This window comes from Chiloscyllium punctatum, chromosome 40 (assembly GCF_047496795.1).
Source record: "Chiloscyllium punctatum isolate Juve2018m chromosome 40, sChiPun1.3, whole genome shotgun sequence".
NCBI lineage: Eukaryota > Metazoa > Chordata > Chondrichthyes > Orectolobiformes > Hemiscylliidae > Chiloscyllium > Chiloscyllium punctatum.
Genome location: NC_092778.1, coordinates 61,783,480 through 62,071,837, shown reverse-complemented (window position 1 = coordinate 62,071,837; position 288,358 = coordinate 61,783,480). Strand labels below are relative to the sequence as shown.

At 40.7% G+C, this 288,358-nt stretch overlaps 7 protein-coding genes and 1 long non-coding RNA gene across 10 annotated transcripts in view; 5 read left to right on the top strand and 3 right to left on the bottom strand.

The window, feature by feature from the left end:
• Positions 1 to 13,080, bottom strand: part of cfap70 (cilia and flagella associated protein 70) — an 89,602-nt gene extending 76,522 nt beyond the window's left edge. Inside the window, exons 1-6 of one of the 2 annotated variants that reach the window (XM_072560091.1) lie at positions 12,286 to 13,080; positions 7,434 to 7,547; positions 5,870 to 6,053; positions 3,677 to 3,775; positions 3,504 to 3,586; positions 2,125 to 2,301 (exon numbers count right to left, since the gene is read on the bottom strand). In XM_072560091.1, the coding sequence (XP_072416192.1) occupies positions 2,125 to 2,301; positions 3,504 to 3,586; positions 3,677 to 3,775; positions 5,870 to 6,053; positions 7,434 to 7,511 (621 nt within the window). In that variant the 5' untranslated portion in view covers positions 7,512 to 7,547; positions 12,286 to 13,080. Of the gene's footprint in view, positions 1 to 2,124; positions 2,302 to 3,503; positions 3,587 to 3,676; positions 3,776 to 5,869; positions 6,054 to 7,433; positions 7,548 to 9,728; positions 9,841 to 12,285 lie in introns of those variants that run through there. The other variant, XM_072560090.1, reaches the window with a different exon arrangement.
• A 468-nt stretch (positions 13,081 to 13,548) lies between these two features.
• brd8a (bromodomain containing 8a) lies at positions 13,549 to 109,730 on the top strand. Its single transcript, XM_072560092.1, has 30 exons — positions 13,549 to 13,673; positions 21,599 to 21,695; positions 24,406 to 24,475; positions 25,064 to 25,113; positions 25,216 to 25,338; positions 27,590 to 27,670; positions 27,827 to 27,891; positions 31,330 to 31,463; positions 34,296 to 34,502; positions 34,695 to 34,830; positions 36,868 to 37,044; positions 42,604 to 42,881; positions 43,598 to 43,951; positions 47,726 to 47,918; positions 49,387 to 49,433; positions 52,158 to 52,375; positions 54,851 to 54,943; positions 58,026 to 58,094; positions 60,809 to 60,986; positions 63,006 to 63,110; positions 66,735 to 66,779; positions 81,165 to 81,479; positions 83,492 to 83,588; positions 86,627 to 86,673; positions 86,780 to 86,928; positions 92,433 to 92,522; positions 95,766 to 95,834; positions 98,571 to 98,748; positions 108,054 to 108,133; positions 109,381 to 109,730. Exons 1-29 carry the CDS (start codon positions 13,652 to 13,654, stop codon positions 108,105 to 108,107), a joined length of 3,741 nt encoding a protein of 1,246 aa, XP_072416193.1. The 5' UTR covers positions 13,549 to 13,651; the 3' UTR covers positions 108,108 to 108,133; positions 109,381 to 109,730.
• On the bottom strand, positions 77,442 to 109,473 carry LOC140464688 (uncharacterized). Of its 2 annotated transcripts, none has more exons than XR_011954960.1 (3): positions 109,389 to 109,473; positions 95,751 to 95,861; positions 77,442 to 77,974 (listed from the first exon to the last, which is right to left on the bottom strand). It is a non-coding gene; the product is annotated as an uncharacterized lncRNA (long non-coding RNA). The 2 variants fall into 2 exon arrangements; XR_011954961.1 differs by lacking the exon at positions 77,442 to 77,974 and adding an exon at positions 93,213 to 93,387.
• Positions 109,731 to 113,989: 4,259 nt separating the features above from the next.
• nhp2 (NHP2 ribonucleoprotein homolog (yeast)) lies at positions 113,990 to 126,231 on the top strand. Its single transcript, XM_072560088.1, has 4 exons — positions 113,990 to 114,232; positions 116,058 to 116,127; positions 124,179 to 124,284; positions 124,922 to 126,231. Exons 1-4 carry the CDS (start codon positions 113,995 to 113,997, stop codon positions 125,045 to 125,047), a joined length of 540 nt encoding a protein of 179 aa, XP_072416189.1. The 5' UTR covers positions 113,990 to 113,994; the 3' UTR covers positions 125,048 to 126,231.
• A 6,429-nt stretch (positions 126,232 to 132,660) lies between these two features.
• Positions 132,661 to 173,819, top strand: LOC140464684 (tudor domain-containing protein 5-like). The gene is made up of 18 exons (XM_072560087.1): positions 132,661 to 132,699; positions 135,359 to 135,598; positions 138,418 to 138,813; positions 141,197 to 141,369; positions 143,086 to 143,169; positions 151,109 to 151,165; positions 152,070 to 152,223; positions 153,881 to 154,005; positions 155,450 to 155,652; positions 157,034 to 157,246; positions 157,915 to 157,981; positions 159,546 to 159,746; positions 160,194 to 160,376; positions 163,346 to 163,516; positions 164,690 to 164,846; positions 167,282 to 167,347; positions 169,506 to 169,751; positions 172,465 to 173,819. Exons 2-17 carry the CDS (start codon positions 135,367 to 135,369, stop codon positions 169,730 to 169,732), a joined length of 2,709 nt encoding a protein of 902 aa, XP_072416188.1. The 5' UTR covers positions 132,661 to 132,699; positions 135,359 to 135,366; the 3' UTR covers positions 169,733 to 169,751; positions 172,465 to 173,819.
• Positions 173,820 to 181,493: 7,674 nt separating this feature from the next.
• On the top strand, positions 181,494 to 195,156 carry jpt2 (Jupiter microtubule associated homolog 2). Its single transcript, XM_072560086.1, has 5 exons — positions 181,494 to 181,628; positions 189,641 to 189,783; positions 191,336 to 191,481; positions 192,870 to 192,912; positions 193,058 to 195,156. The coding sequence occupies exons 1-5, from the start codon at positions 181,579 to 181,581 to the stop codon at positions 193,213 to 193,215; spliced, it is 540 nt and encodes a 179-aa protein (XP_072416187.1). The 5' UTR covers positions 181,494 to 181,578; the 3' UTR covers positions 193,216 to 195,156.
• A 1,136-nt stretch (positions 195,157 to 196,292) lies between these two features.
• mfsd1l (major facilitator superfamily domain containing 1-like) lies at positions 196,293 to 235,526 on the bottom strand. The gene is made up of 13 exons (XM_072560085.1): positions 235,476 to 235,526; positions 232,029 to 232,129; positions 227,068 to 227,177; positions 222,495 to 222,550; positions 219,930 to 220,073; positions 216,770 to 216,928; positions 215,045 to 215,160; positions 214,747 to 214,847; positions 212,846 to 212,957; positions 207,991 to 208,128; positions 204,582 to 204,721; positions 201,689 to 201,800; positions 196,293 to 197,224 (listed from the first exon to the last, which is right to left on the bottom strand). Exons 1-13 carry the CDS (start codon positions 235,495 to 235,497, stop codon positions 197,129 to 197,131), a joined length of 1,407 nt encoding a protein of 468 aa, XP_072416186.1. The 5' UTR covers positions 235,498 to 235,526; the 3' UTR covers positions 196,293 to 197,128.
• Positions 235,527 to 256,105: 20,579 nt separating this feature from the next.
• LOC140464681 (small ubiquitin-related modifier 3-like) lies at positions 256,106 to 274,180 on the top strand. Its single transcript, XM_072560084.1, has 4 exons — positions 256,106 to 256,252; positions 264,026 to 264,169; positions 268,590 to 268,661; positions 272,655 to 274,180. Exons 1-4 carry the CDS (start codon positions 256,229 to 256,231, stop codon positions 272,715 to 272,717), a joined length of 303 nt encoding a protein of 100 aa, XP_072416185.1. The 5' UTR covers positions 256,106 to 256,228; the 3' UTR covers positions 272,718 to 274,180.
• The last annotated feature ends 14,178 nt before the right edge of the window (positions 274,181 to 288,358 follow it).

Here is a 288,358-nt window from a genome sequence, read left to right as displayed (position 1 = left end):
GAAAGCACCAAGTGTTCTCAATAAAACACTTAAGTAACATGTGATCCAGCTACTGGGGTAGCCGGTTGCCTGGAAATGACAAAACAGATTTGAATTAGGCCAATCAGTTCAAATTATACCTCAAAAACTACCAAATTCCAATCAAGTTTGAATTGAGTATATTGACAATCTTAAAAGCCAATGACACAATCCGATGCTTTGGGGTATAAGATTGGGGAAAATTGAACAGTTGGGAGGAGAACTGCCACCCGACCAACAGATGTAGACTGTTAGAACACTCTGAGAAGGTGTTTGCATAAAGATAAACCTCAACATTGACCTGGAGAGCCAATCTACCGATGAAGATAAAGAGAAGATTCAACCGTTGGCTGGTTTTAAAATTTGGATTTTTCTGTAAATCTTAATTTAGAATTTGGAATAATCTAGTATTATAGAAGGGAAGGTAAAAGATGGGTTAGAGGGAGGAATTGTAAATAGTTATTTGTTAATCATTCTCTGGGTTGGGATATCTGGTCAGCATGGTCGAGTTGGACCGAAGGGTCTGTTTCCATTCTGTACATCTCTATGACTCTGTTATACTTTAAGAAATAAAGTTGTTAATTTTTCCTTTAATTAGTTCTTAGCCTATCTAATTTTCACAGATTACTGCATGGGATAAATCCTTTCTGTATGGCTGGTTTAAAATTAAGGAGAGTTACCCTGTGTCGTAACACTGTAATAATATCAGGTGGGATCGCAACACTGCTTAAAGTCATGACCTTCTCCAGACTGTTGATCCAACAGAATGATTTATTTCTGTGGGTTTTTATTTTTGTTTTTTTTTTCTAACCAGCACACAACATATTTATGAAATATTCTCTTATTTCTGTGGCTTGAGCCTTCGAAGAGAAGGTATAAGTAGCTTGGTGACCACAAAAATCCTAATTTTTCCTGCAACTGTCTTAGTTTAGTTTCTTTTATAACCCTCCCTTTCATTCTGCTAGTGCCCACAAACACTTCCTAATCATGGGACCGTCTACTTTTATCTATTATCCATTTTATCTAGTTGCTTTAGGCCACTTTTCTCATCTTGAGATCTATCAGGATGACCACCAGAAATCCTCTATATCTTTTCCTCCAGAATGAATCCTCCAAATACGTACCGGATCTCTAGTTATCCAATGTTGTAGCCCCTGCTGTGAAGCTATGGCCTGCTCAGCTTGGACATCTAGCCAGTTTTTATATTTAGTGATTTCTGAGAAGATTTGTAGCTCAGGTTGATGATAAGTATGTAAGTTAGCTTGAGATGTTTCATCACCATACAAGGTAAGATCATCAGCAAGAGTCTCTGGTGAAGCACTGGTGGTATGTCCTGCCTCTCTATTTATAGATCTTGGTTTCTTAAGGTGGGTGTTGTCATTTCCAGTTCTTTTTTTCAAGGGAAGGTAGATAGGGTCTAAATCAACGTGCTTATTGATGGAATTATGGTTAGAATACCATGCCTTTAAGAATTCTCGTGCGTGTCTTTGTTTCGCCTGTCCACGGATGTGTGCGTTGTCCCAGTGTGGTGTCCTTCTTTGTATGTATAGAAACTAATGATAGTGGATCATGTTTTTTGGGAAAGGAGGCTACTGTTGGATTGTCTACATTGCCAATGGATTTAAATGTTCTTGCGAAGGCATCTCTGATGATACTTTTTCAGGGCTTTGAAGTGCCTGTTGGGTTGGCCAAGTCTCTGATGCATATAGGAGCATGAAGATCACTGTTATCCCGTAAAACATAGCCTTAGTCCAAAACTAGGTACCATGAACCTAGTCACAAATAAATCTCTTGATAGTCACAAGTAAATCTCTTAATAAATTCAAAAGAAAGTTCTTTCAAAAAATGGTGAGAATATGTATAACACACAACTACATTGAGTGTTTGAGGTGTGAAGCAATGATGCAATTAAAGGGCAGCTAGCTAAGTACTAGGAAGAAAAATAATAGAAAGATGCACTAATAGAATGGGTGGAGTAAGATGGAAGGAAGTTTATGTGGAAGGTAAACATGACATGAAAGAACTGGGTGTTTCAGTGCTGTTTAGTCAATGTAAGAAAGCCTGATGTGGCTAGTACATTCTAAAGTAATGGGTTCCTTTACTTACTGAAGTAGCTGCTGGCAGATGCAGAGAAACCATATAGTTAAACTGTGGTCCAGTGAGGGCCCAGACATCAGGTACTGAGTAGGCACACTCTGTTGTGATCCTTAGAAGATTTGACTCTTCTAATTGGGCTTCAGAAAGCAATGGTTCTGGGATGGACACCGCAATGTCCAGCTGGGACTGTACATAAAATACAAATCACAGATGATACAAAATTATTCTGCTAATCATCATTGTTTTGGTTTAACATATCTCACCAACTAATATTTAAAAACAGTTTAATGGTTTCTGATAATCTGATTTCCAAGCAAAATGCCAAGTGATTTTATGAACTGCTTATAGGCAGGACAAGTTTTATTCCATTTGTTTCTTCAGTTTCTTGGATCTCCCCTTACCCCATGACTCCACTGCCTATCTTGAACTGAGATGGCAGATAGTCTGTCAACAATGCTTGTTCAATGGCCAATAACACCAGGAGGATAGAATGGTCCCAGATTTCATTTATTTTCTTTCTTCTGGAGAATTACCTCCCACTCTCATATAGGCCTAAACTTCTTTGCCCAGACTAATACAAAGTGTTATACTTCCAAAAGTCAACTGGAGAATTTTCAGGAGCTGATGGCTTAGTGGCATTATCACTAAATTATTCATTCCAAAATCCTGGAAATGCTCTGGCATTCCAGGTTTGAATCCTGCCATAACAGATGATGGGTTCTGAATTCAATAAAAATCTGTAATTACAAATCCAATGTTCACCATAAAACTACTATTGACTATAACAAACAGGTATGGACACATCTGTCCTCATGTGGCCTACATGTGACTTTAGACCCACAGCAATGTGGCTAACTCTTAAATGCCTCTCGGCAGTAAATGTTAGCTTAGCTAGTGATGCCTACATCACATAAATAATCCATAATAAGGATATAGCATATAAGGTCCTGGGGAGTATAGACAAGGTGGATGTGAACAGAACGTGTTCTCTATTGGGACAATCTAAAATTATGGGTCGCCCATTTAAAAAAAGAGCTTAGGGAAATTCTCTTTCTAAAAAGGTTGTAGAAGCAGAGTCTTTGAATAATTTTAAGGTAGAGCTTGAATGGTTTTGTGCATTTGACGTTACAATAAGACCAGCCATGATCTTATTGAATGGCAAAGCAGGCTAAAGAGGCTGGATAGCCTAACCTGATCCTTGTTCATTAAACTGGAGCCAATCTTTACAGAGTCCAAAATAACTTTTCTAATGCTAACTCTGTTTTTCTGTCAACAGATACTGCCAGACATGCTGAGCCTCTCCAGGGATGTTTATTCGTTAAAAATCTAATAGTGGATAGAAATAAGAATAACAAATCATATTAAACTGTGGTCTATGTGCTGATTACCTTTGTTTCCTCGGATGCAGTTTGCTCCGAAACAGTTCCTGCTAAAGGGTGCAGTGTCATGGTCTTTGTGAATGCACATTCTCCTAAGGGTAAGAAAATATTCAACATTAGCTGTGGGTGCCTCATGTAATCAGTTTCACTGAATAAATAAGTGGTATTGCATGAGCACACACCTTGAGCCAGAGGCAACAGGTCCACTGTGGTTTGGCCGAGGATAATTACCTTCTCGTCTTTTTTTTTCTTCTCTTTTGGTAAAACCTCAATTACTGTCACTATAGTTTTATATAAAAAAGAAACATTTAGAAATAAAGTATAAGCAATTATCCAGACATACTTTGACAACAGAACAAAAAAAGATAAACGTTCCCAAATGACAAAGTTAATTTTAATCTCTAGATTAGATTCCCTACAGTGTGGAAACAGGCCCTTCGGCTCAACCAGTTTATACCGACCCTCTGACGAGTAACTCACCCAGACCCATTTCCATCTGACTAATGCAATTAGCACTATGGGTAATTTAGCATGGCCAATTCACCTAACCTGCATATCTTTGGACTGTGGAAGGAAACCGCCCTGAAGAAACCCATGCAGACATGGGGAGAATGTGCAAACTCCACACAGTCAGTCACCCAAGACAGGAATCAAACCTGAGACCCTGGTGCTGTGAGGCAGCAGTGCTAACCACTGAGCCACCATGCCGCCTTAATACCTCGTTCTCGGTTTGGTGTCAATTTTTATCTGCTTATGTTTTGGGAAGCACTTTGGAACAGACACTATATAAATGTACTCTGTTGTTAAATCAATTATAGCAAAATATTTTACTCAGGAGGTAAAATCTTCATCCAGATTTTGCTGTTCCAAAGATATAAAAAGTCAAGTGTTTGCTATCATTATTCTGTTAAATTTACAGCAACTTCTGGCAGCTGTGCACACACAGTTAAACATGGAAATCAAGATGTTGCTACGAGTGATTCTCAGCTTACCATAAGATGCACTGTTAAAATCCTCATAGATGGAAATCAATTACAAATCATTGAATTAACATGAAAATCCAATTTAACCCTGATACTTTCACTATGAGAATCTTTGAAAATGTTAGTGTCAATGCAATGTAACTGGGTTTTTAGCAAAATACAGTCATATCATTGATGGATAACCTATCTGGCCTTAGAAAACCTGTTTAGAATTTTTAAAATGGAAATTTTAAATAATAATAGAAAGAAATTGTAAATATCAGTTTCTGGTGAGAGTGTCAGAGAAATTTGCCCAATAAGTTAGAGATCACAAAGCACAGTTTGAAGTGAAATTGACAAACAGTTTATTACAAGCGATGCCGCTGGAAGAGAAACTGACTAGGCTGACACAGAACTGACAGCCTGTACAGGTACATCAGAATTTCTCTTCCCAGAGCTGAGGATGAGACCAGTTTTAATAATAATGCTGCACAATAAGGCTAATTAGAAATGGGGAAAATACAATGCATCTGGAAATGGAGTAATCTAATTACAATGATGCCAATTGGAAAATAGTTATCGGATGAATGCCCTGTTCCTTCACACAATGCAACATCCTGACAGTATCAATGGTTCCATTCCTCTTCGCAGGTAGGTGCTAATGTATCCTCTGAAGTGGTGAGTTGCTTCCATTGTCTTGTGCTAGGAGCAATGCTCTTGCTGGTACCTCTCTGTCTGACCTGCTCTTTGTGTGGCTTTAGTATTGCTGGGTTGAGAAGATGCCCTTGGGGCTTTGGGATATCTGTGGTGCTCTGTATTTGTTAGTGAGCTTGAAATGTATTCCTTTGTCTGCATGTGCTGTCTGGTTTGGCTTGTCAGACTGTTTGGGCATTCTGGGTGTTTTTTGGTACCGTTGGCCAATTTTGCTTTTGTGGACCTATCATGTGTTAGCAGGATGGAAAATCTTTTCCCACAGAGAGAAAGAGAATTAACAATTTAATAACTTTTGATCAGAACAACTGACCAAAATACAATATTGTGGTCATAATCAGGCAAAACTAAAGTCAGGTCTCAATATATGGAGACACTGCACGAATATTCTCTCACTCAGAACTGGATGTTTTTATTTGACCATATCTGCAATAATTAGAAGTCCTGGTTATTGCAGCGACTAAACTTCTGTTATCTAGTTTAACAGTATATTAGTATATTTAATTATTTAATATTCCTGGGTTCAGTTCAATGGTATAATTAACTTTAACAGTCTAGATTTTGCTGATATTATAACATATCCTGCACCTCTGTCCTTAAGAATATCTTAGTTCTAATATGCTTCAGTCTTATTCATCTTCATACCTATCTGTATGTATATGAATGCTTGTAATTCTATGGTTAATTAAAGCAGAAACTTACAAATTACAGGTTTGTGCACCAGGTTGTCTAATCCTTGAATCCCATCAAACGTGCAGTCAAAACTGGTTGTAAAGTTGTACTCTATTTCATTTTCTGTCATCTGCAATTTTCCAGAGTCTCCAAGTTGGAAGTTATTATATTCCGCATGGACATAAGTCACTGGGCTCTCTCCTTTGCTCCCTTTCTGTGAGGCAAATAGAACAGACTAGTCATGATCTTTTTTTTATAAATGAGCTTCTGAAATAAAGAAGACTTGCATTTATACAGTACTTCACATGACGTTATGATCCCAACTAACAATAATGTTAGACAAGTCAGATGACAAAGTGAAACCCATCTTTGCAGTTTTATTACTGAGGTGATTAGTCACTGAACATATTCCCATGAGCTGCCAGTGTCCTTTTAACATAAGAATACAATCACTGGCTTATTAGCTCAGTTGGCCAGATCACTGCTTTGTGATGCAGAATAACAACAACTGCATGGGTTCAGTTTCCACACCTGCTGAGGTTACCATGAAGGTCTTACTTTATTAACCTCACCTGAGGCATGGTGATCCTCAGATTAAATTCATCACGAGTCATCTCTCTCTATCTCCCTCTCTCTCTCTCTAATGAGAAAGTGGCCTTATAATCTGCTGGGACTATGGCGACTTTGCCTTTATTACGCAAAAGAAATACATTTTTAAAAACGTGATACATGTAGCTTGTTATGGATCAGACCAGGCCCCCTCAAAATATTTTAAGAAGGTAACTTAGACCCTAACTTTTTCTTATTTTTAAAGAAAATTATAAAGCATTTGTTACTGATGTGATGCAACTGGTCAAATTACTCGACGTTAAGCAAAACACAATTTATTTAAATATTGTTGTTAAAATATGATAGAAGAGAAAGGAATTTAGAATAACTTAACTCTCTTGGAAAACTTAAGAGAATAATAAGTACAGTAACTATTACTAATTAACTGTTGCAATACAGTAACATCCCATAAACACATCCTTTAGCAAAAAGGACGATTCAAACACACAGTCTCACATGCAGGAGAAAAACAAACAACAGGAAATTCAGAGAGGGTAGCAGCCACGAGACAGTCTCTGAAATTTCCAATTCAAAGAGCTCTGATGTTACAGAAAACAACAAAACCCAGAAATCTGGATCAGCGACAACTGGCCACATCCACTCAGGCTGTTTTAAAAAAACCAATAGCCAGCTAAACTGTTTACTCAATAGGTATTCAATATGCAGTTAGATCCCCTAGCATTATGTATAACCAATGTTATACAAACAGATTATTTGATTATTATCACATTGCTGTTCGTGTGGTATCCTGTGTGCAAATTAGCTGCTGTACTTCCTGCATAACAGCAATGGCAGCACATCATTAGCAGTAATACTCTTTGGAACACCATGTGTCTGTGAGAGGCGCAATATAAATGCAAGGCTTTTCTTTTGAAGAATCAACTCACAAATGCAGTCATCTTTTGTTTAAGTTATGTATGTACTAAATGTAAAAGACCCTTAAAATGTCCCAATTATACAAGCTCTGATGGCTGGAGATACTTACCAAGTTTCTGGCCCTCAGTACTGTGATTTGCACAGGCACTGGACTGCGTTCCTTCAACTCGCCCACAGGATTCTCCATATGTATATCCCGCTTGTGGAACTACGCCAAAGGTATCTTTTATGGTAAAGCATAAAAAGAAAAAGAAATCACTAACAGCAGATACAGAACTCAAATGTACGCACTAATTCACGATGAGTGTGCTTACAACAAGAAGAATGGATATTATTGCAGAATGGGTTAACATGCAGATTTCCAACCTAATTTGCATCCAATCCTAAACAACTCATTAAACCATCATCTCTCTCCAAACCTACATAACCTTGGTTTAGACCGTGTTGTTTCTAATATTCCTTATGCCACCACAGAATTTGGTATTACATTGATTTAAAGAAGCCGTATATGTTACTTCAGTTGTCTGTTTCTGTATATTTTCATTGGATGTGGGAGTTGCTGCAAATTCCTAATTGTTCTTGCACAATGTGTCTTGTCGGGATACTTAAGGATTAGCTACATTGTCCAGAGGCTTACTTAGACTAAGTAAAATGTATTCCGGATTTCCTCCTGAAGGACATTAGAACAAAGACCAAAGAAAATTTACAGCCCAGGAACAGGCTCTTCAGTCCTCCAAGCTTGTGCCAATCCAAATCCACTGTCTAAGCCTATCGCCCAATTCCAAAGGATCTGTATGCCTCTGCTCCTCACCTACTTATGCATCTGTTCAGACACACCTTAAATGAATCTACCATGCCTGCCTCTACTATCTCTGCTGGCAACCCGTTCCCTCTGTGTAAAGTACTTTCCGCGTGTATTCCCCTTAAACTTTTCTCCTCTCATCGTGAACACGTGACCTCTTGTTATTGAATCCCTCACCCTGGGAAAAAAACTTATCTCTATCCACCCTGCCTATACTCTTCATGACTTTGTAGACCTCAATCTCCTTTTTTCTAATGAAAACAATCCTAACCTACTCAACCTCTCTTCATAGCTATCACCTTCCATACTAGGCAACATCCTTGTAAAACTTCTCTGCACCCTCTCCAAATGGACCAAATCCTTTTGGTAATGTGGCGACCAGAACTGTACACAGTATTCTAAATGAAGCCAAACCAAAGTCTTGTACAATTTTAACATGACCTGCCAGCTTATACTCAATACCCCATCCAATGAAGGCAAGTATACCATATGCCTTCTTGACCACTCTATCACCCTGTGCAGCCACCTTCAGGATACAATGGACCTGAACTCTCAGATCTCTCTGTTCATTAACTTTTCTCATGGCTCTTCCATTTACAGTATAGTTCACTTTAGAATTCGACCTTCCAAAATGCATCATTTCACATTTGCCAGATTGAACTCTATCTACCACTTCTCTACCCTACCCTCCAGTATTCTTTGACAGTCCCCTATGCTTTCTGTTAATCCACAAACTTACTGAAGAGACCACCAATGCCCTCTTCTACATCATTTATGTATAATACAAACAAACGTGGCCCCCAGCACTGATCCCTATGGAACACCACTGGTCATCTTTCTCCATTTCGAGAAACTCCCTTCAACTACTACTCTGTCTCCTGTTGCTCTACCAGTTCTTTAGATAGAACACATTAGTCAAACAATTAGATTTTTATGATAATCAGCAATGTTTCCATGGTCACCAGCTTTATATTTCAAGCATTTTTCAAGTAACTGAATTTAAATTCTACCACCTTGATGGGATTTGAAATGAAGTCCCAGTCCCTTACCTGGACCTCTGGATTGCCTAACTGAGTGTTATCCCCATTTTGTCACCACCTCCCCACTTACATCGTTCAATGCGTGATATAAAGGACATTATTTAAAAACTGGGTATTGAGGTACAGTGAAAAAGATCAGTTCCTCAACATTTCGTCTTCAGTGCTGACAGCGAATGGAACAAAGGGTCGGTTTGGGGAGGAGAAGGGAAAAGAGAAGGGTCGGGGAAGGTTAGAGGTATGGATGGGTTGGTGTTTTGATAAAGGATCCCTTTGACTGACCCCCACCCTCCCTCCCTCGGTGTGGCTCCAACTCTGATGCTATCATTCACTCACTCTCTCTCCACCCACACACAGCTCAGGCAATGCTCCCTTTCACTGTCACTCTGTATTTAGGCCCCGTAACGGGGTGCTCACTCTCACCCTTCACCCCCATTCCCATCCTCTACACTTCCCCCGCCCCACAAGTGGCACTCAATCTCTCCAGCTCCTCATCCCCCACGGAGGTACCCCCTCACCCTCCCCCTCCCTTCAGTCTCCCACGGGGGCCTTCCATCCCTCTCACCCTCCAGCGAGAACCAAAGGCTCCGGCTTGGCGTTGGGTTGTTGCCATGGGAACGGACCGGGGCCGACGCTCGAGCCACTCAGCGACAGGGAAGCCGCCCGGGCCAATAGGAAGGAGCAGCGGACCAGACAAATGGGATGGAGGGAAATGGAAGCTGCAGCCAATGAAATAGAGCAACAGCTCGGCAAATGGGGTGGAGAGAAATGGAAGCTGCAGCCAATGGAATGGAGCGACGGGTCAGACCAATGAGATGGAAAGGAATTGAAGCTGCAGCCAATGGAATGGAGCGGTGGGCCAGACCAATGGGATGGAGGAAAATGGAAGCCGCAGACAAGAGAAGGGAGCCTGGCCCGGCCAATGGGATAGAGCGGCAAGTCCGACCAATGAGATGGAGAGAAATGGCAGTCGCAGTCAATGGAATAAAAGAGCGGGCCGGGACGAATATGATAGAGGGAAATTGAAGCCGGAGACAATGGGAGTCGGTTTTAACCAATGGGAAAGAAGAATGAACCCGGGCCAATGGAATTGGAGGGGTAGGTCCGATGGCGCGGCGGGTCCGTCCAATGGGATGAAGGGGAAAATGACAGTCGCAGCCGATGGGAGAAGGGTGAAAGCACGGGTGGAGTGCGCAGTCGCAGGATAGTCGGCTGTGCACGTGAAGATAGATAGGTCGGACAGAATTCAGAGGAAGAAAAGTTTGTAATAAGCAGGTTTATAAGCATTACCGGCTTTTTTCCCTTTAACTGCTCAACTTCCATTCTCTCGCTGAGCTCCGGGAGGAAGAAAAGAGGAGGCTGGTCTTATAGTGAACCAAAGGAGCAAGACAAGGAAGGGTATCCTTGTGAACCTGCCGAGTCTCTCACACTAAGCTTCTGTTTAAGATTTTCAGTATTTGCAGGCCTTTGCTTTTTTTTTGAAAGGGTAGTTATAGTTGATTTAAGAGTGGATTTGAATGGTAGAATAATGAATAGCTGTGCCTGAAAGTAAAATTACATTAAAGATAAACACATGGGAAAAGAACCTAACAACATGGAAGGGGATGTATTAAGAATTGTTACACCTAATGTTGAGTTCAGTAGCATGCTTCATCACACATTTAAGTGTTGTTCCTCAAGTATTTAGAGGTGCCAGTGGTACATGGTGGTCTTAGCCTGGCATACCTCAGCATGGACTCCAGTCTCAAGATGATTCAATAGTGATCTCCCAGCCTCATGAACCTTGAAATGAAGCCCAGTGCGGTCTGGAGGCTAAGTGCCAGCGTGATCTGGTTTGGAAGACCGTTGTTCTGAACTTGTATTTTTGCAATGCTTCTTGTTTCTAAATTTTTCTAAGATCGTGTCACTGAAGAAGCTGTATACAGGCACCTTTGTACCTAAGATGGCACTGTAAGTGGCAACATATAAACTTTTTGCTGTACTTATTTGAGTACGTGACAATAAAGCTTACTGTATTCTATTCTTGTGGTGTTTTGGTAGTATCCCTACCTCTGATCAAGGGGTATTGGTTTGAGTCGCATCTCTGTGTCATAACATCTCTGAATAGGTTCATTTGAAAATGTTTGCACAGACCAACATTGAAACTCTGCAGCAGGGTGATAGAGCTGTCTGTACAGCTGCAAGTGAGGAATTGTAATGGCAGTTAACCAGAAACTTGAGGCCTTGAGCATCCAACTGCATTTGGTTTTCCCAATATAAAGAAAGCTGTATTGTAAGCAGGTTGAAAGAGCACACACAATCTGTCACCTCTGAAAGGAGCGGATATCTTAGACATATGGTGCAAAGGCAGGTTTTGCATTTGCATTGGAAGGGTACAAGGTACCGTGGATAATGAAGGAGTGTCACAGTGGAAATGGTCCCTTCAGAATTTGGAAAAATGGTGTGAGAAACGAAGCTCACTCACTTCAATAATTTCAATCCAGACGATCTGAATCAGTAGTGTCATTTATTTTGCTCTTGCAAGAGGGGTGTGGTGTCCACTAAATTCAACTAGTACACAACTTATGTAATTTGTTTCCCTTCTCTCCTCCCATTTCTCCTCCTCCCACCCCCCCCCCTTTTAAATCTCCCACTTCTCTAAGACCAGCCCCCATTACTCTTGTTTATCTCTTGCCTTATCTGGCCCTGTCTGTGACAAAATGCTTATTTCTGGCCTCACAAGGCCGTTTGACCACCTCCGTCTCTGGTCCATTGTTAGGTATATCCTCCTTCACTACCATCCATTTCCCTTATTTATTATGACCTCATGACTTCTTGATTGTGGTTTGTTCTTATTTTTGCAGAAGAGGGAAATAGATGCTTATAACTACTGTTTGTACAGGCATATCTAGCTTAACCCCCATCCCCTCACAGCACCTTATCTATTTGTCTGTAACATCTACCGTTGTTTGCAGACGTTTCATTCTTGCATGCACATTTTAGCTAATACAAAAACAATTATGTATTTCCTTCACATAGTTTTCACTCTTGTTGACTAGCTCTTGGCTGAAACAATTATACACTGGTGTGAATTCATTTACCTTGCATAAGTAATTATGAATGCAGAAGTAACACTACTTTACCTATATCCCACAATGTAGTGGAAAGGCATGTCAGAAGATGGTCCATTGGCTGTCTAGGGGTGGCATGGTGGCTCGGTCATTAGCACTGCTTCCTTACAGCACTAGGATCCCAGCTTCAATTTTCGCTTCAGGCGACTGTGTGGAGTTTGCACATTCTCTCTGTGTCTGCAATGGGTTTCCTCCCACAATGCAAAGATGTGCAGGTCAGGTGAATTGACCATGTTAAATTGCCCATAGTGTTAGGTGCATAAGTAAGTGGGGAGTGGGCTGCTGCTGTCTGAACTGTTGTGCTCTTCCAGCACCACTAATCCAAAATCTGGTTTCCAGCATCTGCAGTCATTGTTTTTGCCTTGCTAGAGTCTGGGTCTGGGGGTAACTGGTATGGTTGGATTCTGGGTTGGGGTGGAGGTCATTAGTAAAGGTGGAGTCTGGATCAGAAGGGTACTGGTATGGTGGAAGTCTGGGTCTGAGGGAGTTGTGCTGGAATCTAGCTCTGGTGGTGGAGTTGTATTGTTGGGGTCTGGGATTGTGTTGCTGGACTTTGGTTCGGGGAGGGGGGGAGTGGATATGTTGCTGGTGTCTGGGTAGGGTGTTGTGTTGCTGCAGTGAGAGAGGGTCATTGTGTTGGTTGAGTCTGGGTCTGGTGGAGGGGTGTTGTGTTGTTGGGGGTTTGGGTGTAGGAGAGGGGGTTGTGTTGGTGGAAGTCAAGATTAGAGAGATGCTGGAAAAGCACAGCGGGTCAGGCAGCATCCGAGGAGGAGGATTTCCTGATGAAGGGCTTTTGCCCGAGACGTCGATTTTTCTGCTTCTCGGATGCTGCCTCACCCGCTGTGCTTTTCCAGCTCCACTCTAATCTTTGACTCTGATCTCCAGCATCTGCAGGACCCACTTTCGCCTTGTGTTGGTGGAGTCTGGGGGAAGAGGAAGGACATTCCCTGCTTTTTTTGCTCTCCAGGAACAAAAACTGAACTGAGGAAGGCTCACTTGACCCGAAACGTTAACTCTGATTTCCTCTTCACAAATGCTACCAAAACCTGCTGAGCTTTTGCAATGATTCCCGTTTGTGATTCGCAACCTCCGCAGTTCTGTAGGTTTTTATCGATTGTCGCTGTCCCAGAGTCCGGGGCCGTTGCCTGGTGACGGAGCAACCAATAGGTGCGCCGCGCGTGACATCGGCAGCTCTGACCTTTCACCTGTATGGATTTTAATTCAGTAAAGGAGGAGGAAACGTGGCTATCGTCCTGCAATCCGTCATTAACAATAACGTCAATGCTCGGCGATTGAATTTTATAAAATCTGTGGGACGGTGATGGTTTAGTCGCTACGAGAGGACGGGGTTAGAGGTCATAGCGCGGTGGTTGATGGGATGATGGCGGCCGGTACTGGCAGTGAGTAACCTGGAGATCTGGAGGGAATGGCGGAGGCGTGAGACGTGAAAAAGAGGGAATGGTGGGAGAGGGTTGAGTAATGGGGTGGGGAGCCTGAGGGAATAGAGCGGGAAAGGTGGGAAAATAGAGAAATAGTTGGGAATGGGATCAGGGAGAAGAAGGAATAGGGACGGATGTGAGGGTGAGAAACGAATGGGGACAGGAATTGGTACAATGACAGAGAGGTGTGGTTCATTGGGGACATGAGGTGATGGATGAGCAGCTTTAAGTTGAGGAGTAGGGGCATGAAAGAGCTGTTAAGGTGGGCAGTACGGAGCAGTCTCGAATGCCTGGCTTGTACTACCTTCTCCAATATTAAATACAGTCTCCTTAACCGTTCATAATACTAACAAGAAATGCTGAGAATATTTGGTAGATAGATCTGAAACATTAGCTGTTGGTGCACGTCGCAGCATCTGTGCAAAGAGTTTTAGTTTGTTTCTTCACTAAATCCAAGGCAATTAGGATAAGTTAATCATAAAGCTTCTTTTCCTGTTTCATAATACTTAGTGTTGCTCTGTGACTGGAATATACTAAGTCTGGGACTAGCTGTGGTTTTGTTTTGTTGTATCGTCATAGTCTGACCAGACCATTGGGGCTGCTCTCTCATTCAAGAGCAAAGCAACTGGTTGTAGTTTAACCTGAGGGCCACCAGACCTCAGTCAAGGGAAGAAGTTGAGAAGGAGTGTCCCTCATGGTAACCTCAAACCGGTGATAGGAATTGAACCCATGCTGTTGGCATCATATTGCTCTGTAAACCAACAAGGTGAAAGTGAGGATTACAGATGATGGAGATGAGATTCGAGAGTGTGGTGCTGGAAAAGCATACCAGGTCAGGCAGCAGCTGAGGAGCAAGAGAATTGATGTTTCGGGCAAAAGTCCTTCATCAGGAATGGGACTGTAAGCTGAGGGGGTGGAGAGCTAAATGGGAGTGGGTGAGACTGGGGTAAGGTAGCTAAGAGTGCAATAGGTAGATGGAGGTGGGGTTGATGATGATAGGTCAGAGAGGAGTGTGGAATGGATAGGTGGGAAAGAAAATGGACAGGTCATGAGAGTGGTGCTGAGTTGGCAGGTTGGAACTGGGATGGAGGGGAACTGAGGAAACTGGTGAAACCCAAGGAAACCTAAATACATAAATAGAAAGTGGACCATGCCACCAGTACTTCATCTGGAGGCTCACTGATGATGTTACTGAGTATGGTGACGAAATGTCTGAAAATGAACCTTGTACCTCAGCGAGCAAATCTATATCCAGAACCTCAACTTGAGCTACAAATCTCAAAACTCGCTAACACCTATGGGCTCAATACACTAAAACTGGCCCAAAAATGGGAAACCAATGCCATCCCACAGAGCTGCACTAATGCCTAAGGAAATAGGTACTACATAAATATCTTAAATGCAAATCTCCCCTTAGCACCCCACTAGCTAAAAGAAGAGCAGAGCAAAACGGCTGCAGAATGTTTAGGGAAATGATTAATGATACCCACATCAGACTTTGTAAACGTAACTGGGAAATTTTGTGATTAAAAAAACTTTACTCACTAATGAAACAGACCATGAATGGACAGACACCGTACAACAAGCCATAAAGATTAGTCATGTCAACAGAAAATTAAAAAGCTAGACCTGCAAAAACAAACTAGATAAACTTACACAAAATAAAAACACAGACAACACAGAAGCATGGATAAAAAGCTTATCTGACCGACCCTTAACAGACACTGAAAAAGCTGTCTTAGTAAGAGGATTAAATTACAACCAGGATGCGGACAAGAAAGATTTCTTAGCAGCATTAGAAACAACACTGAAAGATAACCAACTCACAGAAGAAACCCACCAAACCATCAGACAGACAGACAAACCAACATTAAGCAGGAAAAAGGAAGGAAACACACTCAATACACAAGAAAGGAAAGTGCTAGAAAGACTGAAAAATAATTCTTATCCTACCTGCAGACAAAGGACACTTGACAGTCGTTTTATATCAGAGACTATATTGAGAAAGTGTTTGCACCACTTGCAGATACCAACACTTACCACCAAGTGGTACCCCACAACTCGAGAACCGAATCACAGCCCTACTCAAAAAACTTCAGAAATCTGGAGAAATAAATAAGACCGACGTCCAAAAAATGAAACCAGCTGGATTCAACACACCACGCTTCTACGTATTACCCAAAATTTACAAACCAGGAGCCCCCTCAGACCCATAGTCTCGCTACTTGGAACACCAACTTACAGATTGACCAAGAAGCTACACCAAAGACTAAAATACTTAGTAGAAGACTCACGCCACTCCATCCACTCCACACAAGAATTCCTGAAGACCATCAAAGACACCAAGATAGAAGAGGATGAAGTAATGGTCTCCTTTGACGTAACAGCCCTGTTCACATCTGTCAGCATCAACCTGGCCAAGGAAATACTGATTACATTATTAGAAGAAACAAAGACACATACACCAAACACCACCAACTTCATCAGCAAGGACAATGTCGTCAAGCTAGTGGACCTATGCCTTACCACCCACTTCACCATAAACAATAAAACCTACAGACAAACCAACAGAACGCCCAAGGGATCTCTGATATCAGGGTTCTTAGTAGAGGCAGTAATGGAGAGACTCCAGCAAACAGCTCTGCCAACCATCCAACCCAAATTTTGGGTCCACTATGTGGATGACATCTTTGTCATCACCAAGTTAAATGAATTAGAGGAAACCTTCAAGACCATCACCCATACTGGCATAAAATTCACTAAAGCAGAGGAAAACAACATTCCAAGATGTCACAGTAGAGCGAACAGCCAATGGGGAGCTTCGAACCAGCGTCTACGGGAAAACAACACATACGGACCAAATGTTGAGCAATCATCCCAACATCCACAAACGAAGCTGCGTTAGAACATTATTTCAATAAGCCGCCACACGCTGCAGCACAGAGGAACTACGAAGAGCAGAGAAAAATCACCTATACAGTGTATTCAAAAAGAATGTGTACCCAATGATCACATTCTGACGATTTCTCAGCAACAAACCTAAACAAGCAGACAAAACAAGTCCAGAAACCCTAGCCACTCTCCTCTACGTCAAAGACATCTCAGAAGTGACTGCGAGAGTACTCCGACCTCTTGGCATCATGGTAGCCCACAAACCCACCAACACACTAAAACAGCAGCTAATGAACTTGAAAGACCCTAACTAGACAACAAGCAAAACTAATGTCATTTACAAAATAATTTACAAAACTAATGTCATTTACAAGAATTGTAACAAACACTACATTGGACAAACAGACAGAACAATAGCCACCAAGATACATGAACATCAACTAGCCACAAAAAGACATGACCCACTCATACTAGTATCCTTGCATATGGATGAGGAAGGTCACCACTTCGACTGGGACAACACATCCATCCTAGGACAAGCCGAACAGAGACACACACAAAAATTCCTAGAAGCATGGCATTCCAACCAGAACTCTTATCAACAAACACATTGACTTGGATGCCATTTACTACCCCCTGAGAAAAAGAACAGGAAATGACATCACCAACTCAGGGAAACCTGAACACGTAAATAGAAAGCGGGCCATGCCACCAGTGCTTCATCTGGATGCTCACTGATGATGTTACCTAGTATGGTGACCAAATGTCTGAAAATGAACCTTCCAGCTCAGGGAGCAAACCTACATCCATAAAACTATTATGCAATCACGCCTGTGTTCGGATTGTGTTGCAGCCCTAAATGTCTGTATTCAATCATTGCAATCATAGTAATTGATCTCAGGCTAGGTTTCCAGTCACGTGCAAATTAAAGCTCCCATGAATTATGGTCAAACATTATTCAGTGTAGAAACAAAGTGAATAAATAACATGCAGAGCATAAATAATAAAAGATGAAAGGGTGACAAATAGAATGAATGGGAATAGAATAATGCGAAATGTGCAAGCCTTTTGATGAGCATACAGCAGGAAATAGATGGAGGGTAGCTGGATAAAAGGATCACTGAATATTCTTGTTTATATCTTGCATTTCTCTTCAAGGGCTGTATTATCACAATAAAGAAGTAGATTGTAGACAAATAGATGAATTAAAAATAAGAGTTGGTGCTTAAAAAGACAGCAGTGTGTGCAGGCTAGAAGAGTTATCTAGTGTGGAAATCCATCCTACTCCATTAAGATAACAGGCCAGTTTCAATCTCTGATAATATTCACTGAAACATGTATATTCTTATAAAACGTCAGATTCATTCTGAATATTGTGTGGACGATCATGTAGTATAAAGACATTGAGGTTAGAGATTTAAGCAAATCATTTTTTGGAGATTCTTGATCTATCTAATTTTAATTACTGTTGAATGTTTACAACCAATTATGGCAGATCAGCGGCAACATTTTTTTGATCGTGCACTCTAGTTATGAAATGGTTTTGCTACTGCTGTATTTATCCTGCTTTGCCATTTCTTTTAATATGTTCTACAAAGGAAATGAGAACAAAGGCAAAACAAGAAGTGGATGTAATTACTGTTGGTAAACAAAGAATATGTTGTAATAACAATAAAATAATGTGCAAACTTTATAAATGGCAATAGAGGGAGATGAATGAAAGAGGAACGCAAAAGGAGAAAGAATTGGAGATTTGAAGATGAACATTGACAATATATTTTTCTGCTTGAGACTGTGAGCAGTATTAAGAAAAATAAATTTACACTCTCTAAAAGTCTAAGCAATATCGCAGTATCAGACGAAAGTAGGTATTGCAGATGATGGAGACAAATCCAGACCAGGTTTTTCCTAGGTTGCTCTGGGAAGCGAGAAAGGAGGTTGCTAAGCCGCTGGCGAAGATCTTTGCTTCCTCACTCTCCACGAGAGTCATACCGGAGGATTGGAGGGAGGCAAATGTTGTTCCTCTTTTCAAGAAGGGGAATAGAGAAATCCTGGCAATTACAGACCTATCTGTGGTCAGCAAGGCTTTGGAAAGAGTTCTGAGGAATATGATTTATGACTATTTGGAAAAGTGATTCAAGGCAGTCAGTATGGCTTTGTGAGGGGCAGGTCGTGCCTCACAAATCTTTTTGAGTTCTTTGAGGAGGTGATGAAACAGGTCGACAAAGGTTAAGCAGTGGATGTGGTGTATGTGGACGTCACCAAGGCATTTGATAAGGTTCCCCATTGTAGGTTCATTCATAAAGTCAGGAGGTATGGGATACAGGGAGATTTGGCTGTCTGGATTCAGAACTGGTTGGCTGACAGAAAGCAGAGAGTGGTTGTAGATGGAAAGTATTCTGCCTGGAGGTCAGTGTTGAGTCCCAGAGGGCTCTGCTCTTGGGCCTCTGACTTGGAAGTGGAGGTTGAGGGGTGGGTTAGTAAATTTGCTGATAACACAAAGGTTGGAGGTGCTGTTGATAATACCACGGGCTATTGCAGACTGCAGTGCGACGTAGAAGGGATGCAGAGATGGACTGAGAAATGGCAGATGGAGCTCAACCTGGATAAATGCGAAATGATGTATTTTAGAAGGTCAAACTTGAATGCTGAATATAGGATTAAAGACAGGATTCTTGACTGTGTGGAGGAACAGAGGGATCTTGGCGTTCAAATGCATAGATCCCTCAAAGTTGCCACCGAAGTGGATTGGGTTGTTCAGAACGCATATGGTGCCTTGTCTTTCATTAACAGGGGGATTGAGTTTAAGAGCTGTGAGGTTTTGCTGCAGCTCTACAAGACCCTGGTAAGACTGCACTTGGGATATTGTGTCCAGTTCTGGTTGCCATATTATAGGAAAGATACAGAGGCTTTGGAGAGGGTGCGAAGAAGGTTTACCAGGATGCTGCCTGGACTGGAGGGCTTGACTAAGCTCGGACTTTTCTCTCTGGAGAGAAGGAGGAAGAGAGGTCACCTGATCAAGGTATACAGGTTAATGAGAGACTTGGATAGAGTCAATAGCCAGAGATTTTTCCCCAGGGCAGGATTGACTGGCACAAGGTGTTTTAGTTTTAAGATATTAGGAGGAAGGTGTAGAGGAGACGTCAGAGGTAGGTTCTTTAAGCAGAGAATCATGAATGCATGGAATGCATTGCCAGTGGTGGAGGTGGAAGCAGAGTCATTAGGGACATTTAAGCGACAGCTGGACATGCAGATGGACAGCAGTGAATTGAGGGGTGCATAGGTTAGATTATTTTGTTTAGATTAGGAATAATCCGCGGCACAACATCATGGGCAGAAGGGCCTGTTCTGAGCTGTATGTTTCTATGTTCTACGAGATCAGAGTCAAGATTAGAGTTGTGCTGGAAAAGCTCAGCAGGTCAGGCAGCATCCAAGGAGCAGGACAATCAATGTTTCAGGCTGGAAGCCTGAGGGGTGGAGAGATAATTGGGAGGGGGGTGGGTCTGGGGAAAAGGTAGCTGAGAGTGCAGTAGGTGGATGGAGGTGGGGGTAAAGCTGATAGCTCCGAGAGGAGGATGGGCTGGATAAGTGGGAAGGAAAATTGACAGGTGGGACAGATCATGAGGACAGTGCTGAGCTGGAAGGTTGGAACTGGGTTAAAGTGGGGGCAGGGGAAATGAGGAAACTGGTGAAGCCCACATTGATGCCATGGGCTTGAAAGGTCCCGAGACGGAAGATGAGGCATTCTTCCTCTAGGCATTGGGTAGAAAAAGAGTGGCGATGGAGGAGGACCAGGACCTGCATGTTCTCAGCAGAGTGTTGGGGGGTGGGGGAGTTGAAATGTTCGGCCATGGGGCGGTGGGTTTGATTGGTGCAGGAGTCCCGTAGATATTCTCAGAAGCACTCTGCGAGTAGGCATCCAGTCTCCCCAATGTAGAGGAGACTGCGACAGGAGCAATGGATACAGTAAATGATGTGTGGAAATGCAGATGAAGCTTTGATGGATGTGAAAGGCTTCTTTGAGGCCTTGGACGGCGGTGAGGGGGGAGGTGTGGGTGCAGGTTTTGCAGGGGAGTATGGGCTGTTAGGGGGCATGGACCTGACCAAGTAGTCGCTGAGGCAATAGTCTTTACGAGAAGCAGATAGGGATATGGAGGGAGATATATCTCTGGTGGTGGGGTCCGTTTGTAGGCGGTGGAAATTCCAGAAGATGATGTGACGTATACGGAAATTGGTGGGGTGGAAGGTGAGAACCAGGGGTGTTCTTTCCTTGCTGTGGTTGGAGGGGTGGGGTTCAAGGGCGGAGGTGCAGGTGCAGTTGTAGTGAGCAATTATTTGTTAGCTCTGCAGCTATTCTTCATTTGTAAATATAAATTTGGTGTTGATTACTTTTTTCCTTGGGTTACCTGTTATGTTTCTTTTGAAAGCCTGATGAAGAATTAACTGAAAATGATTGCACTCCCAATGTTTTTCACTCACCCAGCACCATAGAATGATTACCCACAAAAAGGGCAGTTTCATCAGTTAAACGCTCGCTCTTTGCAAGAGCAACTTCCCTTATCCCGTTCCCTAATCTTTCTCCGATAGCTCTGATGTGAATAGTTCATCTGATAACATTTCCATGTACTTTGAGAAAGACTTGTGATTATGCATTGTGTGATTGTAATTCAAAATGTTCAATGGGAAATGAAGCGCTCTTGAAATGCAGTCACTTGTTGCGTTGTACAGAGCAAACGCTAACAGCAATACGACAATTACGTAGCTTGTATTGTGGCCATATTCTGCACTCATTGGGACTTCTGTTTCATTACTGAGTTAGTTTGCATTTGCAAGTGAACTGCTTTATTTAAACCTAACTATTCAAATCATCATGCAAATTATTAGAATAATTGTGATTCTATAATGTAATTAGCAATTTTTACGATTTGGAAAACATTGATTTTCTTTACCTCTCCTGACAGTCAATAACTTTGGGCTGTCTTCCTCTCTCCAAGAGCACAAATTGCTGAGTACTGGCCCGACTGAACCATGGTCAATCCGCGAGAAGCTATGTTTAGCGTCTTCAGTGATGCGGAGTGGAGACCAAAACTGGTAGGTGCAAATATTAAAAACAGCCAGAAACAGTTGATAATGGTGTCGGTTTTGCTTAACTGCTTCACATCACAAACTGATGGAAAGCCTAACCTAAAAATGACATAAGATTTTGTCTTGAAGATTTGTTAAGGGATTTAGAAGAAAGTTAAACATTAAATATTGCAGTCAGAGCTAAGATGTATTGAGTTTTTAAACTTGGTATTTGCTATATAATAATCAATGAGTTATTGATTGCAATCAGTTACTGATTGACAATTTTGCATTTATATGATGTAATATTATATCATTTTAATTGAATGGGTGCTTTATTTATACTCTGAGATTATCTTCTAGAGGAGCAGTAAACATGTTGAAAAGGAAATTAAGTCCAGAAAGCTTGGTTAAATTGGCAAAAGGCACAAGAAGTTTTAAGGACTATTATAGTCACTCCTTCATTACCTTTTCTTTTGTATTATAAAGTTAAAAAATTATGCTGACATTTTTTTCTAATGTTTGTTAGAAACAGACAAAATATTTGGAGACAAAATGCCAATTGGAAAGGGGGTGATACGCTAATGAATAGGCTTGAAAAATCAGAGAATGTACCTAACTACCATTTTATACTAGTATTGTGTAAAATTATTAATAGATACTTTTAAGCAGACTGCTTAAACGTATCTATTAATAGTGTTCAAAGCTGTTCTTAGTGAACAGCTTTGAAGATGAGGTAGAAAGTTAGTATACACAATATTTCTTGATTACCTCTGTTTGAGTCAGTTCCAGCCAGATTAGATGAAAGGTATCTCTGTCTGCTTATTTTAATGTTCTTAAATAGAATAGGTTTGAGAAGTTTCAGGCCAGCTTGTAATGAGAATGGCCCACTATATTGGTAAATTTCAGGAAACCAAAATAATCTGTTGTGTCATAGTTGAGTATATTATGGTTGAAAGTGTATGTAAAGCAGGCAATTGGAGCATATGAACATATAAAATAGAAGCAGAAGGAAACCATTCAGCCCCTTGAGTCTGCTCCACTTTTCAAGAAGATCATGACTGATCTTTTTGTGTTTTGAATTCCGTATTTCCAGATCTTGCACATTTCAATCAAATAAACACTCATTCCTAAATTCCAGTGGCCTATCCGATCTGTCATCACAAGACCACCCATTCCTTCAAGGTATCAATCTAATACGCCTCCTTCGAACTGCCCCCAATTCATTTACATCCTTCCTTAAACAAGGAATACTGAATGCAGTATTTGGGATGTGGTTTCACAAATGCCCAGTAGAACTTTTATGTTTAGTTCCCCTCACCAGAAAGGACAGTATCCCGTTCACCTTCTTGATTGTATTGCACTGGCATCGTAATGTTTTGTGACATGTGCACCAGAATACCAGCATCCCTCTGTCACTCAGAATTCTGCAGTGGTTCTTTATATCTGCTTTTTTTACTTTTCTTGACAAAGTGAACAGCTTTACATTTTCCCACATTATACTCCATCTGTCAGAATTTTTGCCCACTCATTTAACCTGACCAAATCTGTCTGCAACTTCCTTCTCAAGTTTTATGGATGCTGAACGATGCCATCAGTCCATTATACCTGCACCACCTCTTCAAATGAGCATTACCTACTGCCAATTTCCTGCTTTATCACCATAACCTTGCATGTTATGTTTATCTGAATAATAATCTAAAATAATATTGAATCTTCCAGGTAGTGCATTTCATGTCCTATTTGCTGTATGAAATTTATTTTTCTCACATCATATTTGCTTCTTTTGTAGATCAGTTTAAGTCTGTGCCCGCTGGTTCTTGATCCTTGTACAAACAGAAACCGTTTCTCCCGAACTACCCTTTCCAACCACTTGTATCTTTGAAAAGCTGTATCAGATCACCTCTTGGCTTTTTTTCCAATGGAAACAGTCCCAGGTTTTTCAGTCTATCATCACAACTGATCTTTCTCAACCCTGAAACCATTCTTAGAAATTGCTTCTGCATTCTATCCATTCCATTTAAGACTTTCGTCTAGTGTGGTGTCTGGAACTATACACAATATGTCCTTGTGCCACCTTCACAACATACTTTCCTGCCTATAAAGTAAAACAAAGAACCAAGAATGCTCGAATTCTGAAACAAAAATAGAAAGCACTGGAGAAACTCAGCAAATCTGGCAGCATCTGTAGAAAGAAAGCAGAGTTAACGTTGCACATCTACTGACCCCTTCTCAGAACTGGATCCGAAATGTTAACTCTGCTTTCTCTCCACAAATGCTGCCAAACTGGCTTCCTTTCCTGTCTAACTTTATTTTGTCTGCGAATTTAGCTATCGTACCTTTGCTCCATTTAGCTAAGTCATTGAAGTAAATTATAAAAAGTTAAAGGCCCAGCACTGACTCCTCCATTTGTCGCATTCTGCCACTTAGACCAAGACCCATTTATGCAGACTCTGTTTTCTGCCAGGTAACCAATCTTTTATCCATGCTAATTCTTTCAGCCCCTGCATGAGACACTTTTATATCTCACAAATGCCACAATAACAACAAAGCAATGCTACATTTTTTGGAATCTATTCAAAAACTGATTGGATCTTGAACACTTCTACCTGGAGCATCAAAAATTTTTTTAAAATTGCGTGACTTAATTTCAAATGCTGACAGATCTGTGTTTTTTATAGCATGCTGCAGATTATTAATGAGGCCCCAACAATTACTTGTCTGTCAACCCTTGCAGGGTATCGGTTAGCAGAGCAATCAAACCCTTTGCAGAACCTGGACGTGCACCAGATTGGTTTTCACAAAAGGTAAGTGCTCAGTTTCTGCAGCTTAATAAAAAAAGAAATCTGTCAAAAATTTCAATATTTGGCAATGTCTATGTACTGTAGTTTCTTCTCTTGTGTACCTCCATGTTGTAACTGAATTCAATGTCGATTGGCTAATTCTTTGTCAAGTTTGTATTACCATTTCCTGACTGACATTTTAAAATCCAATTTGCCAAATATGACAAATCACTTCTTAAAGTTATAAAATCAAGTAATTTTAACTCTTCCAAGCCCTGTCTGCCCTTCCTACCACACCCCACAACGTCTCAGGCTGAAATAGATCACCACCTTCGAGAGAACAGTGAGGGATGGGCAATAAATATTGGCTGCATCAGTGATACCCACATCACATGGACAAATGAAAGAAATGGCTTTGAAATTAGAATCGTCTTTGGTACTATTTGCTGTCAGCTTTCCCATTCATCTCTAGCATCACCCATCCCTACTTCTTTCCCATCTGCCACTGAGACACTCATCTACTGCTATAATTGATGTACGACATCTAGATTTCATTGTGTACATTTCTGTTTATCACATAAACTTTTGCTTGCTTATATTCTTTTCATATAGCATTGTGCATCCCAATATTCAGAGCTGTTGGAGACAACAGAGACTCCCAAGTAAGTGTTAAATCCAAATCTGTCTGTATTTCATTAAACAAAATCTGATCATTTTAAATATGATGATTCTTTATAATAATGACCCCACCAATCCCTTTCCAGACGGAAGCGTGGTGAGAAAGGAGAAGTTGTGGAAACTGTGGAGGACGTAATTGTTCGTAAGCTCACAGCCGAGCGAATTGATGAGTTGAAGAAACTTATTAAGGAGACTCAGGAGAAATACAGGTTAGGACTGTACAAATTTTATTTATTATTAGTAATGTGAACAGTTACTATAAAAAAAGCTGGGGGGGCGGGGTGAAGTTGTTTTGTTTTTGCCATCTTTAATCAAGGGTCCATCTTTAATCTAATAGGACTGCAGATGCTGGGAATCAGAGCTTAAAAATGTGTTGCTGGAAAAGCGCAGCAGGTCAGGCAGCATCAAAGGAGAAGGAGAATCGACGTTTCGGGCATAAGCCCTTCTTCAGGAATCTTAAAATCAGGCATGCCCGAAACGTCGATTCTCCTTCTCCTTTGATGCTGCCTGACCTGCTGCACTTTTCCAGCAACACATTTTTAAGCTCCACCAATCTTATCGACACAAAATATTAATACTTGAAGAAGTCAATTTAGTTACTTTTGTCATTTGTTATTAGATTTTCTTTTGGCAGTGCAGAACAGGGTTCTCTCCAACTTGGGGCACTGGGACTATTTTTCTCTCCTTTGACGATATATTCCTTTCTTTTAATTTAAACAGCACTTTTAATTTTAATTACTTGGTCTTCCTGTCATTTCCCCATGTAAACAACTGCATGTTGCCCCTTGACTCTTACTTAATGTTTTGCTTCATTGTTTCTGAACTATTTCGACCCTCAGTTTAATTTGAGGAATTCCATGGGCTAGGGTCTCATTTTCTATTTTGCATGGACTATTCATTTAAATACATCTAGTCCATGAAATAATTGTTCACTTGAACTAAAGTAACAATCGTAAACACTTGTATTTGAAAGAGGTTTTGCATTTTAAATCTTCAAAAGAGCTGATGCAAAGTATTTCGAAAGCCTTCACGTTTTAGCACATACTGTATACCCCTCTCTTATGCTAGTTTAACCTGTGTAGGTAATTAGCAAATAGTCATGCAGCACAAAAACAGACCCTTCTGTCCAACTCGCCCATGTTGACCAGGTTTCTCAAAAAACGTCCCGTTTGCTTGGGTTTGGCCTGTATCCCTCTAAATCTTTCCTATCCATGTATCTGTCCAAATGTCTTTTGAAATGTTATGATTTGGAGATGCCGGTGTTGGACTGGGGTGTATAAAATTAAAATCACGCAACACCAGGTTATAGATCAACAGGTTTATTTGGAAGCACTGGCTTTCTTGATGTCTTGATGTCACAAGGAATTAAGGGCTACGGGGAGAATGCGGGTAAGTGGAGTTGAAATGCCCATCAGCCATGATTGAATGGCAGAGTGGACTCGATGGGCCGAATGGCCTTACTTCCACTCCTATGTCTTATGTCTTTCAGAGTGCTGCTCCTTCATCAGCTGGTTGTGGAGTATAAGATCATAAGACACAGAAATTCTGTGTCTTATGATCTTACACTCCACAACTACTTGATGAAGGAGCAACGCTGTAAAAGCCAGTGCATTATTTTGGAATATAACCTGGTATTATGTGATTTTTAAAAACTTTTTAAATGTTGTAACTATATATGCATCTACCACTTCCTGTGGTAATTTATTCCATATTTCCACCCTCTGCGTGGAAAAAGTTGCTCTTCAGGTCTCTGTTAAATCTTTCCCCTCTCACCTTAACGATATGCTGCCTACTTTTGAATTTCCCCATCCTTCAGAAAACCTTTTGTTATTCACCTTATCTACGCCCCTTGTGAATTTATGAATCTCTATAAGGCCACCCCTCAACCTCTTACGCTCCTGTGAAAAAAGTCCCAACGTATCCAGTCTTTCCTTATAACTCAAACCCTCTAGTCCCAACAACATCCTGGTCAAATGTTTTCTGAACCTTCTCCAACTTAATAATATCCTTCTTACAGCAGGGCAACCAGAACTGCACCCAGTACTCCAAATGTGGTCTTGTACAGCCTCCACATGCCGTCTCAACTCCTAAACTCAATGATCTGAGCAATGATATCTATCGCTTGGGTATATGTCATTTAAATATTTTAAGATAATAGTTTTATGGTGTCATTGTATATGTTGGACCTTTTGTCCAACACTTAACCTTCGGTCCTGCTTATCCTGAAATAGAATGCCTGTTCATCTTAGCATGGATTGCATTTCACACCTGAAGTGAGTTGTGTCTGCTGAAGTATTTTCTGGTTATTTGAGTTCCTGCAGATGAACATTGCAAACAATGATAAGAGTGGATGACTAATTGCTTTGCAAAGTTATTCTGTGGAAGGATTCAATATGAACCACTAATGAACTTCAAACTTGCAGCAGACTTTTAATTCATATTTAACTTTGGATTCCACAGAAAGGTGAAGAGAGAAGCAGAGCTGATCCAATCTGGTCATGGAGATAGTAAACTTCAGGAAACATGGAGTGATATTGTTGCGTAAGTTTGGAAAAAGAAATGAAATCAGGAACAAGTATTAGCTTTATTATCTATCAGTTAAACCAAAGTCAAGAGTATTTTCTGTTTAAAATCCCCATGTGACGTGGAGTTGATTTATGAAACTGGGGTCTGAGCATTTTGATTTTCTATTTACAGAAGGAAGAAACAGGAAGAAGAGGAGGCTGAGATGAAAAGGCGCGCAACAGAAAGTGCTTTTCAGGGTATGATCCATTTCTAAATGCAAATTTTCAAAATTTATTGCATAATTTACAAATATAACTCAAGTTTCTCCATATGGAAATATTACAAAACTAGTTTTTTCTATATATTTGTCAAATATTTACATTTCCTAGTTTTGACTTTTTCTATCATAAATGCTGATATCTGCATTATAAATAGAAAATATCATTTGTTGCAATTGACTCAGTAGATTCCTAAAATTCTCAAAGATTTTTTTGTCTGTCCTCACTTAGTCATTAACGTTTCTAATGTCTATAACCACCCCCAAACAAAAAAAGCTATATATATTTAGTCACGTGACTGTTTCTTAAATTATCTTTTACTGCCTTCATTATTGTTTTTGCTTCTATCTGGGCACTTGAATAATTATTCAAGATAATCAGGAAGAACCAACATGGTTTCGTCAAAGGGAAATAACGTTTCATGAATTTATTAGAGTACTTTGTCAAATGGCCTTCTCTTATTGCTTTTGCCCAAAACGACGATTTCGAAGCTACTTGGATGCTGCCTGAACTGCTGTGCTCTTCCAGCACCACTAATCCAGAATCTGGTTTCCAGCATCTGCAGTCATTGTTTTTACCTTCTCTTATTCCTTGTTCAAATATGTACTTAGAATACCAAGATGCCACCAGGCTTGCAAGACCCTAGTTATGAAGAGAGATTAGAGAAAATACAGTTCTTCTCACGAGAGTGAAGTTTAAGGGGAGAGTATCATCTAATCTCCAAGGTTTAGTGTACTATTTTGGATGACCTTGTCAGGTAGAACCTAGACCCCAGGACTCTATTTAGGGACGTGAAAAATAAATCATTGTATTATTTAATGAAGAGATGAGAGTCTTTTTGATTTCTTTGTCAACATTCTACAGTAGATGGTTAACTTGCTTCCCTTTCTGTAGTAAATGTGGGAGGATGGAACAAAAGTCGAAAGAGAGACTTTGTCAGAGTAGGTTCTTCACTGCGATGACAGCACATAATGTGCTTATTGAGGGCATAAAAATAGCGCAAAGTTTCATCATACAAATTCTTTTTAACCATGACATCTTGGTTGTAGTACATGCAATGCAATATTTAGTTCATTTGTAGAATTCAATGTGGAGTCATAGGTAGATAGGATAGAGAAGAAGGCATTTGGAATGTTTGTCTTCAGTGATCAATGCATTGAGTACAGGTTGTATTGCGGCTGTACAGGACACTGGTTAGGCCACTTTTGGAATACTGCATTTGATTCTGATCTCCCTGCTATAGGAACAGTGTTGTGAAACTTGAGAGGGTTCAGAAAAGATTTACAAGGCTGTTGCCAGGGTTGGAAGATTTGAAATATAGGGAGAGGTTGAATAGATTGGGGTTATTTTCCCTGGAGCATTGGAGGCTGAGCGGTGATCTTACAGAGGTTTATAAAATCAATAGTGACGTGGGTAGGGTGAATAGACAAGGTCATTTCCCCAGGGTGGGGTAGTCCAAAACTAGAGGGCATAAGCTTAAGTTGAGAGGGGAACAATTTAAAAGGAATCTAAGGGACAATATTTTCACACAGAGGGTGATACGTGTACGGAATAAGCTGCCAGAGCAATTGGTGGAGGCTGGTACAATTACATTTAAAAGGCATCTGGATGAATATATAAGTAGGAAGGTTTCGAGAGATATGGGCAACTGCTGGCAAATGGGACTAGATTAATTTAGGATATCTGGTTGGCATGGATGAATTGGACCAAAGGTTCTGTTTCTATGCTATATAGCTCTAAGACTCTGGCTCATTTAACCTCAAGCCAGACTTTGAGATTCAGAGCAATTGTTAAAAATAATAGACAAGTTGGTTTATTTGGACAAAAGTCTCTTGTAATTGGTGTTACTGAGATTTTTGGTGTATAGTGGTAGTTTTCTTTGACAGCTAAGACAATGGAAGTTTTATTTTGAGACTCATTCCAAGTTCTGATCTGATATGCATTCTACAACTGAGCGTTTATAGGCCATTCAACTCTGCAGGTCACTCCAATATGAATGTAGATTGCAGGATCGATCTTAGGAATAGAATAACCAGCCTTGCACCTTACCAAGGTTTTTGAAAATATTTGCACTGATTCCCAGATTAGAGAGTACAATCAGTGATGAAGGTTCACCCCCTGTATGGTACAATTGTCATCTAATACCTCTGAATTTATAAATGCTTTCAGAGTTTTACTCTGTATCATTGCTTATTTATTTTTGAATTGACATTTCATTGTCATGGAAATGTGATCTTAACTTGCCCTCATTCTGCATATTGGTTTTCATCTCAGACATTGAAATAGATTGTGAAGAGGTGAGGAGGAATAATGTATCTAAATTTGCTGAAGAAATAAAGCCAAATGGGGATGTAAGCTGTGACAAGCTGCAAAGCTATATGAACACTTAAGTGATTGACCAGCAAAGTAGCAAGTGAAGTATAACACGGGCAATTATGAGGTTATTCACTTGGGTAAGAATAGAAAAGCAGAATATTTTTACAGGGCATGAAACTTGTAAATGCTGATGTTCAGAGAAACCTCATTCATAGAAGAAACACAGAAGGTTCACATGCAACTATGGCATGCAAGCAGGAATGCAAATAAAATGTTGATCTTTACTGCAAGTGGACCACAAGAATAAAGCAAACTTTCTTCAGTTGTACAGGATTGGGTGAGACCACAACTGGAACACTGCTGAGTTATCTCCATGTTTAAGGAAAGTTATGTTGCATTGGAGGTAGCCCTTGAATGTTCATTAATTGATCACTGGGTTGTTTTGTAATGAGAGGCTGAAGAAATTGGGTATTTACCAAACTGTGGAGTTTGGAAGAGTGAGGGGTGGTCTCTTTGAATCATAGAAGATTATGAAGGGACTTGACAGGATAGAAACTGAGAGGTTGCTTCTGGTTTTAGAATATGAGACAGAGCACAATCTTGGCATAAAGGGTCAGTCAGTGAGGGTTGAGATGAGAAGAAATATCTACACTCAGGATTGTGAATGTTTGAAATTTTTTTTAAAGTGGGATGGTTATGGATTCTTCACCACTGAATATATTCAAGGCTGAAATAGCCAGATTGCTGGTATCTCCAAGAATCAGGCAATATGGGAGTGGACACGGAAGTCGATTTGAAGCCACGCATCAGCCAGGATCATATTAAATGGAGGAACTGTTTTGTAGGATGTGTGGTTTGTTCCTGCTTCCATATTTATGTTTTTAATGTTACATTCATTTGTCTTTTTCTCACCAATGTAATTAACTTCAAGCTATTGGAGAGCAACTTTGAGTTAATGTGGCTGAGTAGTTGATAGCAACTTGGTTGCTATACTTCTGACTGAGAACGATGTATGGTGTACAAATATGAAGATAACTGCAAAATAGACAAATGATCTAAATTTAATTTTTAAATTATTTAAACATGCTCTGTTCGTTGTAGCCCGCCAAGCAGCAAAAAATGCACCCAAAAGACTGATGAGCCTGCCGATCCGGTCCCCACTGGAATCAAATTCTCCTGGAATAGACTACTCGACTACAGATACACCACAGGCGAGTGAGGAAAGTCACAATAGTGTATGTATGAAACATTCCTTTGTGGTGTTCATTTTGTCCCTTCTGATCCAGCTCAAATCTATTTTGTCCCTTGTGTGATCTTGGTTTGCCTAAGAAGAGACTGTAATAGTCTGAAGAGCTGTATTTAATGCAGATACAACGTGGAATAATCTTCGGAGTTTAGGTGAAAATAACGTGCAGTCATCTATTCTTGGTGCTCGCATTGTGTTTTTCCCTCACTGATTGTATCAAACATCAAACAATGAAGAAAGATTCACAAGCCCTTAAGCAGAATATCTTAATGGTTTTAACCCTTAAACTGCTGATTATCCTGCAAGACTTTCTCATAAATGTCTCACACACATTCCCTGCTCCACTTCCTTATTCACATTCTATAATTGTAAAACAACATATGTGCTGACTCACTGTGAATAATCATGAGGGATCTTGTGATTGAATGGATCAAATGTTTTGTATCAAGATCTCTCATGGCATGACTGTCAGTAACTATAAGGATGCATTAAAGAATGACCAAAGCTGCCTGCTGTCAGCTAACTTTTAACATATTATTAGCATATCTGCAATGGATTTGTTGCATTTGTTTGAAGGTTTTGCTGTTTTATAGCTATCATAATTCCTTTATGTTGATGGACTTATTCAGGGCCACATAAGTAAAATTCTATGTTGAATGATGATCCTGTGAAATTGCTTTGGAAATAAAGTTTCCTCAATCTGTTCATTATATTCTGAAAACTAAATGAGCAACTATTAAACTTTTTAATTTGTGTAAATGTTAATTTATTAAATGTATAACTGTTACTAACAATAACTGCCCCATCAACGCAGTGTCAATCATTTATAAAGCGATGAATGGTGTCATTAACAGTGCTATCAAACTGCTCTTGTTTAGCAATTACCTGCTTTCTCATGCCTAGTTTGACATCTACTAAGGCCACTCAGTTCCTGCCCTCATTCCAGCCTTACTTCATCTCAAAGGATGAGGGTAGCAGATGTATGGAAGCTCTGTCACCTGCAAGTTCACCTCCAAGCCGCTAACCATCCTGACTTGAAACTATATTGCTATTTCTTAAGTGTCGCTAGGTCAAAATCCTGGAACAATCCCTAAAGACATTGTGGGTCTACCTACACTATAGGGACTACAATAATTCAGGAAGGCAGCTCATCAGTACCATCTCAAAGACAGCTAGGGATAGGCAAGAAATGTTAGTTCAGCTAATGATACCCACATTCCATGAATGGATATATTAAAAATATCACTTACGAGAAGATTCAACAAGTGTAAAGTTTAAATTATGGATTCTCTTTTTTGTTCTTTGAATATTTTTGTAACTTTGAATTAACCTTTCTTTCTGCCATTGTGGGATTTCCATTTCTAAGTGTGTGTAGACCCTTGTCTTGACAACTATATGTGTGTCTGCCTTGGCACATTTGGCATATACTATAAGACAAGGGGGTACAAGATGAGTGGAAGTTTACTCCAACCAAGCAATGGGAAGACCAGTTCCATGGGGAAAGTGAGGACTGCAGATGCTGGAGATCAGCGTTGAAGAGTGTGGTGCTGGAAAAGCACAGCCAGTCAGGCAGCATCTGAGGAGCAGGAGCATCGACATTTCGAGCATGAGCTCTTCATCTGAAATATGAGCTCTTCAGCATTCCTGATGAAGTGCTCATGCTCAAAACATCAACTGTCCAAGACCAACTCCATCCCTGTCTTTGGTCACTGTTTAGCCATTCACAATTCTCAAGTTGCATTTAAATTTACAATGAGCCTCTGGTCGAGATGGTGGTGCTGGAAAAGCACAGCAGGTCAGGTAGCATTTGAGGAGCATGAGAATCGAGATTCTGTGCATAAGCCCTTCATCAGGAAGCCTCTGGTCCCAGAATCCACTCAGTCACCAAAATCACTTGTTTTCAGCTCTGTGACCTCTTCTTCTCCTCTCCTGTAGTCATTCATCTGCTGCTGAAACTCTCATTGTTACTTCTAGACTCACATATTATGGTGCTTTTCTGCTTGGCCTCCCATTTTGTAGCTTTTGTGAACTCGAAATCATTAAAACCTCTGTCCATATCATAACATCAACTAATTCCTGTTCTCCTATCTCACTTGTGTTTGTTAATCTATATTGGGTTCTATTTAAAATTCTCAACTTTCTTTCAAATGTTCCCATTGCCTCAGCCCTCCCTGTCACAGGAATTTCCTCCAATCCTACATTCCACTCAGAAAAGATTTTGAGATAGTGGTGTTTCTCTGAATTCTGGCCTCTTGCTTTGATCCAATTTTAATTGCGCCACCATTGGAGCCTGCATAAGCCCTGCCATCATAATTCTTTACATAACCCTCTCTACCAATGTTCCTTGTAATTTGTTTGCACTGTCCAGACCTCTGAGGTCAATGCATGGAAACCCATGCCATTTGATGTGAATGGAATATCCCAGTGGCTGCATAATATTTCCTTAATATTTGCCTTGATTTTTTTATATGGTTCAGTATCAAACATTGTTTATAAGTACTCCTCTGAAGCACCTTTGACTGTTTTACGTTTAAATAAATTTGTTTTATGCTGTCGAACCTGTGGGTCAGACTGTACAATCATAATTCCTGTTCTCCACTCACTCAGATAAGTTTAGAATATGATTTATTTGCATGCAGAGGTTGAAGAGTTGCATTAATAGAATAAGGAAGGTCTAGTTAGTATTTTGATATTCATTAGGATTCTCTTCCTCATACATCCCTCTTTGATTTGCTCATGTATGAAAGTATCTCTTTATCAGGTTTGTGTGCTTGTTGTTTATTTAAAAGGTGAGTTAAGAATGTACTTTTGCCTTGTACAGCTGGTGTCGATGAACATTGGAAGCACATCAACTATTCCAGTGATCTCAGCCCCTGAGACACCCGTCACCTCCACGAATCTTGAAACTCCAGTGCTGGAGGATTCTCCTCAGAAAAAGTTATTGGGACAGAAAGCCACACCTCCACCCTCTCCACTGCTGTCTGAGCTCCTGAAAAAAGGGAGTCTCCTGCCTACAAGTCCTAGGCTTGTAAGTAACCACCATTTTATTTTTAAGAAATCTAAGTGGTCTGTTAAGCAGAATATCACCAAGATTGTGAAGATGATGGGGTACATTGAATAGTAATGGGTTCAAATACGTATACAAGGCATATTGTAAAGATTTGTGGGAGTTGCATTGCTTCAAAGTTAATTGAATTTTTTTCTCCTTTTCCTTTTGTAGGTCAGTGAAGCTGAGCTCCAGGTGAATTCTGGTCATGTTGCTAGTCCGAATGTGCATGTTGAAATGGGAGCAGGTGTATCAACGTTGCATGTTCCTGAGCTACAATCCAATGTACCAGTGTCCCAAGCACCGACAGGTGACAGTTTTACTGTTTTGCATTCCTATTTTAGCGTCATTTATAGCAGAAACATGACACATTGGTTGCATCTCCTTTGTGGCAACATATCTCATCTGATTTTGTTTAAACATTGCACATCTATTTGTTGTTCAGTAGCCTTATGTTTGTAATTGGAAATAATTTAATATTATCTATTGATACATTCAGTGCATGTGGTTTTCGTCAAAGGTGAGATTAAAGTTGATTGACATTGGTAGGTAGACTTTTTATATGTAACTTCATAGTAAAGGTGATTGCTTTCCAATAATACTCACTACTTAGCCTGAAATTAAAATGTACTAACAGAAAAGATTGGAAGTGAGCTGTTTTTAAAGATTGGAGCATTGAATAAAATCTGTTGATCTGAATGTAAGATTTATTTTCACACTCTTTCTATCTATTTGCTTCTTCTCCTCCCATCCAAAACCACATCATTTGTTCTTGATCAATATTATTTCAAATGTCTTTCTGGAATGACCAGCAATTTCTTAACCAAGATTTGTTTTTCACTTTTGGTGTCTTTGTCTTTCTGATACTTACAATTGTGCTCATTTTTCAACTCCATTATGACTTTTAGTTCGCGTGATGTGTTGTGTCATTACATTGATGCAGGATATGATAGCTTCGTGATTTAAGATGAGTTCAAATTCCATCATAGCAAGTTACAAACTTAAATTACTAGATAGAGATTAAATCTATGTGCCAGCACTAGAAATACTCAGCTGTTCTTGAATGCCTTTTGTCAGGGAGATCTGCTTTGTCCAGTCTGACACTTGTACAGGATAGGTCCAAGTTTTGCTACAGCATTAATATATAGACTCAAGTTTAGTTGTTGAGTGTGCTGATCTTACCATTGATATTTCTTTCACGTTGCTGTGAACTTTAGAATATACCACAAGGAACATGACAGCAACTAGAAGTGTTGTGTTCCTTTATTATCAGGGATTTGTCACATTGAAAAACACAGAAGCAAAGTAAAGAGCTAAAAGTGCATACTTGGCAAAGCCTTTCAAATGTTTCTTCCCACAAAGATGGTTCCTCCCACCAGTCAACCCAATGGAATCAGTAGCTTGTCTTACAATGGTCATGAGAACAAAATGACTTTGAGTACCCCTCGAGATCTTGATCTTTTCTGACTTAGATATGTGCTGCCTATCTATTATTGCCACTCAGAATTCCCTGCCTCAATTTCTGGTATTTGAGTGTTGGACATTTTATGTCGTTGGCATGTTCTTGAATGTTATCTGGTTGAAACAGTTCTCTGAGTTAGATTTTCCTTGTTTGGTAAAATTTGCTCTTTGGTCCCAGTTCTCTGTTCACTGTCTTCAGGAAGAATGTTCATGAATATTAGTGGTTGGGCAATGTGCACTCAACTCCCAGGAGTTGATCACAAAACAGTGGGGGAGAGCAGATTGTCAATGTTAGAATTTTCACTTCCTATTCCCCAATCCTAGAATCATTGTAGTTTGCCAGAAAGTAACAAATTAACTTGTTCTGTTATTTATCATAAATAGTACTTTATGATGCATTTCTTCACTTTCATTCTATGTTGTTCCAATCTCTGTTATTTCGTGTGGTTGATGTATGTTTTTCTCTGGTGTGCAATGCCATGGATAAGTGATATTAGTATACAGTCATTGTGAACAGATAAAAATAGATTAGGTCATGCCATTCCATATGGTAATACTGCTGAGAATTTGTCTGTCATTTTGTGTTGTACCAAAAGTAGAAACAATCTGATTTCTTAATTGTTTACAGTAGCACAAGAAGGGGCAGACCCAGTTGCTTTTGTGTATATGGTATTGTTTAGGACAGATCTGGCTGTTATCATTGTTCTGTGTTGTACTTTGTTTTCATTGGAGTCTCTACTACATGCTTCTGTATCAAAAACCTTTAGAAAGTTTGGTTCTCGGGGCTTTCAATGTCATTTAACTAATGAAGAACTTGTGTGTTGAAAATGGTTGCTGTTGCCTGTCTGCATTAGCTTTGTATGTTTCTTTGTGCACTTTGTGTTAGGAGCCCCTACTCTATCCAGGCTTTTGGAGGCCGGCCTCTCGCACTTCACGCCACCTTTCGTTCCTTTCTCTACTATCAGCAGTGAGGCATCACCTCCAGTTAAACCTTTGCAAAATCTAGCTGACCAGGTGTGTTCAGCCGGCACCACAGCAATGACGCAGGAGAGCAGCAGGACAGGTCTGTCACAAGGCAGTCTAACCTAACGCTGCCAGATCTCAGAAAACATGCAGTAACCTAATACCCTATTCCTTTTAAAGATTGTCCCAAACTTCTAGGTTTGGATCTTAAAGAAAAAGAGATGGGCAAACTGTGGGATTTCAAACTAATGTTTGACAAATATAGACAAATATCTTTTGGTTTGTTAGCACCACACGAAACTCTGTTAGAATGAACAACCAGTGACACCATTCATTGTGCTCGGTAATGGATATCTCACAAACATTTAAGGCTGAGTGGAACATTCATTTTGTCCTTGTCTTCTTTTGACTTTTAACCATTATTTTTACCTGTGGTACTTTTTAATGAAAGAGCTTTGGTACCATGTTTATCTAAAGCTTTACATCCTCGTTCTAAATTTAAATATCTGATAAATTTCAAAAAACAAAGTATTTTTGCACAATGAAATTATCCTATTTAGGGCAATAATTTGAGATACATACTATAAATAAGAAGTTGTGTGTTAATGTTTTGCTTTAGGGATTCATTGTGGTTTGATGCAAAATAATGGAACCGTGACTCTTGATTTCCAGGAGAGGTGAATTTGAGTGAGTTATATTGTCAGAAAAAGAAGCCAAACAGAGGCTGTGAATGCTTTCCCAGAAAGAGTGAAGTTGGAGGGACAGTTATTCCTTCCTTATGGTCAATGATTTATTATAGCTAATTACAGAATTTCATTATATGAGGAGAGAAAACTTTATATATAGAATAAAAGATTAAGAAAATGGGATAGGATGTATTGTAGAAAGAAGAAAATTCTCATGATCTGTACTATTGAAGTCTCATTTATGGTAGTTGGGCATATGCAATATACTGTTGAAAGTGAGGAGTGCAGATGCTGGAGATTTGTATACAGTAATACTGAAGCTGTATTATCAAACCAGAATAAAACTACACACATTAACACAGTTATCTATTCCACAAACGTCACATTCTTCAGCACATTGTCAAATGCCGACATCCTAATCATGTTGGCTCAACACCACTTTACTTCAATTTCAAATGCTTTACAGTAAACAAAGCAATACAGCACAAGAATGTAATGGTGCAGGTGGAGTTTATTACACTGTGCAGTATAGAAATTTGACACTTTTAATGAAAATATTAAGATATTGCTCTATAAGAAATGTTCGCCAATGTTGCTGTGGATGTGGTGCTATCCTTTGGACTAAATAACATGTTAAAGAAAATTGTGGAATAAAACATGGATGTATGGCTTCAATTTGCTTGTGGAGCTGGAGAGCAGTCTTGGGTCTAAGATTTTCTTCATGAAACTGGTCATGACTTGATCCATAGTTATTCTCCAAATTGTGATGGATTTTATTTGGTTGATTTCTATAACTTCTGTCATTTTGAGTAGGGGGCATTTGGAGATCTTGAGGCATGCAAAGGATTGTGATTCCCAGTGAATAGTTTCATTAGTTCCTTATGAATTTTCCAATGGACAACCTCCTTTTTGATAATGATAGAAAATTTTAAATTTCTTGAAAATGTAAGTTGTAAGTGGGAGTGCAGTCTTATCGTTAACAAGTTTCAGTTACGTAATATCCATTCATGTTATGAGTCTTTTTATTGGGAGTCTAATAACAGAAATGTATGTTTGTAAGGATTGTTGAAACAGCAGAGAAATCAGTACACTCATATACTTTCTGACGTTGTTATCCAATAATTCATATCATAGACCCTTTGGTCCAACCAGTCCATTGCTGAACATAATCCCAAATGAAACCAGTGCCACCTGCCTACTCCCAGCCCATTTCCTTCCAAACCTTTCCTTCTCATGTATCTATCCAAATGTCTTTTAATCGTTGTAATTGTACTCAGATCCACTACTTCCTCAGGAAGTTCATTCCACACGCTAACCACCCTCTCAGGAAAGAAAATAATTGCCCCTCATGACTTTTAAAATCTCTTTCTTCTCACCTTAAAAATGTGCCCCCGGCCTTGAAATACCCCATCCTAAGAAAAAGACAGCTACCATTAACTATATCTATACTTGTCATTATTTTATAAATTTCTATCAGGTTGCCTCTTCCAGACATTGGGAATTTGAAGGTGTGAGTACAGTTAGAAAGAGCCACAGAAGGGCAAATAGAATTCTCTATTTTAAATGTCGTAGAGTTGAAGAAGGAAAGTAAAGAAATGGATGCTGAATTTATGCAAGACACTAACAAGTTCATAATGAGAATTAGAGCCTTGTTTGTGGATCTGGCGCTTGAAAATTGTCATGAGCCCACATCAGAGATATGGGAGAGGGTGAGGCCTTTGACAAGTGGATTACTGAGATGAGAGCAGCAAGACACCTGTGGTGATTCTGATTGGTGGTAGGGAAGGGATGAGATTTATGTGACAGATAGGGGTTGGTGTAAGGAGAAGGTGTAAGAGATCTCTGAGGGGTAGGTGGTAGAATTTGATTAAGTCACAGAATCTTTAAGAAGTCGTACTTTTTTCCAATGGGTTTTTCAAAACAGTGATCAAGCCTCAAAGGTCAGTTGGGCCTGTCCATTATTAAACAAAAATCTGTGAGGATTTAAAGGTACCATGCAGCCATTAGCAGTTGGTTGGATCTCTATGTCAGTCATTGCTGTCTTAGAGTTCACAACTTCAGAATTTTGGTCAGTAATCCCACTTTGAAGCCTTGGTTTCATTGAATTGGGGTATGAAGACAGCAGATAATTTTACATACCCTCAAACTTGAGATTTTTGAAAAAATAAGTAAAATATACAAAATGCTGTGTGTAGGTACTTATGCAGTTTGTGTCAGCTTTTGCCATTATAACTTTTCATGTTCTCAGTTTTTGAGAGAGTGGGCTGGTGGTAGCCCAATATACCTGTATATCTTAATGGAGTAAAAGTGTATTGCAGTTTTTAAAAACACTAAAGATTTTAAAAATCGATAGCACTAACTTTCATACAGGCAGTTTGGCACATAAAATACTCCCTAGTTGCTGTCTGCTGGTCAGAGTTAAGACCGCAAACAAACTTAAAATAGTTCAAGTATTCTATTATCTAGGGAATCATATTAATTTTTAAAAATTAACATTAGACACAAGATTGAAAAATTGCATACATGCTATTGATGTAGGTCTTTTGAATGGGAAAATTACAAGACAAACCAAATTTTCACAAAATTTGGTAAAAGATGTCTTTTCACCTCACAGAGAGTTGTTAAACTACAAAAGGAATGATCACAAGAACTGAGAGTGTGAATGTATTGTTTAAAAAGAAAATGAATAAGTATTTACAAAGAAAAATGGGTTAGGAGGAAAAGGGAAAGAAATGGAAAATAGAACACACAGCAACCTCGATTGCTCAGCATTCCATTATCAGAATTTTGGATTATCTGGCAAGATTGCAAGGTCCCAATATTTGGCTAAACTGTTATTCAGCATTTGATTAACTGAATGAAACACTCCCCGCCCATGTCCTTCAAATAATCGAGGTTCCTCTGTAATTAGTTTTCATTGAACAGCCTGAGCCAACAACATATAATTATTTGAATGGCTTCATATGTGCTTTATTTTCTGGGAATAAGCACCTGTAGTTTCAATCACTGACTGTCATGGTTGGGGATATTATACTGGAGAGGTTGTGGTGGGGAATATTTCAAAGAATATGCTTCAGGTTGCAGTACTGACAAGGCTGGCTAAGTGATTGTTCACTTTGAAGGTCAGTGTTTTCACTTGACAAATGGAATTCCAATTATACTATTGGTGAAATATTTCCATTGGCAGTGGCTAGATTCAGAGTCATGTGGGTGAAGTGTTTAAAAACAAGCCTCATGCTATTATGTGCATGGTGTGTGACTCAGGAAAACTAAGAAAGAATAGTTATCAGGATAACTCCTGAAGAAAAATACCCATAGCATATTTTTGTAGGAGAGGCTCGATGACAGTCATTCTACTTTTGGTCATCTTACCAGTACACACTCTATAACCACAAGAAAGGGAATCATGTATGAAGGCGTACTGTGTTTTACAAGCCTGCATCAGCACTATTGAGTTTAAGAAGGCTTTAACTTGGATTCATGCACACCAAAATAAATCTGTCAGTAGAGGGACATAAACCGTCCCTGTCAAAATGTTTTAAAAGCAAAAGCTTAAAGACCTTTCATAGCTAAAAGATCTCATTCCTCCAGTTTTCAATTCGATTCTATAAAATGGTGTTTTTAGATGCAGCCCAAGATTCTGCCTTTTACTTGAACATGCTGCAAGTATGATTATCTGGGACTCTGATACTTTGGGAATTTCTTAATTAATCGTTGCTTTTTGGGACAATCTTTAACTACTTTAGAGAGAATGTGGATTCGATGCAAGTTCACCTTCAGCAATTGAATTACTGTTTAAGGTAATTGTTTGCACTTTGATATTTAGTGACTGTGATACTAATTTTAAATAACCTTATAACTGAGACACAGTGATATTAGCATGTTGAAGATTCAACATGCATGCCACGAAGGATAATTTGAACAGTTCTCAGAGCAGTTGTTCCCTCATCCCAGTTGATCTTCATAGAGGATATTGGTTGAACACAAAGCATCTCCCTGAAGGAAATTAGGAAGATTTGGGTGGGAGGACTATCCTGATATGTTGAGGTAACAGTGCCAGAGACTTGTGAGTAGGTCTTCAGAGTGTTTTCCCAACTGGAGAACAATGTGAACTGTGTAGCACATCAAAAAGAATTCAGCAAAATAACTTGGGAGAGAAACGAGCTGCAGTATTTTTTTTAAGGTAATATTGTACTGAATCAAAATAAACCACTGAATGACCCTGACTCTGTTTTTTAGCTTATTTTGGGGGAAACTTGAATTTTAAATGTGCTTTAATTTGTTTCTGATGATAAATTTGTTATGAGGTAAACATTTTTCTTTCTTTAATACCTTCTGAATCTCCTGGGAGGATCTTGGATAAAATTGTATACTTTCCACTTTGCAAGTAAATTGCAAGCCAGTATTGTTCCATACAGAACAGTGGGCCAGTGCAGCTAAGTGGTTTGGCCAGGCAACCAGGGATTCATCTGAATAAATTTCGGGATTTATTAACTCTGAAACAAAGTATTTATTCATTAGGGTAGAAGGAAGAAGTAGGGCATTATATCTCAGGTGTTTGGTGTTGTGCAGGAATTATGGTATTGATGCAAGCCTTTCCCACTTGCATTATATGCAGAACCTTCTTATCAGAGAACATCTTAATTCTTCTCTCCAATTATCTGCCCCAATATTTCTGCCACTTTGAGTATAAGGGAATTATGTATTTGTGGTTTTTGCATTAATTTGTTTATGAGCCCATTCTTGACAACAGCCAGAGTAAACTGGTTTAAGTATCTCAAGAGATTTGTATTTCAAAGTGCCATTGTATTCTGTTAGATGCTTCCAGTAGGATTACTCCATAAAATATTTGAAAAATCTAATTGCATCATTAAACATATCATGACACGTCCTTTGTGCAGGATGTCTGGTTGGATATACAGAAGATGTATTCATTTTTAGAGGATCATTTTTTTGACGTTTTATTTTTGCAGTTGAAGAAACCACCATTTGTGTTCAGGTAGCGAGCTGTGAGGAGCAGCCGTCACTATCAGTATCTGGAGATCTGGCTGGCTTCTCTGTGTTAATTGACTCTGGCGAAAGCAAGTGTCTGCCAGGTGGCAGTTTGCAGATTGCAAGACCAAGAGAGGGCATTGCAGATCAGCATCGATCAAAGCAGCTTGAAGACACCGAAGATACTAGGGTCTCTGATTATACAGATGTACTGAACTTGGGGAATCAGGCAGATATCCTAGCAATCATTGAAGAGAAGGTAAACAATTTTTTCCTTCCAAAACAAGTTTTTTGTTCCCTTCTTTTTGGCTCTTCCTTATTCCATATGCCATTGCTTTTAAATAGGGTTTCCCAAAGTATGAGTCACTGGCTATTATGGAGCTCCAGCTGAGTGCTCACTACTGTGAGGCTCCTTTAAATCCTGGTACCTTTTAATATTAGTCATGGCCCATCTTTGAAGCCTGAGTCCTGTCGTGTAAAACCTTATGAAAAGACAGTGCTGCTTAAAGAGCTGCATTCTAAACAGCAGGTCCCCTAATTCCCCTCACACCGCAGCTCTGGGTACATAGCAATTTTCAAAACTGAAAAATGAGGGCGCAGTGTGGAACAAGTTCTATGAGTTCTATTTTAGAGATTAGGCAGCTGTTCTATTTTGATGCTTTACGTTTGCTGTCTTTGAGCTGACTGCTGCACATCTGTCTGTTATGGAATTGACTCATTGTCCAAGATCAAGAAATCCACATTCTACTGTGGTATGGGGAATTTTTCAAAATCAGAAGTCTGCTGTGGAACAAGTTTCTGCGGGGTGTCAGCTGTCCTGGCTTCCAGCAGTGCATATTTTGTTGCATTAAATAATATATGCTCCTCACCTGAAGACTAAGAATACTGGGGAGAACAATGGAGGGACAGCTGGTGGTAACCTGGGATTTGGAGAATCTGAAACAAAAATCTGATCAGTAATCTATTGCTTTGTAGGTGGAGGAAGCAACAGAACTGATAAATCTTCCCCCTGATGATATTGGAGAGCAGCTAGCTGCCACTGAAGGAAATGCTGTCTCCCTGTTTCGAGCAGAACAGGCAATAAAGGAGGAAGCTGAAGAGGTCCAGCAGCAGACTCATAAATCTGAGCACCGATCCAGTGATGAATCTCAAATGTTGGTTGGTTTGGGAACTGAGGAAAAACTGACTTTCAAAGCAATTAAGCAAGAGTTGCCAGAAAAAGTGAAGGTAGAGCAAGAACAGGAAGAAGAGTCAAATTCAGGTCATGCACAACATATAATGAGTGTTGGAAACACAACAAGTTCCCCAGATGGTGGACTGCATACAGAGGTAAGAAAGTAGAACAGAAATTACAAGAGTTCAAGCATGTAAACAGCATGATTTTCACATTGCGTTAAGTATTGGAGTCACACCCACATATGTTTGCATTTTTTTTAACTATTAAAGGAACTTCAAGGAGGCTGAAACATATTGCCCTGGTTCAGTCCCTTATCTGAAATGCTGTTGATAAAGTCGTGTAGTTTTGAACAACTCCTCAAAATTTATTTAAAATAAAAAACTTGCTTATTTTTTCTTGATGTTGTGGTTCTGTTCGTCGAGCTGGGAATTTGTCTTGCAAACATTTCGTCCCCTGTCTAGGTGATATCCTCAGTGCTTGGGAGCCTCCTGTGAAGCGCTTCTGTGCTGCTTCCTCCGGCATTTATAGTGGCCTGTCTCTGCCGCTTCCGGTTGTCAGTTCGAGCTGTCCGCTGTAGTGACCGGGATATTGGGTCCAGGTTGATGTGTTCGTTGATAGAGTCTGTGGCACTCATCCACAGACTCTATCAACAAACACATCGACCTGGACCCAATATACCGGCCACTACAGCGGACAGCTCGAACTGACAACCGGAAGCGGCAGAGACAGGCCACTATAAATGCCGGAAGAAACAGCACAGAAGCGCTTCACAGGAGGCTCCCAAGCACTGAGGATGTCACCTAGACAGGGGACGAAACGTTTGCAAGACAAATTCCCAGCTCGGCGAACAGAACCACAACAACGAGCACCCGAGCTACAAATCTTCTCCCAAACTTTTTCTTGGTCTTTTTATTCCCTATATCAACATATTAATTTGTGTGGAAGTTGTATTTGTTCTCAGAAATAAGCAATGTTAATTATATATAGCTGAAGGATACTAATAATGGTTAATGGACTTAATGAAATCAGGTATGGTAGAGTCAGGAGGTAAATTTGTAACGTGAACTGTTGTGGTGCAGTGGTAGTGTCTCTGCAGCTGGGAAAGTGCAGGTTTAAGTCCCACCTGGCAGAGAGTGTGTCATAACAAGTTGATTGGTAAAGAAGCCAATGGCATTCTTTCCTCTATTAGCTGAGGCATAAAACACCAGAGCAAAAAGGTTATGCTGAAATTTTAGAAGACACTAGTTAGGCGGCAACTGGAATACAATATGCAGTTATGGGTCACCACCGTTATAGGAAGGACTGCATTCAAGAGAGTATAGAGGAGAATTATCCGGATTCCTCCTGGGTGTAGGATCTGAGATATGGGAATAAAATGGATGAGGGTAATTTTCCTTGGAGTAGCAAAGATTGATAGTGGATCTGATGATAGTGATATATAAGATTATGAGGAGTATGGGTCTGGCGGGTAGGAAGGCATTTTTTCCATTTGTGGGTGAGTCAGTAATAAGGAGCATAGAGTAAAGGTAAGTAGAAGGACAAGAGACAAGTTGAGAATTTTTTTCACTGAGTGGTGTGAGACTGAAACGCTGCCTGAAAGTTTGATCAAGTCAGAATTTCTTAGAACACATAAGTATTTAGATATTCATTTGCATTTGGAGCCAGTTCTAACATTTTTCAATTTTTGAATGAAATCAAATATGTAAAATAATTTGCGTTTTTTTAATATTTTTCATTTGTTACTTGAGCAGTGATGTCTTGCATTCCTTTTAGCCTATATTGCTAACTTTGAGGAGAGGTTTCCAGCCTTGCTTGGAAGTGGGAATATGGGTAAATTACGTTGTTATTATCCAAAATACCAGGAAAAAGTATGATGATACTTCAAAAACTGTACCCTGACTGGGACTATTTTAATTGCAAACCCGTCCTCAGTAAAGATAGTAGGGAGGAAAAATATCACCGCTCCTGTATGAAAAGAAGAGAACGTTATTTTAATATAAAGAATGAGAACAGTTTGTTGCATTTATAAAATTACTAAATGTTGGATGTGTTTCAATATAGATATAAGGGCAATTGGGGGTTTCAGCGCCATTTTTATTTAAGTATCTGAAATCTAGTCTTATTTTTGCTTTGCTTCTGATGTTCTGGGCATACTTAGATATTAAGTAACTTTTAGTGTGTTTCTCATTCTATTACATAATCTTTCACTATTAAGAATTTCTTTTAAGCCTTTTAGAAAGACCATTGATTTTGAGAAAGAGTAAGTATAAGTTCTGTAGCTCAGCTCACCAGGTTGTCGATTTGCTCACTGAGCTGGTGGATCTTAGAAGACTGGAGGTTGGCAAACGTGGTGCTACTGTTTAAGAAGGGCGGTAAAGACAAGCCAGGGAACTATAGACCGGTGAGTCTGACCTCAATAGTAGGCAAGTTGTTGGAGGGAATCCTGAGGGACAGGATGTACATGTATTTAGAAAGGCAAGGACTGATTCGGGATAGTCAACATGGCTTTGTGCGTGGGAAATCATGTCTCACAAACTTAATTGAGTTTTTTGAAGAAGTAACAAAGAAGATTGATGAGGGCAGAGCAGTAAATGTGATCTATATGGACTTCAGTAAGGCGTTCGACAAGGTTCCCCATGGGAGACTGATTAGCAAGGTTAGATCTCATGGAATACAGGGAGAACTAACCATTTGAATACAGAACTGGCTCAAAGGTAGAAGACAGAGGGTGGTGGTGGAGGCCTGTGACCAGTGGAGTGCCACAAGGATCGGCGCTGGGCCCTCTACTTTTTGTCATTTACATAAATGATTTGGATGTGAGCATAAGAGTACAGTTAGTAAGTTTGCAGATTACTCCAAAATTGGAGGTGTAGTGGACAGCGAAGAGGGTTACCTCAGATTACAACAGAATCTGGACTAGATGGGTCAATGGGCTGAGCAGTGGCAGATGGAGTTTAATTCCAATAAATGCGAGGTGCTGCATTTTGGGAAAGCAAATCTTAGCAGGACTTATACACCTTAATGGTAAGGTCCTAGGGAGTGTTGCTGAACAAAGAGACCTTGGAGTGCAGGTTCATAACTCCTTGAAAGTGGAGTCACAGGTAGATAGGATAGTGAAGAAGGCGCTTAATATGCTTTCCTTTATTGGTCAGAGTATTGAGTACAGGAGCCTGGAGGTCATGTTGCGGCCGTACAGGACATTGGTTAGGTCAGTGTTGGCATATTGCGTGCAATTCTGGTCTCCTTCATATCGGAAAGATGTTGTGAAACTTGAAAGGGTTCAGAAAAGATTTCCAAGGATGTTGCCAGGGTTGAAGGATCTGAGCTACAGGGAGAGGCTGAACAGGCTGAGGCTGTTTTCCCTGGAGCGTCGGAGGCTGAGGGGTGCCCTTATAGAGGTTTACAAAATTATGAGGGGCATGGAAAGGATAAATAGACAAAGTCTTTTCCCTGGGATCGGGCAATCCAGAACTAGAGGGCATAGGTTTAGGGTGAGAGGGGAAAAATATAAAAGAGACCTAAGGGGCAACTGTTTCAGGCAGAGGGTGGTACATGTATGGAATGAGCTGCCAGAGGATGTGGTGGAGGCTGGTACAATTGCAACATTTAAGAGGCATTTAGATGGGTATATGAATAGGAAGGATTTGGAGGGATATGGGCCGGGTGCTGACAGGTGGGACTAGATTGGGTTGGGATATCTAGTCGGCATGGACGGGTTGGACCGAAGGGTCTGTTTCTATGCTGTACATCTCTATGACTCTATGACTCTTATGTTTCATCACCATGCTAGGTAACCTCATCAGTGAGCCTCCGATGAAGTGTTGATGTCTTGTCCTGCTTGCTAACTCACTTTTTAGAAATACATACTGTGAAAGAGGTACAGTGCTCTTGTTTTGTCCTATAAGTGTTTGTTCTGTCCTTTTCAGACACTTGGATTGGAGCATTGTTTACCTCGGAGCATCATGCGAAGTAAAAGCACATCTGAGGAGTCGTCACATCCATCGCCCTGGAGCACTGCACGCAGCAAAAGTACTTCAGAGGAAATTGGACAACTTTCTCCTAGGATCACTATTCAGAACAAAAGTGGCTCTGATGATATGGGGCAGTCTGAAATTATAGGTGAGTGGACTGGAAAGGAGATCTATTTGTACTGAAGGTGGCTCGTGAAATATCAATCAACCAGCAATACCTATTTCCCATGAATGAATTAAAAGAAAGTCTTTCATTGAGCCATTTCATTCGTTTCACTGTAGCTTATGCCACTCATTCAGCATTCAATAGAATTGGTTGCCATGGGTTTCTTTCCTCTGTGGAAAGACATCTGGCCTTTTTTTTTGATCATTTATTGCTGACAAGACTATCATTAATTGTCTGTCATTATTACCCTTGAGAAGATTATGGATCATTTCAATTGCCTTTTGATGGTGGTGAAATTAGGGACCAATCTTGTGAATATTTTCAGATGCTAACCAATGTCCTCCATTTCAGTGTCATTGTAATCTTGGCAAACCATCCTCACTTTAGTCAAAGCACTTTTCAAGCAATTTGATAAATCTGCTTTCGTGGATATATTTTCTATTAATTTTAGTTGTTTCTTATGAGAGAATTTTTAAAGAAACATTTTAAAATGAGGTGGGAAAAGAGTAATACCACCAGACATGCATTTTCCTTGTCTCTCATCAACATTCCATAGGGACTATTCCTGAGGGATGTTCTGGTCCTCTTCTCTCTTCTCCCAGCACCTCCCCACACCCCTATGGTACCTTTCCATGGAATTGCAGAATATATTTGCCTATTTACTTCCTCCCTCCTGACTATGCAGGTGAAGCAGTGATTTACCTGCACTTCATTCAATCTAGTCTACTGTATTCACTGCTCACAATGTGGTCTCCTGTATATTGGAGAGATGCAATGCAGATGGGGTGACCACTTTGCTGAACACCACACCTTGTAAAATTGACCCTGAACTTTCAGTTGTCTACCACTTCCACACATTTCTGTCCACAGGCCTGCTACAGTGCTCCAGGAAGCCAATGCAAGGTGGAGGAGTCGAACCTCATTTTCTGCCTATCTGCCTTCAGACCTCAACATCTGAAAACAATTTCAAAACATGAACACTCTCCTCTATGCTTACTGCCATTCCCCACACTCCTAGATTCTGTCTTCTATGCGTTGCTCCTATACAGCCAATCATTTGCACTTCATACTACCACTTTACCTACCACTTTTCTCTTGGCTTATCATAAGCAATCTCTGTCTTATGTTCTCTTGCTCGCTTGCATGCGCTGTCTCCCAGGGCCCCATCTCTATATAATCCCACCAGTGATTCATCAACATAAATAATTCCCAAAGGCTCACTGACCTCAACATTAACTCTGTTTTTCTCTTGTCAGATGCTGCCAGACCTGAGTTTCTCCAGCATTTTATTTTAGGCAGAGTCACACCACTTTGTCTTTTTATTGACCGAGATGGTGATGACTTTTCTCGATGGAATATGCTCAGAAAGTATATTTATGTATGCCATAAATTAATAATAATTTAATAATTGCATTAAAGTTAATACTAGAATTTTTTTTGAAACTTTCAGAATCCACAAAGGAAGAGAGTGGAGTAGTTGTAAAGGGTCAAATCAAGGTATTGTACCTCTGTGCTTGTATCATCCCACTTTGGACATTGAATGAGTAATGAGTTTTTCTATTGTAAGTAAAGCAAGATTTGTACCTTCTGTAATATCGAGTCTAGCTTCATCAAATCATCTTAACAGTATTGTTAAACTTAAGTGCCATTTCCCTTATACTCGAACTCAGCTCTCTTTGATATCCATATGTCATATACCATCCAGTTTCACATATTAACAAATTGTTATTTGTTTATTTTAAAGGCAAGCTTATTACCATCTGAATAATATGAATAGTTAAAGTTGAGAAAGAGACAATAATAATTTAGTATGAATGCCCAATGTTCTGCATTTTAAGAATCCCTGTCTCAGATATAAAAGGAGGTACAATGTGGAGAATTTGTCTTAAATTGAGTGATTATAGTGATGCATCGTCATGAATCATTTTTATTAATCATTTATGAATCAAAAAAAGACACGTAAAAATTTTTTATCTTGTGCTTATGAAAGTAATTCACAAGAAGCACCAAAATAAGGGGTGAAATAGCATTTATTCTGTATGAAAGAGTACAACTTGGTTGGCAAGTGGCCTCCAATTGTCGAGGCAGTTAACACTCAAGTATCATGGCAAAATCTCTACCAGAGTTACACAGCCAATGTTACTGATACAAGATTTTTTTATTCCAAAATTATTTAATTAACTCAATTAAAATTCTTCTTTGATGAGATTTGAAATTGTGTCCCTGGATTAGTAATCTAGGCTTTTGTTACTAATTGTACCTTCCACAAATGCCAGATATCTCAACGTGCTTTCAAGAAAATCCAGCACAACTTAATTTGCATTGCAGTCATTGTTGTAATATAAGAAACGTAGCAGCTAGTTTATGCTTAGGAAATCTCTACAAACAGCAGCGTGATAATCAGCAATACATTTTTAAAAAATCTTTATTTTCTTCTGATCATGAGATAAATATTAGCTTGGAAACCTGGGAGAGCTCTCCTGTTTATTTGCACTGGTGCCATAGGCACTAGTTGAAACTCCAGGCAGCTGGGGCTTTGTATTGATGTTGCTTCTGAAAGCTGATATCTCTGGCTGTGCAGCACGCCTCTAGTGCTGGAGTGTCAACCTTGAGATTTGCACCTGAGCCACGGGCTGGGAGCTGAGCACAGTATCTTGAGCCATGACTGACATTAACATAGTCTTAACATAAAGTGGGGCCCACCACCTCAAGGGGTTTGCAGGCTGAAATTTAGAGGTTCCATAAGCTGACCAATTTACAACAGCTGTGTTCCCACACTGACAGGATTGAGCTCTCAGCCCTCTTTTCTACCTTCTTGGTTTTCAAGCAGAGTTTGAAACAATTTTCAAGCCTCAATTTGGATTCTCTGGGGGAAATATTTTGAAAAATGCTGCTTTATGTATACTGTACCCATAAAGGTGCTGCATTATGGAACAAAACAATTGCGACCTTGCTTTTGAGAATTCTTGATGTTAAATGTATGACCCAAGAAAAGTGAATAGCAGAAATTAATCACTTGCTGCTTCATCAGGTGGTGTGGAATAGTGAGTGTCAGTCAATTGTTTAGCTGTAGTGTATTCCATAGTAACCACTTCAAAGGTAGTATTGTCAGAGACCAAGAAACCAGTTGTTTTGTCCACCGACATACACAGTAACGATCATTCACTGTTTTTCAGTTCCAGTAGACTAGCAGCTTTTAATCTGCCCTGTTATCTGGTCATAGGAAAAATGGTGTTTGGCATTTAGTTGCTACCAAATGCAACTTCACTGACATCAGCGAGATTACCATTGATTTTGTTTTCTTCTTCTCTACCTTCCTGCACTGTCTGTCATATTATCTTGAATATACTCAAAGACGTAGAATCCACAGCATTGTTGAGTAGAGAATTCCAAAGGTTCACAATATCTGGAGTGAAGACATTTCTCCTCCTTTCAATAGATTCCCTAAACATTTTTTGGGGGTGAAAGTCTTCCACTTACATAATTGTTATAACATAAGGGCCTGTTCTGCGCTGTATTGTTCTATGTTCTATATTCTATTATATTAGTGGATAACTAATCCAGAAATCCAGACTAACATTGTGAAGGCATAGTTTCGAATTTCTCCATTATAAAAGAAAATCTGCCATTGTTATCCAATCTAGCTGACATGTGACTCTGGGCTGGGCAATTAGGGATGAACAATAAAATGCTGGTCCAGCCAGCAATGCCCACATCCCATGAATGAATAATAACAAAAGCATCCAATGACAGAATAATGTTATCTGGAAAAGAGCTGATTTTCATTGTAATATTCAGTATATTTCTTCAGAGTCATTAAGTTCAAAGTGTACATTGTAACTCTGAAATTACTGATGGAAACATCAATATTTGAGGACTTAATGTGTTAGAATAGCGTTCTATTTTTGCCAAGCATTTAGCCCATTTAAAACAGATACTTAACTTTTGTATTTAGTAGTATACAGAAGCTTGTCAAACACATGCATTTCATGATCCATTAATATTGGTAACAGTTTCCAGATTTATGTGTACCTTGAAATCAAAGCTGTAAACAAGACTGAACATCTAGAGTTTGGGTTGTCAGGTAGAGACAAGAAAATATATGTCAAAGTTTATGAAGTCAACACATTGTGATAATAGTAATGCATTGTATTAGAAAATAAGAAATTACACTGGCAAATATGTGAATTGCATCATGATGGATGTGTTTGTGGTTTACAGCTGCAAGAGATGCTTGTTCCAAAAGAGGAGGATGGAGCCAGTGAAGCTGCTAGTATGGATGAGGCCAGGGAAGAGGAACCAAATGAGATCTATATGTCAGAAACCGATAATGAGCCACCTGTCAGTGAAAGTGATGATGGCTTCAGTATTCATAATGCACATTTGCAGTCTTCAGTCCTTGCTGATTCAATACCCAGCAGCCCTGCTTCCTCACAATTGTAAGTTTGTAAGCTGTTCCAAACCTTAGTGGAGGGAATCATATGATATTCAACTCACTCAAAGTAGTCATATCAATATATGCTTGGCCTTGGACCAAACAACTTTTGCATCAACCCATCTCACCCTATTTCATCAGTGCACAATTTTAATCAATGCCCAAATATGGCATAAGTTTTATTTGAAGGCAGAAATCACGATCTTCATGTCATATTTAATCCAGAGATGACGTTCTACCTCCAAAATGCAAATGTCTCAAACATTGCCTATTCCTATCTGTAACATGTTCACCGAATCAACACGGACATTTATTATAAACCGACCGACTCCCACAGCTACCTAGACTACACCTCCTCCCACCCTGCCCCCTGTAAAAACACCATCCCATATTCCTAATTCCTTCGTCTCCGCCGCATCTGCTCCCAGGAGGACCAGTTCCAAAACCGTACAACCCAGATGGCCTCCTTCTTCAAGGACCGCAATTTCCCCCCAGACTTGGTCGACGATGCCCTCCACTGCATCTCTTCCACTTCCCGCTCCTCCGCCCTTGAGCCCCACCCCTCCAACCGCCACCAGGACAGAACCCCACTGGTCCACACCTACCACCCCACTAACCTCCATGTACAGCATATCATCCGCCGTCATTTCTGCCACCTCCAAACGGACCCCACCACCAGGGATATATTTCCCTTCCCTCCCCTATCAGCATTCCGAAAAGACCACTCCCTCCGTGACTCCCTCGTCAGGTCCACACCCCCCACCAACCCAACCTCCACTCCCGGCACCTTCCCCTGCAACCGCAAGAAATGCAAAACTTGCGTCCACACCTCCCCCCTTACTTCCCTCCAAGGCCCCAAGGGATACTTCCATACCCGCCACAAATTCACCTGCACCTCCACACACGTCATCTATTGCATCCGCTGCACCCGATGTGGCCTCCTCTATATTGGGGACACAGGTCGCCTACTTGCGGAATGTTTCAGAGAACACCTCTGGGACACCAAACCACCCAACCACCCCGTAGCTCAACACTTCAACTCCCCCTCCCACTCCACCAAGGACATGCAGGTCCTTGGACTCCTCCATCGCCAGACCATAGCAACATGACGGTTGGAGGAAGAGCACCTCATCTTCCCCTAGGAACCCTCCAACCACAAGGGATGAACTCAGATTTCTCCAGTTTCCTAATTTCCCCTCCCCCCAGCTTGTGTCAGTCAAATCTCTTGAACTCAGCACCGCCTTCCTAACCTGCAATCTTCTTCCTGACCTCTCCGCCCCCACCCCACTCTGGCCTATCATCCTCACCTTGACCTCCTTCCACCTATCGCATTTCTAACGCCCCTCCCTACCTTTTATCTTAGCCTGCTGGACACACTTTCCTCATTCCTGAAGAAGGGCTTATGCCCGAAACGTCGATTCTCCTGTTCTTTGGATGCTAGCTGACCTGCTGCGCTTTTCCAGCAACACATTTTCAGCATTGTTCAACATCATCCTAGTTTCAGCACGTCAGCTGCTGAAATCCTCATTCATACATTCACTACCTCTAGACTTGATCATTATACTGGATTCCTAGCTGGTCTCCACATTTTAACCCTTGTAAAAATGAGATTATCCAAAACTCTGCTATCCATATCTTAATCTGCGCCAAAGTCTCTTGGATCTATCACCTTTATTCTCACTGATCTGCATTGACTTCTGCCCATCAACATCTTGATTTTAAAGTTTTCATCTTTGTTTTCAAATCTCTCCAAAATCTTGCTGTAATCTCCTCCAGTTCCACACTCTGCATAACTACATTTCTCTAATTATGGCTTCCATATTAGTTTTACACTCCCAATACTGGTACTGTTTTTTCACTTGCTTAGATCCAAGCTCTAGAAAACCTATCCTTTATGTATCTCTACCTAACCTTCTTCCTTTAACTAACTTCTTAAAACATCCTTCTTTGAATAAGCTTTTGGTTATCTGACCTCCTTTTGTGACTCTGTATCATATTTTGTTTTATAATGCTCCTGTCAAGCACCTGAGGACATAATTGGTTCTACATAAATGTGTAATTGTAAAATACCTGATTATTTTCCGGTTCATTGCCTGGTTTTATAGAAACAGTTACCTTTTATCCACTTCTTGCTAGGATTTTTAAGAACATGATATATTAGAAAAAGTAACTTGCACATGAAGCCTTGTTGGAAAACACATGTTTTGGTCAGAACCAAAGTTACTTGCAATTTAATAACAATATTTTTACATTTATGGTGTTATTTAAAAGAAACCAAATCTTTTTATTTCAGCAACTTCTTGATTGCATTTTAATAACAGGGCTACTTCAGAAAAATAAGAACTGGTTCAGACAAAAGTAAGAGATAAAACTGATTATAGATAATAAAATGTTTCTGTAAAGGTACAGATACATTGTATGATACATTTAATATCTGCAACTTTTTTTAGACTTGGTTTCCCCTTCTTCTTTTCTCTAGTTCCGTTTGTAGTGAAGATCAGGAAGCTATTCAAGCTCAGAAAATCTGGAAAAAAGCTATTATGCTGGTGTGGAGAGCAGCTGCCAATCACAGGTTAGTGCCAATCTTTGTCTTTTTGGAAGAGTGTCATCCAATGTATTTGCCATTTTTCAGTTTGGCCATCTGCTGTTAATTGAGATGCTACTTGAAAACCACCTCAAGGTCATTGTTCGCTTTGTACTCCAATGTTTTCAGCAACTCTACTCAAACACTCTTGCCCATCATCCTCAAAAGATAATTATGGGTTAAACATACAGATACAATCTTGGGTTGCATCTGCTTTGTTAGGTTCAAATTCAGGCTGCATCTTCTCTCTCATTGGCACTTCTTTACAGAAGCACTCAGATAAATAAGTTTTCCTGAATAAATATTTTAACATTTTCACTTTACCTTTTCTTCAATAATCTGCACAACAGCTCTAAGGTTTTGCTGAAAAAATGTTGAACATAGCAAAAATGATATTCCAGAGAAATTGTCCAAATGTAGGATCTCTGTTCTTGCAGCTCCGGGCAAAATATCAAACCTGTATCCAGGTTTTCAAGAAGTGCTATAATTCTGTCATACAGCACAGAAACAGTCCCTTTGGCCCAACCATATTTCCAAATTAAGCTAGTCCTACTTGGCCCATATCCCTCTAAACCTTTCTTGTACATGTACCTATCCAAATGTCTTTTAAATGTTATAACTGAACCTCCATCTACTACTTCCTCTGGCAGTTCATTCCACATAAGAAAACCATTTGTGTGAAAAAGTTGCCCTTCAGGTCCCTTTTAAATCTTTCTCCTCTCACCTTAAAAATATGCCCCCTAGTTTTGAACTTCTTTACCCTAGGGAAAAGGCCTTTCACCTTATCTGTACCCATCAAGATTTTATCAACCTCTAAGGTCACCCTTCAACCTCCTACCCTCCAGAGTAAAAGGTCCCAGCCCATCTGCGTAACTCAAACCCTCCATTCCTGGTAACATCATTGTAAGTCTTTTCTGAACCTTCTCCAATAGCAGGGTGTCCAGAACTCTAAGCAGCACTTCTAAGTGGCCTCACCAACATCCTGTAGAACCTTAACATGATGTCACAGCTGTTATATTCAGTGGTCTGAGCAATGAAGGCAAGCATGCTAACCAGACCTTTCTCCACCCTGTCTATCCCACATGCAAATTTCAAAGGACTATGTATCCGAGACCCTATGTCTTTGTTTAATAACATTACCCTGAGCCTTATCTTGTTTGTTTTACTCAAATGCAATACCTCACATTTGTGCAAATTAAACATTATCTGCCACTCCTCAACCCATTGGCCCAGTTGATCAAGATCCCATTGTAATCTTGCATAACCACCTTCACTGTTGACTATACCACCAATGTTGGTGTCATCCACAAACTTACTAACAATGCCTCCCAAAATTCTCCTCAAATCATCAAATAAAAGGGCTCTTGAAGGTATGAGAAAAAAAGTCAACTTATTTGACTAAATTTAATCATGTGAAATACAGTATTTGTTTAAATCCTTCTTTTGGATGTTTAGAAGAGACAGTGCATTGTGATAATGTTACTAGACTTGTAATTCACAGGCACAGTCCAATGTTCTGGGGCCATGGATTCAAATTTCATTGCAACACTGATAACATTTGAATTCAATAATAGATCTGGGATATAATGCTAACCATGGTAACAGCATGACATCTGTTATCGATAATAAAACCCCACCTGGTTGACTAACATCCTTTAGGGAAAGCAATCTGCCACAGTTACCTGGACCAGCCCTACCTGTGACCCCATGCCTACAACTCTGTGGTTGACTCTGAGCTATTCTCTGAAATGGCCAAAGAAGCCACTCAGTTCAAAGGCAGTTAGGGATGGGGACCAAATATTGACCTGTCAGCAATGTCCAGATCCTATGAAAGAACAAATTTTGAAAATGAGAAATGTCAGTTGCTGAGTGAAATCTGAATGAATATATTATCTTAAAAAGAATTTGTGTATTTTAGTTGATTTTTTTTTAATGTCAGAATAAGGAGCCAGGGTAGGCCATTCGACCCCTTCAACCTGTTTCAGCAGTTGATACAATCATGGCTAATCTAATTGTACCTTTACTATTCTGTCTACCCCTATAACTTTTCACTGTCTTGTCAATCCAAATCTATACAACTGATGCTTAAAAATAATAGATGACCCTGTATACATGGCTGTCGGAGGAAGAGAATTCCATAGAATAATGGCCTTAACAAAAGAACTGTTTGTATTTTTACTCTCCACCAAAAAGAACAAGTTTACGTTTTCCCTCATTATACTTCATCTGTATTTTTGTCCATTCCCCACACCTGTCTGTATTTCCTTCACATGTCCTGCCCTATCTTTGTGTGATCAGAAAATTTAGCAACCGTACAAATTGTTCTTTCATCTAAGTCACTGATATGAATTGTAAATACTTGAGGCAGTGGCACTGTTCCCTGTGGCTCTCCACTCATTACATCTTGCTACCCAAGAATGACTCATTTTATGCTGACTCTTTGTTTCCTGTTTGTTAACCAATCCTCTTTCCATGCAGGTGTGTTGTCCTGTACACCATGAGCTTTTATTTTCCCACAGTAATGTTTGACATAGCATCTTTTGAGAAGCTTTCTTGAAACTAGATGTACAGGATTCCATTTTTCCACATTACTTGTTACTTCCTTACAGAACTCCAAGTTTTTTAAATACTGTTTACCTTTAATAACACAATGAACCTGGTTATTTCTATAAGTCCTTAGCTATTTCCAGCTACATTTTTTGGTTTTTCACTTTCAGTTCCCCATTTCATTTGTTCTAATCAACTATTTTATTTTGAACAGCAAAGTGTCACATTGACAGTGAAAAACTGGAGTTAGGTGTGGTTGATTCATTATGATGTAATTTCCTAAGTGATTTTGTTTAACACCAGTATGGACTGTTGTTTTGCTCTTTATGCATTTCTGGAGGATAGTGCTTTTCTTTACTTGTAATCTAGATTCTTCAGTTATTGTACATTATAATATTGAGCCATTTACTATGATTTTGAGCTCATTGTGCATTTCAAGACATGTAGATGCATGCTGAACATGGAACAATATTCGTGTCTTGCAACATTTTCTGTCTGTTTCTAAAATGTGTTCTCTTTACAGATATGCTAATGTATTCCTTCAGCCAGTGACAGATGATATTGCCCCAGGATATCATAGCATTGTACACAGGTCAGATTCTTAATTGTTTTGAAGAGGATATTTTGCAAACAGAATCTCCTATAAAATGTGTAGAGTTGTTTAGGACACTCTTAAAGTTGTCCGTTTCTGTTTTGAACAATAGTTTTGTTCAGAGTTTATATTAAAGGTGGTAAAGATTTGAATGGGTTGCAAAATGCAAGTTCATCTAGACATTGGAAATAGCAACAGTATGCCACTTTGCCTCTCTACTATTCAAATAATCTTTCACCTCAACACCATTTTCCCACACCATTCCCCATCTCCCTTGGATCTCTTTAACAGTTGGACATCTATCCATCACAGTCTTGAGTAGACTCAATGATTGAGTCTCCACACCTTTCTGGGATAGAGAATTTCAAAGATTTAAACTTAACTTCTCTTGAAAGCCTTAATTTGTGCGTGGAAACACCTGTAATGCAAAAACAGTTGAATTACACTGAGTTATTTGTGGCATGTTTATAGTTGATGGAATAATTCTTTATTGCTGTTGCCCTTTTTTAGGTAATGGTAGTACTGATTTTATTCCTTTTCAAGATGTTTACGCAAAGTCATGTATACTTATACTATTGATTTTGTAAAAGGGATCGTGATGTCAATGTTATCAACTAAAAAGTTAGGTCGTGATGAAAAAAATCCCTAAAATTGATGCCATACTAATGAATTTTATATAAAATTATTTTACTTGTGTAAGCATGTTAACTTTCACTCTGAATTATTTATCAAGGTTCCATAAAGATTAATGGTTTAGTCATAGCTATTAATTTCTTTGCAAAAATGTACACCTGGCCATTTTACCTTCAAGTGCAAAGTAATTGCATGTTACCGAGCCATCAGGAAAATACACATAATATGTACGTATTTACATAAACGCCCTTAGTATTAATAAGATTTTCATTGTAAATGGACCAGTACCCAAGAATGCATAGTTCTAAAATTGTGCATCATATTGGACTACCAGAATGCAGTATTTCTGAGCCATTTGCACAGCCCTTCATTTCTGAGTTTCCAGTTGGAGATTTGTTGCTGCAAAGAAGTGCTGACTGGAAGTTTCGCGTTTGCAGCTGTGAGAACAAGTGAAATACTATGGGATCTTTACAAATTCTATTTTTGGTGCAGAGGTGTGCATGTGTGGCATAGATTAATGTTTCCTTTGCACTCTGAGATGCTTTTTTTCCCTAATCGACGTGTTCAGAGATGTTATTGCACATCTCTGACGCAGGTGGTAGGAACACTATCAGTGTACAAGAATCCTCCTTTACATTCTGAAAACGTATCATGTTAACAACAATTGTTATGGTTGTAATTGAAAACTTACAACACAAGGAACAATAAGTGGAATATAAATAGAATTAGTTTTTGTGTTAGTTTGAGCTCAGGAATTTGGAAATAACTGAACATGGTCACTTAATATTTGGACAAGGACTGCTATTCCATGTGTCTTGTTTTGAGTATATCTCTAGTTGTACGAATTTTTGGTTGAGGAATTTGCTGATGCTGCAGGATTAATATATATCCTTTTGTGTGACACTTGGCCTGTCTGATTGGATGAAGGTTGTCTCTCACTGACCTGTAGGGTCCAATATGAAATTACCCTTTTCTAGCCTCAATCCAATCCCACGTGCAACCCAGTTCAAAGTACAAAACTTCCATAATACAACGTACAATTGGAATAAGTTTTCAGTGCAGTAAAATATCAATACTTTGTGTATTTCCCACATTTTCTTAAGTGGTGTGCTTTTTTTCAAACATTTGCATCCCTTTTACTTTGGTGAGTTTGAAATTTTATTTACACATTGATTTCTGTTTGATTTAAATATTTTCCAATCAACCTGTATCGAGATGTTATTAGACAAGGTGGGACTTGAACAGAGGATGTGTGATGGTTCATCGGTTAGCACTGCTGCCTCAAGTACCCGGGTTTGATCCCAGCCTCAGGTACCTGTCTGTGTGGAGCTTGCATATTCTCCCCGTGTCTGCATGGGTTTCCTCCCACAGTCGAAAGATGTGCAGGTTAGATGGATTAGCCATTCTAAATTGTTCATAGCGTCCAGGGATATGTGGGCAAAATGGATTAGCCATGTTAAAGGCACAGTTACAGTAATAGGGTAAAGGGCTGGGTCTGGGTGGGATGCTTTTTGGAAGATTATTGCAGACTCAATGGGCTTAACGCTTCTTTCTGCACTGTAGTGATTCTATGATGTCAGTGGGTTTGATTCTTAATTCTGTTGAGCTAACAGCTCAGAAAATATCAAAATCCTGTGCACTAAATTGGTTTATTTGCAGTGTTGAAGAGGTTTTTACTACGCAGAGACCACAGGAACCATGTCAAGGAAAGATAAGGGTGATTTTAGCCAGATGCTGTATCATAGCAGATCATAGTGATAAGAATTTGTAGAAAATTCAGAATTATGTATGCACAGTGAGATTTTGTTGCAGTTTTATCACAGTGTAAAGAATGATCATTAGAACATAGAACAATACAGCGCAGAACAGACCCTTCGGCCCTCGATGTTGCACTGACCTGTGAACTATTCTCAGCTCCTCCCCCTACACTATCCCAAAATCATCCATGTGCTTATCTAAGGATTGTTTAAATCTCCATAATGTGGCTGAGGAACATCACCAAGAAATTATTCCTTGGGAAACTGATAATGCTGGAGAAGAAGACTGATTCTACTGATGACTGTTTCATGTTATTTTTTCAGACCGATGGATTTATCTACAATAAAGAAAAATATTGAGACTGGTTTAATCCGCACAACAGCAGAGTTTCAGCGAGACATAATGCTTATGTTCCAGAATGCAGTAATGTATAATAGCTCTGACCATGATGTGTATCACATGGCATTAGAAATGCAAAGAGATGTCTTGGAGCAAATTCAGGTAATCCACGTCTAAGTGGTCATATGTAATTACATTTAAATAGAGACTGAACTAACTCTCACACAATTGTTTTAAAAATCCTTTGTTTCAAATGTGTCAATTGACTAACCTCAATTAGGTCCAAGTGTGAACATTGTCATTCCTAACCTTAACTGTCTCTGATAGTAACTTTGTAATTCATAGTTTTTACAATTGAGGGGCAGCATGCAAGTTCAGTGGTTAGCACTGCTGCCTCACAGCACCAGGGACCCGGGTTCAATTCCAGCCTTGGTGACTGTCTATGTGGAGTTTACACATTCTCACCATGTCTGCATGGTTTTCCTCCCACAGTCCAGGTTAGGTGGATTGGCCATGTTAAATTGACTATAGTGTCCAAAGATGTGTAGGCTAGGTGGATTAGCTGTAGGAAGTGTAGGGTTACAAGGATGGAGTGGGTCTGCTTGGGATGCTCTTTGGAGGGTTGGCCTGCATCCGCAGTGTTGAGATTCTGTGATTTGTGCTCAGTGCGATGAAGTAATGCAATGGCTGCAAAACATATATTTGTTTTTAGTGATGTGATCTGAGCTTATTTAAATGTGGTCTCAATGATATATTGTGGACTCTTCCTACAATCTGCAGGTCAAATGTTTTTGTGATCTAGCTGTGCAAATAGTGATCAACATCTCAGTAATTAGGCAGATGGGACTCATTGGAAATCTGATTAGAAAGTAAAAAATGAATTGTGGATATCATTGTTGGCTGTGTTATCTCAATGCTCATATTCATATGGCTTAAAATTTTTGTGTGTTTGCTCTAAATAAGTTAGAGGCAAAAGTGAGCAAGCATTTTTTGACGCTGGAGTGTCAAAGATGTCTGATAAATAGTTAAGTAAAAATGTGTGTTTGCCATATATGTATCTGTATAATGCAAGTGTATGTAAGATAAATTTGCATGAAAATTAGTGCATGTAGCTAAAATTATATCACCGCATCAGTAATTTCTATTTGACAACACTGATCCATACACCTCTGTTCACTGTTTTATTTCACCACATGTAATGTCAAATATAACTCCCATGTTTCCTTTGAACCCTCCTCTGTTATTTTAATTGACACCCCATCCACCACATAAGCACTAGTCATAGATTGCAAAAGAAACTGTTAAGCCCATCAAGTCTGTGTTGACACTAAAGACTTTCCAGCACTCGGCCCATAGCCTTGAATGTTATGACATTTCAAGTACTCCTCCAAGTACTTTTTAAAGGTTGTGATGTTTCCCATCTCTATTGCACTCCCAGACAATGTATTCTAGGTTTCCCATCACCCTCTGGGTGTAATCAATTTTCCTGTAATCCCCTCTAAACCCTCAGTGTGTACTACCTATGAGGTGCATTGCAGAAATTCACTCAGGCATCTTTGACATCACCTTGCCAACCCAAGATCTCTCCCACTGCGAAGTAGATGCATGAGAACATGGCCACCTGCATCTTGCTCACCAACCCATAAGCCAAGCTGCCTTGGAATTATATTGCAATTCTTCACCATTACTGCGTCACCCTTACTAACTGCATAGTGGATGTCTCTACATAGCATAAACTGCAGCAATTCTAAAATTCATCACCACCACCTTCCTTGCAGTTATGGTTGGGGAATAAATGCTGTTCCAGCCAGCGATACCCAAATCCCACGCACGAATAGATTCCAAATGTTTGCATCCATAAAGTTAGGTTTTAGCCATAATACCTGACTTGATGTCTATATTACTTAGCCAATTTTATAGCCTCTGTGAATTCACAGCTAATCCTCTAATCTGATTATTTCACCAGGCAATTATTCAAATAGAAAATCTTCCTAAATAAGTTCCTAAATAATCCCTGATTGTGATTTAGGTAGCAAGAGTAGGAGAGGCAAGAACTATAAAAATCCCTTGCCTTACTTTAGTGAAGGAAAATTGTTTTAAATTATTTGAATTTGGTTCGATATTGAACCCGTTCTGGTTTAGAATGGTCCCCTAATATGTTTTTTTCTCTACCACTCTTAGCAATTCCTAGCCACACAGTTAATAATGCAAACGTCTGAGTCTGGAATCAGTGCTAAGAGCTTGCGTGGGCGTGACTCAACTCGAAAGCAGGATTCTGCAGAGAAGGTCAGTGTATATCCGCAGCACAAATATCTTATGGAGAGTCAGAACCATGATTGATTAGTTTACTCTTTAACAGAGTACTTATTTAAAAATGGCTATTACATGACAGATATTGCATTTGACCTTTCATTAAGAAATCCTGGACTAAATCAGAAGCTATATATCAACTTGTAAAGATAACATTGGTTTAAAATTAAACTTGATCTTACTTTTTACTTTCCTTTTGTATAGGGAGGAGAAATTGAATATAATTTATTGCTCCAGGATACTTTACAATTATCTGACATTGTTTTGACTTATGGCGTCAGTATTGTGTTTGTCATTTCCTATCAGAAAACAGTTCCTAACATAAGAAGCAATTTGTTAACACATATGTCATTCTGATGTAGCACTGGGAATAAATTTACACAGATTTTTATTGGCTGATTTTAATAGGCAGTTTTCCAGCAACCAGAAGTACAAATTGACCTAATCACTTCAGTTATTTTTAAGAGCCATAATCAAAACAAAAAGCAGTAGTATTTTTGGTGAAAGTTTAATAACATTTAGATGAGTTAAATTATCTGCTTTGTTCAGAGTAGATCTCATAATGATAGTATTACAGACTCCTTTATCTGGTACCCAGACACACTGCAATCGTAAAGGCACCTTCCTATTGCACATGGCAGTTCTCCCACAACAAGAGAGTCTGGGATTTAAAAGAGAAAATCAGAATTGTAACTTCTTGAAAACTTTATCAAGGCGAAGTGACTGATTTATCAGGAGAGTAGGTTTCTTCATTTTGGGAACAGATTGTCTGATCGTGCCTCTCTCCCTGGCCTTTTTTTCAAATGGCTCTAGCCACTCACATTTAAAACACACTTTCATCTTGTGTTACCAACAAATTTTCTCCCACTGTGACTATTTCTCTGCAACCTGTGGATTCATGTTACCGGCATCCCTCACTCACTGAAACTAAAACAAAAATTGAGAAACTCAGCAAGTCTAACAAAAGTGGTGAGGAAATAGAGTTAATATTTTGAGTCCAATGACCCTTCTTCAGAACACTGCACATTCACTGGGGAGATTACTATATTACTGACATTTTCATTTAATATCAAGTTTTGAATGTGACTACATGAGCCTGATGTCAAAAGTACCCCAAACTCTTGTTAATATCGTCCATGCTGTTATTTATATATAACAAAGTACTTGTGACATAATTTTAAAATTACATTTTATGTGCAAGTTGGATATAAAAATTGTTGGCTGGTAATGATGAATTTGTTGTAGGATTCTCCGAATAACAAGAATTGAGACATAATTATAGAGTCAATTATAGAATTGAGCTCACAATTAAGCCTCATTATAGGAAGGATGTGGAAGCTTTAGAGAGGGTGCAGAGGAGATTTTCCAAGATGCTGCCTGAACTGGAGGTCATGTCTTGTGCAGAAAGGTTGAGCGCGCTAGGGCTTTTCTCATTGGAGCAGAGGAGGATGACAGGTGACTTGATTGAAGTGTACAAGATGATGAGAGGCATAGTTAGAGTGGATAGCCAGAGACTATTTCCGAGGGCGCAAATGGCTGTCACAAAAGAGCATAATTTTAAGGTGATTGGAGGAAGCTTTAGGGGAGAAGTCAGAGGTAGGCTCTTTACTCAGAGAGTGGTGGGTGCGTGAAATGAACTGCCAGCAGTGGTGTTAGAGTCAGATACATTAGGAACATTTAAGCGACTTGTGGGTAGGCACGTGGATGATAGTAAAATGTTGGGTATGTAGGTTAGTTTGATCTTAGAGTGGGATAAAAGGTTGGTAAAACTTCAAGGACTGAAGCACCTGTACTGTGCTGAACTGTCCTGTGTTCTAATATGAGAGTTGAAAGGAGAAGGGAACTTAAAGTAATTTTTTGGGCTAATATAAGTTCATCCTTTTTCCTGCCCACCGAGAGAATATGTGTCAAGGCATTAACTTAAACACATTAGAAAGTTCCTAAGTTGTGCCTTTGGTCCAGTTGTTTTCAAGCTATGCCACTAAGATTACATTGGGGTATGACAGTTGGTGAAGTAAGAGTAGGGCTGGAGTGGATGAAGAATGGGCCTTTTTGTGATCACCTGCAGACAATTATGTTGAAAGTAGACTTGTAGATGTGTGATTTAAAATAGTGTCATTTCAGCGATGATGAACCCAATGTTGAAATGCTTACTCTGACTCATTGCCCAGGCTGAGGCAACTCAAGTTTTGTCACCTGGCTGATATGCTGTTTATGTGATGAGATTTAAATTAGGGCATAATCCAATAGTAATATTGAGACAAACTATTTTTAGGGGAGAGTGGTAAGACTTTCTGACAAAAGAAGTCAGAATAATTTAAATGAAAGTATAAACTGGAAAAAAACAGTTGGGTGTTATAAACTAGAAGTAATTAACATAGTTAATTTTTTTTAGATTTTGTAAGGTGTCAGGGGAAGAAATGGTGACAAATATAAAATCTAGTCACCAAAACTGAAAAGATACTGAAAGAAACTAATTTATTTTGGGAGTCCTTTACATTTCCTGTCAACCACCGTTCAATAAATATTTTACACTGCTTCCAATTTAAACTATTACCACAGTAAAGTACAAATAGTGCTTCATCCCTGCTTCAATTCTGAGTGATCTCCTTCAGGATTGATGTTGAGAGTATAGTAAGTTTGCCTCTTGACTTCACATAGTATTTACATTATCACCAGGCGTTCTTCCCAAGCTTGCTGATGAAAATTAATCCCTTCATATGAACTGATTTTGCTGTTGCTTGCTGACTCTTTAGAGAAACATTGTAGTACTTAAAGTGACAGCAAAACAGTTAGCCTTTGGGGGATATCCCTTTAAGGCCACCTTTGGATTCTCAAGTCAGGTTGAAGACAATAACTTGTTCTGGTATTCACAGAATTGACTGTTAGTGAAGTTATGGTAAGTGATAGCATCCATACAAGACATTGCCTACTTTTCTGTGTCATTGTTCAGACAGTTGGAAGTATTGGGTTCTGTCACTGGAGTCACTCTAATGGCCTTGAATATATATAATATTTTCAGCACAATGAAATTCAAGTTTATTTAATCTCTTGGAATGGGTTTTATATATCCTGTCCAAAGTATGACGCATGCTTATATAATACAGCTATTACAATTTTTGTTGTTAAACAGTGCCAGATATCTAACCAGTGAAAGCATAATAGCAGTTACATTTGCTTGTTCTCTTGACTTAGAGGTATAGGTATTCCCGTTACAACTGACCTATCTGTGCACAGTAATTATAAACATATCATGTCAGTAGGTAAATTTCAGAATCCTAGCCCAGGAATAAAATCATAGGTAGAAGTGCTGTTGTAACATTAATTATATTATCAAGCAAATATAATTGCCATTCAGTTACATTTATAGAAGTAGTGGTTTACCTCCCACTTAACAGTTTATAATTGATCCAAGAATCCCTTAAGTTTGTCCTTTAAATATGGACTTTGATTTGTAACCAAGTGGTAAACCACTACTGCAAGTGTACCATTGATTGGAAATCCAGATTGATGTCTTAAGAGAGGAGTACAGTTGGTTTGCTTTTGTTTTTATTTCGGTCGACTCTGATTTGGTGTTTTTCTTTGTTTGTCCTTTAACAGGACAGTGTCCCCATGGGTTCTCCTGCCTTCCTTCTATCTCTCTTTGTAAGTATTTAATGCAGATTGTAAATAATAATTTGCTGTAGGAGATATCCGAGTTTAGAAGTGAATGTTCTGCCTGAATGTGAACCCAGACAATTTCATTCAAACTGTCGTAAATGCTGTGGTTTATAGTTGCTTAAAATCTTTTTTACTTTTTCTGTGAAAGATTGTTTTGAAGCGATTGTCCCAGTTTCAAGAAATATCTGCTGTTTCATTTTTCTTTAAATATCACATTAAAATACATTTTCACTGATCACCTACACAGCTCTTGTGTGAATGTAGTTAGTGCTAGTTTGTAGCTGATTGTGTCAAATGAGCTGATATCAGTTTGGTGCTATTTGGAGAAAAGTCTTTCAGTTTAGATGTGGAATCAAACAACATAATGAGAAACTTCAACCAAAGCAGCCTATACATGTCAAAGAAAATCTAGGGAATAAGGCATTTGTAATACTGTGAGCTCAGATTTTCAAGAAACCAGAGAGATGTAAACCAATGGACGAAAGCTGCTAGATCTTGTGAAGGACAGCTTCAGGTATTTACATGCTCCACTACTAGAATTGTGAGGGATCTAAATGCTCAGCACCCAGCGAATTGGAACATCAGCAAGAAGCCTGTCTTCACTCTGATAGGGCTCTACAACAGGAACAGGTAAGTCATGCTTCATTCACTGTAGGATGCTCGTCAATTTTTTTCTTAGAAGATTTATATTAAATTCTCTTTTTGCTTGAGGGAACTGTCAGGATTTATTGATATTTTTAAAAATTCAAATAGTATTTTAAACCATGTACTGTTGCTTAGTCAGAAAGCCTGACTTGCAATGCATCATCCCCAACAAAACAATTCCTCTTCTTGCCTGTGGTGACTTCTAGGTAAAATGGTACCACCCAAGTAACGTTGTCCTTTGTTGTGCTGTGCTGTGACACCTTCTGTATAATGTTGCAAAATATTTCAGTTCATAATTTTGGAAAACAATCCTTCCAGCACAGGTTTAACTTGCATATTGCACTCTCACATAGAATTCCCTACAGAAAGAAAGGGTGGGAAATGGCTGAAAAGATTCTTGTATTGCAAGGTAGTTATTTCCACAATACCACACTACATGCAGCAGGTTTCTTTCCTCTGTTGCAACTTCTGCAGGTTTTCATTTTCCTATTTAAACAGGATCAACTTCCCCCTCCACCAAGAAATGCTGGTCTGAAATACTACTACTGAAACTGAATTATGCATTGATCAGTGTGTGGGTTAAGGAAAAGAGTTTTCATGAAATAGTAGAGTAGCAACAAAAAATGCTGTTAAAGAGCATTTAAATGCTACCAGGCCACCAGCATTGAAATTATCAAAAATCAGGAGGTACAAACTATTATTTAGTTTCTGGTGACACAGCCAGTTCCTGGCCACAGCTTTATATGATGATCTCCAGTTGTTTTTACTACTTTGTACTGTGTTTATATTGGACTAAATAGCAAGAGGTTTTTATTGCCATGCAAGATACTTTGAACAAATGATATCATTTTATCAAGTGTTTATAAGTATTCTTAAGTAATTTATTTTAGATTCATTGTGAGTACTCTTGTGTTTTCAATATCAGTCAGTTTAGTTAATCATTGTAAATAAATGCTGAACAGTTAAGATTTTCTTTCAAACAAAATTCCTTAAGGCTGCAGTAATCACCATGTCATACATAAGCTTTTCCATCACAGTTTTCAGATACCGACATCATTGCCACTTTCCATTGTCTACTGATTTTAAAAAGCCATATTTTATTTTAAAATATTGATTGTAATAATATAGACAAAATGTGCACGATATAAACTGAAAACTGCACTTCATCGCTTGCGTTCTGATTCCCTGAATCTACTTAGTGTGTGGACTTCAAATGAAACTTGTAACAATGTTTTAACTTCAACCTCCTTAGTGTTCCAATTGGACAATTAAAGAAATGCTTATGGATTTTGTCCTTACGGCTATGCAAGTATGTTCAATCATGATTGACCCAAGAGTTTAAGCATTTCTTCTACTGTATATTCATGTTATATTGAGAAAGTTGAGTCAGCTAAAAGTTTGAAAATTATAACAAGTTAACCATAATAATGTTGATACTATAGTGTGAGAAAATGTGAGTTTTTAGTATAGTTGTGCGTTTTCTTTGTAAATTTAATTTCTGATCTGTTGACAAGAACATTAGAAATAGCAGCAGTAGTAGGTCATATGGTCACTTGAGCCGCCTTTGTCATAGTCATAGAGTCATACAGCACGGAAACAGATCCTTTGGTCTAACTAGTCCACACCGACCATGTTCCAAAACTAAACTATTCCACTTGCCTACATTTGGTCCATGTCCCTCCAAACCTTTCCTTTTAAGTGTACTTATCCAAACCTCTTTTAAATGTTGCAACTGTACCTGCATCCACCATGTCATCTGGCAGTTCATTCCACATGCATGAACCACGCTCTGTGTAAAAAGGTTGTCCCTTGTCCTTTTCAAATCTTTCTCCTCTCACCTTAAAAATATGCCCCTAGTTTCGAACTCCCCACCCTAGAGAAAGGACCCTTGCTATTCACCTTAACTATGCCCTGCATGATTTTATAAATCTCAACAAGAACACCCCTCAATCTCCTATATTCTTGTGAAAAAAATCCCAGCCTATTTAGTTTCATCATTCAGTAAGGATTTATAATTGGCCTTAACTTCCTTTTGTAGCCTTGTTACCCTTAACTCCCCACAATCTACCTATATTGGCCTTGAGTATACTCAAAGACTGGGCCTCCTCAGCTCCCTGGGCAAGAGTATTCCAAAGATTCACAAGATGTAGAAAAGAAATTCCTCCTCATCTTCACCTTAAATGAGCGACCACTTATTCTGAAATTATGCTAATGGTAGTTTCCCTTGATAAGAACATATCTCATTTTTCTAAATAAGTATAGGCCTCACTTGCTCAACCTTTCCTCATAAGGTATAACATCTTGATCCGAGGAATCAACATAGTAAACTTTCTTTGAACTGCCCCCAGTACAAATATTATCTCCTTAAATGAGACTGCAATTTTATACAGTATTCAAGTTGTGAGCTCACTAATCGCATGTTTAGCTGTCACAAGACTTTCCTACTTTATACTGCAGCCCCTTTGTTTTGGAGTCCAATACTTCATTACCGAGCAAGTAAGACAAAGGAGAGCCAGCGGACATGATCTTTTGGATTTTAGGAAGCCTTTGACATGATGCTGCATTAAAGGCTGCTATAAAAGATAAGAGTCCATGTTGTTCAGGGCAAGGTACTGGCATGAATAGATTGGCTGACTGACAGAAGGCAGAAACTTGGGATGAAGGGGTGTGTCTTATTTGGAAGTTGGTGACTTGTGGACTGCAGGGATCCGTATTGGAACCATGACTATTCGCATTATACCTTAATGATCTGAACAAAGGATTTGAGGGCATTGCTGCTACGTTTGCAGATAATAGAAAGGTGGTTGGAGGCTTGTCAATTGAGGAGCAGTCGAGGACTGAGTCTATAATTGATGGAGTTTAGAAGGATGAGCGGGGATCTCATTGAAACTTGCAGAATACTGGAAGGCCTAGATAGAGTGGATATGAAAAAGATGTTTCCACAAGTAGGAGAAACTAGGACCCGAGGACATAACCTCAGTGAAGGGTTGACCCTTTAGAACTGAGATGAGAATTTTTTTCAGCTAGATGGAGGTTTGATTGTACAACTCATTGCCACGGAGGGCTGTGGGGGCCAAGTCGTTGATGTATTTAAGACAGAGTTAGGTACGTTATTGATTGGCAAGGGGATCAAGGGTTATGGGGAGAAGGTAGGAGAGTGGCATTGAGAAACACATCAGCCATGATTAAGTGACAGAGCAGACTTGGTGGGTGGAATGGCTTCAGATTCCTCTTTTGTCTTAGGTTTTATTTGCCTTATAATTACTTGCTGTGCCTATAAGTTAAGTTCTAATATTTCGTGTGCAAGTATACACAAATCCCTCTGTACCAAGGCAATTTGTAGTCACTCTTCATTTAAATAATATATTTTCTATTCTTCCTATCAAAGTTAGTAGCCTTCCATTTTCTGACATTATACTTCCATTTGCCAAATTTTTGCTAACTCACCTAGCCTTTTGCATATCCGTTAGTATTAGCTTCATATCATCAGCAAATTTGGCTATGATATATGCTGTCCCAAATGCTGTAAGTTGTGGCAGCATGAAAATTATCCACTTGTTTCTACTGTCTGTTTTCAGATAGTCTATTAGCTAAATTTATTTCTGCCAATATTTGAACCCCAATGTGACAAACTTTTTTGCAATAACTTTCCAAATGACACCTTGTTGAATGCCTTTCAGAAGTCCAAAGACTCGACATCTTCTGATTTTTAGTTTATCCAACCCACCCTTTACATCATCAAAGAACTCCAATAAGTCCATCAAACACTGTTACCCTTTCATAAAGCCATATTGTTTCTGATTCCTTTATGATTGTGTAAATACCCAGCTATTGCCTGATTTATAATGAAATCCAGAATTTCGTCAATAACAAGTGTTCGGATAACTATCTTACAGTCACTTGCTTTCTGATTCCATCCTTCCTTGAATAGAGACATTTGCAATATTCAAATTCACTGGGGCTTCTCCAGAATCTCAAGAATTTTAGAGCAGTATAGCCAGCACATTCATTAACACTAGAAACACTTTCAAGAGACCCCTCCTTGCCGGGATTAAGGATATAGGCCATTAGATCCAGGGAAGTCATCGACATTTAGTCTCATTATTTTGCTGAGCTCTTTTTCCTCAAGTGAACATTATTTGAATTTCTTCCCTTTCTTTGCTCTTGATATTGTCCGTGTTATTGAGATACTTTACATTGCCTTCATTGGAAGAAGACGCTATAAATACTTCCAAGCCTTTACCGATTCTCATTATTAATTATTTAGTTTCATCCTGTAAAAGACCAACATTTACTTTAGTTGCAAGCTTCCTTTTCTGTGTACTTACAAACGTTTTGCATCTGTTGCTGGTTTATTTCAATTTTTCCCCTTTTTTAAAAAACTTCATTTGGTTTCTCAAAATCCCCGAATCTTCTGGTGTACACTAACCTTTGCAGCAATGAATGACGTTTCTTTCAATTTGATATCATCCTAAATTATTATGGCCAACCACATATAGAGTCTTATTTTTCTTTTTCCATAGAATGTGTCTTTGTTGAGAATGATCAAATATCTCTTTAAATTTGTGCTACTGCTTATCTTTTTCATCTATTTTCCCAATTCATGTTAGCTAATTACAGTAAATCCTCAGTATCCATGGAATCACGAATCGTGAATTCTCCCTATCTGTGCCAAGAACCAAGTAGCAACAAAAATCAAAATCCACAGGCAGAAATCGCATATCCACAATTTTAACTTTTGTTTTGAACAAGCTCTGCACTCTCAAATTTCGTTATTCGTGGGAGTTCTCAAGAGCATCACCTTCGCTGATTAAGAGGAATGACGAGTTACTTATGTCTTCACAACTTTGTACTTAGCTTTATTTAAATTTACAACAATAGAATCAAACCCAAATTTCTAGCCCCCAAACTGAATGTGAAATTTGATCATTAATTTTTCCTTAACTCTGTTTTATTACACATTGCAAAATCTTTTTCAAGTAGTCTGTTCAACATCTCAAGTCGTCTGTTCCCTGATTGGTTCCACAGCATATTAATCTGAATGCAACCATTAACATGTCCTGAAGGCTATGTTTGCCACTTTGTTCAGTCTATATGGAAACTAAATTCACAATAACTACAGGACCTTTCTTACAAGCCTCCATTCTTTCTTGATTTATACTTTACCCTTCAGCATGGCTACTGTTTATGCCCAACAGTAACTTATTTCCCTTGTTAGTTTTATCTCTACTCAAATTGATTCAATATCATGATCTTCAAGTCAAGATCATTTCTCACTTCATTATCAGTTTCATTCTTTAAAATGGGCTACTCAACCTCATTTTCCTTTCTGCTGATTATTTCAAAATCTGTTAGCTCTGAATATTCAATTTCCATTCTTACAATCTCATCTCTATAATGATTATAAAATAAAACCCATTTATTTTAATTTAGATCATCAATTCATCTCTCAATTGAGCACTAGCTGGACCTCCTTAAATCTACATAATCCCTTCTGACCATTCATAGAAGTAAACTAGATAAGTGTAGATGAGAATGCTGCTTAACCCACCTTCATCCTTATATCCAGAATATAACTTTAAACATATGGTTTTGCATTGATACATTGAAAGCTTTCTAGTTATATAAGAAGAGCAGGGGTGTAATTTGCAAAGTTCTGTTTCATATTTTTGATAGACTGTGCAGGTCATTCCCCAGTGCATTGAACCTCCTGTGAATCAGTGGAATGAAAACAAATTAACATTTCATTTTATTTCACTCTTAGAATTTCTTGGTGTATATAAAATTTTGATCATTGTTGTGCTGCCATGTGTCAGGCAACTGGGAAGAAAAAATAGACTAGTTAATAATTTAAAATTCTCTGAATGTTTTAATGAAGTTATTTTGTCTTTTATCTTGATTGAGGTGTTAATACTATCAAACAATGTTTTTCCATCTAATCTAATCGATTGAGAGGATTTGAACCTTTCTGTTCATATTTCACCTTACCTGGTGATTTCTAGAATTGAGTAAAATAAATTAAATAAATACATAAAGGTAGTTTGTAAAATAGCAAATGCTTATTTATGTAAGTAAACTAGTGTTTTTGGGATTACTGTACTTGGGACTGTGGAGAAGTATGGCTCCAGGAATGAGTGAGTCATGCAAATTAATCTTTAAATCGATTTCAATGCTGCCTACCCCAATAAAGACATCTGACTATTCAAAAGGTTTGTTAACATTTGGAAAATTCTTTTTACTAGTTGGTCAAGCAAATAGTATTAGATTCAGGAGCCCTATTTTGTGGTTAAAGTCCAACAATCTTAAAATCCAAGTTTGAGCCATATTGTTATGTGTTGTGTTGTATTTTGTATAAAGGACTGCTTTAAACAGAATGATTTATCATCCTGGATTTTTCTCCAGAAAGCTCCACATTTTCCAAGTGTACTTGTGACACTATTTGAATATATTTCAATCCTATACATTTAACACATATTTAAAACTAATGGCTTATGCCTGTGTACAGAAGAAATATTTCAATTAAGCAAAATAATCACTCACACTGAAGTTATTGCTAATATCTTCCTTTTTTCTAGATTCTAATGGTTACTGATTCAGTGTCAAAATAAAAACTTTGGTTTCCAATTTTTTTTTCTTAAATATTCAGAGCACAACTCCAATGCTTAATTCCTAGCACTAATCCATTTTTATCATTTCGTCTACACAGAAGTTTCAGAGTGGGGTATTTTCCTCTTACCTGGCTGCAGAAGTTAACTACTTTGGAGAGGTTTTTTGTCATCAGCTCATGTCACAATGATGGCTGAAATACATGGAAATCTACGAGTTTTGTCTGTTCTAAATTTATTTTTATTTCACCAATTGCACAATGTTAATTTATACACAAACTTCTACTTAATTCAATAATACATGAAGGTAGTTTTTCAAATATGCTTTGCAAAAACAATTAATGGGATGTATCTTTAAAAGCTGTCCTATGTTGACATTTCTAGTTTCCCCATGTATTTCAGCCATCAACAGTAAGCGCTGTGCAATCAGCTGATGACAAATACTGTTAACGATGTCTACAAAGCAGTTAATTACTGCTACCAGGTAAGTGGAATGCATTCAGTTTGGATTTCTTTGAACTGAAAATGGAACATATTGATGTTAGACATTCGGAATGCTTTGTGTATCAAGGATGTTTCTCACTGTTATTTGATGTTGATTCTTCAACAAGAGTTTCCCAATATTCTTCATGTTTTTATACTGCTTAAGTTATTAGATTTCAGTCTGTTCATCATGATTGTCTGCCTTGTATTAATTCATTTCAACACTGTCTTCATTTCCATTCTTCTTTCCAGAGCTATTACTGTAATACTGTGCATGAATCTTTGTTCTATAAACATATTTTGGCTTTTATTTCCAAATATAGAATACCATATTTTTTGCGTCATCTACTGCAGAATATAACCTGGTGCAAACTATTTGTACCAATTCATTTTTATGACAATTTATTTTACCAACGCATGTGCAGTCTGTCTGACAAAATGTAGTGTTCTGAAATGTCTGAAAACTTCTGCGACTATACATGCTAAACTATTTCCCAATAGGCAGTGAAAAAGAGTAATTGTTCTTTCCATTAGGATGGTGGTACAAGAGGACGTCGCTGTGCTATTGAAGCAGATATGAAAATGAAGAAATGACTGTCTCCTGTAAGACTTGAACATGTGAAATGTTTGGCACTGTGTGTAAAGATCAATGAAGCTGTACTGTCTTCATCAGCATTGATAATTATATTGTACAGCCTTGTTTCTAGTGTACAGCCTTTGTTCTGAGAACAATGTATTAGCTTAATAAAATTATTTTAACAATGTAATGGCTTCAGAGAATTTACATGATACTGAGTTTTGTTTAGTTCCAATTTAAGATAGGGAAATTATTTTAGTATTTACTGGCATTAAGTATGCTAATTTTGATGAACTTAGTAGTTTTGCTTATATAATGTAGAACAAAATCTTTGTGTGTGTAATGCTTAAGCATTTTAAGATTTTTTTTGATTATCCAGACCAGTTTTTCAGTTTTTTTTTGTTGAATTGCCACTACAGTGGTCTTTGGGTAAATACCTCTCTATTTTGTACATTGTACAAACATATGAAACTTTGGACTGATTTGAATGTTCCTCAGCTCTGTCTTCGAGACTTGGGCAATCTTGAGATAAATTGAATAGATAAATAAGCATAGAATAGATGCAACACCTGTTTGACTCAAACAATAGCCTTTTCTCTTCTAAGTTTACCAGTAAAGAGACACTTAAAGAATATTTGATTTTGTTTAGAGGTTTGCCATGAAACGTTTCAAACATTAATTTACATGGACCCTGAGTAGCATTGTGTGTTTTACTCTGAGTAAGCTTTGATCTCTCTTAACTATAAAGAGCCAATTTTCACTGAAAAGCCATGATGCAGAATACTAAATTTCAAATAATATTCACTAAATTGATTATCTTATGTGGATGGTTGGTGTATCAGATTGATGCAGCAATAGCTACAGCTGAAATTGGGATCAAGGGACATTATTGGACTCGAGTTAAGGAAATTTGTGTTCATCCATAGCTGATCTGAAGGTTTTTGCTGTTACCAGATGCCAAAAGTGGGTAAATGTTTAGATCTTCAATATTTGTGGCTCTCCTGTTGGATACATAATCACCAAAAGAAAACTTCCAGTAGAATACCTTACAAAATTTACAAAATACCTTGCAAGAACTGTAACAAACACTACATTGGACAAACAGGCAGAAAACTAGCCACCAGGATTCTTGACCATCAACTAGCCATCAGGATACATGACCATCAACTAGCCACAAAAATACATGACCCACTCTCACTAGTATCCTTACATATGGATGAGGAAGAACACCACTTCAACTGGGACAACATCCTAGGACAAGCCAGAGACACGCACAAGAATTCCCAGAAGCATAGCATTTCAACCGGAACTCTATCACCAAACACATTGACTTGGATCCCATTTACCACCCCTGAGGGGGGGAATCAGGAAATTACATCACCATAGGAAATGATGTCACCACAGGAAATGACATTACTAACCCAAGGAAATCTAAACATATAAATAGAAAGCGAACTATACCACGAGTGCTTCATCTGAAGGCTCACTGAAGATGTTACCTAGTATGGTGATGAAACGTCTGAACATGAGCCTTCCAGCTCAGGGAGCAAACCTACATGCAGAATTTTCCTATATTCCTCCAGCTGCCCTTAAACTTGCATGTTGTTCACTGCAATGTAGCTAGTAATAGATTTCATCTTGTGTTTTGAACAGAGACCATTAGAAGCAAATTCACATAAAAGTAAAGGGGAGAACATTTTGTGAATCCAAACATTTTAGTTCATGTGATTTTCACTATATGAGCGCAGAAATTAGAAATTAAATCCTGCAGTTTTACCTAAAATGCTGTATTATTTATATGACCCTATTTTTAAGTATAGTACAGTAGCTACAATTCGTCATGATGTGACTGTTATCAGATGTGACAACTGTTGATTTAATATATAATACAAATAAAGTATTCTCTGCTGTGTTCTTTTTTCCATTCTGATTTTCACCTGTTGTGTTGCATATTCACACCCTGAGGCTTGACTTTTCTCACATATCCAACTGAAATGTTTTTGCTTAATGAATGTTCGGGCCACCATTACCTCAGCTAGTAACATTCAACTTTGAGTAAGAAGTCTGTCATTTCAAATGTCACTGTATAAACTTCAAAATATGATCCAGGCAGACATTCCAGTGTTGTGCTGAGGAGGATGTCACACTGTTGTAAGTATTGCCAGTTTTCAGATGAGAGGTTAAGCATGCTCCCCAGCTGCTCCTGCAGGTAAGCCTAAAATATCCCAGAGAAATACTTTGAAGAAGAAGAAGTTTACCCATATGTTCTATCCAATATATATATTGACCTACATTTAAAACATGATTTAGTCATTATCACATTGCTGTTAACGGCAACTTGCTTTGTACGAATTGTGTCTTCCACATTTCTTACATTTATAGCATTGACTACATTTCAAATGTGTTTCATTAGTCGTAAAACACTTTGGAACATTCTGAGGTTGTAATCTAAAATGTTCAACTTTACATTGTCCATGATGTGGATGTGCTGGTGTTGGGCTGTGGTGGGCAAGGTCAGAAGTTACACAACAACACGTTTATTTGAAATCAGACGTTCCAGAATGCAGTTTATCAGTGTGATTTAGATGGAATGTTAGACTTTCCATACCAATACAATGCTTATAACATCATTGTGCCATGTGTTAAATGATTGAGTTCAGCAAAAGAAAATCCTTGGATATATATGGGTTTTGATATTAGTGGGAAAGAACTTGAGTAAAGTCACAAAATGTCGGATTATCTGGCGCTCACAGCTTTGGTATTTACGTCACTGAACTTGATGACAAGTCAAGTAGAACCATTGGAAAATCTTAAATTCTTGAACTTCCATCCTTGGAATACTGTTTCACATTGATGCTGTGCCTTCTTGGCTGTTGAAAATAAGTTCATTCTGTGAATGTGATAGCCATTTAACTTTCAAGCAGTTTCTTTTCTAGTGATTTCTTCCATGTTTTGACCATACACCAGAGTAATTCTTCTTGAGCTGCCAGTGAACACACAGGAATCTCTTGTACCCTTGCCTTCCCAAACAATATGGACAGGTCTTCTAAATGGTATTTGCTATTGTAATATTTGGACTGCATTAATCTGCATGACTCCACTGAATCCCCAGGGTTATTGATGCCATGGTTTCTCCTACCATTCCTTGAGTTTACCTTAAAGTACAAAAGGTCACACTAGGTAAAGCTGATTATGACTTCTCTGCTGATGGACATTTAGATCAATTGTCCTTCTGGTTTGAGATCTCCTTTAAGGGGCTGGAGGTTTGGATATTTTGGATCATTTGTTATCTGAATCTGATAGATCTGTTTTGACGAGTATACTATCATTAAATTACTCAGGCTCCAATCAGATGGTTTTATTGCACCAATCCCATGAAGGAATTTTTTGATATTTCATAATCCGTGCAGTACCATTGTTCACATTATAATAACTTTTTCATCTGGCATGTTATAAATAAAGGATTTATCAAATTTAATTTTAAATTCAAGTCAGTGATAAAACAAGATTCCACAAAGATGAGGTAAGTTGTCTCATTTGAGTTCCTGGATGAGAAGGTTAACATTGCAAAACTAAGTTTACAGTAAAACAGAAAGAATGATTTGATACACATATCTTCAGGTATCCCTTGGAGTAGTTAGAAAGTCATTCTCCCCTTTGTTTGAATGAAACTAGATTGTGTTTAACTGACAAGTTCATACTATCTAGATTATAGCAAGGTCATGAGATCATCAAGATGTATGAATCAATTTTTCTAGCAAACAAATGTTGGGGGCAAAGTTAGCCTAATGGCTTTTTAAGTGTATTCATAATCTTATAATGAGAGTATTAGAAAATTTCAAATAATCTTACTGAAATGTTAGTAAATGTTGCATTTGACTTCACTTCTAAATGTTGCATTCGACAACATTTGTAAAGCTGTTAATAGGCTAGCCTCATGTTTATTAAACATTTTCAAGACTTAATAAGATGGGTTATTTGCAAAATTCACTTGAGGCAGAAAACTCCACCTTGTGCATTCAATTTGTTACCTTACTGAGCAAAACACAATGTTATTGATGTTCTTCCTTATCCTTTTAATGTTATCAATTGATTGTCACATCCAATCCAACTGTACACAGATATTCATACCTTTGTGCTTAACTGATGTTGTGCGAGCAAATGCTTTAATTTTTAAGCAATTGTCATGACCTTTCATATTTTAAAATTGGTTTGAATTATGTTAAGTTGCCCTACTCCTCTAGGTAGATGAATAGTCCAGTACAATAATTAAGGACAATGTGAGAGAGCTTTTTGTGAATATGCAGCAATGCATTTTTTAAAATGCTTTATTCCCTTTTAATGGTAGATATTCAACTGTATCTAAAAGTTTTTTTTAAAGAAGAAAAAATGTCACTAGAATTAATGGACTGTATGAAGTAGGTAGTGTCCTTATCACAAATTTTGCTAAATACGCAACATTTTCTTGATAGCCTTCTAAAATATAAACTTTCATCTTGTGTTTCTGGTTAACTATTTGATTGAAATAAAGCGTGCAACATATTACATGGCAGTATTATCAGACTGATCATTTAAAGATACACTGGAAGTTTATTATAATGTGGATTTTTGGGTTCAAAACATGAAACTGCGTGCTTTCGCTGAAGTGTATTAATCAGAAAATACCTATTTTAAATAGCAAGATCAAGATTTAAATGAAGCTTTACCTCTTGTACCATCAGACCTTCACACTATGAACAAATTTGTGGTATATTGACGCACATTATAGCAGACTCCCTGTTGAGTAAAAACATTCTCTCTAAATGGGGACATCGTCCTTTTCATCCCTGGAATCTAAGCACAGGGAAAGTCTGCCAGTTGAGACTATTTTTGACAGTCTTGGCTGTATTCTCAGTGGTGTGTTCCACAGAAATGTTCTGTTTGTACTTTGGCAGCAAATCAGCAAACATTGCGAAGTCTTGGGAGTAGCTAGTGTGGAAAGGTGGTAGAGTATAAGGTATTCAGAGACATTTAGTTGGAAAAGAAGGTGCCTTATTCTGCAGCCATCTCCCATTCCTTGTTTGGGAGATACTAGGTGCACAAATCGGGAACGATCCCATTGCTCATCACACTTCCTGTGGAATATTATTTAAATATGCAAAATGCTGCAATACAGAGGAATCTGGATGTTCTCTTGTATAAATCACAAAAAGTTAGCATGGGGTGCAGCAAGTAACAAAAAAGGCAGGTGGAATTGTTGGACTTTATTGTAAAACAGATGGAACATAAAGTACCTTGCTACCATTGCACAGGATATTGGTGTGACCACAATTAAATAACTGTGTACAATTTTGGTTTCCTTATTCAGGAATGAACTTGCGTTGTAGGTGTTTTCGCTGGGTTGATTGATAAAGGTTTTTCTTAGAGGAAAGATTGAGCAGGTTGGGCCTAAACTCTCAGGAGTTTGGAACAGTATTAAAGACAACCTTACTGATGTGTATTAGATTCTGAGGGTGTTTGATACAGTCAGTACTGAGAGGATGTTTCCCTCATGATGGTATCTAGGACAGGGGGTTGGGGGCAGAAGGATGGCACAGTTTCAGAATCAGCTTTGTCTCATTGAAGAAGCAGATGAGGAATTCCTTTCTTGGCCAGCTGTTAATCATTGGAGTTCGTTGCTCTAGAGAGCAGTGGAAGCTGGGTCAGTGAATGTACCCAAGCTAAGCTATACAAATTGTAGATCCGCAAGGGAAGAATGTGGAGTTCAGGAGGCAATCAGATCAGCCATGATCTACACGAATGGCAGAGTAGAGTTGAAGAGCCAAAAGACCTATTTATTCTATTTCTTATGTTCTTAGTAAGGTGTCTAAATATTCAAAGTAAAGCTGGGCTAAGAAAACCTTACAGATTAAGTTATTCAGTGATCAGAAGGGTCTCTTTGTAACAAATGGCAAATAATGTTGGATTTTCATTTTTTTGTTTACCTGAAGTAAGCTTTAGTAAACATAAAAGTAAAAACAATTATTACTGTGGATTTCAGTCTGTTTTAACTTACTGTATTCAACTTAACTTATTCCATAGGCGGTGGAGGTGGAGGCTGAAATTGGCAGTGATGAGGATCAAGGAAGTGAAATGCACCAAGACAAAATTCAGCATCAGACCCTATACATAGAATCTAAATGCAAGGAAGAATTTGATAGATCACTTGTTGAGGGCAAAAGGAATACTGATGTTGACAGTTCACTGCTGGAAAAAACTGAGGCAAAGAAAATACGTATGGAACAGACAAGTTCAGGACAGGTAGAGACTGAGCGCCCAAAATGTTGTGAACACACAGCACTTTCCATAGAGCAGGTGGAAGAAAGAAAAAAGGATTCAGAACAAAGTTTAACAGAGGTAGGATATCAATATTGAAACAACTTGAAATTTTTGGATTTGCAAGGAAGAAAATCACTTGATCAGTTAGTTTTCTTTATCACTTTGAGCTTATTTGCATCTATGCCTCTTGGGCACCCTGGTGAGCCTATTAGATCGCATGTTCTTACATCGAGTCATAGTCAGAGAATCAAAGTTTGCCTTATAAAGATTAAATGGGGCCTTATCACATAACAGTACTTTCTTTGTGCATTGTTAGGACGGCATCTAGAGTTGTACAGCATGGAGACAGACCCTTTGGTCCAACTTGTTAACACTCATCAGATATCCTAAACTGATCTCATCCCATTTAGCCCATATCCCTCTAAACCCTTCCTATTCATATACTCATCCAGATGTCTTTTAAATGTTGTAACTGTAGCAGCCTCCACTACTTCCTCTGGCAGCTCCTTCCATACATACACCACCCTCTGCGTGAAAAAGTTGCCCCTCACGACCCTTTTAAATTTTTCCCTTCTCACAGACTTGTATCCTCTAGTCGGGACTTCCCTACTCTGGGAAAAAGACCTTGTTTATTCACCCTATCCATGCCACTCACAATTTTATAAACCTCAATAAGGTCACCCCTCAGCCTCTGATTTTCCAGGTGCAGAAAGGCCAAGCCTATTCAACCTTTCATTGCTGAAGCCTTCCAAGCCTGGCAATATACTTGTAAATCTTTTCTGAACCCTTTCAATTTTCACAACATCCTTCCTATAGGAAAGAGACCAGAACTAAACACAGTATTCTAAGACTGGTCTCATCATTGCCCTGTACACCTGCAACATGACCTCCCAACTCCTGTACTCAATGCACTGCCTGATAAAGGCAAGCGTGCCAAATGCAGCCTTCACTACCCTGTCTACTTGTGACTTCACCTTCAAGAAGCTATGCACCTGCACCTCTTGGTCTGTTTCTTCAGCAACACTCCCCAGGACCCTAACGTTAACTGTATAAGTTCTGACCTAGTTTGCCTTACCAAAATGCAACACCTCACATTTATCTCAATTATACTCTACCTGCCACTTGTCAGTCCATTGGCACATCCATCCAAGGTACTCTGAGGTAACCTCCTTCACTATCCACCACACCACTAATTTTGATGTCACCTGCAAGCTTACTAACCATACCTTCTATATTCACTTCCAGCTTGTTTATGTAAATGACTGGAATGCCAGGATTTTGACATAGTAAAGGAATGACAAAATGTTTCCAAATCACAATGGCATTTGGAGGGTAATTTTCAAGTAGTGGTATTCCCATTCATCTGTTGCTCTAGGTGGTAGAAGTCACTGGTTTGAAAGATACTGTCAAGATGATTGGTCTCCAGCAGATGTGTTCATTTTCTTATGCAAGATGTGACTCCCGCATTGACGAGCACTTCCCTTGCCCCCAGACAATTCCCACTGACTCCACTTTTGCCAGCACTCCTTGATACTACACTTGGTCAAATGCTAGCTCCTCTTGGTATTCATCTCTTTTCTCCATGCTTGAACATATCTGATATGATCCAAGGTTGTGTGGTGTATCCAACAGCAGTCCAGCAGAATTTTGACACAACTTGACAAACAAAAAGAAAGTTGATGTAAGCAATGCAAGTCCAGAGCATGATTTCCAGTATTTCAGGCTATTGAAAAACTAAAGAAGTATGGATGCTGGAAATCAGAAACAAAATCAGAAATTCCTTGGAAAAACTCAGCAGGTCTAGCAGCACCTGTGGAGAGAAAGCAGCATTAACACTTTGGGTCAAGTGACCTTTATGCAAAATGGATTCCAGGCCATCTGTTGACTGTGGATCTGTGACTATGCTGAAGGTTCTAATTTTCTCTGGCTGGTCAAAACTAAATTTAAAACATAATTTCGATTTATTAATCATCTCTATGATAATGAAAAATTAGTACTATTTCTGTACTCACGTATGCAATCAAAATCAATTTATTTGCAACAAACAAAATATTGTTGATGCCATGGCTTTTTATTCCTTGTTTCTCTAGTGCTTGGACAGTGGCTGTAGTTATCTTGTCCTTTACACAAGGACTGAGCCACTTCTTGGAGAAACACAGCATGATATTACAGGCAATGAACAATTAGGTAAGTGACTGCTGTAAGATTTGGCCAATACTTTCCTTCGGTTGTGAGGTTACTTTATGCAATATTAATAACACAAAATTTTAGACTAGGCAAAATTAGTCTTTAGCATCATCTTTATCAGTATCTTTTGACCTTTTATACTATTTCCTGTTTTTGGCAGAGGCTGCTCAATTGCAATTTTCCAACAGCTCTCCTACTTCTCCAATTTTGGAATGACAGATGCAACTGAATATACAGTCAAAAAATTAGTCAATACAGTAATCAACCAAGTATCATGATTAATGTTGACAGTTTGAGATGTTCCTTTCCGTAGTCTAGGTTTTTAGCTTTCCAATGCTACAAGCTACCTTTCCCATGATTTGAAGGTGAATATATGCTGTATATATCTGCTGCACTCGATATGAAGTTGTTCTTCAATCCAAATGAAACATCAATGTAATTAGAACTGCAACAACTGGTACACCATTTTTGTTGTTGTTGTAAAACATGACAGCAAATAAAGCCAGTATAAAATTTGCATAGTTTTTGGTTGAGAATAGGATAAAAGGTTTAGAGATACGTGTAAACTAAGGTCATGAAGTACTGTTTGTTTTCTGTGTCATTGACTAGAGATGGTTGTATGGTGGGCTGTCCGTCCAAGTTGAATAATAATGTGGGGATAGACAGGTATTCTTGAAATATCATTCAGTTATTTTGAGGTTTTAAAACCTTATTTTGAGTATGGATGGACAAGAATAAAGCCCACAGGGTTATAAGCTACATAATTTTTGAAAGGAGCACACTTCTGCACGTGGAATGGCAATTGTTCATGGTGTGCTTTCCTGTATTTAACTAAAAAGAGTCAATTTAAAAGAAGTAGTGTGAACCAAGTGATGGTTTCTCAAATTGTTTTTCTTGAAAACCTAGACAGGCTATAAAGGTTGCAAACCAGGTCTGCTCAAAGAATGGATCACAAGTGGAGAGCATGAGCTAAAGCTTTGGAGTTGCAATTTCTGAGGCAGCAATGGCTCCTATGGAGCACCAATTGCGTGCAAACAGTTGCAAGTCCTTTATCAGTCCTCACATTTTTAATAGAGTGTGGCCTCACTCTTAGTTCTGGGGTCACAGCAATTTTCATGCCTCAAAATAGGATCACAGTCAAAGGTGTGGGAAGCACCATTCTGAGTGAAATGTACCTGAGAAATCTCGATCCGTTTTTTTTAATGAATCTGTCTCATATAGCACAAAAGAAAGACCTGAATTTAACATGCAATGTTGCAAGTGTCCCAGTTTATGCAGCAATAAAACATCTGGATAAGGCAAAGAAATATCAGTTGTGGGCATTGCTGACTGGACCAGCAATTATTACCCATAGACGAAAGTGAGTACTGCAGGTGCTGGCGATTAGAGCCAAGAGTGTGGTGCTGGAAAAGCACAGCAGGTCAGGCAGCAACAGGAGAATCGACGTTTCAGCCAAAAGCCCTATTACCCATGCCTAGTGGCCCTTGAGAAAGCAGTCTTCATGAACTGCTGCAGTCTGTGTGCTGCAAGTAGACACACAATGCCAAGTTAGTTCAGTCACAGCACAGTAAATGGCTCTTTATTCTACATTAAAAGTACACAGGTATTCTAACACTACAATGAACACAAAATCTGTCCTCTGCTGTTTTTCTGGTGAATGAAGATTGGGGAATTTTGCAGCAAATATGGGATCCCCAGAGTTAGAAGGACTCCAAGTTACATAAACTTTTACATTCATGTTGTTGCCTGGTTTAAAAACTTCAATTTCTTTCCGTCACATTGCTGACTGAGAATCTCTCCTGCCTATCATTTTTTTTTCTTATTTGTAAGATGTGGTGTTGCTAGTAAGGCTATTGTTTATTGCTCATCCCTAATTGCCCTTAAGGAGAGGGTGAGCTACTTTCTTGAACTGCTGCAGTCCTTGAGGTGCAGGGAGAAACAGTTCTGTTAACCAGTGAGATACAGGATCTTTACCCAGTTACAGTGAAAGAGCAACAAAGTGGTTCACTTAAGATGATGTGCGGCTTAGAGAGGAAAGGGTGGTGTTCCCAAGCATTTGCTACCTTTGGCATTCTAAATGGTAGACATCACTTGTTTAGAAGGTGCACAAAGTAGTTTTGGTGAGTTATTGCATTGCATCTCATAGATGGTACACATTGCCACTGTGCACCAGTGGTGAAGGAAGCGAATGTTGAAGATAATGAATAGGTTGCCAGTCAAGCAAGTGCTTTGTCCTGGATAATTAGATTACTTTACTTACAGTGTGGAAACAGGCCCTTCAGCCCAACAAGTCCACACCGAAGCGCAACCCACCCAGACCCATTCCCCTACATTTCACCCCTTCACCTAACACTACGGGCAATTTAGCATGGCCAATTCACCTAACCTGCACATTTTTGGACTGTGGGAGGAAACCGGAGCACCCGGAGGAAACACGCAGACATGGAAAGAATGTGCAAACTCCACACAGTCAGTCGCCTGAGGCGGGAATTGAACCCGGGTCTCTGGCGCTGAGAGGCAACAGTGCTAACCACTGTGCCGCCCAATATTGAGCTTCTTGAGTGTTATTGAAGCTACACTCATGCGGGCAGGTGGGGAATATTCCATTACACTCCTGACTTGTGCCTTGTTGATAATGGATAGGCTTTGGAGAATCAAGAAGTAAGGTACTTGGTGCAGAATGTTCAGCCTCTGACCTGCTCTTGCAGCTGCAGTATTTATATGGCTAATTCAGTACAGTTATTGGTCAGTGGTAACCCCTAGGATGCTGGCATTTATGACATGTGTTTAAGCCTAAGTATAAAACCATCTGCAGAGGGACTTCATTTTATCCTTTTCCTAGCATATTGATGTTAAACCTATTATTTTCTCCCTAATGTACTCAACATTGACTGATCATTGATTCTGAGCTTAACACACTATTCCATCAGGGGAGCAGTACAATGTTGTGATTTTTAAAAATGTGCTTGGACCAGAATATTTACTGCTTGAGAATGTTGATTAGGTTAGTTAAATTCATTATTATCTTCATATTTCAGATGTGCCTAGAGTAGAACACAACACAATGAGAGAAAGTCTACCTGAGGTATGATTGCAACATAAATTTTAGAATAAAGAACATTGTGAAGTTCATCATAGATACAAAAACTGCTTGAATAATATTTGCTGTGACTTTTTGACTCACGTTTCAGGAGGATACTAGTGAAGAAGAGTTTTGTGATGTCGATCTTTCAGAATTTGGTATAGAGCTGTCTGTCTCTGAGAGTGACGTTAGCTTCAGTTCCCAGCAGTTTTTAATTTTGGATGAGTCAGCAGCTAGCAGTCACACTTCCTCCCAGCTGTAAGTGGCCTAAAATGTAAATGTATGCTACAGTAGACTTTTATGTATATCGTCTTAATCGAGCAATCACTTGGGACATAATGGTAACTTCACTGGACTAGTAATCCAGAATCCTGGCTAATATTGTCTGTTAATTGCCCACTCATTAAGGATGGGCAATAAATGCTGGCCTAACTAGCAATGCCCACACCCCATGGACAAATAAAAATAAATTAAACATGTAACCCAATTCGAAAGCGATTATAACCTTAAATTAATAACTTTAAATGATAATTATTTTATTCTCTGGAGGGATGTGGGAGTCACTTGCTGGGCCAGCATTTGTTGCCCTTGAGAAGGTGGGGCTGAACTGTTGCCTTGAACCACTGCAGTCCATGTTCTGTAGGTAGATCAACAATCCCGTAAGAGAGGGGATTCCAGAATTTTGACCCAACGACAGTGAAGGAAAAATGATACATTTCCAAATCATGATGGCAGGTGACTTGAAGGGGAGCTTGCAGGTGATGCTGTTCCCATATCTCTGCTGCCCTTGTCTTTTAGATGGAAGATGCTGTTTAAGGGTCTTTGGTGAATTTCTGCACTAAAACAAAACTATAATAATCTTCCATGTCTTAAGAACAAGTACAGTTATTAATTTTGTCACCTGTGATTAAGAAGGTTGTATTCAGGTATAAGTTAGATTCTAATTACCCCTCAGTTACATGAATACATGTCACAGTTAATGTGCCGTCATTCTTGCTTTACTTCAGAATATTAAAGAACATGTATTTCAAGTGGTATGTTTCACTAGATACAATAATATTAATATGAGACAGAAACAAAAAAAATCTGTGGATATTGGAAATTTGAAACAAGACAAATTGCTGAGCTCGATGAAGAGTGCACACCTGAAACATCACTTGTCCATTGTCTCCATAAGTTCTGCTTGTCACTTTTGTTTCAATATCAAAAGAATTGTGTACGAACTATTGTGATAAACTTGTGTAATATGCACTTTACATTTAGAGATTTACATTTAAAGATGGAGCAGATAGGTCTTGGTTAGTCCTGTGAAGGTTTCTGTTCTTGCTCATCTGGATGCAAGCACATTCCAGATGGTCATATAATTCTGTAAATTTTGTAGGATGTGTACATCAGTAGTGGAGCTTTTGGCAGACATTAAGCAGAAAGGAATGTAAGAAATAAACAAATTACCAATATAACTTATTTGTAGTGTCCAGTATTTGCAAGTACAGCCATAAAATGAATATAAAGTGGATCATGATCCCAGCTGATGCTAATAGTGGAAAAGGCAGAATTAAACCTGATTTAATAGAACAGATGTTTAATTTTTTTTGAAGTTGATTACCATAGTGGTTTGACACAAACATATTCACATGAGGCTATGGATGTTCTTCTATAATAACGTGAGTTTATTACACTGAATAATAAAGCTATATACACATAGTCAAAATATATTTCTTTACTATCAAAACAAAATTTCAACTTTTTTAATCCAATATTATCCAATACAGAGACTCAATCTTAGGGAAATTTCTCCCCGTTCTCTGCTCCTTAAATCCATACTTAAATGTGAAAATTCATTTTGAGTTCCCAGGTATTCACCTCTCTCAATTCCGATTTTCCAAACTTTTTCAGTTCTAACAATTTGAAAACTTCCATCCAACTCCCTTGGCTTGGAAGCTCCACAAACTGGAAATCACTTCTGTGGAGGTGACTGGTTCCCTTGATTGGAACTCCTTGGAGAAAATATTTTCTAATCTGAGCTGAATGGTGGGCGGCGCGGTGGCACAGTGGTTAGCACTGCTGCCTCACAGCGCCAGAGACCCGGGTTCAATTCCCGCCTCAGGCGACTGACTGTGTGGAGTTTGCACATTCTCCCCGTGTCTGCGTGGGTTTCCTCCGGGTGCTCCGGTTTCCTCCCACAGTCCAAAGATGTGCAGGCCAGGTGAATTGGCCATGCTAAATTGTCCGTAGTGTTAGGTTAGGGGTAGATGTAGGGGTATGGGTGGGTTGCGCTTCGGCGGGTCGGTGTGGACTTGTTGGGCCGAAGGGCCTGTTTCCACACTGTAAGTAATCTAATCTAATCTTAACTTCTTCTATGCTCAGAACTTGAATCTTCTGTTCTGAATTAAAAATGAAAGGAATTGCCTTTATGTGTTTACACTGCCTGTCATAAACTTCACAGTTTAAATCTTTTATCCATTAACACTGTAGGGGTTTTCCCAGGTCGTTGAAGTCACATTTCTTTTTCAAAATGTATTTACAGCATTGTCCAGATTACTTTCTGACCTTTCCTTAAAACAAAAACCTTCACAGGACTAACCAAGACCTGTCTGCTCCATCTTTAAATGTAAATCTCTAAATGTAAAGTGCATATTACACAAGTTTATCACAATAGTTCGTACACAATTCTTTTGATATTGAAACAAAAGTGACAAGCAGAACTTATGGAGACAATGGACAAGTGATGTTTCAGGTGTGCACTCTTCATCGAGCTCAGCAATTTGTCTTGTTTCAAATTTCCAGTATCCACAGATTTTTTTTTGTTTCTGTCTAATATTAATATTATTGTATCTAGTGAAACATACCACTTGAAATACATGTTCTTTAATATTCTGAAGTAAAGCAAGAATGACGGCACATTAACTGTGACATGTATTCATGCCTGTGACTCGCTGTTTTGCTGACTTGATGAATTAGCTAAGATGCTATAAAAAATGCAGAGTGCAGGTCGATGGTTCCCAAAGTAGAGAATCAAATTTCACGGGCAAACTCATTAACAGGCTGTTCTCAAGTACTTCTTAATTCCTGGCTCCGACCTGTTTGCCTCTTATCTGCAGTTTGTGCATACACTGGCAAGATGAATAAAAGTGAAAGGATAGAAATAATTCTGAGTACTGTTTGCTACAAATGTAAGGGACAGTACAAAATTGGTTATACATAGAACATAGAACGTGCAGCACAGAACAGGCCCTTCAGCCCACGATGTTGTGCCGACCACTGATCCTCATGTATGCACCCCCAAATTTCTGGGACCATGTGCATGTCCAGTAGTCTCTTAAATGTCCCCAATGACCTTGCTTCCACAACTGCTGCTGGCAACGCATTCCATGCTCTCTCAACTCTCTGTGTAAAGAACCCACCTCTGACATCCCCTCGATACTTTCCTCCAGCAAGCTTAAAACTATGATCCCTCGTGTTAGCCATTTCTGCCCTGGGAAATAGTCTCTGGCTGTCGACTCTATCTATGCCTCTCATTATCTTGTATACCTCAATTAGGTCCCCTCTCCTCCTCCTTTTCTCCAATGAAAAAAGTCTGAGCTCAGTCAACCTCTCTTCATAAGATAAGCCCTCCAGTCCAGGCAGCATCCTGGTAAACCTCCTCTGAACCCTCTCCAAAGCATCCGCATCTTTCCTATAATAGGGCGACCAGAACTGGATGCAGTATTCCAAGTGCGGTCTAACCAAAGTTTTATAGAGCTGCAACAAGATCTCACGACTCTTAAACTCAATCCCCGTTAATGAAAGCCAAAACACCATATGCTTTCTTAACAACCTGTCTACTTGGGTGGCCATTTTAAGGGATCTATGTACCTGCACACCAAGATCCCTCTGTTCCTCCTCACTGCCAAGAATCCTATCCTTAATCCTGTACTCTGCTTTCAAATTTGACCTTCCAAACTGCATCACCTCACATTTATCCAGGTTGAACTCCATCTGCCACCTCTCAGCCCATCTCTGCATCCTGTCAATGGCCCCTGCAGCCTACAACAGCCCTCTGTACTGTTAACGACACCTCCAACCTTTGTGTCGTCTGCAAACTTGCTGACCCATTCTTCAATTCCCTCATCCAAGTCATTAATAAAAATTACAAACAATAGAGGCCCAAGGACAGAGCCCTGTGGAACACCACTCACCACTGACTTCCAGGCAGAATATTTTCCTTCTACTACCACTCGCTGTCTTCTGTTGGCCATCCAATTCTGTATCCAGACAGCTAAGTTCCCCTGTATCCCATTCCTCCTGACCTTCTGAATGAGCCTACCATGAGGAACCTTATCAAATGTCTTGCTGAAGTCCATATACACCACATCCACAGCTCGACCCTCATCAACTTTTCTAGTCACGTCCTCAAAGAACTCAATAAGGTTTGTGAGGCATGACCTGCCCTTCACAAAGCCGTGTTGACTGCATTTAATCAAGCCATGCTCTTCCAGATGGTCATAAATCCTATCCCTCAGAATCCTTTCTAACACCTTGCAGACGACAGATATGAGGCTGACTGGTCTGTAATTGCTAGAATTTCCCTATTTCCTTTCTTGAAGAGAGGAATTACATTTGCCTCTCTCCGGTCTTCAGGTACGACTCCATTGGAGAGCGAGGATGCAAAGGTCTTCGCAAGTGGCGAAGCAATCGCATTTCTCGTTTCCCAAAGCAGCCGAGGACAAATCTGGTCCGGGCCTGACGACTTGTCATCTTAATGTTTGACAAAATTTTCAGCACATCAGCTTCCTCTATCTCTATCCATTCCAGCATGCACACCTGCTCTTCAAAGGTTTCATTCTCTACAAAGTTTGTTTCTTTCGTAAAGACAGAAGCAAAAAACTCATTTAGGGTTTCTCCTACCTCCTCAGACTCCACACACAAGTTCCCTATGCTATCCCTGATCGGCCCTACTCTTTCTTTGACCATTCTCTTATTCCTCACAGAAGTGTAAAATGCCTTTATGTTCTCCCTAATCCGTTCTGCCAAGCCTTTCTCGTGCCCCCTCCTGGCTCTCCTCAGACCATTTTTGAGCTCCTTCCTCGCCTACCTGTAATCCTCTAGAGCTGAGCTTGACCCTAGCTTCCTCCACTTTATGTAAGCTACCTTCTTCCTTTTGACGAGAAGCTCCACCGCTCTCGTCCTCCAAGGTTCCTTTATCTTACCCCTTCTTGCCTGTCTCAGAGGGACATATTTATTCATCACTCGCAACAACTGTTCCTTAAACAGTCTCCACATATCTATAGTGCCTTTACCATGGAACAATTGTTCCCATACCATGGAACAATTGCTCCCAGTCCATGCTTCCTAACTCATGTCTAATCGCATCATAGTTTCCTTTTCCCCAATTAAATATCCTCCCATTCTGCCTAATCCTCTCCTTCTCCATAGTTATGTAGAATGTGAGGCAGTTGTGGTCAATGATTTTCAAGGTTGCACCTTTCCAGTCTCAGATTGGCTCAGTGATTTAAAAGATAGAGGATTGGAAATAAATCAAATCGAAAATGTACTCCTGAGAGGGAGCACATAGAAGGTGCATGAGGAACTGCACATTACTTTTGTGCATTCGCCAGTCAATTTCCACAGCTTTGCAGTGATACATGGTACATGAAGAATTTAAAGGTGAACGTCTGTTGAAAAAGTTAAGCAACTTAGATAAGACATAATCTCAGGTATTTTAATTCACGTTGTATTGAATGTTCTTTTTAGTATAGTTACCAGTCTAGTCTGTTTATCAGATCCACAAGTACAGACCAGGATCAGATTTCAGCTCAAAGGAATTGGAAAAGGACAGTGCTGCTCATGTGGAAGGAGATAGCCAGCCACAGGTCAGAGAGAAAACAAAACTGAAAAATAAATCCGTATGTTACAATTAATCTCATACGACTGTGATGCTTGGGATGTACATTTTATACATCACCATAATAGCAGACACTGTAGTAAATATCCAGAGCTCATGGCCTGGCTGAATTCCAGCTGATTTTCACTTTGCCAGCATTTGTCAACAGCTGTCCATTTTTCCACTTGCCTTCAGGTGGGTTCCTGTTTTTACTATTCACTTTGTTTTTGCCTGGCATTTCTTTCATTCTGTCTTCCCAGCATTGACGTTTGGAGCCTTGATAAAATCTGAAGCACTGTTTGTCCCCATATGTTGTCACTTACTGTTAACTGACCATATTATTTGAGCTGCTAGCCAGACTTTCTATCCTGCCCATTTGGCTAAGTCATGGGATAAGGCTCAAGCTGCACTGGAAGATCGTGCTGATAAATTAAAGGAATTGCCACACTGAAGGCAATGAATTCAGTTAATTCATATAACAGCAAAGCATTGGATGCTGAAATCTAAAATGATAAGTGTTCTGGAGAAACTCTGGTATGGCAGCATCTGTGGAGTTAGCGTTTTGTGTTCAATATGTCATTGGACATGAATCATTAACACTGTTTTTCTCACCACAGATGCAGCCAGATATGCTGGGTTTCTCCAGCACTTTGTTCTTATTGCAGTGCATTCATTACTAATGTTTCACCAGTTATCATTCTCAGCTCAATTTTGCCAGCTTGGAAAATCACTGTGATGGAGGTGCGTAAGTTGTCTCTGCCCGCTTTGGCAGTTCATCCACTCGCATGCAAAGGTGCACAAGCAAAAGAATCTAAATTGCATTCATTTGTTGAAAATTGGTGGTATGATGAAAGCTGAAAGAGATAAAGTGAAAAACATAAAGTTACAGAATTATGAAGGTGGAATTGTTTGATGCTCATTAGGATTTTAAAAGGAATAGAACAAGCTTTTCAGAGTTTGAAATAATGAGAATGATTCTGTTCGCCGAGCTGGGAATTTGTGTTGCAGACGTTTCGTCCCCTGTCTAGGTGACATCCTCAGTGCTTGGGAGCCTCCTGTGAGGCACTTCTGTGATCTTTCCTCCGGCATTTGTTGTGGTTTGAATCTGCCACTTCCGGTTGTCAGTTCCAGCTGTCCGCTGCAGTGGTCGGTATATTGGGTCCAGGTCGATGTGCTTATTGATTGAATCTGTGGATGAGTGCCATGCCTCTAGGAAGTCCCTGGTTGTCTCTGGCTTGTCCTATAATGGTAGTGTTGTCCCAGTCGAATTCATGTTGCTTGTCATCTGCGTGTGTGGCTACTAAGGATAGCTGGTCGTGTCGTTTCGTGGCTAGTTGGTGTTCATGGATGTGGATCGTTAGCTGTCTTCCTGTTTGTCCTATGTAGTGTAGTCCTATGCATGGCACTCATCCACAGATTCAATTAATAAGCACATCGACCTGGACCCAATATACCGACCACTGCAGCGGACAGCTGGAACTGACAACCGGAAGCAGCAGATTCAAACCACTATAAATGCCGGAGGAAACATCACAGAAGCGCTTCACAGGAGGCTCCCAAGCACTGAGGATGTCACCTAGACAGGGGACGAAATGTCTGCAAAACAAATTCCCAGTTCGGCGAACAGGACCACAACAACGAGCACCCGAGCTACAAATCTTCTCACAAACTTTGAATAATGAGAATGAGTTAGAAAAGATGGTTATGCTCTGACTGTTCACCTTAACATCAGTTATATGGGTCAACAGATGAACTGTAAACTGGCACATTGAAGATGTGAGCAAGAAAAAAGTGTTTACAACCTTTTAAAGATATGAAAGATGTCAGCTCATGGGGTCTGAGGAGAAGAGTGCTGTGGTGGTTTAGCTGCTCAGAGTAGGAGTTTGTAGTTGTTTAGCCATTGAGTTGGAAAAGATGTTCCCTACTCTGTGTCAGGTTAGCAACTTTTCTGTTCACAAGTGGAAATATCAATGAAGGTCTTTTTCAGCAGTGTGGAGATGGCTGACTACTTCACAGACTAGGGGGAAGGATGGTACCTGCGCTGTAAACATTTGTAATGATGATCAGTGATTGTCAGGAATTCCTTGACTATGCTTATCTGAAAATGAGTGCATTATTGGTGTTAAGAATGAGTATTTCAACTCAAAAATCAACATTGCAGCACACAACATTCATGCCAGGGAGGTCACACTAGACTGTTGGTTTGACATTAAAATTATTAGTTGTTGTGCAGAGGAGTTTACTGTTGGTGTAGATCAGTCAAATGTTAGGGGAGCCCCAAACCACTTAATATCAAATTGTGCAGTATTAGAGATGTATATGAGGGAAATCCTATTATAAGAGCATCAAACAAGCAAAACAGGCTATTGTATGGTCATTTCCATAAGGATGTTGGTAGATTTGTTTTATTTTTTATAATTGTGGATCTCATGATAAAGTAAACTTTATGAAGAAAGTAAATATTGCATCTATGTAACAAAGATTGCATTCATTTGTTTGTGAGCAATTGTGTAAAATGACCTGCCCCTTTAAGGTCAAGTTTTATAAATGTTATTAAGATGATGTGCACTGCCCATGTGCACAACTGCAGGAAATCTAAAAAATATCTTATTAAAAATCTGAGATCTTCCAACACCTGTCCACCTTTTTCTCAATTTCCAATATTTCTATTTGTGAAGGGAAACTACTCTCTGTAAATACGTAGTTATACCTTTCTTTCTGTGGAATGTTATGATATCATCACTGACAACTGTATCATTACAGAATGCAAGTTTACATGTACAGCTTCCACTAAGTTACAGATATAGAACCTTATAATGGAAACATAAATAAAAGCAGAATATATGACTTTAAAATGACAACCAAATTACGTCTGGCCTGCCCTCTATTCAAATTTTGAATTTGGAAAATTATCTTTATAGTGAGAGAGAAAGAGAGAGCAAGAGAGTAGAAGATGCAGAGAAAAAGAAACGAGTGAGTAACAGAGAGAAAATCAGAAACTGACACATACTGGAAGGAAAAGAATGAGTAACATTGTACACCCTTTGTATTATCTGTTCTGGGTGTAACAGTCCTAACTTCATAAAGCTATGTATTTTCTGATTTATATGAGCACCCTACATGTAGGATCTTAATCAAACTTTGTTGCTTCTGCATTCTAGATCAAAAGATGTAAAACAGGTATTTTTTGTAGCAATGTGTTCAATGTGCTAATCACCTCTGGTATTTGCAGATTTGCTAGCCTGTTTTTGAACCCAGTAACTGAGGAACGTGTTCCTGGATATCATAGCCGAGTCCATAGGTAAGGAGCGTCAGGAACATAGAGCGTCTGAAACACACATTAAGAAAATTAAAAATATAGAATGGGAAGGCTTGACTTGGTCCAGTAACCAGGTTCATTTGACAGACCCAGTACGATTTCCTAATGGAATCTACATCCATTTATTTCACCACCTCAGGAAAATTTTAACTTCACTTGCTGAGGAAAATCAACCTTTTCTATTTAAATAAAAACTGAGAGAATCGTGAATGCTGTAAATCACAGACAAAAATTTCTGGAAAAGCTCAGGAGGTCTGTCAGCATCTGTGGAGAGAAATGGAGTTAACATTTCAGGTCAAGTGACCCTTCCAGAGTTCTGAGGAAGGGTCACGAACCGAAATGATAACTCTAATTTCTCTGTACAGGTGCTGCCAGACTTCCTGAGCTTTTCCAGCAATTTCTATTTTAGTAGTTCCAGGCTAAGTCAGGCTAGGAATATGGCAAGTAAGAAGCAGGAGTACATTGTGCATCTGTTACACATTAGATTAGATTACTTACAGTGTGGAAACAGGCCCTTTGGCCCAACAAGTCCATACCAACCCACTGAAGCGTAACCTACCCATAACCCTACATTTACCCCTTACCTAACACTATGGGCAATTTAGCATGGCTAATTCACCTAACCTGCACATCTTTGGACTGTGGGAGGAAACCAGAGCACCCGGAGGAAACCCATGCAGACACGGGGAGAACATGCAAACTCCACACAGTCAGTCGCCTGAGGCGGGAATTGAGCCCGGATCTCTGGCGCTGTGAGGCAGCAGTGCTAACCACTGTGCCACCGTGCCGCCCCCGTTACAGCCTGCTCTGGCATTTCATTAGATTGTGGTTAACTACCTCAATGCCATTTTCGTATCCCCATATTGTTGACATTTTTAATATTTATAAACCTATAAATCTTTGTCTTGGACATCCTCAATAACTTTATTTCTACACCCCACTGAGTAGAGAATTCCAGAGGTCCATCACCCTCAGGCAAAATTCCTCCTCATCTCAGTCCAAAACGGCATACCACTTATTCTGAGACTATGTCCCTGATTTTAGACCCTGGTAGGTAGGGAAAACTCCTTCCTGCATAGATCCTGTTGAGCCTACTGGGAACTTTGTGATCTTCAGCGAGATTCCCTTTCATACTTGTTGACTGTAGAGAATACAGGCCGAGTTTGCTCAACGTCTGCTTGTAGAATAATCCTGCTACCCCCAGGAGTCAGGCTGGTGAACTTTAATGATGCTTCCTCTATAGTAAGTGGGGAAGTTGACAAAAATGTACGCACTACCCCAGCTGCAGTCTCACCCAAGCTATACAATTGCAGCAAGATATCTTTGCTCCTGCACACTTACCCTTTGGCAATTAAAGCTAACTTATCATTTCTAATTGTTTGCTGGAGTTGTATGTGAGCTTTGTGACTCATGAGCAAGGACAACCATGCCGCTTTGGACATTCATGGTACCCAATCTCTGTCTCCATTTAATAAATAATTTGCATTTCTATTTCTCCTAGTGTGTACTGGCTAACTACTTGCTTTCCATGAATTATATCTGCAGAGCTCAGCAGCAGTACATAAAATTTATTCTAGATGTTTTTTATTTGCATTTATCAATAACTGTCCAAACAAGATATTCCTAATATTACTGCATCAGCACAGCTATGCATAATCTATTCTTTAATGACCCATATTCCATATCTTTGCAGCTCAGTTAGAAGCACACTTGCCTCTGAAACATAAGGTTGTAGGTTCAATGCGCCCACTAGCACAAAAATCAAAATGGATGCTCTGATGCAGTACAGAGAAAGTGTTGGAGGTGCTGACTTTCACTTACACTATCTTGGGTAAATGTATGAAATCCCATGCACAGTAACAACCATTAGTAAGAGAGACAAGCAAAAGGTAGTTTGACACACATTCTAGAACTGGAGGCCCCTCCCAAATCAGGTAATGTCAGCAGAGCCTTCTTTAACTCATCTAAACACAACAATATTGACTCTCACAGTTTCTTCCTTTGAAGCATAACTTTGAGAATTGAAAAGGGTTTCACAATCTCTGCAAAACAGCACAATAATAATTTAATATTTTCTGGAAACAAATGGTTTTACTTTATGTACACCTTCCACTTAGCAGTGTAAGTATCCCAAAATAAATCCAAGACACACCATTAGCACCACAGAGGAAATCGCGCAGTTGTTCTGGAAAAGATGGTAATTGTTGTGGGGGAACCAAACCAATACTAAAAGTATGGCCAATGCTTCTCTTTGTTTGAGAAGTTCCTTATTGCTTGATGTACTTTTTGTCTTTCTTCTCTCCTCCAGTAATGTAGTGCATGAATTTTAAACTGGCAGATGTCTTGCAGAGCAACTTCAGCATCTCACACATGCAAATTTCACTTCAAGGAACGCTCTTGCTCAGCAGAGGAGCTTCAATTGTACATTTGTAGTAAGGGATATCAATTGAATAAACAAGTGCACAATACATCAAAGAAGTTAACTTAAAATGTTGAACAGTTTCAAAGATGTCATGATGGTTTGTTTGTTCATTTACCTCCTTGTTCGGAGCGATTTCATAAAGCGTTTTCATGTACCAGCACTTAAAAATTAACATCCTGCAGCTTGAGAATAAGAGGGTCTCTGTGCATTGTCAGTAACTGTGCTGTTTAATACATCACCTGTGTTCATGTGTTATCTGCCATGCAGCCACTTATCATTGCATCTGTTTATTACAGACCAATGGATTTGTCCAATATAAAGAGAAACATCAGAAAAGGGCTGATTCGCACAACTGTTGAATTTCAGCGGGATATTATGCTAATGTTCCAGAATGCGGTGATGTACAACAGCTCTGATCATGACGTTTATCATAAAACTGTGGAAATGCAGCGAGATGTCTTGAAACAAATCCAGGTAAATTATGTGGCCCTTCTCCATAAACTTTTCTTTATCAAATTTCACTTACTTTGGAATAAAATTCGGGTACAGCATTTATGTGTAATATGACTAGCCAATTGGAAGAACAAATTTGCCCTTTCGATATTCACACAACGAACAGACTCGCCAGGCATGGTTGACCGATAGTACATTACTATGTTTATTTTGTGAGGTGAAAGATTGGGATTGCCAGTAGCTCATTCTATTTAACACCCTATAGTGGAGTTTTTTTGTATATGTATCATGAGGCATTTTTCTCCCAAGGAGTACTTTCCACTTCGGCTACATGGTATGAGTATGAGACACGTCCAAATTAGATAGTTATCAATACGTTATATACAATACTATTCTCCTTCCCAACAATGTTTGTCTGAATCCCAACCTCAGAATATCCTGTCTGGATCAGTGTAACATTTATCTTTTCCATTCTTGTTTTTATTGTGATCATCAGTTTAAGGCAACAAAGTGATCATGAGATGGGGGAGCAGACTTAGGTCACTCCGCCTCGGTCAGCTCCGCACTCACTTTTCTATTATCTCGAGCTTGTCTGAATGCTCTATAAACCAGGAATGTTGAGCTTTCTAATTTGCCCATCTTTTAGCCAATTCTCAATCATAGTTATAATATCATACGCCTACATGTCTGTTTGTTTCCACAATCCATCTATCTTATTCCTCAGGCTCCTTGTTAAATCCTCGTCTTTCTTATTTAGCCTGTTTCCTCTTCATTCCAGATTCACTCACTTGTGTTTTAACGTCTAATTCCACCTCAGCTTCTCTCCCTCTGAGCTACTTGTCAAGATCCCACTCCTTGTCACTTCAGTTTAAATCTGCCCCCACAGCATTAGCAAACCTCCCTGTGATAATATCCATCCTGTTGTTTAAATATAACCATTCAACTTGTACGTGTCCTGGCTCCTAGTTCCATTATTTCATGAATCTAAAACTCTCTGTCCTGCTCTAGCCTTCTCTTGAAGAACTTGCCACTATAAATCCAGAGATTACTACCTTTTTGAAGTCCTGCTTTTCAATGTTCTACCTAGTTCCCCAAAGTTTGCTGTAGGATCTCATTTCTATTTCTTGTGTCATTGATCCCAACATGGATGACCAGCTCTGCCTGCTCATCCTTCACCCTCTGACTGCCACAGTTGTTCCATGACATCCTTGACCTTGGCCCCTGGAGGTAACATACCATCCAGTGGAGGTCCAAGAATTTGAGATCCATTTGCAGAGATCAATAAAACTTAGCTGACTGGTACAAAAAAAAATCAAAATGCAAGTGGAATTTGCTACCTTTCTATGTAGAACGGAAATTTTGCTACAATTATACACAGACAATATGTGGAGCAATGTGTATATTTTTGGGCAGTGTATCTTAGAAGGGATGTTTGAACTTAAGTGCACTTGGAATCAACAGAATATTTTCCAGGCTTCAAGGGTTAAATTAGAAAAGAGACTTCATAACCGCATCAGAAAGCTCGCTTAGTCAACGATTTTAAATCCGAGATTGATAACTTTTTTAAACAAAAAAAATTAAAGGATATGATGCCAAAACATGTAACTGAACTTGGGTTATAAATCAGTCATGATCTCTCAGAAGAGTAGAATAAGCTAAAGGAGTTGAGTGACTCATTGCTGTTCTTAGGTTTTTACCAGCATAGGGGATTCCAAAACCAGAGGGCATAGGTTTAAGGTGAGAGGTGGAAGATTTAAAAGGGACCTAAGGGGCAACCCTTTCACACAGAGGGTGTTGCATGTGAGAAATGAGCTACCAGAGAAAGTGTAAGAGGCTGATACAATTACAACATTTAAAAGGAATATGGATGGGTATATGAGTAGGAAGGGTTTAGAACATAGAACAGTACAGCACAGTCGATCCTTAATGTTGTGCCGGCCTTTTACCCTATTCTACCTCTGCATCTTGTGAAACAAATCTTTAACTTAAAATTTAAAAGTGTTTTAAGATGCCAAATGCTGGCAAATAGGACTAGATTAATTTAGGATATCTGGTGGCATGGATAGGTTGGACTGAAGGATCTGTTTCGGTGCTGTACAACTCTGACTCAATGTATTATGACTGGATGTCGTGCTGTGATTGTTGTGTTACCCTCAGAATATTAGATGACAGTTGATTAGCTGAGTAAAAACAGTGACTGCAGATGCTGGAAACCAGATTCTGGATTAGTGGTGCTGGAAGAGCACAGCAGTTCAGGCAGCATCCAAGGAGCTTCGAAATCGACGTTTCGGGCAAAAGCTCTTCATCAGGAATAAAGGCAGTGAGCCTGAAGCGTGGAGAGATAAGCTAGAGGAGGGTGGGGGTGGGGAGAAAGTAGCATAGAGTACAATGGTTGAGTGGGGGAGGGGATGAAGGTGATAGGTCAAGGAGGAGAGGGTGGAGTGGATAGGTGGAAAAGAAGATAGGCAGGTAGGACAAGTCATGGGGACAGTTACTGAGCTGGAAGTTTGGAACTAGGGTGAGGTGGGGGAAGGGGAAATGAGGAAACTGTTGAAGTCCACATTGATGCCTTGGGGTTGAAGTGTTCCGAGGCAGAAGATGAGGTGTTCTTCCTCCAGGCGTCTGGTGGTGAGGGAGCGGCGGTGAAGGAGGCCCAGGGGGGACCTACATGTCCTCGGCAGAGTGGGAGGGGGAGTTGAAATGTTGGGCCACGGGGCGGTGTGGTTGATTGGTGCGGGTGTCCCGGAGATGTTCCCTAAAGCGCTCTGCTAGGAGGCGCCCAGTCTCCACAATGTAGAGGAGACTGCATCGGGAGCAACGGATACAATAAATGATATTGGTGGATGTGCAAGTAAAACTTTGATGGATGTAGAAGGCTCCTTTAGGGCCTTGGATAGAGGTGAGGGAGGAAGTGTGGGCGCAGGTTTTACATTTCCTGCAGTGGCAGGGGAAAGTGCCAGGATTGGAGGGTGGGTTGTTTGGGGGCGTGGACCTGACCAGGTAGTCGCGGAGGGAACGGTCTTTGCGGAAGGCGGAAAGGGGTGGGGAGGGAAATATATCCCTGGTAGTGGGGTCTGTTTGGAGGTGGCGGAAATGTCGGCGAATAATTTGGTTTATGCGAAGGTTGGTAGGGTGGAAGGTGAGCACCAGGGGCGTTCTGTCCTTGTTACGGTTGGAGGGGTGGGGTCTGAGGGCGGAGGTGCGGGATGTAGACGAGATGCGTTGGAGGGCATCTTTAACCACGTGGGAAGGGAAATTGCGGTCTCTAAAGAAGGAGGCCATCTGGTGTGTTCTGTGGTGGAACTGGTCCTCCTGGTTGCAGATACGGCGGAGGAATTGGGAATACGGGATGGCATTTTTGCAAGAGGTAGGGTGGGAAGAGGTGTAATCCAGGTAGCTGTGGGAGTCGGTGGGTTTGTAAAATATGTCAGTGTCAAGTCGGTCGTCATTAATGGAGATGGAGAGGTCCAGGAAGGGGAGGGAGGTGTCAGAGATGGTCCAGGTAAATTTAAGGTCAGGGTGGAATGTGTTGGTGAAGTTGATGAATTGCTCAACCTCCTCGCAGGAGCACGAGGTGGCGCCAATGCAGTCATCAATGTAGCGGAGGAAGAGGTGGGGAGTGGTGCCGGTGTAATTACGGAAGATCAACTGCTCTACGTAGCCAACAAAGAGACAGGCATAGCTGGGGCCCATACGTGTGCCCATGGCTACCCCTTTGGTCTGGAGGAAGTGGGAGGATTCAAAGGAGAAATTGTTAAGGGTGAGGACCAGTTCGGCCAAACGAATGAGAGTGTCGGTGGAAGGGTACTGTTGGGGTCGTCTGAGAGAAAAAAACGGAGGGCTTGGAGGCCCTGGTCATGGCGATGGAGGTGTAGAGGGATTGGATATCCATGGTGAAGATGAGGCGTTGGGGGCCAGGGAAACGGAAGTCTTGGAGGAGGTGGAGGGCGTGGGTGGTGTCTCGAACATATGTGGGGAGTTCCTGGACTAGGGGGGATAGGACAGTGTCGAGGTAGGTAGAGATGAGTTCAGTGGGGCAGGAGCATGCCTAGTCCAGGAACTCCCCACATACGTTTGAGACACCACCCACGCCCTCCACCTCCTCCAAGACTTCCGTTTCCCTAGCCCCCAACACCTCATCTTCACCATGGATATCCAATCCCTCTACACCTCCAGGGCCAGGGCCTCCAAGCCCTCCGATTTCCCCTCTCCAGACGTCCCCAACAGTACCCTTCCACCGACACTCTCATTCGTTTGGCCGAACTGGTCCTCACCCTTAATAATTTCTCCTTTGAATCCTCCCACTTCCTCCAGACCAAAGGGGTAGCCATGGGCACATGTATGGGCCCCAGCTATGCCTGTCTCTTTGTTGGCTACGTAGAGCCGTTGATCTTCCGTAATTACACCGGCACCACTCCCCACCTCTTCCTCCGCTACATTGATGACTGCATTGGCGCCACCTCGTGCTCCTGCGAGGAGGTTGAGCAATTCATCAACTTCACCAACACATTCCACCCTGACCTTAAATTTACCTGGACCATCTCTGACACCTCCCTCCCCTTCCTGGACCTCTCCATCTCCAATAATGACGACCGACTTGACACTGACATTTTTTACAAACCCACCGACTCCCACAGCTACCTGGATTACACCTCTTCTCACCCTACCTCTTGCAAAAATGCCATCCCGTACTCCCAATTCCTCCGCCTCCGCCGTATCTGCTCCCAGGAGGACCAGTTCCACCACAGAACACACCAGATGGCCTCCATCTTTAGAGACCGCAATTTCCCTTCCCACGTGGTTAAAGATGCCCTCCAACGCATCTCGTCTACATCCCGCACCTCCGCCCTCAGACCCCACCCCTCCAACCGTAACAAGGATAGAACGCCTCTGGTGCTCACCTTCTACCCTACCAACCTTCGCATAAACCAAATTATCCGCCGACATTTCCGCCACCTCCAAACAGACCCCACTACCAGGGATATATTTCCCTCCCCACCCCTTTCCGCCTTCCGCAAAGACCGTTCCTCCGCGACTACCTGGTCAGGTCCACGCCCCCAAACAACCCATCCTCCAATCCTGGCACTTTCCCCTGCCACCGCAGGAAATGTAAAACCTGTGCCCACACCTCCTCCTTCACCTCTATCCAAGGCCCTAAAGGAGCCTTCCACAACCATTAAAGTTTTACTTGCACATCCACTAATATCATTTATTGTATCCGTTGCTTCCGATGCGGTCTCCTCTACATTGGGGAGACTGGACGCCTCCTAGCAGAGCGCTTTAGGGAACATCTCCGGGACACCCGCACCAATCAACCACACCGCCCCGTGGCCCAACATTTCAACTCCCCCTCCCACTCTGCCGAGGACATGGAGGTCCTGGGCCTCCTTCACCGCCGCTCCCTCACCACCAGACGCCTGGAGGAAGAACGCCTCATCTTCCGCCTCGGAACACTTCAACCCCAGGGCATCAATGTGGACTTCAACAGTTTCCTCATTTCCCCTTCCCCCACCTCACCCTAGTTCTAAACTTCCAGCTCAGTAACTGTCCCCATGACTTGTCCGGACTTGTCCTACCTGCCTATCTCCTTTTCCGCCTATCCACTCCACCCTCTCCTCCCTGACCTATCACCTTCATCCCCTCCCCCACTCACCATTGTACTCTATGCTACTTTCTCCCCACCCCCACCCTCCTCTAGCTTATCTCTCCACGCTTCAGGCTCACTGCCTTTATTCCTGATGAAGGGCTTTTGCCCGAAACGTCGATTTCGAAGCTACTTGGATGCTGCCTGAACTGCTGTGCTCTTCCAGCACCACTAATCCAGAAGTTGATTAGCTGAACTGATACCATTATGTCAAATGTGACTGAAGTATTTAATATTCACCACAAGATGGCACTGATGTAGTGTATTTGCTAAAGGACATCTTGCTCGAAAGGGTCCATTATTCTCACCTCTGGCTGACCTTTACTTGAAACTGCATTTATCTCTGTGTGATTTCACAGGAGTTCAACTCAAATTGTTTCATTCCCTAAAATCCCATTCCGGTGGTTATGAAAAATCTCCAATATTTTTCCTTACTAATGCAGAGTTGGGATATTTGGAATCTTTTATCCTGCTTACTTGTGGAATGTGAAACAATGCAGAAGAAATCTTATATTATTTTGCCTGATCACATTTTTTAAAAATAGGTAATACATTAGATTTTTTTTTAAATACAAGGGAATCGAGTAAGACAAAAAAGTAGAAATAAGTCCCTAACCTGATCAGTCATCATGTTTTTGAATAGCAAAGCAGGCTTGAAGGACTAAATGGCCTACTCTTGTTCCTAAGTCCTATGTCTGATTTTTAAAAATGTTTCCTTGCTTGTTATATATTTTCCTCAAAACATTCTCCCCTTGTCTGTTCCTTGATATTAATAGCTAACTGGTCATAACTAGTTAACTGGGCGGCACGGTGGCACAGTGGTTAGCACTGCTGCCTCACAGCGCCTGAGACCCGGGTTCAATTCCTGCCTCAGGCGACTGACTGTGTGGAGTTTGCACGTTCTCCCCGTGTCTGCGTGGGTTTCCTCCGGGTGCTCCGGTTTCCTCCCACAGTCCAAAGATGTGCAGGCCAGGTGAATTGGCCATGCTAAATTACCCGTAGTGTTAGGTAAGGGGTAAATGTAGATGTAGGGGTATGGGTGGGTTACGCTTCGGCGGGGCGGTGTGGACTTGTTGGGCCGAAGGGCCTGTTTCCACACTGTAAGTAATCTAATCTAATCTAATCTAGTTTTGAAATTTCCCTGATGAACCAATTTATTCTCAATGAACAGAAATCATGACTGTTGCATTTTGGAAATAACTTTCTTTCATAGAATCCCGACAGTGTGGAAACAGGCCACACCAACCCTCCGAACAGTATCCCACCCAGACCCATTCCCCTACCCTATTACTCTACATTTACCACTGACCCCACATTCCTGAACTCTATGGGCCAATATATAGCATGGCCAATTCACCCAATCTGCACATCTTTGGATAGTGGGAGGAAACTGGAGCACCTGGAGGAAACCCACACAGAGACAGGGAGAATGTGGAAACTCCACACAGACAGTCGCCAGAGGCTGGAATCCAACTTGGGTTCCTGGCATTATGAGACAGTGCTAACCACTGAGCCACCATATCACCCTGAATCCATCCTGTTCATACAACAGGTGTGTTTGGGGACAGGCAGCTCAGCTGTCCGAGACAGATCTGTGAGGAAACAGGAATGATTTATCTCAGTCTCTTTCACAGTTGCCTTTACTCTTGGCTAGTTAAAGTTGGAATAGAACAAAGGGACCAAAAAGGAGGGAAGAGAAATTAAATTAATAGAAATATTAAATTAGAAGTTGAGCAAAAAATGAAAATAAAATGAGTACCATGCTCTTAATTCCTTCCTGTTAGTTTTGTGCCTGATTAAAGGAAATGGAATTTAAAAATAGGGAGGTCTCGCCAAACTATACAAGGTACTGGTCATACCACAGCTAGAATGCTGTGAACAATTCTGGTTCCCTTATCTAAGGAAAAACATACTGGACTTGGAAACAGTCCAGAGGAGGTTCTGTTTTATGAGGAGAGGTTGAGTAGAGTCATAGAGATGTACAGCGTAGAAACAGACCCTTCGTTCCAACCCATCCATGCAGACCAGATATCCCAACCCAATCTAGTCCCACCTGCCAGCACCCGGCCCATATCCCTTCAAACCCTTCCTTATTCATATACCCATCCAAATGCCTCTTAAATATTGCAATTGTAACAGCCTCCACCACATCCTCTGGCAGCTCATTCCATACACACACCACTTTCTGCATGAAAACATTGCCCCTTAAGTCTCTTTTATATCTTTCCCCTCTCACCCTAAATCTATGCCCTCTAGTTCTGGACTCCCCCCACACCAGGGAAAAGACTTTGTCTATTTACCCTATCCATGCCCCTCATAATTTTGTAAACCTCTATAAGATCACCCCTCAGCCTCCGACGCTCCAGGGAAAACAGCCCCAGCTTGATATTAGATTTTAGATTAGATTAGATTACTTTACAGTGTGGAAACACGCCTTTCAGCCCAACAAGTCCACACCGACGCGCCGAAGCACAACCCACCCATACCCCTACATTTACCCCTTACCTAACACTATGGACAATTTAGCATGGCCAATTCACCCAACCTGCACATCTTTGGACTGTGGGAGGAAACCGGAGCACCCAGAGGAAACCCACGCAGACACGGGGAGAATGTGCAAACTCCACACAGTCAGTCGCCTGAGGCGGGAATTGAACCCGGGTCTCTGGCGCTGTGAGGCAACAGTGCTAACCACTGTGCCACCGTGTGCCGCTTGTTCAGCCTCTTCCTGTAGCTCAAATCCTTCAACCCTGGCAACATCCTTGTAAATCTTTTCTGAACCCTTCAAGTTTCACAACATCTTTCCAATAGGAAGGAGACCAGAATTGCACGCAATATTCCAACAGTGACCTAACCAATGACCTGTACAGCTGCAACATGACCTCCCAACTCCTGTACTCAATATTCTGACGAATAAAGGAAAGCATACCAAACGCCTTCTTCACTAACCTATCTACCTGCGACTCTACTTTCAAGTAGCAATGAACCTGCACTCCAAGGTCTCTTTGTTCAGCAACATTCCCTAGGACCTTACCATTAAGTGTATAAGTCCTGCTAAGATTTGCTTTCCCAAACTGCAGCACCTCGCATTAACTGAAATAAACTACATTTGCCACTTCTCAGCCCATTGGCCCGTCTGATCAAGATCCTGTTGTAATCTGAGGTAACCTAGGTTGGGCCTGTACTCATTTGAGTTTAAAAGAATTATAGGTAGCCTGATTGAAACATACAAGATTTTCGGGGAATTTGACGGGGTGAATACAAAACAGTTGTTTCCCTTGTGGAAGCGTCTCAGACCAGAGGAGACAATCTCAGAATCAAGGGTTGCCCATTTAAGATGGAGATGAGGAATTTCTTCTCTTAGGTTACTGAATCTATGGAATTCTTTACTGCATAGGGCAACAGAATCTGGGTCATTAAATATATTCAAAGCAGAAATAGATTTTTAACCAATAAGGGAATTGAGGGCTATGGCAAAAAGGGCAAGAAAATTGAGTTAATTACCAGATCAACCATGATCTGTTTAAATGACAGAGCAGACTCAATGAGCTAAATGGCTGACTTCTGCTTCTGTATTTTGTGGTCATATTGAAATGTGCTAAGACACCATCCTGTAAGCATAAAGAGGCTCTCTTGATTTTATTATTATGTGATTGTAAGTCATCACTTTTACCTGTTCTAGGATATTTTAGAAGCAGTTGAGTTGGGTGACTTTAACAAGAGCCTCATTGGGTAAAAACTTGCATCCAACAGGAAAATAAGGTACTGTTTTTTGGCTGCCGTCACATGTAAAACTATTTTCTTTTTGCTGTTAGTTTATTAATTTCTTTAGCTCTTAGAATCTCTGGAGGAATGTGCGCTGATTATTTTAGTAGCAAAACCATTTTTTTGTAGGGAATTGCAAACTAATTTTGTTTGAGGTTTCTAAAAAAAAAGCAAATTCGTAATTTTTTGAAATAAAATTGTGAAATTGAGACGGAACATTAGACTGATTAATGAACCAACTATCTTTATTATTGTCGACAGTGATTGGAGAACTTAAACAATGTATAGGATAGAGTACATTTGTCTTTATGTCATTGGATTAATAATCTTGAGACTTCAATCCCATTTAAAATTTGAATTGAGTTTAATGAAAATGAAGCTGGTGTCATTCAAATGGCCTGACTGTTTCATTATGTCCTTAAGGGGAAGATCTTGTGGCCTGTATGTGACTTCAGTTGGCTAGTAACTATTCCTTGAAATGACCTAGCAAGTCACTCTGACACCAAATTGCTGATAGTGGCTCAAAGAAGTGCCAGATGTAACTAGAAATGGACAGTAAGTACTGGTGAATAATGTCCACATGCTGAGAGTGAATGAATGTTGTTTTTGAGTTAGTAAAACAACTATGCCCTTTATTATGGATACACATATTGATTGTTTGAAACTACTGTAAGGTGCAAACTTAAATTCTACTTTTAAGAAAGGGAATTATTGGTTTCATTGTCAAGCCTACTAATGAATAATTAGGAATGAAATTCAAAACTCCATTGTTTTATCTCCTATGAATAGTGTTATCATCCCAACTGACGGTAGCACAGGAAATTTCTGTTGACAGATTGAAACCTGGCTTTATAGATCATATGTTTATTTTTTGCCATTGGTGGTTAGTCATTGAAACACATTCAGCTGAGATTGCAAATGTTCTTCAAGAACAGACATAAAACAAAATAAATAAAGCACATCTTTAACTCTCACTTTCCGGTTTATTTTTGTTCTGCCGTAAAGATCTTTTTTAAAATCATTCCTTTTTCTAGTCAGCTGATATGAATCTTGAACAATTCTGGTGGCCTAAACTTTCCTCAGTTCTAACAACTTAATTGACATAATTCCCTTGCTAGGCAAAATTACTACTTTCTGAACTGAGCTCCAGTTCTTCTGAACTAAAGCTTTGAATCTTCTGAGCTGAAGCCAAAATTAAATTCTTTGTCTTTAAATAAACTAACGTGACTTATTTTCCTTTACAGTATCTTACCTTTGGAGAAGAGGATGAAAAATGAAAAGTTCTGTCTTTGGTTTCTCAATGCAGCATTAATGCAATGTTTCTAAGTTCAGTTCAGGTTGTAACTGCAATAATATGTTGTATGGGAGAAGGGACCATAATTACTGCGTACAAGTTGCTACAAGTTACAGAGAGTTACAGGCATGCAGACTGCAGTTCACCTCAGGGACACATTCCTCACCACAAGGAGGAAAAGTTGTGCTTTGACATTTTTCAGTAAATGTTATTGTAGTTCAATTTCCTAAAGTTTATTGATTGGCTGCCTCTCAGTTGGGTGTACTTTATAGAGTTTTTCAATAAAATCTAGTAACATAATTGCACTTTGCACAAATGCAAGTTATTTTCTATCTTTTATTGTTTCTTCCTCACTCCCTCCTCATCATCATCTCAAAATAGTTGGTCTGTTCGTGGTTGAAAAAACTTTTCAATATGTTTCCTTGTAGTAAGGGCAATTCTGACCTCATTCTTAAAAAATTAATTCATGGGACATAACAGTTGCTGGTCAGACCAGTATTTATTGCCCAACCCTAATCACGCAGAGGGCAGTTAGAACCAACCAGATTGCTTGGGTCTGCAGTCGTATGTAGGCCAGTTCAGGTAAGGTTGGCAGTTTCTTTCCCTAAGGGGCATGAGTGAACCAGATGGATTTTTCCAACAATAGACAACAATTTCATAGCCATCATTAGACTCTTAATCCCAGATTTCTATTGGATTCAAATTCCATCATGGTGAGGTTTGAATTATAGTCTCCAGGATTACCTGGGTCTCTGGATGAATAAGGTAAAAACAATGACTGCAGATGCTGAAAATCAAATACTGGATTAGTGGTGCTGGAAGAGCACAGCAGTTCAGGCAGCATCCAACGAGCAGCGATTTCGCTGCTCGTTGGATGCTGCCTGAACTGCTGTGCTCTTCCAGCACCACTAATCCAGTCTCTGGATGAATAGTCTAGTGATAATTCACTTGGCTATTGTCTCCTCCAAATTAATGGCAGTGTCAATGGACTAGTGTTATGATACGGAGGTGTTAACCCTCTGTTAATTAACACCCAGAAAAGCTCATCTCACCTTGTAATCTGTTAAAATATGAGTGACTAAGAACTCCCAAGTTCCACTATTTACAGAATCAATTTTTTTTAGCTCTAAAAGGGAACATTAAACAATTATTCACAACTCTAAGCCCTCCCTTTCTCTAAACAGCTTACTATCTGCCTTCAACTCTATAACAACATGCTGATCCAATAAGACACTTATTAAAATTACATCACCTTAATTTCAAAACTTCACAACTGCTGTCATCTTTTGTCTTCCCTCTTCTGGCTGAGGATCTCCCTGGGTCATTGTCTTTCTTTTTACTGTGAGTATGTTTCATATGAAAAGGTATCTTTGATAGAGAGTGTTTCCTAATTTCTTAGAGAGCAAGATGTTAGTTCTCCCTGCGTTTCTGTCTCAATGGCAGTTGCTCTGTCTCCAATTTTCAAAATGCCCACATGTTTATACTCCCAGCATCAGATTGTCTCATTGGTTCAATGTTGGCAAAACAATAAATTCAAATGTTATTGAGTTTTAGTATCCTGGGGCATAATTTTAACTGGTTAAATTTGAATTATTGTCAAAGCTGTAACCAAAACTTGGGTGTCCATTTCACAGCTGAATGTTACATATTTTCAATTTTCCAGTATGCTCTGAGACTGCTGTCTAGTCATATACACAGGTGCTTGTAATCTCTCGGTTCAGAACAGCATTCTCTCTCTCAAAGGTACAGTACACAGCTTCAAATTCATAACATTAGTAATCCAGACACCCAGCCACTGCTCTGGGGATGTGGGTTCAACTTCCAATAAAGCAGTTTGTGAAATTGAAACTCAATTAATAAATGTGAAAAATGAAGCAAATCTCATGGGGACTGGGTCAACTATCATGATTGTTTAAAAATGCATCTTACTCAGTGAAGACCTTCAGGGAAGGAAATCTACCATCCTTACTTTGTGTGGCCTAAATGTGATTACAGGCTCTTAGGTGCCTTCTGAGCAAGCCACTCAGTTCAAGGGCAATTAAGGATGACTATCAAATGTTGCCCTTCTCAGCAACACCCACTTACCATGATTCTTTTTTAAAAGTCAAAGTCTTTCTGATTTAATATTAGAATCCAGCTGTTACATTTTTGTTCATAAGACCTAGGATTCAAAGTAGAATTGGGCCATTTGGAGTACTGAGTCTGCTCTGCAACTCGATCATGGCTGATATGTTTCTCAACTCCATTCTCCTGCCTCCCCCCCATAACGTTTGTCCCCTTACCAATGTATTTTATGTATCTCTATCTTAAACATACTCAAATTACCTGGCCTCCGCAGCCCTCTATGGAAATGATTTCCACAGACTAGCCATCCTCTGGCTGAAGAAATTCTTTCTCGTCTCAGTTCTAAAGGGTCATCCTTCACTGAGACTGTGCCCTCAGGTTCTACTCTCTCCTACTACTTGAAACATCTTCTCCAAGTCCACTCTATCCAGGCCTCTAGTATTCTGTAAGTTTCAATCAGATTTTCCCTCATCTTAAACTCGATTGATTACTGACCTAGAGTCCTCATCCGACAAATCCTTCATCCCCAGCATCATTCACATAAATCTCCTATGGGCCTCTTCCCAAGGTCAGCACATCCTTTATTAGATACGGAGCCCAAAACACTCAGTATTCCAAATGTAGTCTGGCCAGAGCTTATACAATCTCAGCAGTGTATTTCTGCTCTTATATTCTATCCCTTTAGAATCAAATGATAACATTATATTTGCCTTCCTAACGTCCAAGTGAACCTGCATGTTGACTTTAAGAGAATCCTGAACTTGGACTCCCTTTGTGCTTCAGATTTGCAAGCCTTTCCAATTTAGAAAATAGTCTACTCCTTTATTCTTCCTACCAAACTGCATAACCTCACACTTTCTCACATTGTATTTCATCTACTACTTCTTTGTCTATTCTCTAAGCCTGTCCAAGTCTTTGCAGCCTCAACACTACCCGTCCCTCCACCTGTCTTTAAATCATCTGCAAATGTAACAACAATGCCCACTGTTCCTTTCTCCAGATCACGAATAGTTGTGGTCCCAATAATAACCCCTGCTCAACTCCACTTATTACCAGCTGCTCTCATGCAAAAGACCCCATTCTATCCTCATTCCCCATAAAGCTTGTTTCTTTTACTGAATTGTTAAAAAGAGCTACAATAAGCTTGTTAATGAAAATGTTCTCAAAACGTACAGTAAGTGAAACCTGTCATCAATGTGACAGAGTAATATCATAGAGAGACTTCAAATCATAGAGTTATAGAGCTCTATAGCACTGAAAAGGCCCTTTGGCCAATTGAGTCTGTGCTGGTCAGAAACAAGCTAACTATTCTTTTTTCAGCTAACTCCATTTTTCAGCACTTGAACAACAGCATCTTATGCAAAGCCATAAGAATGCAGCCATTCCTGATGAAGGGCTTTTGCCCGAAATGTCAATTTTCCTGCTCCTCGGATGCTGCCTGACCTGCTGTGCTTTTCCAGCACTACTCTAATCTTGACTCATAGCTTCTTATGCTTTGGCCTCGCAAGTGCACATAGAGTACAGCACAGAAACAGACCCTTCAGTCCAACTCATCCATGCCAACCAGATATCCTAAATTAATCTAGTCCCATTTGCCAGCATTTGGCCCCTATCCCTCTAAACCTTTCTTATTCATATACCCTTCCAGATGCCTTTTAAATTCTGTAATTGTACCAGCCTCCACCACTTTTCTCTGGCAGCTCATTCCATACATGCACTACCCCATGTGAAAAAGTTGCCTCATCGGTTACTTTTATATCCTTCCCCTCTCAACTTAAACCTATGCTGTCAAGTTCTGGACACCCCCACCCTGGGGAAAAGACCTTGTCTATTTATCCTATCCATGCCCCTCATGATTTTATAAACCTCTATAAGGTCACCCCCTCAGCCTCCGACGCTCCAGGGAAATCAGCCCCAGCCTGTTCAGCCTCTCTCTGTAGCTCAGATCCTCCAACCCTGGCAACATCCTTGTAAATTTTTTCTGAACCCTTTCAAGTTTCACAACATCTTTCGGATAGGAAGGAGACCAGAATTGCACACACGATTCCAAAAGTGAACATCTAAATACTGCAATATTACGAGATATTACGAGATTCCCTTCTAGGCAGTGAATGATTTTCTTTTCCTCAAATCTCCACCAAACTTCCTGCCCCCTTCATCCCTCCGCCAAAGGGAAACGTTTCCCTGTCTGTCTATGTCCTGAATAATAATATGTCTTAATGACGTCTCCTCTGCCCTAAAGCAATCAACAGAGTTGTATAACTCGGTTATTTCCAGCAATTTCCATCCTGAGGGTGTCAGGTATTGTGTTACCATGGCGACCGTCCCCGGGATGATCGACAAGTCAAAGGAGGGCGGGGAGCGTCTGTGTGACGCCACTTCCTGGATGTGGCCCGCCGTTGCCATTGGCACCCTGGTCTGATGGGGCGGGCTCTCGGCTCGAGTCACCTCCCGGAAGTAGGCTGCCGTTGCCATTGGCTCCCTGGTCTGATGGACAGCAATGGGGGCGGGCTCTCGGCTCGTGTCACTTCCCGGAAGTGGGCTGCCGTTGCCATGCGGTGACGGCGCTGCGGCGGAGAGCATGAAGTCGCCCAAAGTGAAGAAGGATAAGGCCGAGAGGCCCGAGTACGAGGAGACGGAGAAAACCTACGAGGAGCTGGTGGCGAATGTGAACGCCATCGCGCAGCCGCTGGCCTCCAGGAAACTGAGCAAGAAGCTGTACAAATGCGTGAAAAAAGGTAAAGATTCGGCGAGGAAAGCGGGTGGCGATCATCAGGCCCGAACCAAACTCTTCATACCTCTGTCAGCGAAGGGCGGCTGCAGCGCATATGCAGGCAATTCGGCCCATAGTGTCTGTGCTAGCCCTTTGAGTCTGCAAGGCACTGTTCCCCCCCATCCTGACCCTGCACATTCTTCCTTTTCAGATAAATCGAAATTCAGGTGTAATTCGACTGTGAAAGCCTTCACATCTCCAACCCTGCCTTTATCTCTCTGCCTTCCGTCAGACGTCCCCATCTCCCGCTCTGTCTGATATGAATAAATCCACACCTGTCACCAGTCAGCCTTGGAATAACTTAAACTCACCACTTTTAAACAGTGAGAAAGAGCCTCAGAAAATTAATTAAATCTTGTCATTAAAATTTTCCAGTACCAAAACTATGCTGTGTACCCTTTCCAGTGCAATTGCATCCTTCCTGTAATATAACCAGAACTTAAATGTGTTCAGACTAGTGCTATACAATATAAAGGAAAGTCTGGAAATATTAAGCTCAAGCAGTCGATTTAATTTGAAATTTATCATCAGTTCTACATTCTTTAAGAAGACCTACCAAACAAGCTGCATGAAGTAATTACTCAACAGTTAGCTAACAGTTACTCAAGACACCCTACAACTAATGTTTCTGACAGTCAAGTAATCATCTCAGTCTTGCCAGTGTAACGTATAAGGTGGATGTAGACCACTTACTATTACTGGCTGGTGTGTTCAAAACCTGATGATATGATCTCAGGATAAGCAGTAGATCATTTAAGACTAATGTCAGGAGGAATTTCTCTACTGGGAGGTAATGATTGTTTGGAATTGTCTATGCTAGAGGGCTGTGCAAACTCAATCCTTGAGTATGTTCAAGATGAAATCAGTAGATTCTACAGACTAATGACATCAAGGTATATGGACATCATGTGGAAATTTAACATTGAGGTATATGATCAGTGGTTATGCAATTGAATGGTAGACGTGATGTGGAGATGATTGTGTTGGACTGGGGTGGACAAAGTCAGAAGTCACACAACACCAGGTTATAGTCTCAGCAGGTTTATTTGAAATTACAAGCTTTCAGAGCTCTGCTCCTTCATCACCTGAATGGCAGAGTTGACTTGAGAGATTGAATGGCCTACTCCTATGTCTTTACTAGAAGCAGAAAAATGGTAGGTACTGAAAAGAAGTGTTGGAGAAACTGAGCAAGACTGGCAGCATCTGTTGAGAGAGAAACAGGCTGGAGTCCAATCCAACTCTGTCAGAACTGAAGAAGAAAGGTGGAAATGTGGCGGGTTTTGTGCTGTTACAAAAGAAAGGCTTCATCCGGAGGCTCACTGATGTTACCCAGTATGGTGAGGAAACGTCTGAAAACTAACCTTCTAGTTCAGCTAGCAAACCTACATCAAGAACCTCAACCTGATCTACAAATCTTCTCAAAACTCGCTGAATAAAATAATTTATGCCACTTTTGCCTTGTATAATCACCCTGATTTGTTACTTAATGTCTCCTTTCCATCCCAATCTCAGACCGTCTCGTTTTGTTCTTTCCCTGTCTTCAACTTTCCTGGAGGTGCTTGCTGATGCTGCCTGATCTGCTGTGTGTTTTCAGCATCTTCTCTATGTTAATAATCTCTGCAATTTGGTTTTTCATAGTTATTTTTCTGAAGTGGCTTCTGATCTTGTTGAATTAATGGCTTGTATTGGGCAAAGTAAGTGTCAGAAAGAATACGATTGTCACACATTGCTTGGAAACTTGAGAATATTTAATCACATCTCTCTCTATAAATATTCATTTTCATCTGCAGCTGCAAAAGTGAAACAGATTCGTCGAGGCGTGAAAGAAGTTCAGAAATTCATCAACAAGGGGGAGAAAGGGTGAGTATAATGGATCTGTTTTCTGATACAGCACAAAAAGGAATTATTCCTATACATTTTTATTTGTAATTCTTTGAAAGAATTTATTTTATAAAAAAAAATACCATATATCCCAAGTACTCGTGTATATGTTGAATTTTGAAGCTGAAATTAGGGGGTTGACTAATACGAGGTATTGTTTTAAAGGCGATGAAATTCATGCTTGGTATGAGTCAAAAAATGGGCAAACAAGAGCCAGATCTCTATATAAAATAATAAACAACAGAAGGGAAAAAAAGGCCATGATTGAATAGTTATCCACAAAATAACTCTCCATTCTGCCTGCTACAGTAGAATGGTACAGTAGTTCCCCCATACTCGTGAGGGATACGTTCCAAGACCTACTGCGGAAGCCCAAAACCGTAGATAGGTACGAACCCATTTGTTTAAATGGGAGATTTACCTTCCCGGAAGATCCCTGGTTCTGGAACATTCCCTGTAATATGTTCGGGCTGCAGGTAACTGAAACTATGGAAACCATCTGCGGATACAGCGGTCGCCCTGTACTGTCGTACCATTACAGTAATTCTGAAAACCTGGAACAGAGCAAGACAGCTGGCAGACTGGAATACCTGGAGCGGTACAGCCAGCAGACTGGAAAGCCAGAGTGGAGCGCAATGGACAGGCACACTGACTCATAAGTGTTGATCTGTAACTGTGAAGCACTAAGATCTACTTATACATAAGATATATGGAAAATACAAGATTTTTTGACCCAAAATATGGGGTCGACTTGTACACAAGATCAACCTATACTCTAGTGTATATGGTAAATGCATTGCTCTCTACTAACACATTGTTCTGCAAAGTAACAGATGTGGATTTGTGTCATTTTTCATCCACTAGTTCAGTTGCCCACTTGAGATGTTGTCTTTTCAAAATGTATCAAGTGATAATCACCCACATCCCCTAGGAGGAAAATGTAAGGATTCAGTTTGATTCTTGTATATCTAATCAGCTGGCCAGAACTGAGCTGTCAGTTTGGTTGGGTAGCTGCATCGAGCTGTATGAGAGAAACAAAAACTGACAATACTAAGTACTAAAGGCGGTAGTGGCTAGCACTGCTGCCTCACAGCGCCAGGTGCCTGGGTTCAATTCCAGCCTCAACTCACTGTGTGTGTGGATTTGTACAGTCTCCCCGTGTCTGCGTGGGTTTCCTCCAGGTGCTCCAGTTTCATCCCACAGTCCAAAGATGAGCAGGTTAGGTGAATTGGCCATGCTAAATTGTCCACAGTGTTTAGGGATGTGTAGGTTAGGTGCATAATGTAGGGGAATGGTTCTGGGTGGATTGCTCTTTGGAGGTTCAGTATGGTCTTGTTGGGCTGAAGGGCCTGTTTACACACTGTAGGGATTCTATGAAGGGTCACCCAAAACAATAACTAACTTCTCTCTACTAATTCTGCCAGATATGCGGAGAGTGATGTAGGCTTGCTCGCTGAGCATGAACCTTCCCGCTCACATGCTGAGAGTGAGTTTTGAGAAAATTTGTAGCTCAGATTGGGATTCTGGATGTAGGTTTGCTCATTGAGCTGGAAGGTTCGTTTTCAGATGCTTCGTCACCATATTAGGTAACATCTTCAGTGAGCCTCCAGATGAAGCACTAGTGGTATCTCCCATTTTCTATTTATATGCTTGGGTTTCCTTGGATTTGTGATGTCATTTCCTGTTGTTTTTCTCAGGAGGTGGTAAATGGGATCCAAGTCAACATATTTGTTGTTAGAGTTCCAGTTGGAATGTCACAAACATAGAACGTTACAGTGCAGTACAGGCCCTTCAGCCCTCGATGCTGTGCTGACCTGTCATACCAATCTGAAGCCCATCTAACCTATACTATTCCATGTACATCTATATGCTTGTCCAATAACAACTTAAACGTACTTAAAGTTGGCGAATCTACTACCATGACAGGCAAAGCATTCCATACCCTTACTACTCTCTGAGTAAAGAAACTACCTCTGACACCTGTCCTATATCTATCACCCCTCAATTTAACGCTATGCCCCCTCGTGCTCGCCGTCACCATACTTGAAAAAAGGCTCTCCCTGTCTACCCTATCTAACCCTCTGATTATCTTATATGTCTCTATTAAGTCACCTCTCAACCTTCTCTCTAACGAAAACAACCTCAAGTCCCTCATATTTTCCTCGTAAGACCTTCCCTCCATACCAGGCAACATTCTAGTAAATCTCCTCTGCACCCTTTCCAAAGCTTCCACATCCTTCATATAATGCAGTGACCAGAATGTACACAATACTCCACAAGTGTGGCCGTACCAGAGTTTTGTACAGCTGCAGCATAACCTCATGGTTCCGGAACTTGATCCCTCTATTAATAAAAGCTAAAACATTGTATGCCTTCTTAACAACCCTGTCAACCTGGGTAGCAACTTTCAAGAATCTGTGTACATGGACACAGATCTCTCTGCTCATCTACACTACCAAGAATCTTGCCCGTAGCCCAGTACTTTGCTTTCTGGTTACTCCGACCAAAGTGAATTATCTCTCACTTGTCCGCTTTAAACTCCATTTGCCACCTCTCAGTCCAGCTCTGCACCTTATCTATGTCTCTCTGTAACCTACAATATCCTTCGTCACTATCCACAACTCCACCGACCTTAGTGTCGTCTGCAAATTTACTAACCCACCTTTCTATGTCCTCATAGAGGTCGTTTATAAAAATGACGAACAGCAGTGGACCCAACACTGACCCTTGCTGTACACCACTAGTAACTGGACTCCAGGATGAACATTTCCCATCAACCACCACCCGCTGTCTTCTTTCAGCAAGCCAATTACTGATCCAAACTGCTACATCTCCCACAATCCCATTCCTCCGCATTTTGTACAATAGCCTACAATGGGGAACCTTATCGAATGCCTTGCTGAAATCCATATACACCACATCAACCGGTTTACTCTCATCTACCTGTTTGGTCACCTTCTCAAAGAACTCAGTAAGGTTTATGAGGCACGACCTAGCCTTCACAAAACCGTGCTGACTATCCCTAATCAAATTATTATTTTCTAGATGATTATAAATCCTATCTCTTATAACCTTTTCCAACACTTTACCAACAATTAAAGCAAGGCTCACTGGTCTATAATTACCAGGGTTGTCTCTACTCCCCTTCTTGAACAGGAGAACCACATTTGCTATCCTCCAGTCTTCTGGCACTATTCCTGTAGACAATGACGATTTAAAGATCAATGCCAAAGGCTCGGCAATCTCCTCCCTGGCTTCCCAGAGGATCCTAGGATAAATCCCATCCGGCCCATGGGACTTATCTATTTTCACACTCTGCAGGATTTCTAAACCTCTTCCTTGTAAACCTCAATCCCACCTAGTCTAGCAGCCTGTATCTCAGTAATCTCCTCGACAACATTGTCGTTTTCTAGAGTGAATACTGTCGAAAAATATTCATTTAGTGCTTCCCCTATCTCCCCTGACTCCACACACAACTTCCCACTACTATCCTTGATTGGCCCTAATTTAACTCTCATCATTCTTTTATTCCTGACATACCTATGGAAAGCCTTAGGGTTTACCCTGATCCTATCCGCCAACAACTTCTCATGTCTCCTCCTGTCTCTTCTGAGCTCTCTCTTTAGGTCTTTCCTGGGTACCCTGTAACCCTCAAGCGCCCTAACTGAGCCTTCACATCTCATCCTAACATAAGCCGTCTTCCTCTTGACCAGAGATTCCACTTCCTTTGTAAACCACAGCTCCTGCGCTCTACAGCTTCCTCCCTGCCTGACAGGTACATACTTATCTAGGACACTCAGGAACATTTCCTTGAATAAGCTCCATATTTCTAATGTGCCCATCCCCTGCAGTTTCCTTCCCCATCCTATGCTTCCTAAATCTTGCCTAATCGCATCGATTGCCTTTCCCCCAGCTATAACTCTTGCCCAATGGTATACACCTATCCCTTTCTATCACTAAAGTATACATAACAGAATTGTGATCATTTATCACCAAAGTGCCCACCTACTTCCAAGTCTAACACCTGGCCAGGCTCATTACCCAGTACCAAATCTAACTTGGCTTCGCCCCTTGTTGGCCTGTCTACATATTGTGTCAGGAAGCCCTCCTGCACACACTGGACAGAAACTGACCCATCTATAGTACTTGTACTATAGTGTTCCCAGTCAATATTTGGAAAGTTGAAGTCCCCCATGACAACTACTCTCTCTCTCTCTCTCTCTCTCTCTCTCTTCTATCGAGAATCATCTTTGCTATCCTTTCCTCTACATCTCTGGAACTATTTGGAGGCCTACAGAAAACTCCCAACAGGGTGACCTCCTTTCCTGTTTCTAACCTCAGCCCGTACTACTTCAGTTGATGAGTCCCCAAACATCCTTTCTGCAACTGTAATACTGTCCTTGTCCAACAATGCCACACCTCCCCCTCTTTTACTATCTTCTCTGTTCTTAATAAAACATCTAAATCCTGGAACCTGCAACAGCCATTCCTGTCCCTGCTCTATCCATGTCTCCAAAATGGCCACAACATCAAAGTCCTGCTTCTAGGAATTCTTGTGCGTGTCTCTGGGTGGTAGAAAACACTTAGTAGAAGATTCGCACCACTCCATCCACTCCACCCAAGAATTCCTGAAGACTATCAAAGATACCCAGATGGAAGAGGATGAAATAATGGTCTCCTTTGATTTAACAACCCTGTTCACATCCATCAATATCAACCTGGCCAAGGAAACACTGACTACACTATTAGAAGAACCAAAAGACACATCCACTAAACACCACCAACTTCACCAGCAAGGGCAATGTCGTTAAGTTAGTGGACCTATGCCTTTACCATACTATACCACCCACTTCACCTTCAACAACAAAACCTACAGACAAACCAATGGAACACCCATGGGATGTCCAATGTCATGGTCCTTAGCAAAGGCAGTAATGCAGAGACTCTCTCAAATAGCTCCAACCCAAAATTTGGGTCCATTGCATGAATGACACCTTTGTCATCAGTAAACGAAACAAATTAGAGGAAACCTTCAAGACCATCAATGGTACCCTTACTGGCATAAAATTCACTAAAGAGGAGGAAAACAACAACAAACTGCCATTCCTAGATGTCACAGTAGAGCGAACAGCCAATGGGGAACTTCCAACCAGCGTCTACAGGAAAATAACACATACAGACTAAATATTGAACTGCAGAAGCAATCATACCAACATCCACATACAGAGCTGCTTTAGAACATTATTTCAACGAGCCACCACACACTGCAGCACAGAGGAACCATGCAGAGCAGAGGAAAATCACTATACAATGTATTCAAAAAGAACAGGTACCTAATGAATACAGTCTGCCGATTTCTCAGCAACAAACCCAAACAAGCAGACAAAATACGTCCAGAAACCCTAGCCACTCTCCCCTACATCAAAGACATCTTGGAAATGACTGCCAGATGACTCCGACCCCTTGACATCATGGTAGCCCAAAAACCGATCAACACGTTAAAACAGCAGCTAATGAACTTGAAAGATCCTATACAGACAACAAGCAAAACTAATGTCATTTACAAAATACCTTGCAAGAATTGTAACAAAGCCTACATTGGACAAACAGGCAGAAAACTAGCCACCAGGATACATGAACATCAACTAGCCACAAAATGATATGACCCACTCTCACTGGTATCCTTACATAGAGGTGAGGAAGGACACCACTTCGACTGGGACAACACATCCATCCTAGGACAAGCCAAACAGAGATACGCACAAGAATTCCGAGAAGCATGGCGTTCCAACCAGAACTCTAACAACAAACACATTAACTTGGATCCCACTTACCACCTCTTGAGAAAAAGAACAGGAAATGGCATCACCAATCCAAGGAAACCCAAACATATAAATAGAAAACGGGCTACACCACCAGTGATTCATCTGTAAGCTCACTGAAGGTGTTGCCTATTATGGTGACGAAACTTTTGAAAACGAACCTTCCAGCTCAGTGAGCAAACCTACATCCAGACGTGCTGAGATTTTCCAGCAATTTCTTTCAAATTTTCAGCATCTACCATTCTTTCAGGTTGTTTTTAATACTACGTAGTGCTTAGCCCAAACATCAGTATAATGGGAACAAAAGATTCCAATTATGGGGTGATAAAGTTATAATGAGTTGATCTAATTAAGTGAACTGTTCAGCCTGTAAGAGTGATTGTTTTCCTTCCCTGAGGCACAATAGACAGCCAGAAAGGATTTTATAAAATCTCCTTTGTTATACGGTCACGATTGCCAAAACCAACTTGTTTTGTTATCCTCGAGATATATTAATAGACTTAAAGATCCAACGCCTGCTGTAATGAGATTGAATCTCAACCACTGGATTGATAATTCAATGACATCACCACCGTGCCTGACTTCCTGACTGTAATGCTGCAGACTTATCCTCTCGAAATTGCCATGTGTCTAGCCAAGCTGTTCAAAATAGACACATTACAATGCTGGCAAACAGATGGCAGAAAGTTGCTCAGATATGTATGGTACAGGGAAGATTCGACCTAGCCAATTTCTGCCCCATCACCCTAAGGTCAAAAGTGAGGATGGTTGTTGATTATTCATGATGTTCATCACCAATTGCAATTTCTTAGATAATTAAGCAAGACCTACATGTTCACATGCAGCAAGACTTGTACAGCCTTCTAGTTTGGGGTGATAAGGCATGCCCAAATCATACTCTACAAGTGCCAGTGCATCACCATTTTAAACAAGAAATTATCTAACCAGTTCCCTTTGCATACATTGGGATAAATATTTGAGTTTTATATCTTCTCCCAGCACTCAACATTATAAATCCATTCTGATGAACACTCACTGGACTCAAAACATTAACTATGCTTTCTTCTCACAGACACTGCTAAACCTGCTGAGTTTCTCTAGCAGTTTCTGTTTTAGATCTCCAGCATCAACAGTTCTTTTGCTGTAAATATTTTATCCATTAAAAGTACTGGGGTTGTCACAGGTACCTGACTGCAATCAGTTTTCTTGAAACTGATGTATTTAGGTCACTGATCCAAATTGACTGACATTTTTTTTTAAATTAAACTCTCTTACAGACTGAGATTCCAAAACCAAAAACATATGTTGTACATTTTTCATCTCACACGCATGCAAAACCCTGATCATTCTACCCACCTATTTCATTAAATGCTACTTGCTCCCCTTTGGCAGGATTTACAGATCCACTTTTGGACTATTTAGTCACCTCAGGACCTACAACATTGGAATGCAAGATCCTCTTTGATCTCAAGAGATGACCTAGCTAAATATGACCTAGCTAAAGAGCAGCAAATGTATGGGAATGTCTGCAAGTTCCCCTCCATGCCATCCTGACTTAGGTGTATATATTATCCATATTGCTAGGTCATAAACCTGGAACTCCCTTCCAGTCAGCAGTTTGGTTGTATCTCCACCATATGGACAGCTGCAGTTCAGAAAGGCAGCCCCACTGCTGACTTCTCAGTGGTAACTTGGGATGTTCTTCAAATGCAGGCCTTGCTAGTAATGTTAGCATCTCGTGAAAGAACTTTGAAAATCTGTTTTATTTTTGTCGAATGCTTGAACTTATTGTCCTCTTGGGCACACGATTCCTGGTAGTCACAGAGTCAACCTCCCTTTTTCCATATTTGACCTGAATTCTCTTACTACAGCTTTGTGATTGTTATCAATTATTACATCTTTATCATCTTGCTTTGTGCTGTACCTGGATTATCTATGAAATTAGATGTTTTTGCATGAAGAAAATTCCACTTCCATGTGCTCCTTTTAATATGTTTATACTTTAGCTGTCTGTCTATAAATGATATTTATAAAGTAAATGACTCAAAATAAAATGCACTGATAACTTGATGAATTTGTAGTAAGGATGCAGACCTGTTTAATTTAATGAAAAATAAAAGCACTGGAGCAGAAAATAAAAGTAACTTTTGAAGGAGTCTGTGCTCTTTAGTTTGGTACTGTACTAACATACTATCTCTCTGCTTTCAGGATTGTTCTGTTGGCTGGTGATACTCTGCCAATTGATGTGTACAGCCACTTGCCAATCTTGTGTGAAGATAAGAACCTTCCGTATGTTTATATACCATCCAAAATGGTATGCTTTCAATTGGTTTATTTCTAGAATACCATGAAAAGTTCTGAATCTTATTTCAACAGAATATCTACAATAAATTTTCCAGATAACGTTGGCCAAGAGATTTGGGAATCAATTCATGCTGAGACAGATTGGTTGAAACTGATAATGACAAAAGTGTAAACGCGGAAATCCAAATCAATTAAACTACAGAGGAACCTCAATTACCCAAAGGACACGGGTGGGGAGTATTTTGTTCAGTTCATGGAATGCCAGATAACATAGTAAAGCATCGGGGCCGTGCAGTCTTGTTTGCATAATCCGAAATTTGTTTAATTGAATGCCTGATTATTGAGGTTCCTCTGTATTTGGGGTGAACTTTTTTCACATTGAGAAATTACTATGCTATTCGCACCTTCAGTGGGCACTGGAAATACATTGGTTAGACAACGTGTGAGAATTTGCTAATTTGCACATGGAAGAGACATTGAATTGACAAAATATTTTTGGAGATCACATTTTTCTTCAATCTACTGTGTTGCCACATCCTTGAGTGTTCTGATTATCACACTGTTTTGAATGATTTGCAATTACATTTGCACAGATGTGACTGGATTACAAAGAGTGTGAATGGTAATATTTGTTTGTTTTTGTTAAGGATTTGGGAGCTTCTGCAGGATCCAAACGACCAACATGTGTGATATTGATTAAACCTCATGAAGACTATCAGGAGGCATACAGTGAGTGTTTAGACGAGGTGCAGTCACTAAACCTTCCTCTTTGAAGGAACAAACTCATCTCTGCAAGGAACATGTTTTCTCACAACATAGAACACTGAATCAGTGATATCTGATTCACTGCTGCCTGTGCCAGTTGCTGGATGTTGTTTTCAATGTTTAAGATTTTTTATGTTTGAAATATGTACTGATATTAAAGTTTGTCCTGTTGTTAGAATTTTTCTCACTAAAGCCATAAACTTCAGAAGTGAAAGATGCCTCTTATCTTCCTGAGGTTTATTCACTCAGCTTCAGACAACGTTGATGAAACTAAACATTTAGGACTAATCTTTTGAATTGAATGAAAATTGAACTTAGTGAAGATGATGGCATCAACAAGGACTGCAAACCATTTCAATCGTTGGGTCTTAGTGAGTAGTTTCAGTGAGCTGCTAATATTCAACAAGTCTGACATGCAGGTCAGCATTTTTAGGGTGAAGGAAACTGGAGCAACATTCGATGTGCTTCCACTGTCTGGTTTGGAAACCTCTAAGCAATCAGTGGCAGATGGAAGATTCATGTTATTTCTGCTCTGTGCACCTTTTAGTGGAGCTGATTTTCTTTTGCTGTTCTTTAAACTGCCTTTAAGGTGGAATCAGGCAACTCAACAGTTGGTGTCATTGGAGTCCATCAAGTGATTAAGTTGAATGCTGCTGACAAAAAAAATTAAACTTTTTTATCAAGATAAATGCAAGAATGCCAAGTGCTTGTTATTTCCATGGCAATTTGGCGAATCAGAGTCTACTTGCTAACCAATCTCCTGGAGTATAAATTGTTGTGATAATTTGAAATTTGGCATTCTTGTGTTTATTCTGGGGTGTGTAAGAGGAGAAACTTCAGCAATATGCCTGTCCTTTCAGCAATATTAAAGTTGTATAATACTAAGCAACTCTGTTGTTTTGGTGAGGTGACAAACCATTAAGATCATTGATTGCTATAAAACTAGTGCTATTTGGAAAATGTTATAATCTTGTGCATAGAGAAAATCATAAGTATTTCCAATTCATCCATTCCACTTGTCAAGTTATGTAAAATGCATTTGGAAATTTTCCCTTTTACAAGATGCTCGAGTCTGGCTTATTTACCATATCTCTGTAGCATTGTACATTATTAACTTTTGTACAATGTTTGCTAATAAAATGAAATGATCTAACATTTTAAAATACTGTAATTAAATGACTGACTTATTCAATTTTGTGGGCTTATATTTTTGTAGGAAGTAACTTTTATTCAGAATTTTATTTGTTGGGTGTGGAACAGCCATATCACAAAGACTCATGAACCCTTCCTTTTATAAGGACACTGAGACAAAGTTTCATTAGATGGAGAATTTTAGGGTCTTGAAGGGGCAAGAGAGATTGAATCTGAGATGGGGTTTAGGTTGAATGTTATGGGCTGATGTGAATAACTCCAGTTTTTTTGTAATGAGCCTGTATCTACCATGAGAATATGGGAACTTTATTCTATTCAATATATTTGAAATACTGAACCACAGCAAGATATAATTTCCCTGGCCAATGGCAGGGTTACATAGTAAAACATAGCAGCCTTTTAAGCTTTTATAGTTAATGACCTTGCTTGAATTTTTTATGATTTGTGCCTAAGTAGTGACCACCTTAAATCTCTTCATTGTTTTGTAAGGAAATTCTAGCCCAGTGACTCACTTTGGGTTTTGCCAGTCTGTTCTTGATCTCATTAGAGCTTTGGACCAAATTTGGGTAATAGAACTGAGTTTCAGTGATGAGGTGAAAGTGACTACCTTTGCCCTGGTAGCATTGATTTCAATTGGACTTGGCTGAGAGGAACTCCCCATGGGTCATTGTCGTACCTAGAATGGAGGAAAGTGATTTTGGTTATTGATCGATCATCTCGAATTCCTCAAGGTACTGTCCCAGGCCCAGCAATCTTCAGCTACAATTGCTTTTCTTATATCAAACAAATGTAAGTATTTGCATAACGTTCATCATTTATATCCATTCAGATACTGAAGCAATCCCTGTCCATATGCAACAAGACCTGTAAACATCCAGGTTAAGTGACATGTCATATTTCCATAACACAAGTGCCAGATAATGACCATCTTCAACAAGACAGAATCTAATGCTTACCGTTTTTGAATTCCCCACCCCACCCTATAACATCCTTGGAATAGCTGTTGATCAGGTATTTAACTCATGCTATCATGTAAACACTTGAGGTTAGAAGAATTGGCCAAAGGCTAGAATTCCTGCAGTGAGTAACTCACCTCTCATTTCAAATGCCTGTTCATGGGACAGCTACCAGTGTGATTAAATACTCTCCACTTGCCTAGATGGGTGTAGTTCCAACAACTCAATACAATCCAGGACAAAGCCTGCTTGATTGGCACTACCTTCAACAATCACTCCTGACACCACAAATGCAGTGTTAACAGTGTACCACTTACAAGATGCACTGTGGCAACTCACCAAGACTCCTTTGACAACATTTTCCAAAACCTGTAACCCCCCCTCCCACCTTGAAGGATATGGGCAGCAGATGCATGGGAACACTACCACCAGCAAGTTCTGCTCCAAGTCACACACCATCCTGAATTAGTTATATTACTATTTGTTCACTTACTGGTCAAAATTCTGAAAATCACTAATAGCACTGGTAGTGTCTACCTTTTGTGGATTGCAGCTATTCAAGAAAGCAGTTCACCACAATTCTCCAGGGCAATTAGAGAAGCGCAGAAAATAATGGCACAGCTGGTGGTAGCCACATCTCATGAACAATTTTTTTTAAATGCATGAATTTGATCTGAATTGAACTGAACTCCACCTCATTTCTTCAGGGCTATATGTTAGATAACCAGTTTGATAATACAGGCAGAAGCAATGCTGCAAGGAAGTGAGGTAGGATTTGATTTAGAACGAGGCATCTTTGGCTTCAAGGGATAAAATAAGAAGTTGAACACATTTCAAGATCTTCAGTAAGTATGGGAGAAGGAAGGTAAACTGTTGGAGATTCTTCAATAATGACTGACAAAGTCATAGAGTCATAGAGATGTACAGCATGGAAACAGACTCTTCAGTCCAACCTGTCCATGCCAACCAATTATCTCAATCCAATCTAGTCCCACCTGTCAGCACCTGGCCCATATCCCTCCAAACCTTCCTATTCATATACCCATCCAAATGCCTCTTAAATGTTACAATTGTACCAGCCTCCACCACATCCTCTGGCAGCTCATTACATAAACGTAACATTCTCTGTGTGAAAAAGTTTCCCCTCTCACCCTAAACCTATGCCCTCTAGTTCTGGACTCCCCGACCCCAGGGAAAAGACTTTGTCTATTTATCGTATCTATGCCCGTCATAATTTTATAAACCTTTATAAGGTCACCCCTCAGCCTCCGACGCTGCAGGGAAAACAGCCCCAGCCTGTTTAGCCTCTCCCTGTAGCTCAGATCGTCCAACCCTGGCAACATCCTTGTAAATCTTTTCTGAACCCTTTCAAGTTTCACAACATCTTTCCGATAGGGAGGAGACCAGAATTGCACGCAATATTCCAACAGTGGCTGAACCAATATCCTGGACAGCCGCAACATGACCTCCCAAATCCTGTATTCAATACTCTGACCAATAAAGGAAAGCATACCAAACGCCTTTTTCACTATCCTATCTACCTGTGACTCCACTTTCAAGGAGTTATGAACCTGCACTCCAAGGTGTCTCTGTTCAGCAACACTCCCTAGGACCTTACCATTAAGGTGTATTAAGTCCTGCTAAGATTTGCTTTCCCAAAATGCAGCACCTCGCATTTATCTGAATTAAACTCCATCTGCCACTTCTCAGCCCATTGGCCCAGATCCTGTTGTAACCTGAGGTAACCCTCTTCGCTGTCCACTACACCTCCAATTTTGGTGTCATCTGCAAACTTACTAACTGTACCTCTTATGCTCGCATCCAAATCATTTATGTAAATGACAAAAAGTAGAGGGCCCAGCACCGATCCTTGTGGCACTCCACTGGTCACAGACCTCCAGTCTGAAAAACAACCCTCCACCACCACCCTCTGTCTTCTACCTTTGAGCCAGTTCTGTATCCAAATGGCTAGTTCCCCCTGTATTCCATGAGATCTAACCTTGCTAGTCAGTCTCCCATGGGGAACCTTGTCAAATGCCTTCCTGAAGTCCATATAGATCACATTTAGTGCTCTGCCCTCATCAATCTTCTTTGTTACTTCTTCAAAAAACTCAATCAAGCTTGTGAGACATGATTTCCCATGCACAAAGCCATGTTGACTCTCCCGAATCAGTCCTTGGCTTTCCAAATACACATACATCCTGTGCCTCAGGCTTTCCTCCAACAACTTACCCACCACTGAGGTCAGGCTCACCGATCTATAGTTCCCTGGCTTGTCTTTACCGCCCTTCTTAAACAGCGGAACCACATTTGCCAACCTCCAGTCTTCCGGCACCTCACCTGTGACTAGCGATGATACAAATATCTCAGCATGAGGCCCAGCAATCACTTCTCTAGCTTCCCACAGAGATCTCGGGTACACCTGATCAGGTCCTGGGGATTTATCCACCTTTAACCATTTCAAGGCATCCAGCACTTCTTCCTCTGTAATCTGGACATTTTGCAAGATGTCACCATCTATTTCCCTACAGTCAATATCTTCCATATCCTTTTCCACAGTAAATACTGATGCAAAATACTAATTTAGTATCTTCCCCATTTTCTGTGGCTCCACACAAAGGCCGCCTTGCTGATCTTTGAGGGGCCCTATTCTCTCCCTAGTTACCCTTTTGTCCTTAATATATTTGTAAAAACCCTTTGGATTCTCCTTAATTCTATTTGCCAAAGCTATCTCATGTCCCCATTTTGCCCTCCTGATTTCCCTCAGGTATGCTCCTACTTTCTTTATACTCTTCAAAGGATTCACTCAATCTATCCTGTCTATAGCTGACATACACTTTCTTCTTTTTCTTAACCAAACCCTCAATTTCTTTAGTCATCCAGCATTCCCTATTCCTACCAGCCTTCCCTTTCATCCTGACAGGAATGTACTTTCTCTGGATTCTTGTTATCTCATTTCTGAAAGCTTCCCATTTTCCAGCCGTCCCTTTACCTGCGAATATCTGCCTCCAATCAGCTTTTGAAAGTTCTTGCCTAATACCATCAAAATTGGCCTTTCTCCAATTTAGAACTTCAACTTTTACATCTGGTCTATCCTTTTCCATCACTATTTTAAAAAGAATAGAATTATGGTCGCTAGCCCCAAAGTGCTCCCCCACTGACATCTCAGTCACCTGCTCTGCCTTATTTCCCAAGAAATAAGTCCCTGAGGGCTCTCTGATTCGACCATTGGTAGTGAGTTTCATCTGAGGTTCACTGTGACTCAAGAAAACAGTACGTTCAAAACACTTTTTATGCTGTATTGCAAAGCAGCTGTCATCACAACTGAGCTAAACAACTCTCCAAAGAGCTAAGATTGGAAGCAGATACCAATAGTATCATCTGGCCAATAGCTGTGACAATTTGAATGAAAATAATGTGTTCAATCATGTCAAAGGCTTCAGATAGGTTGAGAAGAATGAGGAGTGATAATGCACTGTGGTCACAGAGAATGCCCATTTGGGACTTTGATTATGTCCATGTGAGTGATGCAGCAGTAGCAGTACTTGACTGAAGGTGTTCATCATTCCTGATGAAGGGCTTATGCCTGTAACATCGATTCTCTTGCTTGATCCCCTGTGCTTTTCCAGCACTACACTCTTGACCGGGGAGGTGTTCAAATATTGTATTGTAGGTAAGAAAAGCAGAGATTTTGGTAAGGAAAGGAAAGATTGTGGATGGAGTTGTAGCAAATATAGGAAGGATGAGTTGAGTAAGAGATTGATAAATTTGAAAGGGAATATAATAGTGAAGAAATTGAATGACTATATCAGTAAGTGTGATAGGGAATAGAAGGTTAGTGGGAAGATGGATCAGGATCAAGAGTTTAGTGCTTGTGGACGAGAGGATGTTTGAGAAAGATGAGAGATGAAGAAAAATGAGAGTCTCAGAGTAAGGTAAAATCAAAGAAGGGATGTTGCAGAGGGAGCTGAACAGATAGTCATATCTTAATGGCAGAAATCCATGAGCTTCTTGCTGCTATTTGGAGCAAGGCAGAGGATAAAATGAGACAGCTAGAAATGAAGGTGAAAATGTGGGTGTAATTTTACATTTTTTAATGATTCTGTAGTGAGACTGGGATCTGATTTTATGTGGTCCAGCCAAATCTGGTGATGAATGACTCAATCTGCTGTGCACCATGAGGTATTTGTACATAAAGAAGCAAAGACATGCACTGTCGTAGGAAAAACCTTTGGATTCAGAGGGAGTAAGAGTTTTACTGGGGACAAGGACACCAAATGAAGGTGAGGGTGTGTTTGAAGTAAATTGGTAGCTCCAGAAACATTGAGGTGAACAGGAGAAAAGATGAAATATTTGAGACAAAAACCAAAAGAACTGCAGATTCTATAAATCAGACAAAAATAGAAGTACCTGAAAAAGTTCAGGTCTGGCAGCATCTGTGAAGAGAAGTCAGAGTTAACGTTCCAGGTCTAGTGACCCTTCCTCAGAACTGAACTCTGAATATTATCTCTGATTTCTCTCCACATATGCTGCCAGACCTGCTGAGCTTTTTCAACAATTTCTATTTTTGTCTGAGATATTTGGAGGTTGTCTATGTCTTGAGGATAGGTTTTTGAGACTGAGCTGGACACACAGACCAGATAAAACTGAAGTATGAATAGTGAGAAATTAAAATTGAAGGACAACAAAACTTGCTAATAAAATTTGAATTCTCAATCATGTCATAGAATACTGTGTGTGAATAAGTATTGATGGAGTTGGTACATCCGTATTTAAGCTTAAATGCTGCCTGCCATGAATCTTTCCATCTTGCCTCTTGTAGGGAGTAAAATCTTTTGAGCTGTGATGTGCCTACAAGTAGCATGGATGGACATAATTGAACTAGCACTTACCTTCATGACCAGCAGTATTAGATCAGACATACTGACCCATTACTCAAAGGAGAACTCTAACTCCAGAAGCAAAAACCAGTATAACTTGTGAATGATGTGTACTGGTCTGACACCCCTTGTATTTCTCAAAATGGTACTGCAGCATGACTAGTGCATTCACTTCCATGTGGGACTGCTTTGATCTATGGGTAAACCCCACAAGTCCTCCTTTGTTACATTTGCCATTATGTTAAAGTACAAAATAACTCCTCTTTTAGTTGGGGGGGAATGGGGAGGCTGAGCTCTTTAAAATACAATACTCCAGAAAAAATTAATCCTGTAGATTATTACAGAATGTTGGTGCCATCTCCTAGGCTTGCTCCAGTTAACAATCAGTAAAACATTGTGTTCCAGCTCCTGTGCATTTATTTATCAAATGTTGTCTGTGAACATGGGGAAAGTGGGGAGAGTCCACTTGGAGATGACAATCATATAAAACCCACCCATGGTGATGCTGTGGGTGTTCAGGGTGAAAGGGTGTGGTCAGCGGAACGTGTGTTCGGGGATGCGGGGGGAAGGATATTGAGGCCAATGTCCCTGCGGGGCCGGGGGGGAGGGGGAGCTTTCATCTCGATTAAAGACCCCACAACAAACTGCTCAATAATCCGGGAGCCTCGGACGGTGAGTTGTTGGAGCCTCTCCATCGTCCATGATTAATTAACAAATAAATAAATAAATAAATAAGTTAGTCAGCACCGGGGGCTGAAGTACAGAGTTGTGGCGAGGGTCCCTTACAGTGCCCCTTCCTCTCAGCCAGGAGGCCCCGGCTCCAAGTCCTGCCTGCTCCCCGAGGGGTGTGTAAAAGCATCTCCGATTTAAATCTATTTACAGGGTGATGGATTAAGAGGCACTGATATGTTCCATCAGCCATGATCCCATTAACGGCAGGACAGGCTTGATGGGCTGAATGGCCTACTGTTCTTATTTATTTATTATTTAATGGAGCAGGCCTAGGAGTGAGCTGCTGGGATCAACATTCTCCAACATTGCTATGTCTCCATTTGGACTCATTTTCTTTAGGTTTTATTTTTATTGGGTCCAGCTAATATTTGTTTTTTTGTTTGTCTTGTGCATGCTTTAAATAGTTAAAATAAATTTCTTTCTGACCTGTGTATTTCCAGTGGTTTGTTTTTATTTAACCTTTACTCCCCTTTTCTTGACTCCCACACTGGCTGATATGCTCAAGGTTCACTTTCCTCATTGGTTACTTCCATCTTCCTATCTCCCCCTCACCCTGCCCCCCCACCTCAGGTTTGTCTTTATCATCTCCTCTTCATATAGTCTTCATTCTTTTCATCCTTCTAAATTAATACCCAGCTTTCCTGTAGCTCCCTATTGGAACCTCTCTAATCAGGTTGTTATGGTAAGAAAATTGTGCTTTTCAAAGTTGTGAATGATGCATCCTGAATGACTGTGATGTGAGTAAATATCCCTTGTGTCCTCTCAAGCCACCTGCTGCCTTCGATGCAGTTGACCATAATATCCATCTTTGAAGCTGAACCAAACAATTTGCAGCTTTGTGTGCCGGTTTTGCCCCCAACCTGGACATCTGCCTTGGCACTCAGAAATAAAAAAGGGCTTCTTACTATTACAATTTTGCAACTGCCTTATTTCATCTGCTGCTGAAGCCCTCATTCATGCATAGCTCCTTCAATTCTGACAGTTTGGACATTTGATTTTCATCCATCTGTCATTGGCTGCCTTGTGTCCAGCTGCCAAAACCCTGAAGTCTGAAATTGTCCCTTTTACGGTGTCCTTTAAAGCCTAGCTCTTTAACCAAACTGTTGGTCAATTACCCAATATCTCTGTAGGTAATAGTGATAAATTTTGCTCTTTCAAAGTGCTTAGTTTAAAAAAATTCAATGTTAGAAGTACTATATATGCAAGGTTTTATTTTTAAAAACCTAGCTTGCAGTTCTTTTGTTCTTCCTTGGTCTGTGTATCACTCTATCCTTCTTTAGCCAGTTTAATACTTTTGCCTTGAACAACCTTTTTGCTATCCTGTGGAGTTGAGTTAAGGATGTCGTGAAAGGCATATGTATCCTTAATGCTTTGCAACCGATGTTACATTGTTCTAGTCGTAACCAAATAACTCTGAACGGGACCACAGCAGGGAGGGGATCAAATGTACTCCGACATTTTGTTAAGAGTGAATTTTAAATTAAAATGAAGGAAACTTTAATGAAAACCAATTCCCATCTATGGCTGAGTTGCCAGTGATTTTGAACTTACGCTGACTCCTTGATTATCAATCACAATTAATGACACCAAAGAAGGCTTTTTTAAAGAAGTCATTGATGGGTTTTTATTTGTGATTTTAACTTTTCTTTAAATAGCAATGAGTTGGAAGTGCTGATGAAACTTGAAATGTAATGAAAATGAAAAGTACCCAAATTACGCATCAGAAATTCTCAGTTAATGACCAGCTTTACTGATAATTAAGTACATTAGACTGGGATATATTTACTGCTGCCTGATCTCTTAGAGTGTCACTAGTTAAAGACAGAGGTAGATTTGAGGGACAGAATCTGAAGTGGCAGAAAAATCTGCCAAAATAAACCAGATATAGGCAGGGGAAATAACTGACTGCAATTCAGATGTCTCCTGATGGGTACAAATTAGTTCTGACCCTCTTCTTTAATTTCAGTGACAAGCATGAATAATTTAAGATTATTTTAACTCCTATCTATGTTATCTATTTCCTTTCCCTTTATTTTGTTGGTAATATTTTTTCCAGTGTGTAAATCATGTAATCTACTCAGACACAAATAACTGCTCTTATCTTTTGTCATTCTATCAAATTCTAATTTTAGTTAACTTTTCATTTTGTTGGATAAATGTTCTTTTATATAATTTTAAAATTGTCATTCTCAATGTTATTAATTCTACCTTACTATTTTATGTAGCAGTGTTTTAGGTGATCTTTACATTCTTGTGGGAAGAATAGGGGTTTGGAAGAGTTCAGGAGCTCCTTCTGTCACAAAAGAATGTACTGAAGTTTTGAGGTTAAGTCATTCTGCCAGATATTACAAAATATTAAACAGTTCTGGTTTTTTTAACATTTTAAAGGGTACACCATTTCTTCCAATTCAAGTTTGTGTATTCATTATCTGAGCAAACAGATCAAAAACATATTTTACAAACCATTGACAGATTTTAATCCTGACTTTGCCCAGGATATTTTCTTCTAAATAGCCATTTTAAATCTGCAAGTATTTTGACTAAAAGGAAGACTGAGACTCTTTTTGTGTACATTTAATTTTTTTTTGTATTGCTGAAGCATCCAGCATGTCAGATCAGGAGAAGTTGCTCGAGGTTTTAAAAAAGGAGCTGCGGTCTCTGCTGATTTCTGCCAAAACTGGTCTGACTCCTGAGGAACTAGAAAGAGATTACCAGAGCATGATGGGGAAGCGGCTGCCTCTGTGTGCATTAGGTTACAGATCTGTTTTGGAGCTTGCCTCCAACATACCAGATACCATCAAAATTCACACACATGGAGATGGCAACATCCTTCTAAAAGGTAAACTGGAATGTTTTGTTTGATCTTTATAAAAACAAAATTCCTTGCACTGGTTGATTTTAGGAAGCTGTTTTGTTGTTTCACTACTCCCAAAAACGTAATGTTTTGTGCATCATCGCTAGCTGAATAACTGGACTGGAAATTGTTCTCTTCTTTTTTCTTATCAATGTTGTTCTATAGCGAGATGTCATAGAGTCATCAACTCGTACAGCACAGAAGCAGACCCATCAGTACAACCTGTCCACACCGACTGGGCATCCCAATCTGACCTCGTCCCATTTGCCAGCATTTGGCCCATATCCCTCTCAACCCTTCCTATTCGTGTATCCATCCAGATGCCTTTTAAATGTTGTATCCACCCATTCTACTTTCTCTGGCAGCTCGTTCCATCCATGCAATACCTTGTTTGTGGAAAAAGTTACCCATCAGTTTGCTTCCTTTTCTGTGAAGGAGGCTTGTGATAATTTCACCTGAACTTACATTGGAAATTGAAAATTCATTGTGGAAGTTGCAAGAGTTTATACACGTTGCACTTTAATATCACAGATTTTCAAATACTATGGCCCATGTGTCCTCCGCATAGGCTTCCTCTTAGCTTTAATTTATATATGTAACCATAGAAACATAGAAGATAGTAGCAGGAATAGGCCATTCGATCCCTCAAGCTAGCTCCACCACTCAATATGATTATGGCTGACACAAGCTCAGTACTCTAAACCCCCCCCGCCCCATCTCCCTTGATCCCTTTGATCACAGAAGTTAAATCTACCTCCTTCTTGAAAGCACTATGTTTTGACTTAGCCACTTTCTGTAGTAGTGAGTGATGAAAGGTTTGTGATAGTATATCATTTTATAGTTTTAGATTTCAAGCTAGTGGCATGCGAGGGTTTTGTCAAGGATTTTTAAATAAAAATCACATTTAGAGTCGTGACCTATTCCAGTGTGTTTCAGAGAGGTGGTGACTAGGTTTGCAGGTTTTTCAAAGATTAAGTTTATATGTGGAATTAATGCCAGAGAGTAAAACTTGAAATACAGTGGCTTTCTTTCGATTTGAGATAATCCAGGATTGATATTTAATTTGGGAATCCTCAAAAAGGTGAAACATTTGGGGCAGTTTTTGAGGAGATCTGACACTTGGTTAGCAACAAATATAGTTTCTCTCATACATGGGTTTTGGACAGTGCAGGAAAAGCTCAGTTACCCTCATGTAAAAGTTTAGCTTGTGAGACTTCCAGACTGCAATGTTTAGATCGAAATTGGCAGGTTATTAAAAGACTGAGAATGTCTTAATTTTTCACATTTTGAGAGTAGAAGACTTTGCAATTTTATAGTGCGGAACAGAGCGAAGCAGTTAAGTTAAACTTTAAGGTTTTTTGATAGAAAGTTGCTTTTAGATTTTGACCCACTGTAAAGTGATGGTAATAGTTTGTTTTGATTTATTTTAATTTTATGTAAAGAACTTCAGTTTTATTGTTTAAATATCTGCAGCCCTGTATCCCTATGTTTCAGTTAAATACCACCACGTTAAACTAGAGGAAAACAAAAATGATTTGTCAAGCCACAGTCATACTGGGATCTGACTGGCCCAGTAGAAAGTCAGCTGGGATCTTAACAATGTCTGAAGAATTTTCAAAGATTGGACTTTCAAAGTGGTGAATGAATCCTCCAGTCCAATCCAGTCCAGTCCAGTCAGGTTTGAATTTGAAATGGATTGGAAACATACTTTTATGGTCAATGAATAATGTGTTGATGATGCTGAGAAGTATGTTTTTCTTCAGAGTATTGATTTGTCAAAATGTGCTAAGAAGTTGCTACAATCGTTTAAATGGGATGTTTCTGAAATCATCAAGGACATTTCCAGCCACCGGGAGTATATTGCTAATTCATTGTAATTTATTATGAGCTTTGGCTGGTAAAATCTCCTAGAACTTGCTTGAATGCCATCAGAAGATGGAAAATAATTGCCAGTGCTTTTATTCTTTTCCCTTTTTATCTCTCTTGGGAGGTAGCACTGGTAAGTGGCTAGTTTCTGTTTGCATTGTAGTAAAGGAGCTTAGTTGTTTCCTTCTTGTCACGTTTTGAATGTGTTTACATGGAAGCTAAGAAGCCACACAGTATTTGGAACTGAAAATTGCTTTGTATATTTAGTGTTGTTCATAGATAAATTTATAGAGTTGGTCTGTTTTGATAGATTTATTAAATACTAATAATATTTTCCTGTAGAACTCATCACAATTTTCTGAAATCATATTTGTAGATGGCATTGGATTGTATAATTTGGTGTGAGAAGTTAATATGTTGTGTGGATGTGATCTGACAATGATCACGATTTTTTTGTTTCATAGTTGTATAGAGGATGAATTAATGGAGTTTAGAAGGATGGGGGAGGAGGGGAAATCTAAGTGAAATTTACATATTACTGAATGGCCTGGACAAAATGGATGTTGTGAAGATGTTTCCATTGGTAGGAGAGACTAGGACCTAAGGGCACAGCCTTAGAATAAAGGGAACACCTTTTAGAATGGAGATAAGGAAAAATTTCTTCAGCCAGAGAGAGGTGAATCTATGAAATTCACTGCCACAGAAGGCTTGTAGAGGCCAGGTCATTGAGTGTATTTAAGATGGAGGTTTTTGAGTATTAAGGGGATCAAGGGTTATTGGGAGAAAGTTGGAGAATGAGGGTTGAGAAACTTATCAGCTATGATTGAATGGCAGAGCAGTTCAACGAGCTGAATGGCCTAATTTCTGCTCCTTTGTCTTATGGTGTTAAAACACTGGGAGCATTTGGTGACTCTGCTTTTGAATACCTTTTTTTTCAGGGGTTGGAAATGAAACCACAAAAGGAATTGAAGAACTGGTGGCAAAAGCAAAAGTTTCCACCAAGACCAAACGTAACTTGAGAAAATCTAGGTATGAACTCGTGCAGAAGCAGGTTTTTCTGCCCAGACGGTATAACACCAAGCCAATTCTGCCAGCATTAGTGAAGTGTGAACTCCGAGAGCTGGTGGCATCCTTTCCTGGTGGTGTCCTGCTCTCCGATTTTGACAAGTCATTTATGAAAAGGTATGGGCGGCCTTTTCAGTACACAAGGTATGGCTTTTACTCCTTGCAGGAAGTTCTCAAAGCAGCTGCAGATGACATTGAGATCCAGCAGACACGCTGGGGTTCCCTGCTGTTGGCAAGAAACAAAAATAGAGCGAGTCCACTGAAGCAAGGTAAGTTTTTGATTTGGAAACTGCTTTACACTTGTTACCTTTTTATATCTGGTTTGTTTTATTTTTAGCCAAAGTGTTTCAATTAACAATCTATTAGTCCCCCCTTTCAAAGGTTCATCCATTCAGGCAGTGTATGATAATATTCATAAATGTTGATGCTAATCCTTAATTGACCATAAAAGAAAAGAGCAAAATGATGCCATTCAGCTAGCTCATCTGGTAAACTCCTCAACTCCACTTTCCTGCCTTTTCTCCAAAACTCTTGCTGATTCAAAGTCTATCTATCTCACTTTGAATAGACTTAAAACCTCTTTTTTTTTTTAAATCCCCAGATTCACTACCCCCTCAGAATAAAATTCCTCCCTATCTCTATAGTCCAAAAATGTGCAGGTTAGGTGAATTGGCCATGCTAAATTGCCTGTCGTGTTAGATTGAAGGGGTAAATATCGGGGAATGGGTCTGGGTGGGTTGCGCTTCGGCAGGTCGGTGTGGACTTGTTGGGCTGAAGGGCCTGTTTCCACACTGTCAGTAATCTAATTAATGAACTACCCTTTACTCTGAGACTGTGCCCTCTGGTCGTAGACCCTTCCACAAGAGGAAACAACCTTAACACAGCTTCCCTGTCAAACCCTGTTTGCATCTTAAATGTTTCAATCTAGGGTTTAGGTTTGCTCGCTGAGCTGTAGGTTTAATATCCAGACATTTCATTATCTAGCTCGGTAACATAGTGGCAACCTCCAAGTGAAGCGAAGCTGTTGTCTCCTGCTTTCTATTTATATGTTTGTCCTGGATGGGGTTCCTGGGGTTTGTGGTGATGTCATTTCCTGTTCGTTTTCTGAGGGGTTGATAGATGGTATCTAGATCTATGTGCTTGTTTATGGCGTTTGTGACATCCAGGATTCATAGTAGAAGCGGTAATGCAAAGACTAGAACAAACAGCCCTACCAACCATCAAACCAAAAATCTGGGTCCGCTACGTAGATGACACGTTTGTCATCACAAAACGAAACAAGATAGAAGAGACATTTAACATCATCAACAACACCCTCACAGGCATAAAGTTCATCAAGGAGGAAGAAACCGACAACAAACTCGCATTCCTGGACGTCACAGTTGAAAGAAAGGACAACGGAGAACTACAAACCTGCGTAAACAGAAAACCGACAAACACTGACCAAATACTTAACTACACCAGCAACCATCCCAACACACACAAACGAAGCTGTATCAGAATACTATTCCAACAAGCCACCACACACTGCAGCACAGACGAACTTCGGAAAACAGAGGAGAACCACCTATACAACGTATTCAAGAAGAACAGATACTCAAAAATACAGTCTGCAGATTCCTCAAGAACACACCACGACAAGCAAACCAAACACAGCCAGAAACCCTAACCACCTTACCATACATCAAAGAAGTTTCAGAAATGATAGCCAGCTACTAAGACCCCTCGGAATCCTAGTAGCACACAAACCCATCAACGCTCTCAAACAAAAACTAACAAACTTAAAAGACCCAGTACAACCCATGGACAAAACCAACGTCATCTACAAAATTCTATGCAACGACTGCCACAAACACTACGTAGGACAAACAGGAAGAAAGTTAGCCACCAGGATACACGAACACCAGCTAGCCACAAAAAGACACGACCCTCTCTCCCTCGTAGCCCTACACACGAATGAAAAAAACCACCAATTCAACTGGGACAATGCATCTATCCTGGGACAGGCTAAGCAAAGACATGCCAGAGAATTCCGAGAGGCCTGGCATTCCAACCACAACGCCATAAACAAACACACAGATCTAGTTACCATCTGTCAATCCCTCAGAAAACGAACAGGAAATGACATCACCACAAACCCCAGGAACCCCATCCAGGACAAACCTATAAATAGAAAGCAGGAGACAACAACAGCTTCGCTTCACTTGGAGGTCGCCACTGATGATATTACCTAGCCAGGTAATGAAATGTCTGGATATCAAACCTACAGCTCAGTGAGCAAACCTACACCCTAAACCTCAACCTAAGCTACAAACCTTCACAAACCTTGCATGTTCAATCTGTTCTTCTCTCACTCTTCCAAACTTCAATGAGTGCAGGTCTAACCTAGTCAACCTTAAGAAAATTCTTCCATACCTAGCATCAAGCTAAGTTTTCGTCAATTGTACTTGATGCTACTTGGAAACCATGTTTTTTCTCATTGTTCAGCTAATTGAAATTAAGCATACTGTCAAAGAATCATAAAGTAGCCAGTAATAATCCAATAGTTGAGAGAGGCTCCAGATGTTGAGTTTTAAGACTTGGAGAGGAGAGAACTTTACACAGATTGCTCATGCAAATTTACACATCTAACTATATTTTATGCTGGATTAGGTAAATGGCCAAACCAGTCTGTTCAGAACAATCCAGCCCAAACACATGTGAAAACGATGCTACCAAGCCTGACTAAACCACCCACAGACAATGAGATTGCATCAGCTTTGAAGACAGAGGATTTACCAGGTCCAGCTCCAGCTCCTGAGTACTTCGATGGAGGTTTGAAAAAGGTTTGCATTTACTTGGTTATCATAAAACTATGAGGTAGCATCATTTATAGTTTGAGTCAGACCGCAGAGGGAAGCAGTTTCTAAATGATTGATTGTTTGTCCATCGATTTGGAGGATAGTTTTCCCATTGTGAAATTGTCATTATAAATAAGTGAAAGTGAGATGGCCAAATTAAATGTTTTGAATGTAATAGTTTTGTTTTAACTGTTGTAAAATTGTACCTCACTTGCTTCTCCTGATGTGTGTTAATGTCTTACTAAGTTAAAAATACTTCATAAAATACAAGTTGCTGATCTTATTGTGTTCCCTTTCTGGAGCATTGCAAAATGTTTTTCCCTCCATTATGGTTGGTTTTCATTTTCATTTATGTTATCTGTTTCTTCCCATGAACTGCATGTTTGTCTCTTACTGCTACTTCTCAGATTGATTTCTTTCTAAGATATCTTTACTTCCAATCATCTATCCATCTCTCTTGCATATCTGCAATACAGCTTTCTTTTGTATCTTTTGATTTCCTTCATTTTGATCTTTGCAGTTTGGTGCATCTTACCATCTGATCTTTGATTTTTGTTTGTTGCCTCTCTTTGATCCTGAAGGTAAATATCTTGCTCAATCTGTCTGGAACTCTGTGTCTGAGATGATGCAATAGGCTATCTTTGCAATTGGATATCCCAGTTGACTACTGATTTTCCTTTTTACTTTATATCTTCCTCTCATGAAACTCTCTTCTCCCACAGTTTGGTCTCCTGTTTGGCTTCCAGAAAGATGACAAATGTAATTTTAAGAAAAATTGTGTTCCCAGCACAGTGGCACCATTAAAGATGACCGCGTGTGCATAGAATTGCCATTATGACCCTGTGTGTGAGTGATGATACTCTAGCTCACATTAGATTAGTAATTTCCGAAAGTTCCTGCCTATCTAACCTGCTTTTATTTTGCTGTGCTGTGTCTGCTTTCCAACTGAGTGTGGGCTCTGAAATTTGAAGCCAGTGAACTGAATATTGTGGGTTAATTGTGATACCTATTAAAATAGGTTTTCATATTGATAAAGCACCACAAAGGCATTTTCAACATAGTTGAAGTGAATTGTTGTGACCTATGCTGCACTTTTTAATATTGGATGTTCTCCCAAATCTGTTTTATATTAATGGAGATGTGATCGAATAACTTGCCCACAAGTATTTGCCAACATCATACAGATATAGGCAGAAGCAATTTAGGCGCAAAGGATCACATGCGGAATTGCTTCAACTTTTGTCGTTATCATGAGAACGTAGAATCCTGAATACTGGATTACAGCGTACCTTCAGACTTTTCCTTGAGATTCTTTTTTTTAAAAAAAACTTGGTGAAAAACGATTTCGCGAGCATTTTAAAGAAATTCTAATGACCATGTGTTTGGTTTATTCCCATCCCGTATTGAATTATGTAACCGGTTCCTTGAGATAAACGATGCTGAAGAAATTTACAAGGTTTTGTAATCTTCACAAAATCGGAGTAGGCGAACAGTTTAGTTACTTTTGATACAAACAGACTGATCAGTAGGCTGATCAACCATGAATGAGACATCATGGCTGCCTGTCAACAATTTGCTGATTGATCTCGTGGCCTAGGTGGGTAGGCTGCAGACTATTAGCTGTTTTGTTCACTGGCTTCGCCTCTTATTTTTGATGCGTTGAAATGATGTGTTGTCAGCGTGTCCTTTTTGGTGTTCAAGCTTGTAGAAGACCTGAGGACCGTACTTGTAGATAAAGGAGTTGAAGGCATCATTGATTCACGAGTGAAGGAAAAAATTCGATTTGTAAGTAGAAATTGAATATTTCAATGTAACCTTTTTTTCAAGGGAACTTAAGCAGGTGTTTATTTTTGTGTTGGACCATGTGGTCAGCCTGAAACTGAATATCTTGCCAATAGCTAAAAGAGGGTAATTGATTCTGAAATTGTAACAATGATGAACCATCTTCCTCCTGTCTTTCCATTTGTGACATGAAGGTCAAGGTGCATCACAATGTAAAAAGAAAGTTGTGTTTTGTTAAGTAGGGATTCATTCAAAGTTACATCTGCCTTTATGTTAAACATTGAGTCAATGTAAAACCTAATGTAACAAACTAAAGATGTGTTTGCAGCTCTAAAATTGCTTCTCTCAGTGCCCACTCAACAGATGAAATTCAGCTGGTTTTCATTTCCTGCTTGAGAGAAAGGGAGATTTGTTTGGAAGTACACTAGAGTGATATTTTGCAAAATCAAATTTTTATTATTAAGATGGAGCTCATTTTAGATAACTGTGAGGGGTTGCATTTTGGTCGGGCAAACCAGGCCTTGAGCTGCATCGAGCAAATGAAGAGACCTGGGCTGCGTCTGGCAAATGAAGAGACCTGGGATGCAGGTATATAGTTCTTTTGAAAGTGGAGTCACAGGTAGACAAGGTGGTGAAGAAGGCATTTTGGTACAGTTGTCTTCATTAGTCAGAACATTGAATATTGGAGTTGGGAAGTCATGTTGCAGCTTTACAGGATTTTACAGAGTCATAGAGATGTACTGCATGGAAACAGACCTTCCGGTCCAACATTCACAAAACAAAGAAAATTTACAGCCCAGAAATAGGCCCTTCGGCACTCCAAGCCTGAGCCGATCCAAATCCAGTATCTAATCCTAATTCCTAAGCATCTGTATCCCTCTTAGAACATAGAAAAGTACAGCACAGAACAGGCTCTTCAACCCACTATGTTGTGCCGTGGATTATTCCTAATCTAAAACAAAATAACCTAACCTACACACCCCTCAATTCACTGCTGTCCATCTGCATGTCCAGCAGTTGCTTAAATGTCCCTAATGACTCTGCTTCCACCACCACCGCTGGTAATGCATTCCATGCATTCACAATTCTCTGCGTAAAGAACCTACTTCTGACATCTCCTCTATACCTTCCTCCTAATATCTTAAAACGATGACCCCTCGTGCCAGTCAATCCTGCCCTGGGGAAAAGTCTGTGGCTATTGACTGTATCCATACTTCTCATTACCTTGTATACCTCGATCAGGTCACCTCTCTTCCTCCTTCTCTCCAGAGAGAAAAGTCCAACCTTAGTCAACCTCTCTTCGTAAGACAAGCCCTCCAGTATAGGCAGCATCCTGGTAAACCTTCTTTGCACCCTCTCCAAAGCCTCTGTATCTTTCCTATAGTAGGGCAACCAGAACTGGATACAATATTCCAAGTGTGGTCTCATCGGGGTCTTGTGGAACTGGAGCAAAATCTCACGGCTCTTAAACTCAATCCCCCGTTAATGAAAGCCAAAACACCATACGCTTTCTTAACAACCCTATCCACTTGAGTGGCAACTTTGAGGGATCTATGCACTTGAACACCAAGATCCCTCTGTTTCTCCACACTGCCAAGAATCCTGTCTTTAATCCTATATTCGCATCACTTTGCATTTATCCAGATTGAATTCCATCTGCCGTTTCTCAGCCCAGCTCTGCATCCTGTCTATGTTGTGCTGCAGCTTGCAGTAGCCTCTGTACTATCACTGACACCTCCAACCTTTGTGCCATCGGCAAATTTACTAACCCACCCCTCAACCTTCTCATCCAAGTCATTTATATAAACAATAAACAGCAGAGGCCCAAGAACAGAGCCCTGCGGGACACCACTCAATACTGACCTCCCGGCAGAATACTTTCCATCTACAACCACACTCTGCCCTCTGTCAGCCAACCAATTCTGAATCCAGACAGCCAAATGTCCCTGTATCCCATACCTCGTGACTTATGAATGAGATGGGGAACCTTATCAAATGCCTTGCTGAAATCCATATACACCACATCCACTGCTCGACCTTTGTCGACCTGTTTCGTCACCTCCTCAAAGAATGCAATAAGATTTGTGAGGCATGACCTGCCCCTCACAAAACCATGCTGATTGCCTTTAATCACATGCCTTTTATTTGCTTTTCCAAATAGTCATAAATCCTATCCCTCTGAATTCTTTCCAAAACTCAGCTGTAAGACTGACTGGTCTGTAATTGCCAGGGGTTTTCCTATTCCCCTTCTTGAAAAGAGGAACAACTTTCGCCTCCCTCCAATCCTTCGGTACGATTCCTGTGGAGATTGAGGAGGCAAAGATCTTCGCCAGCAGCTTAGCAACCTCCTTTCTCGCTTCCTGGAGCAACCTAGGATAAATCTGGTCTGGCCCTGGGGACTTATCAGTATTAATGTTTGCCACAATTTCCAGCACATCAACTTCATCAATCTTGATCTGGCCCAGCCTGTTTCCCAGCTCCCCAAAGTTCTCACTTACACAAGGTCCCTTTCCTTAGTGAAAACTGAAACAAAAAGCTCATTTAGGGCTTCTCCTCCTATCTGCTCAGACTCCACAAACACGTTCTCTACGCTATCTCTGACAGGCCCTACCTTCTCCTTGATCATTCTCTTATTCCTCACTTATGAGTCAAATGCCTTTGAGTTCTCCCTAATCCTTCCTGCCAAGCCTTTTTCATGCCCCCTCCTGGCTCTCCTCAGTCCATTTCTGAGCTCCTTTCTAGCAAGCCTGTAATCCTTTAAAGCTTCGCAAGATCCTTGCTTCTTCCACCTTACGTAAGCTGCCTGCTTCCTTTTGATGAGAAGCTCCTCTGTTCTCGTCATCCAAGGCTGCTAAATCTTACTCCTTCTTGCCTGTCTCAGAGGAACAAATTTGTGCATCACTCGCAACAACTGCTCATTAAACGGTATCCACGTGTTTGCTGTGCCCTTTCTTTGGAACAATTGCTCCCAATCTGTACTTCCCAACTGTCTGATAGCGTCATAATTTCCTTTTCCTCAATTAAATATCTTCCCTTGGTAACTGTTCCTTTCCCTCTCCAAGACTATGGTAAATATGAGGCATTTGTGGTCACTGTCACCAAAGTGTTCTCCCACCGCAAGATCTGACACCTGACCTGGCTCATTGCTGAGCACTAAATCCAAAATGGCCTCTCCACTTGTCGGCCTGTCTACATACTGAGTGAAGAAACTCTCCTGAACACACCTGATAAAAACTGCTCCATCCAAACCATCTGCATTAAGGAGGTTCCAGTCCATATTGGGTAGGTTGAAGTCGCCCATAACAACAACCCTGCTACATCTGCATTTTTCCAAAATCTGCCAGCCTGTGAGTTCTTCAATCTCCCTACTGCTTATGGGATCTGTAGAAAACCCCCAATGAGCTGGCTGCTCCCTTGCTGTTTCTAGCTTCCATCCATACTGACTCAGTAGACAACCCTTCCTCAGCAACCTTCATTTCTGTAGCTGTGATGCACTGTCTGAATAGCAATGCTACAGCCCTTCCTCTTTTTTTTCCACCCTCCCTGTTCTTTTTAAACGTTCTAAACCCTGGAACATCTCGCAACCATTCCTGCCCCAGTGAAACCCATGTCTCCTTTATGGCCACAACATCATAGACCCAAGTACTGATCCATGCTGTAAGTTCATCGTTTATTTCTGACACTCGTTGCATTAAAGCCGACACACTTTAACCAATCCCTTTGTTCCATCACATGAAAAACCATCTCAATAGATTCACTACATTCTATCACATCCCCATATCTAACTACCCCCCTCTCAGATATGTAGCTCTGGTTCCCACCCCCCCCCCCCCCCCCCACCCCACTACCACCACCCCCCCCCCCCCCCGCCAAACTAGTTTAAACCCTCCCGAATAGCCCAAGCAAATCTCCCACCCAGGACATTTGTGCCCCTCCAACTGTCCTTCATGTACAGGTCAATAGACAATAGGTGCAGGAGTAGGCCATTCTGCCCTTTGAGCCTGCACCACCATTCAATATGATCATGGCTGATCATCCTTAATCATGCCTTATCTCCATAACCCTTGATTCCACTATCCTTGAGAGCTCTATCCAACTCTTTCTTAAATGAATCCAGAGATTGGGGCTCCACTGCCCTCTGGGGCAGAACATTCAACACAGCCACCATTCTCTGGGTGAAGAAGTTTCTCCTCATCTCTGTCCTAAACTCGCTGTCTGTTCCTCACCTCACTATCCCGTTGCACGGGGAGCAAACCTGAGATCGCTACTCTACTCGTCCTGCTCTTCAGCTTTCAACCTAACTCTCTGCAGTCACTTTTCAGATCCTCAATCCCTTTCCTGGCTATATCATTGGTGCCAATATATATCACGCTTTCTGGCTACTCATCCTACCCCTTCAGAATCCTGTAAATCCGTCAGCGACATCTTGGATCCTGGCATCGGGGAAGCACCATACTTTCCGGGAGTCCCATTCCTGACCACAAAATCTCCTGTCAATCCATCTAACTACTGAGTCCCCTACCATTAGCGTTTTTCTATTCTCCCCTGTTCCCTTCTGAGCTTCAGTGCCAGAGACCTGACAACTATGGCTTTCCCCTGGTCGGCCGCCCCCCACCAGCAGTATCCAAAACGGTATACTTATTGCTGAGGGGAACGGCCACAGGGGATCACTGCTCTATCTGTTGGTTCCCTTACTTCCCCTGACAGTAACCCAGCAATCCTTATCCTGTGTCTGAGGAGTGACCACCTCCTTGTACATTCTCTCAATTTCTCCCTCAGCCTCCTGGATGATCCGCAGTTCATCCAGCTCCAGCTCTAGTTCCCTAACTCAGTTTTCGAGGAGCTGGAGTTGGGTGCACTTGTCACAGATGTGGTTGGCAGAGTCATGTGTCATGTCTCTCACCTACCACATTCTCCAGGAGGAACGTGCAACTGTCCTATCAGCTAATCTGAAAGCCCACACTTTCAGGACTAAACAAGGAAGAGAAGAAAAGAAAAAACAAATGAGAAAACCTGAAAACTTACTGAATTTACAGACCCTTCCATAAAGTTAGAGGAGGTGGGTCGGAGGGAGGCCCTCTTGTGTAGGGTCTCCAGTTTTAGATCTCACCCACTTAAAAACTTCCCAGCAGCCCTTGTTTCTCTCCACCCTCTCTCCTTGCCACTTTGTTCAAAATGGAGGCCCGACTCTCGGACTAAGTTTCTTTTCAAGTGGGAAAAACTGACTTACCGGGCAGCCCTTGTTTCTCTCTGCCCTCTCTCTTCTTCCCACCTACTCGTGCATTTGTCCTGATGCACCTTAAATGAATCTACCGTGCCTGCCTTTACTACCACTGCCGGCAACGCGTTCCAGGCACCTACCACCCTCTGTTAAAATACTTTGCATGTGTATCCCCCTTAAACTTTTCCTCTTTCACCTTGAATGCGTGACCTCTCATAATTGAATCCCTCACCTTGGGAAAAAGCTTATCTCTATCCACCCTGTCTATACTCATGATTTTGTAAACCTCAATCAGGTAACTCCTCAATCTCTTTTTTTTTTGAATGAAAACAATCCTAACCTACTCTACCTCTCTTTGTAGCTTGCACCTTCCATACCAGGCAACATCATCGTAAATCTTCTCTGCACCCTCTCCAAAGGGTCCACATCCTTTTGGTAATGTGGCAACTAGAACTGTACACAGTATTCTAAATGCGGCCGGACCAAAGTCTTGTACAATTTTAACATGACCTGCCAGTTGTTATACTCAATACCCCATCCAATAAAGGCAAGCGTATCATATGCCGCCTTGACCACTCTATCCCCCTGTGCAGGGTACAATGAACCTGAACTCCCAGATCTCTCTGCTCATCAACTTTACCCAAGGCTTTTCCATTTACAGTATAGTTGGATCTAGAATTAGATCTTCCAAAATGCATCACCTCACACTTTCCTGGATTGAACTCCATCTGCCACTTCTCTGCCCAACTCTCCAGTCTATCTATATTCTCCTGTATTCTTTGATAGTCCCCTATGCTTTCTGCTACTCCACCAATCTCCATAAAGTTAGAGGAGGTGGGTCTAATCAGACCAATAATGCCGTCTTCCAGATCATTTATGCATAATACAAACAATAGTGGCTCCAGCACCGAGTCCTGTGGAACACCACTGGTCACCTTTCTCCATTTCAAGAAACTCCCTTCAACTACTACTGTGTCTCCTGTTGGCCCCCACTCACCCATTGTACTCTATGCTACTTTCTCCCCACCCCCACCCTCCTCTAGCTTATCTCTCCACGCTTCAGGCTCACCGCCTTTATTCCTGGTGAAGGGCTTTCGCCCGAAACGTCGATTTCGAAGCTCCTTGGATGCTGCCTGAACTGCTGTGCTCTTCCAGCACCACTAATCCAGAATCTGGTTTCCAGCATCTGCAGTCATTGTTTTTACCCAATTCTTTATCTACCTAGCTAGAACACCCTGCACACCATGTGACTTCACTTTCACCATTAGTTCACCATGGGGAACCTTATCAAATGCCTTACTAAAGTCCATATAGATGACATCAACAGCTCTTCCTTCATCTACCAACTTGGTCACTTCCTCAAAGAACTCTATCAAGTTGGTAAGGCAGGATCTCCCCCACACAAAACCATGTTGCCTATCACTGGTACACCCATTCTTTCCAAATATAAATAGATTTTATCCCTCAGTACCTTCTGTAGCAACTTTCCCACCACTGACATCAGGCTCACAGGTCCGTAGTTACCTGGAATATCCCTACCGCCCTTCTTGTACAGAGGGGCAACATTCCTCCAGTCCTGTGGCACCTCACCTGTATTTAAGGACGCTGTAAAGATATCTGTCAGGGCCCCAGCTATTTCCTCTCTTGCCTCCCACAGCCTGGGATAGATCCCATCTGGTCCTGGGGGTTTGTCGACCTTAATATCCTTTAGCCTACCCAACACATCTTCCTTCCTTATGTCAACATGATCCAGAGTAAACAAGCTTCTATCTCTAATCACAACATTCATCATGTCCCTCTCCTCAGTGAACACTGATGCAAAATAATCATTGCAAATCTCACCCTTTTTCTCAGGTTCGATACACAACCTTCCTTTGTTATCCTTTAGTGGACCAACCCTTTCTCTAGTTACCCTCTTGCTTCAGTTAATTTTCACCAATATGAATATTTGAATAACTAGGCTTTCAGAATGCTCTGGATTAGAAAGTTTAATCAGAGTACTCAAGCTTTCAAAATACTCCCAAGAGTGCACTATGTATTTCCACTTAATGTTGCATTGTGATTCCTTTAGAATAGAATATAAATCACAGGATGTAATATTGAGCCTGCTGGCTCTTAGAATTCCATGTGGTACATTTGAGGACTTTGTTGTGCATTTCTAATTGCCATATTGCAGAAAGGACACTGGAAAATCGATCATTTATGCCAAACATCAGACACTTGATTATACAGAGACCGTAGAAACCGAGGTAGGTTGCAGTACAGAAGAATCTTGGTGGTAACCAAGGTCCTTAAGGGTAATAGCTGTTTGAACCCTGATAAGTTGTTTACCCTTGCACTGAGACACACGTGAGAAGGTGCGTGGACATTAGAAAGCTATTTCATGGGGAGTAAATGTTTAGAATGGTCTGCCCAGGCAAATGAAGGTTTGAGGATATTAATTTTAAGACTCATTAGACTTAAGTGCAGCCCGGTGTGTCTCTGCCCTGTCCTGTCATTAATTGACTTTGATATGCCTCACTTCCTTGAGCGGTTCTTTTTTTTAGATAGAACTATAACTGATGTGAAATTTTGAATGATGTGTAGAGATCAACAGCCACAAGCTTAACTGACTTCAGATTAGTTTAGCTACAACTTAGGAATAAAAAGCTTTTAAAAGTATACTGTTAATTTAGCCCCACATATAGTATCTAATTTTATCTATTTTTATGTCTAATTTAGACAGTAGCACAACGACCTGATGGGTTATTGGCATCCAAACTCCCTACAGAATTCAAGGTAACTCCAGGAGTCATAAATATGTGCAAGCAAACCATACATCTGTGCACAGATACAAGAGCCACGGCTATTGGGGTGGATTAGCCAGTTCTTCCAATGAAGCATATTAGAATTTTTAAAAGTGATAGTTGAGAAGATTGCTTGGATGAATAACATTTTTTGTCCTTCATTCCATGTTAAATAATGTTGGATTGTAGCTGAATTGAATTTTTGAAGTATACTTGCTTTTAAATGGGTTTCAGAACATTGGAAAAGAACAAAGAGATGTCTGTGGAATAAAATTGTCTTTGATTTTGGAGCTGAGGAGAACTTCTTCTGAGAGTTTGCCAATCTGAAACCTGTCTGGCACCTCATTTGCTGGTGTGAGTTAGCTGAAATTTTAATGGGAATGTACCAATGTAAGGTGATGTAAAAATGCTGCATGAAATTTTACAAATGAACAAATCATAGTAATGCCAACCATTTTTGCTGTTTATTTCCCCTACTATTCTACCAGATGTTAATTGTTTATCACCTGGATCACCAAGCTTAATACTGTTACGAAGAAAGTCTGAATTAGCCTTCTGATTCTAGAACATAGAACATAGAACAATACAGTGCAGAACAGGCCCTTCGGCCCTTGATGTTGCATCCCCCTACACTATCCTAAAGTCATCCATGTGCTTATTCTATGTATGGAAGATGGAAAACTCAACATTAAAGGCTACTCCAATGTATAATTTTAATGTGCAAGGAGTGAGATGAGGAGCACCTATGGGGCTGAATCTAATGTTGAATATTGCTGATTGAATATTTATTGGGAACCCACAATGTGATTTGTATCCTGTTTAGTATCTAGTGTGTAAACAGTTACAAATAATAGGGAATGTCTTAATCTGAAATCTGTGGTTTTCTTGATTTGCAGAATATTTTTGGAATGGAACTTCCCTTGAAAGAATTGGGCTTCTATAGTGTGACTGAACTTGTTGGTGCATTAAGTGACACCCTCCATGTGGAGCGTGACTCTGTCAATCAGGATTGGCTAGTCTTTGACATCCGACAGCACAAGTTGCTTCAAAGTAAAAGACTAATAAAGTACTGTTTTGTTTCTGTTCAGTTATAAGATAGCCACCTTTCAGCAAAACTATATCCCAGAAATTCTCTTAAGGATTCCTGTGAGCATATTCATTGTTCTAAATTCCTACAGATTTATTGTTTTTTTTCATAAATATTAAAATGTTTATGTATTCTTCTCTAACCTTTTTAGCATAGGCTTTTAGAATGTAACATTTGAAGCACCCTGGGACTGGTATTAATAGACTTGTGAAAGCATTACAGTGTGACAAGGGGTAGGATTTCCCTTCCTATATCACCTTCATACTCGTGGGAGATGTTGGATCTTTTGTTTGGTATTACCTTATAGTTGCTGTGTTGATAGTGATTTAGTGTCATTCTGCCAACTGTAAGGCTCCAAATTACATGTCTGGGCAATTTTAGTTGAGTGCCTTGTGGGTCTGTGCCTGTGGCAAAATGTCATATTCAATTAGGAATGTTGCACCAAAGTTCTAAGTATGTGGGAAAGGAAAACAATTAATCACACTGTAATATCTTGGGCTAATCTTAAATTGACATTCAAACATCCTGTTGGAAAGGAAGTGGGGGTGGGGGTTGTTACTGCAGTTACAAAGAGGATAGTGGAATTGAGACCACGGGCAGATCATAAGAGTAGGAGTGGATCGTTCAACCCATCTGGCTGCGTGGCCATTCTAGATCTGTTCATTTCCTGTCATTTTCCCACAAGATCTCATAATGCTGTTCATCTCCAGAAATCTCTGAATTGAACCTGCCCAGTGATTGACATGCCCCAGCCCTCTGGAGTAAAGAATTCCAAAGATTCAACATCCTCTGAAAGAAGTTGTTAGTCCACATCTCTGCCCCTTATACTGAGGGGATGACCCATGGTTTTTAAGTCACGAGGCAGAGGAACTATCTGTGTCTATCCTGTCATGCCCTGTAAGGGTTTTGTAAAGTTATTGAATAGTGGACAAGGTTTCAAAGATCAGATGGCCTACTCTTCTTATTCGGAAGTAATATGCATGATCTGAATTGAATGGTGATCCGTTGGGTTCATCCCATTGTTCGAACATTGTTGTATCCTCCAGCACTGTCTGGTCATCCCTGTTGTAACCTGTAATCATGAAGCCTACCATTATGAAATGCAAACAATGCTGGAGAAACCCGTTGAACTTGGCAGCGTCTATGGAAAGACAATTGAACTGCTTCGAGTCCAATATAAGTTTCCAAAAGACTCATACTGGACTTGAAACGTTAACTCTGTTTTACTTCTCCAAAGTGGTTGCCGAGTCTGATGGGTTTCTGCACTTTGTTTGCATTCACGCCTAATTAAAGTTCATTTGATCTCCCCCTTTGAAACTGATATGTCACTTGCTTCTGAGTAACCTTTTTCTCTGAGCTAAATCAATCTGGTGGAGCTATCTTCAAAATATACCTTTTCTCAATATATTAATTTAATTTCACTTTGTATTTTTGAATGCTAAGATAAACCCATGTCCTAGTCTGGATGCCAGCATTGCGCACACTGCTGCAAGTGGAGCTGCATTATTTATAAAACAGCAGATATGCCATATGAGATTAGTATTAAAAAATCTTTTTAGTTTTTTTGAATACAAGCATTCAATCTTTTTTAAAAAGATGATATATTTTATCTTTTTCTAGAGGAACCTGAACCACAACTCAACAAAATCAATGAATTGCTGTCTGCAGACCAGGAACAAGCAATTCTTGCAGACAACCAGGACTCTGAAAAGAATTTCAATCTTAAAACAATTAACGAGGAAACGGTGAGGATTTAAAGTCTTTTTTTAAATGAAATTTTATTTCGGCTACTTATTTTTATTATTCAATTTTTAATGCCCCTTTCTCTAATACACCTGTATTAGGGTTGCAACAAATGCTGTTTGTCCCTGATGTTGCTGTTTTGATGTTGTCAATTCATGCTGAAGTATGTTGGCAAATTAATTAGTCAATGTGGAAATGTAAAGTGGATGTTGTAGTCAGTGCGGCTTGAATGTAAGAGTTATATAATTGATGAAGCTTCTCGGGTGGAGGATTTCAAAGTGGGTTGTTAGTTGGAAATTTCCTTCCAGACTGGCGAGTACAGGTTAAAAAGCACAATACTGTCTGTCAAAGATCTAATTTTAAAACTCAATTTAAATTCTGTAGAAAGTCTCCATTGTTTCAAATACTTCTCTTACAGGTAATTTTAGAGAAAAGAGCTGTCAGGAAGAGGGAATGGGAGATTGAGGAATGCAAGCTGACGACAGTGCTAAGGCAGTAGTCTTTTTAAAAGAAGCTGCTGGCGGAAAGTCTGGGTATGAGGATTCTGCTATCTAATTGCAGTGAAGTGGAGCTCAGTGCCTATTTTCTGAATTGTAATATGCAGCATCAAATATATGCTCAGGAAGTTACAGCATTTGGGAAATCAATTAGTCGTCTTCAGGAGTGGACAGGAGGATAGAAACTCAGTCGTCTGCTGTTAAGGCTTTTGGCAATAAATTGAAAGGTCCAATGAATCTTGGCATCCAGTCCTTTACACAGAACATTTTGGCTGAATATCTACCAGGGTTCAGGCATTCCATCTGGTGGCACATCAACCAGGTGTATGTGGCAAATTTGGAAGGGAAGCTGAGAATCTTCCTTCTGGAATGTATATGTGTCAATTCATACCTCTCCACTGCTCAGTATATGTATATATCTAGCTGTCAGTTGATGGTTCTTAACTCTTCCAAAGCCTTCTGTTCTTCTTATCACTACCATCTGGCAGCACAGTGGCTCAACGGTTAGCACTGCTAACTCTCCACTCCAGGTACCTGGGTTTGATTCCACACTCTGGTAACTGTCTGTCTGTGTGGAGGTTGCATGTACTTCCTGTGTCAACGTGGGTTTCCCTGGGTACTCTGGTTTCCCATTGTGTCCAGAGATGTACAGGCTAGGTGGGATAGCCATGTGCAGTGCGTGGTTACAGGAGTAGGGTAGGGGTGGGATGCTCTTTAGAGGGTCAGTGTGGACTCAGTGGGCTGAATGGCCTTCTTCTACACTGTAGGGATTCTATGATCTAGAATGATAAGTAAATACATGGCTAAGCATCACCTGCAGTATCCTCCAAGCCACTCCCCATCCAGTTAAAGATGAATATTTTGCTAGAATGGGGCAAAATCTATGAAAATTAGTCCACAAAATGACGAGAATAAGCCTTGGCTCACAGTTTGTTGTCCTATTATACAGGTTGCGAAGAGATCATACCCACCAGAAATTGAGATTCCACCAGATGCCATACAGGATGGAAATCTCTACAAGCTACCACAACTCGAGGAAAATTCCTTTGTCTGTGTGTTTGTAGAAAGCGTGACTTCACCCAGCCAGTTTTATATTCGTTTGTATGGGGATTTCACCTCAATGATGCTTGAAGATCTGATGATTGAGATGAGGTACAGACTTGATAATCCATTGGGCTGGATTTTACCACAAATTTCAGGACTGCAATGTTGAAACCAAAAGGGGGCCTCAAGCCTGTACTTGACAGCAGTGAGAACTGCATCTGCAATTTTTTTGTTACTGGCCACTGCCACATTGTTGTCTTAATAAGTAGAGTGGGTAAGGCCTCTGCTGCAAACCCAGTCAGATAGATGGCAACTTTGGAGTCCCACAGAGAGAACTGGGCACTACTACAGTATGTTGATTGCCACAATGGTGTCTAAACATTGAGCTGTAAAGCATTGTGAAAATGAACAATCTCGCCTGGCAAGTCCAGACAGGATTCTCCCCTTGTGGTTTTGTTTGTGGCACTGTTAGTAGAGTGTGGAAACCCCCTGACTCTAACCCTGCCCACTTGTTGCACAGACACCATCTTGGTTGAATGAGTGGCCTTCACACACACACTCTTTGGGGATTAGCTGTACAGGCTGTAAGATGCCAGTAAGGCTGCAAAAATTACCTAATTGGTGCTTTAACAAGCATAAATTGGCTGCTTGCTCTACAGAGACAGAAAGCTATTAACATATATGTTTTTGTTCTTATGTTAACCTAAGATAGAAATAGTAACTGTAAATTATCCCCTTAATTCCCCACTTTAATGATAAGGTTGCCATTGACTTTCTGAACCATAATTAAAATGCAAGAGTCAACTGCTGCGAGTACAGGGACACCATGACTAGGGAATAATTTTTTAAAATCTTGTTCCTGGATGAATCATTGAGGAATATTGGAAAAGGAGTCCAGAGTTATGTTGTTTTTTGCCCTGTGTCGAAGTAGGGAAGCACTTACTGCGTTAACTGGTTGCTTTCTGGTAGATCCTGTGATGTTTGTTCCCTTTGTGCGATCAAGCTTAGGGAATACTGGGTCCAAATCTAGTGCTTTAATTTGACTTTCGGTAAAGGGTAAATGGCAATAAATTGAGGTGGTTATAGTGCAAATCTGAATTGGTGACCCTGTCTTACCAAAGCAAGTGTTTGTCATCCCTGATTTGCAAATACATTTTTTACGGTTAAACAATACATTTTAAAACATGAAGGCCACTCCTTTGCTTTGGAGAGGGCCAAATGATTGAACAATCCTTTTGTGTTTCATGCAGCTGTTTTCCAAGCTCTTCCTACCATTGTTACCGACAGGGAATGTAAGAGGAGAACACTATTCTAATCATAAACAGACTAGACTCTAGCTTTTTTATTAACAAAAGTTCGTGGTTGAGTAGATCTTGAATTTGTGAATGCATATAATGTTCAAGTCAAGTGGGACTGGAAATTCCAAGAATTATCATTCTAAACAAGACATTGTTGGGCTATGTATTAATTGTTGTTTTACCCTTTTCAGACGTTGCTATTCCTATGAGGAGGTCTCTGAACGCTACATGATGCCAGATTCATTTATCCAACCAGGACAAGTGTGTTGTGTGCGGAACCCTGACGATGTGTGGTGGTATCGTGTCATTATCCATAGAGTGCTGGATGAAAAACTAGTGGAGGTGTATTATGTTGACTTCGGAGATGTTTCACCCGTGGAAAGATCTCGACTAAGATTTCTCAAGTAAGCATTCTTTTTATGTGGTTTACCCTGTCCCGCAACTAGTTTGGGTTCTGCCTATCTCTGGTCTGGATGATTTGAGAAATCTGGTTTTTCGTTAGGGAATGAAGCTGCATGCACATTTGAAGTAGGTCATCTCACCCTGCTGTATTGGCTTCGGAGTGTTCATATTGAGTATCCACTGCCTAACATGATCCGTGAGCAGTAGGAACCATAGTTTGTAGAGAACAAAATCAATGGAAAAGTTTAATACAAATTCATAAATCTCCATGTATGTAAAACACAAATAAGGAGCAGGTGTAGTCTGTTCAACCCTTCAGATGTGCCTGCCCTTCAACAAGGTCACAGCTGATCAGATTGTGGCCTGAACTTCACATTTCTGCCTAAACCCTAAATACTTTGACTTAGTTGCTAGTCAGATCTTAAAGCTGTATCATTGTGATTCAGATAGGTGTAGCTTTGCTTGAACCTGACCTCAGTGTATGGCTCCAGAAACTATGTTCTGAAGTGAATTCAGACAATGTGGACGGAGCTGCATCGGACATTTGTAAACCATATACCAGAGCTTACAAACATAAGTGTTATTTTGTGATTTCAAAGGTTTTCTCAAACTAAGGCCTGAGATACATACCTATAAAGATTCATAAATTGTTTCTCTTGTTTTCTTTTAGATGTTGTCATTCAAAGCTTCCCGCCCAAGGGATTCCATCAACACTTATGTGGCTACAACCAACTGAGGTAGGGCAAAAGGCCAATGTTACTTGAGTCAACTTTGCTGATGTTTTAAAATTGAAATCCACTGAAATTTCTCTTGGACTAGTTATGGTAGGCTTTATTTAAAGGCAAGTTTTCTAATTTATGTATCACTGGTTTAATTCCAATTGCAAATTTCCATGGCAGATTAAGTCAAAGATCTAATTTTATGCTGAAATTGAAGTCCTTCATCAACCAATTGATTATTCTGTACTTTCCACCACTATCCTAAAAGTTAGGATGCAATGATCACTGTCTTTTAAATGTTGGCTCACTGTCATTTGTCACTTACACATTTATGATGGAAAATGGGCATTTATAACTTGTGTGTATCCACATTAATATTTTTGAATATAGATTTGTTTTAATAGTTCATTTATAGGAATACTTTGCTGATGAAGTATATGCTGTGTTTTTGTGGAGAAATGTAATGTTGATTTCTCTTCTGGTATCTTATGTTTATGAATGGTTAGCAGATGCGCCTTTCTAATGATAGGGACATTATTAAAATGTAATAAACTGTTTTTATAACCTTCAACTGCAGTGAAACTATCTTCTGAAAGGAAACTCCGCTGTCATTGCAGAGCAGATTCAATGAGTTGAATTATCTGATCTGCTTCTGATCCTGCATCTCATCGTCTTGAATTCTCACCTTTGAATTCAGTGATTTCTGTCTCCAATACATATACTGGCTGTCTTTTTTTTAAATCCTTTCTTTTGGCCAACTCCTTTTGTAAATCTTCCTTCCTATTTTTGTGTGTTGCTTTACTGTCAGCAGTTGCCTGATGAGCTCTAATGGGGTGGAATGGTGTGAGTACTGCATCTCTTGGGAGGAGCCAGGGTGCACCCATCTTTTTTTTTAAGAAAGATTCCCAAACTCTGGAACTAAACATTTTCGTTGCTTTTGTTTATGGGTCATTTGGACAACATATTCATCCTTTGTTAAATATCACAAAATTCTGCTTATTAGAATTAGCTAGAAAGCACATCAGGATAGATCACCAGTAAAATAACAAACCCATGGTGGACATGCCAGCTGAGGAGCATTCGGTAAGGATAGGTAAAAACTTAGCTAGCCGACCACTCTTCCCATCATTCAGGTGCCTTTTCATATAGCTCATTCAGGATCAGCTGATCTCTCTGTGCAGCACTCAATCTGCTGAATGAATCCAGGAGAGAAGCGCTGGTGTTGGTACTTGAACAGAGATGAAGAAGGACTCAAAAATGATTTGTCGTCAGACCAATGCCAGCCGTTGACTTACAATTATACAGTGTGTTGTCATATAACATCCTCAAGATGAAACAAAAATATTTGATAACAAATGCCAATAACTCAAGCTCAAAAGTATTCCTTGAATAACATCACCAGAACAGTAGTTTAGTTATCTGCTGTGTCTTTCTTCATAACATTTTGTCATTCAAATATTTGATAATTGAATAAACGCAAGTCCTTGTTTCAACCAGTTTCATTTCTTTTCTCTAAGATGTGACACCTGTGAAGTGTGATGTAGCATTTCATTGTATAGATTTAATTCTCCCTTTTTAACAGGATGATTGGAGCATTGCTGCCAAGAATCAATTCCTGAGATTCTGTGGAAAACAACCACTGGTGGCCCTGACATATGGATATGTTGAGGATGTGCTGCATTTGTTCCTTTGTGATACTTCTACAGATGAAGATATTTACATTAATGATGTCCTTAAGAAAGCAGGTCATGCCATGCCATGTCTCTCAAACAATGCCTCTAAGGTACAGTCAAGTGCCAATGTAGCAAGCACATTGCAGTTTACTGTCTTGAAATGTTCCAGGTGTTTGAAGTGGCCCTTTTGAATTCCACTGACCCATGTGTCATTTCATGTCTGAAGTAGTGATCAGTGGACTTGATGGATCCGCTTGCTGTTTGGCCCTCTGCTAGGGGAGAGATCTGAGACAGCATTCTGGCTCTTACATATTATCCTTGCCTCAAAATGGCAAAACAGACGTTTTTAGAGAGCAAACCTTTTTTGCTAGTTTAAGGAAATAACACATTGGAATAAAATATTAGGGGTTATGGTACTCATTTTAAAATTAGTAGACAGACTCAAACAAATTTAGAAATTAATGAGCAAGAAAATCCTTGTTACCAGCTTTCAGTGTATCTTCGTTGAGCTCAAATAAGCTGCAGGAGGTTTAATTTCGTTCTGGCTTTGACTTTAGGGATTTGAGGACTTCAATCCAGCTGCCCTGTATTTGAAATCAAAGCCAATTTCGATGAAAGGGATATCATCAAAAATTAAGGCGTGTCCACCAACCCCACTTGATAGGAAACCCAATTCCACGATAGCAGAGGAGAGTGACAAAAAATCAGACCTCCCAATATATGGAGAGAACAATGAAGAGGTGAGTTAATCTTCATTGTGTTGTTGTGAAATATTGCAATATGATTGTTAAAGTAATAGTCCTTCAAACCAAGTCAAGACCACATCTATTATTTGGGTTTGAATGCAGAGGGGTAACAGGACCTAGGTAGGGGGTGACCAGAGGAACCAAAGGGGAGAGGATGCTTTTGAGATTAGAAGAGGTGTTAGTGTGATGAGGAGGTAATCTAAAGGCATATGGAAAGGTTCAGACTCCTATCTGGTGAAGTGACCAGAGAAAGAGAAAAGAGATGGGGAATGGAGGAGAGAGGAATATGGGGAGGAAGGGTTTGATTTGGTTTACTGAGAGCTAAGATTCTTCCATGGGTAGGAAACTGCACTGGATCAGGACCCAATTCCATGTTTGTGTCGGTGCAAACATGGGAGAGTGGTTTTCTTCCTAGATGGGTAATTATAAAGTTATGGATGGAACTGTGTTTTTAGGTAAGAAATATGAGATTTCTCAGCAACAAACCCAAACAAACAGACAAAACAAGACCAAAAACCCTGGCCACTCTGCCCTGAGAAATTGGTGGACTGTGTTCATTGGGTACCCATGCTTTTTGAATACACTGCATTGATTTTCCTCTGTGCTCTCCACTCTCCCCTACATCAAAGACATTTCAGAAATGACAGCCAGACTACTCAGACCCCTTAGATCATGGTAGCCCACAAACCCACCAACGCACTAAAACAGCAGCTAATGAACTTGAAAGACCCTATACAGACAACAAGCAAAACTAATGTCACGTACAAAATACCATGCAAGAACTGTAACAAACACTATATTGGATAACAGGCAGAACACTAGCCACCAAGATGCATGAACATCAACTAGCCACAAAACAACATGACCCTCTCTCACTAGTATCCTTATACAGACAAGGAAGGACACCACTTTGACTGGGACAACGCATCCATCCTCGGACACGCCAAACAGAGACTTGCACGAGAATTCCTAGAAGCATGGCCTTCCAACTGGAACTCTATGACCAAACACATTGACTTGGATCCCATTTATCACCCTCTGAGAAAAAGAACAAGAAATGACACCACCAACCCAAGGAAACCCAAACATATAAATAGAAAGCAGGAAACAACAGCAGTGCTTCATCCAGAGGCTCACTGAAGATATTACCAAGTATGGTAACAAAATGTCTGAAAATGAACCTTCCAGCTCAGCGAGGAAACCTACACCCATTGGTAGTGATCTTTCAAGAATCACTGGAGTTAGAGAGGGTTCCAAAGGTTTGGGAATTAAACAATATAACACCCCTTTCAAGAAGATCTGTCGGCAGAAGACAGAAAATGAGTATGTTGGTTAGTCTGACCTCAGTCGTTGGTTAGATTTTAGAGTCCATTATTAAGGACAAGATTGTGTAGTACTTGGAGGGTACATTGAAAATAAGAGGCGCGATGAAACTCCGATGTCCTTGCATACCAGTTACTGCAAGTAAGTGTGCAGGTGCAGCAGTGATGAAAAAGGCAAATGGTATGTTGACCTTCATAGCATGATGATTCAAATACAAGAGCAAGGATGTCTTGCAACAGTTGAACAGGTCATTGGTAAGATCGCATCTACAGTATTGTGTGCAGTTTTGATCTCCTTATCTGAGAAATTATGTTCTGGCTATGGAGGAAGTGAAAGAAAGATTTACCAGACAGATTCCTGGAATGGTGGGTTTGGTGTATGAAGAAAGATTGGATTGGTTAGGTTACATTTGCTGCGGTTTAGAAGAATGTGGAAGGATCTCCTAGAAACCTATAAAATTCTAACAGAGCTTGACAGGGTTGGTACAGCAAAGTTCAGTACTGGGTCCACTTTTGTATTAATAATTTTGGATGAAAGTATGAGGCATGGTTAGTAAGTTTGTGGATGATATCAAAATTGGTGGTATAGTGGACAGCAAAGTAGGTTATCTAAGATTACAAAGCCTTGATCAATTGGATCAATGGGCTGAGGAATGGCAGATGGAGTTTAATTTGGATAAGTACTAGACATTCCATTTTGGTCAAATAAACAAGGGCAGGACTTATACAATTAATGCTAGGGCCCTGGGTAGTGTTGTATAACAGACACCTATGGGTTCAGGTACATAATTCTTTGAAATTTGTCACAGATTGACAGGGCGGTTAAGAAGGTGTTTAGCATTGCTCAGACCTTTGTGTGAAGGCATTGGGATATTATGTTGAGATTGTTCAGGACACTGGTGAGGCCTCTTTTGGAGTACTGTGTGGAGTCCTGGTCGCCCTGCTACAGGAAGGACATTATTAAATTGGAGAGGGTTCAGAAAAGATTTATCAGAATGTTGCTGGGACTGGAGGGTTTGAGTTATATGGATAGACTGGGACTTCCTTTTACTGTTGTGTAACAGGTTGAGGGGTGACCTTCTAGAGGAGTTTATAAGATTGTGAGGGGCATAGATAAGGTGAATAGTAAGGTCTTTTCCCTAGAGTGGGGCAAGTTTAAAACTAGGGGGCATATTTTTAAGGTGAGTGGAGAAAGTTTTTAAAAAGGACGTAAGTGGCCACTTTTGAACAGAGGGTGGTTCATGTGTGGAAGGAACTGCCAGAGGATGTGGTGGACACAGATGCCGTTACAACATTTAAAAGACATTTGGATAAGTGCATGAATGGCAATTTTTGATATGGGCCAAATTCAGGGAAATGAGACTACTTCAGTTTGGGAACATGGTTGATGTGGACTAATTGAACCAAAGGGTCTGTTTCCGTGCTGTATGACTCTATAACTAATCCATCAGGCCTTGACATCCATAATTATCATGTGAAGATGATGTTTTCTATTACTCTGTCAGCTTTAATAATGGGACAATTTATTCTATAAAGTTGACCACTCACCACAGTGCTTTAAAATATGTCAATTGCCACCGATTACAGACATGTATAATTCTGTACTCACAAACAACCTTTAACAGAGAATTTCTTTCACAGGATTTTGAATCACTAATCTATGACTTGCCATATTTGGAGCCATATTCATTTTGCTCTGTTACTCCAGTTGAAGACAATTGTAAATCTTTGAAGATGTCTGTACTGGGACTGTCTGAAGAGGTTGAATATAATGAACTCCCAGCACTAGAGGTGGTGGTGGAGGAAAAGCAAGTAGGTGTTTATCAGAAATTGGAATTGATTACTCTAAATGTGCTAATTGACAACCAACCTGAGCACACTGCTGTATTACAAAATGAGCTAATGATGGCTCAATGTGGTGTGCCAGTAGAGTTAACTGGTTTCTATTTGTCACAAGGCATTTTACATGCCCAGATGTTAAAAAAACAGATTTTGTAGCCCTGAAGAGTATTTGCAAATTATGTAAAAGTAGAGTTGGAAAAGTCTGCTTCTAACATATGTTAAGAGGTTCTTACTATTTGCCCAAGATGAAACCATTGCAACATTTAAAAGACATCTGGATGGGTATATGAATAGGAAGGGTTTGGAGGGATATGGGCTGGGTGCTGGCAAGTGGGACTAGATTAGGTTGGGATATCTGGTCCGCATGGACGAGTTGGACCGAAGGGTCTGTTTCCATGCTGTACATCTCTATGACTCTATGAAGTTCCAAGGTTTCATTATCCCTTTCACTGGTTGTCCTGCCTGTGTTACTCTCACTGACTGTGAAGCTGCTGGAAATCCTGTCCCCCTAGTGTTCATGCCACCAGATTCACAAGTCCCAATCTGCACACCCAACAAATCTGTGTTAAGGTAATAATAACAAAGAAAAGGTTATTTTTAATGTATCATTACTCTAAATTGATGAATATGACCTCCAATAAGTACATCTCCAAAGTGAAATTGAACTGAGTGAAGAACCTATTACGTTTGCAAACATGCCAGAAATTATAGCATATGACCTAACATATTTCGTATGAAGTAGATGATTATTGTACTGCTTGGATTTGAGGAGAAGGTAACTCTTCCCAAAAATTTATCTCTCACAATGTCAGTGGAATTATGTTCCTTAGTTTTCTGTTGGGATGTTTCTTCTAGTTATTTGGATAAGATGAAAGTGCTAGAATTAGGCAGACTTTGAAGACACAAAAGGTCATTTGACTTCACAACCCAAATTCTTCAAACTCAGATGATGCTTTGCATTTCTTATGCCAAAATATTTTAGATTGAGTAATGGTCTGTGTACCTGAAGTGGGTAATAATGCATAACTCTGTAATACAAAACATTTCTTGACACACTGGTTTGAATTACTGTACTTCTTGATGAAGAAGTGATCAAAGTTTACCATATGTTCGTCTTGTTATTGACTGTATCTGTAATTCTAGCAGGAGCTGTGCTGTGAATCATTGAACAGCATGGATCGTCTGGAAAATTCAGAGAACAAGTTAAAAACACAGGATGAGTTCTATATCTCTATTATTGATACTAAGCATTCTGCAGAGTCAGGTAATGCAGAAATTCCAAGTGTGTATGACAAGTCTGGTGAGTAGAGCAATCTACTATCAAAGTATATTGGAGAATTGGATATTTCTGAACTGAGCAGTGTTCTTTATTTGAGAGATGAAATATTACAGCTGTGTATTGTTTTATAGAATTTAACGATTGTAAGGCTCCGCTATCTTGGAAATGTGTGGGAGAGGACTGATCATCAGCAAGATAAAATCAGCAGTACTGAATGCTGTGCAATCATAACATTTTGTAATAATTTTTAGCTTCACAATTGGCTTTGCAACCCTCCCAACTTGGCTGAGTTGGTAAAGGCACTGGAAAATATGGCAGTGGGCCATAATAGACGAGAACATGCATGTTAAATTCCTGGTGTGCTGCCAAGTTGTCTGATCTGAACTGGAATTACAGTAGAAGTACTAGAGCTTGATTTTGATATGCTTGTAATATAAAGGATAATAATTGATCCTGGATCCTGTTTCTGCCTGCTATATAAAGATATAACGTATTTGCATAGAGATGTTGAATAAGGTCTGCCTTGGTAGTGATCATCACATCATTAGAGGCATAGAGTTATACAGCACAGAAACAGGCCCTTCGGTCCAATCAAATATAATCCCAAGCTAAATTCATCCCATCTGCCAGCTCCTGGCCCGTATCCCTCCAAACCTTTCCTATTCATGTACCTTTCCAAATGTCTTTTAAACATTGTAATTGTACCCACATCCATCACTTCCTCAAGTTCATTCCATATGCAAACCACCTTCTAACATTTTATTTGTTCCTCAGGTCGTCTTTTAAATCTTTCTCCTCTCACCTTAAAAATGTCTTCCCGAGCCTTGAAATACCCCTCCTAGGGAAAAGACAACTACCATCAACTCTATCTAAATTCCTCATTATTTTATAAACTTCTATACCTCTCAACCTCCTACCCCCCAGTGAAAAAGGTCCCAGCCTATCCAGCGTTTCTTTACAATTTAAAGCTTCCACATCTTGGGAAATACGGTCTATGCATATGAGATTTGCATATGAGGATCAACCACTTGGGCTGGGTTTTGTAGCACATTTAGTGACAGTTGAACAATACTGCCAAATGGTTGGAAAATAAAATGAAAGATTTGTAAAGCAAAATATTTTAATTTTACAATTAATGATTTTGCAGATTTAGTAAAAGTTTTTTCATATTCTATTGAAAATAGTACTGGAGCTAGGTTTGCATTTAGTTATGCAATTCTTAATTTGTAATGTTCAGTAATAAAACTCCTCTCTACAGATCCTGCAATACGCTTCCTTTACAGAGGAAAAATTGAATTCTGATGAGAGACTTTTGCCTTTTCAAATTCTTACTGGTCTTTTCAAGTGGGCGGCACGGTGGCACAGTGGTTAGCACTGCTGCCTCACAGCGCTTGAGACCCGGGTTCAATTCCCGCCTCAGGTGACTGACTGTGTGGAGTTTGCACGTTCTCCCCGTATCTGCGTGGGTTTCCTCCGGGTGCTCCGGTTTCCTCCCACAGTCCAAAGATGTGCAGGCTAGGTGAATTGGCCATGCTAAATTGCCCGTAGTGTTAGGTAAGGGGTAAATGTAGATGTAGGGGTATGGGTGGGTTACGCTTTGGCGGGGCGGTGTGGACTTGTTGGGCCGAAGGGCCTGTTTCCACACTGTAAGTAATCTAAGTAATCTAATCTAAAAAAATATGTAATATATTCTGTATTAGAGAGGCATTATTTATTTTCTTGTACAGGTGTCACGTCAAATTTTTAATTTGCTCTTCAAGGAGGTGGTTGTGGTACTGGTATTTTGTGTAAAACATTGCACTGCTGTCTTGTCAATACAGCTTGAGTTATTCGGGAAAAATATTTGGATGGCAAGAACAAGTTAAAACTGGCATTTTTATTTCGTGTTAAAACTGGCAAAATTATTTGAAATTTACAGCTTATCTTGGTCAGGCTGGTTTACAGCTCCTCTTGCCTAGCTCCTGAACAATAAATGGCTCAAGAGGAGTTTGCTGCTCTCATCAACGTAACTGCTAGATTGTGTACTGGAGTCTCTGTATTTGTTTAAAGTGCCATTTTTGCCATTAAGTGAAAAAATTTGATAAACAGTTTGCATCAACAGAAGTAATCTGTGAAACATGGCAATAGAGGACTGAGACAACTATCCACATTTAAGTTGAGAAACTTGAATTATCCATTAATTGCTGTTAACAACTAGGAATCCTTTACATCCTAGATAATTAAGATTTCAGTGAAGTTTGAACACTTCCACTGATGGACAAAGTTGTCAGTGTATTGTCAAAAGATGCTACTCTGTTTAGCCGAAATAAATATCCCTCGATGGAAGTACAGGACAATGTCATATGACCAATTTTTTTGGATGTACTTTAAAAAATTTTTAAAATTTGCAAAATATTCTGGGGTTTTTGTTGTAATTTAATAATCTTAATGAATAATGAATTTGTTATTGAATGCAGGTATTTCAGGTGAAAGTTTCAAACCAGAGAATATTCAGCCCTTTGTGAAAACAGATACCAAAAAAGGTAAATAGTTGGAATGTTGGATATAGCTGTTTAACTGCACTTTTACTTCAGATTAACTGAGAGTCCAACTCTCCTCTGAATATTCCTGCTGTTCTGAAAATATTTTCCATTCCATACAGCGCTCCTCTTGAACAAGTCACTTGACTGATAAGAAAGTGAGGGGGGGATGTGTTGTTCTTTAAGCTGCCCCTCCTGAAATAGGCTTTGTCTACGAACTTGAGAGAAAATCCTAATGTCAGTTTGCATTCATACAACATCATTTAAATCCTTCAACATGACAAAGCACTTGAAAAATATTGAGAGTTTTTTTTGTACATACGATGTAGGCAAGTATTGTGATAAATGTGAAAAGTCTGTTTGGCGGTGATTGATGGAAGTCACCGCCACTTTGGGCATGAGCCCTTCATCTGGAATGATGAAGAGCTTATGCTCAAAACGCCGTCTCTGCTGCTCCATAGATGCTGCCTGACCTGCTGTGCTTTTCCAGCGTCACACTTTACAACCCTCACTCTCCAGCATCTGCAGTCCTCAATTTCTCCTAGTAATTGAGGGAAGGATGTTAAACAGAATTTCCTGTTCTCTGAATAATGTCATGGAGCATTCTGTTGCCATTCATTGTTCCCTGTGTGGAAAACTGAGAAGGTAGATGTCAGCTTAATTTTTAAGCTCCCATCTGAAAATGAACGATAACCAAGCAAGTCAAGCTGGCATACAGTGAGCGTATGCTTTCAGTTCTCAGTATATTGAAGCTCCACGTTATTGAATTTGACTGCCTAGGATGAGCCATTTTAAAATGACACACTTCCTAGTTTGTGCAAATCCCTGCTCAGTTGGGCAATATGAAGTTACTGCTTACAGTAATCCACACACCTTAGCTGGATGCCAGTACTTGGACATCCTCTAAGAGATAGTTGACAAGCTCAGATTGAAACCGGTAATTGATCCCTCTGTTTTATTGCTTCGCACATTTGTATGTCATGTAAATACAGCCAAATAAAGATGCATTACCTTGCCCAAATATCAATTCTAATCTGCTATTTAAGCACATGTCTGTAAGGCTTGACTGTGCATTACAAATTGTTTTGTTCTCAAATGTCTAAGCTTAATTAAGATGTTAATCGATATAAACATGATTTGTATTTCAAAATGTTTTTATTTAAATTGCCGTTTTCAAAGTTGCTGATATGATTTTTAACAGTGAAATTGTTTTATTTGAAGCTATTAATCTTATTGTTGTACCACCCATGTAACAAGCTTTTATCTTCCCTATTTCATAAATATCTACAAATAGAATATCTCTAAACACTTGGTAAGGTATCGCCTGGTTAGGAAAAAAGTGAGTTATCAGGGTGGATCACAAGTGTTAGCTTGGTTCTCTTAACTGAGTTGATGTAAATAGGTGAAGCAATGAGAAATTAATATAAACAAATGTGAAATATGTGCATAGACAATATTGAACAGTGTACAGAATGTGTCAATATCCCCTTAGGACAAGTAGGAACATGCTATAAATGTAACTTGAAATGTATTGTTAGAATACATTCCAGGAATGATGTTAAAATAGCTCGAAGATGAGGTTGAAAAGAGCTACAATTCTAAAATTCAATGCGCAACATCGTTCTCCTTTTTAAGACAACAAAACTCAATACTACCCATGAAATTGGCTTTCCCTTGATGGAATGTTTGCTGCATTTTTAATTTTTTTTTTGAAAAAGGAGTGAAATGTTCAGGAATGGTCCCTTCTTGACTCAATCAAAATAGATCTCTGGGAGAGGAAGGTGGAAATGGGTTTAGGAGCGCGTGGGGGTGGGAGGAATACACTGTTCTTTACCCCTCAGGGATGTTTGTGTGTTGAACTGATCTCTTGACCAAGGAAGGTTGCCCAAGATATGGGCAAGGAGGAAGTGGCTAAAAGTGGAGAAAGAAGAAGCTGCACAAGAGAAAGAAAATTGAAATAACACAAGTATAAAGATTTGAGAAGAAAATACATAATCTTCAAATAATTTTAAAACTCTAACTGAATCAGTCTGGTTGAATAGAAATGAACATCTGGGCAAACCATGCAGACCAATGCATTATTTGACAAAGCACATCACAATTTTAGATTGCACTAGAATGTATCAGTTGATAAAATATACATTTTTTTTTCTCCAAATAGTTTCAAGCTGCACTTCTGAAACACTGCAAGAGGAATCCATCCATTCTTTACTCAGCAATGTCCAAGAGGAACCAACTCCAGTGTTGCCTGTATTATCTACTTCAGCCAGGCAGAGTAAATTTCACGTACCTCTGAGCGCTTCATCGGCAGCACTAGGCCCCTCGGCACGTATGGCAGGAGCGCTTCATTGTTTATCATGGCTGTCAATAATGAACAAAAAGCTGTAACCTTCACAGTTCCAGGCAGGTAAAAGACTTTTTGCATGTGATGTGGAAACAAAGGCGTTGTTGGTGCACAGTCTTGTCAGCTGGTTTCACTCTTGCTCTCTGTCTGTATGTCTGTCATGTTCTCACGCCCTTGCACTCACATTCTCAATATCTTTGGACAAAAGGCTTATATTTTTCTCCTTAAAGGCATTTATATAGCTCTGACTAAACATCAGTGGCACCAATAGTTATGGAATGCATCAAAACAATGATTTTGCTATAAACTTATATTTTTACCTGACAAAAAGATGGGATTGGAGGTTTGTTTTCGTCTTAATCAATTCTCCCATGTACATTCTTGTAATATTTTTACACTTCTTACAATCATGCATATTTCAGTGAAGAAGCCAAGGCTGTAACATTGGGTTGTGGAATTTTCTATCACTGGCAAGACAACTTCCTTCACAAACATTCACATTAGGAGGAGGTATACACATTTGGCTCCTCAAGCCAGGTCTGCCATTTAGTAAGATCGTGGCTGATCTGACTATAACTTCAACTCTGCTTCCTACTTACCCCAATTATCCTCTCATTCTTAAATAACAAGGGAGTCAATCAATCTCTGCCTTTTAAAAAATATTTAGTGACCTAGGCTTCACTGTTTTCTTTGGAAGAATGTTCCAAAAACTCTCCCTCACCCCTACCTTAAAATGGGAGACCCTTTTTTTAAAACTGTGTCCCTAGTACAGGATCTAGTAAAGATATATTTCAATAAGGTTGCCTTTTCCCCTGTTCCCATTAGTGGTTTAAATTTAGTAACAAGTCAAGTTTCTCCAGGTATTCAACACTAGTGATGTAGCAGGGGAAATAACCAATTCAAAGTATTCTCTCACTGAACCAGAAAGTGAAAAATCACTGATCATCTTCACTCTTAACTTAAGTTTTCTTATAGTGAATTAAATAATTGTGATTACATTAAAGGAGAAGTTAAAATATTTATAAGCTTGTAAATTTACAAATATGAGTGTAAATGATAGGAAAAATTTAACTTCCACTTGTAAAATCACCTTTTCAAGGGCTGTGTGAGGCATTTTAGCAATCATGTAAACTTAAGACCCTGTTTATAACGTAGACCAACAGCCCCTAGAGTCTCCTTTACCATTCAATAAGATTACACCTGATCAAGTCTTGCCTTAACTCCAGTTTTCCACCTGTTCCTTGTAATGCTTGACTTCCTTATAGTTCAATATCTGTCCATCTGTATGTTAAATCCATTCGATGATTCATCGTCTAACTCTCTAGGGTAGAAATTTCCAAAGCTTTACAACCTTCCAAGAGAAGAATTTCTGTATTTCCGTCTTAGTTGGATAACAGCAGAAATGTGGTAAAAACAATGATGCAGATGAACATCTTCGGGACACCCGCACCAATCACCCGTGGCCCAATATTTCAACTCCCCCTCCCACTCTGCCGAGGACATGGAGGTCCTGGGCCTCCTTCATTGCCTCACCACCAGAGGCCTGGAGGAAGAATGCCTCATCTTCCGCCTCGGAACACTTCAACCCCAGGGCATCAATGTGGACTTCAACAGTTTCCTCATTTCCCCTTCCCCCACCTCACCCTAGTTCCAAACTTCCAGCTCAGCACTGTCCTCATGACTTGTCTGGACTTGTCCTACCTGCCTATCTCCTTTTCCACCTATCCACTCCACCCTCTCCTCCCTGACCTATCACCTTCATCCTCTCCCCACTCACCCATTGTACTCTATGCTACTTTTTCCCCACCCCCACCCTCCTCTAGCTTATCTCTCCACGCTTCAGGCTCACTGCCTTTATTCCTGATGAAGGGTTTTTGCCCAAAACATTGATTTCGAAGCTCCTTGGATGCTGCCTGAACTGCTGTGCTCTTCCAGCACCACTAAGCCAGAACAGCAGAAGTGTGTTTATTCAGAAACTCTGCCCCCTAGCTCTGGATTCCGCAGGGAAAAGCTTCCTTTCATTGACCACGCTGACAGCCACCTCAGATCTGTTATGTTTAAATTAGATCACGCCTCTCTTTCTAATGAACTCCGGTGAGTGTGGGCCCAAATTGCTCAATCTTTTTTATTATGAGACAACACCTTCAAACTGTTAAACAGCCTTAATCTGATCTACCTCCAAGGCAAGTATATTCCTTTTGCACACAGCATTCCAGGTGTGCTCTCAAGTAATAGCCTGTGCAATTGTGGCAGAACTTCCTGCTTTTGTATTCAATCTGCCCCCCCCCCCTCCCCAAAGTGTAACATTCCATTTGCCTTACGAATCATTTACTGTGCCTGCATATTAATGCTGTTTCATATTTGAGAATTTCCAGACCCCTCTACTGTAGCAGTTACACTCATTCCCAAACTGGCTGAGGTTACCATGAGGAATTTTCCTTCCCCACCACTAAGTATAGTAGTGACTCTTAAAACACCACTGTTGTCTCACTGTAATATTAAGACTCTGGTGAATTTACCTTTTTGTATGGCTGAGCAGGGACTGTAACTCCTAGAGAAGTGGAGAAGCATTGGTGATATGGGACTTCAACAGCACTGTAGCAATTTTCAGATTCAAGGGTTTAGATGACTTATTTATAAATGGTAATGCTTTCTGTCAGAGTGACCTTCTAGTTTTCAGATATTCGTTCTATATCTGACCGGATTGTACTTTTAAATCATTCCCAGGTATTCATATTGTTTTTCTAATTGAATGTTTCGAAATTTACAACTTCAGGAACTCAGCCTGCGTTAGTTGGAACACTACTTGGCCACCAAGTCTGCGTTAGAAAGGATACCTCTTTGATGCTCCAGGCCTGCATTATACACATTGCATGGTTTGGAGAGTTTACTTTCAAAAGATTGAATGTCAAACTGACAAAAGCCCGTGTTTCAAAATGCTCACTTTGTCAAAACATTTCACGTGATTGAGAATTTTTTTTTGCCGTACTATCGGTTTTATTTTGCGTTCTTGAACAAAGGAAACATTGTATACAAAGGATGTGATCTTGATCTTTGTTGTTCCTATTATAGAAATTTTTTTCTGAAAAGTTTTATAAGTTACTATACAGTTTCAGAGAATTAGGATTTTCTTTTACTTTGGGAAAGGAATGTTTTACTGGTGAATGTTGATTCTATTGAAAGAAGAAATGACTGAAGCTAGTTTACCCGTGGAATTGAAGTTGAAATTATTTACATTATTTGCACTGAATGGAATGCTGCTGATATTCAGCTCAAATGCTTGTCATTCTCAGTAAGCTTTAATATCCTCTTCTGTTGTTGCATTATCTGTACAGTTTAATTTGTATATATGAAAAGAATTCTCCTGTTTTTTTTTTTTTGCTGACCACAATGAAACCATTTGCCCCTTTCAGATGCCTAGGTACAGAAACTGCACAATAAGCTGCCTGCACAGATAGCTGTATCCTGGACAACCTTCGCAGTAGCTCAGTTGGTAGCACTTTGGCTTATAAAGTTCTAGGTTCAAGTCCTTTTTCCAGAACTTGAGCATACAAATCAAGGCTGCCATTCAGTGCATCACTGGGATGTCCTGGCGTGTCATTGATGCCAATCTTTCAAATCATGGCATCATACCATGACTTCATTTGCCTGCTCTGAAGTAAGTGAAAATGGGAAAAAAGAAACTGAACACTTTTTGAAGAAGAGCAGCTTGCATTCTGGCCAATATTTATCCCTCAATCAATATCACATAAATAGCAGCTTATCTTGTGATAATTTTCACAATGCCGTTTATTGGAGTTTGCTGGTGTGCAGAAGTGGAGTCTTATTTCCTACGCTGCAACAATGACTACACTTCAAAAGCACTTAATTGGCTGTAAAGTACTTTGAGTCTAGCAGTAGTTGGGAAAATCAGTGTGTAAATACGAGTTTTCTTCCTCCCTCTAAGTTTACGCTGGCTTACTCATTCTTGAAATTTTGTATCTTCAAATGCCCCCTTCCCCCAAATAAGATTAACAGTTATTGGCATGTAACTGTTACCAATTATATTCAAACTTGAATAGATTTGATGTGGAGGTGCTGGTGTTGGACTGGGGTGGACAAGATCAGAAATCGCTCAGCACCAGGTTATAGTCCAACAGGTTTATTTGAAATCACAAGCTTTTGGAACACTGCTCCTTCATCAGGTGAAGTCAGGACTTCATCTGATGAAGGAACAGCGCTCCAGAAGCTTATGATTTCAAATAAACCTGTTGGGCTATAATCTGGTGTCATGTGACTTCTGACCTTAAATAGATTTAACTCAGACCTTTGCACTGAGCAAAAAAAATCTTAGTTCTATTATACTGGATGAATTGAAACATAGTGTACAAATTTTAGACACCATTAAAATTCAAGGGCTGGAGAGGGAGATCATTTAGCTCAGTTGGCTCGATGGCTAACATGGTTACAAAATTATAAGCCCACAGTGTGAGTCCATTCCCTTTATGGTGACCCTATGTCCTCACTTATGCTTATAGATTAGATACCTTTAAGCTGTACGTAACCAATTGACTCTCACATGGACAGTGATGTCTATGATTCTTTCTGGACTACAGCCCCAGAACATACAATGGGTACAATGTTATTTTAGCCTCCATTTCAGATAGTCTCTCTCACAAAGTCTTAAAACATATAGGTAGACTTTATCGAGCTCTGTTGGTGCTTGGGTTTGATTCCTATGTGATATTAGCTTGAGTTTAGTTAAGTGTAGGCTCTCAGAACATAATATATTCCTACACCATCTATAACTGCTTACTCAATATCATGACTCAGAATAAAATGATTGGTGTAGGAAATGAGAAATATTTATGCTACAGTTAGCTTTAGCAAATGAGGCCTTATTGGCAAGAGAAATTAGCTTTTTTGACAAACTGTACCTGACCTAGGATTTCTTGATGTTGCCATTTAATGTGCTAATATCATTTACTTAAATGGATACATCTTAACACCAACTGCAAATAAAAAGATCCCCCATAGTTCAAATAAAAAAATGGATCTGGATTAAATTCAGGGATTACACTATTTTGACACATCTGTGAACCTGTTTTTTTTTTGCTTTGGTTTACTGCTGATAAAAAGTACTGATTGATGTTAGTTGGCAGCAATATTATAATTTTTGAAATTTTGGTTCTGTTATATGTAAATAAAGAACGAGGATTCAGTCATTGTCACACTTGTTCTGTAAAATGCTTGCTGGCTGCCAATTGGGATCTGTGAGCAGAAACAGCTATTCCAAATAAATCTTCAATCTTGCAAGAGGTGATCTGATATCTGTAGATTTCTTATGCTGTAAAGCTCCCTGCATTTCTCACCCAAATATATTAGCTCTCTGCCACTCCGCTGTTTGAGCAATGCCACTACTGTTCCAGTATTTCAGTCAGGGGTTTTGTTTATTTGAGAATTTCATAAGCGAATGCTAATTGGTGATTTATAATGGTGTGAGGACCTAACAAGGCTAAACTCAACCCTGTCCTTTTTTTATGTTGATGTCCATTTTTAAGCAGCAGTCCTACAATTCCATTATTAGCAAATAAGGATTCTAGACCTCCTTATAAGACCACAAGATTTGGGAGCAGAATTGGCCACTTAGGCCATTCAACCTCGGTGATATTTTTCAATTCAATTCTCCTGCCTTCTCTCAGCAACTCTTGATCCCCTCACGAATCAAAAACCTATCTATCTCTGCCTTAAATACACTCAATGACCTGGCCTCCATAGGCTTTTGTGGCAGTGAGTTCCACAGATTCACTACCCTCTGGCTGCAGACTTTCCTCCTCCTCCACATTGTAGAGGGTCAACCAAAGAAACAAAACAAAAGAAAATTTACAACCCAAGAACAGGCCCTTCAGCCCTTCCAGCCTGAGCCGATCCAAATCTACTGTCTTAAACCTATCACCCAATTCCTAAGCATCTGTATCCCTTTGCTCCCCACCTACTATGCATCTGTCCAGACGCATCTTAAATGAATTTACCGTGCCTGCCTCTACTACCTCTGCTGGCAATGTGTTACAGACACCCACCTGTGTAAAGTACTTGCCGCGTGGATTCCCCCTTAAACGTTTCACCTCTCACCTTGAAAGTGTGACCTCTTGTTATTGAATCCTTCACCTGGAAAAAAGCTAATCTCTATCTCCCCTGTCTATACCTTTCATGATTTTGTAGACCTAAATCAGGTTCCCCCCCCCCCCATCTCCTTTTTTCTAATGAAAACAAACCTAACACACACAACCTCTCTTTGAAGCTAGCACCTTCCTTACCAAGCAACGTCCTCATAAACCTTCTCTGCACCCTCTCCAAAGCATCCACATCCTTTTGGTAATGTGGTGACTAGAACTGTACACAGTATTCTAGATGTGAACCAACATCGTGTACAATTTCAACATGACCTGCCAGCTCTTATACTCAATACCCTGTTGGATGAAGGCAAGCATATCATATGCATTCTTGACCACTCTATACCCCTGTGCAGTAACCTTCAGGGTACAATGGACCTGCACTCCCAGATCTCTCTGCTCATCAACCTTTCCCAAGGCTCTTCTGTTCATTGTATAATTCGCTCTAGAATTAGACTTCCCAAAATGCATCGTCTCACATTTGTCTGGATTGAACTCCATCTGCTGCTTCTCCGCCCAACTCTCCAGTCTATCTATATCATCCTGTATTCTCGGACAGTCCCTTATGCTTTCTGCTACTCCACCAATCTTTGTCATCTGCAAACTTGCTGATCATACCAACAGTGCCTTCTTCCAGATCATTTATGTACGTCACAAACAGCAGTGGCCCCAGCAGTGATTCCTGTGGAACACCACTGGTCACCTTTCTTCATTTTGAGAAACTCCCTTCAACTGTTACTCTCTGTCTCCTGTTGCTCAACCTGTTCTTTATCCACTTAGCTAGAACACCCTGCACACCATGTGACTTCACTTTTTCTATTAGTTTACTATGGGGAACTGACATCTACAGCCCTTTCTTCATCTATGAACTTGATCACTTTCTCAAAGAACTCTATTGTTGGTAAGGCATGATCTCCCCTGCACAAAACCATGTTGCCTATCACTGATAAGCCCATTCTTTTCTAAATATAAATAGATCCTATCCCTCAGTACCTTCTCCAGCAACTTTCCCACCACTGACGTCAGGCTCACTAGTCTGTAGTTACCCGGAATATCCCTACTATCCCTCTTGTACAGGAGGGCGATATGAGCAACCCTCCAGTCCTCTGGCACCTCACCTGTATTTAAGGATGCTACTAAGATATCTGTCAGGGCCCCAGCTATTTCCTCTCTTGCCTCACTCAGCAACCTGGGATAGATCCCATCCGGTCCTAAGGATTTGTCCACCTTAATAACCTCTAATGTACCCAACACATCTTCCCTACTTATGCCAACATGATCCAGACTGATCAAACGTTTATCTCTAATCTCAACATTCATCATGCCCCTCTCCTCAGTGAACACTGATGCAAAGTAATCATTCAGAATCTTACCCATTTTCTCAGGTTCGACACACCGCCTTCCTTCATTATCCTTTAGTGGACCAATCCTTTCTCTACTTACCCGCTTACTTATATAAGAATAAAAGGCTTTGAGATTCTCCTCAATTCCACTTGCTAAAGGTATTTAATGACCCCTTTAGCCCGCTTGATTTCTCATTTAAGACTGGTCTTACTTTTCCGATATTTCTGCAGGGCCCATTCTGTTCTTAGCTGCCTGGGCCTTATGTACGCTTCCCTTTTCCTTTTGGCTAGTCATACGGTTTCTTCTGTCATCCATGGTTCATGAATCTTGCCTTTCCTATCCTTTACCTTCAACGGGACATGCCTATCCTGCACTATCTTTAACCTATCTTTGAAAGCTTCCCACATATCAAATGTGGACTTTTCTTCAAATATCTGTATCCAATCCACAATTCCCAGATCCTGCCTAGTTTTGACCTTGGTCCAGTTTAGTACTCTTCCCTCAGGACTACTCTCATCTTTGTCTATGAGTATTCTAAAACTCACTGTTTCCAAAGAAATCCCCCATCACAACTTCTACCACCTGTCCTGGCTCGTTCCCCAGTACACCAGATCCTATATGGCCCCTTCCCTCGTCGGACTATTGCCATACTGCTCTGGAACACTCTCCTGGACACTTCTTACAAATGCTGCCCCATCCAGACCTCTGACACTAAGTGTATCCCAGTCAATGTTGGGAAAATTAAAATCTATCACCACTACCCTATTGCCTCTATATCTTTCCATAATCTGTTTACCTATTTGTTCTTCTACCTCACACTCACTGTTGGGAGGCCTGTAATACAACCCTAACCATGTAACTGCACCCTTCTTATTTCTCAGCTCCACCCATAATGCCTTACTACTCAAGCCCTCCATAGTGTCCTCCTTTAGCACAGCTGTGATATCATCCCTGACCAGCATTGAAACTCCACCACCCCCCTTTTACTCCCCCCCCCCCCCCCCCACCCCATGTCCTGTCTAAGTGGAACCCTTCACCCTGAGGCCGTGCCCTCAAGTCTTTATGTCTCCGACTTGTGAAAACATCTTCTCAATGTCCACTCTATCCATGCCTCTCGGTATTCTGTTTCAATGAGATCCAGACCCCCACCCCCACCCACCACCACTTATAAATTCCATCAAGCACAGAGTCCTCAGCCGCTCCTCATATGACCAGGGTCATTCTTGTGAACCTCCTCTGGACTCTTTCAAAGACCAGCACATCCTCCCTTAGATTATGGGGCCCAAATTGGCTCTCAATATTCCAAATGCTGTCTGACCAGTGCCTTGTACAGCAATATAATCTAGTTTAACACATCAGTGCTGTGCCAGAGGAGTGCTGAATTGTTGAGGGTGGTGTTCTTCAAATGCAACACAAAACTAACAAAATGTTTATGCAAAAGAATCACTTAATTGTGTACTCTTAAATCTGATGATTTCAATTTTTTTTAATGCCAAATCCCACTTGTGTTGCTTAACCTTATTGGAAAATGTCATTTTTAGCACAAAAAAGACAGTTCCCGGGAATCAAATGAGTTAGAGCCTTTCTATTTCATTCCTCCCAAGTGGCAATTTTTTTTTCTATTTGACATCCTGGTGCATATGACTGAATAACATGATTATTGAGGACACTTAGATATTATAATGGATAAAAATGGGTGACCCAAAATTCAGACCTTCGAACAAGAAGTTAAAGACACAAAAATGTATTATGGTTGCACGGTCATATTAAGGAATCACAAAGAAACCTTTATGACACAGTTGTCTAATGGCAAATAATAGATGCTTTTATGGGGAAATGAGGAAATTATTTAAAAGAATTGGTTCAATAAAGGATAAATACCAGTAAATTGTTTAACACTGTGCTAATTATAGTGCAAAATACAGTACTAGATGGGAAGTTTTGGGCAGTTTGGATGCCAGACGCATGTATTGGAGAAATCAAGTCTGGAGATGCCAAAAATGTGGACAAGTGATTTGTCACCAGGCAATGTTGTGTGAGTGGAAATGAGTAGTCTTTGAGGTGCATATCACTTAAGAGGGAAAACTATTTCTCACTTGTGTTGAGGCATGCGATTTACTTTATTTTTGTTTGCTCCTCCTGTTTGCAAGAAGAACTTTGTAGATTTGTTCTGGTGTTTTAACATTGTTCCAATTCTTAAACTTTATTCTATCCTGGACAATTTTGCCAATGATTGACCTTGATTCCGTATTTATTGAATCTTTCCACAGTTTGAGGTAAATAGTAATACTTTGTTAAATACATGACAAAATCTAAAATGATGAATATGACTTCTGATTAATTCTAGTTAGTTCGGCATAAATTACCTAAGTTTTCTTTGTAACTACCTTTTTATTTTGTAAAATTTTTGTTACCGGTTCAGCCAGTAGGATTAATATAATTGCTTTGATTCCTGCTGTAAAATCTCCTCATATGCCATTGACTGGTCCATACATTCAAACACTAAAGTAGACCACGTGAAACCTAGGATATCTTGTTTCATGTAGTTAAACCTGAAATTCCATAACAATACTAGTCTCCAAGACTACGTATTTCCACCACATTAATACACTAACACACCTATTAACATTGAACACTGCCAACATCAATGGTTATTCACAATTTCCTGCAAAATTTCAATTTGATATTTCACTGTTAAAGATGCTATATAAATGATAGATGTTTGTATTAATATTCCATGTTTGACTGAAACTTGGCTCATGGATAAAGGCACCACACCCTCTAATCAAGTCTCTCAGCCTGGCTCATCTCATGAGCAATTTGGCTTTACCTGCAAAATTTATGGTTACATTTTCAGTACATTTGTTGAAGTCTTCATTTGTTGCCATCAGACTCCACTATTCCAAGGCAGTTATGAGCAGCCTCCCAACCACCTCAAATCTGTGTTCCTCAAGAACTTTGCTGTCTATTGCAAACAAACATGCTAGTGTTAAACCTAGCCATGTTTTCATAGAATGTCTTGTTCGAGTTTAATTAAATCTTCTCCCTCTAGGGATATTCCTCTATTGTCTTCCATATTATTTAATTTTATGTAAGATACTCTTGCCTATCATTCTGATGCTATGTTAGGAAATCTTTTAAAAGCAGTTGTTAGCTGTTAACAATGGGTGATAGCGTGTGGAGTGTGTGTCTGTAAGTGTGTGTTTGGGTGTCTGTGTGCGCGTCTGTGTATATGTGTGTACAGGAGTGCGTGTATGTATGTATGTGTGTGTGTGTATAGTGCAATGGTGGTCACCTGTAATGTGACATGAACCCAAGGTCCCGGTTGAGGCCCTCCCTATGGGTACCGAACTTTGCTATCAGCCTCTGCTCGGCCACTTTTCGTTGCTGCCTGTCCCGAAGTCTGCCTTGGAGGGGATGGTCACCCAAAGGTCAGAAGTCGAATACCCTGGACCACTGAAGTGTTCCCCAACTGGGAGGGAACACTCCTGTCTGTTGATTGTTGTGCGGTGCCCATTCATCCGTTGTCGTAGCCTTTGGGGAACACAACCCCCAACCCAGACAGAACACACACAAAGCCTCATATGCACACACATTTTGTGGGGTGAATTTGTACTTTCAGGGTTACATTGTACTTTGCTCAAAAACTGCATGCATTCATGTAAAACTCCATTACCTCACTTTTTAGATTAGAATCAATCTAAACATTATGGCATAGAGAGAGAACACGGGGGGCCAACACCTTCAACATATTGTCTAGATATCACCCATTGTTAACTGCTAACCCGAGAATGTAACTTTTTTTAAAAAAGGTTTTGTGATTTACACATGAAAGAAGTGAAACTATCACTGTATTCTAACAGATGAACGACTTAACAGACAATCAATTTTTCAATGTATAATTTCAGTTACATCACACTATAACTTTTTGCTATAAATTCTGTGTTAGGATTGAGCTTTCCACTATCACCCGATGAAGGAGCGTCGCTCCGAAAGCTAGTGTGCTTCCAAATAAACCTGTTGAAGTATAACCTGGTGTGTGATTTTTAACTTTAAGTAACTAGACTGGGTTGGTATCTGTCCAATCAGAATGCTTATTCCTCTATCTAGGGTGGGACTAGATGCCGGTATATCGGATATTTCTTTGGCTGGGAGGTTAGTTGATTGATGTCAGCATAACCCAATGGGCCTGCGTATCGTGCGTAGTGGGCCGGGATTGATGTGGACCGCAAGCGAATGAGGTTCGTTTTTCCCCCAGGGTGGGGCGGTACCACACCTTCCTGACGTACGATCCGACCAATGGGAGGAGACGCGGTGCCCGCTGCTGGTTTAAATAGCGACGGGCGGGAAGTGGCCCGCGGCCGTTGGAGGGTGAGAGAAGGCGGGGGTTGATCATGACTTCGACAAGTACTTTCCAGGGCCTACAGGATAAACCCAATTCCAGGTAAAGGAGAGACCGCGCACTCACCGCCCGTGAGTTCTATCCTGTCGGCGACGGGTGTACCGTTAACATCGCGGTCTCTCCCTCCACTATGTGTCGGGCCTCGGGGAGAGAACCCCCACCTTCCTGCCCCCAGGGTCTGAATGTTCTTGTTCCTACCAACCCCGAGCCTCCGCACCGGGACAGGGGCGCTCTGAGAGCCCCACCCATTTACCTCACCGTCCGGAGAGGGGTCTCTGAGTGTCCTCCTTTACAAACCCCCCACTCGCGGAGGCAGAAAGCCCTCTTTATTACCCCCCTGTGGGGTGGGGGGGTCTCTGAAAGCCTTTATTCTTACGACCTAACCCCCTCACCCAGGGGAGGGGTCTCCGATTGTCCTTTTTACTCTTCTGGGGGTAAAGGGTCTTTGAATGTCCTCTTTGATGCCCCCTTTCTTTGGGCTGAGGGGGGGGAATCTCTGGATGCCCCCTTTCTTTGGGCTGGGGGGGGGAATCTCTGGATGCCCCCTTTACTGCCCCCTTCCAGAATAAGAGGGGCTCTGTATCCTTTTTTTTGTCTGTCTTCTCTCCACCCTTCCCTCCACCACCACCGTGTCCTTGTTTAAAACTATCTCAGTTGTGAGGTGATGGCTCTGAATATCCCTTCCCTAGGTAACTTTACTCCATTTACCCTCCCCTCTGTATGGTGAATATAGAAAGAATCTCCAGCTTCTACTGGGGATGAGTGACCCATTCCCCAGTGTGTGCAGTTTCACTTTGAGTCAGTTTTCCGTCTCTAATACAGGAACTCATGCTTCGTCATTTGCTGATGTCTGAGCAACAAGAACTGACCAAATCTTTTGTGTTAAAGTCTTTATCTCTCTCGCGCTCTCTCTCTCTGGAAGTTCTCTACGCCCCAGCTCTTTGAAAGACTCCACAAATTCCCTCGTCACTTTTTGTATTTGCCTCCCTCACTAGCCATTCACTTCTTGGAATCTCCGGCATGTGCTAAGCCATTGTATTCCTGATGAATGAATGACCGCCTCCTTGTCAAGGATGGTGACAAAGAATTCCAGATTAAATTTGAGGTTTTCTGAGCACTGAGTTAAACAAGAACCTATTCCATTTGACATTCTCCTACTGTGCAGCCATCATGCTGTGATTTTTTTTTAAAAACTCAGTTCTCTGAGCTGTTAACCCTTTTCTTGCAAATCCACTCTAAAACGGTATAGGCTGTAGTCTTGGAATAACATTAGGTTTGGGAATAACATTAGAATAATAATAGGTTTGACATTCCTATTAATGAACTAACTTGAGGTGTGGACCAGCATGTATTGTCCATCTCTGTTGAGAAGATGGTGAATTGCATTTTAGAAGTATGTCCTGTCCGTGTGTTATATGTAGATCTGCAATGTTGCTGGGGAGGGAATTTCAGCAACAATGAGGCAATACCGATCCGACTCTTTTCCCTCCTATCCCCACCATGCTCACTACATCCTCTTTCCCAGCCTCCTGAAAATAAAAGTCTGGATGGTGTGTGGCTTGGAGGGGAGTTTGCAGGTGGTGGTGTTCTTATGTCTTTTTTGGTTGGGGAGAAAGTGAGGACTGCAGATGCTGGAGATCAGAGCTGAAAATGTGTTGCTGGAAAAGCGCAGCAGGTCAGGCAGCATCCAAGGAACAGAATCGACGTTTCAGGCATCAGCCCTTCTTCAGGGCTGATGCCCGAAACGTCGATTCTCCTGTTCCTTGGATGCTGCCTGACCTGCTGTGCTTTTCCAGCAACACATTTTCAGCTTTTTTTTTTTTGGTTGGTCCTAGGACACTGCCCTGAGAAGCTCCCACAGTATTATCCTGGGCCAAAGGCAGGTATATGGAGTAAGACCATAAGGTAAAGGAACAGAATTAGGCTATTCTGCACATTGAGTCTGTTCTGCCATTTAATCATGACAGATGTTTTTCAACCACATTCTCCTGCAATTATTGGTCTCTTTATCAATCAAGAACCTATCTGTCTTAAATATGGTCAATAGTTTAGCATCCACAGATTAACCATCCTTGGGTTGACTATTCCTCCTTATCTCTGTTCTAAAGGGTCATCCTTTCAAGCTGAGCTTTGACCGCTGGTCTTAGTCTCTTCTATTAGTGGAAGCATCTTCTCCATGTCCACATTATTCAGGCATTTCTGTTCTGTAAGTCTCAATGAGATTTCCCCCCCATCATACCTCTAAGTTCCATGGAGTACAGACAGTGTCCTCAACCACTACTTATACGGTAAATTCTTCATCCATGGGATCATTCATGTAAACCCCCTTTGGATCCCCTCCAGTGCCAGCATATCCTCCCTTAGATTTAGGGCCCAAAACTGCTTATATAGTCAAGATACGATCTGACCAAAGCCTTGTACAGCTTCAGCAACAGATCTCTGCTCTTGCATTCTGGACTCCTTGAAATGAATGCTAACATTGCATTTGTTTTCCTAACCCAGTGAACAGAACCTGCATATTAACCTTAAGTGAATCCTGTACTAGGCTCTATGCTTCAGATTTCCAAACCTTTCCCTGTTTAGAAGGTATCTATGCCTCTATTCCTACCAAAGTGCATGACCTTACACTTTTGCACATTGTTTCCATCTGCCCCTTCTCTACCCATTCTCCTATCCTGTCTGAGTCCTTCTGCAGGCTCCCTGCTTCAACACTACCTGCCTCCTCTGCCTATTTCAGATCATGGTTGATCTGTGCAGATAACATTGAATTGTGGAACAGGCTCTGAGAGTCTGAATGGCCTCCTGCTGTTCCTAATGATGCATGAGATTATTAACAATGCTATCTAGAACTCAGTGACAACCTGATCGTTTCGTTGGAGTGATGAGGAGAAACGATGAAACTTTTACTGCTTGGTGTCAAAATGACTAGAATAGAAGGAGGCATATGTGAAATCTAAGCTGGCGATTAACTTGTTGAGCTGAACAGTCAATTTTTGTATATTTTAAATTCGCACCTGTCCTTTGTTTGGTGTCAACCATTGTTCACCATGTTAAATAATGCGGAAAGATGATTTCAGGCGCCTACTAATTCTAGTGGGTGCCAATTAGTTCTGAACTCATTTGGATGTCTGCTCGACTCCTCAAATCTAAATCATGAATTCATGTTTGAGCATGTACTGATGTGAATCAAAGGTTATATTGTTGCCTGGTTATCCTTCAGCTGATGCATTTAAACCTTCACTTGATGGGAATTTAATCAAGCAAATGTCTTGTACTATTCTCTCTTCAATTTCACTTCAAACTGTAATGCTGGATTCATTACAGCCTATGAACCATTGTTGTAATAGTTAATAGTTGTCACCCTTTTAATTTTACGCTAAATCACCAAATTTTAAAGATCAAGTTCACTCTGCAAGAGTCACCCGACGTCTGGAGGAAGAACGCCTCACCTTCTGCCTCGGGACCCTTCAACCATATAGCATCAATGTGGATTTCACCAGTTTCCTCATTTCCGCCCCCACCCATCTCATCCCAGTTTCAACCTTCCAGCTCGGCAGCACCCTCTTGACCTGTCCATCTTCCTTCCCACCTATCTGCTCGACCCTCCCCTCCGACCTATCACCTTTACCCTGGCTCTCTCACTCTCAGCTACCTTCAGCCCAACCCCAACCCTCTTCCATTTATCCGCCCCTCTGCGGCTCTTAGCCTCATTCGTGATGAAGGGCCTTTGCCCGAAATGTTGATTTTCCTGCTCCTCGGATGCTGCCTGACCTGCTGTGCTTTTCCAGCACCACATTCGTGACTCTAATCTACAGTCCTCACTTGCCTAAATTGTTTAGTTGCCAGCTGGTTAACAGACACTTGGTTTGTTGTCTCTCATGGGTTGTTAGTATTATGATTGAATAATGCTCAGGTTTTGTCTATCAGCTGACAATTTGTACTGTATTCCCAGGACTGTATTACACAAGAATTGTTAATGACTAGATTTGGCTTGAGACTAGTTGCAATTTAAAATTTATTCACCTATCTAGTAAGGTGACTTTTAGTAGTAACTGGAATTTATGTAATCTGTTTGGGCAAACTTTAGAACTCTACTTTGTTGAATTTTGTCTATTTGCTGTGGACTCTGGACTTTGTTCAGCTGGTCTCACTAAATTAGATTATTGTAATCAATTTAATACTATTAACAAATTGACAGTGAACAGCAAATAAGATTCCTTGCAACTCTAATGTGTAGTTTGTCTTTTTTCCTTCAAGTAAAGGTTCAGATTGTTTACTTGAAGGGCTGGCAGTAGACTGCGCAAGTTGATTATACATTGCAACTTAATTTCTCAGTAATGCTAGCTTGTTCAGGAGTTTAGATACCAAACGTTTCTTTCTGATAAACTTGGTTATTCACTGTGCATAATCTTAATGTTTTGAGTATTTTCTATAGTATAGCAGGCTACCTAATGTGCAAAAAATCCCTGATTCAAAACCACAAAATCAATGGGAACTGGTGTCATGCAGTTATTCCAGTTTGACATAAAGCATCAGGGGTCCAGTTGTTTACCATTAGATGAACAATTATGGTGATATAATTAACTAGTAAAACCAGTCTTCCCCAGGGGTTAAAGAATCCTATTTAAACCAAGCTGGGTTTTGGCTCTCGTATGGTAATCTGCAAAGTGGAAAGGAGTAATACCCACCTTGTTAAATGGCAAATATGAAGTGAAACTGAATGTTTGCTAACATGGAATTGTTTAACTGTCTGCTTAGTCTAACTGGGTAAGTGCTGTTAATAGTTCTGTAACGATACTACCTTTTTTTTTAAATTTCACTTCATAGTGGAACCAATTTCTATAGGCTGATCAAAAAGGTGATGGTTTGCTCTTTCATGATCAGGGTGTTGCTAGCAGAGCTGTGTGCTCATTTCCAATTGCTCTGAAAGCTGGTGGACTGCCATCTTGAACCACTGTAGTCCAACCTGGTGCAGTTTTATCTATGGTGTCCTTGGGAGTTTAAAGTTTTTGATCCAATTAATGATAGTACATTTCCAAGACATGGTGTGACTTGAAGGGAGGACTGTTCCCAGACATCTGCTGGATGGTAAATGTTTCTAGGTTTTTTGAGGCGCAGTTGAAGCATTGCGTGACTCAGGCATGTCATGTGCTGCAGATCACTCCATGTTAGTGCTTGGGCAGGTGGGGTTGAAGATATTATATGGGGTGCCAATCAAGTGGGCTGCATTGCTTACATTGTGTGTTCAGTTTCTTCAGGTGTTTTTAAAGTTGAGAGTCTAGACAGTTGGGATATTCCATTGCACTCCTGACCTGTGCCTTGGAGATAGTGGCAGGCTTTGAAGAATTGGGAGCTGAGTTACTTGCTGCAGAATTTTGTGGCGCTGGTCTTGCTTTTGTAACCCCAATGTTTATATGGCTGGTCAGTAGTAATCCCCAGGGTATTGCTGGGGGTTCAGTGACGATAATATGCCATGATAGTCAATGTTTGTATCATCTCCTGTTGGAAATGCCCATTGTCAATTGTTACCTCAACCAGGTTACTTTTATTTTAATCCCTCCTGCACTCTTGAAGTGTCATTTCACCTTGATGTGGAACTTGATGTTCTGTCAGAAATTAGAGCAGAAGTAGACTGTTCCGACCGTTAATGTGCCACCATTCAATAGATCTGATCATTCTCACTCCACTTTCCTACCTTAGTCCCCCTAACCCTCGATCCCCTTACTGATTTTTTTTAATATATATGTTGCCTGTCTTGTCAATGCAATCTGACAACTCTATACAGTAAATAATTCCTTAGACTTTTTAACCAAGGAGGGGAAAAAAATCCTCCTTATCTCCCCCTTAACTAGGGTGATTACTCTGGGATTATGCACTCTAGTCCTAGATGCTCCCACAAGGGGAAACAGTGTTTCCAAATCTGCCCTATCAAGCCCCTTTAAGTATTTTGTATGTTTTATTAAGGTTTTCTCTCATTTTTCTGAGCTAGTACATGCTCAGGCCCTTCAATCCCAGAATCCAACTAAGTGAACCTTTACTAGACTGCCTTCAATGCTAGTATAGTCTTCCTTGGATAAAGAAACAAAACTGTTCAGTGTTCCAAGTGTGGTCTGACGAGTGTCTTGTATGGTTTTAGTAACCCCTCCCTATTATTCTATCTTAACAACAGTACCTTTGGGGTTTCCTGCTTGTGTTTTCAGTCTCCAGCATCAGAACAGAATCTCTGTTCCTTTGAAATAACAGCCAGCGGTTCATTTACCATCTCTCTCTTGCCTGCTGAACTTCGGATCCTAGCTTTTGTGAGCTGTGCACCAGGGAACCCAGATCCCACGGCTGCAGTTTTCTGCAGTCGTTCCTCGTTTAAGGAATCGGCTGTTCTGTTCTTCCTGTCAAAGTACGTAGCCTCACATTTTTCTATGCTTTGTTTCATCTGTCAGGTTTTTGCCCATTCACTTGTCTGACATTCCTGATGAAGGGTTTATGCCCAAAACGTCAACTCTCCTGCTCCTTGGATGCTGCCTGACTTGCTGTGCTTTTCCAGCACCACCCTTTTCAACTCCATATCACTCTGTACTCCTTTGTAAACTGTCAACCTTGCTACCTAATTTTGGCATCTGCCAACTGGTGATTAGTGTATTCACTTCCATCATCTGAATCATAAACTTAAACACTTCGTAAATAGTTGTGGCCCCAGCATTTAACACTTGTGGCACTGCATGAGTTATAGGTAGCCATTTTGAGAATGCTCCCTTTATCCCAATTCTCTTCTTTTAATCGGTCAGTCATCTATCCGTGCTAAAATAGTAGACCTGAAACCATGGTCCATTTACTTTTAGTCTGTGTGCAATACCTTGGAAAACCACCCTGGGAGAAATTCATAATGTTACTTGGAAACCTGCATACTAAAGTGGAAGAACAATGTAGGCATTTTCTTGGTATTTTTATATTGTAAGTTTATGAAGGAAGAAGACACCCTGTGGTAACTAGTCTAGAGACCTGTTTTATTACATGCATTTCAGTGGTTAAATCCTTATGGTTAACAGTTTCATGCGTTACAAAAAAAGGCTGGATGGGAGGAAAATAAACTGTTGCGTAGTGGGATTACAACCCTACGTTGAGGTTTGTGCTCACAAGGTTGAGGGTAAAAATGTTGAATCTTTATTTCTGTTAATAGAATTAAGACAGTTTCAAATAGTTCTAGCATAATGTGAAGTAGCTTTTTTCCACTTTTGTGAAATTACTGCTAACTAGTTTAAAGAGTTCATTGGCAACTTCTTCAAGATGTAATCAGTCACTGACCACCAAAGTAAGCAAATAGCAAAAATAAAACTTGTGATCTATCCTACCATATCTCAAGCGAAAGGGTTCTGAAAAGATTTACAAGGATACTTTCAGGACTGGAGGGTTTGAGTTATAAGCAGCGGCTGGATAGGCTATGACTTGTTCACTGGAGCATAGGTAGTTGAGGAGTGGCTTTTTGGAGGCTTTTAAAATCATGAGGAGCATAGATAACATAAATAGAGTAGGCCTTTTTCCCTAGGGTCGGGGAGCTCAAAACAAAAAAAAGGTATATTGTTAAGGTGAGAGGCTAAAGATTTATAAGGGGCAACGTTTTCAGAATGGTTAGTATGAGAAGTGAATGCCAGAGAAAGTGGTGGATGCAGGTACTGTTACAACATTTCAAAAGATGTTTGGGCAGGTACATGAAGTTTTCTTTTTAGTGATAGAGGCCAAATGCAGGTAAGCAAGACTAGTTTGGTTTAGAGAAACTTGGTTAGTATAGATGAGTCTAACAGAAGGCTTGTTTTTGTTATGTCTGTATAATCTAACTTGCCCAGTATTGCCATCAACTGGGGTCAGAAGTGGTCTTGCTGATACTAAATTTAATTTAAACTTCGTTTCAAATGTTGCATGCTACACTAACGTTATATTGAACTGTAATAACTATCTACCATAAGCATTTGATATCAGTAACTGAAGTCTGAATTTGATGTATTTTACTGGGAAGGATAGAGTGGGGCATATAATTCTTTGATTTTCTTTGTTCTCATTAGTCGTGTACTCAAACCACCCGGTGGTGGTTCCAGCAATATATTTGGTGCCCCTGATGTCTCGTCCAGTAAACCCCATAAAATGGCATCCAACATTTTTGGGCCTCCTGAAGAAACGTCATTGCCAAAGAGATCTAATCCTCCAGGTAAAGAAAATTAATAATAAAAGCTGTTGAGAATGCCCTGTAGGTCAGACAGTGGGTACGGAGGGAAAGTTAACACTTCAGGACATGCCCATGAGTTTAATGAGCCTGAGACTTTCTCTCCACTGATTCTCTGATCTATTATGAATTTAAAAAGACAATACTGGAAGTACTTATTTCCAACATCTGTAGAAATGTGCTGAAACCATTGTCCCAATATCATAAAACTAATTGCCAGCTTCAAGTCTCATCTCCTGTAACATCTCAAAAGTTCTCTTACCTCTAAACTGAATTTAATATCTTCATGGATGATCACTGATATTTGATGTACTGGTCCTATAAATATATATGGCATCAGTATGCAGCTATTTCTGGGATGCTGCATGATACGATTAGGGATGCTCTTGCATCAAAACTGAAGATCCTATTCCAATTTTGTTCAGGAACCAAATCCAGATGCTGTTTACTGTAAGATGTAGTTAGGCCACTTGGCCTAAGGTCTGCTCCACCAATGAGCTAATGACTAATCTGAAAATCCTCCGGTCTCACCTTTCTGTATTTTTCCCCATATGCTTTGATTCTCTTACCTATTAGAAATTGGTCCATTTACTCCTTGACCACACTTAACGATCCAAACTTGATAGCCCTCTATGATAAAAGAATTCTACAGATTCACAACCCTCGGAAGAAGTTCTTTCTTAGCCGTTTTAAATGGGTGATTCTTGCTCAGGTTATGGCTTCTAGCCCTAATTTTATCATTCAACATCTCTGATATCTACATACTGATGTCCTATACATTTTATGGGACCTATTGACCAATATCACAAGTGGTCATCTATGAAAATATTTTGTTTTGTTTAGATGCAAGAGAATATCTGAAGAAGTTGCTGAGAGATCAGACTTTAAGCTGACCGTTGATTTTAGGACATTTTCAGCACAATTTTGCATGTGCAGGAAATATGAATTTAAAAATACTTTAACTCAGAGTTTGTGGAGAAACATTAAGTTCCAACCCCACTAAGGATGAGCATGTCCTAAAATGTTAACTTTCCCTCCCCACCCACTGTCTGACCTGCAGCATATTCCCAACACACCTTTAATTATGACAAGCTTTCATAACCTGTAGACTAATCTGAATGTTACTGTATATTGCCAAGAGGGCTGTAGATGCAAGTAAACTAAAACCGATATCTAATCGAGTGTTGATTGGAAATATTTTCCTCCATTCTACTTCTGCTTGCTTGTACAAGAAAGAGGAGTATAACTTGGTTGCTAATTCTTAAAACTAAATTTCCTCCTCTACACTGTTTTTAATTTGGTACTGCAGCAGTTTGAATTATAATGGGTAGTTCCTCTAACCTGCCAAATCCCTTTTTCTAGAATATGCTGGGAGTAATACCAGCACAGAGAGGGGCAGTTTGGCCCATTCCCATAATTTGATAAATTGTTTTGACTTAATTCACCATTTCAGGTAGTGTCCAAAATCATTTTTTTAAATGAAGCATATGTGTTACTAAACTAACTCCAATCTATTTCTGACAAACCTCTTATTTAGGTGGAAAAACCAGTGGGATTTTCAGTGAGTCAGAGCCTGTTTCTTCACAACAATGTGCTGCTTCAACTCCTAATAATAAGAACAGTGACATATTTGGGGAACCAATTGCTCCTGCTACAGTTCGTGTCCATCCAAACAAACCAAAGGTGAAGTTGGAAGCATGTATGTTCAGTTGAGTTGCTGTAAGATCTGATATTAACTCAGTTTAACTATGTAGAAAAATTTGAAAATACATACCAACAGATTTAAAAACCGCTTCTTCCCTGCTGTTATCAGACTCTAACAGACCTTGTCAATAAAAGGCGTTCTGGTATAACGTAATGATTGTATTCCCCGCTACCTCGTGCTAAAGAAAATCATGCTGTAGGAAACAGCCGTAGAAAATTGCTATACCCATTCATTAGAAAGCTTGCGTTGTCCAAACAGTATCTGTGATTCGTCAGTCGCAGTATAGCCAATTTGTGTTAACGAAGCGTTATAGCAGAAAGACCTGTATTAAAGTTTGTAATCTGTAGCTGTAATGTTATATATTTTGTTCTGTTCTAGTACCCTATGTAAGGTGTACTAACCAGACAAATCATACAAAGCAACATTTTTTCACTATCTTGGTACATGTGACAATAAACAAAATTAATTTTAAATTGAATTTTGGTTAGCTCTACTCTTGTGTATAGATTAATCTAATGTTTATAAAGCTAATTTAAGTTTGTATGAGGCAGCTGAAAAAAACATCACTTCCATGCATCTCGATCACTGAACCTTTGTGCATCAAGTGTAGTCACTTCTGGGATATAGTACATCTAGAGTGCAAACATTTTGTTTAGTGGCTTGACAGCCAAGTGATGGTTGCAATCAAATAGAACAGTCTTCGACTGTCCCTTTTTTTTTTCCCCAAGCAAAACGAATTGTATTTATGATCACTGTCTTGAAACGTCATGGCATGTTAATCACAGTTAAGTATTGATGGAATAATCATTACGTAATGTGGGTGTTGCTAGCTAGACCACCATATGTTAATATTGACAGGTCTCTTGTTTTGAGAAGTACTACATCATAGACAAATACACAGGTTACCATGATACTTTTTTTAGAAAAATTATTCTTTGAATATGTGCTGGTTAAGCCAGCAAGTCAACCATATTCCCATATGTAAGCCAGAGCAGATCATTCCGTAAAGGACATTAGTGAACAAGATGGGTTTTTATGATTAGTGGACAGTGATTACATGGTCCCAGTTAGGCTGTTTTATGTTCCCAGTTCTTATTGAATTCCGATTTCTCAGTCTATAATGTTGGATTCAAACCCATGTCCTCAGAACACAAGGCTGGGGTTCTGTAATACTCCTGTGCCCTTTGTCAATATCCTATCCCTCCCCAGCTGATGCGAGATTTATACTGATGGAATCCTTTTTTTAGACTAGATTAAATTAGTGTCTGCATAATTTAGATCCAAAGAATTCTGATTGGTGATTTGTTACATAATCTGGTCTATTTTGCTGTGTAGAAATTAACTTTTTTTATTTTTCCCCAAACAGGATGCAAACATATTCTCCAATGATGCAGATGAGGAGTTGAAAGGTAAGACTTGATAAGTATATTGTAACAATTGATATGCATAATTCACATCCAAATATGAAATCATCACTGCTTTAGTTAAATGTAAATGTTCTGCAAGTTTTGGGAAGGTGTTGATATTAATGATCGTAAATCTTTTTCTTCTAAGATGAAGAACATGGAGAAGAAAGTGAGGAGAAAAAAGATGAGGATAAGCCAAAGGAGCCTACGGTGGATGATCATGAACCTCATCTGGGTCCACGTCCACGATCCCATAACAAAGTTACCCAACCACCAGGTGGCAAATCAACCCTCTCCTTGTTCTGAGAAGGTTCTTTACTGTTTGACTCAAGTTAATCTGCTGTTCCGTGCAGAGGTTAACTTGTATAAAAACATTATTTTTGTCCTTTTTCACACTGAAGGTTTATCTGCAAAAGGCTGTTTTATTTTCAACGCAGTTGTTCACTTCAGCAAGGATTTGCTGGCCCAAAATGCTGAAATGATCTAGAGATTAAATAATTGTAACAATTTGATAAAATAAAACTTGCATTGTAAATAAAATAGCCTGTACCCAAAAGTGACATGCCTATCATTTGTATACTTGCCTGTGACCTCTGCAATTGATCACGTCTGGCTCAATCAGGTTTTTAATCTATTGTCTCCAAACGTTTTCCTCCATTGCATATTAGGTGCTTGAAAATTGCCTTGAACTTAGACAGGGCTAAGTGCAATGGAGGTGCAAGCTCTTAGGTTGCAGAGCATTGAAGCAAAGCTTTGAACCTAATCTTTTTTCACTGGGTGTTTCTGGTCCAGATTCAGTCTCTTAAGAATGGCCAGTCAGCCATACCATGCAGCTGTTGACAATGTCAGAGTTCAATTTGGGAAGCCATGGTTTCTGCTAAAAGATCGGTATTCTTCCTGTGGAATGGACTAGGCCATCCATAACATTTCAATGTATAGTTGTATTTTGAGCACCTGTGAAAAATTACTTGTGACTAGCTCTTGTTAGAGACTATATATAGATTAAAAGCATTTGGATATAATGGGATAAAATTGATCAGAATTGTGTAATTTGTCTTAATTGAAGAATGTAAACCTGTAAAATCTTTTAATTGTACTGTCAATCCCTTGACATGATTGTAACATGTATATTATGGACAATTCCAAATCCTCAGGTGTCTTCGTTTTGACCTGCTACAAGCTAGTATACAATATTGTCATAAATGGACACAAGATTATTTAATTTAGAAATATTTATTTTGCTGAAATGTTTAGACTGTGTTTCCTTCTGGTTGGTCAAAAGTTTACTTTTTAAACTGGCTTTTGATTTTAGCTGTAATGCAAAGGAAACATTACCAGCAGGTTTCAATTTGCAGAGTTTTCCTGGGAAGAGTTGTCAATTTTTAGGCCTTTGTGACAAACTCAGACTTGATTGTAATTTTTAATTCTGCTGATATATTTATACCTAGACTGACATAGGACAGTAAGACAACCCATTTACAAGGATTTGGTATTGTACTAAAAGATTGCTCTATTTGAACCTCTAAGTTACTGCACTCCTTTATATGCAGTTTTGATAGTACAATTTTGCTACATTTACATTGTTTTATAGAAAATTTATTTTCCCCTACACTCAATATACATTCTACATGTTAATTACTATGGATTCCAGCTTCTATAGGCAGCATTTGAGGTACTTGATACACAATTTTTTTTATATTTTAGTTCAAGGGATGTACTGGAAATCAGGACACATAGTAATTATTGCCAATGAGAAAATACCTTGTGCCTTTATGCAACCATATTGTTTGGATGTAGATAACTGGATGACAATGGCCAAAAATAAAATTTACCTCTTATTTGTGAATTAGTGAAATGAAGAGCAGTTTTATTAAGATGTGCTTTCACTGTATATTTTTTAACTTGTTATAAACTTAATGCTGGAAAAAAAACTCAGGTTTGGCTCATGTGAAGAGAGGCTTGATGTTTTGAGTCTGCAATCACTCTTCAGCTTAACACTAAACGAAAAAAAATTTTCTTTTGCTTTCATAGAAATAAGTCCATTGTCTCCCACTGTAGATGGAAAGGTGTTCCAGAGAACAGTGCTGATTGCTGTAAACAGCAGACTAGGTGCAAATTATGTAGTACACAAACTCCAGGGAAAAAAAACCTAGTAGCAAATGGGTGAAAAGGTGTACATGTTGAATGGATGAATGAATTTGTTCAGGACTTTATATTGATCTAAATAAATGTTACTCATTTTCCCAAGGCCTGATTTTCTGCCTGGCTCACATTTGTGCATTTCTATTTATCAACTTGCTACAGTAAATAGTCCACAAAACTAATAAGACAATGGGATTAGTCAACAGTTGCAGGCAGCATTCAGGAAAGAAAGGCTGTGAGTTAAGAGGCTGTACCAATTACTGTGGTCAAATGAAATGGGATAACCTCCAGCTCACTGTGGGTAGGTCAAACTGTTGTGTCATGCATTTCCTGAACTATACTGTTAATCAGCACTAAAGTTAGCCATACACATTACTGAGCAGTAGCTAACTATTCAAAATGAAAAATGCCAACCATTAACTTCCTGCTTGAAAAGTGAGCTATATCAGATCAGTAACAATTAACACTTGATTAAAAACATTTGAGATTGTTCTTTAAATAGTTAATGTCCAAATGGAATGAAGGTGAGTGGAGTGACTTAACAAGGATTAATATTCCAATTTTTAAAAATCACAACACCAGGTTTATAGTCCAACAGTTTATTTGGAAGCACTAGCTTTCAGAGCACTGCTGCTTCAGTGGTTGTGGAGTACAAGATCATAAGACACAGAATTTATAGCAAAAGGTTTAGTATGATACAACTGAAATGACATTGAAAAAAATTTTGGATTGTTTAAGTCTCATCTTTTAGAATGTCCATGTTTGTTTCAGATCTTTCATATGTAAATTGCAAAAGTTAGTTTACACTCTTAAGTGAACTTGAATTATCAGGGCTGACCTGACCCTGTTAATTTGAGGTGTGAGGTGCTCTCATGCAGAGCAATTTACACTATGTAAATTGCACATTAAAGAACTGAAACCAACATGGACATTCTAAAAGATGAGACTTAACAAGCAACCGGTCTTTTTTTTTCTCAATAGAAAATTTATCACTAAACTTTTGTGATAAATTGTCTTATGATTGTATACTCCAACTACCTGATGAAGGAGCAGCACTCCGAAAGCTAGTGCTTCCAAATAAACCTGTTTGACTATAACAATCTGGTGTTGTGATTTTTAACTTGGTTCACTCCAGTCCAACACTGACATCCTAACTGTAATATGCCAGTAGTGTGGTTATGAACAAATTCCCAGAGTTAGCTAGTAATAAGATTACATCAAATTTACACTCAGGCTACATATAAAAGTTTAATTCTTGTTTTATTTTATTTTTTTGAAAAATCACTTGGTCCTTTGCCAAGGTTTAGGAAGGGAACATGAAATCACAACTTCAAGCCAATACTTTATAGCCATTATCAGTTGATGGCTATAAAGTATGCAGTGATGACAAGAATTTCCTTTTGAGGGTTCAGAAGATTGAATGATTGAACAAATCAGTGGAATTAAGTTTATGAAACCATGCCTGTGAAAGTACAATCATGATAATATTACAAAATATAAGTGAGAATCCAGTCAGTGTTTAACTCATGAAATTATACACCTGTGGAAATTGGAAAACAAGCACAAGAGAAACAGGGATCTAAAGTAAGAGTAACTTTTGTTTTAAATCTGAGATTAAAGGCACACATTGTGACCTATGAAATAAGTCAATTACTTGAGTAATTAGTTACAAGCACTTGTGCCATCCTGAAGCTAGATGTGCTGTACAAAAGGTAGCTGCTTCACTTGACACTGGTTGAAAATTAAATTTTTTTCTTTACAAGCCTAGAAGAAACAGCCTAAATACTGGTTTTGTAGAGAGTAGCAGAAAAATCAATGCCTCTACACTGACTATCTCCTTCACCTCCTGGCACCCATACTTTAGACAGATACTTGTTGCCTTGAGGCAATTCATGGGTAACTAGAAGTGAGAACACCAGGCATTAATAGGTTTAATAAATTCTCTAGAAGAATGACTATTGATCACTGGTGAATCTCTTTGTATACAAAAGGTCATTCTCTGGCAGATTAGTTCACCTATTTCTAATGAAAGAGAGGCAAGTTATTGTTCCTGTGATCTCCATTAATTCTCTTCTCATCACTGCTCTCTCAGCAAAGGGGATGTTTCTGATGGTTCTTGAGTTTCCTCTTGTACTGCTTCTGAACGCTTCGTGGTCATATTCAGTACACCACCCTGAGAAACCACAAAATGTCATGAAAAAAAAAGTAAAGGTTGCTGTTTAAAATCAGTTAATAGTGAAGGAGGTAATGCATGCTTCATAGGAATGAGAAGCAGACAGCAAATTTAATATGTGTAACAGAATTGCATCTTTTTAAAAAAGCTGTGGTTGATGGAAAAACTCGAAGGTCTGGCAGCATCAGAGGAGAAAGAGTTAACATTTCACTGACCCTTCAGCAATTTGTTTGTTTAACCTGAAACCTGCAGGAAGCTAAGTCCTGGGAAGGTGGAATTTTGGTTTCTTATTAACAAAGAACAATAGAACAGAAAGTGTTACAATGCATTGAGGGGCAAAGGGCCTGTAATATTGTACCAACCTGTGAAAACAATCTGATGCCCATCTAACCTAAACTGTTCCATTATTATCCATATGTATGTCCATTGCCCATTTACATGCCCTTAACATCAGTGAGTCTACTACTATTGCAGGCAGGCCCCACGGAGTGAAGAAACCACCCCTAATATCTGTCCTAAATTTATTACCCCTCAATTTAAAGCTATGTCCCCTTGTGTTAGCTTTCATCAGAGGAAAAAGGTTCTCCCTATCTTACCCTCTGGTTATTCTCATGTCTCAATTAAGTCACCTCTCAACTTTCTTCTCTCCAAAAACCTCAGTTCCCTCAGCCTTTCCTCAGAAGACCTTCCTTCCAGACAAGGCAACATCCTAGTAAATCTCCTCTGAACCCTTTCCAAAGCTTCCACATCCTTCATGTTAATGTGGTGACTAGAACTGCATGCAATACTCCATGTGCGGCCTTACTAGTGTCTCATACAGCTGATGTATGACTTTGTAGTTCTGAAACTCCATCTCCCTACCAAATAAATTGCCAACATGCCATATGCCTTCTTAACAACCCTAGCAACTTAGGTGGCAACTTTCTTCTCCACTGCCAAAAATCTTACCATTAGCCCATTCACTTTTCCGCATTAAACTCCATTTGCCACTTCTCAGCCCAGCTCTGCATCTTATGTCCCTCTGTAACCCTCAACATTATCCACAACTCTGCCTACGTTAGTATCATTGGCAAATTTACTAACCCATCCTTATACGCAGATCATGTATAAAAATGACAAGCAGCAGTGGTCCCAAGACAGATCATTGTAGCACACCACTGGTAACTGAACTCCAGGCTGAACATTTTTCATCAACCACCACCCTCTTCTTTCAGTCTTTCAGCCAATTTCTGATCCAAACTGCTAAATCACCTTCAATGCTGAAACTCCATATTTGGTGCAATAACCTACTGTGTGGAACCTTATCAAACGCCTTACTGAAGTCCAAATACACCACATCAACCACCTTACCTTTATCCACCTGTTTTGTCACCTTGTCAAAGAACCCAAGGTTAGTGAGGCACTACCTACCTTCACAAAAGTATTGACTATCCCTAATCCAATTATTCTTTTCCCAGATTATTATAAATCCTTTTCATAATTTTGTCCAAACCTTACCCACAACCAAAGTAAGGCTCACTGGTCTATAATTACCAGGGTTCTCCTGACTCCCCTTCTTCAACAAGGGAACATTTGCTATCCTCCAGTCTTCTGGCACTACTGTCAGCAATGATAACAAAGATCAAAGCCAAAGGCTCTGCAACCTCCTCCCTGGCTTCCCAGAGAATTGGAGGATAAATCCCATCCGGCCCAGGCATCCTATCTATTTTCAGATCTTCCAAAACTGCTAAAACCTCTTTTACAACCTCAATCCCATTTAATCTTGCAGCCAATAAATCTGTATTGTCACTAACATTGTCCTTTTCCAATGTGAATACTGATCAAAAGTATTCATTAAGTGCTTCCCCTACGTCCTCAGATTCCACACACACCTTCCCATGACTATCTTTGATTGGCCCTGATCTTACTCTAGTCATTCTTTTCTTCCTGATATACCTATAGAAAACCTTAGGGTTTTCCTTGATCCTATCCACCAACAACCTTATGTCCCCTCCTGGCTCTTAACCCTCTCTTTAGATCTTTTCTAGCTAACATAACTTTCAAGCTCCCTAACTGAGCCTTTACGCCTCACCCTCACATAAGCCACCTTCTTCCTCTTGACAAGAGCTTTACCTTCATAAGCCATGACTCCCTCTCTTGACAACTATCTCCCTCCCTGATAGGTATATAGAGTCATAGAGATGTACAGCATGGAAACAGACCCTTTGGTTCAACCCGTCCATACCGACCAGATATCCCAACCTAATCTAGTCCCACCTGCCAGCACCCGGCCCATATCCCTCCAAACCCTTCCTATTCATATACCCATCCAAATGCCTCTTAAATGTTGCAATTGTACCAGCTTCCACCACTTCCTCTAGCAGCTTATTCCATACATGTACCACCCTCTGCGTGAAAAAGTTGCCCCTTAGGTCTCTTTTATATCTTTCCCCTCTCACCCTAAACCTATGCCCTTTAGTTCTGGACTCCCCGACCCCAGGGAAAAGATTTTGTTTATTTATCCTATCCATGCCCCTCATAATTTTGTAAACCTCTATAAGGTCATCCCTCAGCCTCCGACGCTCCAGGTAAAACAGCCCCAGCCTCTCCCTGTAGCTCAGATCCTTCAACCCTGGCAACATCATTGTAAATCTTTTCTGAACCCTTTCAAGTTTCACATCTTTTTGATAGGAAGGAGACCAGAATTGCACGCAATATTCCAACAGTGGCCTAACCAATGTCCTGTACAGCCGCAACATGACCTCCAAACCCCTGTACTCAATACTCTGACCAATAAAAGAAAGCATACCAAACGCCTTCTTCACTATCCTATCTACCTGCGACTCCACTTTCAAGGAGCTATGAACCTGCACTCCAAGGTCTCTTTGTTCAGCAACACTCCCTACCATTCAGTATATAAGTCCTGCTAAGATTTGCCTTCCCAAAATGCAGAACCTCGCATTTATCTGAATTAAACTCCAACTGTCACTTCTCAGCCAATTGGCCCATCTGGTCCAGATCCTGTTGTCATCTGAGGTAACCCTCTTCGCTGTCCACTACACCTCCAATTTTGGTGTCATCTGCAAACTTACTAACTGTATCTCTTATGCTCGCATCCAAATCATTTATGTAAATAACAAAAAGTAGAGGGCCCAGCACTGATCCTTGTGGCACTCCACTGGTCACAGGCGTCCAGTCTGAAAAACAACCCTCCACCACCACCCTCTGTCTTTTACCTTTGAGCCAGTTCTGTATCCAAATAGCTAGTTCTCCCTGTATTCCATGAGATCTAACCTTGCTAACCAGTCTCCCATTGGGGAACCTTGTTGAACACCTTATGGAAGTCCATATAGATCACATCTACTGCTCTGCCCTCAATCTTCTTTGTTACTTCTTCAAAAAAACTCAATCAAGTTTGTGAGACTTGATTTCCCACACACAAAGCCATGTTGACTATCCTAACTATCAAGAACCCGCAGTAGCTGTTCTTTGAATAAGCTCCATGTTTCGAGTGTGTCCATCCCCTTGCAGTTTCCTTCCCCATCCTAAATCTTGTAAGGGTTTGGTAGAGGCTGAATGAGAGGCAAACTGCTGGTCACATATCAGCTTAGCTCATTGGTACCAATCATTATTAAATATGCTGTTCAATTCCAGTGTTTGTTTTCAAACTCTGTGAAAACTCCAATGTTAAGCATGGGAGATGTTGGTCATCGCAAACTGGTTCTTCATATGCCTGTGTAAAACCTTTTGCGCCCAAGCCAGAAAAACATTAATCTCCTTTAATCCTGTGGACTTGTACTGTTTGATATTTCATCTGCTCGCCTACATCTTGAGTGTTCTTGCCTCTACCGACCTTTCAGGCAGTGAGTTACAGATACTCAACCCTCTGGGTGAAGTAAAGAGGTTTTCCAATCCTCTCTAAACCGGCTGCTTCTTACCTTAAATCCTCCTAGTTACTGACCTGTCTGTGTCTGTCTACACAATCTCAAATCAGGTTCCCCCACCCTCCACACTAAAAAAGGAAGAGAACTCGTTTCTCCATTGCTGAATCAGAGAGAGAAATAGGATTGCTGATAATTAAAATAATGCCTGCATTATCATCAGTCAGTAGAAGCTTTCTTTATATTATAGATCAACCAGAATATATGTGCCAGCCCAATGCATCACATCCTTCCATTTAGCACAATCATACTGACAAGTGTGTTACTGTCAATTAGTGCCCACTAGGAATGAGACAGACCGTGCACATTTATTCCAAGGAAAACCTTTGAGAGTTAGTCATTGGATCGTGTTTAAATGCAACATTCAGCAGACAGACCCGCACCTAACTCTGCACCACCCCAATTCAGGGCACTCTGATGTGTGGAAGTCTTGCCCAGGGAAATGGAATATTTTGCATCTGGTGAATGACCCCGATCAGCATAGCATAGCATAAGAAATAATACCCAGACCCATGTGAACTTTCCATTATAGCCGATTCCTTACCTCCTGTTTGTCCACTATGTTGAGGAAGATGGAGGCTATGACACAGCTGATGATATTCGCCAGAAGAAAGATCATCACTCTCTGCCAGTGCCACACCGGAATTTTCAGGCTCCTGGATGAGGATCAATAGATTGTGCTGAAAGCAAGTTGTTGAACAACCCAACTCCTATCCCACTACCCACTGTCTGAGAAAATAAAACCTCCAATCCAGAAAGGATTCCTCAGGTAAAGCATGATAGTGTTTGGCTCCAATGTACAGTGGATTTAAACAGGAATTGGCATTTAAAAAAAACTGCACCTATGGAATAATGTTTCATTAAGGAGCCAAGAAAGTTAGTGAGATTGAGAAAGTCAGCGTGATTTTTTTTGTAAAAATGACAAAGCAGCACGATTGGAGATTTTCTAAGTTTGTTATTACAACAAGGAGCAATCTTACAGTAGAGTGTCATACCAAGGTTAAGGTGGATTATGATATCTTTGTATCTTCAGGTCATATGCTGTGATATGATTATGTGTTGTAGACCACTGACTGAGACAAAACAACACCAGGATACACTAGTGTTTCTTCACTTACCAACAATATTCACAGGTGAGGTAAATCAGAAGACTGGAGATTGGCTCAAATGGTGCCAGTATTTAAAGGTGGTAAGGAAAAGCCAGAAACTATAGACAGGTGAACCTGACATTGTTAGTGGGCAAGTTGTTGGAGGGAATCCTGAGGGACAGGATTTACATATATTTGGAATGGCAAAAACTGATTAGGGATAGTCACTCAACATGGCTGTGTGCGTGGGAAATCATGTCTCACGAAATTGATGGAGTTTTTTGAAGGAATGACAAAGGATTGAGGAGGGCAGAGCATTAGATGTGATCTATATGGACTTCAGTAAGGCGGTCGACAAGGTTCCTCATGGGAGGCTGGTTAGCAAAGTTAGATTTCATGGAATACAGGAAGATCTAGCCATTTGAATGCAGAACTGGCTCAAATAGGTAGAACACGGAGGGTGATGGTGGAAGATTGCTTTTCAGACTGGAGGCCTGTGACCAGTGGTGAGCCACAAGGATCGGTGCTGGGTCCACTGCTTTTCATCATTTATAGAAAATGATTTGGATGTGAACATAGGAGGTATATAGTTCGTGAGTTTGCAGATGACACCAAAATCGGAGGTGTAGTGGACAGGGAAGAAGATTACCTCAGATCTTGAGCAGATGGGCCAATGGGCTGAGGAGTGGCAGTAGGAGTTGAATTTAGATAAACGCGAGGTGCTGCATTTTGGGAAAGCAAATCTTAGCAGGACTTATACACTTAAAGGTAAGGTCCTAGGGAGTGTTGCTGAACAAAGAGACCTTGGAGTACAGGTTCATAGCTTCTTCAAAGCAGAGTCACAGGGAGACAGATAGTGAAGGCGGCTTTTGGTATGCTTTCTTTTATTGGTCAGAGCACTAAGTATAGGAGTTGGGAGGTCATGTTGCAGCTATACAGGACATGGATTAGGCCACTTTTGGAATACTGCGTGCAATTCTGGTCTCCTTCCTATCAGAAGGATGTTGTGAAACTTGAAAGGGTTCAGAAAAGATTTATAAAGGATGTTGCCAGGGTTAGAGGGTTTGAGCTACAGGGATAGGCTGGGGCTGTTTTCCCTGAAGTGTCGGAGGCTGAGGGGTGACCTTATAGAGGTTTATAGAGAGTGGTGGGGGCATGGAATGCGCTGCCCGAGGGAGTGGTAGAGTCAGATTCATTGGCGACCTTTAAGCGGCATTTGGATAGGTACATGGATGGGTGCTTAATCTAGGATAGAAGTTCGGCACATCGTGGGCCGAAGGGCCTGTTCTGTGCTGTATTGTTCTAAAATCAAGAGGGGCATGGTAGGATAAATAGACAAAGTCTTTTCCCAGGGAGGGGAGAGTCCAGAACTATAGGACATACATTTAAGACGAGAGGGGAAGGATTTAAAAGGACCTGAGGGGCAACGTTTTCACAATGAGGGTGGTACATGTATGGAATGAGTTGCCACAGGTGGTGGAGGTTGGTACAATGACAAACATTTAAAAAGGCATCTGGATGGGTATATGAATAGGAAGGGTTGAGAGGATATGAGCCAAATGCTGGCAAATGGGACTAGATTAGGTTAGGATATCTGGTTGGCATGGATGAGTTGGACTGGAGGGTCTGTTTCCTTGCTGTATGACTATTATTCTATAACTACATTTTTCACCCTGAATTTTGCCATCACCCTGTCCCTATACACTGCCACCTCTTACATCAAAGCCATTTGCAGCTCTGCCAGCATGTCGTACAGTGTTTCTTCACTTCGTGATCACATTTATAGTTTATATTTCTTTTTTTTTAAAAAAGATTCCCTGCAGTAATGGATCTTCGACCCAACAAGTTCATATTGACCCTCCAAAGAGTAACCAACCCAGACCCATTCTCCTACTCTATATTTACCCCTGATTAATGCACCTAACACTACGGGCAATTGAGAATGGTCAATTCACTTGACCTGCACATCTTTGGAGTGTGGGAGGAAACCGGAGCACCCAGAGGAAACCCACGCAGACACAGAGAGAATGTGCAAACTCTCAGACAGTTGCCCAAGGCAGGAATTGAAGCCGGGTCCCTGGCGCTATGGGGCAGCAGTGCTGACCACTCAGCCACCGTGCCGCTGTACAATTGTTGTACAATACTTCAAGTATATTGGGCCTATATCAGTGATTGACCATATTCAGTACTGTAAATGTTTTGTCATATTCAATTAGTATGGTAGAAGGAGACTAAGTGGGGGATGAAGGGGGTAACTCAAACAGTCCAAACTGGAAAGGAAGCAAAGGCACATGATTCCAATGACAAGTTATTACACTTCATTATACACAATAAAAAAAATACACTCACCTAGACTGGTTTCCAAGAAGCTGTCCAACTATTAAATTACAAAGTCCGCTACCAATCATTTGCACTGTTGTTGCAAGCCCCAAAGCTATTCCAATATTTGCTTGAGGAACTACCAAGAAAACTGATGGCCATAAACTTGCCTGTGAATACAACAACTTGTATTTATACAGTGCATTTAATGCAGACATCCAACATGCTTCATGGGAAGGGAGTTTGCCTTTGCCAAGGATGTATTTATGAGATGTTAATATTTTGGAACAGTTAGAGTAGATTATTATTATCACTATGATCAAGACCAGCTGTCAATTCCAAATTTATTCACTGAATTTAAAGTCAGTCAGGTGTCCTGGTGGCATTTGAACCCAAATCCCCAGAGTATTAGAGTGAGCGTCTGCTTTATTATTCCCGTATCATTACCTCTGCTCCACTAATATATACAATCCTTAAAATGAAAATATTAAATGAATGACATTGAATCAAAAATGTCTGCACCCAATTGTGTTATGGGGTAGGGAAGACTCTAACTTTTAAAAGCACCATGTGCATTTGAGGAAATTTTCAGACACCATTTGCACAGATGCCCAAAACTATTTTACAAGAAAGCAAAAGATTTTCACCAAGGTTTTACCATTTTAAAATCATGACTGGATATTGAAGGGATTTGTGGCTCCTGACTGTCATTTTAATCCAAACCCCTTCACCTGGACTTCCTCAAAACATCAACATTGCATCATTAAAATTATTTACTCAGTCTGTCAACCTGAAAATTGTGCAGTTGATTGATCCAAAGGCTATTGCTGAAACTCATGTGACGATATTGTGGCTTTAAGGGGTGTATGTTGTCCTGGTTTTTTTTTAGTTAAATAAAGCAAACAGCTTGTGGTGCCTTGGGTTTTTTTTTAAAAAGTTGGAACAGTAGAAGCAGCCTGGATAGGTGGGGTCAAGTTCCCACAGAACCACCATTTTCAGTTAGCTGTAGCAAAGAAAGAGATATATCAGCTAGAAAGCTTAAGTTCTCTTCCTGCTGCTAGAATTTCATGCAAAACAATATGTGTTCATGAGTTTGCCTTTGCCAAGGGTGTGTTTAGGAGATGTTAATATTTTGGAACAGTTAGAGTAGCTTATTATTTTAAGTATTTTGACAAAGCTACAGTTAAGCTAATTCGTTTATTTTGTCTGAATTTTAACTATATGAATAAAAAGTGTGTTTTATTTTAACTCTGGCAGTTTGACCAGAATCAAATTGCATACAGAATGCAGTGTCTGGCACTTGCCTTTCAAATAAGAAAATATTAGGCTCTAGAATATTTCCTTGACATATTTTGAAGGGGTTCAGTCTGGTCTGTAACACTTAGGACAACCTGAACTATGTAAATCAGATCTATACTTTGAGTATGTTCTCAGCTCTGTAACACTGTGTTTTTACTTTTTGAATGTTTGTGAAAGTATAGGCCATTCTTTGCCATGAACAGATTGCAAAGTAAAGGTGGACCATAATTGTAAATGAAGGCAATGGCCCAGAGACCAGACCAGGCAGGAGTACATGCTCAACAGTTTGTTTAAAGTTGCAGATGAGTTTCACAAGGAAATGTCAGAAGTCTCCAACACAGACTGAAGTAACTGACAAGCAAACCTACTCTAACTTGGTTGCCTTTGTTTATTCCCTTTCTAAGTAAGGGTTAATACTTTCCAACAAATAGTTTTTTTTATATTTCAGGAATGAATCCAAATATTATGCTTTTGTGTAAAGAAATATTGCGACTGTAACACACAACCTGGAATGCCTATTTAGATGCTGGAATACTTCTCTACCTGCAACGAGGTCTTAGAACATTTAGTGTAATTTGAGATCTTGGATTCTAAAGTAGAGCTAAATGAGTTTTAGTTTTATTCCTATGAAGGTGACTTTATTTTTCTCAGGGACAGAACATTTTTTTTTAAAAAAAGCACAAGCAGTTCCAAGAAATCACAACACTTAAGCTAACTGACTTGATAAGCTACCAGCTAAGGTCATTGCTGAAGAGTTTGGTGAACTTTCAGAAAGAAATGCTACAGGCAAGTTCCGTTCAAAAGATAAACAGCATGTCTGATATGGATCTTAAACACTCTCAAGATAGTCCAAGTCAGAGAAAGTCAGTGAGTTAGCCTGGGTCTGTGATTCTCAAGGAGAAGCAGAGAGAATCACATTTGGTGAATGTGGAGCAAGTTGCTGAAATGAAATATTTGTAAACTCATAAAATTAAAGCTTAAAATAAATTACTCCACTTGGTCAGAGTATCTGTAAAGAATATTGTTTGGAGAACGGTTGAATCTTTTTGCTATTTATAAAGATCTTACCAAAGTTTCTTGTATTCTATTTATATTTCCTTTTTCTGTATAATAAATATTGAGATTTTGTTGAAAGTTCATTGGCAGCCTCTTATTCAGTGACTGACCACCACAGTAAATTGGTTTGGTCTATCAGGTCAGGTTTAATTCTGGGAATTGTCTTGTTGAGTAATACTATCATAACATATCGCAACATAATCTGGGACAGTCTCAACTTTGTTGGGATCAGAATCAGAATTAGGTTTTATTGTCATGTATACGCAAGTACAGGAGTACAGTGAAAAGTTTATAATGTCGCTTTTCACTGTGCCATCTTAGATATAAAGTACCTAGGTACAAGTCTTCGATTCAAAAAGAAGTAAAAGAAGAAAAGCTGCATTACCTCACAGTGATTAAAAAAGTTAGAAATAAGACCTAGTTAAAAGGATAAACGTTAGTCAGATAAACAGATTGCAGATAAACATTACATTGCAGTGGATCAGTGCAGGAGCTTGTGCACACAGTCTGACTGGCCTCGCAAAGCTGTCCCCAAACGTTCCCAATCCGCTGTGGCTCTCAGCCGGATTCTCATTTTACTGTAACAAATTATTCTTACCCCAAATCAGGTAATTAAATCACAAGAGCAACATGATGCAGAAATCTGAAATAGCAACATGTCGTGCTGGAAACACTCAGCAGCTCTGGCAACATCTGTGGCAAATGAGACACAATTAAAGCATTGATGGATTTGCATTAGCACCTCCACATGCCAATTCCTGCCAACCCCTGGCTGTTAAACTTTAGGTTGTGCCAGTTTTGTGCTTTCCAATCAGGAATGACTGCCTAAGGGAGATGTTTTAACAAGCAGTTAATTAATTACACTCTGTGCACCCTCTTCATAACTGTAACCTCTTGAAACTAAAAGTCTACATTATTAGCATCCATTGCATGAAGCACTGAATTCTTTGAGGGTGTGGTTATGGTCTTTTTTTTAAAAAGGCGATCAGCTTCATTGCACCCCATGTGTTAATGGGGGTGGAGGGAATTGAGACAGAGGAAAGGTAACACAACACACACCAGACAAAACAACCAACCAGCTTACAGCAGCAAACGAATAGGTAACTCCCAGCCATATCGTAGAAACCAGGGGGGGTACAAAGGTGAAAGCCAGGAGTGCAAAAACTGGGAGTGTCAGTACAGCAGAGATCAGGGCAATTACTGCTCTCAGACCAACATAATCCTGGAAAACAAAAGAAAACAGGACATTACACAGATAAATAAATACAAGCCCTTCACATAATCGAGACAAGTCTGGTTATTGGTAACGCCCAGGGTCAGATGGTATGACAAAGCAGCTGAATTAATCTTCTTGGATTTTACTTTGTCTTATCAAAGGTTTGATGAAACATACTATCCTAATTTTTAAATCTTTGCAGGTGACCCTGTTTTACAGATCTACTTGTGTTTCTCTACTTTTATTCCTGAAAGCATATGACCAATTAGGAAATAGTCATAAATTTTACCAGACCTGAAAGTGGCTCCCTTATTAGAGAGAGGGGACTGATGGTGGTTTAACCAGAAGGTCACTGTGCCTCAGGTGAGGGGAGAGGTTGAGAAGGAGAGAGTCCTTCATGGTAACCTCAGCCGGTGCAGGGAATTGAAGCCACATTGTTAGCAAGGCTCCACTCGAACCAGCTGAGTGGGCACTAGGGAACAATTTGGGCTGACAGACTTGCTTTCCATGCTGTATTGCTCTAGGACATCCCAAATCAGCCATGCAGCGAACAGTCAGTTAGCTCAACATTTCCCCTGCAGCAGTTTAAGAATGCATCACCTTTTCAAGGCACATCTTGGAATATGTAATAGATATTGGCGCAGCCTGTGACACCCACATTTCAAAGTGAGTTTTAAAAATACCCACCAGAACACTATAACACCGTTCCTACATTGTCATTGGGTCAAAGTTCTTTAACTCCCTCTGAGCACTGTGGGTGCTCTTACACTAAAAACTGTAGCAATTCAACAAGACATCTTTTCCAGAACAACCAGAAGTGGGCAATAAACGCCCGCAGTGCCCATATCCCATGAATGAATTTTTGAAAAAAGGTAGGTGTTCAATCTGCAAAGTATTGTGGAAAATGGTAAGGCAAAAGACAGAGCAATTTCTAGTTTGAAAGTGCTATCTTAAGTAAAGCGGATGTGGGTGATGACAGAGCTAAGGAAATGGTTGCAAAAGCCACTTTTGTGATTGATTGAGAGAGAGAGAGAGAGAGAGAGAGAGAGAGAGAGAAGAGAGAGAGGGGTGGGGGGGAGAGAGAGAGAGAGAGAGAGGGAGGGGAGAGAGAGAGCGAGAGGGGGGGAAAGAGAGAGGGGGGGGGGAAGAGAGAGAGAGAGAGAGAGAGTGTGAGAGAGAGAGAGGGAGAGAAGAGAGGAGAGAGAGAGAGAGAGAGAGAGAGAGAGGGGTGGGGGGAGAGAGAGAGAGAGAGAGAGGGGAGAGAGAGAGAGAGAGAGAGAGCGAGGGGGGGGGGAAGAGAGGGGGGGGAGAGAGAGAGAGAGAGAAGAGAGGAGAGAGAGAGAGAGAGAGAGAGAGGGGTGGGGGGGGGAGAGAGAGAGAGAGAGCGAGAGGGGGGGAAAGAGAGAGGGGGGGGAAGAGAGAGAGAGAGAGAGTGTGAGAGAGAGAGAGGGAGAGAAGAGAGGAGAGAGAGAGAGAGAGAGAGAGAGAGAGAGAGAGAGGGGTGGGGGGAGAGAGAGAGAGAGAGAGAGAGGGAGGGGAGAGAGAGAGAGAGAGAGAGCGAGAGGGGGGGGAAGAGAGGGGGGGAGAGAGAGAGAGAGAGAGAGTGTGAGAGAGAGAGAGAGAGAGAGAGAGAGAGGGGGGGGAAGAAGAGAGAGGGGGGGGGGAAGAGAGAGAGAGAGAGAGAGAGAGAAACACAGATGAGCGAGAGAGATTAGACTAAGTGGGTTGGAGAATTTATTTCAAAGGAGTGGAGAGAGCAAGGATTAATTTGGATATAAAAGAAGACAAACTGAATGGAAAATAGATCCAAAAACGTCCAAGGACGTATATCAACAACAAAACTAGTCCTGGTGTTGTTTTTAAAACTGAGAAAAATTATTTTAGGGCAGGAACAGGCTCCCTCCCCTGGCCAGAATTGTCAAATGCAACCTAGCGATGTTTTATTTCTTTAACTGTCAAGCAATGTACTTAAAAGTAACAACTTAGTGGTGCATCAGCATTAGACAAAGCCAAACAATTCATTCCAGCATTCATTAGGGTCTGATCATGATCTTTGCATTGGGTCCAATGGCCCGTGTACAATGAACTCCAGGCTCATGGCCCGATAATAACACTCCACAACCATGCAATAATAGATTACAAGCATATTTCCCAAACAATAAATTACAGATTACAAGTGCAGGACACAGTACTGAGATCCAGAGTTAATAAATTGAGACATTAATTAGACAAACTTTTGTCTAATTAAAGATTCCAAGTCTGTCATCATCAGGGATATCAGATCATTGCTCTGAGCAAGTGAATTTTGAAGTTATATTTATTTTATTCCTAATTGACTAATATTTTCAATAGTGTTAAAGGTAACATGTGCAAACATCACCAATCTGCCCTGTATGAAGCCCGTGCTGTCATGATATGTTACACTCTGCTTTCTCAAACCATCCTCACATTCATTACAATCACTCTGCAACATACCTCATCTAACTATCTAAAAAAAGTGAGAAATTACAGAGCTCCAAGATGCAGAGAGATCTGGGTGCCACAGTGCATGAATTACAGAAGGTTAGTATGCAGGTACAGCAAGTAAATCAGGAAAGCTAATAGAATATCATGTTTTATTACAATGGGAATTGTATGAAAGCGTTGGGAGACTATGCTCCAGTTATACATAGCATTGGTAAGACCACATCTTCAGTATTTTGTATAGTATTCGGCACTTTACTTGTAGAAAGATGATAACGCATTGTAAGTAGTTCACAGAAAGTTTACTAGACTAATACTGGAGTGATGGCAGATTGCCCTATGAGGTTAGGCTAGGTAGACTGGGCCTGTATCCTCTTCAGTTTAGAGGGGTCAGAGGTGACTGAACTGAAACATAAAAGATCCCGAGGAGACTTGATCAGATGGACCTGGAAAGGATGTTTTCTCTTGTGGGAGAATCTAGGACAAGAGGTCACTGTTTAATTATAAAGAGTCAGCCATTTAAACGGAGATGAGGAAACATAATCTAGGGTTATATTTGGAATTGCTTTCTTCAAAAGCTCGTGGATGCAGAATCTTTAAATATCTTTAAGACAGAAGTAGTTGATTCTTGATTATCAAGAGGATGGACGATTATCAAGGATATGTAGAGTTGGTGTTAAAATCAGATCGGCCATGATCTTATTGAATGGTACAGCAGGCTCAAAGGGCCGAGTGGTCTGCTGTTATTCATTTGTACACTGAGGGTGATCCCTTTCTCTGCTGCCCTCTACTTCACCTCTCAAGTTAGATCTTTGTAGTTTTTCAGCACTGATTAAATTACTGAAATACTGACAACATTATCTTTTCCAAGTGTCAGTTTTAAACAACTCCTTTTGCCCTTGTAATTTCATGCACCTCCTCCAGCATCCCCAATAGTAACACAGCATTTTCACAATCAAAAGATTCCCTGATCAGAACAGTCTCAATATGTCGACAGGTCGTATTGAGGAAGCTGGGAGGCTGCAGAAGGACTTGGATAGGCTAGGAATGCTATGTGGGAAAGTGAGAGGTTATGAACTTTGATAGTAAGAATAGAGGTGTAGACTATTTTCTAAATGGGGAAAGGCTTTGGAAATCTGAAGCACAAAGGGACTTTAGGGTCCGGGTTCAAGGTTCCCTTAAGGTTAATTGCCAACAGAACCTGCAAGTTAGGAAGGCAGACATTTTGAGATGGCTAGAATTTCAAAACAGGAATATTTTGCCGAGGTTGCATAAGGCTTTGGTCAGCCGTATTAAGAACATGGAGAGGACATTGGGGCCTCTAACACGAAAGGATATGCTGGGGTTGGATGGGGTCCAGAGGAGATTTACATAAATGATCCTGGGGATAAAAGTGGTTTTCATATGTGGAGTAGCTGAGAACTCTGGGTCTGCACTCGATGGAGTTTAATCGGACATGGGGCAATCTCATTGAAACCTACCGAATATTGAGGCGCCTGGAATAGAGTGGACGTGGAGAAGAGGGAGAGACTAGGACTCGAGGGCACAGCCTCAGAGTGAAGGGATGACCCCTTAGAATTTGAGGTGAGGAGGAATTTGTTCCAGAGGGCAGGGAATTTGTGGAACTCACTGCTGCAGGGGGCCATGGAGAGGAAGTCTCAGTGTATTTAAGACAGAGATAAATAGGCTCTTAATTAGTCAGGGGATCAAGGGTTACAGGGAGAAGGCAGGAGAATGGGGTTGAGAAACATATCAGCCACGGTTGAATGGCAGAGCAGACTCTACCCCAATCCTGCTCCTATATCTTACAGTTACATGGTTTAAAAATAACCTATGACACATTATACAGGAACAGGCATTTTAAACAGCAGATTGAACCCAGTTCAAATTTAGGTTCACACTGAGCACCTGCAACTGCACTGTAAAAATTGAAATGGTTAGATGAGCTCTCAGCACAATTTCTTCCAAGATATTTAAACCTTCCTGTCACACACTGTGTTCTTCACACAACAGACAAATAAGCTTAATAATTTTAAGCAGACAAATGGACCATTAATGGAGTACATTTCAGAATAACTGAGACACATCCACATTTTGATGAAGCGAAACTTTAGATTAAAGGTCAGTTTCAGAGGTGTCCTGATCTACTTCCATGTATAGTCAGGGATAGTCAAACAAACAACAACCAAGCTTGCTCACTTGCTGTCAAACCAAGTGATCCCAAACTGCTGTGCGGTGAGGTAAACCAGATAGTACTCACAACAAGGATCCCAGCGATTGAAAACAGCAGCAGTGAGGCATCGTAGATAGCTCCAGCAACATAGGAGGCTTCTTGCTGACTGTACCCAGAATATTTATCCTGAATAAATTTGCTGGAAAACAAACAAAGACCTCCACAAATTTAGGTCAGAGTTATAGGGTAACAGATTCACACTCAAGATAAAGGGCTTCTACTCGAACCGTCGACTCTCCTGCTCCTCAGATGCTGCCTGACCTGCTGTGCTTTTCCAGCACCACACTTTTCGAATAGGTAATTTCAGTAAAGTTCAACGGGTTTCCATATAAAAGCAAATAGTACGTATACTGGAAATCCGAAACAAATACAGAAATTGCTGGAGAAACCCAGGAGATTTGGCAGCATCTGTGGTGACAGAAACAGACTGAACGTTTTGAGTTCAATAACAAAAGAACTGTCATATCGATCTTCAAACATTAACTGTTCTCTCTCCTCAGGTGCTGCCAGACTGCGCGCTATGTTTATTTAGTTTCCACAGTTTACGTTTTAAATAATTAAATGCTAGAGGTTCCAACAAGTACTCAACTGGAATTTCACAACAGTAATGTAATGAAACTGCTTTTGTGTGTATAGTGCTGCACAGACCAGAACCCCATTGATATACAAGCAGCAGCAGAATCACACTGTAGAATGTGAAAAAGGAAATCTGCCAACACCACACTGATTCAGTTCCTGTTTAGAAGCTGAGAGAGAAGCAGAGGGGCCAATGGGGTAATTATCAGTGAGAATGGGAGAATCTGATAGCTGTCTCTTTCTCTATCCCCTAAGAGGGGGAAGGGTAGATGGGCATGTGGGGGACTGGCAGAGATGGGACAGGGTGGTGGTGGTAGTGGGGTAACTGGCAGGCTGAGAGGGGTAACCCCAGGCTGAATGTTGACTCACTCAGATGGAATTCTGCGGAGACTGGTCTGGACTGTTTCCCCTCCAAGAGGTGACTTAGGGTCAGTGTTGGTTCAACCCATCTCCTCAGCTCAGCCCCAGACACCAGCCCCCTCCCCCTTATCATCATCCATTGGGGCAGATTCGTTTTTCCTCTCTCTAGCTCTGTTACTTCACAAGAATGGCAAAACACTGACTTTATTCTGAAGCTTTGCTCCTTGGCACTTGTCTTTATGGTTATTTCTAATAATTACTTGTTTACACCATTTGGTTTTTCTCTCGTGAAGTTCCTGGTTAATGTTGTGCAGCCCCCACCCTCACCCAGGGATGAAAAAGATTGAAAGGTGGAGATCCTACTGTGTTAAAACATACGCCAACAGCATACTGGGACAAAAGAGGACTAAGCCAGCCCATTCCAAATACACACACAGACACACTCCCATGACCAGGTTTAAAGAAAATTTAAACATCTACACTAAAAACAAAACATTCACTTTTGCAGCCTTCCCCTGCTTATGTAGTGACCACACTCTTACACCATGGGGGAATAACTGTTCTTGTAGCATGGAGAGATTAAATTAGATTCTCTACAGTGTGGAAACAGGCCCTTTGGCCCAACAAGTCCACACTGACCCTCCGAAGAATAACCCACCAAGACCCATTTCTCTCTAACTAATGTATCTAACACTATGGGGAATTTAGCATGGCCAATTCACCTAACCTGCAAGTCTTTGGACAGTGGGAGGAAACCCACGCAGACACGGGGAGAATGTGCAAACTCCACACAGTCAGCTGCCCTAGGTTGGAATCGAACCTGGGTCCTTGGCGCTGTGAGGCAGCAGCACTAACCACTGAGCCACCGTGCCGCCCCATGCATCAAAACCCTCAAACACTCGCATCCTGCGAAAAGATCAATGGGACCCAAGAGGAATGTGGTACAAGTGTTTCAGATCCTGGACATTTCAAAACAGGGGAACACTCCTCACCTGGCATCAGCGACAAATGGGAAGATCCCATTGTAAAAGAACATGATGGTGACCACAAGGAGCCAGTAGCGGAGAGACAAATAACGAATATCTTGGAAACGCTAAGGCGAAAGAAGAAAAATGGTAAGACAACAGCATCCTGGTGGAGGTTAAAGTCAACTCGAGCAACGTGTGATGGAATTTTGTGGATCCCTCCATCAGGGACCAGGAATCCTGCTCCATTTCAGATAACAACTACCGAGGCAAATACAGACAGTTTACACAAGACCGAATCCCCCGAGATCCTTAAATCACGCACCACTTTTTTAGAATCCTCCAGAAGGACAGCATCTAGTCCAAGCTGTTTTGTGCCAACTTTATCCAGGACACTAACAATGATGGCGGAGAAAAAACTAAGAACACACAGCAACATACCTGAGGAAAATGAACCAGACGATTGATTAGTTTATAAACAGAAACTGCACCAGTCCAAAAAACTCTGATTTTCTATTTATACTCATTAACAGAATGAGGGCATCGCTGGCTAGGCTACCATTTATTGCCCAGAGGCAATTAAGAGTCTGGAGTCACATGTTGGCCACACAAGATATGGGCAGATGTCCCTCAGGGAAGGAAGTTACTGCACCAGACTGATTTTACCAATAATTGGCAGCAGTTGGATGGTCATCATTAGACATTTGTCTTTTTTTATTCCGTCTGCCATGACAGGATTTGAACCCAATCCCCAGAACATTATTAATCCAGAGACCTCAGTAATCTAGCAATAATTCCACTAGGCCATCTCCTCCATTGTGGCAGTCAGACCTTAACAGCTGCCAAGTGCAGTCTCATATATTTATATCATACCCATTCTTTACACAATGTCCCAAAATCTTTCGGAGGCTTCCTAACAAAAATGGATACTGAGCCAAAGGAGATATTGGGAGTTGGGAACAGCTTAAGGAAGGAAAGTCTGAAAAAGCCGGAGAGACAGTGAGAGAGGGAGGAACGTGAAGCCCCCCAATAGCCAGTGAGTGAAGGATGAAACTAGAGCCAATCTTTCCTCAAGTTAGATATATTCACAGACAGAAACATTACAAGTCCACCCCTGCGAGCCCACCCCGGTTCAACAAGTCCACCCCTGTGAGCCCACCATACAACTGAATTGAATTGAATTGAGGCATAGTGAAAAGCTTTGTCTTGTGAGCAATCCAGGCAGATCACAGAGTTAAGTCACACAGGTAAGTAAATAATAGGTAAACAGCAGCAAAAAGCAGAAACACAGGTATAGGTGAATATTAAGAGTTTGTGAGTCCATTCAGTATTCTAACAACAGTAGGTTAGAAACTGTTCTAATACCGGCTGGTGCGTGTGTTCAGGCTTCTGTAGCTTCTCCCCATAGGAAGTGACTTTGTATGCATTCAAACAACAACCACCCAAATCATTATCCTCAACCAACCTTAAACACAACTAGTGTACAATAAATAAAGAATGGGACTGAGGTAACTGAAACCACTACAGGAAAGCACTAAGTTCATGGAGTCAAAAGTTATAACACCAGAGACAGTGACGCAGAGTTACGCGGTCATGAAATTTATTGAATATCTTTAGAAAGAGATTTTGCTAAATGCAAGTCACTCTCCAGGCACCAATTTTCCTCCTTTCTACAGTTAGAGGGAGCATTAGCGGCACTGGGCTGGTCTTAAACACCAGTTTGATGTACATGCCACGATGTACAGTATTTGTATTTGCACTTCTAGTTAGTTATTGATGAATTAAAATAAACATTAACTGGTGAATGGTAATCTGACTACTAACCAATTAATACAAACTGAATAAGCAGCACTTGCCATATTTAGATTTACTCCCAATGTAAGACATAAGACCATTAGAAATAGGAGCAGGAGTAGGCCATTTGGCCCCTCGAGCCCGCTCTGCTCTTCAATAGGATTATTACTGATCACTAAGATTTCTTTTCCCTTCAACCTCCTGAAACTTAAGCATTAAGAAACTTTTCTCCCTCAAAACAAAAAAAAATTCTTACCTCCCCAAAGTGTCCACTGAATTCCAAAGTTTCTCTCGATGGAGGGTGTTAGGAAGAAGTTGAGGACACTGCCCAGACGGGAACAAGTCAACTGTAGGCCGAAAGCCAGCGAAAGCTCCTTACCTTTAAACCAGAACGCAATAATTCGGTCCTGAGCAACTGAGAGGTGAGGGGACGGGGGGAGATGGGTGGGAAGAGAATACAAAAGTGAGAAAACAGGAGCAGAAGGCCATTCTGCACAGTGAGACCCTTTACTATTCAACATGACCAAGGCTGATCTTCTATCCCAATGTATTATTGCTGTTTTCACCCCCATGCCCCTCGACTACTTTAACCTCTCGTAACCCATTTCTTTCTTGAATACATTCAGTATTCGGTCCTCACTTCCCCGTGGTACAGAAATCTACAAGTTCACCACCCTCTGAACGAAAACATTTTTCACCTCATACGGAGTGGCCTGAGTCGGAAGTCACCTGGCACCAGGTCATAGTCCAATGGGGATTTATTTGAAATCACAAGCTTTCGGAGTGGACTTTGCCTGGCAAAGAAGCAGCGCTCTGAAGGCTTGTGATTTCAAATAAATCCCTATTGGGCTATAACCTGGTGTCATGTGACTTCTGACTTTGTCCACCCCAGTCCAACAGCGACACCTCCACATCAAGAATGACCCGAGATTGCAAAGCCCTCGTTGTGGGAATCCTCTCTCTCAGCCAGAGGAAATATAACTCCTCCATCTATTGTGCAGCCCTGTCTGAACTTGGTGTGTTTCAATGAGATCTCCTTTCATTCTCTAAACTCCAGTGAATACACGCCCCTGCTCCCCTTATCTGACAAACATGCCACTGCAGGAATCAGTCAAATGAACCTCTACTGAACTTCCTCAGTGGTGACGTATCCTTTCTCAGGTGGGGAGACCAAAACTGCACACAGTACTCCAGGTGCAGTCTCACCAAGGCCCTGTACAACTCCAGTAAGATTTTGTTGCTCCTCTACACAAACCCTCTCACAATATATCATTTGTCTGTCAAACTGCATGCCTTCAGTGACCAGTGTACAAGGACACCCAGATCCCTTTGCATATTAATAATTCCCAATCAATCACTTAAATAGTAGCCTGACATTCTGTTGGTCTATGGAGTGGACAATTACACATTATACTGCATCTACCACGCTGTTTCCCATTCACTCAACTTGTCTAATACCATCCCAAAAGCATCTATACGCTCTCTTCACTGCTCACAATCCCAACTAGTTGTGAGTCATCAACAAAATGTGGAAACCTGAATTCTTATTCCCTCACCCAACTTGTTAATGTATCTTGTGTAAAGCTGAGATCCAAACACTGAACCAAGGTCCCCTATTTGTCAATGCCACCTCCCACCACTCCAAAAATAACATTTCTTTTGACTCATGTCAACCAGTTCTCAAGTTCAGTCAGCTACTCTCAAGATTCTAATTAAAAAGTGCAACAGACACACGCACTCTCTCTCTCTCAGACCCCAGTCAGGCTACTGTCTCCTTCCAGATTGTTCTACATAGTCATGTGACACTGACATCATGATACATTTCTACTGTGCTCTCTGCTGAGACCATGACAAAATCAAAAGTTGCCACGGTCTTACCCCACCATAGGGCTGCTCTCTCATTAGAGAGAGACGACTGGTGGTGATTTAACTGGATGGCCACCACATCTCAGGCAAAGGGAGAGGTTAAGATTCCTTCAAGGTAACCTCAGCTAGTGATCGGAATTGAACTCAAGCTGTTAGCATCACACGGTTTCGTAAGCCAACCATCCGGCCAACCGAGCTGAACCAACCACCACTGACTAATTAAAAAAGGTAGTGACCGATCCATTCTGTAGGATATCTTCATTCTGCTGCCTGCCACCAGGAGGTAGTATTTGCATAACCCTGCAAACCTTTGAGGAGCAGAAGGCAGCAGCACCACTGCCCTATAGACTAGGTGGCACCTTCACCAGCGCCATTTCCATAATCCTCCCATTCAGTCTTTCAGGAAAGGTTTGGTGTTGCTGGCTATGCCCTTCCTAATTGCCCCAGAAAGGAGTGGCTTCCTCTGCCATTTCAGAAGGCAATCCAGAATCAACTACTTTGACTGGGAGTCTGGAGTCATGTGTGGGCCAGACTGGGCAAGGATGGCAGATTTTCCTCCCTAAGTGATGTAAGTGAACTCGATAGATTTTCACATCAATTGGTAATAGTCTCAATAATATTGAGCATGATAATTATCTTTAAATTCTGATTTACTCATTAAATTTAAATTCCCCATCTGCCACGGGAGAATTTGAATTAACGTCCTCAGATTATGGGCCTTTGAAGGACTAGTCCAGTGACATTTACACTTTGTCCCTTAAATAAACAGACTAAGTACATCCAACACAGACACACAACGTGCTCGGACTGTGTCATTACAAAGCAACATGGAATCCGGACAAGACAAATCTGGTCTTCCCAAGGACTCTAACTTAAACTCTTAGCCAAGGAAAATGTCCATCCCAGAAAGATAATAAATTCAATATAAATAGATACTCAGATAATAAATCAGATTCAAGACATTTTCAGGTTCTGGACTATTGCTGATAAAAATCAGGGCTATTCCAAAACAATTTGGTTTCTGGTATGGAACAAGATGTGGCAAAGCCATAGAACCTTCTCATTAAAACTCCAAAGGCATCCCACTGTGACCAAACACAGGGACGAGTGAAACATGCTGCAGCAAACATCGAGTTCTGCCAATGGATTTCTCTCAAAATTATGAACCTTGCCTTCTTTTCTTTAAAGATACTGTTTCAATTGGAAAAAAAAAGCTTCGACAGGAGGCAATTGTATGGGACACAGTTAAAACATAAATGTTGTGAACAATGTCATGAGAAGAATCCATTAATTGTACTCATGGCCCCTGCCAAGTGTTTTTCCACATCTTTCCATTTACATTTCCAAACTAGACATTTTCCATTCAATCCTTCAGGGAAATAGGATGAAAACGGTGGGAGAGAAATAGTTACCATAAATGTGAGATTATCCTGGAAAGTTAACATTGAAGTATTTTCAGTTGTACATTCATACACAAAAGGAAACCAACACGAATCCTCTCGGCTGGTTAATTCACAATCTACTACAATTAGGCCAGAACTGGTACTCACTGATCAGTGATCCATTGCTTGAGCCAAAGAGAAGTCGGCCAATGAGCATCAGAGGCAAGAGGTAACATGTGCCCTTGAAGTGAGATCCTAAAGCAAAAGTAGCCGAACCCAGAACAATAAGGATGGAGAAAAGGATGATCCCAACTATGGTGGTGGGGGATGGGGTGAGAGGACAGAATCAGAAACAAATAATTCTAATTTTCATAAGAGAAAGACTCAACATTTAAATAGCAATTAAAATTAAGCATTAAAAAAAAAGGTTCAACAGTACTCATACACCTTGTTGTCTAACTTTACAATCTTAGCAACCAACTTCTTTTAAAGTGCTGTAATAAAAAATCTCAAAAATCTTAAAAAGCCTTGATCTACTAGTAGAGAAAGAATGTTCTTGTCAGTTTCTATCTGCAATCTGGAGCCTGCAACAGCACACCCATAAAGAAACTAAAAAAAAAACCATCACTAACTCCAACCTGCAGATCTGTAAGTGTCCAGATATGGACTCATGAAATTGCTGTCAGCTTCTAAGTAATAAATAGTCAATGCTGCCAATTTTGTCATCATTACTACCACAGAATCTGCATGTATTTCCTGTCATGATTAAGAAAACCATTAAGTTGATTTCTCCCTGGCGTTCAAACATATATCATTTGGATTTGTCTACTCAAATTGATCTAATGCTGTAACAATACACTGGCACAAAGGGTCATAAAGACAAACTAGTTCCTGCACTTTTGCAATTCAGCTTCTCTGGATGGTCATCAGCCTCCCGAATGTTAATGAAGGTGTTGACTCTGGCAAACAATGTATCTTTGAGAAGATACGTTGCTAATTAGTCACTTGGGTTTCAGGTTGGAAGAGGTCAGTATCAAACCACAACTGATGCTGAAGGAGGTTTGAAGCTTCTGGAAATGGCAAAGGTACCTAAATAAGAGTTACCCAGCCAGGCAGCACAGTGGCACAGTGCCTAGCACTGCTGCCACACAATGCCAGAGACCCGGGTTCAATTCCCGCCTCTGAACATAAGAACTAGCAGCAGGAGTAGGCCATCGGACCCTACAAGCCTGCTCCACCATTCAGTAAGATCATGGCTGATCTGCATGGGTTTCCTCCGGGTGCTCCGGTTTCCTCCCACAGTCCAAAGATGTGCAGGTTAGGTGAATTGGCCACTCTAAATTGACCTTAGTGTTAGGTGTAGGGGAATGGGTCTGGGTGGGTTGCTCTTCAGAGGGTCAGTGTGGACTTATTGGGCTGAAGGGCTTGTTTCCACACTAAGTAATCTAATCTAATCAGAACAGAAGAACTAGGAGCAGGAGTTGGCCGTCTGACCCATCAAGCCTGCTCCACCATTCAGTAAGATCATGGCTGATCTGTTCATGGCCTCAGCTACCCTTATCCACCTTCTCATCGTATCCCTTAATTCCTTTACTGTTCAAAAATCTATCTTTGCTTTAAAGACATTGAACGAGAGAGCACAGAATTCCACAGATTCACAACCCTTTGGGTGAAGAGGTTCCTCCTCTGCTCAGTCTGATATCTGCTCCCCCTCATTTTGATGCTTCACCCAAAGAGTGGAAACAACCTCCCTACATCTACCTTACCTACTCCCATCATAATTTTTTGTTCTTATAAAGATTCCTCCTCATTCTTCTTAATTCCAATGTGAGACATCAAAATGGCTGTTCAGACAGGTCCACACCTTATCTATCTCCCCCCCCAACATGGGTGCACTGTTAACTGTGGAATTTCTGCCAAGATGAGGAATTCCCAGTGGAACAGCCAGATCCCAGAACGGGAGCTTTGACCATCATAAGCAAAATATTAGATGGCAAAACAGGAACATACAGAAAAAAAAATGAAAATGCAAGATCAGCTATGCATGTAACAGGAGGAATCTAGTGTCAGAAATCCAAAATTGGCCAAATGAGGAAATCCAGAAAAGTGGGACAATTCAAGTTAACCAGATAGATAATTGGCAATGTTTTGTGCAAGAGATTAGCAACAATATTGAACCAATGGGAGAATGTTGGTTATATAAGATTTAAAAGCTACAAATTAATAGTTGGAGTTACTGTTGAAGTTTATAGGCTGGAGGGACAAATCCTCTCCAGGCCCCCGATCCTGAACTGGTTAGGAAAACATCTGTGCCAGGTTTCTCTTATTCACCACTACTTTACCCATCATTGATAGATAACCTGATTTTGAAAAGTCTGAAAACTTTTGATTTCTAGGTGCTATAACAGGATTCAGCCTATTAACCTTAGCATGAGGAGCAAAGTTCAAAATCAGACATCCCCAGTTATAGTCCAACAGGTTTAACTGGAAGCACGAGCTTTTGCACCGCTGCTCCTTCATCAGCACAACCACCTGATGAAGGAGCAACATCTGAAAGCTAGTGCTTCCAATTAAACCTGTTGTACTAATAACCTGGTGTTGTGTGAGTTTTAAGTTTGTACACCCCAGTCCAACACCGGCACCTCCAAATCAGGAGGAGGGTTTATTTTGATCTGAAATCAGCTCTTCTACTGGGTAGGAGTGCTCCAGGTTATACCCTCCCTTCAGACTCACCACCACTTCCCAGCTTGTCAATGAAGAAACCAGACAGGGTCACCACCACTGCATTGCTGCAAGACAGAAAATACAATTATGAAACAAAATGCAAAAACTGCTGAGGAATGTTGTGCTTTTCAAAATAACTAATACTGAATTGGAGCCCATCCTCACCCCTCCCTTTCTTTCTCAGAACCCAGTTGACCACTGCATGGTCTGAGCCCAGTTTCCACCCTCCCCATCTCCATCAAATTCCTAAGCTTCTGTGGAAAGAAGTAGAGCTTATAGTCCCTGGCAAAGAGAGTATACATTAATTGGGGTATGAAGGGACAATGGCAAACTTATGTTGAACTTACTCAGTCTTCATTCCTGTTGCCTATCCAACAGGCCAAAACAAATGCCATTTCATGGTTTAATGTCTCTGCCAGCAGGACATTGAGTAACCTGATAAACCTCTTGTATATGATCAGAAATCACTGAAAACCAGCAGGAGAACTGCTCGTGGCAATGAAAAATGAACCTTTGACTCAAAATACACAAAGAATTGATGTTACAAAATCTGTAATGCAGAGGTGGAGTTGGAAAAGGTATGAGCAAGCTTTTGTGACGATACTGTGTTTTAAGAGATGTATTTTGTTCTTTTTTTTAGAAGATGAAGAAAAGTTGAGACAGAGGTGCCAAGCAAACAGCTCCAAAGCCAATAAACAGCTTGCAAGGCTTTGGTTTTACTTTTTAAAAAGTTGGAACAATAGAAGCAGCTTGAATGGGTGGAGTCAAGCTCCCACAGAACCAGGACTTTTAGTTTTAGTTCTGAGGAAGGGTCACTGGACCTGAAATGTTAACTCTGATTTCTCTCCACAGATGCTGCCAGACCCTTTGAGATTTTACAGTGATTTCTGTTTTGTTTGGTTTTTAATTTTAGCTTTCAGTCGCTGCTCGATATGGAGGCGCTAGAAGCTGGATATAAAAGTTGTTATTCCTCTCTGTTACAGCGAAAAGCTGGCATTCTCTTCCTGCTGCTAGAATCACAGGAGACACAATCTATTTTACTGAATTTGCCTTTGCCAAGGGTGTGTTTATGGGACGTTACCATATTGGAACAGTTATTGTTTAGTAATTAAATAAGCTATTATTCAATAGAGTTAAGTTGTACCAATTTATTCTTTCTTTTGTTGTATTATCACTGTAGTGCATGAATAAAGTGCATTTTGCTTCAATTCTGGCAGTTTGTCCAATTGAAGTTGGCCATCTGGAACAAAACACCTGGTTTAAAATAAGAAAAAGTCAGGGTCTAGGCTATCGACTTAATATATTTTGAGGGGATTTGGTCTGGTCCATAACTCTTTACAGCAATCCCCAGTTCTGCTAACTGCAAAGAGGCAGGGTTTTAGGGAAAAGACAACAAAGTTCACAAGCAGGATCAGCACAACACACAAACACAAACACAATGAGTCCCACAATGTGTTGCTGACATTATTTTATAATAATTATTTTGATTCGTTGCTTAGTGAAGGTACGCTGGTTGTAGTGAACATAGGAGCTGGGTTTGTCCCATGCTACTGGAATGGGCTTTGAAGTAGAAATTGGTATCCCGAGTGAAGGATTACATTATTTTCCCATTTTGTTTTCCAATAATGATCAAAGGTGCAGATTTTTGCCAAAATCTGCAATGCATTTTTAAATTAAACGATGTTGGACGTGAGGTTACAGTAGCTCATTGTTCCTGTCATTACATATAAGCCTTCTTCACTGTAAGCACTGGAGGTGGTAATGGAGCAACAACTAATGACCCTAACAATGGCTTGCATTTATCTAGGGGGCTGGAAACAAGATACATTGGGTGAGGGCTTCAAATAGTGCAGCAGCATAATCAAAATATGGTTAAAATGGCGAAACCCAAGCACCACATTATATGTTTCAATTACAGCGAGGAAACATAGCATCAGATGTACTGCACAGAAACACACCCTTCAGTCCATGCCGACCAGACTTAATCTAGTCCCATTTGCCAGCATCTGGCCCATATCCCTCTAAACCCTTCCTAATCATATACCCAACTAGATGGTTTTTAAATGCTGTCATTGTACCAGCCTCTGCCACTTCCTCTGGCAGCTCATTCCATACACACACCACCCTCTGCGTAAAAACCTTGCCCCTTAGGACCCCTCTCACCCTAAACATATGCCTTCTCGATCTCAACTCCCCCACCACAGGGAAAAGACCTTGTCTATTTACCCAACCATACCCGTCACGATTTTATAAACCTCCATAAAGGTAACCCCTCAGCCTTTGATGCTCCAGGTAAAACAGCCACAGATATAAAGAAGAATCTTTGTAAACAGCTCACCACAACAGTTGGGGGAAACCACAGTTTGATCTGAAAACATGCCAGGAGATTTGAGAGTGAATTGACCACCTGAGATAGATCTTGGCTCATTGGACTTCAAGACAACCAGGGTCATTGGGAGCATGTCGCATTGCTGACTGAAATAAAGGTGCAACATATTAAATGGAATGGTATTAAAGCTGCTAGGTGCTATTGATACCTGGGGCAAAATCTTTAGACACAAAGGGGACAGGTTTTATAAAAGGAAAGAAGAAATCTGAAATTGCTGGTGGAACTCAGCAGGTCTGGCAGCATCTGTGGGAAGAAAGCAGGGTTAAAAATTCAAATCTGGTGACTCTTCATCACAGATGCTGCCAGAGCTGCTGAGGTTTGCCAGCAATTCCTGGTTTTGTTTCAGATCGACAGAATCTGCGGTCCTTTCTCCGAAAAAAAGGAAGAAAATTTGCCAGGTGCTCCCATTTCTCAATACAGACCAGTGATTGCGGCTGGAAGTTGTGAGTGCACACAGAAAACGTACAGGTTGGATATTTGTTAAGCTCGAGTCCATGAGACCATAAGGAATAGGAAGTGGAGACCATTCAGCCCCTCGAGCCTGCTCCACCATTCAGTAGGATCATAGTTGGTCAGACACCCATCATGTCCACATTTGAGGGGCAACCTTTGATTCCCCTACAGATCAAGAATCTGCCTTAGCCTTGAATATTCCCATGAGGGAAAATATCCTCTCAGCATTTACCCAGTCAGGCCCCTTAAAAGAATCCGATATGTTTCAATAAGATCACCTCATTCTTCTCAACTCCAGTGAGTAGACTCCCAACCTGTTTAGCCTTTGCTCATAAGACAATCCCTCCCTTCCAGGGATCATTCTAGTGAGCCATCCCTGAACTGAAATGACATCCTTCCTTAAATAAGAGGACCAAAACAGTTCACAGCATTCCAGATGTGGTTTCACCAGCACTTTGTACAGTTGCAGTAAGACTTCCCTACTCTTAACATCCAACCCTCTTGAAGTAAAAACCAATACCCCCTCAGCCTTCCTGATTACCTGCTACACCTTTGTGCTGGCTTTCTGTATTTCATGCAGAAGTCCCTTTGTGTTTCAGCTTTCTGCAGTTTTTCTCCATTTAACTCATACTCTGTCCTTTCCTTCTCCCTTCCAAAATTAACAACTTTGCATTTTTGAAGTCGATGATGACGTCTACCTGTTTGAACTGACTTCAGATACTGTCCATTCCTTATTAAAAAAAACGAACAAGATATCACAGGGTAACAACTGTTGAATGAATGCAGTCCCTTGCTAAAAAGGACCATGGGAGAACACACGTTTAATAAAAAGGTCAGAAAAGAATGTCAAAACATTGAATATCAGAGTTAATGCCCCAAAGTGTTTCAGTAACTGACTACAGATGGATGCTTCAAGGAAGAGGCATGGGACAAGAATGGAGCCAAGAAAGTTATGGTCACAAGAGAGTCAGGCTGGACAGAGCACACCAGATTAGTTACATAAAATCTTCTCAACCTTTTAGAGGCTGACAAGGCAATGATTTTAGGTCACATTAATAAATGTTTAAGCACAAGAGAGTCAGGATAAGCTAAAAAGGTGGTAGAGGTGAGAACCCTCATGATATTAAAAAGGAGTATTTAGATGAATACAGGAAATGCCATGGCATATAGGGCTATGGGCACAGAGTCACTGAGCACTGAAACGAGCCCTTCAGTACAACCCATTCTTGCAGAATAAGTTTCCCAAACTAAACTAGCCCCAACTGCCTGCATCTGGCCCATAAACTCTAAACCTTTCTGATTCACTGATTCACGTAGCCATCCTGATGACTTTTAAACGCTCTAACTGTACCTGCATCTACCATTTCCTCTGGCAGATCTGTGTATAGAAAGGTTGCCCCTCACTCCCTTTTAAATCTTCCCCCTCTCACCTTAAAAATATGCCCACCTACCCTAGGGAGAAGACCTTTGCTATTCACCTCTTCTATGCTCCTCATGATTTTATAGATCTGTCAACCTCCCATGCTCCAATTTGGTTGACCGAGCAATTGCTGGAAAATGGCATTCGAAGAGATGACTGGTATAGACATTATGGGCCGAAAAGCCTCAGTCCATGCTACAAGACTCTACTACACTAACTCTGACTATTGCACTCACTGCATACAGTCAGCTTCAACCTACCAATCCAATCTTTGTTTCCTTTTCTGCGTGTATTTATTGTCGGGTGCAGAGGTTACTCACGTCCATGCATAGATAGCGTAGAGAAGATTGTACTGCTGCGGTGTCATCCCCAGGCCCTCGACACAATCTGTTGTCCTATTGGTCTCAGTGGAATTGAGACAAGTGAGATTCTGGAAAGACAGACACCACTAAATGGTTATGCAGGGACAGAAAACATCAAACTAGGGCAAATACTCATCTCTAACATCCCGAATCATTACACATCTAATTTGTTTAGCCATTGAGCTTGTAACCAGTCAGAATCCCCAAACACACATTTTATAAATTATTTAATCCCCATCTGTACAGATCTAGTTTATGGGACTCAAATAGTGAATGGGTCAGGCATCATCTGATGAAGGGGTTTAGGCCCGAAACGTCAATTCTCCTGCTCCTTGGATGCTGCCTGACCTGCTGACCTGCACCACATTCTCAACTCTGATCTCCAGCATCTGCAGTCCTCACTCTCTCAAACAGTGAATACCCTGCACCCAGTGCAGGAAGAACCAGAAATCTATTACATGTCCAAAAGTTAATTCACGTTACATTTTACAGATAGCAAGAGGAGAAAGTTATTACAGAATGTACCCATTGTATTGCAAGAACTGTTTTGATTTAATACAGTTTAAATTACAATGAAAATCAGTAACATTACTGCAGAAATCTATCTTTGCAAGAGGCTACTGGACCAGTCCACGAGATAGTGTTTCTATAACTCAAGCCACTGCTATTTCAAATAAGGCTCAAAACAGCAAAATAATCACCATGGTAACAGATCATTTCTAAAAATTACACTGTGTATAGTTCTAATGTTTCAGTACCCACTATCCCACATGGGAGCTCATTCCAGTCGTTTAACAATCAGAATAAAGAGATTCTTCCTTAAAATGGTTTAATGTACATTTTCTGTTAACTATTTACATGCTGTTTCTTGGTAACTTGGTAATTAATTAAATTTAAATATAATCATATTTAAATACTTTTAACAACCAATGAATTGAACTTAATATTTTGCTGACATGAAGCTTTGGGTGGACAATTAATTAAAAATATTTAATTCAATGTTATTAATAATGTAATAAACCTTCGCGTCAATAGGTTTAAAAGCTTCAGGTCAATACAGCATCAGGTTCAATCCATTGGCTGTGTGGACAGAAATACAAGGAGGAAGTTGTTGCGACTCTCAGATGTCTTAAAAGCAGTTCTCAGCTCATAATGACATCTGATTCAGGGAAAGGACAAGATTGGAATCCATAGCTGCACATCGAACACATTCAGCAGGTAGACAGAATTCAGTGAAATGCTGACTAAGAATACTGTACACATCCAGGATATTGTGGGCATAGCACAACAGAATCTGGTAGCATCAAGTCACACTCATACCCTTGGAATAAATCATATTCATCCTCTGCAGTGGAATAAAAGAAGATAGGACCAAATGGTCCTTTCAGTCAGCTCTACAATTTCATCATAGAATCACACAACACAGAAACAGACCCTTCGGTCCAACACGTCCACGCCAAATACAGAGGAAGCTCGATTATCTGAATATCGGATTATCTGAAGGAGATCTCAAGGTCCAGATAGGAACATGACATGAAAGAGCTGTTTCAACACTGATCTCGTCTTTTGTTTACACTAATTAAAAACTATCTCTGCCGAGAACAGTCCTAGACATAGATGACAGCCCAGGCACAGTCTCTAAATGACTGACCTCCTGCCCTCTCTCCCTCTCTGCACACTTTCCCTGGAGTTCTACACAGGGGGGATCCCTAAATGCCCTTCCCCCGATATTCTCTCTAAGATTGCCCTGTACAGGGTAGAGGTGGAACTTGTCAAAAAGTTGCAGTTAAAAAGGTGTATGTGTGCATGTCTGTCTGTGTCTTGGAGACTTACCCCAGAAAGGTAGCAGCAGTCTTACTGTTGGTGTCCAGTCCAGTTGCCCTGTGAGGGAGGAAGAAAGGGGGCAGTGCTGAATGGTTTTGGGGGTGGGTGGAGGGAGGTGTTGGTGCCGGGCAGATGGTGGCATGGGGGGCTGTGTTGGGGCAGGAGGGGGTTGGTGTTGGGACGGGCAGAGGGAGATGTTGGAAGGATTGGGATGGGCATGGGGCGGGATGGGTCTCACGCACAGTGCACTGCTGCATAGTCTCCTGAACAGGGAGCCGACTTCACAGAAAACTCCCAAGTCCCAGAGGAAAAAGGCATTGAATCGATTAAACGAAGAATCAATTATCTGATTGAAATAGTGCCTGCCCATCTTTCTCGGATAAAATTGAGGTTCCTCTGTATAATCTCAAACTAAACTAAACTTAGTCCAACCTGCCTGTTCCTGGCCTATATCCCTCCAAATCTTTCCTATCCATGCACTTAACCAAATATCTTTTAAACATAGTTACTGTGCCCACATCCACCACTTCCTCCTCAGGAAGTACATTCCACACATAAACCACCCTCAGTATAAAACTTTTGCCCGTCACCTCTCTCTCCTTTCACCTTAAAATATGTGGCCCCCCTAGTCTTGAAATCCCCTATCCTAGGAAAAAGACACCTACCTTAACCTTAGCTGTACCTCTCAGATTTTATAAACTTCTATAAGGTCATCTCAACTTCCTACGCTGCAGTGAAAAAAAAAGTTTCAGCCTTTCTTTATAACTCAAACCTTCCATAGCTAGCAACATCCTGGAAAGTCTCTTCTGAACCCTCTTCAGAATGAAAACCAGGTTTCCAAGAACTCTGACTTGTCCCTGGTTGGCTTGTCCTAGAATGGTTATGTTGTCATAGTCAAATTGATGGCCTTCTTGGGGGTCTGCGTGTACAGAGATGAGGGAGAGTGGATCATGTCGTTTAGTTGCCAGTTGGTGTTCATGAAGTCGGATGGCTAGTTTTCTTCCTGTATTTCCGATGTTGTGCTTGTTACAGTTGTTACAAGGGATTTTGTACACCACATTGGTCCTACACATTGTGGGTATGGGGTTCTTTATCCTGGTAAGTAGTTGGCAAAGTGTGGCTGTTGGTTGGTGTGCTACCATAATACCTAGTGGTCATATAAGGAAAGGTGATAAGAGGGTTGGGTAGGTACAGTGTCTTCTTGGCGTTGTCTGCTGGACAGGCATCGGCAGACGAAGCTGATGGGGTATCTGTTGTTAACAAAAGGCTTTGTGCAAGTGTTCTTCCTCTTCCTTGTGCAGTTCTGATGTTTTGCAGTGTCATGGCTCTTTTGAATAATGCCCTGACACACCGGAGAGTGCTCGGAAACCTGGTTTTCAACCAAAAACATCAGACACAGAGATTGACCCGGTGTACAAACCATAGCAGAGAATACCCAGGAGTGACACTCATGCAATGGACCAGACCTTCATAAAAACCAAGCGGGACAGAACAACATCTCATTGAATTTGCACTGTCGATGCTACCCAACAGGTCAACGAAATGTCTGCTCAATAACCCAGCAGCTTGACAAACGAGCCATCTACCTCATCCACAACTCGAGCCACAGATCTTCACAAAAGCCTTAAACTGCACCTAGATATATGTGACAATAGAAAATAATGATTTGATTTAAATTTATTAAGTACCTCCTTTATAATAAATTCTAATATTTTCCTTAAGGTCAATAGTTTTCCACTTTCTCTCAAACTTACTTCTCAAATATTAGGTTTCTTTGCTATTTTCCAGAAGCAAACATGTTCTATAACATTTTGAAAAACCTCTCTATAACCATCCCTCTCAATAATAACAGGGTGGGGCTCATTCTGGGCCAGAGGATTTACAATGTTTCACTCTAATTTACCGAGTATAACTTTTGATTCATTCCTATTCCTTTTAGTTCCTCATTTCCAAAAATCTCTTAGGGTTACCCAGTATGGATGTAAGCTTGCTCACTGAGTTGGAAGGTTCATTTTAAGATGTTTCATCATCATATTGGGTAACATCATCAGTGAGCCTTGGTGAAGCACTGGTCATAGAGTCATAGAGTCAGAGATGTACAGCATGGAAACAGACCCTTCGATCCAACCCGTCCATGCTGACCAGATATCCCAACCCAATCTATTCCCACCTGCCAGCGCCCGGTCCATATCCCTCCAAACCCTTCCTATTCATGTACCCATCCAAATGCCTCTTAAATGTTGCACATCCTCTGGCAGCTCATTCCATACACGTACCACCCTCTGCATGAAAAGGTTGCCCCTTAGGTCTCTTTTATATCTTTCCCCTCTCACTCTAAACCTATGTCCTCTAGTTCTGGTGTTGGGTTTTATGAGTTAAGTTCAAAAAGCTCCTATACAGACAACAAACAAAACTAATATCATTTATAAAATACCTTGCAAGAACTGTAACAAACATTACATTGGACAAACAGACAGAAAGCTAGCTACCAGGATATATGAACATCAACTAGCCACAAAAAGACATGACCCACTCTCACTAGTATTCTTATATGGAGATGAGGAAGGACACCACTTCAACTGGGACAACACATCCATCCTAGGACAAGGCAAAAAGAGATACGTATAAGAATTTCTAGAAGCATGACATTCCAACCACAACTCTGTCAACAAATATATTGACTTGGATCCTATTTACCACCCCCTGAGAAAAAGAACAGGAAATCACACCACCAACCCAAGGAAACCTAAACACATAAATAGAAAGAGGGTCATAACACCAGTCCCTCACCAGTGTCTCACTGATGATGTTAACTAGTACGGTGAAGAAACAGCTGAAAACAAACCATCCAGCTGAGCGAGCAAACATAACCAGAAGCTCAACCTGAGCTACAAATCTTCCCAAAACTCAGTTACTCAGTATTTCTAGGTATGTTCTTCTGTGAAGACAGACACAAAATAATTGTTTAGTTTCTCTGCCATTTCCTCATTCTCCATCAACAGTTCTCCGGTCTCCCAACTTGTCCTTATTTTTCACATACCCAAAGAAGCTCTCACTTTCGTTTTGTTTGTTCGCTAGTACAAGTTGTTACTTACCCCCTGGAACTGCTGCTGAAGCACACTGGGCATGTCAAAGCAGAAGTAGGAGCCAAATGTCAGCAGGCAGTTGAAAATTAACAAGATAAACCTGTAATAGGCTAGATAGAGGGAAAAATAATCTGAAATAAACTGAGGGAGAAACAATAAAACATGCATGTTCAGTAAACAATGGCTGGCAAGCATCAACAAAAGCCAAGCAGGAAAAGGGAGTCACGATATAATGGTCTCATCGGATTTTCATACTCAAACCGAGGAGTGAGATTTGAACCCAGAACCTTCAGACTCAGATGGGTTTTCCCAGTTGAGTCAAAGTTGACACACCATATTTTACTTGTTGTAGTCAGGTGGTGAGTTACAATGCATCAGTCACCAGCCAAGGGTGGCTCTGTGGTTAGCACTGCTGCCTCACAGCACCAAGGACCCGGGTTCGATTCCACCCTCGTAATAAACCTGATATCCTTTAAAAGGAACGCTCGAAATATCATAACATTCAAGGCCACAGGCCAAGTGCTGGAAAGCAGGATTCCTCTTCTATGCTGTATGACTCTACAACCTGATCAATATAAATTCAGTCAGCATTGAGACCCTACTGGACAGTAATGTGTGTGCGCGCATGCATTGGTGAAGGGCTGACAGGGGAGGCTGGTCAAAATGTTCCAATCTTTGTGACCAAGAAGCTGCAAGCGAGAACCAACTCCTTAGGCACGTGAGTGATAAGTGAGAGGAGGGAACTACAAAGTCAGATTGTAATAAAGAAGCCGTGCATTAGCTTTCTGGTTGATCCTGGAATAATGCCTAGCTTTAGCAGATGACAGCAAGATTTGATGGTCTGGGGAGGGATGAGAGAGATTGAGGCAGGACCGTGAGCTCAGAGGACACAGACAGACTTGATGAATCGAAATGGAGTTAGAAATGGGCTGCAGTGGTTCAAGATGGCAACTCATTGCAGCCTTCTCCAGGGCAACTCAGGAAGGTCAACTCTCAGCTACCTTTTGAAGTGATCTGAGCAAATTGATGGCAATTGGGTGTTGGCAATAAATGCTGGCCTTTCCAGCAAAGCCCACATCCCGTAAAATCAATTTTAAAAACTTAATTTCCTCCAGATCCTCACGTCTTCTCACTCCTACAGTCTTCTCCAGAGATACTTCCTCATTTACCCAAAACTCTCTGCCTTTAGACATCTCCCACCACCTTCAGAACTGCTTTCCACAAAACTTCCTCCACCCTATTCATACTCAGGTTTGCCCTATCCAGGAGGGAAGCTGCTTGATAGATTTATTACATTAAAAGGCAGTATTTTTGCTGATTAGTAGTGGGTTAGTCAGTTTTTGATCATTTAAACCCCACCCCCAACCCTGCAAAAAAAAACTGGCAAATTTAGAATACATTATCTTTCAGATCTCCGCATCGAGAATCATAGAATCCCTACGGAGTGGAAATTGGCCATTTGGCACATCAAGTTCACACCGCTTTTCCAAAGATTATCCCACCCACACCCACACTTCCCTACCTTATTTCCCTAATCCACCTAGCCTACACATCCCTTGACCTTATGGGCAATTTAGCATGGCCAATCCACCTAACCTGCACATCTTTGGACTGTGGGAGGAAAGTGGAACACCCGGAGGAAACCCACGTAGACACGGGGGGAATGTCTTTGTGGAGTTTGCACATTCATCCGAGGGTGGAATCAAACCCGGGTCCCTGGTGCTGTGAGGCAGCAGTGCTAACCACAGAGCCACCCTTGGCTGATGACTGATGCATCATAACTCACCACCTGACTACAACAAGTAAAATGTGGTCTCCTCTAAGGGGAACATCTACATAAATAGCTACTTGGAACAGGAGGAGGCCATTCAGCCCATTTTCCTTGCCCTGCACTGAATACAATCATTGAGCTAATTGAGCACTTTCAATGCCTTTTACCCACTCTATCTTCATAAGCCTATATGTCACTGGTAATCAGGAATCTATCAATTCGTACCTGAAATATAGTCAAAGACTGAAATTCCAAGGCCTATGTGGTAGAGGATTCCAAAGGTTCATTTCCTCCCAGTAAAATGGGAGGTTTTTTTAAAAAATAAGTTGTGCCTCCTGGTTCTACATTTCCCAATCAAGGGAATCCCCACACCCGCACCTACCGTTGACGTATTTTGTAGGTTTCAATGAAGTAATCTTTCATTTTTTGAAACTCTCAAGAATAAAGTTTGCCCAATTTCTCTTGTAGACAATGCTGCTGAACCTTTGTTGCACTCACTTTCTGGCAACCATAAAAATCTTGAGATACTAAGAGCAGAACTGCACACAGTACTCCAGGGGAATCTAACCAAGCTTCGGCACAATTAGCTCCTTACAGACAATGTAGCAATCTTATCTAAGCCAAGTTGTATCTCTCTAATGGAATGAGATGTCTGTGGTCTACTGGAGCTCTGGCTGAAAAAAAATGGACACAAAAAAAAGCTCAGTTGGGAAGAGTATTAGATTGAAGATGTAAAGTTCAATGCTGGATTTAAGAGCCCCAGGGCAGTGTCCCTTTGAGTCTAGACGTCCAAGTACAAGTCCCATCTGTCCCAGAGGTGTAATACAACACATCTGAACAGGCTGATTAAAATAACTAAGAGCTGATAATCATATATTGAATAATAATTCAGCCATCGACAAGGAGGTGTCTCCTACGGAGACTTGCAGACACTTTGAGGACCAGGACTATGTGCTGAGGGCTGTAGTAAAACCCGGAACCACAGTCTGACACCCTCCTGCCATAAAAAAAACCAGACAGAGCCTGTTTGCTCAGGAGTATGTTTGAGAATAAGAAATGCACCAGTTTAGAAAGACACTTCAGAGTACTACCGAATGAGGTCTTGTGGCACAGTGGTAGTGACCCTCCGATTGAACAGAAACTCAGGTCCAAGTCTCAGCTGCTCCATAACTTTGTCGTCATAACTTTGCCGAATAGGTTGATGAGAAAAATAGTTTAAATAAAACTACTGAAAGAAATTGAACGGCATTATACCGTATCACACCTGCATTGTTATGCAATATGTGTTTTTACACGTTATTAAACTTTACTTTTTGAAAGAAAAACTGGAAAGGTCTGTTCAGGTACCGAACCAGTGCTCCACGTCTCACAGCAGAGTATTCAGAAATTGTTTGTTAATTGGGTCCAGCCATACTGTAAGTGCGTTGGAGCAACAGCGTCAAACTCATTAACTCCACTGCGATTGCACCAATCGTTTACAAATCCAATGGAACTTGATGCCTCACAGACCATCCTCAGACAGACTGAAGGAGTATTGGCAGGTAAGGCACAGACCACACCTGGGTTCACACTGTTTCCATTCACCTCGACTGAACAACACAGGGGTTTGTCCACAGACCAATGTGTAAAATCCCGCATCTATCATGAATGCACCTACAGACAAAAAAATACCCTTTAATCCTCACCTTTTGCTGCAGCCCGGACCATGTTGCAAACATAAGAAGCTGTTTCCAACTGGTAAACACATTCTGCAGTCAGCAATTTGTGACAATCCCAGGCGTGATCATGTGACCTTGTAAAACTCAGTTACAAATCACACAACAGCAGGCTATAGTTCAACAAGTTTATTCGTTCACTTAATATTGCGGTAGAAAAGTCTTGTAGGATGTTAACCCATTTTCTAAGCAAGTATTTATTTGTTTGTTGAAGCAGTTTTGATAATCCTCTCCTCCCCAATCTTTGCTGGGGATAAAATTACTGCCTTGCTGGAAACAAAGTTTGGCCCGAAACGTCGACTCTCTCACTCTTCAGATGCTGCCTGACCTGCTGTGCCTTTTCCAACGCCAGACATGATCGACTCTGACTTCTCCAGTCTCTATAGTTCTCACTATCTCCAAGAAACAGAAAATGGCTAATTCCCCTACCTATTATCTGAAACACCAATTTCTAAGTTAGGAATTCAGTGACATTTTCAGCTGCTTTCAAAACAATACGAGAACTAGGGATCACAAGTTTAAAAAGTGCAGAGAGAGATGTAGATCTGTTTAAAACTGGTAGGCAAGATTAGAGATTTCAACAGTGGTAAAAGAATAGAGTTAAAGGCTCTATGTCTGAATGCACACATTTGTCAATGTGGAGAAATTGTTAGCACAGATGGAGACACAGTTACAAAGTGACCAAGGCTGGGACCTGAATATTGACATTTTTAAAAGTCGGAAAGCTACCAGAAAATTGTGTGGTGTTGCTCTGTTAATTAAAGATGATAGCTTTGGCAAATAGGGTTCAGGAGAATCCAAAGGATTTATACAAATACGTTAAGGACAGAAGGGTAACAAGGGAGAGAATAGGGCCCCTCAAAGATCAGCAGGGCAGCCTTTGTGTGGAGCCGCAGGAAATGGGGGAGATACTAAATGAGTATTTTGTATCAGCGTTTACTGTGGAAAAGGACATAGAAGATATAGAATGTAGGGAAATAGATGGTGACATCTTAAAAAAAATGTCCATATTACAGAGGAGGAAGTGCTGGATGTCTTGAAACACATAAAAGTTGATAAATCCCCAGCACCTGATCAGGTGTACCCTAGAACTCTGTGGGAAGTGAGGGAAATGATTGCTGGGCCCCTTGCTGAGATATTTGTAACGTCGATAGTCACAGGTAAGGTGCCGGAAGACTGGAATTAGCTAACGTGGTACCACTAAAGATGTTAAGGACAAGCCAGGGAACTGCAAACTGGTGAGCCTGATGTCACTGGTGGACAAGTTGTTGGAGGAAATCCTGAAGGATAGGAATTACACATATTTAGAAAGGCAAGGACTGATTAGGGATAATCAACGTGGCTTTGTGCATGGGAAATCATGTCTCACAAACTTGATTGAGTTTTTGAAGAAGTAACAAAGAGAATTCCATAAGGCAGAGCGGTGAATGTGATCTATATGGACTTCAGTAAGGCGTTCAACAAGGTTCCCCATGGGAGACTGGTTAGCGAGATTAAATCTCATGGAATACAGGGAGAACTAGCCATTTGGATACAGAACTGGCTCGAAGGTAGAAGACAGAGGGTGGTGGTGGAGGGTTCTTTTTCATACTGGAGGCCTGTGAGCAGTGGAGTGCCACAAGGATCGGTGTTGGGTCCACTGTTTTTTGTCATTTTGCGCAAGAGAAACTCAAGAACCATAAGAAACGTCTCCTTTGCGAGGAGAGAGTGCGTGTATGGAATGAGCTGCCAGAGGAAGTGGTGGAGGCTGGTACAATTACAACATTTAAAAGGTATCTGGATGTGTATATGAATAAGAAGGGCTTAGAGGGATATGGGCCAAGTGCTGGCAAACGGGACTAGTTTAATTTAGTATGGCTGATTGGCATGGACGAGTTGGACTAAAGGGTCTGTTTCCACGCTGTACATTTCTATGACTGATTAGCGAGGTTAGATCTCATGGAATACAGGGAGAACTAGTCATTTGGATACAGAACTGGCTCAAAGGTCGAAGACAGAGGGTGGTGGTGGAGGGTTGTTTTTCAGACTGGAGGCCTGTGACCAGTGGAGTACCACAAGGATCGGTGCTGGGCCCTCATAAATGATTTACATAAATGATTTGGATGCGAGCATAAGGGGTACAGTTAGTAAGTTTGCAGATGACACCAAAATTGGAGGTGTAGTGGACAGCAAAGAGGGTTACCTCAGATTACAACAGGATCTGGACCAGATGGGCCAATGGGTTGAGAAGTGGCAGATGGAGTTTAATTCAGATAATTGCGAGGTACTGCATTTTGGGAAAGCAAATCTTAGCTGGACTTATACACTTAATGGTAAGGTCCTAGAGAGTGTTGCTGAACAAAGAGACCTTGGTGTGCAGGTTCATAGCTCCTTGAAAGTGGAATCGCAGGTAGATAGGATAGTGAAGAAGGCGTTTGGTATGCTTTCCTTTATGGTCAGAGTATTGAGTACAGGAGTTTGGAGGTCATGTTGTGGCTGTACAGGACATTGGTTAGGCCACTGTTGGAATATTGCGTGCAATTCTGGTCTCCTTCCTATCAAAAGGATGTAGTGAAACTTGAAAGGGTTCAGAAAAGATTTACAAGGACATTGCCAGGGTTGGAGGATCTGAGCTACAGGGAGAGGCTGAACAGACTGGGGCTGTTTTCTCTGGAGTGTTGGAGGCTGAGGGGTGACCTTATAGAGGTTTACAAAATTATGAGGGGCATGGATAGGATAAATAGACAAAATATCTTTTGGGGTCTATGGGGTCGGGGAGTCCAGAACTAGAGGGCATAGGTTTATGGTGAGAAGGGAAAGATATAAAAGAGACCTAAGGGGCAACTTTTTCACACAGAGGGTGGTACATGTATGGAATGAGCTGCCAGAGGATGTGGTGGAGGCTGGTACAATTGCAACATTTAAGAGGCATTTGGATGGGTATGTGAATAGGAAGGGTTTGGAGGGATATGGGCCGGGTGCTGGCAGGTGGGACTAGATTGGGTTGGGATATCTGGTCGGCATGGACGGGTTACCGAAGGGTCTGTTTCCATGCTATACATCTCTATGACTCTATGACTATATGAGACTAGAATTAATTGGGATCACAAGAACAGTAATTTACACCTTCATTAAAAATAGAAAATGAATGATTCTCCAGAACAACCTGTGGCTTATTTTTAATTTTAAGTGGAAATTCACCAAACTTAGTCAAAAGCGTCATTGTTGCTTGGTATGGAGCGTTTGAGTTATAAGCATTGGCAGCATAGGAGGTTGAGGGGTGACCTTATAGAATCATGAGCGACATGACAACATGATAAGGTGAATGACAACAGTCATTTCTCTACAGTAGGGCAGTTCAAAATAAGACAATGTGTTTTGAAGGTGAGAGGGACAAGATTTAAAAACGACACAAAGGGCAACGTTTTTACACAGAGGGCAGTTTGTGTGTGGCATGAACTGCCAGAGAAAGGGTTGGATGCAATACAGTTGCAACGTTTAAAAAACATTTAGATAAGTTCATGAATAGGAAAGGTTTGGAGGTAAATGGGCCAAACGCAGGCAGGTGGAACTAGTTTAGTTTGGGATTGTGGTCACGTGGACTGTTTGGATGGAAGGATCTGTTTCCATTCTGTGTAACACAGACAAACACACTAATTAGGAGCACAAGGAAACCAGTCTATCCCTGAGCCTGCTCCATCATTATAAAGATGTTCTGATTCCTCTACATTCCATTCTACATCCCGATATTCTTTCACTCCCTTCATTTACCAAGAATCTATCCAACGTTGACCAAGAGTATTCAAAGTCTCCGCCTCCACCGACTTTCCAAAGAGTTCCAAGGACTCATGGTCCTCTGGGAAAAATGTCACCTTCCTTACAATAACGTTAAGTCCAATTTTGTAGTTGTACTCGAGAATATATTAAATCTCTTAATGCCTGGTACAAGACTTGAAAGGAAATACTTTTATATTTTTGGTTGTGTGCTCTCACTTTCTCCAGTCTTTGCAGTGATTACAATATGTACCTTCCACAGACAATTGAAAGTCCAGTTCTGGGAGATGAGGGAGTTGGAGGTTAGTGTGTGGGATAAGCCTGGTTTTCAGGTGCTCCTGGTCTGGGTGCTTCTTCTTTGACAGTCCTGCAGTGTGTGGGTGGCTTCCTTCCCCTCCCAGAGTGTGTGTTCTGCTGTGGCTGGATAGTTCAATTCTGGAGCAGCAGACTCTGGCGGGGTGGGGCAGGTGGGATTTGAGGGGGAGGGTGGGATACTCTGGATTCTGCCAGCTCTTTCCCTTGCTTGTACTTGGCCTCCACATGCTCCACTCGGTGACACTCAAAGCATTATCGCAGATGCTTCTCCAGTTTGTCCATTTTGGGACGAGTGAATCCCATGCATTGTTAGGGATTAGTGAGTTTTGAGAAGATTTGTAGCTCAGGTTGAGGTTCTGGATGTAGGTTTGATCACTGAGCTGGAATGTTTATTTTCAGACATTTCACCACCATACGAGGTAACATCTTCAGTGAGCCTCCGGATGAAGCACTGGTGATGTGGCTCGGTTTCTACTTGTGTGTTTGGGTTTCCTTGGGCTGGTGATGTCATTTTCTGTGCTGATGTCACTTCCGGGTCTTTTTCGCAGGGGGTGGTAAATGGGATCCAAGTCAATGTGTTTGTTGATAGAGGTCCATTTGGAATGCCATACTTTTAGGAATTCTCGTGCGTGTCTCTGTTTGGTTTGTCCTATGATGGATGTGTTGTCCCAGTTGAAGTGGTGTCCTTCCTCATCCATATGTAAGGATACGAGAGAGAGTGGGTCATTTTGTTTTGTGACAAGCCAAACAGGTACATGCACAAGAATTCATAGAAACATGGCATTCCAACTGGAACTCTCTCAACATTGACTTGGATCCCAATTACCACCCGCTGAGAAAAAGAACAAGGAATGACATCACCTCAGGAAATGATGTCACCACAGCAAATGACATCACCAGCCCAAGGAAACCTAAACACATGAATAGAAAGTGGGCCATACCACCTGCACTTCATAGAGTCACAGAGATGTACGGAAACAGACCCTTCAGTCCAACTTGTCCATTCTGACCAGATATCCCAACCCAATCTAGTCTCACCTACCATCACCCGGCCCATATCCCTCCAAACCCTTCCTGTTCATATACCCATCCAAATGCCTCTTAAATGTTGCAGTTGTACCAGCTTCCATCACTTCCTCTGGCAGCTCATTCCATACACACAGCATGCTCTGCGTAAAAAAGTTGCCCCTTAGGTCTCTTTCATATCTTCCCCCTCTCACCCTAAACCTATGCCCTCTAGTTCTGGACTCCCCCACCCTAGTGATATGACTTTGTCTATTTATCCTATCCATGCCCCTCATAATTTTGTAAACCTCTATAAGGTCACCCCTCAGCTTCCGATGCTCCAGGGAAAACAGCCCTAGCCTATTCAATCTCTCCTTAAAATCCCCCAACCCTGATAACATCCTTGTAAGTCTTTTCTGAACAGAATTGCACGCAATATTCCAACAGTGGCCTAACCAATGTCCTGTACAGCCGCAACATGACCTCCCAACTCCTGTACTCAATACTCTGACCAATCAAGGAAAGCATACCAAACGCCTTCTTCACTATCCCATCTACCTGCAACTCCACTTTCAAGGAGCTATGAACCTGCACTCCAAGGTTTCTTTGTTCAGCAACACTCCCTAGGACCTTACCATTAAGTGTATAAATCCTGCTAAGATTTGCTTTCCCTAAATGCAGCATCTCTCATTTATCTGAATTAAACTCCATCTGCCACTTATCAGCCCATTGGCCCATCTGATCAAGATCCCGTAGTAATTTGAGATAACCTTCTTTGCTGTACACTACACCTCCAATTTTGGTGTCATCAGCAACCTTACTAACTATATACCTGCTATGTTCACATCCAAATCATTTTATATAAATGACGCAAAGTTCATCTGGAGGTTCATTGTTGATGTTACTTAGTACAGTGATGAAATATCTGAAAACGAACCTTCCAGCTCATTGTAGAGATATTGCATTTGTTTGGGGAGTCTTTCAATGTTTCCCTGTAGCATTTCCTCTGCTCTCCTAGTGATCATTTACCATTGTGGAGCTTGGAGATAGAGCATTTGATTAGAGACAAAAAGTGTGGTATTGGAAAAGCACAGCAGGTCGGGCAGCACCCAAGGAGCAGGAGAATCGATGTTTTGGGCATTAGCCCTCCGTCCTGCTCCTTGGATGCTGCCTGACCTGCTGTGCTTTTCCAGCACCACACTTTTCAAGTCTGACCTCCAGCATCTGCAGTCCTCACTTTCACTTGGTTAGTGAGTCTTGTGTGGGGCATGGGGACAATGTGGCTGCCCATCACAGCTTGCTGCATGTGAGCAGGGCCTCAATTCTGGGAATATCTATTGCAAAAGGTAATACTTTAACCTTCTGGAACTCTGTCAGTGATGAAGGAGCTTTCATTCACATAGCATATTATGTCCTAAGGGAGGCAAATGTGCGAGCAATCCATTACTCTTAATGTATTGTTACAAGGTGTGACTTTAACTGCGTTTAATCAAATGAAAACAAGGGAGCTAATGTAACAGAGTGCCCTGAGCGAGCCAGTAGAATAAAGCTGTATGTACCTGTTTGCTGTCTGTTTTACAGTGCCTTAATGAGAATGATCCATTTCATGAGTTAAGTTTTTTACTGGGAATCCTATGAACATTTCAGTTTCTACGGCATTATCATGTAGTGACCTGTTTGCTTTTATAGGGACGATTGCTTGTAATTTAATTGGTATTTGATTAAAATGAATGAGATTCCAGTGTGATTGCTCGACTAAACATCAGTTGTCAAATTCTGAACCCTCTGTCTGCACCTTCAGCCTATTCCTGGATCTCACCCTGTTCAGGGAGGAGAAAGTGAGGACTGCAGATGCTGGAGATCAGAGCTGAAAAATGTGTTGCTGGAAAAGCACAGCAGGTCAGGCAGCATCCAAGGAGCAGGGGAATCGATGTTTCGGATATAAGCCCTTCTTCAGGAACCCTGTTCTGGTTGGCTGTCTTGGTTACTTAGATATCCCTGCAGGCACTGACAAAATAAAGCTGCTAGTACAATTTTATTGAAAACGATGCGTTTAACTGAGCCTGAGCCCCCTCAATCTGTTACAGAAATAAATTCGAACTGTACTTCCCTTGTGAACACTGAATAATATGGCATTATTCTTTATTTATGACCTGAATGTTTGCTCTGCAAAATCTGCAGCAAAGTTACCAGCGATAATCTGACAACTAGTACAACTGCATTATTTTTAGGAAGGAGGAACTAACCCCACTGGATTAGGGGATGTTGATTTGGTATTTAAAATTTGTTATTAGTAGATAATTCCTACATTGATAATAATGTAATTTAAGTGAGGAGCAGTCAAATTTCCCAATAGTAATCATATGAGACATAGTGGTTTAGAGAATTAACGATCATAAAAATACAAACATACATTTAGGAACAGAAGTAGACAATTCAGTCCCTCAAGTCCACTCTGCCTTTTCATAAGATCATGAATTGATCTGCTTTTGGTTTTCAAATTCCTCACTTGCCCCCACTCCACATTGTCAGCCAAGAATCTAAGTCGCCCCTTAGCAAAATATTCAACGAGCCAGCTTCACTGCTTTCTGGGGAGGAGAATTCCTCAGAGGTACGACCCTGGATGTAGGTTTGTTCGCTGAGCTGGAATGTATGACCCGCTGAGAGAAAAAAAATGTCAAATTGCATTTTTTTCCTAACTCCCTCAAGACAGTCCAGTACTGAGTGGAGATGAACTGTGTTTACATTGGAAGGTAGGAATTTACTAAGCAAGTGAGACAAACAATAATTTGCTAGCCAAGTCTGATCATATAGTGGGACACCTTGATCTGCAATCCTTTCTGGATCTCTATGGTGATTAAGCTTTTCAAACTTCAAATCTAGTCACTAATGTTCCCATCAGTTCAAAATACTCATATTTTAAAACTCAAAATGTTGGCATTTTACCGAATGCATTTCCTTCCAGCTCTCCACGTGGCTGGTGACTAATACATTGTTACTTGCTACCTGACTACAGTGAAATATAATTCCCTCAAGAGGATACTTGCACATAACAAATAGATCCTAGATCTTTACAGATGATGTAACAATCTTAACAGTCATCAACTAGGTGTTGAACAGTAACTCTGTGAAGCTGTCCACCACTGAGTAATGCAGCCTGAACTAATTTCTGAGAGATGCACTTGACAGAGTTATTATAAAACTAAATCTGAAACTGAGCTGTAAAGGAATTGACCGAATGAACAAAAAAATAAAATCTGGTGTGAATTACGTTTATAGAAGTTATTGGAAATAAAATGCACTATAGTCACCATTTCAATAGGTACCAAGAAATTAGTTTAAAAACACTTGAGGGACCTTGGAGAGTAACCACTTATCAATGACAAAAGCCAGACAGGAGGACTGTTTGAACCATACGAATTCATGAAAGAGACAGGATAAGCAAAGTAACAAGAATTGTTGTAGGAGCAAAGCACGACATATACTGGAATCTGTACTGAAAACAACAAATGCTGGAGATTACAGCAGGTCAGACAGTACCCATGGAGAGACAGCAAGTTAATATTTCCAATCTAGATGACTCTCCATCAGAGTCTCGCCATGGATGCTGTCTGACCTGCTATGATCACCGGCATTTGCTGTTAACAAGACTTATTTTTGCGAACACACAGTGATCGGAAGATAGCCTGTCTCTTTCTATCACAGAGACAAATTGAAGTCACTTTTAGAATACTGCATTCAATTCTGGTCTCCCTCCTATAGGAAGGGTGTTGTGAAACTTGAAAGGGTCCAGTAAAGATTTGCAAGGATTTTGCCAGGGTTGGAGGGTTTGAGCAATAGGGAGAGGCTGAATAGGGTGAATAGCCAAGGTCTTTTACCCTGGGTAGGGGAGTCCAAAGCTATGTTTAAGGTGAGAGGGGAAAGATTTAAAAGAGACCTGCAGGGCAACGTTTTCACGCAGAGGGTGGTGTGTATATGGAATGAGCTGCCAGAGGAAGTGGTGGAGGCTGGTACAATTACAACATTTAAAAGGCAACTGGATGATTAGGAATATATGAATAGGAAGGGTTTAGAGGGATCTGGGCCAAATGGGACTAGATCAGTTTAGAGTATCTGGTTGGCATGGACAAGTTGGACAGAGGGGTCTGTTTCCGTGCTGTATAGCTCTGTGACTCTATGCAGTAAAGTCCGGGGCCACATTTCAAGACTCTCCTGCGGAAATAAACCAAGGACTGAAACTCAGACAAAACCCCTAAGCCTGCTTGCATTAGAGAATATTTGGCATTCAATTGGTATATTGCAATATTTACTTTTCAAAGTGCCATGTGCTGAACTGGAAGTAATTAAACTGCAAAAATATTAAGTGAAGTCAAACTTGTATTGTTGTTCAACGTGCTTTTACAAATGTTGTCATTAAAGTTTTCTGGGGAGAGAAACGAAGGTAAAGGATTGAGCCAGTATTCTGGTTTTCAGGATAGAGTGTGTAAAGATTGACTTTACATTAAATCACGAGACCATGTCAAACATATTAGAGCTTTACTTAAAAGAGTTATGAAGAATTATCAGTGGACTCAAAACATTAACTCTGTATCTCTCTCCACAGTTGCTGCCAGACATGTTGGATTTCTCCAGCAATTTGTGTTTGTTTCAGATCTTTAGTATCCACAGTTATTTTAGAGCTTTTCTTAATTTTTGATTGAGATGTGGGTGTTGGTGGCAAGGCTGATATTTGATACCCATCCCTAATTGTTAGGGAACTGACTGACCCTCTAAACCACTTCAGAGGGCAGTTACAAGTCAACAACATCACTGTGGAGTCACATGTACCCAGACAAGGATGGCAGATTTCCTTCCCTTAAGGTGGACCCAGTTGAGGTTTTACAACAATTAACTCATGGGCTCCATGACAATTGTTTTTAAGTTCAGATTTCACCAGGTGTCCTGGTGGGATTATGAACTCATGTCCTGAGAACATTAACAACACAAGATTAAAAAAAATGAAGTGCAGATGCAGGAAATCAGAAACAAAAACAGAAATTGCTGGAAAATCTCAGCAGGTCTGGCAGCATCTGTGGAGAGAAATCCGAGTGACCCTTCTTCAAATTGTGTTTGTTTGTGTGTGTGAATTTTCTCTAACTCAAAATTTCACTCTTTGATACAGTCAATAACAAAGTTGTTTGCAATTCAGATTGAACTTACCCAAAGGAGGGTTTGTGTACAAGGTACAAAGTTCACTTCAGATCAGACTTTCTTGTTCCTCTTATTCAAACTATCTGAGCAACGTGGTTGGTTGTTTTACCCATAAGCCTCTTTATCTCAAATTAATACTTGCTTTGCACTCAGGCTTTCTTCTACTTTACATATTGTTTGAATAACCATACTTTAGCCTTGGAAAGCTCAGAGCAAATTCCTTAATACTAACTTGCCATTGGGTTGGCTATGAGATGGCTTAGACCAGTGTCACATTACACAAACTCTGACTCTCCTGTCTGTGAATGTGGTGATAGTGGAGCATTTGCTCATACAATTTCTGGCTAATTAGTTCCCAGCTCTTTCTAGACTTTCGATAACAAAATATAGCATCACTCTTTCTTTAAATTGAACATCCAGTCAAAAGAATCCTTGTGGAAATTACAAAAAACAAAGGAAGGTTCAAGTTTGCCCTGTTGTCAGTCTGATCCATGCCTCTTAATACTGAGAAAAAAATCACCTGCAGAGGTATTGAATAGAAGAAAATATAAGCCAACTCTATCAAGAAAAATACATCCTCCATGTGACCAGGAGGAAGTGAGAAACCAACTCATTGAAGCACACGAACGAGGGTTATCTTTTAGCAAGCTGACAGTGCAGAACCCACACTGTTGAGCCAAATGCCTTTAAATTCTCCAGGTATGAACTGGGTACTATTCTCCCATGGTAAAAACATGACTGCAGATGCTGGAAACCAGATTCTGGATTAATGGTGCTGGAAGAGCACAGCAGTTCAGGCAGCATCCAAGGAGCTTTGAAATTGACGTTTCGGGCAAAAGCCCTTCATCAGAAATAAAGGCAGTGAGCCTGAAGCGTGGAAAGATAAGCTAGAGGAGGGTGGGGGTTGGGAGAAAGTAGCATAGAGTACAATGGGTGAGTGGGGGAGGGGATGAAGGTGATAGGTCAGGGAGGAGAGGGTGGAATGGATAGGTGGAAAAGAAGATAGGCAGGTAGGACAAGTCCGGACAAGTCATGGGGACAGTGCTGAGCTGGAAGTTTGGAACTAGGGTGAGGTGGGGGAAGGGGAAATGAGGAAACTGTTGAAGTCCACATTGATGCCCTGGGGTTGAAGTGTTCCGAGGCGGAAGATGAGGCGTTCTTCCTCCAGGCGTCTGGTGGTGAGGGAGCAGTGGTGAAGGAGGCCCAGGACCTCCATGTCCTCAGCAGAGTGGGAGGGGGAGTTGAAATGTTGGGCCACGGGGCGGTGTGGTTGATTGATGCGGGTGTCCAGGAGATGTTCCCTAAAGCGCTCTGCTAGGAGGCGCCCAGTCTCCCCAATGTAGAGGAGACCGCATCGGGAGCAACGGATACAATAAATGATATTAGTGGATGTGCAAGTAAAACTTTGGATGTGGAAGGCTCCTTTAGGGCCTTGTATAGAGGTGAGGGAGGAGGTGTGGGCACAGGTTTTACAGTTCCTGCGGTGACAGGGGAAAGTGCCAGGATGGGAGGGTGGGTTGTAGGGGGGCGTGGACCTGACCAGGTAGTCACGGAGGGAATGGTCTTTGCGGAAGGCGGAAAGGGGTGGGGAGGGAAATATATCCCTGGTGGTGGGGTCTGTTAGTCTTTCAGCCTTAATCACTTACTCTGCAAACAGAGCTCGTACTGCTGAGAGATTATTGTGTGGCTCTCAATTCTTTCATCTTCCAGATTAAAGGGAACTTTGAATGGCAGTCTATGACTGTGAGAAATTATTCTTGATTGTATATGGATGAATCAATTCCCACAGTGTACAATTGTCAGTTAGCAACATCTTCAGTTTCTGCTGTGTTCTTCTGTGCTTCTCATATGCAGTACAAATGTTGCAAAATGTGAAGTATTTGATTGAAAGGCCAAGCAGTATTCAAATGGTGATAGTTTGGACTGTGTGGATATACAGAGAGATCTGTGTGTCGTTGCACATCAGTCAACGAAAGTAGAAAGGCAGAGGACCTGAGTTACTGCAGGTCATTCTGCTATAATGCGACAGTTGCATTCCTCTGTAATCCGTGCTATATAAAATTGGTATGGAAAACTGCTAAAGAAAATCACGCTGAAGAAGATCAGTAACAGAAAATTGGATACCCATTCAGTAGAAGGTTCATGTTATACAACAGTGTGCACGATTTGTCAAATGTGTTATAGCCAATTCAAGTTAGCGCAATGTGTGTTAGGTGAGACCATACCCGGAATATTATGTGCAGTTTCCAGTTCCTTACCTATTGCCATTGAGGGAATGCAGTGGAGATTCACTGGACTGATACTTGGGATAGCAGTTCTGATAAGTCATGAACGTAGAACATAGAACATAGAACATAGAACAATACAGCACAAAACAGGCCCTTCGGCCCACGATGTTGTGCCAAACTTCTATCCTAGATTAAGCACCCATCCATGTACCTATCCAAATGCCGCTTAAAGGTCGCCCATGATTCTGACTCTACCACTCCCACGGGCAGTGCATTCCATGCCCCCACCACTATCTGGGTAAAGAACCCACCCCTGACATCTCCCCTATACCTTCCACCCTTCACCTTAAATTTATGTCCCCTTGTAACACTCTGTTGTACCCGGGGGAAAAGTTTCTGACTGTCTACTCTATCTATTCCTTTGATCATCTTATAAACCTCTATCAAGTCACCCCTCATCCTTCGCCGTTCCAACGAGAAAAGGCCGAGAACTCTCAACCTATCCTCGTAAGACCTATTCTCCATTCCAGGCAACATCCTGGTAAATCTCCTCTGCACCCTCTCCAAAGCTTCCACATCTTTCCTAAAGTGAGGCGACCAGAACTGCACACAGTACTCCAAATGTGGCCTAACCAAAGTCCTGTACAGCTGCAACATCATGAGACACAAAGTTAACTCTACTTTCTTCCTATAAATGCTGTCAGACCTGCTGACTGTCTCCAGAAGTTTCTATTTGGGTTTGACTGGGCCTGTATTCACCAGATTCTGGATTAGTGGTGCTGGAAGAGCACAGCAGTTCAGGCAGCATCCAAGTAGCTTTGAAATCGACGTTTCGGGCAAAAGCCCTTCATCAGGAATAAAGCTTTATTCCTGATGAAGGGCTTTTGCCCGAAACGTCGATTTCGAAGCTACTTGGATGCTGCCTGAACTGCTGTGCTCTTCCAGCACCACTAATCCAGAATCTGCTTTCCAGCATCTGCAGTCATTGTTTTTACCTCTGTATTCACAAGAGTTTAGAAGGATGAGAGGCTATCTGATTGACACAGTCATAGAGTCATAGAGATGTACAGCATGGAAACAGACCTTTCAGTCCAACCTGTCCATTCTGACCAGATATCCACACCTAATCCAGTCGCATTTGCCAGCACTTGGCCCATATCCCGCTAAACCCTTCCTATTCATATACCCATCCAGATGCCTTTTAAATGCTGTAATTGTACCAGCCTCCACTACTTGCTCTGGCAGCCCATTCCATACACACACCACCCTTTGTGTGGAAAGGTTGCCCCTTAGATCCCTTTTATATATTTTCCCTCTCATCCTAAACCAAGGCCCTTGAGTTCTGGGCTCCCCCACCCCAGGGAAAAGATCTTGTCTATTTATCCTATCCATGCCCCTCATGATCTTATAAACCTCTATAAGGTCACCCTTTAGCCTCCGATGCTCCATGGAAAATAGCCCCAGCCTATTCACCCTCTCCCATTAGCTCAAACTCTCCAACCCTGGCAACGTCCTTATAAATCTTTTCTGAACTCTTTCATGTTTCACAACATCCTTCCAATAGGAAGGAGACAAGAATTGCACACAATATTCCAAAAGTGACCTAACCTCTGTACTATACAGCCACAACGTGACGTCCCAACTCTATATTCAATAAAGGAAAGCATACTAAATGCCTTCTTCACGATCCTATCTACCTGTGACTCTACTTTCAATGAGCTATAAACCTGCACTCCAAGGTCTCTTTGTTCAGCAACACTCCCTAGGATCTCACCATTAAGTGTATATGTCCTGCTCTGATTTGCTTTTCCAAAATACAGCTGTTCGCACTTATCTAAATTAAACTCCGTCTGCCACTCCTCAGCCCATTGGCCCATCTGATCAAGATCCCGTTGTACTCTGAGGTACCCTTCTTAGCTGTTCACTCCACCTCCAATTTTGGTGTCAAATTCTATCAGGGCCGAACAGACTAAATGCAGGAATGATGTTTCCCCTGATGTACAACCAGGGGACACAATCTCAGGATAGGATATCCTCTGAAATGTCCATCTTTGTCACATGAGTGAAAGCTGACCTTGTAGAATTGCTAGAATATACAACTCTGGGACTCTAAGTCAGTTGCTTTTTGACATCCAGAGGGATAGCAGGACTCCAGGCTGAGTTGGCAAGTTGTCTCAGACCCTCCATCTTTGTTCCCAAGTTGCTGGCTCAAAAGAAATGAACTTTTCACAAGAAATGGAAACTACTGGCCCAGCTCACAAAGAAGCCATTGATGAACGTTAACCACTTGGACATTAGCACTCACATGAATCACTTTTTAAAAAAAAATTCAATTGACTAAAGCTAATAATTTAGAGTCTAGCTCTTCTCCTGACTTCCTTAATTTCCCGATTCCCTGTGCATGACTATGGAATGATGAAGCAATTCCCCCAGTTCTCAGACAGTTAACTCTGTTTTTCTCTCCACAGATGCTGCCAGACCTGCAGCGTTTCTCCAACCCTTTCAGTATTTGTTTCAAATCTCCACCATCCACAGTGTTTTGCTTTTATTTGAATGTTTTCTCTTCGTTGAAGAGTGTTTATTCTGGTGGAACTTTCTCCTGAACCAACGTAATCGCTTTCAAACTCAATGTATTAAGAGAGGTGCTGGAAAAGGTCAGGCAACATCTGAGGGGCAGAATTTTCCTGCTTCTCGGATGCTGCCTGACCTAATGTGCTTTTCCAGCACCACTCAAATCTAAACTCTGGTTTCCAGCATCTGCAGTCCTCATTTTTGCCGACAAATGAATACAGTTTATCAAAAATTATTTTCAAAAACTGTCTCCCAATATAAAACAAACCATTACAGAGTTTCAGATTGTTTGATGTTTCTACCAGCTGTTACTAGCTATTTGAGATGATTAACATTGAAAATGTCCTGAATATTATACAGCAGCTAAAGACTTACTTACAACTCACTAAAGAAAAAAAATGTTTCCAGAATGTTTAAAAAACGAACCCATTAAAAGTTGAATTTCACAGGGATGTGGGTTATGGATTAGACCAAACCCCTCGAAGTATATTAAGAAGGTAGCCTAGACCCTAACCTTTGCTTATTTTAAGGGTATGTGTAAGGTGTTGTGTTCCAGATGCAATTTGATTGGTCAAACCACCAAAGTTGAAGCAAAACACACTTTATTCATACACTATAGTTAAAATACAACAAAAGAAAAAAATAAAGAATTGGCTTAGCTGTAACTGTAAAGGATATGCCAGCTTTCAAGTCACCATAGTCTTGCCAGACCATGAGAGAGAGAGTGAGAGAGAGCGAGAGAGAGAAACAACTAGTGATAATTTAACCTGAGGGCCACTATATGTCAGGTGAGGGGAGAGGTTGAGAAGGAGAGTCCTTCATGGTAACCTCAGTCACTGATGGGATTTGAACCCACGCTGTCGGCATCACAGTGCTTTGCAAACCAAACATGGCAGCATTACAGGGCAGCTGTTTGAATAATGACAGTTCCCAGAGCGAGAACTCCATTCTTCCTACACCAGTCTTGAGCCATGCATTTAACTTTCTCATTTTATTTACTGATACCATTTTGCCTGCAGTTTAGGTAGTAATCCCAAAATCAATACCTTGGAGATTCTACTTTTTATTTTGAATACTATGGACAGTTTGGGTCTGTGTGTCTCAAGAAAGATAGACTGGTCTTGGAGGCAATCCAGAGAAGGTTCTCTAAGCTAATCGCAGGTATGGAGGGACTATTCTTATGAGGAGAGATCAAATAGGTTGGGCCTCTTAATGGAGTTTAGAAGAATGAGAGATGACCTCATTGAAACATTCGAGATTTTAAGGGGGCTTGAGAAAGTGGATGTGGCGAGGTTCTTTCTCCTTATGGAAGAGGCTATAATCTCAGAATGAGGAGTGACCCATTTAAGACAGAGTTAAGGAGGAATTCCTTCTCTCAAGGATAATTGAAGATTATTCCGCAGAGAGATCCAACCCTAGTTGATTTTAGCTCAAAGAGCTGCTACATCGTACACAAAACTAGAAAACTAAATGACAGCTTCATAACAAACAGATTGTTTCATGGGCTCTCTACTTAAACAGTGGAGAAATCCTACATTATTTCACTATTTCCAATAAAAAAGAAAGCACGTGAAATATTGAAGCAGGAAAATTCACAAAATTGATCAAATTCTAGGGCTTTCGGATATATTTGCCAATAATGTTTACAATTTGCCTTTGGTTAATTTTAAGCACTTAATTTGCACAATTAAATGTTTTGTTTTAAATTAAGATGGCAAAAACATATTTAAATATTCAATAGTATAATTGTCCCTAAAATTCTACCTCTTCTTCCTAGTTCACACTGACACTCTGGAATACAGTCTGCAGAGACTCTGACCTATCCAACTACCTGCTGTTTCAGACCCCCCCACCCCCACCCCTTTAAACCTCCCTGTTAAGACAGACATCCTTCTTCCTGGCACATTTCAACATACAGGATTACATGTTGGTGGATGCTTTAAAGCTTAGGGCAGCCACAGAGGCACAATAGGGAAGAGACCCTATCATAGTATATTCGGGATTAGTGGTGCTGGAAGAGCACAGCCTTGATGAAGGGCTTTTGCCCGAAACGTCGATTTCGAAGCTACTTGGATGCTGCCTGAACTGCTGTGCTCTTCCAGCACCACTAATCCAGAATCTGGTTTCCAGTATCTGCTGTCATTGTTTTTACCTATCATAGTATACCCAAGGGGTTAGAAACTGTAGAACTGTACACTTGACATAAACATTAAGAGTAACGAAATGGTACTGAACCAGCTCAGAGTGGGCATAGTGCACAGAGAAATGTTTATTACTACTGCTTTCTAATTTTCAATATGAAATATTTTGCCCCTTGGGATTGCATGCTGAAATGGAATGCACCTTGTCAGTATTAAGACTATTACAATTATACTGAGCCACCTAAGAATGGAAAACATTGTAAGGAGACACATTGAATTTTATGCCATTTTCTGTCATTTTCAACTTGAAATGTCTGGTAATGGACTTTCACAAATGTTATGAATAAAGTATCATTCCTCTTGGTTAGACTGGTAATATCTTCGATTTCCCTAATTGAAAATGAAGTTCTAGTAATGCACCTCACCTCCCCCACCCCCATTCCCTCCAACCACACCTAAGAATTCATGCTGATTTATCTCCTTCACGCTCCCTCCCATTATTTCTCCTGTAATGCTGGTACATTTGTGGTCATGTTTCAGGAGTGATAGTCCAATGTAGAGTTCTCTACAAATACCTTGAAGAAGTTCTCCTCCTCTCCCTACAAGGATTTTCCTGCTCCTGGCCTCTGAGCACTACACTCTCAACTCTGATCTCCAGCAGCTGCAGTTCTCACTTTCTCCTGAGGTATAGGTCATGTCCAGGATATTAGACACTGGACACAGGAACAGCAGGGCAGGGTGCAAGCAAGAATCAGTTGTATGTACTTGTGTCAACACCAAAATAAGCTTAGCCTGAACCATTTATGTTTGGAAAGTATGTGGAAGCATTCAAATATACAGAAAAGCACAACCCACAGAGAAGAAATTTCGATTGCATTGATTGGGCTGACATCAATGCTGGGCCTTTGTAAAAGCAACTCAACCCAACTTTTTTCCTGTAATCCTCCATTTGTTTTACTCCTCAGATAATTATCTAATTCTCTTTTTGAATGCTTTAATGGATTATGCCTTTGCCCCTCTTAGACAGTGCACTACGAATCCTGACAACTTGCTGCTTTAAATAAAGTTACCTTTGATTTTTTTTTGCCAGTCACATTAAATTGATGTCCTCTGGTTCCTAATCCTTTTGCCAAAAGAAACTGTTTCTCACTACTGTAAGCCGATGGTGTAGTGGAAATCATATATGCATCCACATACATATAAGTTTGTGGGGTGAATTTGTACTTTATTTTGCTCAAAAACTGCATGAATCCATGTAAGATTCCGTAAATCCCTCTTTTAGAAATAGAATCAGTCTGAACATTGGGACACAGACAGACAGAGTTTAACCTTACACCTTCAGTGCATTATCTGAGCTGACATGACATCTAATGTTAAAGTTCACTTAAGAATGTAACCTTTTTAAAAAAAAGTTCTGGGATGTACATTTGAAAGAACTGAAACCAACATAGTCATTCTAAAAGATGAGAGACAAACAATCCAGGTCTTTTTCAATCCATCATTTCAGTTGCACCACACTGTAAACTTTCGCTATAAATTCTGTATCTTACAATCTTATACACCATAACCACCTGATGGAGGAGCAGCGCTCTGAAAGGTAGTTATTCCAAATAAACCTGTTGAACTATAACATGGTGTTGTGTGATTTTTAACTTTGTATTTTGTCCTGATGAGTGCAAGAGGAGAAGCTTTGGCAACATTCCACATTTTTTACAGTATTTAAGGATGAAATAATTATTGTGCAGGTAAATGTTCGCAAGCGCTGTACATTAGAAAGAGAGACTAAGTCTGTGAGAGGATGCATGTGTGAGTGTGTGTCTGGGGTGGGGTGGTTGTGAGTATCTGTGAGAGAGTGTATATATGTGTGTGTGTGTGTGAGTGTAAAGTGGTCTAAATCTGTGAGAGGATGCATGTGTGAGTGTGGGAGTGTGTGTGTCTGTCAGAATGTGTGTGTGTCTGTGTGCGTGTCTGTGTATACGTGTGTATGTGTGTGTATAGGAGTGCCTCTGTGTGTGTCTGTGTGTGTGTATAGTGCAATGGTGGTCACCTGTAATGTGACATGAACCCAAGGTCCCGGTTGAGGCCCTCCCTATGGGTACGGAACTTTGCTATCAGCCTCTACTCAGCCACTTTTCGCTGCTGCTTGTCCCAAAGTCTGCATTGGAGGATGGTCACCCGAAGGTCTGAGGTCGAATGTCCTGAACCGCTGAAGTGTTCCCCAACTGGGAGGGAACACTCCTGTCTGTTGATTGTTGTGCAGTGCCCATTCATCCGTTGCTGTAACCTTTGCTCGGTTTCACCAATGTACAATGCCTCAGGGCATCCTTGTCTGCAGTGTATGAGATAGACAACATTGGCTGAGTCGCATGAGTACCTTCCGCGTACATGGTGGGAGGTGTCCCCACGTGTAATGGTGGTATCTGTGTCCATACTCTGACACATCTTGCAGCGCCTACTGTGACAGGATTGTATAGGGTTGTCCTGAAAGGCGGGCAGCTTGCTACAAACAATGATCTGTTTAAGGTTTGGCGGTTGTTTAAAGGTGAGCAATGGAGGTGTGGGGAAGGTCTTGGCGAGATGCTCATCCTCATCGATAATGTTTGCAGGCTGTGAAGGTCGTGGCGTAGTTTTTCGGCTCCTGGGAACACATATACACTCTCTCTCACACTCACAACCCCCACCTGAGACAGACAGACACATAAAAACCCACATGCACACATACACATATATGTTAGTGGGGTGAATTTGTACTTGCAGAGTTACATTGTTCAAAAACTGCATGAATCCATGTAAGACTCTGTTAACTCACTTGTTAGATTAGAATCAGTCTAAAACATTATGGCGCAGACAAGGAACAGAGGGGGCTAACACCTTCAACATCTTAACATCTTATCTGGCTGACACCAATTGTTACAGTTAACCTGAGAGTGTAACTTTTAAAAAAGTTTTGTGATTTACATATGAAAGAAGTGAAAATATCATGGTCATTCCAACAGATGAGAGACTCAACAAACAATCAAGGTATTTTTCAATGTATAATTTCAGTTACATCACACTGTAAACTTTTGCTATAAATTCTGTGTCTTACAATGGTGTCCTCCAGAACCACCTGAAGGAGCAGCACTGCGAAAGCTTGTGCTTCCAATTAAACTTGTTGGACTATAACCTGGTGTTGTGTGATTTTTAACTTTGTACACCCCAGTCCAACACCAGCATTTCCAAATCATTCATAGATTCAGAGACATTGCCTTAAGATTTCCATGGGGTAAAGAGAGGGAAGCTCAGTATCGCCCCCTGCCGGTAGAGCCGAACCACTGCAGCAAGGAGCACGTGACCGATGAGCGGAGGGGCGGGCCAGGACCGGGGTCACGTGATCCATTGTTGGTGTGGGGGCCGGTGAGGATCACGTGGTGGTGTCGCGGGCCAATGGTTGAGCGCGGGCCCGCGGAGCGCGCGCGGGGGAGACAAGGAGCGGAAACGAGGCCGCCATTGCCAGAGTGTGAGGGAGAGAGAGAGAGAGATGGCGGAGGACAAAGCTAAGGGGGTGAGTGAGGGAGAGACAGCCTAGGGGAGGGCGTGGAGTGAGTGGGTATGGCGGAAGCGGAGAGCCCGGCCTGAGGGGGTCGCTCTGGGGTAAGGTCCGAGCTGAGCCTGCGGCCCAGGGTAGGAGGAGGTGGGCGCTAGGCCGCGGACGGACCCCGCTCCAGGCCCCGGCTATTCTCTCACTTCCCCCCCCCCCCCCCCCCCCGCCTATAGGGGAGGGGTGTGCTGGGTGAGACAGGCCTTACCCTCACCCCCCACCCCCAGGGGTTGTATGGGTTACCCGGGATGGGGGCAGTGCGGTGGAGAGGAGCTGCTCTCGGCCTGACCGGGGGGGGGGCTGGGTGGCGCGGCTGAATCCCCGGACTCGGGGTTTGTCGCCGTTCCAGGCCTCTGTCTGGGTCAGCGGTGCGGAGTGTGTGTGTGTACATGGGGGTGGGGGCGGGAGGGGGAGAGCCTCTCCTGAAGCGGGATTGGCCTCACTCAGGTTCAAAGGCGGATACCGTCCGGACTCTCCTGCTTCGGCGGAATTTATCTCTCGGCCTTCCTTCCAACATCTCGCTGTCGGTGCCTACAATAACATTTCACTCTCGCCTGTACGTGTGGCTAGCCGCCCTCCGTCACCTCAGCATAACTGACGCAGTTTTTAATATAATTTACGGTTCTCGGTGATAGGCGGGGGGGTTGCCTAACAATTTACCGCCCAAGACTTTAGTTTTGTAGCTTTTCCCATGTTCAGGATTTGTCAGACTTTTCATGGAGCTAGACTCCAGACCTGGATGAATAAACTGATTTCTTAGATTATGTCAACATGTATAAATATTTAAAACACAACCTCTTAGTCTGTGTGCATGTATGGGACATTTTTTGGCAAAGCACTTCTGTTTTCATGTACAAGGCTGTGTGAAGGATTTTGAGTGGGAATCTATTCACCTGGATACCCTTTTCTGCATCTCAAGCAATTATCCATGAGCAGATCGTGTTACAAATTTGCATTGCAAGTGTCAGGTAATATCTGTCTCCGTGGCACAGTGGTTAGCATTGCTGCCTCACAGCGCCAGAGACCTGGGTTCAATTCCCACCTGAAGCAACTGTCTGTGTGGAGTTTGCACATTCTCCCTGTGTCTGTGCAGGTTTGCTCCGGTTTCCCCTCATAGTCCAAAAATGTGCAGGTTAGGTGAATTGGCCATGGTAAGTTGCCCGTAGTGTTAGGTGAAGGGATAAATGTAGGCAAATAGGTCTGGGTGGATTGATCTATGGAGGGTCGGTGTGGGCTTGTTGGGCAGAAGGGCCTGTTTCCACACTAAGTAATCTAATCTAAAAGCAATTCTGGATTAGTGGTGCTGGAAGAGCACAGCAGTTCAGGCAGCATCCAAGTAGCTTCAAAATCGACGTTTCGGGCAAAAGCCCTTCATCAGGAATGATGTCATTATTTTTACCTAATCTAAAAGCGAATCTAGCCATCACTCTTTGACAATCAATGACATAATCATCACTGACTCTTGCATAATCAATATTGAGGTTACTATTGGCCAGACTATGAACTAGCCTAGTCTCAAGTACTGTAGCTACAAGAGGAGGTCAAAGAATGTTGCAGAGAGTAATTCACTTCTGAACTCCACAAAGCATATCCAGTTTTGAGGCACAAGTCAGGAGTGTGATGGAATACACCCCACTTACAAGGATGACTGCAGCTCCAACAGCACTCAAGAAGTTTGACACCGTTCTGGACAAAGCAACTTGCTTTGTTTGTGCATGTAGTGCCATTCAATTCCTACTTCACTCAGCAGTATGTACCATGTACAAGATGCACTCTACCTTTTCACCTTTCAAATCCTCAACTGCAGTCATCTGTAAGGGCAGCCGATACGTTGGATACCATCACCTGCGAGTTCCCCATCAAGCCACACTCTCTCCCATCTTGCAACTCTATTGCCATTCGTTTAGTCTCACTGAATCAGTCCTCACGTGTCCTTCCTAACAGCATTGTGGGTCCACCTATAGCAAATGGATTGCAGCATTTCAAGAAGGAAGCTCACTACTTTCTCGGGCAGCTAAGATGGGCAATAAATGCTGGCCCTGCAATTGAAATATTAATTTGTTTTCTCCCTGCACAGAAGCACCTAGGATTTAAGCTTTTCCAGTGTTTATTGTTTGCTCTAAAAAAAATTGCTGTTCACACAATTGTTCCATCCCAAGTATAAACCTTTACAAAGTCTGTTGTTTCCACAGTGTGCCTCTACATTGTTTTCATATTGATTCTAGGCTTGATTTCTTTCATTTCCAAATCTTTGCATGTTCCAACTGTGTAGTCAGTGTTTTTGAATCCTTTCCCACTGTGATATTGCTTTGAGGCTTGAAAATCACCAAGACTCTGAGAATGAAGAAGGCTGGGGCAGAGCTTAGTGGGTGGTGGGGAGGGGTGCAAAATGTTTAACATTCTGGGATTTTTAAGAATCTACCTTGGCTTTTTTTAGTGAACAGGAATCATGGCTCAATGATCTGTCAGGCCAGATCCAGTATCTTTTTTAAAAAAAAGATGCCATTCAGTTCGAGCTCAGAGTTTGTGTGACCAATAGTTAGAGGTGTTGAGAAGTTGGGTAGAGTATGGGTTGGGAGGCAGGAAGTTAGAATTTTGTTTGTAAAGTGCTTGTGGGGGAGTGTTGTGTGGTCCCTTTAAAAGATTGTGTGCTTATTTTGTATTTAGAAATTTAAAATGGATGTCTGTGAGCAGCAGCTTGCGAGTTTGCAAGTACACAGCACCTGAATTGAAACAGTAGTATACAGTTATTAGGCCAAGCAGCAGTTTTTACCGAGACAATAGGTTTTTGATTTTAGCCAATCAATTTGAACCAGGTACTTAGATACCAAAAGCTTTTAAATTTAAAGTCTAGTTTTGACAACATAGGGCCAATCCTATTGTAAGGAATATTGATATGTCATAATGGATATAAAAGAAGGGAGCAGTTTGGCTAAAGAACCCAGAGCTAGCTGCCATCCACCAGAGCTAATGGCCCTCAGCTCTTGAGAGAATCACTGGTTCTCTCAGCCTCCTCTATGTCTTAGAGAAAGCTCCATCTAAGTAACAACGGTACAACTAGTTAGTATTCCTGACAGAAGAACTGGTGGAGAAGGCACCAAATATTCCGGAAGACACTTAGTATAGCTGTAATTTTGAGAGACTAAATTCTAGTTTTTGAGTGGGATTGTATTTACTCGAATGACAGTCCAGTGGAATTTTGCTTTATTCGGGAATAGTTAGTAGCTAGAAGGGATTTATTCTGTTTGTTAATAATTTAGTTAATTTGTTTACTGTTAGAGTTAGAGAAATTGTTACTTGTTGATTTTAAAGTGAGTATCAGATTTATTTTAGTCAACCACTAGAAGTTGCTGACAAGCAGGTTATAAAACTTTTCACACTCCTTTTACAGATTATGGGGCAGATGCTCCTCGTTGTGTTTCGGTTTTAGTTCTCAGAGGGGAGTTAACCTTTGTTTTATAACACGGGTCCTAACTTAAGTCTTGCTGGTTGGTTATGCAAACCATCACTAGGTAATGTAATTTCAGGAGAGGGTACTGTGCAAGTGCAATAATCTAAATTTTTTTGTTCCAAAACACAAGACTTTGGCTTAATTTATGACAGGTACTAGTGGTGTACTTTTGGTGCTGATCTAGCCCACTGTATTGGAGCTCAGCAGACTTCCAGGCAGAGCTGTCTTTCTTAATCTTTAAGTTGATTGTTGGAGCATAAACCATCTTGAAAACTATGTACTCCAAAAGTGAATTTTCAGTTTATCTTAATACTCTTTTAGTCTTGGTGATTTCTCCTTTTTTGTGATTAATGGGATGTTTGGTTATTATGCTGTTTTGTTATGTGAACTAGATTTAGAACCTTGTTATGTTAAATAACTTGAGCTCCTAACGTTTTCTTCTGTAGAATATTGTCTTTGAAGCACCAAGGTACAAACAATGACTGCAGATGCTGGAAACCAGATTCTGGATTAGTGGTGCTGGAAGAGCACAGCAGTTCAGGCAGCATCCGAGGAGCAGTAAAATTGACGTTTCAGGCAAAAGCCCTTCATCAGGAATAAAGGCAGAGAGCCTGAAAGGTGGAGGGATAAGCTAGAGGAGGGTGGGGGTGGAGAGAAAATAGCATAGCATACAATAGGTGAGTGGGGGAGGGGATGAAGGTGATTGGTCATGGAGGAGGGTGGAGTGGATAGGTGGAAAAGAAGACAGGCAGGTAGGGCAAGTCATGGGGACAGTGCCGAGCTGGAAGTTTGGAACTAGGGTGAGGTGGGGAAAGGGGAAATGAGGAAACTGTTGAAGTCCACATTGATGCCCTGGGGTTGAAGTGTTCCGAGGCAGAAGATGAGGCGTTCTTCCTCCAGGCGTCTGGTGGTGAGGGAGCGGCGGTGAAGGAGGCCCAGGACCTCCATGTCCTCGGCAGAGTGGGAGGGGAGTTGAAGTGTTGGGCCACAGGGCGGTGTGGTTGATTGGTGCGGGTGTCCCGGAGATGTTCCCTATTGCCATTTAGCTGGTGAACTCTTGTTTCCTTTTATGTTTTATGTTCTATAACACTAAACCTTAGTGTTGTCCTGATAGTTTTACTCAAAATAGGCACTGCCATTTTTTCCAAAGTTAAGTAAGATTTATTTCCATTGCGAAGACAAAATGTTTTCACTTGAGTGAATAATGGTGTCAGGTTCTGTTCCTGAATACAGGGAAGTGGAGGTACAAGCACTGACTTCTGTTGGGATTCCAAATTAAAGCTGTCTGGCAGCAAGAACAGTTAGGATTACCTTTCGTACTAGACAGAACTTGCCAAAAGAGAATTTGAGTAACACTCCAAGCCCTGTCTAAAACTGAACTTGCATTTATATAGTGCCTTCAGTGCAGAAAAATGTCCAAAACTGAGGAAAAGTGGCGATATAACTGGGAATTTAGTCAGGGACAGGATAGCTTTGAAGGATGACGGGAGAGGTTTAATGAGGATTTACCAAAACGTGCATCTGAAGGGTCTGTCATCCCAGTTGTGAATTGAATGTAGGTGAGAACTATACAAAAAAATTTAGTTTGAAGGCATGAGCCCTGAGTAAGTTGTTGAGGTAGCATGGTAGTTTGTAGTTTTGAATATGACGTAAAACACTTGGAATTTACATGGGCCCCAGGTAGTACCAGTCAGCAGTGGGGTGAGGTGATGTCTTTTGGGTGACGCTTTAGTCCTATCTTCGGCTTTGGATGTCAAAGGTCCATGACCTCGTTTTTGATTTATTTAGATATTCTGGACAATATCTATCCCTCAAACATCATTAATGTCATCAAGTTATTATCACTTTGCTGTTTCATTCATAACAATACAGATGTTAATGGAGCTGACACAACCAAACCACAAACAGAAAATGGTTAAATTAGGTTTTGTGGTGGGATCAGAAGTAGGTAGTGGTGTTTTGAAAGTGGGTGGCATTGGAGAACTTCACCTTGAATATTCTGAAAATATGATTGGGGATAAGAGGGCCACAATAGGAAATGTGACAGGGACTTTTTTTTCTGAAAGGGAGCGGACTTGGTGATGTACAGTGTAAAGGTGAAATGAACTATGCAAAGCAGCAAAAGAATAGTAATGAAAGCAGCAAAAGAATAGTAATGAAAAATGAAACCAAAATCGAAAAGACAGCATCCATAGTTTGCTTTAGAATGAGAAAAGGAACTACGTACTTCACTGATATTCTACAGCTCAGTATGTAAGGAATGGACCTTCAGGGGGAAGTAAGAATTTTACCAGATTAATGTCTTTGCTTGATGACACACAAATGCAGTTTGCCAAGACCCCTTAACTTTGTGAACTTTGTCATTTAATATCTTCCATAGTAGGCCTGCATCATATCCTTGACAATAATTTCTTGTCTCTTGATCGCTTCCCAAAGCCTCACTCCCTTATCTTTGAATCATGTGCTGCCAGTCAACAACATCAAATAAAGTTAGTTGCCCTGATATCACTGATACCCAGCTCTACCTTGTCAATACCTTTCTATTCTGTCTACTGTCTCTAATTGTCAGAATGATTTCCTGACATGCCATTCCTCTTCGTGATATCTCTCTGAAACTAAATCAGACTGTTTGCGATTGTTTGACCTCATTTGAACTTTCAACCAAGTAGTGCCATTATTTTCTTCTCTATTGTCCAGCATCATGCCTGTCTCAGCTCTTCTGATACCCTCATCTGTATTAGTTCTAGCTGTGACTTTTATCACAGTCCAGCCCAACCTCTCATCTTCACTATCTATAAACATAAGCTCATCCAAAACTCTGCTAACTCTTATTCACTGATCAATGTCTGTTCTTACTGGCATACATTAACACCTGATTTAAGCAATTCGTGGATGTTTTAAAAAAAAACCCATGGTTTAAGACCTTTTGTGGCCTTGTTCCTTCCTATCTTTCTGATGCCTTACAACCTTTCTGATATAACAGCAATTTGAGTTTGTCTCGTGGTCATCCCGACTTTAATCATTCCATCACTTGTGAGCATGCCTTCAGCTTTTAAGATGTGGAGGTGCCAGTGTTGGACTGGGGTGTACAAAGTTAAAAGTCACGCAACGTCAGATTGTAATCCAACAGGTTTATTTGGAAGCACTAGCTTTCGGACCACTGCTCCTTTATCAGGTAGTTGTGGAGTATAAGATCGTAAGACACAATTTATAGCAAAAGTTTAGTTAGTGCTTCCAAATAAACCTGTTGTACTATAACCTGGTGTTGTGTAATTTTTAACTTCAGCGTTTAATGTCTTAATCTGTAATTTCCCCCCTCAACCTTTCTGTATTGCTTTCCTTCCCTCTTTAAGATGCTCAATTCATTGATCATGCTTTTGGTCTTCTCCCCCAATATTCTGTTATGTGGCTCTGTCAAATTTTGTTTGATCATATTCTTAACTGCAATAAATGTGTTACATAAATACAAATGTTCTGTGTAAGTAAAAGCAGCTGGGGCATTAAATCTATATCAGTGATAGGGAAGTTGACGTGGGATGCAGTGAGAAATGTACGTTTTTTTGTAATAATCAGGAACAATTACATATGAAAATTGATCCATTGCCTATTTCAATTCTCTCCAGTGTGGAAACAGGCCCCTTCAGCTCAACAAGTCCACACTGATCCTCTGAAGAGTAACCCACTCAGACATATCTCCCCACGTTTACCTCTGACTAATGCATCTAACGCTATGGGCAATTTAGCATGGCCATTTCACCAGAGCACCCAGAGGAAACCCAAGCAGACACTGGGAGAATATGCAAACTCCACACAGACAGTTGTCTGAACCCGGGTCACTTGGTCCTGTGAAGTGGCAGTGCTAACCACTGAGCCACCATGCCTGCTTAATAACCATTTCATGAGAATCTATTTCTATAATGTAGAAGCTTGCATTAGAAAAAATACACTGAAATTAACAAACCATGGTTGAGTTCCATCCTGGACTTGGATTAAATTAAAACCAATCCTTTGAGTTGTGAGGAGCAAATCAATATACAATGTATTTTGGTTTGTGATTTGCTGAAGTTGAATAATAATTATCTGGCAAGTAGAATAAGATATTCAAAGCAATATGAATATCTTTTGTTTGAGAAAGAACTTGTCCCAAAACCAACTTAAGATTTCGAGATTCTTCTGAAAAGTTGGCTTTGCTCACACATTGACACACTCACAGTATTTGAGCAGTTTGTGTGACTTCTGTTTTGTAATTCTGGATTTTGACTGTGTTTTCTTTATCTTAACTTTAGGAAAATGTGAAAAGTGAAGGGAATGACCACAGGAATGACCATATTAACCTGAAAGTGGCTGGACAAGATGGTTCAGTCGTACAGTTTAAGATAAAGAAGCAAACACCACTGAGCAAACTGATGAAAGCGTATTGTGAGAGACAGGTTAGTGATATTTGAAATGAGTAAACATAGTCAGTAAATATTTGGTTATTCCAAAAGCCCAGCTAGACCCAATAACTTGGGACTATTGTACAGAAATTATGTTCAGGCTTCTTATGTTGTTACATTGGTTCTTTGGTAACCTGTCAAGCTACTCTTTGCTTCACAATTGCTCTGACAAAATTCAAACAGACCAAAGTAACAAGTATACTGAGGTTGCTGGAAATCTACAAATACTTTGCAAGTCATGTAGCATCTTACTTTCTCTTGAGATCATGTTAGAAAGTTGATGTCTCACATCAAAACCTTTTCCTGTGGATTGAACATTTCAGATATAATAAAATTATCACCATGAGCAGTTAATTTCTCTCTCCATTTGGATGCTGTATATTTTCCAGCATTCTGCTCTTATTTTAAGCCAAAGCAATTTTTCCTGTTTCTTCCTGACTCCCCTAGGACTGGGTGTTTAACACTGCTCTGCTCATTTATTTCAGAATTGCAATAAGGCAGTTCAAGACATGCATTTGTATGAACCATATTGTTTAAAATAGTGATTTGAAATGGTGCCTCTTCATTGAGGTTGCTAGTATCCTGCAAGAAGTTAGCAGTATAAATGTAAATGGGACAGGACAATTTAGAGTCATAGAGATGTATAGCATGGAAACAGACCCTTCAGTTCAACCCGTCCATGCCGACCAGATATCCCAACCCAATCTAGTCCCGCCTGCCAGCACCCGGCCCATATCCCTCCAAACCCTTCCTATTCAAATACCCATCCAAATGCCTTTTAAATGTTGCCGTTCTACCAGCTGCCACCACTTCCTCTGGCAGCACATTTCATACACATACCACTTTCTGTGGGAAAATAGTTGCCCCTTAGGTCTCTTTTATATCTTTCCCCTCTCACCCTAAACCTATGCCCTCTAGTTCTGGACTCCCCGAGCCCAGGGAAAAATCTTTGTCTATTTATCCTGACCATGTCCCTCATAATGTTGTGAATCTCTATAAGGTCACCCCTCAGCCTCTGATGCTCCAGGGAACTCAAACAAGTTTCTGTTAAAATTAGGTAATAGGTAACTTTAAAACATTCCTAATACAAAGGAACCTCGATTATCTGAACAAGATCGCAAGGTCCCGATGCTTGGCTAAAATGTATTATCGGGCATTTGACTATCCGAACAAAATATTCCCCGCCCGTGATGTTTGGATAATCAAGGTTCCTCTCTTACAAACTAAGTATGTAAGTGTGCCTCTAACCTCCTATATTTCAGAATACATGAATGTCCAAGACAATTTTATTAGATTAGATTACTTACAATGTGGAAACAGGCCCTTCGGCCCAACAAGTCCACACCAAGCCACTGAAGCGCAACCCACGCATACCCCTACATTTACCCCTTACCTAACACTACGGGCAATTTAGCATGGTCAATTCACCTGACCTGCACATGTTTGGTCTGTGGGAGGAAAGTTATGGTGTCAGAATAGCACTGCAACATGGGTTTTAACTGCCAGATAAGCTTCAATGACATAACAGTAAATATATTGCTGTAACAAAATATTTAGTGGTTGTTTGCTTACCTGGCTTCTCAAGTTGTTAAAGTGTAGCCATTATGGTGAATTAAAAATGCATCATCTTGTAGCTGAAATGCATGCATAATTACGAAAATATCAGTTAGGAATAGGTCCCCTTGCCTGTTTTATAAGAACAAATATAAGAAGTAAGACCAGGAATAGGCCATCAGGCCCTTTGAGCCCGCTCTGCTGTTCAATAAGATCATGGCTGAACCTTTTGTGGCTTGAGCTCCACTTATATGCCCTCTCATCATAACCCTTAATTCCTTTAACGTTCAAAATGTTATGCATTAAGATTACTTTAAAATACTCGCTCTCTGAATTTTACATTCATTTTGAATAATAATCATATTTTGATTACTGCCAACTAGGGGTGTCTTTGCTGAGGTTATTGATGAACCCTAAATTGTTGCACAATACAAGATGTATTAATAGCCTTTAATGAATATTTCTATAAAACTGTTTTATGCACGTTGCAGTGGAGGTCCTGAAAAGTTGGTGGTACAGATTCAGTTGTAGCTCTCGAGGGAATTGGATAATTTAAAATTTGTGTAGAAGTAGCTGAGTTTCCCCTGTAAATGATATGAATATAACAGGCTTAAGTGGTCTTTGCGATGCAAGCATTGCATAATGACCTTTTCCAATTGATCATAGTCATCTTCCAACTTCAGTATTTTCTTATTCAATTCTCTCCAAACTGTCAAAACATGACATATCCCATGATCAGTGTATTTACCAATTTATTTCTTCTGCAACACTTGATTTCCATTTTCCTGTTCCAAAACCACCTCGTTCTCTTTGGCTGTGTTCCCGTGGTTCCATTCTGATCCATCTAAATGCAGCATAAGTAGGTCCAGAAAAGTGCTGTTCCATCACCTCTGGTATGAGCAAAAGATTTTATCTTGGTATTTTCTTCAATATTACCTGCAAAACTTCAAACTTTTGTTTGAGCTGACATCTTCAGGCACAATTCCAGTTAATGCTGTCCATTCCTTTATAATTTTTCCACTTGTGGGAGATAAACTGGTTTTTAAAAAAGGGAAGAGATTAGTACTGAGATATGATTTTTATTGCCTAGAGGATCATGATTCTTTGAAAGTTTCTTCCTCAAACAGCGGTGTGCAGAGCCTTTGAATATTTGAAGGCAGTGGGGGAGTAACTCCCGATAAACAAGGAAATTAAGGTTTATCGGGGGTAGGCAGGAATGTGGAGTAATCAGATCAGCTGCAATCTTATTTACTGGTGGAGTGGGCCAAAGGAGCAGGGTGAACTCCTACTCCTAATTTGGATGTTTTTCTTTGGCACTTTCTTTTGCCAATCATCTTAAATTGATGTCCTTTGGTTCTTGGCCAGTTTCTACCTACCCTGTGTAGATTCCTCAATTTTAAGCATGCCTCAAATCTCTTCTGAACCTTCAGTAAGAACAATTCCAGCTTTGCCAATCTAAGTGAAGTGTCTCATTCGTGGAACCATTCTCGTAGATCTTATTTGTATATTCTCCAAAGTGTTCACGTTTTTCCCAAAGTGTGCCCTAAATGGGTCACAGTAGCTCCATATTCTATGAATGCTTTTGTACTGTATTTCATATCAACTGCAATCTTAACCAGAGAATGACATTTCAAAGGCAAGAGTGAGAAAAACAGTTCACTGAACACATATTACACTTCATTATATACACTGGACCTACAATTTTACTGTCTGACGTTTTGATTCTTCATTTCTGTATTAGGGTGATCTTCAGCAAATTGTTATCATACATCTGGTTTTAATCAAGGAAGAAAGAGCTGCCAAAGTAGTAGTGAACAATTTAGCGCTTGCAAATTGATATAGGGGTGCCATCAGAAAGACACTAGTTATAAGTCAATAACTCACCAGGAACAGGTTGGCCACAGAGCATACTGGAAGAGTTAAGGGTGAAAATTGCAGTTGCACTGACCATAATCTTCCAACCGTCCTTAGATACAGGGGTATGAATGCCAGAGTTTAACACGTGATGTCCAAGTTAGGGATTGTTTTAATCTAGTACAATAGAAAAATTCTGACACAAGCTATTAATCATCTAGTGTCCCTTGCAGATTGTATAAATGGGTTTGTTCCCTGCCACACTATTGAGTCGCTTTACATACACTGTCTGGCCTCATGATTTGGAAATGCTGGTGTTGGACTGGGATGTACAAAGTTAAAAATCACACAACACCAGGTTATAGTCCAAGTTTAATTGGAAGCACTAGCTTTCGGAGCACCGCTCCTTCATCAGGTGGTTGTGGCCTCGGTTCATAGGAAGCATGGGCTTTGTATTGAGCCCAAGACAGTATCTGGAAAAATCCATTTTGCTGTTAAAGTTAAAATCTCTGAAATGTAGCAAAGGCCATTAAGGTGAGGTCTTAATTTAGTATTTTTAATTTCCATAGTTTTAGATGAGTAAGTTTTTAATATACCTTTACTGTAAGGTAGAGTAGTTAAAGTACAGTTTGTAAGATATTCTTCCTCATCATCTGGGATAGTACTTCCCACTGAGACCCCTTTTTAAAGCTTGCAAGTTGTTGTAATTTCTCAAATGAGCTGAGAGAACAGGTACTTTTTTGGAGAGGAAGCAAAGCTGGTTTAGCTTATTCAGAGCTCCAGGTTGTCATTACTGCTTCAAAAGTCTGTGACTGTCACTTTGAGAAGTCCTAATCAAGAGACTTTTATAGCCAGGGCTAAAAAGGTTTGTATCAGCTCTCAAAGCTAACTCAGTCCCAGGTCACAGAAACTAAGAGGTGATAACTTGTTACATCATTTTTAACCACAGCTAATAGCAAGGGCCAGGCTACAGTAATTTATCACTGATTTTATTTTTCGCTGGCAGGGCTTGCAGATCAGACAGATCAGGTTTCGTTTCGATGGGCAGCCAATAAATGAAACTGATACACCAGCTATGGTGAGTACCCTTTTCACGGTTTGGCAATACACTAAATTCTTATTACCTACAGTGGTTAGGAGCATGGATCTCCTGCGGAAAGCACAAAAACATGTTTGCTGCTACAATGTAAATCCCCTGTCTACTGTGAAGGACTGCACGATCCTTCAGGAACTGTCAGTGGAGCAAGAAAATCAGGTCTGGACTGACCTTTTGAGAGTGTGCAGATTAATGGGCAGCGAATCCACACATAAAGCGGAATGGCTGTAGTGCGCTAGGCTATTAAAGGATCAGTTGAGCAATTGTTTACGTATGTTCAATGATAAATGTTAAATTCTAGTCTTTTGTAAAACACCAAAAGTTTCTCTGCTCCCCTGCTTGATTCTTGCCCATCTAACTATTCATAAGAACGTAAGAAATAAGAGCAAGAGCAAGAGTAGGAAATATGGCCCTTTAAGCCTGTTTCACCATTCTTCAAGATCATGGCTGATAATGATCTTGCCTATTCCCCATAACTCTGTACTTCTGTTGTTAGAGGCGTTGATGATGTAATGGTATTGTTGCTGGAGTAGTAATTCAGAGACCCAGGTCATGCTCTGGGGACCATGTCACTTTGTGGAATTGTAAATCAGAAAGATCTGGAATGAAAAATCTAATGATAGCCATGAAACTAACTGATTATTGTCAGTGAACCAGATGTTTTGTATGCCTTAAAGGAAAGAGAAGTGCTGTCCTTACTTTGTGTGCACTGCAAGTGATTCTAGACCCAAAGTCTTATCAGTATAAGATGGCCTCTGAAAGATCTGGGCAAGATGCTTAGTTGTATCAAATATTTCAAATGGGGATGAAGCCAGATGTACCACCTGACTTTGTCCTAGTCATTGGGATCTACAACAGCAAATGAAGACATGTCAATCTTGCAAAGTCCTCATTAACATCTAGGAGAGCAGTCTGGTGTAGCTATACTAATGGAATTATACCTTGCAAATGTCCTAGATAGCAACGTTGCTATTCCAGCAGCAGTGACAGCACTGTGCTAGACAGTCAGGAGGAAGTTGCCCTGAGTGTCCTCCAGCATTGACTCCAGATCCCATGAAATGTCATGGCATCGAGTCAAGCATTGGCAAGGAAACCTACTCATTAATCTCTCACTTTCTAGACCTGCTCATGTTTGGAGGAAGCACGGAGGGTGGCAAGGGTGCAAGATGTCCATCACCACCAGGAGTGTCTTGGGTGCACCACTACAGACTGACCCTTTTTGAGTCCTAATGGACAGTGTGGCATTTGAAGGAACTTACAATGGTTAAACATGCTTCATCTCATCCTCACCAATCTACCTGCTGCAGATTCATCTCTCCAAGGCAGTATCAGTAAGAGTGACAGCAGCACAGTACTTATGGAGATCCTATTTTCAATACACCGTTTGGTGTTATCATTGTGCTAATAGGGTAGATTTTGAACAGATCTAGCAACTCAAGATGGATGATCTATCCAGCAGTGTGAACCATCAGCAGAAATGTAAACTTGCAGCCTTATGGCCTGACATTGCTCATTCTGCCATTACCATAAAGCCAACAGATTAACCCTGATTCAATGAAGTGTTCAGGAGACATGCTGGATGCAGTGTTAGATGTATGTAAACTGAGGTGTCATCTGATGCAAATAGTGCTATGGTGTAGTTTCATGCCAAGCAGCTTAAATGCCATGTGATAGACAGCTGAGTGATTCCACAATAACAGATCAAATCTTAACTCTGCAGCCCTGCCATATCCAGTCATGAATAGCGGTAGACCATTGAGCAATTCATTGAAGGAGGTGGCTCCACAAATATTTCCATCCTCAATGACAATGAAGTCCAGAAGTGAATCAGTGCAAAAGAGAAGGCTGGAATACTCGTAATACTATTCAGCTGGAAGTCGCTGAGTGATGATCCACCCTGGTTGCTTCTGGAGGACTCCAGCATCACTGGTGCCAATCTTCAGTCAATTTGGTTCATTTCGCATGTCAAGAAATGGCTGAGGGCACTGAATACTGCAAATGCAATGGGCCCTGACACCATTCCAGCAATTGTAATTAAGGTGTGTGCTCCAGAACATCATGTGCCCCTAGCCAAGCTATTTTAGTATAGCTGCAACACTGATTTCTAGTCTATAATGTAGACAATTGCCCACATATGTCCTATGTACACTGCAGGACAAATCCAACCTGGTTAATTAATGCGCTATCAATCTACTCTTTTGGTTATTAATAAAGTGCTCATTGACGCTTTTTGCATTTCACCAGGGCCACGCAACTCCTGACATAAGTACAGCCTTGGTTCATACATAAATAAAAGAGCTGTATTCCAGAGGTGGGTGCGAGTAACTGCCACTTACACTAAGGTTGCATTTGTTCATCGGGGAGCTCTGGCAAAATTATTCATTTGGAATAGTGGTGCGAGTGAAGAGAGAGAGAGAGAGGAGGAAAGTCCTCTTTTCGTTGGAGTCATACCTAGACAAAGGATGCTGGTTATGCTGCTTGGTGTTGAGTCATCTCAGTTAAAAGACAACTCTACAGGAGTTCTTGGTGTGTCTTACGTCCAGCCACCTTTAGTTGCATCTTCAATGATTCTCCCTTCATCATAAGGTCAGAAGTGGGGGGCTGTTTGCTGATTGCGAAATGTTCAACACCTTTCCCAACTATGACGCTGAAGCAGTCCATGTTAAATTGCAGCAAGATCTGGACAGTATTGAGGCCTGCGTTGATAAGTGACAAATAACATTTGTGCGACACAAGTGCCAGGCAATAGCCATTGCTGACGAAAGAGGATCGAACCATCAATAGTATTGTCATCACTATCAACATCCTGGGGGTTATTATTGACCTGAAACTGAACTGTGCTAGTCATCTAAATCCTCTCCTTTAAGAGTAGGTCAGAGGCTGGGAGTCCTGCAGTGAGTAACAAACCTCTGGACTCATACCTACAGGATATAAGTCAGAAGTGTAATGAGTGCAACTCCAACTAAAGGCAAAAGCTTGACACCTTCAGGATCATGGAACTTGATTGGCACCACATCCACAAACATTCACTCCTTCCATCACTGCTCAGTCGTAACATTATTTGTCATCTCTCCGATACAGTGCAGCAATTCACTACCATCCATGCTCATGACTACTATCTAGAATGACAATTACAGTATATACGTGGGAACATTACTGCCTACAAGTTCCTCATCGTGTCTTGGAAATATATTGTTGTTCCTTCAATGTGGTTGGTTGAAAATCCAAAGGACTCCCTCATTAACAGCATTGTGGGTGTACCTACAATTAATTTCCATTGATTCAAGAAAGCAGCTCACCTTAAGGACACCTAGGATTGAGCAATGAATGCTAGCCCAGCCAGTTAGTCCCATGAATGGATTTTTTTTTTAATCCTGCCTTTCTCAGCTTTTGAATATCTTTCTGGAAAATATGGCGCAACCACCCAGATTTCCAGCGCGTTCTGCCAAAGTGAGAGGCTTGCCAAGTCATTAATGAGGCCATTGTATGACATGATGCATGCCAGGAAGATGTGTGCAGTGCCCTGGTGTGAATCATTTCTGTAGAAATTCAAAGTAGGCAGCTCAGTAAGGTAGGGAATTGAAGTGATGAGAAATAGGGAACTCAGACAGATCTAAGTGATCACCTAATCTGATTTTGTTCTGTCTTTTTATAAAGTGACATTGATTCCTACCCCCTGCTGGCATGGGAACCCTCACTAATTTAGTCTGTGCTCTTGATGATCATCTGTTTGTTTTGCTCAGGTTCCTGAATTGTGTATCGTTTTTGCTGTTGAACTCCATTTTGTGTTTTCAGATTTTTTTTTCTCTTTCTACTGATTGCTTAATTTGATCTCTACTTGTGGTGTTTCCAGCATTTTGGGAATTTTATTGCTAGCACCTACAATGTCCTGAGCCACTTGGATGTTGATGAATGGTATTTTTGAGATCCTTGGATAAGAAATTCATCTTTTATTTTCTGTCCTTCCTTTTGCAGTTGGAAATGGAAGATGAAGACACCATTGATGTATTCCAGCAGCAGACGGGAGGAACCTGCTAACCTCATGACAGTAATTTAATGTAAATAATGTTCCACAAAATGTACATGTTCATGCAACACGCTGTATTTTACTCTATTTTGAACAATTTGCAACATTTGGGGCAATCGCTGTTATAAAAATGTTAGAGGGAGGGGTAAAGAGCCGTGAGACATCTTTACAATAAATTGCTTTTTTTTTGCATTGTTTTACTTTCTGGATACAGGGAATTTTCTTTGTATTTTGGATTAATCCCAATAAAGTTGATCTTGTATGTACAGTGTTTCCTTTACATGTCTTATGGATTATGTAACTGAGTGAAATAGCTACTGATTTTGCTTTTGCAATAGGTAATTTCAGTCTCTAGTACCATACTCTAAGTGATACGTTATTGGCCAGTTTTGTGAAGGGCAACAATAATCTTTTTAATCCAGTCCTTGCTGCGCATATTTGTGTCTGGGATTTTTAAGAAGGATCAGATGGTACTGAAACTAGATGTAGTGTCCCTACTGAGCTTTCTGTATTCCTAAATAAAGGCTATGGCAGCTTAGGAGCAGAGTTTAAATCTGTGCTCCTATTATGTATCTGTCAATTGAATTGAAATGGGCTGATTTTGAGGTTTGAAAGTTGTTTAGTCAAAAGGCAACATTGCTAATAATGACTTTTTCCAACACCACTACCACACTCTAAGTTCACTAGAAGTCAACAAATAAGTCATGAAAAAATGTTGTCTCTTGGCCTTTGAGGAATGATTTACCAACTTTGAGCAATTGCATGTGATTCTTGGTTTGTACTTTGGACAATCCTGAACTAAAATAGTACAGATTGTGAATCAAACTTGTAGCTTCCATGTTGTAAATGGGATCTGCGGTGAGTCTTATGCAGGCTTATATCTAAGTACAAAACACTCAACAGAAAAATATCTAGATACTTCAAATTTTAAGTGTTAAAATGGGCCTTGACTTCAACTGCTACATTGTCGACTAATAATTGCTATCTGTTTCGGGAACCTTCTAATATAGGTAGGGATAGTTTGTAACTTTGTTAAAGTTGTGCAATAAAATAAGGAAGCCTGTAGTAGAAGCTTTTGCTTTTTAAGCAATGTGTAATTGTTAATGTCTATAACCATGTCTGAATGTAATAAAACTTCAAATGTGGGAAACCCAACATTAAATGTTTCAAGTCTGCCTTGGATATCTCTTGAGTATTGTGCTGCTACTCACCTCCATAAGCAGTCTGAGTCCAGGTTAGAGATATAAACGAGAGCACAGCTCAGTCTAATGGTCTGACATTTACAAAGTAGACTTGTTGTGTACCCAAAGAAACTTGGGATATGCTGACTGTAGGTTGTGAGTTTTTGAAGTTTTGACATGAATGTTAAAAAATTGCTTTACATTTCCTGGTGATCCTAACTAATAATGATGGGATCCGATACTTGTATCAGGTTTGAAATAAATCAACTCATCTGTATTTAATTCATTTTCAATTGCTGTAGCCTATGACCATTTTTCTTAATGTATGCAAATTTACTTTGTTTCAAAATACGACACACAACTCACTCCCACAGCCATTCCTCTGGGAGGAAAAGATTAACTGATTTTAAACAATCCTAAAATATTGAATAATCCAATCCATTCCATGTGCACCTTTGTTGTTAGGTTTGCTGTGTAAGGGACTGAACTTCCAAAACAATATGTTGGTTGACTATTTTGAACTTGGATGTCATGTCTGAAATGTGTGATTGAATTTCAGTAATGGGTTTCAGGGTAAAAGAAAATCCTAACCTAAAGTTTTGAATTTAAGGCCCATTTCACGGGAAATTAGAAATTGGCTCCAGTAAACTGTTGAACTGATAATGGGTAAATACTCAGATAAACAATAGAAAATTATGAAATGAATTATTTGGGGTGATGCAGAGCTGGTAATATTGCAATAAAACCAAAGACTTTACTTGTATAGTTAAATTGCTGTAGCTGCAAACACAAAAAGAAAGGTGATTCCAAAGAGCAATATGGACTATGATTATGGTTAGCACTGCTGCCTCACAGCGCCAAAGACCCGGGTTCAATTCCCGCCTCAGGCGACTGACTGTGTGGAGTTTGCACATTCTCCCCGTGTCTGCGTGGGTTTCCTCCGGGTGCTCCGGTTTCCTCCCACAGTCCAAAGATGTGCAGGTCAGGTGAATTGGCCACGCTAAATTGCCCCTAGTGTTAGGTAAGGGGTAGATGTAGGGGTATGGGTGGGTTGCGCTTCGGCGGGGCGGTGTGGACTTGTTGGGCCGAAGGGCCTGTTTCCACACTGTAAGTAATCTAATTTTATTAGGAGTTGCAAAAGGGGAATATGAAAATGCCTTGCAGGGAATGTTGGTTTGCAGCAAGCATTTTTTTAATATGTTGAGAGGGTGGTAAGGGGAACTTAGGTCCATTAAAACACTAAGAAAATGGCAGAATTGTTAAATTAATACTTTGCATATGTTTTTGCTGCAGAAGAAGTGGAGAAAGTACTAGGGATAGAAGGAATATTAAAGAAAATCTAAGGGAGGAATCCAGTGGATTAAATTTAAGTAAAAATGCATTAATGGATAAAATAATTAGAGAACTCTTCAGGACCTGATGTTTTCTAGCCCAGAGTGTTGGAAATAGATGAAATTGCAAATGTATTAATTATTCTCCAAATTTCCCTAATTTGGCTGGTGTGCATTTGGATTGAAAAGTTGTAATTGTAAACTTGTGTTGTAAAAAAAAACTACCGACTGAGCACATGAACATGTGCGAGTTGATCAAAAGGGGTTGGCAAGAATTTATGAAGGATTGGCCATGTCTGACTTCACTGCCTGACAGAAGTTAAGCTATCCTATGTATGATAAATAGGGAATTGTAAATGGATGTTGTCTATCAGAGCATCCAGAAGATATTTGATGAGCTAAGTATGGGATTATTAACTCATTCTGCACATTTTATTTTTTGATAATCTTGAGTGGATTCACAGGTAGTTAAGATGGTGAAAGTGATTGGCACTCTTGCCTTCATTAGTAAGTGCACTGAGTATAGGAGTTGGGACATCATGTTGCGGCTGTACAAGATATTGGTGAGGCCACTTATAGAATACTGTGTGCACCTTTGGTCACCCTGCTATAGGAATGATGATGTTAAACTTGAAAGGGTGCAGAAAAGGATGTTGCCTGGAGGGTTTGAGTTAATAGGGATAGGCTGGGGTTTTTTTTCCCCTGGAGCATTGGAGGCTGAGCGGTGACCTTACAGGTTTGTAAAGTCATGGGGGGCATGGATAGGGTGAATAGCCAGGGTCTTTTTCCCAGGGTATGAAAGTCCAAAATTAGGGGTCATAGGTTTAAGGTGAGGGGGAAAGATTTAAAAAGGGCCTGGGGGCTAACTTTTTCACGCAATGGATGGTGCATGTATGGAACAAACTGCTGAAGGAGGTGGTTACAATTACAAAATTTAAAAGACATCTGAACGGCTGTATGAATAGAAAGGTTGAAGGGGATATGGGCTGAATGCTGACAAATTGGACTGGGTCAGATTGGGAATTCTGGTTTGCACAAACGAGTTTGACTGAAGGGTCAGTTTCCGTGCTGTTTGACTGATATGAGTTGGTGACTGGTTTGAAGCTATAAACCAAGAGATAACAAGAATGTACTCATATTTGGCTGAATGTGAAAAGCAATGATTGTGAGGGGAGGTGATGGCCCAGTGCTATTATCGCTACACTCTTAATCCAGAAAATCAGCTCATGTTCTGGGGACTATGGTTCTACCCCTGCCATTGGCTGATGTGGAATTTGTAATTCAGTAAAAATAAGAATTCAGAGTCTACCGATGACCAAAAAAAAGGTTGAAAAATACCTATTTGACTCACTAATGTCCTTCAGGAAAGGAAATTTGCCGTCTTTACCTGATCTTGCCTATGTTACTAGACCCACAGCAAGTCAGTATGGAAGGGTAGGTGGTGTTGAGGAAGTGGGGAGGCTTCAGGACTTGGAGAGGTTAGGACTGTGGATAAAGGAAGTGGTAGATGCAATACAACGTGGGAAAGTGTGAAGTTATGCACTTTGGTAAAAAGACTAGAAGTGTCGACTTAAAAATTGGGGCAAGGTGTCTGAAATCTGAAGCACAAGGGACTTGGGAGTTCTAATTCAGGATTCTCTTAAGGTTAATGTGCAAGTTTGGTTGGCAGTTAGGAAGCCAAATACAATGTTTATCATTAATTTCATGAGAGCTAGAGTACAGGAGCAGAAATGTCCTGCTGAGGGTGTAAAAAGTCTGGTCAGATTACATTTGGAATAAATGGCAGTTTTAGGCTCTGTATCTCAGGAAAGATGTGCAGGCATTGGATTGGTTCAGAGGTAGTTTACAAGATTGATTCCATGAATGTAGGACTTGTTATCTGAGGAGCAGTTGAGGATTCTGGTCTCTACTTGATCAAGTTAAGAAGAATATGGTGGGGTGGGGTGGGGTGGGGGGGATCTGATTGAGAACTTATAGAATACTAAGAGGCCTGAATCAAGTCCACATGGAGAAGATGTTTCTAAGAGGAGACACTAGCCTCAGTGAAGGGATGACTCTTTTGAACCGAGATGAAGAATTTCTTCAGATGGTGGTGAGTCTGTGGAACTCATTGCCACAGAAATCTGTGGATGCCTTGTCACCAAGTGTACTTAAGACAGCGATAGATAGGTTCTTGATCAGTAAAGGGATCAAGGATTATGAGTAGAACACAGGAGAATGGGGTTGAGTAACACATCAGCTATATGACCCCAATTGCTTAGTTCTACTCCTATATCTGATGGTTTTATGCTGAGGGTCCCAAATTTTCACAATGTACAGGTATTTAGTTACTCGGATGAAGGTATATTTAGTTGTATTATCCGGTTTTAGGATGACACTAAATCAGGGTACAACAGTCTATATGGACGAAAACAGGAAATTACAAATGGACATAAAAATGGTAGGATAAACTAGCATTGTGGGGTTTCAGTGTGGGGCAGTGTAAGACCATTAACCTACGATCCAACAGCCAGAAGGACGTTAAATGTACACGTACAAAGACCACTGACAGCTTGTCCACTTGTACACAATGTAATAACTAATATAGTTCCAACTTAAATGGATTGGAATTCAAATTCAGCAGTGAGTGATGATTCAATTATATCCAGATTTGGAAAGGCCCTGCTCTGGGGAACACTGCATTCAGTTATAGACACAAACCCCAGGAAAAGGTTATTGGCCTTGGAATGGGTAGAGGGCTGGTTCACCAGGACAATAACCTGGTAAAGAGTGTTCAATTCTGAAAACAAGTTGATAAAACTTGGCTTGCATTTCCTTTACAGATTAAAATGGTCAAGGGTCTGAAGTGCATTTCCTTTAAATGAAGATTCCAAAAAGATGCCATTACCTTAAAATGAGACATACACTATTTAAGACTGAAATCTGCAAGCAATTTTTCCACACTATGATCTAGTGCAGTAGATATGTAGCAATATCCAACCATCAGCAATTTCCTCTCTAAGTCACAGTCCATCATAAATTAGAAATGTATTGCTGTTTCTTTACTGTCATTGGGTTGAAATTCTGGAACTCCCTACCTAACAGTACAAAAAGAGTATATGCACCACATTGTAGCATTTCAGCAACAATTAGGGATAAGCAATAAATGCTGGTCTGGCCTGTGATGATCATATCCCATAAATGAATTAAAAGATAACATACAATTGTGATTTTGGAAGATCACTGCCCCCCCCCCCCCCCCCCCCCCCCGAATGTGGTTGGTTTTTAAGATGCTTTCTGTGGGGTTAGGAGGGTATGGGTTCCTGCACTTACTATGGACCAACCTTTCTGCTGTTCATGTCAACTTCTGTACTGCCCATTTTTGGAGCCAGGCAAAACTGGGTACTGCAGAAGCTGGAGATTAGAGTGGTGCTGGAAAAGCATAGCAGGTCAGGTAGCATCTGAGGAGCAGGAAAATTGACGCTTCGGGCAAAAGCCCGTCATCAGAATTGGAGCCAGCTGGCTGCAGCATGGAAAATATACAGCATACACAGCCCAACGGCAGAGGTAGGACAAAACCCAGTGTTCACAACCACTCCTGTTGACATCTATCTCATAACATTAATTTCTGCATTAATATTGCAGAGTACATAATGTAAATAGTATCAGTGACATTGTAAGTATTCTTGGTTGTTCCAAACATTGTTAATTTACCAATAAGTACTGACAGGAAAACCTAAAACCAGAGAACATTACTTAGTATTAATTAACTGTAGATACTTTAAGTGACAATTATGCTAAATAATGCACTTTCTAATTATTAACATGACAGAAAGCAACAAATGAACAGTATGATAACTATGCAAATGAGAAACTAAATATAATTCTATTATAATGAACATTAAAGTTATACGTCTGGTAATACCATCAAGATTAGAATATAGATTTTAAAGGATGTACTCTAGTTAACATTCTATCCTTCAATTACATTTGCCTTGAATGATCAGAGTGAGAATTAAGGAAAATTGATCTAATACTTCAATTATAGCTTCTGCTTTTAAAACCTAACACAGCAGTTTGAGAAATGTAGCTTGTATCTCTCTGAAACTACAGACGAGGAACAATGTTGGTGCTGTTGAAGCAATTAAAGAGGATTATAATTACATATGTAATTGCAGAAGAGGGCTCATTTGCTTATTCTTTCTTGAAAATCTATAATTCCACCATCTCCTAAATGGTTTTTATAGTTTTTGTGCTCATTACTCAGCTAAAAGATCATGAAAGAGACAGTGAGGCCTAACGTCAGGTCTGAATTAGTTCAGGTCTGAATTAGTTTACATCTACGGCCCTTCGCCTTCACATTCTTCACTTAATTTGAAATAAAGCTGCAGATGAATTTTCTCCATTTTACTTGATATCTTAAAGTTGCTTTTCATTTGTATCCTTTTTAGGGCCAAGATTATGTTCCTCCTAGCACTCAGGACCATCCTCATGGTCCATTCCTCTTATACTTCCTGGGGCTTGCATCTTGTGGTCAGTGGCCTGGATTGAACACAGTGCTTAAATTTGTCATAATATTCAAGGCTACAGGACTAGTGTTGGTAGTAGCTTATTTTTGGCAGTACAAATTTGATGGACCAAAGGGCCTCTTCTGTACTGTATGATTCTACTAAGGTGTGGCCTACCCAGAGCACTGTACAGCTTCAGATTTTAATAATATAGTAATTTTGCTCAATGTTCTGCTTGTTTTGTTGCAAGACATAGTGCAGTGATTGGAGATGGTTGCCAGTCCTTTATTCATTTCACACAGCAATAAAAGAGCTATAACTATGAATAGTTACCTACAGTGATGGAAATGTAAACCAATTCATGCCCAACCCAATACAGATCTGCCAATCCTATAAGATTATTCCTTAATTCCATAATCCTGTTCTTAGCAGATTTATGCTTGGCATTTAATCAAAAGACATTTTCAGAGTTTAGTTATATGTTACCATTTAGCTTTGATCAATCCACAGATATATTCTTCATTAGAAGAAAAAGTCAACTTCAAGAAATTTGATCTTTTCTGAAAGATAATCTATAATTTTTCTAATACTCCCTTTTCCAAGGTGAATTATCATGAATAAATTGGTGACTGTCATAGGACTGAGTCTAGATTAGAGTGGTGCTGGAAAAGCAAAGCAGATCAGGCAGCATCCGAGGAGCAGGAAAATTGATGTTTCGGGCAAAAGCCCTTCATCAGGAAGTTATAATTGAAGTATAAGATCAATTTTCCTTACTTCTCACTCTGATCATTCAAGGCTTCATTCCTGATGAAGGGCTTTTGCCCGAAACGTCAATTCTCCTGCTCCTCGGATGCTGCCTGACCTGCTGTGCTTTTCGAGCACCACTCTAATCTAGACCCTGATTTCCAGCATCTGCAGTCCTCACTTTCGCCGAGAGAACTGACTCTGAGCAGTTTAATCTTTGAATTAGACACAGGTTTCAGAAATAAATTGACAGTGCCTCAATCCAGTGTGATTTACACCCTTCTAATCCAACGTGATGAGAGGTATGTGATTATTATTATATTATAATCTTTTTAAGACTGTGAAATTTGAATATTGCTGGTTTATTTCTCTGAAGCACTAAAAATAAAGCTAGGTCAGACAGTTCTTCCAAAACAGGTGACCTAATGCAGTCTGTGTTGGAAAGTATGAAGTCCTGGAATTATGAAGTTGGGAAGAGTATTTGTAGATTAGAAGGCAGGATGTAAGAATTTGATGTTTATAAAATGATGGGGTGGGGGAGGCGGCGTGGGAAGAGTGTGTGATCCCTTTAAAAGATGTTTTTTTTCTGGTACTTAGTGATTTGAAAATGAGTATGTGGGCAGCAGCTTCATTCGTGTTGAAGGGCTTATGCCCGAACTATTGATTCTCCTGCTCCTTCGATACTGCCTGACCTGCTGAGCTTTTCCAGTGCCACACTTTTGGAAACCCTTAGAGTGTTAATGGAAAATAGTTTTTTATTGTGCTGGTTTATGACAGAGAGTGTAATCATTGAACCCCATTAACTTGCATTTTGTTCAAGATAATTAAAGATTGATACAAAAATAGAAGTTGCTGGAAAAGCTCAGCAGGTCTGGCAGCATCTGTGAAGTGTTATAAAGTGAAGGTTGACCCCCCCCTCCTCTGACAAATAAAACTGAAACACCCAGAAAGGCTTGTCTTGCCTCACCTCATAATCTGTTAAAAGAAGTGTGACAAGGAATATAAACTACCTCTCATCCCCCAATCCGTTATAAAGGAGTGGTTAAATGAAATAAACCCCTGACACTCACTCTACAATCAACAAGTAACAATTTATTTTTCTAACTCCAACAGTGAACAAATTAACAGAACCACCACCACACAGAACAATTTCCCTCTAACTACTAACTTCCTGAATAAAAGAAGATTCTAATAATATACTGTTTCAATAAATACAAGTCCCTTTTATATAGAGTCATTGAATCATAGAGATGTACAGCATGGAAACAGACCCTTCGTTCCAACCCATCCATGCCGACTAGATATCCCAACCCAATCTAGTTCCACTTGCCAGCACCTGGCCCATATCCCCCCAAACCCTTCCTATTCATATACCCATCCAAATGCCTTTTAAATGTTGTAATTGTACCAGCCTCCACCACTTCCTCTGGCAGCTCATTCCATACACACAACATGCTTTGCGTGAAAAAGTTGCCCCTTAGGTCTCTTTTATATCTTTCCCCTCTCACCCTAAACTTATGGCCTCTAGTTCTGGACTACCCAACCCCAGGGAAAAGACATTTTGTCTATTTATCCTATCCATGCCCCTCATAATTTTGTAAACCTGTACAAGGTCACCCCTCAGCCTCCGACGCTCCAGGGAAAACAGCCCCAGCCTGTTCAGCCTCTCCTTATAGCGCAAATCCACTAACCCTGGCAGCATCCTTGTAAATCTTTTCTGAACCCTTACAAGTTTCACAACATGTTTTCGATAGGAAGTAGATCAGAATTGCATGCAATATTCCAACACTGACCTAACCAATGTCCTGTACAGCTACAACATGACCTCCCAACTCCAGTACTCAATACTCTGACCAATAAAGGAAAGCATACCAAACGCCTTCTTCACTATCCTATCTACCTGTGACTCCACTTTCAAGGAGCTGTGAACCTGCACTCCAAGGTCTCTTTGTTCAGCAATACTTGCTAGGACCTTACCATTAAGTGTATAAGTCCTGCTAAGATTTGCTTTCCCTAAATGCAGCACCTTGCATTTATCTGAATTAAACTCCACCTGCCACTTCTCAGCCCATTGGCCCATCTGGTCCAGATCCTGTTGTAATCTGAGGTAACCCTCTTCACTCTCCACTACACCTCCAAACCAGGAAGATTTGATCAGAAATCTGCCAGCCATTAAAAGCTAAGAAAGTCTAAGCTTTCAGTGTTGTGAGTATTCATGTAAAAAGACTTCACAGTGTATGGAATGGAACAAGGGAGAAGCAGTTAAGTCAAACTTAAAGATTTGACATAAAGGGATAATTTGTTCAGATTTGAGTTTCTGTGATGGATAGTATCAGGAAACATGATATGATGATTTAATGATTTTTTTTCTAACATTGTTCAACATCCAGATAGCTTGTTTATTTTTTGCTGTGTCATAAACCTGTTTTGAAAGAAACTGTCGCATTCTGTGAATATGTTTCAGTGAATGACCATTGTATTAACAATTTTGTTTAAAACATTCTATCAAGTCAGGTTTCCTTCTGGGATCTGATAAGAGGGAGATTACAGTCAAAAGGTGTCATGGATCAAAAAGCAAAGGCAGTATTACTGATTGTAGAGAAGAGACAAACTATAGACTTGGAGTGAGCACCAATAGCACTGTAAATAGTGTTAATGGAATGAAGGTCAGCTCTGACTGAAAGCAAAAACATTAAAATCAGTTACAAACACTGGGGCCAAGAAACTTGTGATGGAAGAGAGAGTTCATGGTTTCAAGTTGATTAACTCAATGCTGTGACTAGAAAGCCTGAAAGTGCCTGAAAGGAAAATGAAGGCTGTTCCTCCAGATTGTGTTGGGCTTTGCTGGAACACTGTAGCAGTGCCAGGAACAGAAAGGTGAGTATCAGAGCAAGGTCATGTGTGAAAATGGAAAGTGACAGAAGGTTGTGGTTTGAGCGGAGGTGTTCTGCAAAGCGGTCACTCAGTCTTTGTTTAGTCTCCCAAGGTAGAAGAGAGTGCGTTGTGAGCAGTAGACAGAGTAGACTAGAATAAAAGAAATACATGGGCGGCACAGTGGCTCAGTGGTTTGCACTACCGCCTCACTAGAGCCAGGGACCCATGTTCAATTCCAGCCTCAGGCAACTGTCTGTGTGGAGTTCACACCTTCTCCCCATGTCTGTGTGGGTTTCCTCTGGGTGCTCTGGTTTCCTCCCACAGTCCAAAGATGTGCAGGTTAGGTGAATTGGCCATGCTAAATTGCCCATAGTGTTCAGAGATGTGTAGGTGAGGTGCATTCGTCAGGGGTAAATGAAAAATCAGGGATAATAGGGGAGGGGAATGGGTCTGGGTGAGTTACTCTTTGGAGGGTTGGCGTGGACTTGTGGGGATTCTATGAAATGCAGGGTTATGGGGATAGGGTAGAGGGGTGAGTCTGGATGGAATGCTCTTTGAAGGTAGGTATTGACTCAATGGGCCGAATTCCATGCAGCCTAACTCCACACTGTTGGGATTTTATGATTCCATAAGTAAATTGTGACTTCATCTGTTAGGAGTGTTTTGACATTGGGCAATGTGGTGAGAGGGGGTAAAATGTAAGTGTTGCACTTCCTATGATTGCCAGAGGGGTGTGGGGTGGGATGAAGTATTTCAGAACAAAATGTGGACCAGATGTTGCTGAGGGAACCATTTCTCTGGAATGCTGACAGGGGAAGGTAGAAAATGCTGTTTGGTTACGGCATCGTACCAAAGTGGTGAAGGGTCTTCCTTTGAATCCGGAAGCTGGTGGAATAGAAAGTGTGGGCAAGGGGAACACTATCGCAGTTCTGGAGGGACGGAGGAAATGGCAGAAGTGCAGGAAATGGGCCAAACACCATTGAGAGAAGTAAAAGCTCAAAGAAGATGATGTTCAAATATTCAACATCTTTAAGAAATAGTGGGGAGGCAATGGTCTAATGGCATTATAGCTCGACTATTAATCCAGAAACCCAGGTAATGTTCTGGCAACAAAAGTAGAAATTGCTGGAGAAACTCAGCATCTGTGAAGAGAAAGCAGAGTCAACATTTTGATTCCAGTGACCCTTCATCAGAACTTATAGCTAGGAAAAGGTATTTACGCTGAAGGCAGTGAGTGGCCGAGGTAAAAGGTAAGAGAGAACGAAAGACGGTTAGGTAAACAAAGGCTCAGACAGTGGTAAGCCAGAGAAGGAGGGTAATAGGGACCATGAGTAGGTGAGAATGGGTTGGCTATGCTGAAAGCAGCCCATGTAACAACAAGGCCTGGGGTGGGGGGATGTGTAAAGGAGATGGAAGAAGGTGTCCAGGCCCTAAAATAATTGAACTCGATATTGAGTCCTTAAAGTGGCAGGATCCCCAAGCAGAAAATGAGGTGCTGTTCTTCCAGCTTGCATGAGCTTCACTGGAGCACTGCAGCAAGCCTGAGGCAGAGTTGGCCAGGGAACGGGGTGGTCGGTTGGAGTGGCAGGCCACCGGAAGCTCGAGGTCATTTTTGCGTTGGCATTCTGCAAAGTGATTGTCCGGCTGTGATTTGTCTCATCAATGAAGAGGAGACCACGTGGTGAGCAGCGAATGCAGTAGACTAGATTGAGTGAAGTGTATTTGGAGTCTTGGCTGGTGAGGAGAGGTAAATCGTCAGGTGTTAACATTTTCTGCGTTTGCATGGGCAGGTGCCGTGAGGGGTGTGGGGACGGGTTTGGAAGTGGAGGCGGAGTAGACCAGGGTATTACCTTTCAGAAGGCTGACAAGGGGAGGGGAATATGTGCCTGGTGCTTGCATCCTGCTGGAGGTGGTGCAAATGGTGGCTCATAATCCTTTGGATGTGGATGCTGATGAAGTGGAACGGGGCGGGGCCCCTAACACTGTTGTGAGAGGGAAGAGAAGGGGTGAGGGCAGAACTGTGAGATAAAGCTTGAACATGGCTTTGGGCACTGTCACTCTGAGTGCTGGGGAATTCTCGGTTGAGGGAAAAGGGTCGATATTTCTGAGGCCCACCTGCAGTAGAACAGACCATTGAATTCTTATAGGGCAGAAATTGGCCATTCAGCCCATCAAGTTTTCAACTGACCCCCCAAAGAACATCTCACCCAGACCCACTCACTCAATGGCCAACCCATACATCCCGGGACACTATGAGCAATTTAACCTGCATATGTTAGACTGTGGGAGGAAACCCAGATATGGGAGAACATGCAAACTTCACACAGATAGTTACCCAAGGGTGGTATTGAACCCAGGTCCCTGGCGCTGTGAGGCAGCAGTGCTAACCACTGAGCCATGTACCGATGTGATAGAGGTGGAGAAACTGGGAGAATGGACTGGAGTCTTTACAGGAAGCAGGGTGCGAGGATGTATAGTCCAGGTAGTTGTGGGAGTTGGTGGGTTTGTAGTGGATATTGGTGGCCAGTCTACCCCCAGAAATGGAAACAGAGATGTCAAGTAAAGGAAGGGAGGAGTCAGAGATGGACCACATGAAGGTGAGGGTGGGATGGAAATTGGAAATGAAATTGATTAATTTTGCCAATCCAGAGGAGAGAAGAAAGCAGCCCTGATGATGTCATCGATAGATTGGGAAAATGAGAGGAAGGAACCGAGTAGAACTGGGGACCAAGGAATGTTCCATGTACCCCACAAAGAAACAGAAATAATTGGAGCCCGTCTGGGTATCCATGGCCACACCTTTAATCTGAAGACAGTGAGAGGAGTCATTGTTTAAAGAGAGGACAAGCTCAGCCAGACGGGGGAGGTTGGTGGTGGATGGGGACAGTGAATAGTAACAGTTCAGGCCTATTTTCCAGGAAGAAGCAGAGAGATCTGAGACCATCCTGATGGGGCTGGACGTGTAAAGGGATTGTACATCCATGGTGAACAGGAAGTGGCTGGACACCACAAATTGGAAATTCTGTAATTAATATAAAGCATCAGACGAATCATGAATGTAAGTGGGAAGGTACTGACCAACAGGAGAGACAATTGAGTGGAGGTACAAAGAGATGTGTTCTGTGGGGCAGGAGCAGGCAGAAACAATGGGTCTGCCCAGGCAGTGCTGCTTGTGGATTTTGGGAAGAAGGTAAAAGTGGGCTGTGTGGGATTGGGGGAACATGAGCTGGGCAGCTGTGTTGAGGGAGATCCCCAGCATGAGATGATAACACTGACCATAGTGGACATAATGGCCTGATGCTCAATGGTGGGGTCATGGTTGAAGGGAAAGTCTGCTTGGTTGAGTTGGACTGAAAGGTCTGTTTCCTCACTGTACATCTCTGTAATGACCATTCAGCCTCTGCAATGTAGAAGTCAGAGTGCCAAGCAACAAGAGTACCAGTCTTGTTGGCAGAGGTTCTAATGTTCTGAGAACCTGGGTTTGAATCCCACCATGGCAGTAAATGAAATTTGAATTCAATAAAATCTGGAATTAAGAATGTCATGATGACCATAAAACTGTTGCTGACTGTAAGGAGAAAACACATCTGGTTCACTAATGGTCTTGAGGGATGGAAACTACTGTCCTTACCTGGTCTTGAATCACATGTAGGCCAGACTAGATATTGTGATTGACTCATAACTACCCTTTGGGCAATTAGGAATGGGCAATAAATGCTGGGCAGCTTGCAGTTGGTGGTGTTCCCATGTGTCTGTTGCCCTTCCTGGGAGGTTAGTGGTTGAGAGTTTAGAAAATGCTGTCAATGAAGCCTTGGTAAATATTTACAGTGCCTCTTTTAGCTGGCATATACCGCTGCTACTGCTGGGGGGAATAAATGTTTGCAAATGTGATGTTGATCTAGTAGGCTGCTTTGTCCAGGATAGTGTCAAGCTTAGATGTATAGATAAATAGATAGATGCTTGATGGCCCAGCAGAGGCACAACAGGCCTTTTTCCATGCAGTAAAAACTCCATGATTCTATAATTTGAGGGATTGCCAATCCTTCAATGAGAAAATTGAGTCAGGAATGTACTGACTACTGGCTGCCCACGTTAACATGCCACAATGGATGGCATCCTTGGGGTTGCTAACCAGTGTGGCAACAAGTACAATGAGTTCTTTTCTTTTTTTTGCACATCTTGGTATCAGTACAATCTAACCATAGAATTTTACAGTATAGGAGGAGACCATTCAGCCCATTGCATCTGTAACAGCTCCTGAAAGAGCTCCCCAGCTAGTCCCATTCTCCAGTCCTCTCAGTAAATCATCTCAAACATATATCCAGTTCTCTTGAAACCCATGGAATCTGGCTCCACCACTCTCCTCGGCTATCATTCTGGTAAATCTCCTTTGCAATCTCTCTGGGGCTTTAACATCCTTCTTTAAATAAAGATGCCCAGTTCTGAACACAATACTTGTTGGGTTGAAGGGTCTGTTTCCATGCTGAACGACTCTATAATCTCAATGAGCTCAATGTCAAATATTGCAGATGAGTGTCCTCCCAATAAATTCCAGTGAATGGAGGTAAACTGGTAGGTTTTTTAAGGGATTGAGTGGGGGTAGGGCAAGTTGACTGGATACATTGGAAAAAGAGAAAGGGAATGAGATTAAAATGAAGGTTGGTTAGTCTTACAGGAACCTGGTTGTCCCTCTGGATCTGTCCTTCCTTTAAGCTCACCTTTCTTATATATTGACTATCCATCCTGACCTGTTCACTGATACTCAGCAAAGGGCTCCATTTGATTTCTCTGGAAGGTAGTGGGATCCGGAATTAAAAGATGGTCTAATGATAATCATTACTGATTGGTGTCAAAATCCCAATCTGGTTCACTCGTGTTTCTTAGGAAGGAAGGCTGCTGTCCTTACCTGGTCTAGCTTACACATGACTTCAAACCACAGCAATGTGATCAAATCATAGCTGCCCTGTGAAGTGATCTGGAGAGCCAATCTGTTCAAGCCAATTAGGACAAGCAATGCCAGCCTTGCCAGAGATGC

Coding starts and splice junctions, on each gene's coding strand:
- nhp2 (XM_072560088.1), top strand. CDS start 113,995: ATGGGGGCGGGCTCTCGGCTCGTGTCACTTCCCGGAAGTGGGCTGCCG. Junction 114,233..116,057: donor GTACAAATGCGTGAAAAAAG/GTAAAGATTCGG, acceptor TTTCATCTGCAG/CTGCAAAAGTGAAACAGATT. Junction 116,128..124,178: donor ATCAACAAGGGGGAGAAAGG/GTGAGTATAATG, acceptor CTCTGCTTTCAG/GATTGTTCTGTTGGCTGGTG.
- brd8a (XM_072560092.1), top strand. CDS start 13,652: ATGATGGCGGCCGGTACTGGCA. Junction 24,476..25,063: donor CAGATTGGTTTTCACAAAAG/GTAAGTGCTCAG, acceptor CTTTTCATATAG/CATTGTGCATCCCAATATTC. Junction 86,674..86,779: donor TGAGAGAAAGTCTACCTGAG/GTATGATTGCAA, acceptor CTCACGTTTCAG/GAGGATACTAGTGAAGAAGA.
- jpt2 (XM_072560086.1), top strand. CDS start 181,579: ATGACTTCGACAAGTACTTTCCAGGGCCTACAGGATAAACCCAATTCC. Junction 189,784..191,335: donor AAAGAGATCTAATCCTCCAG/GTAAAGAAAATT, acceptor CCTCTTATTTAG/GTGGAAAAACCAGTGGGATT. Junction 192,913..193,057: donor TGCAGATGAGGAGTTGAAAG/GTAAGACTTGAT, acceptor TTTTCTTCTAAG/ATGAAGAACATGGAGAAGAA.
- LOC140464681 (XM_072560084.1), top strand. CDS start 256,229: ATGGCGGAGGACAAAGCTAAGGGG. Junction 264,170..268,589: donor AAGCGTATTGTGAGAGACAG/GTTAGTGATATT, acceptor TTTCGCTGGCAG/GGCTTGCAGATCAGACAGAT. Junction 268,662..272,654: donor AAACTGATACACCAGCTATG/GTGAGTACCCTT, acceptor TTCCTTTTGCAG/TTGGAAATGGAAGATGAAGA.
- mfsd1l (XM_072560085.1), bottom strand. CDS start 235,497: ATGGTCCGGGCTGCAGCAAAAG. Junction 212,958..214,746: donor CCATTTGTCGCTGATGCCAG/GTGAGGAGTGTT, acceptor TTTGTTTTCCAG/CAAATTTATTCAGGATAAAT. Junction 197,225..201,688: donor ACATAGTGGACAAACAGGAG/GTAAGGAATCGG, acceptor GTGGTTTCTCAG/GGTGGTGTACTGAATATGAC.
- LOC140464684 (XM_072560087.1), top strand. CDS start 135,367: ATGTCAGATCAGGAGAAGTTGCTCGAGGTTTTAAAAAAGGAGCTGCGG. Junction 141,370..143,085: donor TCGATGGAGGTTTGAAAAAG/GTTTGCATTTAC, acceptor TTGGTGTTCAAG/CTTGTAGAAGACCTGAGGAC. Junction 157,247..157,914: donor TCTCGACTAAGATTTCTCAA/GTAAGCATTCTT, acceptor GTTTTCTTTTAG/ATGTTGTCATTCAAAGCTTC.